The sequence below is a fragment of the Cricetulus griseus genome, chromosome 8, assembly GCF_003668045.3.
Source record: "Cricetulus griseus strain 17A/GY chromosome 8, alternate assembly CriGri-PICRH-1.0, whole genome shotgun sequence".
Lineage (NCBI taxonomy): Eukaryota > Metazoa > Chordata > Mammalia > Rodentia > Cricetidae > Cricetulus > Cricetulus griseus.
In genome coordinates this window covers 77006742-77295099 of record NC_048601.1, presented here as the reverse complement: position 1 = coordinate 77295099, position 288358 = coordinate 77006742, and the positions used below count along the sequence as shown (strand labels likewise).

At 39.1% G+C, this 288358-nt stretch overlaps 3 protein-coding genes and 1 pseudogene across 6 annotated transcripts; 3 read left to right on the top strand and 1 right to left on the bottom strand.

Moving 5' to 3' along the window:
• The first annotated feature begins 3511 nt into the window (after positions 1-3511).
• Ndnf (neuron derived neurotrophic factor) lies at positions 3512-14180 on the top strand. The gene is made up of 3 exons (XM_035448820.1): positions 3512-3699; positions 11156-11280; positions 12790-14180. Exons 1-3 carry the CDS (start codon positions 3512-3514, stop codon positions 14178-14180), a joined length of 1704 nt encoding a protein of 567 aa, XP_035304711.1.
• Positions 14181-99103: 84923 nt separating this feature from the next.
• Prdm5 (PR/SET domain 5) lies at positions 99104-250774 on the top strand. Of its 3 annotated transcripts, XM_027430224.2 has the most exons (17): positions 99111-99235; positions 105110-105232; positions 105667-105803; positions 113265-113348; positions 157063-157185; positions 176346-176523; positions 178178-178352; positions 179730-179851; positions 183269-183348; positions 184718-184802; positions 186336-186493; positions 195659-195752; positions 197440-197600; positions 199747-199840; positions 215040-215125; positions 240391-240495; positions 250238-250774. In XM_027430224.2, exons 4-17 carry the CDS (start codon positions 113301-113303, stop codon positions 250400-250402), a joined length of 1674 nt encoding a protein of 557 aa, XP_027286025.1. In that variant the 5' UTR covers positions 99111-99235; positions 105110-105232; positions 105667-105803; positions 113265-113300; the 3' UTR covers positions 250403-250774. The 3 variants fall into 3 exon arrangements, with proteins under 3 accessions (XP_027286024.1, XP_027286026.1, XP_027286025.1); XM_027430225.2 differs by lacking the exon at positions 105110-105232 and having other exon boundaries at positions 99105-99235; XM_027430223.2 differs by lacking the exons at positions 105110-105232; positions 105667-105803 and having other exon boundaries at positions 99104-99235.
• On the bottom strand, positions 167963-169332 carry LOC118239260 (annotated as a pseudogene).
• A 12762-nt stretch (positions 250775-263536) lies between the features above and the next one.
• On the top strand, positions 263537-264399 carry LOC100757042 (transforming protein RhoA). 2 transcript variants are annotated; one of them, XM_027430243.2, is made up of 2 exons: positions 263537-263692; positions 263945-264399. In XM_027430243.2, the coding sequence occupies exons 1-2, from the start codon at positions 263537-263539 to the stop codon at positions 264116-264118; spliced, it is 330 nt and encodes a 109-aa protein (XP_027286044.1). In that variant the 3' UTR covers positions 264119-264399. The 2 variants fall into 2 exon arrangements, with proteins under 2 accessions (XP_027286044.1, XP_027286043.1); XM_027430242.2 differs by having other exon boundaries at positions 263537-264399.
• Positions 264400-288358: the final 23959 nt, after the last annotated feature.

Here is a 288358-nt window from a genome sequence, read left to right as displayed (position 1 = left end):
TGGGTCAGACAGACTACATTCTTCAGAGGAACAGCCTCAGATATGGTGTCATTTTCTTCAAGTGGTTTCCTGATCCTTAATCCCCAGAAGATGATTAAAAGAGGCAGCTAAGTTTAGGGAATCCTCATCTTTGATAATGTGCAGTGGTTATTCTCACTTTTGTATCCCAAGGTTTTATCCTCCAAGAACTTTCAGTTGATAAAGCATCTCTTATCCAAAAATAAAAACTTGGAAATGCTCCAAAAATATATAAATTTTGAGCCCCAGAATGATTTCACACATAAAAATTACACAAAATGAAATTTACTTAATGTGCAAAATTACTAATTTATCATATAAATGTACCTGCAGGCTATTCCTGACAGTCTTGGTATACTGGTTTTCTCCATCTAGGGCTTTCCTAAATACTCAAGGCATTGGTTGGCCTAGTGGGGTTGAGTCACCAAGTGGAGCTATACAGATGACAGCTTTATGGGCAGACAGGGAGCCTACTGAGGTGTGCTGCCCTGGAGTAGCCAAATTCCCACCATTCTGAAGAGATTTAAACAATTGTCTGGCATTTCCTCTAAGGAGGCAAAGTTTGGGAACAGTACTACTCCAAAAGGCATGACCAAGTATGTTTTATTTGGTTAAAACAGCAAGTCTTCCTAAGCACATTTTATTGCACGGTTAGCAAATACCAAATGCTATCCAGATTTTTCACTTCTTTCACCTCAGGCAGTAATGAGGAAGAGAAAGGGGACAAGGCACCTATTGACCTCAGCCCACCATGTCCCTGTTTGGTAGGATGAAGTTGGATCCTCTAGTTCACTTGTACATGGTCTGAGAAGCTCTCTCTCTCTCTCTCTCTCTCTCTCTCTCTCTCTCTCTCTCTCTCTCTCTCTCTCTCTCTCCCTCTCTCCCTCTCTCTCTCTCTCTCACCAAGCCCTGCCCCCTCAGAGAATCTCCAACAAAGAAAAGGCACCAAAAAGCCCAATTCTGTATTCTTGGTGGCTGTAACAACTCCTTCCCTGAAGTTGCTGGAAGCCCAAGTCCCCCAGCCCCACACCCACCCCACAGAGTTCAGTTTTTGACCATACTTGGGCACAATCCCAGCTTGTGGCAGACATGTCATCACCCCTCATCTATAGGCTATATAAACTCCCTTTCTTAGTTTTGGCATGGGATTTTCTCCTCCCTCAATCTGTGGCACTGGAGAACCCACCCCAGAGTTGTTTTGCTCAAAAAACTCATCCTTTTACTTTTCAATTCAGCTTGACCTGGCTTACTGAATTGGTGGAGAAACCTATTATTGCTACAAGAAAAATTAAATTACAAGTTAACTTGAGTTTTGACTTTGGTTTGCTCAGATAACTTGTAGAGTTCTATCAGGATCTCACATAAGCTTGCACTTAGACATCACTCTCCTTTCTAGTTCTCTTTGACAAGCACCCCATATTATTTGAGAGACTTTCTAATGACACCCAAGGGAGCCTGGTGATTTTCTAAATGCAAGCTGATCCAGATGACGAGTTTAAATCTCACATTTAACAGGCTCCCATCCATCCATTCAGGGGTCATTTAGCCCAAATCCTCCAGAAAACTGAGTTTCAGAATGTTCATTTGAATTGCCTAAAATCATACATCTAGTTAAAAGCAAAAACTAAATGCTTGCTTTCTCAGTTCTCTGTCAAGTTGTCTTTCAATTTCAATGCAACTAAGTAGAGATGGAAGAAGAAAACCCACAGGTTTCTTGAGAGATACTGCAAAGTTTAGGTGCTCCAGCTGATTCTACCTGCAATTGGGTTCCCTCTCTAGCTATGTAACTGAGGTTCCTTTTGTATGATAACAGTACATATTTCATACTATATAATGATTCTGACCAATGTTGTAACCCAATGTAGGCCTAACTTTCATAATGTTTGCTAAATATAGAAAGGTAGTCAGCAAAGGAGGCTTTGCATGCAGTGACTCCGTCTCTGCAGAAAATATTTACAAAGAAAACAAAAAAATAGAAGTTTAAATGAACTTTGAGCACAATGATTGTGAAAAGCTACTCACGTCATCATTAAAAAAGTTTGTTGCTATCAAAAATAATTTAAAAAAATGTGTGTGTGTGTGTGTGTGTGTGTGTGTGTGTGTGTGTGTGTGTGTTTGAGTGAATTCCACATACATATGGGTATTCCAGAAGACAAGAAGAGGCTTTGGCATTGTATTGGTTTCCCTGGAACTGCAGTACAGGCTGTTATCAGTTGCCCTATGTGGGTGCTGGGAACAAAACTTGGCTTCTCTAGAAGAGCAGGAAGCACTATTAACCACTGAACCTTCTCTTTTTTTGATGATACCCTCCAAAAGATGAAATTAAAGGCAAACTATGCTTTAAAGCTGAGACCAATTAGTCAGATTTATAGTAATAGCTTTTTTTAAATGATCCACTTAAATTCACATTATTGCATAAAATTGGTATTTGACTTTCTCACTATGGAAAGAACTTAAGTGTAAAACCATTGTACTTTTCTAATACTTGAAATCCTGGGAAATAATTCCTTACAAAATTTTATAAGAAAAAATAGAACAGTTCTGTCAGAGGAATAAAACCTCACTTAACATGTCAACCTTTGTGCCTATAGAGGCCATCCCACAGAAAACTGAGTCATGAGGAAAACAGTGCAGTTGACAACAGCCATGTATGTGTGAAGTAGAGAAAGAGTCTTTGTTGCTGATAAGGACCCATGATGGAAGTCATGCCACAACATAACTCAGTTGGGAAGATCCTACAAAAAGTTAAATCCAAAGGCTTAAAGGTCTCAGTGACTTGTTCTACAGCTGGGATCTGAGGCCCAGTTTCTCTTATGCAAATTTGTATGCAAATGTGCTTTTGTTAGTGGTAGCAATTAGACATCAATACAATAACTCACTTTATGGCTTTGTGCAAATTGTTTTACAAGTGATGGAATTAATCATTTCAATCTTTTAAAAACCCCTAATTTATGAAACTCTAGTATTATAATATACAAAATTCTGAGTCAACATTTGAGCAAGAATTTTTAAAAAATGTGTAAAATATTTCCTCCTTCCAGTGGGTCTCCATGACTTAGACTGGATGTTCAACCGTGTCAGTGACTCGTAACTTTGCTGCTGAGCAATGATTCTGACCAACCTTGGGTGTACCTTTTGTAAAACTTGAAAGAACTGATGCTTGGTGGTTCCACAAGCTTCCAGACAGGACTTCCTCAATAAGGATAATATTGGCTTCTGTCATAATGAAGTTCTAAATGAATCAAAATTTTTTTCATTTCAAAATATTTCTTAATGTCTGAGATTCTAGTAAATCTATTCTCTATATTATGAAACAGTTTGAAGAAAAAATGAAACACAGGGGAATCGTGTCAAAATTGTATGTGCATATCCAGGACATATGCTGTATCACTGACACTGTCTAAATCAAGAGTGCTGACCCTTCAGGAAGTTTCCTATCTGACCCAGTTTCTGCCTGCAGAACTAATTTAAGCACTTGTCTTTCGTGTTCAGGATGGTGCTGCTCCACTGGTGTCTGCTGTGGCTCCTGTTACCACTCACCTCAAGGACACAAAAGTTGCCCACCCGAGATGAGGAGCTTTTTCAGATGCAGATTCGGGATAAGGCATTTTTCCACGATTCATCTGTGATTCCAGATGGAGCTGAAATGAGCAGTTACCTCTTTAAAGACACACCTAGAAGGTATTGTCCTTGCAGTGCTTGCTGATCAATGTCAACAAAATGGCTCCATAGAAGAAACAAATGGAGCTTTGAAGTCAATCTATGAACAGCATTATGCATGACTACGTATGATATGTAAGATTACACTGAAAGCACTTCAACACATGTGGTTCTTCAAGCATTTCTATTTATGGAATAATAGTACAAAGAGACAGGTTGAAATTCTGAGATAACAAAATAGTGAAAAAACTGACAGTAATCATTTCTTTCACTCCCCTTTAAACTGGGCTTCCATAGTGTTTCCAAATGTGTCTGTCTTTAAAAGTTACACCCATAAATCATAGAAATAATATACTACAACTATTATATTTAAATTTATCAAACTGCCATGCTTTAAATCTTCTGCCAATCTTTGTTAACCTTTTGAATTTTTACAAAAGCAATTTGTCCTTTTAACTTGAGATAAATTGGCTTTCCATGACACAGAATTGTTCCACACCTCTTTCCCACTTGCAAAGACTTAGGGATCTTCATGTCATCTTTTCAGTTTCATGGAGGGATGATGGTACACCAAACCTCTTCTATTTAAAGGCCCCATCATCTCACCCTCTGGTCAGTTGTAATAAGCACAGATGATCAGCTTTTAGAGGTGAAGTGGCCATTGTTACAAGTTACTGAAGTAAAGTAACTTATTTGAAGGAATGGGACAGACCAAGAACTGACTCAAAGTGTAAATAATTATGAACCATTGAGTAGTATTCATGAGACTTCAAACATAAGATGAAAGGCTTAATAGATGGAGGAGCATGCTACCATGGTCCACACAAAGGCTGACAGTAATCATTTATTTGAGAATACAAATCATTGTATTTGAGAATACAAAAAGATACACAAAGCCATGCATGACTTCAGAGGATCCTTAATATTAATTGAATTGTCATTGAGTACAGTTTACGATTTTGTCCTTGAAATATTTGAGTGACTGAGATCAAACCAACATTTTTCTTTAGGTATAACTTCCAATTCCCAAATACACTTGGGTTCTGTTCTCTTTTAGTATTCTTTAAATACAGCTTTCAATTATACAATTATGTGACTTAATCAAATAAATGGCTTGTCCCTTGATTTTCTAAAAATTAAACAAGTTGTAATTCTAAGGGTGGTATTAAAATGACATCTTCCCTTTAAAACATGTTTTTATTACACAATATTACATAACTGTCAGGACATCTTACCTTCCACTTTTCTTTCTTGCATTTACTAATTTCTTATTTTTGTATTTTTTCCAAATCCAAATTTTAAGGCCCTTTGCATTTACAACTGAGTGAAATGATGCTCACACTAGTTAGGTAGAGTTATAGTTCCAATAAAAAAAATGTGATTTTGGAGTTAGGGATAAACAGTATTAAATACACATAGCTATTGTTGATATTCTACCTGTGATAAAATGTTTCATAAGACTTGTCTATAAATTTGCAAGTTCGTGTTTTGTAGTGTGCATCACTCATTCATGCTTCTTCATTCATTTCATCTCCTCCTGCCTCACTTGGCAGCGCATACCTGAACACACAGATCATGCCCTATCTGTTACTCCTTACTGTCCCTCTGTTCTACAAGTGCTCTGCAAACACTTAATAGCAAATGCATGTCATATTGCTCAGTGTGTTCCCATTCTCATTTACCACTAAATTGCAAGTTTTCAGATCAAAGTGTTACCTTCAGTGTCCTGCTGCTGTGCATGCCCAATGGTCACCTTGAGGGATGCAGGCATCCTCCTGTTTGTTCATAGGTGCCCATGGTTTGTCATCAAGTTACTAACACACAGTTGCTTACATAAGAGAATAGACTGTTTTCTGAAAGGGAGAATTGGGAAAAAATCTGCTTGACCACTGTTTTTGGTCATGGTACTGCTATCTTGTGCTGCTCAAGTAAAAATCCTAGAAATAAGCTACAAAATTCCAGGCACTATTTGATGTTGTGTCTCTTTTTCTGATATGATAGGCTCAGCTTAATGTCATCTCTGTCAAAAGATCAAAAAATGAAAACAACAAAAAACAAAATTCTCTTCAGAAAATAGGTAGAATTAAATATCAAATATCCTGATACATGTATGGATATCCATGGTACATCAGACTTTACTCAGTAAACAGTTGAATCATCTAGTTGTCTTTTTAGATGATTGTCTAGTATTATTTGAAGACATTGCATTTGCTTAATACACTCCTCAGTCTGTCTTGTCCACCCCATATCACTTGCCATTTCCAAGTTCATCTCTGAATAGTATAGAGGAAAACTTCTATTATTATTCAGATTCTATGTATTTAAATAGGAACAGATTCTAGATATAATATCCTCAGGCTAGATGAGTTTAGCTCATTGACTTAGTAATTCATTCATCCAGCAAGTGTTTGCTCTATGCAGAAGTTTGTACTAGCATGCTAAGCATAGGGCATACAGTGACATGGAAGATGAGCCCTAAGTTGGCCTGAGGGAAATATGAAATCAAGTAATCACCTGTCCCGCGCGCTCTCTGTATTCCTCGCCAGCAAGAAATACACGCAGGACATTCGGATCCTTCTGCAGACAAGCTTTAATGCATTAGACTGAACAGAGACTGAGCAGAGACTGAGCAGAGACTTAGCAGAGACATTGAACTAAGAAAACCATCCCTATATAAAAGGCTGACCAGCCGCCTGGGACGTATTACCCTATGAATGGCTTTAGCTCCTCAGGCAAGAATGAGCCACGGGATAGGCAGAGATCAAAGGAATGGAGATTACCCAGCGCCTGTGAAGTAATTCACACCTTGGTGTCTTCAGGCAGCATTATAATGCAGGAACCGGCTTCCTACATATCACCCTTTTTTTATTAATTAATGAAAAGGCTTTATATTATTACAAGCAAATAGGTCACCCATATGTTGAGGGATAGAGGCAGGGGTTGACCTTCCCAAAATCAAACATTAAGACTGTGTACGAGAGTCACCATCAGGCTGTCAGTTTGACCCGAAGTACTCCCGACCTGTCCTCTGCCGTTTTTCTGGGAAAGGGGATTCTCAAGGCAGGTAACCCTTATGCAGGTCAACGTACCTCCCAGAGAAGCCTGTATAATAGGCAACTCTGTGCGATGCCTTTGCTCAGCATCCCTCATTGGGGCTGCACAAACCAGACACTCTACCCTGTGCAGTGAGCCTAGGCTCCGGGTGTGCAAGAGCTGTCTGGCCAGCGGCCTATCGCTTAGCCAAAAATATAAGCGCTTGGATGATCTCTTGGTTTGAGCCCTGGAGCTTACATGCCAGTCAAAAGTAACAGCAATCCATAAGCGGCTGTATCGAACAATTACACCCACCCCTTTTCTCACAGGCCAGCCAAAAAACGGCTGTATCGAACAATTATACCCACCCCTTTTCTCACAGACCAGCCAAAAATAACAGCAATCTGTAAACGGCTGCATCGAACAATTACCCCCACCCCTTAAGTAGAGACAATCGCTCCGCCAAGGGCAGGAGTTAATCTGGATAACAATAGCGGCTCTCAACTCCCGGGGGTAGAGGGTGGAGTTCCGACTTTTGGAGGTCTGAAGGGACTCTTCGGGTGAGTCTTTCTGGGATCCACAGGGGATTCTCTTCATCCTGTGAGAAAACACAATATCGCTCCCCTGGATCTTATGAGAATAGGATCCGGGCCTTTCCAAAGATCAGTTAAGATATCTTTCCATTTTACCATTTCCTTTTGGCCTTTTAGTTTTTGAGGTGAGACGCTTGGCCTCGGTATGGCCCCCAGCGTTAATGTAAATGAGGCTTTAAAGCCCCAGGCATTCCAGGCCTTTAAGAAGTGTTGAATAGCAGGCATGGCCTTTTCCCCTATCAAAGACTGGGAAAGCCATCTGTAATTTTCTTTGCTCCTCTGATGGTAAGAAGGAGTCGGTTCCAAATAGTGGGGGTGCTGATGGAAGCACACCCGCTGGCATTTTTGGCCGTGCTGTTTCTTTCTCTAGCTTTGCTTCCTTGTTAGAGTCTAAAATCTCAGAGTCTGAGCTGCTCAGCTCCAAGGCTTCCAGTTTCGTTGTAGGGCAGCTTCTAAATTTACCGGGGTGTGACCGGCCATTCCCCATTCTTTCTCCCTCCTTTTTTGTCTCTCCCTCATCTAGCTGAGCTGTTTCTTTTAAAACTTTATCTCTTGAGCTTTTAGAGTTATCAGAGCTATCAAGATTTAAAGCTTTATACACTCCCTTGTCAGTAGACATTCCAGGAGGTCTTTTTTTCTTATTTGTTGCTGTATACACTCCCATGTCACTAGACATCCCGGGAGGTCCTTTTTTCTTATATTTTATTGTTAGGCGCGCCCCATCTCTCACTACATTCGGTTTCTGATATGTAATTCTGGACTTCTTTAAGATTGCTGTAACAGTGAGAAAAGTCAAAATAGCTCCTAGTAAAAGCATAGAAGCCTCTATATTAACCTCCCACAATAGCAACATTCCCAAGCCAAAGTCCAGAAAAATCATACCTCTCCGAATTTCTCTCATTACATTCGGTTTCTGATATGTAATTTTGGACTTCTTTAAGATTGTTACAACAGTGAGAAAAGTCAAAATAGATTAACCTCCCAAAATAGCAACATTCCCAAGCCAAAGTCCAGAAAAATCATACCTCTCCGAATTTACCACCCTGCAGTTCTGAATCCGCCTCGTTAGAGGGGTCTCTGAGGTGCTGGAGATGTTAAGCTTCCCGGGTTTCGGCACCATATGTCCCGCGCGCTCTCTGTATTCCTCGCCAGCAAGAAATACACGCAGGACATTCGGATCCTTCTGCAGACAAGCTTTAATGCATTAGACTGAACAGAGACTGAGCAGAGACTGAGCAGAGACTTAGCAGAGACATTGAACTAAGAAAACCATCCCTATATAAAAGGCTGACCAGCCGCCTGGGACGTATTACCCTATGAATGGCTTTAGCTCCTCAGGCAAGAATGAGCCACGGGATAGGCAGAGCTCAAAGGAATGGAGATTACCCAGCGCCTGTGAAGTAATTCACACCTTGGTGTCTTCAGGCAGCATTATAATGCAGGAACCGGCTTCCTACAATCACCCAAATACATATAGCCACAAATTGCAGTTAGTGTGAAATATGGGCAGTATAGGCCCTGAAAGACTATATGCAAACCTCTTCTGGAATGAGTGAGGACCAACATTCCTGAAGAAGCAGATTTAAACATGAGTAGGGCAGAGAGGTGGGCTGTCAAAAACACATTTCAAAGACCCAGGAATAGGAAGTGTTTGGGAGACTACATATGTCCAATGTCATTATAGTCAAAAAGCCAAAGAGATAGAGACAAGGAAAGAGCTTGGTGAGGAATCTTGACCATGAGATTGGTTAGTGACTTAACTCAATGCTAAAATATAAGTCTGTGAAGTGGATCAAAGCTGAAAAAGTGTGCATTTTATATAATAAAATGCAAGGCCTGTGCAGGGCCATGACAATGATCCTGTGGCTCCTTCTGAAAGGTCACCTTAGGTTAAACATAAAGGCCTGACAACTGCTGTTGCATGAAGGATGCTTGTGAGTTATGGTACTCAGGAAGTGGTACAGGAGTCCATGAGAAATGATGGGGCTTAAACATAAGAAAGGAACTCGGAAATCCACAATGATATGTTGATTGAGTTTTTCTCTTTGTTTGAGGACAAGAAATCCTACATACTTCGCTGACAACTTGTGGTAAAATCTGGAAAAGGGTTGTTCTCATTCTGGTCGCCCAGTGTTTCACCAGGTTCTAGAAACTTTGAACAGGATGTTGTGTTGCTCCTATTTCAATGGAAAAAAAAGCTTTTGGAAGAAGTAAAATGATTTAGAGGTGGACATCACAGCTGGTTAATTCATTCAACAAATATTTTGAATTATTTCAGTGTCTGAATACATACCAATGAAACAAATGGCTGCCCTCTTGTGGCTGTCAGTCTAGTTGAGGAGGACAGAAAATTTAAACGGAATGAATGAAACATGCAATATGTTAGGTGCCAATAAATACTTTAACAATAAAATGAAAGAGACACTCATTAGCAAGGAATTATTTTGTGTATGGAATCCTAATGGATCCACATTGTTGCTGGAGTAGAGTACTGAAGGAGCAGCTAAGTATTCCCAGACTGCTTTCTAGAGGAGTGCTCTGACTAGAGGAGTGCTCTGTCTAGAGGAGTGCTCTGCTCCAGGGAAGAGCGGACCTGCAGAGGCCATGGGCTGGCATACAGGTACCACAGACTACAGAGCTGGAGTGAAGCAATGACAAAGTAGATTCAGTTGCGGCTGAGCACTAAGGGGCAGGGATATGTGGGATACTGGAAGCTCTGTGGCTCTTACTCTGAACTACAAAATGTTTGCAATGACCAGAAGTTTGGAGTTGTCATCTACTAAAAACAGTTGGATGGGTTGCAGGAATTCAGACTAGGTGTCTCAAGTTTGAAATGCATTGTCCTATTGAAGATGGAAAAAGAGTTCAGGCTGAGGATTTAAACTTGAGATTTGTTAGCACACATGAGGTAAAGCTAGGCATCTAGATGAGGTGATATTGGAGCAAGAACAGTTAGAAAAGGGACATCCATGTCACAGCCCAGGCTCACTAGAGAGATTAGATGCGTGGGAGGTGAGCAGAGTCAGCAGGGTGGGGTACTGTGGTCAGTGTGGCAGTTGTAGTGGGGTGTGTGTGAGAAAATGGTGTGAGAAATATTGTGCTGATACAGCATACAGGAAGTGAAGCCCACTATCTCTTTTGCCATAGAACCAGTGGGCACCGCTGAGGTAGCCAGCACTGACACCAGTTTCTCTCATTTGCAAGGTTACAGCCTTTGAAAGATAATTAAGTGAAAGTGTGAAGGTAATCTGGAGTTAGAATATGCATCATTTTATAGGTTAATGATAATTTTATTTTCATAATTTGTCTCCTGAGGTACCACAAATAAAATTTCTGAGGTAAAAGAACGGAGCAAGATGTCTTGATTTTTTAAAATTCTGTTTTAAAATTATTAATGTACTTAATTCAACAGGATGTTTTAGTAATAAATAAATAATAAACACATACGCTCTGTAATCTTCCCAGAGACCAAGGGTACATTTTAGAACAATGGTTTTGGAAACTGATCTTTTGACACAGTGGGTGACATATCAGAGTGCCATCAAGATAACAAACACTTGCCAAAGCTCAGTGCTACATAACACACAGGGAAGGCTTAGTGGTTTACTTATTTTATGGTGGGAACCCCTACTGATGGAAAAGAGTTCATCTTGAACTCACAACACTTGGTTGAATGTCGTTTTGTTACCTTCCTTGTAATTGTTGGTGTTAACTTTGGTTCCTGGATCTCATTTGGACTTTGAACAATTAGACTTTCAGAGTTTTATGTTTCTCTGAAAAACCACATGGCTTTTCTGGTAAGTCTCGATGGTTGTTACTAGATTCATCCTAGGGTCTGAACTTTCCCCTAGGTACTTCTTCATGGTTGAGGAAGACAACACCCCATTGTCTGTCACGGTGACACCCTGTGATGCCCCTTTGGAGTGGAAGCTTAGTCTCCAGGAGCTGCCTGAGGAGGGGAGTGCAGATGGATCAGGTAAGGGGCAGGATTCACCTAGCCTCAGAGCTGTGAAACACACAGCATTCTGCAAGGAAGTGAAGCAACCCTGTTGCACGAGTGAAGCTGGCATCTGAAATGGAGAAATGGCATGAGATGACTTTGATCTTGGTAAAGTAAAAGATGCAAAAGGGAGTGTGGAGTGGAGTGAGCAGTTTGGGTAGCCTCTGCGTATGCTATCCGCAAGCCTGTCTTCACCTTTGCAGCATCTGAAACCCCAGGTGCCTTGATTGCAGCATCCGATGTTCTGGCTTATTTGTTGTGGGATATAAAGAGCTCCCCAAAGGTGGCTTTGAGTGAGGCTCATGCAAGGTTAAGGATGTCTCCTTACTGGGGACTAAAGGGTGCATGCAAAGCAGTAGAGAGGCATTTAGCAATGTTTAAAGGCAGGAGGTCAAGGAAGTCAGTAGGAGAAAAGGGTTAGTCACCTGAAGAAGATAGAAGGTGGGAAGCAAATAGCTGATGATGGGTGAATAATGGTGGATCCTTCTAAGGGCATCTTAGCTTAAAGATGAAGGCCTGCCAACTGCGCCTATGGGAAGGATGTTTGTGAGTTACGGTACTTGGGCAATCATGGAAGAGCCCATGGGGAAGTAGTAAGATATAGTACAGTATCTCTGACATTAATGGATGAAATAGTTCCGTTCTTCCCACAATTCTGGAATAAGTCAGTCTACACACTTTCAATTTGTGGCAATAAGCTAGAAAACTGCTGTCCATTCTGGTCACCCAGTATTCCACCAGCTTCTAGATATTTTTGCTTATATCTGCATAGTACTGATGTTAATGGTAGCCAAATATTTTTTTGAATGAAAAAAACATCCCTGTAGTTTTAAGCCTTCCTCTGTAGTATTTCTTCGAACCAATGCTGAACACTGATCCTGAAACACCTTTACTGGTGCTTTAACCCCTGTATTTTGATCAGGCCACCCAGCCCCACTAATGGTCATGAAAGGAGAACAATGGCTGACCATTGCTGCAAGCAACATGTTCGTTTTGTCATTTTCATTCACATCAGATCAATAATGTTTAGAAAGTTTAGTTGTTGACCTAACTTTTCCGCTAGCTGAATCCTACCCAGAAGAAATAATTTAAATTAAGAAAGGCCTTGCTCCCATGTGGGTATCACTTACCATAGTAAAAGACTAACCAATAGTATTTATTTATGACATAAGAAAGAACAGGGTTCAAAATCTAGAGGCTTACGTAGATTCATATGTGTATGAGTATATATTTCATTAGGTTATGGAAAGAAATCAGTGAAAGTAACACACAAATGTGTGAGAGAAGAGAGTGTGGCAGTACAGGAGGAAGAACAGACTCTGTTGTAAGAAATTAGTGACCTTCTTGTGTTCCTCTTGCTTCTTTTGGTGTGATTGTCTCTGTTAGGACTGTCATCTCTTTGACATGAAGACCAGATGTTACAAAACATAATCTAAGATTGGCAAGCTACAGTAGCACTGTCTATGCTTCTCCCTTGTTTTTCAGGTGATCCAGAACCACTTGACCAGCAGAAGCAGCAGGTGACAGATGTGAAGGGCACAGAGCTGTTCTCCTACAAGGGCAATGATGTAGAGTATTTTCTGTCTTCAAGTTCCCCATCTGGTTTGTATCAGCTGGAGCTTCTTTCAACAGAGAAAGACACACATTTCAAAGTGTATGCCACCACCACTCCAGAATCTGATCAGCCATACCCCGAATTACCATATGACCCCAGAGTTGATGTGACCTCTCTCGGACGTACCACAGTCACTTTAGTCTGGAAGCCGAGCCCCACAGCCTCTATGTTGAAACAACCCATCGAGTACTGTGTGGTCATCAACAAGGAGCACAATTTCAAAAGCCTTTGTGCAGTGGAAACAAAGATGAGTGCAGATGACACCTTCATGATGGCACCCAAACCTGGCTTGGACTTTAGCCCCTTTGACTTTGCCCATTTTGGATTTCCAATAGACAATTTGGGTAAAGATCGCAGCTTCCTGGCAAAACCTCCCAAAGTGGGGCGCCATGCCTACTGGAGGCCCAAGGTTGACATTCAGAAAATCTGCATAGGAAATAAAAACATTTTCACAGTCTCTGACCTGAAGCCGGACACCCAGTACTATTTTGATGTCTTCATGGTCAATACCAACAGCAACCTGAGCACGGCTTATGTGGGTACTTTTGCCAAGACCAAGGAGGAAGCAAAACAGAAGATAATGGAGCTAAAAGACGGGAGGGTCACAGATGTGTTTGTTAAAAGGAGGGGAACAAAGTTTCTGCGGTTTGCTCCAGTCTCCACCCACCAAAAAGCCAGCTTCTTTATTTACTCTTGTCTGGATGCTGTTCAAGTCCAAGTGAAACGAGACGGGAAGCTGCTTCTGTCACAGAATGTGGAAGGCATTCGGCACTTCCAGCTGAGAGGAAAACCCAAAGCAAAATACCTCATTCGACTGAGAGGCAACAGGAAAGCAACCTCTATGTTGAAAATACTGGCCACCACCAAGCCCAATAAGCAGGCTTTCCCCTCTCTTCCAGAAGACACGAGAATCAAAGCCTTCGATAAGCTACGAACCTGCTCTTCGGTCACAGTGGCTTGGGTAGGCACCCAAGAAAGGAGAAAGTTTTGTATCTACAGAAAAGAAGTGGATGGGAACTACAGCGAAGACCAGAAGAGAAGAGAGCAAAACCGGTGCCTTGGACCAGACACCAGGAAGAAGTCAGAGAAAGTCCTCTGCAAATATTTCCACAGCCCAAACCGGAAAAAAGCAGTGACCACAGAGACGATCAAAGATCTGCAGCCTGGCAAGTCTTACCTGCTGGATGTTTATGTTGTAGGACATGGGGGACACTCTGTGAAGTATCAGAGTAAAGTTGTGAAAACAAGGAAGGTCTGTTAGTTACCTTGAGTGAAGATGTATAGAACTCCAGGAGTGACATGGCATCACTTTGTAAACTGACTACTCTCACGGTGGACTAAAGTTGTGACCTGTGCTTGAAAGAAAAGATACCAACAAGTGTACATTGATGTTTGTATAACATAACCTGGAGACTTGTACTCACACATACCTGTGGTAATTACCATCCATCTGTCTGATGCAGGTTGATGTCAAAGGAAGAGGGTATCTTGATGTATTCCACCCTTGCTTTGAGCATTGCATGAACTGCTTCTAAATTATTTTAGTATCTAAAAATTTAAAACCATGCCATTTGTTGCACACATTCACAAATGCAAATTGATCCTCTCTATAGATGCTAGGGGAAATATACATATATATAAATTATTTTATAAATTCTGTTTTAAATGTTGGTGTTTCTATTATTATAAGCTATTAAATTCTTTCTCTGTTAAAGTATAGATCTAATCTAAGATCACATTGCCCTCTAGGCAGTAATATTGTTGTTGTAAATTCTTATTTGTTCAGTAAAATGTTTAAATGCTATATGTATCTCATGTAAAAAAAGTTGATATACATTATATTCATGTACATAAAATTAAGAATATTAGATTATTACACTGTTCATTTTCCCAGTACTGTGGTGTATTCAGTTTCTTATTTGTTCTTAAAACTGTGCTTTTCTGTAACTTGGCACCAAAACTTACTCTTATTTAGTAGCTAGGAAGGACTATCTATCGATTGCTTCTCTTGACATTTACTGGCATCAAGAGCCAGATATTCAAATCTCGATTTGGGAACCAAGTGGGAGCCAGCCTTTGTGGGATCCGAAGTACCATACTAGACCAGTTTGAGAATTGGACAAGCCAAACACTATCAGCCTGAAGAGCAATCATTTTAAACATTTATTTTAAGTGGCAAGTTTGAGATGTTATAAGTATTTTCCATTTGCTTAAATGTTTGCAAATCTTTTTAGCCACTAGCTGAAGCAACTGGGAACACATTGCTTAGGACTTTGGTCAGTCAGAACACAACCAGTGCTCCTGCTGCAAAACATGGCTGCTGTTAATTTTGGGTTTTCATCTGACTTTAAAGGTAATTTAAGTGTGAGATACAATGTAGCAGCAGATAACATCTGCAGCCTTTAGCAGGAAAGCATGAGGCAGGATTTTTTTTTGGGGGGGGGGTTTCAAGACAGGGCTTCTCTGTGTAGCTTTGGAGCCTATCCTGGCACTGGCTCTGGAGACCAGACTGGCCTAGATCTAACAGAGATCCGCCTGCCTCTGCCTCCCGAGTGCTGGGATTAAAGATGTGTGCCACCAACACCCGGCGCATGAGGCAGTTTTATCCTGTATAGATTTTACTCATAAATCCCAACACTGCATGAGACCACAAGACCAAGATTCAGGAATACCTGTAATTTTTAATCACCTAAAACAATATGACTTTAGAGGAATCTTTTATTGCACACCTGCCCCCATTCCCATTTACAAAGTTGAGATGGTGGTAGATAAGACCTTGCCTTTTGTAAAATTCTGACTCTAAATCCTTAAATTCTACAGGTGACAGGCACAACTGTTACTCTCTCCTGTCCACTGCATGCCAGCACAGCCTTTGCTAGGGAGAGTTCACCGGCAGCAGCATTGCTATGGAGTACAGGAATACTGTGGCAGACACGGGGCTATTACCAGTCCCTATGCACTCTGCTTTCCTGAAGAGTAGTGACAGTTACTACAGACCCTCTAACTTCTCAACAGTAACTTTTCAGTAAAACTGGTTCACCCACATAAGGCAGGGATGACACCTGAGATGATTTTTTTTTTTTTTTGAAAGCTGAAGACTATGTACCCAATGCTCTATTTAGGCAATTGCCATACAAGGAAGACTAACAACACCCAGAGAAAATGTATTCAATTATAAACATGGGACAAACAGCTTCCTAATGTTGCCGAGTGTCTTGTAAGTGGGACTATAGTGTAGTGAACCAGCCTTAATGAAGCTTTGATGGTCTGAGCTCTTGGGTACTGTCTAACACCCATGAGCTAGAAGACAGACAGGCTGGGCTGATCTACCCAAGTTAACCTTTCTATGATGGTGAGTCTTTATGTTCTGGACAAATACAGGAATCTTTTCATGGCCCTAGGAAAATTTGTCTTTTAAACCAAGGAAAATGAAACAGATGTCATGAAACTTCTACTGCTCATAGCAGAGGGGAATCCATGAAAATCATGCTTTGGTACTGACTTGCTAATATCTCAAGAGCATCCAGGCAGGTCAGGGACAAGAAAGAAAGAGCGGTTCACATTAACTACATTAACCTTGCTAATTTGAAGGCAAAACCTAGCCTATGTTACTTTTCAAGTGAACAATAGACACTGAGGGGTAGATGACCACTGCTTTGTGTAGACAGATTTGAAAAGAGAGGGTTTTAAGGTATTTAGCTCATTATCTTTAGTTTTCAGATGCCATGACAGAGAAAGAACAGAATGCATTTAAAACAAGAGAAATAAAAATTGAAAATTTTTGTTCAGGCATAGTGGTATACTCTTTAAATTCCAGCACCCAGGAGACAGAGGGAGGCAGAGTTCTGTGAGTTTGAGATCAGCCTGGTCTATTTAAGGAGATCCAGGCCCACCAAGAGCTACAAGGTGAGCCACTGTCTAGAAAACAAAACGAAATAGAACAAAACAAACAAACAAACAACCCCCACCCCCGCAAAAAACGGTTTTTATAGTTGAAACAGCTTAGTGATTTACTATGTAGACTTCAAAATTCTTTCCAAATACAAATCACCAATGTTTGGTTAAAAAAGAGTCAATTGTGGGTTAGTTTTTAAAGAGTAATATTTTAATACCAAACATGTCTAAGTTTCTTAAAGATATATGATCATTTATAACTGATCACTTCAAAATTGTAAGAAAAAATTTGAAGACAAAGTATTTTTTCTTTTTCTTTTTTCTTCTTGGTTTTTCAAAACAAGTTTTCTCTGTATGGCTCTGGCTGTCCTGGAACTTGTTCTGTAGACCAGTCTGGCTTCAAACTCACAGAGATCCATCTGCTTCTGTCTCCTTAGTTCTAGGATTAAAGGTATGCTATACCACTGTCTGTCTGGAGACAAAGTATTTCTAATGTAGTTTTGTATACACAAAGTTAAGACTGGAAGTTCAGTAGTCTATTTATTAATGGTAAAACCTAGATTTTGAAGTCTAAAATTATTAAGATTCTACAAAACATATAACAGATTCTTTTTGTTAGTTTGTAATCAGAATCTAGATTAATTTGTTTTATGTATATGAGTATTTTACCTGCATGTATATCTGTGTATCAAGTGTGGGCCTAGCACATGTGCAGGCCAGAATTGGGTGTTGGATCTCCTAGAAATGTAGGTAAGGATGGTTGTGAACCACTGTGTGGGTATTAGGAACTGAACCTTGGTCCTCTAGAAGAGCATACTGGGCTCTTAACCACTGAGCCATCTATCAAGCCCCTAGATTAGTTTTTAAACATGCATTCAAAGTTTGGAGCTCAAAAACACATGCACATCCTTAATTTTTGTTGCCCAAAACACATCTGAAGTAACTATTTTCCATGTCTTGAATAGTTAAGTGAAGTGATGAGAGCTCATTTAAAACTAATGAATTTTAGAATTTGGGCAACACTTAATGCTTCTTTCAAATTTTTAAAAATTACTTTATTGTATGTGTATGGGTGTTCTATGTGCATGTGTGTGCCTTGTGTCTGCAGAAGACAGAAGAGGGGATTGAATCCCTGAGAATTGGAGTTACAGGTGGTTGTAAACTGACATGAGGATTTGGGGAATTGAACTTGGGTTCTCTGGAAGAGCAGCAAGGGCTCTTGCCACAGAGCCATCTCACCAACCCCATAACTTAATGTTTCTTAATTACTTTTTGTGGGGTAGGTATATACTCAGTGAAATCACACACACAAATACAGTTTTGCTTCTAATTTCATGATTAGGTGTAGCTTAATCCAGGATTTCTTCCAGTACTTTACTAACTCCTCCCATAGATGCACTAGCACTGCCATCCACCTTACAAATGAGGAAACTGAGGTCTACTCAGGACACCAACCCAGGTTCCTTAATGCCCTTCCAACACATTGCCAACACTTCCACAGAACACCTAGAATGGGCATTCTAATTTACAATGAGGTCTCCCCAGGACTGGAACCCAGGTTCCTTCATTCCCAACGTAATGCTTACTCAGGACTTGGTTTAAAGCCTGACTTCACTTTAGGAAGTGTACAAGTTCATCCAATTTGTTTCTACAGACCAGCTGTCTGTAGAACTGAGACACAAAACAAGCCGGTAGCTGACTTGAACACACTATTCTGGAGCTTCACTCTGGTGGCTTCCTTTTCCACTTTGATAGTGTGTCACAGAGATAAGAGCTACTGGGAACTTATCTTCAGCTTCTCTCCCCAGGACCAAGCCAAGGTGACTGCATGCAGATGTCAGCTGTCACTTATTTGTTGTTTTCCAGGTGGACTGTGAGGCATCAGGTCACATCAACCATTTGTTTTCCCTCAGAGATCTTTGGCAGACATATACACAGTAGTGTGATACCTGGGCCTTTGCTGTTGGTTTGAAAATGGGAAGTACAAGAGGGAGGAGCAGACCAGACAGTAGAATACAGAAAGAAGGGCAGTTTTATCTCATTTCCTACTCTGAGAGGCCCAGGAGATAAAGAGAGTGAAAGTTGTAATACAACCTGGTTTATTAAGATTTTTGCACGCTATATGCAACTCACACTGGAGATTCTGACCCAAATCACCATCGTCTGTTAGAATTGGATCCTACTGACAGACACGTTTCATTTCCTAGGAGTGCCCAAACATGTGTATAGACATGATTGGTTTAATTTCTCTTTACCCCCTTTTTTACAACCTCTGAAAACTATTCTTTGTAAACAAAACTTAGAATGCCATTACAGATGCACCCTATATTTTCTTTTCACAGTTTTATAATATTATTCTCACCTGCAAAAGAGATAGGTTTCTGATGCATCTCATAGGAAAATAATTGGCTCAAGATTGAAGAATTGAGCCTTAGGCATAGTGACACTGCTTTATTGTCTCTATGTAGGTCTCAGTAAAAACAGGAAGGGGCCAGCTTTGGTGGGAGACAGGAACCTGGGTCCTTGTAAAATCCAAGGATGTTAACATTATTCTGTGCTACCATGTTTTCATAGTCAGAGGGATTACAACAAGAGGGAATTACAGATAAGGATTCGACTGGAACATAGCCACTACTCTCTAAGCTGGCCAGAACTTTTGGGAAAGTGGGTGTTTCTGAAACTTGTTAGAAATGTAGTTTTGAGACAGAGCCAGGGGCAGACATATAAGGCAACCTACTAGGAGAAAGCCCACATCAGGTGTGGGCATAGTTTTTGGAGGAGATCAGTGTTGATCAAGGGTGATGGGATGAAGATGATGTGGCCTAGAAAACAAGCCCAAATTGAAAATGAGATGTTGAGTGAGACTTCTGTTTCAGGTTGCCCCTGGCATAAAACTGGGCTATTTAAGCAGCAGTTTCAAATAATAGTCTCAGCCCCCCCCCCCCGTCTTCCCTTTCTCCCTCCCTCCTCCTCCTCTCTTTTTCCCTTCTCCCTTTTTCCCCTCTCTTCCTCTCTTTCTATCCATTTCTCCCTTCTCTTTCATTCTCACAAATATTGCCTAATATTAGTATCCAACCAAGTTAATCACGATTTGGAAAAGAGCAAATATGCGGTTCTTTGTAATTGCTTCTTGATATAATCTCTCCAACTGTGAAAACATGGTAGCACAGGATAATACAAGCAGTTTTTTTTTTTCAGGGTGAATCTTACAAATCCCTGTGGTGTCTATTGTTAATTATTATTCTAGCAGGATTTTGCTTCTGAGAAAAATATCTATACTAAGCAGAACCAAGCACTTAGTACTTGGAGCACAAGGGATTGATTATTTGAGATGTTTTAGAAAATGTGCTCTGAACTGTCAAGGATGACTTAGCACAGCAGTACCTTTACCACATTGGCTGGAGTAGTCACATGGTGCTAGTCTGACATCCCAAGAACCACAGGGTAATCAATGTCTGTTCTAAAGATTCTCTCTACATAGGGCTAGGGAAGTGGCTCAGTAGTTAAGAGTACTGGCTACTCTTCCAGAGGAGCTGAGTTAAATTCCCAGCTCATACTTCACAAGTCACAACCATCTGCAACTCCAGTCCCAGGGGATCCAACAGCCCTTCCTGGCATCTGAAGTCACGCATGTGGTGCACAGTCATTTTGCAGACAAAACATCCATACACTTGAAACAAGCAAATTAATTTCAAAACAGATTCTCTGTGTGTGAAATAACTAGATTTCGACTTAACCATTCAATAGTAACGACAATAGGCACAGATGGCTACAGGGACTCAACACCACTGCTCTGATCTAATGCTTGGTTTCCATATGGCTCAGGAGTGGCTAAACCTTAGAACATTTAATGTTTTGGAGATATAGTAAGAAATTTAGTTGAATGAGACAAACAAGCACACATACATTTGCTTAAATAAAGAAATACTATTCCATCAGGTTTATCATGACAAGTGTTTTATAAGTCATTTCATTTAGCAGCATTAACTATCTCCTTCTTATGAATGAAAAGTTTGTCATTCTGCCTCCCGGATGGTAAGTTACAAGTTGTTGAATTTCTTATCCTCCCATCAACACAAGACTCAATGCTCAGGTAGGGAAAAATGGCAGAAATCTGAAAGCATCGTGCTGAGTCACAGCATGAACCATTCATTTTAGCACAGATTGGAGTGACTACTGGTAGAGTGGTGCTCTAACACAGCTGTGGACTGAGCAGACTTAACTGCTCTCAATATCGGACACTAGCCCATTCACCACTCCCATATGCAGGCATTCCAGCAGGCCCAACTTAAAAGTGGGCAGATGAGTTCTGGAGAGTTTAGTGCCAAAACATACAGAATGTTCCTTTCTGCTGTGGAAATCTTGGACGAGCAAAATTATAGTTCTTAATGTTTCTGAGGAGCTGAAAGTGTTCTTAGACTGCTTATTGTTCTTTATAGAGTTCATTCCTATGTTCAAAATCTTGGTAGCTTACCTATATTAAAGAAAGGAAAATATACCTTTATCCCACTGAGCTTTCTTTTTCTGAAGTTATTTGACTTAATAAGAGAAAAGAGAACAGTAGAAATGAAATTTTGGGTATTCTTTCAAGCTTCAAGAACTTTAACTTCCTTATTTGTAAAGTGAGGATGGTGATGATCATGATGTTTCCTTCTGGGAAAATAGGGAAAACCAAGTCCACATTGAGTGCTAAACATTTGCTCACAGCAACGATCAACTGAAGCCAAGATCGCATTCTTGTTTAACAAATGAAAGAACAAAGATATTATACAACATGCCCCCAAAGCCACAAGGTTAAGACAGGGTAGAACCAGGATATGTGAGATTCTTCTCATTCTAACACAGGCATCTCTCTGCTTACCCATATGTATATGAGCAGTAGTGCTTATTTGTGAGCCAGAATTTTGATAGGATAGGATACCGAGGAGCCAGTTGAAAGAGAGAGGAAGAAATTACCATGCTTGAAGCTTGCCCTGAACATTGGTAGATTACTTGTGAGATGGAAAAGTGTGGACAACTAGAAATGGAAGAGACATCATTGACAAGTTGTTGCTGAGTTTTTCAAATTGTGTAGAATTTTGCCATCTTCTATTGTGTCTTATGCTACCACAATAAAATAAGATGGTATTTGATTCTGTCTGCTATTCTATAGAATTTGCTGTGATTCTTATATATGGTGTGAATGTAATATGCATTAATAAAGGTTTCTTAGTGTTCTTGTCTACCACACACAGCTGCCTGTGTTGCCTTTGTTTTCGTCTTGCCCATATGCATATTGCTGTTCTTTTTTACTGTGTTTTTTTTCCTAGTAACAAATATTTGGAGGGTTTCACTACATAGCTGCCAAGTCTTGAGTTGAGGTCTTTTTCCTGAACTTAAGCCTTGTATCTTTGGGCTCCATGATGGAATTCTGAAGTAGATTCCATTGTTTTCTATATTTTACTGCTAAAGAAATTGAGATCAGAAATGTTGAGTAACTTCTCAACTGTCTGCTTAGTGTAATGGATTCAGCCAGTGTCAAATCCTTTAACTGGTTACAAATCCAACATTTGATGGGCTGGTTCTGGAAGGATCCAACTGCCTTCCATGGGATTCACTAGCCCTAAGTGTGTTGGGCCAATCACTTTTCTACAGCACTTGCTTGGATGACACATCCTGTGCTTTCTGGTGATATTCTCACTTGCTGTATTGCACCTGAGTTCTCATGTAAACTCTTCCATGCCACTTTTAAGGAGCTCGTGCACAGCCATTGCATCTGATACAGGAATGGGAAGGGAGAAGACCAGCCACAGGATTTAGGCAGTGAATTTATGGCTTTTAAGTAACTCGCTGTGGTTTCATGGGTTACTTTTCTGGACAATGATAAAGGGTGGATGACGATTCTGCTGCTTCTCTTTCCCTCCCCAGCTGGAAACCATCTTTAATTGCTGGAATGTGTGTGTGTAGATATGTGCAAACTACATTTCTGCCACTGGTACCACAAAACTTGGTTCTTCACTCTGATACTTTTCCACAAAGACACATATTTTAACAATTTGACTTGAAATCTGTTATTTTTCCCCTCAATTCACATACACAAAAAAACTTTTCAATTCTAGCTTATACAAAATTATGCTAAGTATACAGTTCTTCAGCTGGCTTTTCATTTCTACATATTTTGACACATATTTTATTTCCATTTGGTCACATTTTGGAGGTGGTTCAAGACAGGCTTTCTCTAGTTAGCTTTGAAGCCTGTCCTGGCACTTACTCTGTAGATCAAGCTGGCCTCAAACTCACAGAGATCTGCTTGTCTCAGCCTCCTGAGTGATAGGACTAAAGGTATGTCCTACCACCACCATTTAAACAGCCTGTTTTCTCTGACCACTGTCCTCATGCATGAAAGGTGTGTGTTGTGTGAGCACATACATGGTTGAGGCCTGAATCAGTCACACTTCTAATCAACCTGCCCTATGTTCAGTTTGTCATAAAACCTTCCTGTTCAGAGAACTAAACTACTTCTCAAAACTGCACTTGTTTTCAGTATGTTAGCACCTTGAGGAGGATGCTTCACAGACAACACGATTCTTAAAATCAGACTTCTATGCTCAGAGGTCAATTCTAAGAAGATTACTTGAAAGCCCTGGTTCAGCCATTTTTACTTTAATGTTTACATTGCTTTACTGTCTGGGGTGATCCCTTATCTCTTGTTCATCCTAATCAAGCTGGCATTTGAAATGTAAAGCTGATACTCTTGGCACCCATTTCTCCTGTATGCATGTGACTTCGAAGCTGAATTAAAATCAGGCTTTCCCCTGACTCCTCATTACCATCCACAGAGCCTCTAACTTACCCCCAAGTATACTGCAGTAAGGGCAAAACCAAGCATTTTAGTTTTCCATTTTATTTCATTGTGGTAAAACATTCAACATCCTATCTAGACTCTTAATGACTTTCTATGCAAACAGTGTATAATTGTTAGTATTTGTACGTTTTTTTGCAGCAAATGTCTACAGAACATCTCACAAATACCACCTAATATGTCTAAGACTAAAAATACACATTTCCTAGTGAATTCTCTAGAACCTTTTATACATGAATATACTAAGCATCTAGAAAAATTTTGTATATCACATGAGGTTAGTGACTTTAAAACAATGAAGGCTTTTACAGATACTTGAGCCTTTAGTTGTAGAATGACTTGTCATACAATTAGCTTTAGTTGTCAGTTTGGCCCACGTGAGCCCCTTGTCAGCTGATGGGTACTTAATAGGGAAAATGGGGCATAATCACTACCTTCACTAATAGTAGAGTCAAATGAATAAAAAACTACTCTTTCTGATGATAACCAAGTGGATGCAAATTCCAATAAGGTAATCTGGAACTGGCAATCCATAGGAGAGAATTTTCTCGTGGTGAGGAAACAAAGGGGCACCCAAGTCTTCTGAAGAGGTTCCAATCATTGGTAAAAATTTAAGCTAAAATTAGGAGAGAGCAGAAGTTTTCAGAGCACAGTCTTGTTCTTCATAGGCCCACTATCTCTGAGGCTCTCATACCTTAGCTTCAGGAGACTCTCTCCCTCCTTGGATTCTTTCATCAGACAACACACAGCAACAGTATACCCTGGTCACATGAATAGATATGAGGTACAGAGCAGACACAGCCAAAAGTGTCAAAGGTCAGAACCATGCACTACAGATGTAGTTGTCTTAGTAAGATATAAGAAGGAGCCAGTCTTCTGTGGAATATTTCACAAAGAGAGCCTTCTGGTGAAACCAGTGTCTATCCCGCTAAGTTCTTTACATGTGACATATGCATTTCCCCCAATAAAGCAAAAGCAAACTTAGTACAGGCTTGAAGTCAGATAGCCTGAAGCTCCACAATGAATGCCTCTGCCTACTAGCAATGACAATGTCACCTCAGGTAAATTACTTTATTAAGAAAATCAAGGCTCAGAAAGGTTAAGACAAACTGCATCGCTCACACACCAGAGTTGACATTTGAACTTAAATGGGACTCTAATACCAGGCTCTGTCAGCTTCCCCAACCTCCTTTCTGTGCAGAGCTCCAAAAGACTGAGCTATGTCACTCTAAAATGGGAAATTACCAAAACGGAGTCAAGTAGAAATATAAGGGTAATTAATAGGGAAAAGCCTTACTTACAGAGCCACCTAGCCAGCCCGCTTGGCAAAAGTCTGTACAGCAAACCGAAAAGCAAAATCGAAAGCAAAACCCAGCCACCTGGAAACTCTCACTCTACTTCACCCTGACCACGCCCCCGCAGGCATGGTTAGGCACACCCCTAAGTGGGCAGCTTCCCCTACAATTCCCCCTTTTAGTCTAAAAGAGGATTAAAAGTTAATAGTGTGAAGTATCCAAAATTAACAATCATAAACAATCTGCTTATGTCACATTCTATTTTAACTAAACCCTAAAGTCATTTGAAAGAGGTGTCCAAGCCTGAACACCTCCTTCCAATCCCACCATAAACAATAGGAAGCTATCCCTAACTAGGTATATACACTATCCTAAGTGACAACAATGGGGAAAAGGGGCGTAGCATCCTCCAAGTTACTTCCTGCTGAAATGGGGTGAAGATAATCATGTGGGGTCCTGTAGGAAGAAAATGTTAGTGTAGTGAAAGTTTTGAATGGATTGTATCCAGTCCATGTTAGATGGGATTCACTTGATTGAAGATCTCGCTTGAAATCCTCAACTTGATTGAAGTCAGTATCCGAAGTTTTGGCCGGAGTGTCCGCTGAAATGGAGCAAGTTAGATCCAGTGCAGTCGAGGAGGTGTGGCCCATTTTCTTTCCAGGGTGTACAGGGATTGCTTTCAGGCAGGTCTTCATTGGATATGTGGGACTCAAACATAAACAATTAGCAGAGAAATGTTTGCTTGTGTATGTAAACATGCTTGGGAAGGCAACCATGGGAGCATAACAATTATGAGAGGGTGTACACCTTGAAAGAAAGATCCAAGAAAAGATAAAGACAGTCCCCAAATTCTTCTTTTATTCTCTATTACATCAATTGGCTTCTTGATACAATAAAGAAACTCTAAAGTTTATTTAAATAATGTGCTTGGATTTTAGAGGAGGAAAGCCAAATCCACCTCTAAACCCAGCATTGGTTAAATTGAATAGGGACTAGAAAATAAAGAAAAATAGAGTTCTCTGAGGGACAACTGTAAAGTTTATCATATGGCACATTCCTTTTGTTTGATGGTTATAGCTACCTTTTCTTCTTAAGCATCTACCCATGCAGTGTCCTTTGCCTTCTGGAGATGAGTTTTCCAGTGAAGATAAAAGCAAAACACTTTCCTTTCCTTTGGGAGGTTTCTATTTAGTTTATAAGACATACCTTAGTAGAATACCTGTCATTTGTCCTCGTCCAGAGGTTTTTCCTTTTCAACTCGAATCTTGATCAACTTTGATGGTATCCAAAGTTTTTCTTCTCCTGTGGAAACCAATGCAAAACCCCTACCATAACGTAACACATGTCCTGGTTTCCATATAGAGGTTAGTACATCTTTGAAGTATACTGGCTGATTCAGTTCAGCAGTTTTCTCTGTAGTCCAGTGTCTTTCTGCAGCTGTTTGTTCTTTTTCATTGGCATTAAGAAAGTTTAGTGTTAATAAACCATTATGCAAGCTATGTTTGGGGGTTTAGTCTTCCCAGCCTGTCTATAGAGCATCTCCTTAAGCGTTCTATTAGATCTCTCAATCACTGATTGTCCTGTAGGATTGTGTGGTATACCGGTTCATGCTTTATGTTATAATATTTGAAAAACCATTCCAATTTTGTAGAGACATATACTGGAGCATTGTCAGTTTTTATTTGTGCAGGTATACCCATAACTGCCATCACCTCTAGCAGGTGTGTAATAACAGAATCAGCTTTTTCAGAGTTAAGATCAGTAGACCATTGGAACCCTGAGAATGTGTCTATGGTATGATGCACATATTTCAAATTCCCAAATTCTGCAAAGTGAAAGGCATCCATCTGCCAAACCTCGTTTCTCTGAATGCCCTTAGGATTACAACCTGCTGGCAACGGAGTTTGATTATAAAAAGAACAAGTAGGACAGTTTCTCACTATCTCCTTGGCTTGTTGCCAAGTGTTGGAAAAGTCCTTTTTCAAACCTTTGCTATTTACATGATGTTTCTTATGAAATTCTGAGGTTTCTAGCACACTTCCAATTAATAAATTATCAATCTCATTATTGCCTTGTGCTAGTATGGGATCTGATATGTGTAATGTATCTAAGATTACTTCTGTTTCTGATTGTTTCTTGTAATTGTAAAAACAGAGAAGTTAATTCTGTATTATCAGGAATGAATTCTGCAGTCTCAATGTGTAACACGACTCTCTCTGCATATTGAGAATCAGTAACTATATTAAGAGGTTCTGTAAAATCCATAAGTACCATGAGAATGGCATATAATTCTGCCTTCTATACAGATGTATATGTACTTTGAACTACTTTACTTACCTCACCTGCTTTACAACCTGCCTTACCTGTTTTGTTGGCATCTGTCTGTTTTGTGTAGACAGTAATTACTCCACAAATGGGAGTAATTAATTTTTATTTAATTAAGGATCAGAAGTGTCTATGAACATAGACACACACAGGCCCAGACACACACACACAGAGACACTCATGCACACATACAGAAACACACACAATCACACACACAAACTGTCTCTCTCACACATGCATACCCACACATACCCATGCACATGCTCACAAACATTCTCAAGCACACACACACACACACACACACACACACACACACACACACACACATACACGGGCTCAGATACTACAGAGAAGTTTCCTATCAGCACACTTACCCAAATTAAGGGCCCTGTGTTCTCTCTCATGTGTTGTTGATTGCTTGGAAAGCCAACATTTCCAGTCCATTTACTCCAAATTTATTCCACTCCAAGGTGTTACTTTGCGTGGCCAGCACTCTTGTGTTACCCTTGGCACATCTGTTGAATTCTCTGTAATTAAAAGCTTTCTGGAAAGGCAAAAATCTGGCCTTTACATCATTTTCTCATTAGTTTGATTTTTCATTCCCATTGGTTCACTGTTCAAGCTTGTCACAGCAAAACTTCCATTAGAACCTTTTGGCAGTGTTGTTTTAACAGAGCAAAGGGAATTTGGAAACCCAAACAAATACCTTTTTATCATTTGCCATGGATCAAAGGAAGATGTAATTAGCAACACAGTTTTAACTGCTCTGATATGTGGGCTTTGCATTTAGGAGAACTATTGTTTAAGAAATTCCCATGAATGTTAAACTTTAATGAATAACTTGAATTTAATTACTAGGAATAGATTCTAAGATGCCAGAATCTCAAGAAGGCAGAGGCCTTTGCCGTGTTGATGACTTCCATCAATCAGCTGGAGTGTCAACCTTGACAGTAGTGCTAAAGCTACAACCGAAATAACCATTAAAACCCTGCAATGTCTTTACGTTTAGACCCCAGCCATCTCCTTTCTGGGTCATTTGAGTGCCGCTTAGGTTTCTATGAGCATGACTAGGAAAGACAAATTTGCAAATCCAACAGTTCCTCTTCTCCCAGGCTTGATGGTTGCTAAGCCAGACTTGAGTGAGAAAACTAGCTGCATCCCTCAAATTCTGCTCTGGACTGACCCTTAACAGGAAGGTGTCTAGGGAAGCCTTGTACCAGGCTTCAGCAAATAGCTACATCATAGACACAGGCCATAAATAATCTCAAGGTTGCTAATACCATTGCAGACAGCAGGATCAAAAGAAGACATTCCATTAAAATGAAACCTGATTTCAAATAAAAGACATTCTCATCCTCTAAAGGCGTTCCTTTATGTTGATGTTGCTCCTCAAGCTTCCTCTTGTGTTGGCTTTGCTTAATTATAAACCAGTAAGGATTCTGGGAAACACAAATGTAGCAGGGTCTGAGAAAGTACAAGCATCTTAAAATTGTACAAGTTCAGTGACTTCCCTCGACTACATTGCAAATAATCATGGAGAATGTCATCACTTTGATAAAAGAAAAGAAAGTGTGTGTTAACAAAACTGCTCATGCACCAGGCACCAGCAAATCCTGCTCTTTAACTTGTTATCCAAGCATTACATCTACCACTGAGAATGCCTCTTTGCAACAGAGTGTAAACACCACTCCTTTGGTTCTGCTTAATATAGCTCACACTTCTGTGATTAGTCTCTTTAACACATGCCTGTTCTAGGATGCTAATATAATGCTCCACTATTTCAGTCTTAATGCATTAAAAAATATTCTGTGACCATCCACATTTGTAATACTGATAACACCAGTGCTTTTGAAACTGGCTATAAATCTGTGGTGTTATTAAACAGATGGGCTCAAATGATGAAATGTACAAGATGACTCTTTAATTCAAAAGCAGAATGGAAACAATCTCACGCCTCCACACCTAGTAATTTCTTGAAAGTCATAAAACCATAGATACCACTGAATGTTCAAGACAAGTTCCTCTTCTCCCAAGTATTTGGTCACAGTGATGAAAAATGTAAGAGAATTATATAACACATTAATAGATGAAGAGATCCATCAAGCTCAGATACACCCGCTGATTGCATCTTTGCTCTTTAGCTATAAATCTTCTGGTCAGGCATCATGATACCAATTTAAGCACGAGATAATGACTAGAATCCTGCTGCTTATTTCCATCCACTGGGTAGTGTTTCTCCACCCTCTGCAAGAGCTGCAGGGCCAGAGCTTGGAAAACTCTCAGCTGGTACACTCTATTGTCTCCATATGCTTGTCTCCATCACAGGAAGACTGTGAGCTCTAATGGAGTAATACCCTATTTCCTGTTGAATATTGATTCTTTCAAATATTTCATCTACCCATTGCTAATATTCTAGAACTCTCCTTTCTCTAACTGTTTGAGCTTTGCAAAAAAAAAAAATGCCCTTTAAAACTTCTTCTTTGGACAATTTGGATTTAATATTGTTTGTACCTAAAAGTTAGATAATAGGTTTGCTGACATGGCTTAGTGGTTAAAGTGCTTGCTGTACAAGCTTGAGGACCTGAGTTCGACATTCTGCACTTACATAAGAGCTCAATATGAAAGTGTACACACATACACATGATGCACATACATATAACGCATACACAGAGGGTGGGACACCAAAATATTAGGCAGGCTACATTTATTTCAATCACCAATCTAAATTTGTTATTAGAGTATAATAACAAAATTAAAATGATCCAAATTTATCACTAAATGCTGAAACTGACAAGTAACAAGAGCTAAGTGGTGAACGGCAGACAGCAAGTGTATTTGTTAGCTGGCCCCTACCACGTTAACATTTCTCAATAAAGCATATGTCATGGTCTATACAGAAACTTGCTTGAAAGATGGAAACAAATTAAACTTAAAACCATAACAGTGGAGCTTCATTTAAAGTCTAATGATCCCACATGCCAGCATAATGATCTTACTTGCTGCCACACTGGTCAAGTGGCATCTCCTGAAATGATAATACTCATAGCACTTCAAGAGGAAGAACCCTGGAGAGGTTTTTTAAATATCATTAGTAGCCAAAAATAGGCCTTGATACACAGGGAAAACAAACACAAAAACCAGAAGGAACTGGCCAGGTGACTGGGAGAATAGACCTTAAGTCTGAAGTCCTGAACTCACATAAAAAAAAAAAATAGTAAGGGCAGTGGTGTGTGCCTGTCACACTAGCACTGGGCAGGGTCTGGGGGACCTAAGGAAGCATAGAGACAGATGGGTCCTGGGGCTTGCTGGTCAGTCAGTATAACTGAAACAGTGCTCCAGGTTCAGTGAACTTTGTTTAAAAGGAATGAGGTGGACAGTGATAAATGAAAGACTCCCAGTGTAGCCTTTGTTGTCCATGTTCTCACACACAGGCACACACACATAGAGACACACAGAGACACACAGAGACACACAGACACACACACAGACACACACAGACACAGACACACACAGACACACACAGACACACACAGACACAGACACACAGACACACACACACACACACACACACACACACACACACACACACACACACACACACACATTAAATCCAAACAAACAGAAAACCCATTGGGACAATTGGAAAATACATTGCTTAAAAATAACTGTGGTCTTCATAAAGGGGTACATGGAATACCAACTAATCTGGAAGTTAGCAAAATGCTTCAATGTCTTATCCACAGGCACACTCTTAAGTGGATCATGCTGTTAAAACATCCCTGGCTAAGTATCTTGAAGAATACTGCTAAAGTCATGTCCAGGATACACTTGCCAACAACATAATCCTGGCAAAACTGTAAAGAGGGGAATGGAAACCATCAAATTTCAAAGTCCAACCCTTGTTGCCTTAAAATTGGACAACAAACATATTTTGCCATTGTTAACTCAGGATTAAATAAGACATTTTCTTGCTAAGAAAAAGGGCTCATGTGGTAGTGGAAAATATTTGATTGTTGTTGTCTTGTTTGTTTTGTCCCTCATGTGGGGGAATTGAACATATCCCTCACTGTGACAGGACACAAATTTCACAGGAACTTGTACTAATGAATTTTCAAAGCCCTTTTCAAAGCTTTTACTAACAAAAATGTTATCTGCCATCTTCATGAGAAGTGGAGAAACTCAATGAAACTCTAAGAGTAGTTTGAGGGGGCTTTTCCTGCACTAAGTGGGTTCATGCTTTTAACAACGTAATCATCTGGATTCATCAGCTTCCACCTTATAAACAGTGGGTAACTACGAGTAGTCAGGGATTTCACCTTCAATTCCCCACGGAAGTTGATAGGACCAAGCACTGTTCAAGCACATCCTCAGTCTTCACACATGCAAACATACTCATCATGTCATCCTGCTGTGCAAACACCAAGACTCAGTCCAGAGAACTCAGCTGCTGGAAGAACACTCTTCTCCAGCCTCGACAGACTGCACCAGGTACTGCTGACCTTAACATTATGGCAAGATCTAGCCACTGAGGCTTAGACTATGTTCAACACCATCAGAAGATTCCCAAGACTCTTCCAAAAAGCAGACATTCAAAATAGTTTTGTCAACCACAGATCTTTAATTCCAGCTAATAACAGATTGGATCAAGGATGACACAGTGTGTTTATTTTTCTGGAGTCAGTATTTTCCTGTTTGTCTTTCTTTATTGTTGATTTTACTTGCACTTGTATTCTTAAGGACCCCTATAACTTCCCCCCAATATTCATCAATATCTTTTTATGCATGCTATATTTTTAAAGGTAAATATCCCTTTCTCTACTGCCAAAAGAAAGAAAATCTAACTTAGTGCCCAACCTGATCCCGAGAGTAAGCCTTAAGAGCTATCCAGTTAAAACATTAGAATACATTTCACTCCACTGCCCTCTTCCGGTGCATGAAATTTCCTCTCATAAAAACCATCTTCAGTTTTGGGGGTTTTGCCATAAAACTAACCAATAAGCATGTTGAAATGCATATGGACATGTCAGTGGCTTTGACTTTGAAGTTGTCTTAATCCATTTTATGTTTTATAATAGATTACCACAGAGTGGTTAACTCATAAACATGAGGATTATTTTTGCCTCAAAGCCCTGGAAGTAAAGTGACATCTGGTGTGTAATAAAGGCTTACTTGCTGCATGCTGGCAGAAGCAAGATGGACAAGCCAGAGCTAGCTGGAAGCTGGGCAAACCATGTAGCCTTATTCACAAGGGGGATGTCCTCCTTTACCTTTGAAGCCCCTCTAAATGCTATTACATTAGCAGCCCTTGAAACTGGAGTAGATGTATGTGTTCAAGTCACAGCACGAGTAAAAAACAGACATATGTCTATCTTTACTGGCAACAGAAATCATTCTGTTGATGTTTTTATTTAGGTTCTGTAGAGTGATTTGAAAGAATTATCATGTTATACTGAAGAGAACGACAAGCTAGTGTAGGACACCATTAAAATTTCATTCTGACTATGCTAATTTTCACACTATTAAGATATTAATTCTTATAACGGTGTATGTGTATGTCTGTGTATCGTTGTTTATGTGTACAGGTGCAAATGCATGTGTATGTGTCCTTGGAGTCCCAAAGACAAGCTTGGGTGTCATCTCTCAAGTGCTATCAAGCTTTATTTTTGAGCTGGGGCTTTTCATGAGCCAGAACTCATGGATGAAGCTGTCTGGGTAGAAAGCCCTAAGGTTTGCATGTCTCTGCCTCCCCAGAACTGCGAGTGTGTACAATCACAATCAGCTCTTCTTTTCTTGTTTCCATGGCTTTGGAAAATCAAATTCAAATACTTTATCAACTGCACTATCTCTCCCATCCAAAACATTATTTTTTTCTTGATATTCTGTGAAAGGACTACCTAAAGGACTCTACCTTTCCCTTTTTGGCCTATAGTTATCTTCATGTTATTATTAAAGAACAACTAAAGTCTGCTGTCTAACATTCAAAATAAAAGTTTTCATACTTTGAATATTCTGGCCATATTAGGAAGTATGTTTAGAGAGTAATGTAGTATACTTGTTTGTACTTCTAAAAGACAATCTATTAAATAATATTTACATTTAAGATGCACAATTCACATTAATTTTGTCATATTTTAAAATCATATTTCAGCTGGGCAGTGGTGGCGCACACCTTTAATCCCAGCACTTGGGAGGCAGAGGCCTCCCTGGTCTCCAGAGCCAATTCCAGGACAGCTTCAAAAGCAATACAAAGAAACCCTGTCTTGAAACCCCCACAGAAATAAAATAAAATAAATTATATTTCATTTACTTTGGAAATAGTAGACCCAACAAAGTAAACTGCATGATCACAAATGGAGTGTACCTTAACTTTTAAATAGTATGTTACCAGAATAGTGTTTATGTGACATTTTAACCATGTATGTTCAGTTGTACAATAATTTTATGTTTTGAAAGAGCTGTTTTTTGAAGAAGCCTTAGGGATGACTATCTAAGCATGGTAATTGCTTCCACCAAAATTCAATCTTCAAGTTAATCCCAGATGTTCAAACACTGAAGCAAAAGCACAAGAAACATGAAGATTTAAGTGACTCTGAAAATTTACTAAATCTACAGTAAAGGATTCCAAGGAATAGTAACTGAATGAATACCTGACAGGGATTTTAAAAGATTGGTTATAAGAATGTTCAATGAAACTTTTAAAAGTACAGAAAAAATTATAAAAGAATTCAATGAGCTGAGGGAAATAAGTCAATAAAAAATTTGAATAAATTTGAATTCAATAGAAAGATATAAATGCATTCAAAAATTTAAATGAAAGTTTGGAAACAAAAAGCTGAATATTAGTCAAATGAAAAGCCAGTATTGGATCTGATGACAACTTAAAATTTTCAGTGATTTCAGACAACAACAAAGACAAAGTTAGTGGGTGAAATTAAGATTCCCTAGACTCAGTACAGATTAAGTGAATGTTATTCAGGGAGAAGTTAATTACACAAGAAGCAGATGACCACTGCAAGTTCCCTTTCCAAGGCTGTCCTCTATCACCCGACCAGAAGCAAGAGGGGGACCCTAGTCCTACCCTCCATCTGCCCCTGTAACTACACTCAAACAGGCTTGGTCAGTGCTACAGGTGCAGGCAGGTGGCTATCTCACTACAATTCCACTTGTAGTCTAAAGAAAAAGATTTAGGCTTGATAGGAAACTATATAGAAAGATAGCAAATATCAAGTATGCTCCAGGAGAAGGAAAAGTAAGAATATACACACTTAAGACCTATCGCCAGTGAAGCAACAAAAGCAAATAGTAAGAACTACATAGGTAGTGCAAGGCTAAATGCATAACAGAGATTACAATAGAGTTGTCCTAAACTGGAAAGTCTAAGTCTTGTATCTAATATTTCTATCTAGGAAGAGAGAACAATAATTGTGACAGTATAATCTTCAACCTCCTCAAAGACCTGAGAAATTGGATAACAATACTAGGGTAGGCAGGAAGTGCATGCGAGCAACTTCCAAAAGGTTCAGCAAAGACAGAAACAGCAGGCTACCTGCAGAGTCACTCAAAGTCTCACAGAAGTGTATGTGAAACCAGCTTTGGCTAAGGCCTAGAGTATATGACTGACCAAGACAAAAGCAGGGAGGTAGAAAGAAGTCTGTCTTACCCTGACTTGGCAAGGTTCAGCAGTCTTCTAAGTTTATCTTCTGCAAGTACAGTAGGACAGCATGTCCAAAGTCAGTGGTCCAAGTGAGGCAGTTCTTTGCCTAAGAGGCCATTAGCTGAGGGGAGAATGGACTCCAGAAAGAGTGACATTGGTGCCCAACATATTCTTGGGAATAGCTTGGTGCTGTCAGGAGTATTGTGTCTCATGTCAATGGAGTACTAATATTAAAACATTTAAATACCATATTCTGCAGGTCTATGAAGTGTTTGAATATCAAAAATCTATGTCTGACTAATCTTATAGATAAGAAATATGTGTGGTAATAGTCTGTAATTCTCAGAAACATAGTTGTACAATGGCTGAAGCTTCCCAAAATAATTTAACCAGGACAATGACTGAATATATATATATAATATATATATATATTATATATATATATATAATCTCAATAACAAAGATAGAAGTGAAATGTCTTGACTAGAGTTAGAACTATAGAGTGCAATATGATAAAATATCCTAAGTTGTATCAATACACAAAATGTATGTTCATCAAAATAGTTTTATATGTGTGTGCAAAACATCATAAACAGAAAGAAGACCCTAGTCAATATACAATAATCTAGCAATTTAAGTGATCTATAGCTGAGTTGCTAAAGTTAGTTCATTAGAAAATATGTTAATCTACCTATATCCTATATTAACTATAACATTTCCATCCACACACTTAAACTTATCTAAAAGAGATACCCCAGTCTGAGCATCACCTTCCATACCCAATCCTAAATAACTAAAACCAACCCTATGCAGGTGAATACTATACTATTCCTTAAAGCCAACAATAGGGAAAGGGGGTATTGTTTTCTTAGGATTACTTCCTGCTGAAATGGGACAAAGATAACTCCATGGGATCCTGTAGGAAAAACAATTAGAGCAACAAATGTCTCCAGAGGACCAGCTGTAAAATTGTAGCTAGTCTCTGTGTGGCAAGAGATGCTTGACTGAATCTTGTCTATAGCAAAACAGAGCCACCATAGAGACCCACGAAGCTACTTTAAGACTGGTTTCCTAATTTGCATAAGTGGCTAAAAAATCCTGGGCACAGCCCTTTTAGCAATGTTGTTTATCAGATTAAGACTCATATGGCCAGCATACTATATCCTCTGTCCTGCAGCTGGCAGGTGCCCGAGCCTAAGGTGAGTCTGGGCGCTGCTCTGCCCCCCCCAATCTCCCATCAACCTCTGCTTGCTTCTGCCTGAGCCCACCCTGACAAGAGTGGACCTAGACAGAACAGAAGGCTCAAACTGAGTCTGGATACACCTCACCCCTGTCCACACTCCAGCCTCTGTCCTGCAGCGGGCACCAAAGCCACAGCTGCCACCAGAGGATGAGCCCTCTGGCTGCCACAAGAGAGAGGGAGAGATACCACCTGCACTCACTGGAAGAAGGGATGGGAAGAAGACAGAGTAAGAACACACTCAACAACAGAATCTAGGGACACCAAACCAGCAAGATCTGAAAAGCCCAACACAGAGGATGAAGGAGAGATGGACCTCAAAAATTATCTTAGGAAGATGATAGAGACCTTTAAAGAGGAAACAAGAAAATCCCTTAAAGAAATAGAAGAAAAAACAAGCAAAAAACTACATGAAATGGAGGAAAAGACAAACCCAAAAATTCAAGAAAGAAACAAATCTCTTAAAGAATCTAAAGAAAGCCAAGAAAAAACAACCAAACAAGTGAAGGAAGCACTCTAAACAGTTCAAGGCATGAAAGCTGAAATAGATACAATAAAGAAAACACAGAATGAGGGGATGCTGGAATTAGAAAGGTTGGATAAATGATCCGAAACTAAAGACGTGAGTATAACCAATAGAATTCAAAAGATGGAAGAGAGAATCTCAGTTGTTGAAGACTCGCTAGAGGATATACATTCATCGACCAAAGAAAATCTCAAGTCCAACAAATCCGTAACACAAAATATCCAGGAAATATGGGACACTGTGAAAAGGCAGAACCAAAGAATAATAGGTATAGAAGAAGGTGAAGAAATACAGTTCAAAGGTACAGAAAACATATTCAACAAAATCATAGAAGAAAACTTCCACAACCCACAGAAAGATATGCCTATGAAAGTACAACAAGTTTACAGAACAGCAAGCAGACTGGACCACAAAAAGAAGTCTACTCGCCACATAATAACCAAAACACCAAACCTACAGAATAAAGAGAAAATATTAAGAGCAGCAAAGGAAAAAGCCCAAGTAACATATAAAGGCAGATCTATCAGAATCACACCCGACTTCTCAATGGAAACTTTGAAAGTTCTGGATAGATATCCTACAAACACTAAGGGAGCCAACCCAGACTACTGCACCCAGCAAAACTTTCAATCACTATAGGTGGAGAAAACAAAATATTCCATGACAAAACCAGAATTACATAATACATATCCACAAATTCAGCACTACAGAAAGTTCTGGAGAGAAAAGTGCAACCCAACAAAGTTAAAAATATTCACAAAAATATAGACCATAGATAATCCAATTACCAAACACAAAAAGAAACAGGAGGGCAAAATACACACAACAATAAATGGACATTAATATCCCTCAATGTCAATGGTCTTAACCTGCCCATAGAAAGATACAGGCTGACAGAATCCATCCTTCAGCTGTTTACAAGAAACACACCTCAACTTCAAAGACAGGCGTTACCTCAGAGTAAAGGGTTGGGAAAGATTTTCCAATCAAATGGGCCCAAGAAACAAGCTGGTGTAGCAATCCTAATATCTAACAATTTAGACTTCAAACTAAAATCAATCAAAAGAGATGAAGAAGGGCATTTCATACTCCTCACAGGAAATATCCATCAAGATGAAGTCTCAATCCTGAACATCTATGCCCCAAATACGAAGGCACCCACATTTGTAAAATGAGCATTACTAAATCTAAAACCACACATAAAACCACACACACTTATAGTAGGAGACTACAACACCCCTCTTTCACCATTAGATAGGACAACCAGACAGAAACTTAACAAATAAACAAAGGATCTAACAAAAGTTATGACCCAACTGGGTTTAACAGACATCTATAGAACATTCCATCCGAACACAAAAGAATATAACTTCTTCTCAGCGCTACATGATACCTTGTCTAAAATTGACCACATAGTTGGCAACAAAGCAAACCTCCACAGATACAAAAGAATTGAAATAACCTCCAGTATCTAATCAGATCACCATGCTTTAAAGGTAGAATTCAACAGCAATACAAATTGCAGAAAAACTACAAACTCGTAGAAATTGAATAACACCCAATTGCACCATTCCTGGGTTGAGCAAAAAATTTAAAAAAAAAAGAAATTAAAGACTTCCTAGAATTTAAAGAGAATGTAGACACAACATACCCAAACTTATGGGACACTCTGAAAGAATTGCTAAGAGGAAAATTCATAGCACTAAGTGCCCACATGAAGAAACTGGAGAAAACTCACATTAAAGAATTGACAGAACAACTGAAAGCTTTAGAGCAAAAATGAGCAAATTCACCAAGGAGGAGTAGATGCCAGGAAATAATCAACATGAGGGCTGAAATCAATAAAGTAAAAACTAGGAAAACAGTACAAAAACTCAATGAAACAAAGAGTTGTTTCTTTGAGAAGATCAACGGAATAGACAAAACTCTAGCCAAACTAACCAAAAGGCAGAGAGAGCATGCTAATTGACAAAATCAGAAAAGAAAAGAAAAGAAAAGAAAAGAAAAGAAAAGGAAAAGAAAAGAAAAGAAAAGAAAAGAAAAGAAAAGAAAAGAAAAGAAAAGGGGATATAACAATGGACACTGAGGAAATCCAGAGAATCTTCAGGTCATACTTTGAAAATCTGTACTCCACAAAATTTGAAAATCTAAAGGAAATGGACAGTTTTCTGGATAGCTATAACTTACCAAAATTAAACCAAGAACAGATAAGCAGTTTAAATCGACCCATAACCCCTAATGAAATAGAAGTAGTCATCAAAAGCCTCCCAACCAAAAAAAGCTCAGGGCCAGAAGACTTCACTGCAGAATTCTACCAGAAATTCAAACAAGAGCTAATACTAGTACTCCTCAAATTTTTCCAAACAATAGAAGCAGAAGGGACATTGTCAAACTCTTTAGGAGGCTACAATCACTTTGATAGCCAAACCACACAAAGATACAACTAAAAAAGAGAACTACAGACCAATATCCCACATGAACATCGATGCAAAAATACTCAACAAAAATTGGTGAATCAAATCCAAGAACACATCAGAAAAACCATCCTTTATGATCAAGTAGGTTTCATCACAGGGATGCATGGATGGTTCAATATACGAAAATCCATCAACGAAATCTACCATATAAACAAACTGAAAAAGAAAAACCACATGATCATCTCACTAGATGCTGAAAACGCCTTTGACAAAATCAAACATCCCTTCTTGATAAAGATCTTGGAGAGAACAGGAATAACAGGAACGTATCTAAACATGGTAACAGTAATAGGCATCAAACCAACAGCCAACATCAAACTAAATGGAGAGAAACTCAAAGTGATTCCTCTAAAATCAGGAACAAGACAAAGCTGTCCACTCTCTCCATATCTCTTGAATATTGCACTTGAAGTTCTAGCTAGAGCAATAGGAAAAGAAAAAGATATCAAAAGTATACAAATTGGAAAGGAAGAAGTCAAAGTTTCACTATTTCAGATGATAAGATAGTCTACATAACTGACCCGAAAAACTCTACCAGGGAACTCCTACAGCTAATAACACTTCAGCAAAGTAGCAGGATACAAAATTAACTCAAAAAAATCAGTAGCCCTACTACATACAGATGATAAATCCAATGAGAAAGAAATCAGGGAAACATCACACTTCACAATATCTACAAGCAACATAAAATGTCTTAGGGTAACACTAACCAAAAAAGTGAAAGACCTGTACAGTAGGAACTTTGAGTCTTTAAAGAAAGAAATTAAAGAACATACCAGAAAATGGAAAGATCTCCCATGCTCTTGGATAGGTAGAATCAACATAGTAAAAATGGCAATCTTGCCAAAAGTAATCTACAAATGCAATCCCCATCAAAATCCCAACACACTTCTTCACAGACCTTGAAAGAACAATACTCAAATTTATATGGAAAAACAGAAATCCCAGGATAGCCAGAACAACTCATACAATAAAGGATCTTCTGGAGGCTTCACCATCTCTGACTTCAAACTTTATCATAGAGCCATAGTTCTGAAAACAGCTTGGTATTTGCACAAAAATAGATAGACCAATGGAATCAAATAGAAAACCCTGATATTAAACCACATACCTATGAGCACCTTATTTTTGACAAAGATGCTAAATCTATATAATGGAAGAAAGATAGCATCTTCAACAAATGGTGCTGGCACAACTGGATTTGAACATGCAGAAGATTGCAGATAGATCCATATCTGTCACCATGCACAAAATTTAAGTGCAAATGGATCAAAGATCTCAACATAAATCCAGCCACAATGAATCTTCTAGAAGAGAAAGTGGGAGGTACCTTTGAACGAATTGTCACAGGAGACTACTGCTTGAACATTACACCAGCAGCACAGACATTGAGAACTGCAATTAATAAATGGGACCTCCTAAAACTGAGAAGCTTCTGTAAGGCAAAGGACACAGTCAGTAAGACAAACCGATAGCCCTCAGAATGGGAAAAGATCTCCACCAACACCACATCTGACAGAGGGCTGATTTTCAAAATATATAATAAACTCAAGAAGCTAGGCACCAAAACACCAAACAATAAATTTAAAAAGTGGGGTGCAGAACTAAATAGAGAATTCTCAACAGAGGAATTTGAAATGAATGTAAGACACTTAAGAAAATGCTAAAAATCCTTGTCCATCAGAGAAATGTAACTAAAAACAACTCTGAGATAACACCTGTCAGAATGGCTAAAATAAAAATAAAACCAATAACAATCTATGCTGGAGAGGATGTGAAGAAAAAGGAACACTCCTCCATTGCTGGTAAGAGTGCAAACTGGTAAGACCACTTTGGAAATCAGTATGGCGGTTGCTCAGAAAAATGGGAATCAGTCTACCTCAAGATCCAGCCATTCCTCTCTTGGGCGTATACCCAAATAATGCATGTCCATACAAGTAGGACATATGTTCAACCATGTTCATAGCAGCATTGTTTGTAATAGCCAGAACCTGGAAGCAACTTAGATGCCCTTCAACTGAAGAATGGATAGAGAAAATGTGGTACATTTATACAATGGAGTACTACTCAGCAGAAAAAAAGCAATGGAATCTTGAAATTTGCAGGCAAATGGATGGAACAAGAAGAAACCATCCTGAGTGAGATAACCCAGTCACAAAAAGACAAACATGGCATGTGCTCATTCATATATGAATTTTAGACATAGACCAAAGGATTACTAGCCTACAATCCTCTTCACCAAAGAAACTAGGAAACAAGAAGGACTCTAATGGAAAACTGCATAGACCCCAGGAATATGAAGGGGCATGAACTCCTGAGCTAATTGGAAGCATGAGGGTAGGGGAGAGGGAGCTGCCAGAATGAGAGGAAGAGAAGAAGAGAGGAGAGGAGGAAATGGAGGTGCAGAAATATTGAGTTGGGGGAAAAATAGAGGAGAGCAGGATGAGCAATACCGCATTAGATGGAGCCATTATAGGTCCAAAGAGAGATCTGGCACTAGTAAGGTTTCCAGAGACCTACAAGGATGACACGGACTGACAATCTATGCAATATTGGAGAGGATAACTTAAATGTCCTCCCCTATAATCAGACTGATAACTACCTTTTATGCCATCTTAGAGCCCTCATCCAGTGGCTGAAGGGAGCAGAGGCAGACACCCACAGATATGCACTGAACTGAACTCTGTAACTTATTTGCAGAGAGGGAGGAATGAAGATCAAAGGGGTCGTTATCAGGGGGAGCACATGGGCCCCAGACTGCTGTCTGGGAGGCCAGTACAGGACTGATCCAGACCCCTGAACATGGATGTCAATTAGGAGGCCTCCACGCTCTAGGGTGTCACTGGTAGTGGATTATTATTATTTTTCCCTGGTATAAGAAGGGTTTTGAGAGACCATCCTATGTGAAGGAATGCATTCTCGGCATGGACACATGGGGGAGGGCCTAGGCTCGGCCCAGGATGGTGTGGTGGACTTTGGGGAGCCCCTGTTGACGGCCCTACCCTGCCTGGGGAGTGGAGTGTGGATGGGGTGGGAGGTAGGCCAGGGGTAAGGGGAGAGTTATGGGGGGAGGAGAGGGAGAGGGAGAAGGGATTGACATGTGAAACAAGCTTGTTTCTAAGTTGAACTAATAAAAAAAAATTACACAAAAAAGACTAATGTGGCCAAAAAATGGTAGAGATTTACAATAACAACAGATTTAGACTAAGTAAACCTCTAAAGGGTTTGTAGTGTGATTAAAAATCTATGTAAGGCTTGGAAGAAAATAGAAATAGAACAGCTGGGCAATGTTGGCACATACATTTAATCCCAGCACTCCTGAGGCAGACGCAGGTGGATTTCTATAATTTAAGGTCAGCATGATGTACAGAGTAAATTTCAAGATAGGGAAAAATAAATAGAATAACTCTGTCTCATAAAAGGAAAAAATAATAGTAAAGAAATAGAGTCATAGTAATGAATAAATAATCGACATAAAGATGAAAATACACAGAGTCTGTATACTGTATGTTATTATGTTATCTTCAAAATTTTTAATTGCTGAGAAAGGAACAACTGCTAAAAGACACTTGATTATTAATGCTGCTCAATTAATCCAACTTATATATTTTAAAAATGATTTGACTTCAAAATTTATGTCTAAGGGCAGGTTACTTGGGAAAGGAGTTTCCTCTTTTGTTTGCACAGAAAGTAAAAAGCTGTGGATTCCTTCCAGACTAATATGGTTTGATGAAGCAAGACCTCCTGAAACAGTGGCCCAGCTGATCCAACATCTAAAACAGCTAAGACAATGCAGCCTTGCGGACTACTAAAACAAGGACTTGGCCAGGTTTCTGTGTTTTGTCATGATCCCCATGGTATAAACAGCGCCCCCAACCAGCAGGAAGTAGTTTGGAGAGAATGATGCCCACATTCCCAAATATTGTTTATAAATGTTTCTTTTCATTTAAATGGGGTTGGTTATAAATGGTTAATTATCACAACCAATCTCTTTTTAAAGGTAAAAGGGTGATTATGGTATAGAAATGAATACTTTATTGGAATGGATTTTCATTTATTGATTCAAATTTAAGGTCAATTTTGTGATATGTATATTTCTTCTCTTGTTTAGGTATTGTGTTTGTATAGCTCATTTTAAAATTTAATATAAAACTAAATACAGATTATAGTTAACTATAATAGTCAAAACTTATAGTTAGGTTACTTAGGTTATCTAGATATATATAGATATATTTTAATTGAATAGACATTCTTCAAACTTTTCAAAGGCCTACAAAATATGGCGTTTAAGATGGATTAGGGGTTTTCTTGACAATGAAACAACTGCTCCTGAAAACACCAACTGTGTACATCAAAGAAACTTGTTATGGATTTTGCTTCCAATATGGCAAGACTAGCCATTTGGGGAAGAAACTGCTCTTGTCTGGACTTTCTGACTTTATGCTGTATAAAATGGACATGCAGGACCCACAGGAAAGTGACCCTGAAACAAGATGGACATTGCTTCAGGGTTCTTGCTTCATGGAAGAGTCTGCCAGACATCCTACAGGACACAGAGAAAAGTGACTATCAAACTGACAATACAGGCAGACAGTTTAAAGTTTCCTGCTTTGCTGAGGAGTCTGCCAGACACACTATGGCCTATGGGCTAAAGATGAATCATTACAGAACAACTTCAGGTGACAGACAGGCAGTAAGTTGTCTCTGTCAATTCTAGAGTTTACATATTTATCCTTCTGTGGTCTTTGATGGAGTTGAGATAGATAGTCATGGTTATAGTTTTCCTTAGCTATGATAAAAGATAAGTTACATGTACAATTTTAGACTCACAAAGATAGGATAGATAAAATATTGTCTTTAAATCTTGCTAAATGCTATTGGACTAAATATTGTAATTATAATTCTTGCTTAATAACTGTTATACATTATTTGACTATGTTAAAGTTAAAACCTTTCTTTTTATTTAGACAGAAAAGAGGACATGATGGGGCAAGTCTTCTGTACATGTGTTTCTCTTATTGGCTGATGAATAAAGCACTGTTGGCCAATAGGGAAACAAAATAGGTGAGACTAGGAGACAAGGAGGATTCTAGGAGGTGTAGGCACAGTGAGTCGAGATGTAGGATGCCAGAGGAGTAAGAGGTCCCAGGGACCTTTCTCCGGTAAGATAAGACCATGTGGAAATACATAGATTAGTAGTTATGGGTTAGAAATTAAGTCAGAGGTAGCCAATAAGAAGCCCCAGACACTGGCCAAGATTTTCATAATTAATATAGTGGCTCTTATGTTATTTGGGGGCTCAGAAACAACTGCAGAACCAGGCAGGAATCCTGTAACACAAAGTACTAAGAAAATATTAACAGAATGTATGAAGTTTGTAAAAATATCAAGTATTTCCATTGTGGTCACAGAAAGAGAAGCTAAAGGCATAGAAAATATATTCAAGAAATTCACAGAAAGTATTACCCAAGCTAGAGGAGATGATTGTCATATGCAAAGCATTTAGAACATCAAACATTCAAGACAGAAAAAAAACCCTCCATATGTCATATTGTGTTTTTTTTTAAGGTAGTGTTAAAATTTATGCATCTGTATTGCCTGCCTTTGGAGTTCTGACAGGATGTGTTCTCAGCTGCTGTCACTAAGAGCACCACCTGTGCTCCCCCTTTAAAAGGGTCCTGCCTACCTCCCATCCCTCTCTCTCTTTATCTCTCTCTTTCTTTAACTGTGTATGTCTGTTCCTCTCTATCTCTTTCTCTTTCTTCCTCTCTTTCTTCTCTCCCGCTGCTCCTGTCCCCAGAGGCCAGTCTTCCCCCTCCTCTTGCCTTTCTTTTATGATCCATTTCCCTTAACAATAAAAAACCCTCCACTTGAATCAAGTTTCATATAATGACAAATTCACCAGAAAAAAATAGATTTCTTGATTACTATGTACAGCAAAATTATTCTTCATTATTGGCCTGAGTGTACATGGAGTTTTCCTATCCCAGCAGCCACTTCCAAATTACCATACAAGATTTATATTAATTATAAATATGCTGCCAATAGCTCAGGCTCATTACTAACCAGATCTTACAACTTAGCCATTTCTATTAATCTATGTACTGCCCTGAGTCTCATGGCCTTTACCTCTATCCCATTTTGTATGTCCAACTCATTCTCCATCTGGGTGGCGACTCCTGACTCTCCCCTCCTTCTTCTCATCATTCTCAGCTTGGATTTCCGGCCTAACTTCCTGCCCAGCTACCAGCCTATCAGCTTTTTATTAACCAATGAGAGTAATATATATTCATAGTATAGAAAAAATATCTTCTAATATTTTTTCAGAAATAAAAACTCTTCACAGTAAGTAGAAACTAAAGAAATTCATTCCCACTAAGCAAGCTTGAAGGAACTTAAACATTGAAAGAAAAAGATAAATATACCTGGGGGCTGGAGAAAGAAAAAACTTCATTATAAATGTAAAGAAGCAGTGAGAATTAGGGAAGTGCTAAATATTACAAAACTAACAAAATAAATAGAATTAATAATATCATTCAATGATAACTATAAATGTTAATTTCTTGATAGATTAATATCAAATGATGATATTAAAAGCAATGGAAAAGTCTTTTAATCAAACAAACAAACAAAAAAGATCAGATCCTAAAGAATTCACTGCTGAATTCTACATACCTTTAACAAATAACAAATACCAATATTTCCAAATAATTATGTAAAATGCAAAAGGAAAGAAAGCTACTGTTATAGTCATAGTTAGCTTCAGCTAACATTAAAACATTAATGACACAGTGTGGAGTCTCTGCTAACTGGTTTCCCAGATTGGCCTGTGACCATGTCTGTGAAGGACTGTCTTGTTAGGTGATTTATATGGGAAGGCCCAGCCTACTGCAGGCCACACCATCCCTAGATGGTAGGCCAGGGCTGTATAATAATGCTAGCTGAGTGAAGAAATGAACAAGCCAGTTCATTACTAACTTCACAGTTTCTGCTTCCACCTTTTTGTCTTGAGTCCCTGCCCTGACTTCTCTCAGGAAATGACTGTTACCTAGAGGTATAAAGTAAATTATGCCTCCAACTTTCTTTTGGTCAGAGTGTTCTATCACAGCAACAGAGAGCCAAGTAGGATAGCTACCAAACTCTGTTAAAGTATTACAAACCAGATAAGGGCAAACACCCTTATACAAAGGAAATTTTCTGATTATTTCCATGATGAACATAGACTGAAATTTTCTTAATAAAATACTGTCAAACCAAAGTGTCTTAGTTAGGGTTTCAATTGATGTGAAGAGACAGCATGACCATGGAAACTCATATAAGGGAAAATATTTAATTGGTGTGCCTTACAGTTTCAGAGGTTTAGTCCTTTGCCATCGTGGTGGGACATGGCAGTGGCATACAGGCAGACACTGTGCCAAAGAAGGAGCTGAGTGTTCTACATATTTATCCACTGGCAACAGGAAGTGAACTGTGACACTGGGCATAGTTTGAGCATAAGAGACCTCAAAGCCCACCCCCGTAGTTATCCACTTCCTCAAAAGGCCACACCTACCTCAATGCCTCCTAATAGTGCCACTCCTTTTGTGGTGTCATTTTCTTTGAAACCACCACACAAAGTTAACTATACATATGAAGCTAACTCATAATGACTAAATAGACTTTATCATAGGAATGAAAGGGTGATCCACCATAGGAAAAATAATAAATGTAAGCCATCACATAAATAGACCCGAGGAAGAAAATCACATGAGCACCTCAATAGAAGTAGGAAAGGCCTCTAACAAAGTGTAATAACACTTTATGATAAAGCCCTGAGAATCTGAGAAAAGCAGGAATATATGTCAACAAAAAATTAACCAATACACTATCTTGTCTTTCCTGTCTTAGAACAATGGTTAATCATACACTGGATTGTGTAATAGTTTGTTTTCTACATATTTGCTGCTCCTCAGCTCTTCTTTCTGTCTCTGCCTTGTTCTTATTACATCTTTTATCATGAGTGCCTACTATACACAAGAAAAACTCCAAGCACTTGGGATATCGACCAAAAATAAAACAGATAATATATATTATCTACATTAAAATTGAGATTCCATTTCAATAAAACAACCAGCCCCAAGGGACATTATAGATCATAAGTGTCTCATGAAACCCCACATGTTCAATGCTTACTCCTAGATAATTGTGCTCTTAGAAGATGCCAGGATTTTTTAGAGGTGGGGCTTGGGTAGAAAAAGTAAGTCATCTGGAAATGTGCCCTCAAAAAGACTATTGGGACCTTGGGTTTGAATGAGAATGTCCTCCAAGTGCCTTGGTAGGCTTTGAAGTTTCAGAAAGACTGCCATTCCCAGCCTCTCCCTCACTCCTCCTTGCAGATCATGGTGTAATGTTTCTGCTGTTGCTACCACCATGCCTTTGTTCCTCCATTATGGACTTTAATGAATCCCCTGAAACTGTAAGCCCAAATTAAACATTTCTCTTATGTTTTCCTTGCCCATGGCATCTTATCGCAGCAGTAGACAAATAACTAAGACAGGACCCTAGCCTCTTGCCCTCATTTCCCTTGTTTCTTGGCTACTGTCAAGTGAGCAGTTTTCCTGTACTCCTGCCATAATGAGCAGCTTCATTGCAGACTAAAAACAATCCATCCAAAGGACTACCGGCTAAAACCTATTAAATTGTAAATCAATATAAAATTTTCTTCCTCTAACTGTATTGGTCAGCTATCCTGTCACAGCAATGGGAAGTTAACTAGTGGAGGTTATCTATCCTCCTGGTCAACTAAGCTAATGGCATCATGAAAAGAGGTCATTCAGAGTAGAGAGCAGCTAAAAATTTAATAAAATGGTTGTTTGTCCAAAAAAAAGCATGAATTCAATTTACTATGTAGAATCAATCTCTGTGTCTGATTTGGGTTTCTGAAGATCTCAAGTTCTCTTCGTTAGTTTTCATTTTTCATCCATTCAGAACAGATCTCTGGCTCTCTGCCCTTAACTGAACTAAGGACATTAATTCTAAGCCTTCTTCTTTTGTCTTTATTTCTCTGTAGAAATGAGAAAGAGAAAGCTCACCATCAAATCCCTTCATTTCACATTCTAACCCTGATGGTCCATCACCACAGCTGCTCAGCCTGGCTGAAACATGTCTCCAGTAGGCCTTTCTTCCATGGGATCACAGAGGGTCATTTAAATAATTTTATTTTGTAGGTATATTGCATGTCTTAATCAGTTTCCACTGATAATTTTTTCTCAAGTAGGTCTGGTCACAAACAGTTTGCTAACAACAATTTTGAAAGCAATAACTGCTTCAAAATTATGATACAAGATGATGACAAAATTGGCTTCCAAAGGAAAAAAAATAAACAGACCTAGCCCAGCCATGGCAAAGAGAAACTATTTGAGTTGTTTCAAATCTTAGGAAATTCCAGAGAATGACACTTCAAATCATCACTGCTAAACAAATGGCTGGTTAAACAAATGTCTACTTGCATGGTTACCAGGACAATTCAAGTCAGGAGACTGCAGTGTAACTGTTGACTTTTGAACCACACTCAGAAGTACAGAGAAGGAGGACTGATGAGCAAAGGGGTCCAGACCAGGCTGGTGACACTGCTGCATTTGTAACTGCATCTTCTCAGTAACAAGACAAGTGACTTGACACTGCTCTCCAATGAAGACAAGTCCCAGTGTGATTCAAGTCCTTGCAGCAGAGAGCACTACACAGCATGGAGATCACCTTTGCTCACAGGTATTCTGCCTGTGACAGTCTCCCTTGTATATGACTATTTCTGAAAGCCTGGACCTCAAGTCAGCATCCAAGGCCATTGTGCAAGGCTGTCATGAATATGGGAGGCTCTCCAGATCGAGGTTCAAATGGATACCCACCTGCTGTATCCGTTGCAGAAGATTATTTTCTATAAAAACAAGCATGTAGTGCATGTTTAGAACTCTGCTTTTGATAAGAATATAGGTAACTTAATTCTCAGTTTACTATTTCCTCTAGATAAAACAAAATAGATAGATCCCAGAAACAAATAAATATTCCAACACACTGTGTTTTCTATAAAACTGAAAAAAAGCTGGGACTCCAAAATTTCAGAAGATTAGCACAATAAATTCTGAGCACACAAATGCTATCTTGGAAACTGGTGTGCTGTCTCTTGATAGTAGCCAACAAGAGGCCCCTGGGGTAGGCTTGGAGGCAAATTTCCTTCTGAACCAGATATGACCCAGAGCTGGTTAGTTTTTTCAACATGTCATAGATAGACATATTTGGAAAGAGGGAAATCATGTTGAAAGAAAAGCTTCTGTCACATTGGCCTATGGGAATTACTAGAGGGTATATTCTCCATCAATGATTGATACAGAAAGGCACAGCCCACTACAGGTGGTGTCAGCCTTGGGGAGATAGATCATTCTGAGTTTTATTTAAGAGGCAAGCTGAGAAAATCTTGGGGATGAAGCCAGTGAACAGCGTTCCTTCAGCTTCTGCTTTCAGGTTCCTACCTTGAGTTCCTGCTCTGACTTCCCTTCATGATGGACTATTACACTGTAAGCTGAAACAAACTATTTCCTCCCCAAGTTGCTTTTCGTCAAAGTTTTTTTCACAGCAATAGAAACTCTAACTAATCTTGGAGACCACAGAAATCATTACTGCCTCCCTCACCAAATAAAAAGAAGAAAAAAGAAAAAGAAAGAAATATCTTGTCCTACAAGCATAGTGATTTTCACTGGGGCAATTTTCATTCTCTCAGGATATTTAAGAATGACCAGAAATTTTGGTAGTCTCAACAACAACAAAATCCATGACAAACAAGGCAGCCCAACAAGAGCTGTGTAGCCCCATATGTCCATATTTTGTGTATCCCTTGCCTGGAAAGGTGGGACCCAGAAGTGTTTTAGATTTTCTGCGTGGCTCTAAAGGTGGAAAGGAGAGCACTTGAGCTTGGAGCTCTGGATTGCTGCCAGCCTCCCTTTCCCTCTGCCCAAAACTGCCGCTAACAATGGAGGAAATAGCCCTGAAATGGGACTGGTAATAAGCACAGAGTTTTCCAAAAATACCTCCAAGGAAAATATTAAAAATTCATCACCAATCTTCTCATAGATGATGAAAAAACATTAAAAACATTTCCATGAAGGTTATGAATTTTTAATTCATCTGTCCTATCTCCTGGAAAAGCATTAATCCTTGATGGTTTCTCAGAAAAAAATGCTATCAAGCCTTATGGAAAAAGTGATTTCAGTGTTGTTTTGAATGTTTCAGAACTGAAAAAAAGGTTTTTTTTTTTAAATTATTATTATTATTCTGTTTTTAATAGTTGCCTCTTTAATAGTACAGAACAATGGCTTCACTGTGATTTTTCATAAGTGCAGAAAATGTAGTGTGATTGTGTTCACTGTCCCCTTCCTCTCTCACGTCCCTTTCCCCACCCCCAAACCCCACCCCTCACATACCCTCTCCACCTTCCTCCTTCTTGATAGTCTCCCATCTAGTCTACTTTACTCACCTAGGAAGACGATAGCTAGGCAATAATCGTGGATATGCAGGTGTCTTTATTGTGACTTTGATTCAAATGGCAGATCTGTTTTTAGTTTTATAAGGAATCCTCATGACGATTTCCTCAGCGGTTGAACTACTTACATTGCCACCAAGGTGTACACAGGGTCCTTTTTCTCTGCATCCTTAGTAGCAAGTGTTGCTTCTTGTTTCTCTGCAACCACTCTGACTTGGGAGAAGTGGATCTCAGTGTAGCTGTTTTGTTTCTTTGATCACTTGTTTGCTCTGGCCCTGTGGATCAAATCCAAGACATTGCACGAACCAGGCAAACACAATGACCTTCATCTGCAGTGCTTTGTTTTCTAAGTCAGGAACTTGCTGTGGAGCCCACACTAGCCTTGAACACTCTCTTCCTTTGTCTCCTGGGGATTACAGGCAATGATCCCATGTCTGTAGTCTCAGTAGTTTAGATTTGCATGTCCCTAATGACTAAAGATGCTGAGAGCCTTTTTTCATTTTTGGCGACTCATACTTCTTTAGAAAAGGGTCTGTTTATGGTTCAGATTAGTTGTTCCTTTGTTGTTAACTTTTGAGATATTTATGCAGCCTAGATGTGAATCCCCTGTCAGATAAACAATTGGCAAACACTTCTCTCCCACTCCAAGGTTGCTGTCTCTTCAATCTCTTGTTTCCTTTAATGTACACATTTTTATGTGTTTTAAAGACGTAAGTGTACTAACACTCCCTGAAAACTCACAAAAGTACAGAGAAAGGAAGTTGTATTTTATGCCTACCGCTATCAGTGGGAAAATCCTAACATATTCATTAGCAGTCAGAGTCCAGGGATCCATGAAAAGAATAAAATGCAGTTGGTGCATTATAAGCTACTCCCATCAATACTATAAAGAAGGCTCAACATTGAAACACATTAATAAAATTTATCACATAACTTTTAAGAAATCATTTCTGTATTTAAAACAAAAGTCATTTAATGTTCAGGCTTGAGTTTTGAAAGAGAGCTTTAATAATATAATAATTTTAAATAAAAAGTAGTGGATACTTCCTAAACACTGTTGTGTGTATCATGATAAAGTATATGTGTAGACTAAATACATTTGTTTTTGCTTAATTTAGTAAAAAAGATACTTTGTGACATCAGCACTGCTTTTATACTGATGCTATTAGCCAACACAGTCAAACTAAAGAAACCAATTAGCAACAAAAAATGGAAAGAGGAACTGACCTGTTCCTACTTGTAGATCGTCAGTTATAAGCCGAAAAAGTCCATGCGTTTTCAACTAAAAACTTACCACAAATAATAACACTATTTCATTGGTGTTGGACCATAAAACACAGTATCTCAAAACATGCTAACTTGGCACACAAAATGTTTTAGACTGAGAGATTCTGAGAAATGGTAAGTATAGAAAGAGATGTATGTGCACCTTCTCCAAAGGAATCATAAGAATTGCACAAGAGGAGAGATGGCTCAGTGGTTAAGAATACTTTTGCTTTTGCAGAGGATCTGAGTTTGGTTTCCAACACTTACAAGATGTCTCAGAACCATCTATAACTCAAATTCTAGGGGATCCAACAGTGTCTTCTGACCCCTATTGGCACAGAGCATACATTGTACACAAACATATATGGGGGAAATACTCATATAATATATAAATATGTATGTATGCATATGAGAAACCTTTGATGTCCAACTTCATTTGCAGTTTTAGGAGAGATGGTTTGGAATGCATATGCTGAATATTATTCTTTTCATGGAAGCCTGGATTCTGGCTGCTAAGGAATATTTTAAGAGTTTTCCGTTCATATGAGGCAAATAGAGACTGAAAGAAAATATTTTATGTGAGAGGTACCCTCCTGCATCCCCAAAGTAAAGGAGCACTGAGGGTCTCTGAGGAGCTTTCTAAGTTCCTGTAGCTCTTGTCTCCCCACAAGTTATGAACCCTCATTAACCCCAGTATACAAAACTTACAACCATTTCCTTAGGAAGGGGCTGATGTCACATAAAACTGGATAAACTTATGCTTTTCTTTTGTTAACTTGTTTACAGAAACTTCCAGTTGACCTGCTTAGTGGTAGAAATAACTGGTTTTCTCCTTCTGCATCAGGATGTTAAGACACTATCTCTAAATATATAACTGCTACCTATAGTATCCTCAACAATTTATTAACTAGAAGTGACGTGAGTGAAGAGCTAATATGAACATTTTAGGAGGAAAATTTCAGAAGACTCTTGAAGAAGAACAGACAAATCTTAATAAATAGAAAGGCCATGTTCCTCATAGGAAAAATGATATCTGATATTATTGCATGATAAATTTATAAATGTATGTAATATCAAATAAAATGTACTTAAAATCTTTCAGAGGTATATGCTTATTATCTTGAGGCTTATTCTATTTTAATACTGAGGTTATTACTTAGGAATAAATAAACTAAAAGTGACTAGGAAAATTGACAAAAATGAGTAACCCTATTAGTTATTACAACAAGGTGTAAAGCTTGCCAAGAAGTATAAGTTTCTGGGTTACACCTCCAGGAATAAAGTCAACAATGATAAAACAAAATGCAATGCTTCAATAAATAAAACAGCCTGATACTAAGAAAGAAGTAGGTGGATTGATTACTGAAAAAAAAATCCCAAACCAAAAAAATAGAAATAGACTCAAATGAACACAGGTTGTTAGGATATCAAAGGTAGTATCTTCTATCAAGACAATGATGGTCATGGCATTGACACAGTTGCAGAAAGAAAGTTTGGGTCTCATTCTATGCAATCAATTCTAAATGGATTTTGCATGTAAATATGAAATTTCAGAATTCCCTATATATTTATTGGTGAATTTGCAATCTTACTAAGGTATTGTGTTTACTCAAAATCCAAAATCTATGATATAAAAAGAACACATAAAAATTATAATCAACTTGATTTCAGTTTTAAGAAATGACTTTATTGGGCTTCACTCACAGAGACAGAAAGCATGAAATGCTGTGGTAACTTCCAATTTTTAGTAAAATTCATGAGTTTGATAAAAGAATTGAAGACACTGGGAAATTGCTGTTGGGCTACAAAATGTTCCTACAATAGAAAGCATTTGTCAGACTTTACTAAAATTATGAACTCCTCTGTCATTGAAGTCAGCCATTCTCTCCTATGAAATGCACAATATTGAGTTATCTGAACTCTCAGGCAATGGCACCAATTGTGGAAGTACTCACCATGATTTTTAAAAAGATAAATCCTCCCAGTCCATAATCAGATCACTAATAACTGTGTTCAACCACTGAATGAAACCATGCACAATCTCACCAAGAAGGAAGGATGAGGGAGGAAAGAAAAGAAGACAGATAGGGATGGTGGGGTGGGGAGAAACAAGATGCAGTTCTTTTATTTTTACTGATATAGTAAGATTTCTAAGATACATTGTTAGTGAAAAGGAGAAAGTAGAGGGTTGAGCTCTAAAATGCAACCCTGTATTATCAACACCTAAGAGCATACATGAACAAGAAAGTTCGAGGTACATGTACAAACTAACAAAAACTGATCTCCCAAAGGGAATTACTTGAACTGCAATGTCAGGAGACAGATTTTCAATATATGTTTTTTTTTTTTTCTGTACTAGGAGGAAACCTAGATTTGTGTGCATACCAAATAAGCATTCCATTTGTGAGCTATATTGCAGCCCTACAAACAAATCTAAATCTGTCTAACAGAATTTTGAATGTGAATAACACCAGTTGCTAAAAAATGAATTAAAATGACTAAAGGAGGGACTGGAGAGATGCCTTAACAGCTAAGAATGCTTGCTTCTCTTACTGAGGACTGGCATTCGAGTCCCAGAACCCCTGCTAACAAGCACACAACTGCCTATATTGTAATTTAATAATAAAATAGTAGCTGGAGGGATTGGTCAGTGATTCAGAACACTTGCCTCTCTTCCTGAGAATCAGACGTCAAATTCCAACCAACATGTCAAGTGGCCCACAACCATTTGTGATTCCAGTGCTAGATCTGACACCCCCTTGGGTTGAATGAAAGTTTTCTGGTCTCTCAGGGTCCTGCCTCCCTTGAGAGTCCCAAATAAACACACAGCACTTATATTAATTAATAAACTGTTGGCCGGTGACTAGGGCTCCTTACTGTCTAGCTCTGTCTTAATTATTAACCCTTAACTACTAAATCTATGTATTTCTATGTGGTCTTATCTTACCAGGGAATGCCTGATGCATCTTATCCTCCTGGTCTCACATGGTGTCTATCTGGCAGGCTCCTCCCACCGTCCCTCTGTCTACCTTTCCCATAATTCTCCTGTCTCTCAGTCCTGCCTATATTCCTGCCTCTATTGGTCACAGTGTTTTATTCATCAACCCATCACTCTTCTGTCCTCCAAGGGCATCTGCAAGCATGTATGCATATACATAGGCTCATGGGAATACATGGATTTTTAAAAAATCTTTAAAAATAAATTAATCATTTTAAAAGAATAGCTAAAAATGGAGAAAAGGTTCATTAAGATCATCTACCAAGCATCATCATATTTTCTAAATTAACCCTTTGTCCCAATTTGCAAAAATAGAAAAAAGAGAAAAAGATGGTCATTCTTTATAGATGATAAAACAGGGTTCATATATAGGAGGATCATTAAAATAATGAATAATTATGCAAAAGCTCTAATATTTAATTGCGAGGACTGCCTAGGTGCTGGGTTTTGCTGTATGCTGTGTGCTGTTATAGCTGTAGTGGAGGTGGGGAGATGTTTCAGAATCTCTCTCTCTCTCTCTCTCTCTCTCTCTCACGCACACATATGCACACATACACACACACACACACACACACACACACACACACATTAAATCTCATGTCACACACAGGCAAGAGGTTGGTGGTAGCATTGTGTAGTGAGGAATAAATGGGCAGGCTAAAACACAAACCTGTATAACATCCCAGGACAAATTTGTATTCCTAGTAGATTATAAGTAAAAATAAGTGGATCAGGGTAACATTGAGTTGGGAAATCCATGGGACTGGGAAACTTCACACTATACCTATTTTCCTTTTAAAATATGTATAAGCTAAACTTATTTAAAAGGAATGCTCAATAATACCAACTAAGAAGAAAAGGCAACTACTAAAGGGGTGTCTCAGAGGAGTGGGAGAGATGAGAAAGCTTTGTTATTTGGTGGGGCCTTAAATGTCAATCACAGGGCCATCGGTCCCTATAGCCTTTGTTAAAACCATCTGCTCTGCTCACTTCCTTTCCCCCAGCATAATGCCCTCACCGTTTCTATGGAGGCAAGCCTTCTCTTTTCTAGCAGTATACATGACCCTGGGCTTTTGCCATGATTTATCAAACCTTCAGCTTTGAGCCCTTTGAGATAAATTGTCAACTTCTTGTGGACTACCATAAAAAGAAACTTGACCTTCCAGGGTGCATGGATTGTTACAACTTAAAAAAAAATGGCTAAAGTTTTTGTTCTAGCATTGTCAGAACAGTTTTGTATTCTGCATAAAAGCCAAATCAGCATTCCATTCTTGTGTCTTTCTCCTAAGTGGCTACCATTCTGTTACCAGCATACCCATGTGAAAACCTAGCATTTGCTTTAAATATGAATACAAGAAGTCATCATTTCCAAAGGACCAGATTTGGCCACGAGTGACTGGCATTTAGTCATGGTAGCAGTTTCAACATGACTTCATGTGAAATTAGAACATTTCTGTAAGATGGCGAACTAGATGCTGCCTCTGAGAGATTGGGTCATCATTATCATCATTATCACAAATAGTTTTTATTCCCAAGAGAGAAAGAGCACCAGAAATTCCCAAAGGTAGTAATAGGATATCTGAAAAGTACAGGGGAATTGAAAGGTGATGCAGGGAAAGACCCCACAAACCACAGCTAGAGCATCAGTCACCCCCTAACCTGAAGTGGCTTAGAGAGTGAGATAAACTGCCCAGTCCACAAATTGAAAAACTAAGTGTGTCCAGGAGAAGACTCTAGTATACAAGAAAGAAAATCAGAAAAATCAGGAAAGGCCACACTGGACCTGTGTTCAATCCAGACTCACCAGTACCATCAATCATAGGAAAAACAGCCAAGCAACCCTTCCAGTGCCATGCTTAGAATCGGCAGTCTCAGCTTTTGAAGACACAGAAAGACGTTGTCCCAACATTTCATCTTTTTTTCTTTTGTTCTTGCAGTTTTCCTTTTTGTTGCACTTTTGAAAACATTACAGTGTTTCAGCTTTATTTTTAAATTATGCTTTATTCCTTGTTTCCAGTCATATAATTTTGTTTACATATTATTGCTTATTAGTCAGTCTTCTTTCCTGCTATTTTAAAATAATAATTCAATTTTATCATAATGGAATATTTTGTTTGTTTTTTCCTTAAATACATGCTTTTATTTTCTATTCTTTTTTCATATTTTACAGTTTTGTGATTTGTCATTATTGGGAAATCATTGTTTGCTTTTTCAACCATTCTAATCTTAATCCCCTCTGTTTCTCTATAAAATTCTTTCCTATTCTTTTCCTTTTCATTTATTTATTCTTACTTCCATCCATTTTCTCTTTCTCATCCTACCTCCATTTTTCATTCATTTACTATATTTCTTGTAACTAAATAGTGTATTCTATATTATTTTCCCCATTTTCTGATGTATGGTTACTGGTGATATACTAGTGGGATGTATCAATTCTTAGTGTATTCATATGCATGCAGTTTGATAATGTTGCTGAAATAAATTTCTTTTTTATCACTCAGTAGACTGGGAATGAGCACTCAAGAGCAGACTAATCAATAAGATGATGCTCAACTCCCCCTTTCACCATTTTACAGACAGATACAAAAAGCCCAAAAATATTAAATATTTATTAGCATAAATATACTTAAGGACAGAAACTACCCAATCCTCTTCTCAAATACAGAAAAGGTTTTGAGAAAAATACCTTCATGATAAAGTACTAGAGAGCCTAGGAATACAGAGAACTCGTCTTCACATAATAAAGAAAGCACACCCCAAGCCAGTATCATTCTAAATGAAAAACAAAACAAAGCAAAACAGAAACAACCAATTTCTACTATGGTCAGGAACAAAACAAACATGTCCACTCTCTTCATTTTTGTTCAGCGTAGAGCTTGACGTCTTACATAGAACAATGAGACAATTGAAGGCGATACAGGGAATACAAATAGAAAGGAAGTCAAAATATCCTCATTTGTAGATGATGTGATTCTGTACATAAAAGATCCTAAAGACTGCACCAGAACTGATGAATACATTAAGTAACCTAGCAGCAACACACAAATATTAGTAGCTTTCCAAAACTAAACAACACACATACTGAGAATGAATAAAATCAGGAAACAATTTCATTCACAACAACTTCAAAACAAACAAACAAACACCTTGGAATAAATCTAATCAGGAAAGTAGAAGATTTGCACAGTGAAAAACCAAGACAATCAAAGATCAAATTGAAAACTACATGAGAAGATGGAAAGAATTCCCATGCTCATAGATTAGTAGCATAGTTGTGACAATGTCCATACCACCAAGAAAAAAGCGATATACAGATTCAATGCAATCAGTGCAATTCTTCCCAGAAACTGAAAAAATCAGATATTTCATTTTGAATGTAAAAGAAACCCAAAGCAAACTTGAACAATAAAAGAAATGCTACAAATATCACCATTTCTTCTTTTAAGTTATATTACAGACCTATAGTAATAACAGCATGGGATTGGCACAAGAACACATTGATGAATAGAATAGAACTGAGGACCTATATATAATCCCACATTCCTCTATCTACCCATATCCTGACATAGATGCCAACAATAATACACTTTGAAAAAAAACAGCATCTTCCACAAATGCTGCTGGACAAACTGAATATCAGCAGTATGTAGAAGAATGGAACATAATTCTTACTCTAACCTTGCATAAAAACCAATCTCCAATTGGATCATAGCTCTCAGTATAAGACCTGATACCACGAATATGACAAAGGATAAAATAAGAAATAAGTTGGAACTAATTGGCACAGTAAAGAACTTTCAATGGGAAAAAAACTAAAAATTATTTCTGTAAAATATCAGGAATGAGACAAGGATGTCTACTCTCTCCTCTCTAATTTAGCTAAGAGAGCAGAAAGACATGAAAGGGATACAAATGGGAGAGAAAGATGTTAAAAATAAGCCCCATTTGAAGATTACATGATACTATAATTAAAATACACCAATGACTCCAGAAAACTCTTGGAATTTATAAACACTCATGGCAAGATAATAGGATACATTTTAGCATACAAAAACTAGTAACCTTTCTATGTGCAATGAATTTGCTAAGTGTACTAGTTGATTTTCTGTCAGTTTGGCTGAGGCTAGGACAATTTGGGAAGGAGGAAACTACTGAGAAAATGCCTCCATCATAATGGTCGGTAGGCAAATCTGTGGGGTATTTTCTTAATTAATGACTCATGTGGGAGGGCCCAACCCACAGTGAGTGGTAGACACCTGGTCTGTGTAAAAAGGACTGTATAAAAAGGCAAGCTAAGCAAACCATGAGGGTTAAGCCAGAAAGCAGGGCTTCCTTGTGGCCTCTGCTTGAGTTCCCACCTAGGGCTTTTACCTGATTTCCCTTCCTTCATAATGGACTGTAACTGTAATCCCAGTAAACTCTTTCTTCTCCAAGTTGCTTACTGTTATGGTACTTTTTACATCAATAGAAACCTAGCTAACACACCGGGAAAGAAAACACACATACAAAATTATCCCATTCACAATAGCTTCACACACACACACACACACACACACACACACACACACACACACAAAATAACATAATAAAAATTTCTTAAATTATGTATTTTGGTAACAAGGAAAAGAACATCAACTGAGAAGCTGAGATTAGGCAAAGCGAAACAGGACTCTCCTGGTATCCTGTAACCCTAAAATTGCCTTCCTATATTATGCAGTAATAACTTGTATCTGTGGTTATTATCATAGACTTACAATTTAGGATATATTAAATATATTTATCAAATAGCCTAATTTTGACTATAGGCAAATATAAAATGAACACAAAGTATTTAGCTTATTAGTATGTGAAAAACTGATATTACAATCAGTTCAAACTAATACTTATGAAACATATTGGTTACATCTGTTTATATATGCATCTAGAATCTGTAATTTCAAAAATTAAATATAAAGATAATCACTGGGATATTAAGCTGTTTAATATTTTATAAAGGATGACTGGCTTTGGGGGTTCCTTGTCCTCCAGACAATTTTTTTCAGGGTTTGGTTGTGAAGGGTTCAGAAATAGGAATACTCCAGACAAAATTTATGTGTATCTCTCATACAGAGTCCTACAAGCTATCCTTTGGTACATCATAGTAGGAATGTTTCCCAAATAAGCAACCATTATTCAACTGTTGCACCAATTTGCCAAAGGTCTATGCTGCCTGTTTCAAATTTCATGTAACTCTTCAATTTGCAAAAGTTGGGTTTTCTGGTCTATTCTACTTCAAGTGTTGTATATACAAAAGATGTCATGGGACATTAGAGTATATAAACTGGGACTAGAGATATAGGTGGGGGAAAACATCTGGTGGAAAGTGAGTTAAAAATACAAAGTAGAGGGATGGAGAGATGACACAGTGGTTAAGAGCACTGGGCACTCTGGCTCCTCTTCCAAAGAACCCGGGTTCAATTCCCAGCACCCGCATGGCAGTTCATAACTGTCTGTAACTCCAGGTCCAGGTGATTTGGCATCCTCAAACAGACATATATGCAGTCAAAACACCAATGTACAAAATAACCAACTAAACCAAAAAATAAAATAAATCTTATAAAAAAGATGAAGTAGAATAATAGGATTGGGGTGGGAGTGGATTAAGAGTAAGTTTCCTATTACTGGGATATTCACTTTATTTCTAATTTAGTTCTATGGAGAACCCAGCAGATAAGACCACTCAAATACAGTCTATAGCCAATTGAATATTTTTATTCCAGACAGTTAAGACCATACTCGGGTGCTCAGGACTGAAGTATAGCTCTGAGTATTTAGAGGAAGGGGCTTTAAAGCAAAAACCACATCCTGTATCTCACTTAGCAATTACAGGGGGAAGTTTGTACAAACAACTGCTAAGACAAGCTGTTAGCTGATGTGGGTGGGGGGTGCAGTCTGCACAAGCAGGTACTTTAATAGAAGTCAAGATAAATTAGATGGAATATCTTGACCTCAGCTTCCTGAAAAGAATTGGGTAATTTTCCACAAGATTCCCCATCAAGGAGATGAAATTTTAGTTAAACCTAAAATGGCCTCATCAGGAATACGAGATGCTGGAACCTCTGCACTGTCTTGTCTTGTCACAGAGTCAGCACAGAAGCTCAAATTTGTGATGTGGAGTAGAAAACAAAACTTTTCTTATTTAAGACTAGGAGCAAAATTAATGATGTCCTCCTCTACCAACATGATTCAGACACCTCCTAACTACTTGGCTTACCTCATTGGCAGGATAATAGTTCAAACTTCTCCTACTCTGAACCAAAAAGAAAAAAAGAGCAGACATTTGGGGTTTTGTTGTTGTTTTTGTTGTTGTTGTTGTTTGTTTGTTTGTTGTCTGTTTTGGTTGGTCTGTTTTTGTTGCTTGCTCATTAGTTTGACATTGAGCCTTTTTAATCCAGACCATCTGGAACTCTCTATGTAGCCCAGGCAGGGCCAAGACCTATAGGTATGTACTGCCATTAGTGCCTGGCCATTAACATATGGCCATTAGTGTCCAGCTTGCCATGATCAGGTTTTATTTAAAAGCAATTTTTATTAAAGAATTTCTAGCAGTGATGGCACACACCTTTAAGCCCCACACTAGGGAGGCAGAGGCAGGTGGATCTCTGTGAGTTTGACACCAGCCTGTTCTACAGAACAAGTTCCAGGACATGTTGGAAAGCTACAAAGAAACCCTGTCTCAAAAACCAAAACAACAAAAAAGTCTATTTAAAATATAATTACATCACTCCCTTTTCCCTGTCTTCTCTCCAATGCTTTTCATGTTTTGCCCCTCACTACATCTCAAATATATGGCCTTTTAAGAGCAAAAGTTTTGAAGAGGAAACTTTAGTTCATATTTCAGCATCATTGCTGCACTCTGTAAATTTCTCAACTTCTTTTATCTAACTAGCTCATTTATAATGTATGACTTATTTGATACTTAGAATAAGTAAATGCTTTAATAGTACATAATTATTTTCATTTACACATTTCCTCAAAGCATCTTTGATGGAGCACTGCTGTGCAGCAGTTTCCTCCACAGTTAAAACCTTCCATCTTGGAGGGGAACTTCTTGAGAAGTAGACTATAAAAAGAAAGTAAAACAATAGGATGTTTACAAGGAACAGGATAATCTAGGTTGAGGTATAAACACTTAATCCTGCAGGGAAGCTTCTTAACAGGAAGTAAACAACTCAAAATGGCTTCAGGAAGTCCCTGAAACTGACCAGATTGTTTAGGTATCTCTCTCTCCAAGACTACATAACCAGTAAATCATATTGAGTCACTCTCAGATGAGCAAAGCTCATAAGAAGAAACCACCTGAAGAGCCTGGAAAAGACAAAGACCAGCAGAACTGCCTAGAAGAGCCTCGGGTCAATTAAACCACATGGAAAGGACACTTCCCACATGGAAAGGACAGTCTCTAACTTGTTGAGCTGCCTGAAGTCTGTGTGGTATACTCTTAAGTTCCCAACTTTTGAGAGCTGTCACCCATGCTTAATTACTGCTGATCATGCAACATTCTTTGAGTCATTTGTGCTCCTGTAAGTAACTACTCACCCATATTCCTGTAAGTAACCCAATATAACTCAGTGGCTCTCCAATTTTGACTTTGATGGTATCTGTACTTGTTGTGAGCTCCCTGTCTGAAGTGAGTAGATGTGTGGGGGGTAGTATGTACACCCAGGAAAAGTCTGTCCCACAACAGCCATGCCACTTTCACCTCTTTTGTCAGTGGGAAGGCTTAGGAATCAGGAGTAGGCTTAATGAATGCAATGCCACAATAGATGGAAGCCATGAATGTATTGTCCTGGGAATTTGAAGGGATCAAATCATGAGGATTTAAAATTGAACTGAATTTTAGGTTCTTGAAAGAAATACTTTGAATGCTAGGAGTAAAAAGTCTAAGATGAATGATACTACAATAGACTACAACTGGGTTTTTAATGGGTGTTGCATCTGATTAATGAGATGTATTGTCCCCAAAGGGAATTTAATACAATAGGATGGGGGAATAGCCCTATCAGTCTTCAGTGTTCAGACTTGGGAAACAGAAATGGCATTACTTTCAATACTAGGATTTGTCCATCATTTATCAATAAGTTAATTCAAAAGACTTGATTCTCTGTCTCTCCTTGTTTAAAAAAAGAGACAGGGAACACAGTGTTCCTTAATTCACATGATTCTAGCAAAGAAGCCAAAATGTTCATATGATTTTCTTGGGGGGGGTGAGTATTGGTTGCCTTCCCATGTTAGTATGTTGAATACCTAGTGGTTACACTGAACACAGTGTCTAAAAAATTATAGTTACTCTCTAGCTTTGCATCATCTTTCATTTTTATTGTAAAGTTGGATAACGTGTATTTAGTATGCAGTAAAAGGAATAATCTACATCACATATCAAGTGCTTTGTTCATACTTGTCCTCTCTTTTCTTTTTATCCTCATCTCCCAGATACTCTTACTTCTACTGCCATGTGATGTCATTGCTACCTTTCATGTCATAAGACTTTGTGCATCTATATAAAATATAGAATGGAATAATTGAAAGGTCCAGACATTATGCTGGCCTGCCCCTGTTACCTGGTGGAACATGCAGTACCCTGGTCAGCCCAGGGTTCCATGGGAACTAAATCTGTATGCAGGTGCAGAGGACCCCTTTAAAAGACAGATCTCAGCCTGGCATTGGTGGCACATGCCTTTAATCCCATCACTCAGGAGGCAGAGGCAGGTGGATCTCTGTGTGTTTGAGACCAGCCTGGTCTACAAGAGCTAGTTCCTGGACAGCCTCCAAAGCCACAGAGAAACCCTGTCTCAAAAAAACAAACCAAAACAACAACAACAAAAAGACAGATCTCTGCCCATTTATGCTCTCTCTACACTCTCTACTCCTCTCTATATACTTATCTCTCTACACTCTCTATGCTCTCTACTCTTCTCTGTCTGCTTCTGCTTCTTTCTTCGCTCTCTCTATGGCAACCTGTCATGGCAGTCAGCCATTTACCCTGTTTCTCTTCTCTCTTTGTCTCCCTACTCTGCCAGGCCTATAATGAACTGGTTAACATGCCTAATATGTCTCATCCTTTGTCTCATCTTACATGCCTTCTTTCCCATGGGAAATGCATAAAGGAACCTTTCTGGTTGCAGTCACCAGGTGGGTAAATAGACAAAAAAAGCAGCTTATGGTCACCACCATCTTGGCCATGTGGTCTGACTTGGGGGCTGCCACCTTGGCCATGTGACCTACCTGTAGGCACGCCCACTACAGCGGCCTGTGCCAGCAAACCTGGCTGCCAGATCTTTTTCCTATTTATTTATTTATTTATTTTGTTTGTTTGTTTGTTTGCTATTTCTTCTTTCACTGACTCTGTTGCTCATGGCTTGTTTACAGAACACTGTGTCTTTCCAGGGCCCTCTGTTTAAGTCTACTCTGTCCATTTAAATCTCCTGTCTGTTTGCTACAATGTACAGATCAGAGATTACATTCTGGTTCCCCCTTTTACTCTTATCCATTCCTGCTTGTCTCTGTACATGTAATTTAAATTTAACTTTATACTTATCTAACTCTATATGCAACTTAAACTGTTCTAAGTCTCATATTTCTAAATTGCTATGTATCTTTAAATGACAGTAAACATTTAAGGTCATAAGAGTCAAATTTAACTATATTTAAAATATAAGCTAAGTCTATACAACTTAAATTTAACTCATGTGTCTTTAAATGATGATCAAAATTTGAAATCATAAAGGTCTATTTCAAATTAATAAAATATTTATACCACTCAGTTCATCCTGTAAGCTGTTTACAAAGGTACAGCTTTTTTATTACAAAAAGGGATTTTTCTCTAATTAAAGGCAAATTTTTGACTGCTGAGGTACTAAACAGACAGACAACCCTCAAATGCTCAGAGATCTAGAGAACATAGCATTTAAAATGTTTTGTTAAAAAGCTTTTTATAACAGAGAGACAGGCCAGCTGCTGGCTCCACCCTATTTCCTCCGAGAAGACTGATGGGCACTGAGGAAACTTCATCTCTAGTCAGTGACAATGCTGGCCACTGAGCAACCCAGCCCTTCACTTCAACTGCTGCAAAGTAATCCAGACCATGGACAAGAGGACAGTGGAATCGACTTTCCCTGCATTGCTTGGGCCAACAGTAGGGGGCCTTCCTGTAGTCTGTAATCCACAGGTCACATGCTATTAGCAAGAAGGCAGGTGTCCTGCACCCAGCTAATTGATGGAGGACTTGGGGTTGGCTGTCCATACAGCCTGCTGGCAAGTCTCTGTTATTCTTTAATCATTAATTCAGGTAAAATCTTATCCTTCTCAAGAACTCTGATGCTTTTGACGACTGGTAGTCTTGCCAGGTTAAAGCAAAACAGATTTCAGGAACAGGTATCTTGGGGTTTATCGATGTGAAGACAGAAAAGTATAAGATATATAAAGGTCTGGGAATGTAGTTACAAAGGTCTGAGGATGGAAAGGTCTAACATGGTGGATACATGCAAATTATGAAGGTCTGGGAATGGAAGGTATGAAGATCTGAAAATGAAAGGTCTAAGATGGTAATGTAAGGTGTATGAATTAAAGTTATGAAGGTCTGAGGATAAAAAGACTTAAGTGATGATAAAGTGAGTTGAGACATTAAAAAGAATGAAATATGTTCCTGATTTCTCTATTTCTGATGCTACTGTTCTTAGTAAAGTTCTACAATGCCACTATAGGATCGTAACTATAAGGTCAAGATTATGATGCTTTTCGTTGTCCTAAAAAATATCTGTCAATTTTAAAATGGTAATGCTTTCAGCCAAGTTGCTTCTAACATGAATATGCTGCTAATGTGTCTAATCCTTATGTTTCCACAAACTCTAAGGGCTCTTGTAAGTTCCAGGGAGCTGAATTGGATCCAAACAAACAGGTCAAATTCACTCCAGTTATTCAATCTTTCCCTGGTCCCAGGACTCCCTTCCCTCATGTTGGGACTCCCCAGGAACCCCTCCCTCATCTTACAATCTTCCCCTCAAGTGACAAGACCTAAGAGAAAATTTTTTCTAAACTTAACCTTGTCCTCTGCTCTGCCAACATCTTGCCAGGTCTAAGAGGCGCCAGGGAGTTCCATACAGCCTGGCCTGTGATGAAATAACCAGTTACCCCATGACGTGTCAGCACCCCAAACTTCTCAGGTCCCCCAAAGATGGTCAATGCCCCCCCATGTCAGCAAGAAGCAGTCTTGAGAATTCAATGCCCTTATTCCTTAATCTGCCATGTCCAACACCCCACCTTTTTAAATAATAAGTAAAGGTGGGATTGAAAGGTTCAGGCATTATGCAGGCCTGCCCCTGTTACCTGGTGGAACAGGCAGTACCCTGGTCAGCCCAGGGTTCCATGGGAACTAAGTCTGCCTGCAGGTGCAGAGGACCCCTTTAAAAGACAGATCCCTGCCCATTTACACTTTCTCTACACTCTCTGCTCCTCTCTCTACATTTCGTTCTCTACATTCTGTACACTCTCTGCTCTTCTCTGTCTGCTTCTGCTTCTCTTCTCTCTCTCTCTATGCGACTGGCCATGGTGTTCAGCCGTTTACCCTGTTTCTCTTCTCGCTTAGACTCCCTACTCTGGTTAACATGTCTAATATGTCTCACCCTGGGTCTCATCTTGCACCCCTTCTTAAAAGTTCATGTAATTTGTTTTCTGATTTCTTTTTTTAGTATATTATTTCCAACTGCAGCTATCTTCCTACAAACAAGTTTTTTTTTTTCTTTTTGTCTCACTAAAACACCTTTATGTCTACGTACATTTTCTTTATCAATTTATCTACTGATGGATGCTTAGAATTATTCTATAATTTGGCTATTGTGAATAACATTGCAGTAAAAATAGATGTGTTATAATTCTGTGATATTCTTACAGAGAAATGTTTGGCTTTTATACTTGAGAGCTATAGTTGTATTATATGATTCTGTTTCTAGTCTTCGAAGCACCGCTCTGATTTCCATTGTGATGGATAAAGCTGTTTTCCTAACACATCCCTTTCTCCACATCCTCATCAGAACTTGTTATTTTTTTCTCTTCTATTTTTTATAAATTGATTCTTTTTCCAGCCCATCTTCCTATCTTCCAAGTCCCTCTATATTTTCTTGATGGTAGTCATTCTGACCGGCATGATATATCTGGTTTTTGCCAACTGCATTTCAGCTTTAAAGCATTTTTGTTCTTTTTTATTTATTATATTATTTGGCTTTTTAGAATTTAGCCTTTGACTCATTTATATACTGTAGGTGTTGATCAGATGCATAGCTAGCAAAGATTTCTCTCCTATTCTGTAAGCTGCCTCTCCACCCAACTTTCCCCTTTACATTATAGAAGCCTTCTTAGTGTCATGAAACCCCATTTGTCAACATTTTTTTTATTTTCTTAGCTATCCAATTCTATGTCAGAAAGTTTTTGCCAATGCCTATGACTTGAAGATCCTCCCCCACTCAAGCAATTTACAATTTTTAGTTCTTGAATTAAGAGCTTCAATTGATTTTGAACTGATTTTTCTACAGGGTTAGGGATATGGTTCTAGTTTCTTTCTTTTACATGTTGACATACAGTATCCCCAGTACAATTTACTAAAGACATTTATTTTTCACCCAATATAGATTTTTGCTATCTTTGTCCAAAAGTGGTGATAGAAAGCTTGACTAGCATGGGTTCCTAGGTTCAATTTTGTCATTGCAAAAACTAAAATAAAATCAAACGAAAAATGTGGTTTGAATGAGAAGTGTCCCATAGGCTCATGTAATTGAACACTTTGTCTCCAGTTGGCAGTGTTATTTGGGAAGACTGTGGAACCTTTAGGGGGTACATCCTTGCTGGAGGTAGTGTCGCTGGTACCAAGATTTGAGGTCTCACATCTGGGCCTCACTTTTGGCTCCCTTTCGTCTTGCGTGCAGATGAGATGTGACCTCACTGCTTCCTGTGTGCAGATGAGATGTGCCCACTCTGTTTCCTGAGTCCCAGGCTTGCTTCATATGCCTGCCATGATGGATTGTATCTCCTTTAGAATTATAAACTAAAACAAACCCCCTTTTCCTTTAAATTGCATCTGGCCATGGTATTTTTGTCACAGCAACCAAAAAGAAACTAATATAGCTGTAGTTTTGTAGATTTTACTCCTGAATTTTCTATTCTGTTTTATTGACCTATGTGCCTGTTTTTATATCAATATATTGCTGGTTTTGTTACTTAGTTTTGTAGTGCATTTTGTTATGTAGTATAGTTTTGTCCTTTGTGAGATTGCTTTGGCTATTTGCCATCATTGTGCTTCTGTATGAATTTCATGTTTTTTTCTTTCTCTGTGAATAATATCATTGGAATTTTGATGATGATTTCATTGAACCTTCTAGTCACATTCAGTAATATGGCCATTTAAAATACTGCTAATTCTATCAACCTATGATCATGGGAGGGCGTTCCATCTTGATTTTCTTTCAGTTTCTATGTTTGGTGTTTTAAAGATTTCACTATGGAAGTTTTACATTTTCAGTAGTATTTTATTGTTTTGAAGCTAAGATTGTCTTTCTGTTTCCTTTCTCAGAATATTAATTGTTGATATTTCCACATGCTGGTTTGACATGTTTTTACTATACTGTGTTTATTGGTTTTGCGAGTTTTCTGTTAGAAACTATGAGGTCTCTTACACATTAGAACATACTGTCTGCAAATAGAGATAATTTGATTTCTGCCTTTCTTATGTATATATTCTTTTTATGTCTTTTTCTTATCTTATTGTTTGCTAAGATGTCAAAATATTGGTCAACAGTAGAGAAAGCAGATAATCTTATTTTGTTCCTGATTTAATGGAAATGTTTTGTGTTCTCTCCATTTGGTTCAATGTTTGTCATAAATAGTATTTATTGTGTTGAGGTATGTTTCTTCTCTTCAGAGTTTCTTTAGAGATTTTTATCATTATGGGATGTTGGATTGTGTCAAGATGTGTTAATGATGTACATTACAGGTCTCAGTTTACTAATGTTGAAACATCTTTATATTTCTGTAATATATCCAAATTCAAAATAGCATATTTTAATGAGTTTTAAAGTTTTACCTGCCAATGCTTTTTTGATAATTTTATGTCCATATTCATCGGGGAAATTGACCTATAACTTTTTTGTCATACCTTTACTTTGCATTGGTCCCAGAATAATATTTGCTTTGTAAAGTGAGTTTGTGATATTTGCCCTTTTATTTCTTGTGATAGTTTGAGGAGCCTTGGTTTAGTGTATAAAATGTCTGACAAAGTTAAGTACTGAATCTATCAGTGATTCAGGTTGTCTTTACCTGGAATACTTTCTTATTACTCCAGTCTTTGTACTTGTTATATATCTATTTATTTTTATTTAGCTTTGGTTTAATTTTGGTAGGCCATGTGTATGCAGAAAAGTTATGCATTTATTTTTAGATTTTCAAATTTATTGAAGTGTATGTTTCCAAAATATATCCTAAATTTTTTCTAAATTTCAGGAGAATCTGTTATAGTATCTTTCCTTTCAACTCTAATCATTACATGATTAGAGTTCTCTCTTTGTGTTGCTGGTTTAGCTAAATACTTGTAAGTTTCATTTATCTTTTCAAAGATCAAATCTTTGATCTGTTATTTGTATACATATCATTTATCTTAAGATGTGTTCTTGTCTTTTTTTCTGGCATCATTTCTTGCCATCTTCTAATTTTGGCTTAGTTTGCTCTTCTTTGTTTTTAGGATCCTGAGATGCATCATATTGTTCATTAAACACATTTATAGTTTTTTAGTGTAGACATTTATAGAGATTAATTTTCCTCTTAGAACTGCTTTTATTGTATCCTATTTCTGGTATGTTTTCATGATCATTAAATTTTAGGAACTTTTAAATTTAACTCATTCATCATGGGATAATTGGTTCAGGCTCCATGAGTTGCATATTTCTGTAGGTTATGTTACTATCACTTCTTGTTTCAGTCCCTTGTGATTAGATAGAACACAGACATTATTTCAAATTTCCAAGATGGATTATTTTAGACAAGGTTATGTGGTCTGCTCAGAAGGATGGGGATTCTCAAGTATTGATGTTGAAGGGTCAGTAGATATCTACTAAGTCCATTTGATTTATAATATCAATTAACTGTTATGTTTGTTAATTTTTCTGGTCTGGCTGAACTGTAAATTGTGAGCATGGAGTGTTAAAGTCACCCATGAGCACCGTGGTTGAGGTCAGCCTGTGCCTTTACATTTAGGTGTGTTTATTTTATGAAAGTGCCAATGTACAGCATGTGTACACTGAGTGTTATTTTAACCTCTTAGTGGACTGCTACCTTAGTCATTGTAAAGTGGTATTGCCTATCTCTTCTGACTTTGGTTTGAAGTCTAACTTGTCAGAGCCTATTATGACTACACCTGGTTTTGTTCTGTCCTGCCTTGGAACACCCTTTTTCTGTCACCCAGAGAAACACCCAGGGAGATGTGTTTTTTGGAGGCAACAAATAGAAGGGTATATTTCTTTTTAATCCAATATATTAGTCTGTGTGTTTTGATTTGAGAATTGGGGCATTAGCATTCAGGATTATTGATGAAATGCACATAGTAATTTTGTGTCATTTTTGCAATGTTTGGTACCTTCCAGGTCCTCATTTGCATTGTTACAGTGTAGTATGTTATTTGTTGAGTCCACTGGATATGTTGATCTCTCTTCAAAGTGTAACATTCCTCCAAGTAGCTGCTATATTAACAGATTAGCGGTCATAATTCATGCTTACCAGACAAGATTTTCTTTCTCTTTACTTGCAATGGATCTTTGTTAGTGATGTAGTGACTGGGGCTGGCAGATTGGCTCTTTCAGAGCTTGACTGCATCATTCCATGCCCTCCTAGCTTTTAGAGTTTCTATTGGGACCTCTGCTGTTATTATGATGTATTTACCTTTGTATATGACTTGGCATTTTCTTTTCTGGATTTTTGGATTCCTTATGTTTTGTTCTGTATGTTTAATTTTAATGTAGTGAGATGTGGAGATCTTTTCAGTTCTTAACTATTTGACATCCTAATGCCTCTTGTTACTGGGATATCAGTTTCTTTACATGGATTAGGAAAATGGTCTGATATGCGTTTATTGAATATATACTTTGTGCCCATTGATTGAAATTCTGTTTTCTTGCCCATTATTCATAAGTTGGGTCTTTTAATGTTATACTTTCATATTTTATTTCTAATGTTATCTGAATGTACTAACTTTGTCTTCAAACCCTGATATTCTGTCTTCTACTTAATTCACTCTCTGTCTCATAATTTTGTCAGGACTTCCTTCCTTCCTTCCTTCCTTCCTTTCTTTTTATTTAACTTACAGTTCCTTTTTATATATGTTAAAGCTTGTGTTTTTATGGAATCCTGTGTGTGCAAATGTGTGTGTGTGTGTGTGTGTGTGTGTGTGTGTGTGTGTGTGTGTGCATCTCTATTGTTCCTTGTGCTTTTTCTTCTGCTCCTTTTGTTTTATCCAATACTGATTTGTTTTTCTTTTACTTTAATGTACTATATTGTATTATTATTCCTTAGATGTCTGTTTTCTAATGAGAGATGGGATATAGATCTAAATATAATAGGAGGTGGGGAGAAACTGGGATAAGTAGGAAAAAGGTGAAACTGTAATCAGAATATATTTAATGAAAAAAAATCTATTCTAACAAAAGAAAAGAAAAGAAAGTAGGTTGGTATAAGCCATGGGGAGCATGCCAGTAAGCAAATGCTCTTCCACAGCCTTTGCTTCATTTTCAGATTCCAGGTTCCTGCCTTGTCCTGACTTCTTTGGATGACAGAACAAGTTTAAATAAAACTCCCCAAGTTGCTTTTGGACATGGAGTTTTATCATAGTAATAGGAGACAAACTAAGACAATTGCTGTGTGTATAACTTAAAATTCAGGTGGGTGATATCTCCAGCAGTTCTTTTATTGCTCAAGATTATCTTGACTATCATATGAATGTGAAATTTAAGATATTTTACATTTTTCTGTAAAAACTATGGATTTCTGAATTCAAGGTTATCCCAGTATACACAGCTAGCAGTCTTTTTTGTGGCTTTGGAGGCTGTCCTGGAACTAGCTCTTGTAGACCAGGTTGGTCTCTAACTCACAGACATCCACCTGCCTCTGCCTCCCTAGTGCTGGAATTAAAGGCATGTGCCACCACCACCCAGCTTGCTAGGAATCTTTTTTTAAACTTGACAAAAATCCTAAATATTTATATGTCATACTGGTATGACATCATTGCTAAAAAGTATTTTTAGGAAGTATTAACAACTAATAAGTTAAGTCTACAGAAAGTCTTTATTTATGCATCTGTTTATCCATTTTGGTTCTATATAACAGGGTTTTTCTGTTTACTCAAGGCTGGGCTTGATCTCTGTAGCCTCCTGTCTTATCTTCCTTAATATTACAATTACAGCAATATTCTGGGTTGCCTGATTTGTAGGGTTTTGTGTGTGTGTGTGTGTGTGTGTGTGTGTGTGTGTGTGTGTGTGTGCTAAAATTCTACAATGGTGTCAACAGATTAGATGAAATTCAACAATAGATCAACCATTTAATCAAACTGAACATGAAAATGGCACAAAACATGAGTGATTCACAGCAACCAATATGTAGTGACTTCTTCTGTCTGAGCTGGCATGATAAGAACATACAGTTAAGTATCATCCTCACCCCTCATTGAGGAAATTTCTTTTTGCAGCAAGTGGCAATCATTTCAGAAAACAACCAATCAAAATGCAACTGTGGAACCCAGTCCCAACTTATGACATATACAATTCAAGTCCCAAACCTAAGGCTCAGGGATCATTTTGGAAGGTTGGAGGCAGAAAGAGCCTTTTTCATAGAAAAGATATTTATTGACTCATGGATTACTTACCAAAGTCTGTGTGATTGTTTAACTAAAAGTGTCCAAATTTGGTTCCTGACAGTGACAGTGCTAGAGAAAGGACTGAATTGTTGAGAACTGAGATGATCCAAGACTTTCCCTGAGGCTCTGATGTATGGAGACAGAACATAGTTCCTCTCTAAAACCAGGAATATGCTTGGCCAAGCAGGTGATGGCCTGGGGTTGGAGCTTGTGGGAGCTGCAGCTTCAGATCTTGAAAACCCAACTCTTGCTACCATACCGGGTGGTGGTTATCAGTCCCAAGGCCACTGTGAACTCCATCTGTAATACTCTTGAGATATCTTGTGTTCCCTTTGTACAACATTGGTTTATTAGCTTCCTGATGACTTCATCCCATTGTATGAGAGTTTCTGGTAACTCTGTCCCATTTCTTCCCTGGAAATAGTATGTAAGACGCTGTACTTTTGTTGTTTTGTTTTTTGAGACAGGTTCTCCTCTATGTAACAGCTCTGGCTGTCCTAGAACTCACAGATATCTACCTGCCTCTGCCTCCCGAGTGCTGGGATTACATGCTTGCACTGTCATTCCCTGGTTTTGCTGTACTTAACTTGTGCAAAACCTCCTGAACCCACCTGTTCTATCTTGTTCACCTCTGATCCTATAGACTGCCCTCTCAGAACCCCGAGGCTTTCCATCTCATGACTCTGCCTTTGAAGAACGACCTGCTGGTCCAGATCACTCAATGCCCCATCTCTTGTCTCTGTGAAAAACTGCAGTGACATTTAAATTTTTTATTTTGTGTCATAATTTATACCTCAAAATGAGCATGTCTTTTTTTTCTAGCAGTGTAATTTTTTCTTGTTCTAAATAAAGTCTCAATTTCCTATTTAATTTTTTGTCCCTGACCCACAGGTTACTACCTCACCTATCTAAGCAGTAGACCCCACAGAACCTGAGGCTACTACCGGTGGCTTGTGGAGAAACGCTGGGCCCACATCAAGGGCAACATGTGCTGTGCTTCCTGCTTCCAGAATCTTAACATTAAGTGGAAATCTGCTCTCAGGGTCAGAGGTGTTCAAATCTGAGAATAAAAGCTTCATTTACTAGATTTAAAATGCCTTTCTTCAATGTTCAAAGTCTTCAATTTTTTTCCTAATTCCAAATTCCCTTTTACCCAAACATTTCCTATTGCCACTATTGTCCCCTAGTTGTGTCTTTGATTCTGATACATTTGTAAAACTGGTTTGCAAATCTTTACTCGTGTGTATTCTCAGATTAGTAAAATAAAGCAAATTAAAAGAGCATACCCCTCAACAACATTTTAATAATGATTATCATTTAATGTTCCATGACTCTGGTGTTTCTGCTATTCTTCATGTATTTGTTTATATTTTAAGTATTCATGCTTTTAGAAAAAAACAAAGAAGAAAAACAGAGCAAACTTAAAGACTAGCTAGTTCAGATACATGTTGTAAGTGATTGTTTTTGAAGAGCCTTGAGTAAAATGTATAACATTGCTGTGAGCCATTCTTAAGAACTTGGTCTTCTAATTGCAGACCCTGGCAGGGACCTAATATCCTTGTGATCTCCTTCAAAACTGGCTTTGTCTTATTCACAAGCCTTAAGCTCATCTCTTAGGCTCCTAGCTCCCCATTGTGAAATGTAGATAATAGCCTTTCTTGGAGACACACAATAGCAAAGCAGCTTAGGTTGGTTAAGCATTTTAGTTGAGCCTGGGTCTTACTACTGTTGTAATTTTTTGTATTATTTAAGGCAATAATGAGGATGGTAATTATTTTTCCTCAGTGCCTGCTTACATAGTAACAAAATGAACTTCTTTATAAGGTAGGTAGCTAAGATTTGGAAGGAGACAGAATAGCTTGATGACTGAAAACAAGCATATTTAGTAATAAAAGCCAGGTAGAGGAGCCACATGACCTTTTCTAGGAGTCACGAGCTGTTTCCTTTAGAAATCCCATTTGTTTATTTGTTTGGGGGTTAATTGAGGGCTAGGGAATGTAAAATGACAGAAAATACAATATCGAAGGAAATATTACTCCCATTGAGAGTTGAATGGGAGAAAACACACCAGCAAATTGAGCAATTATTGGAACCAAAGCCTTTCTCACCTGTGGTATTGTCAGCAGCTGAGACACAGAAGGCCCAAGGCAGCCACCAGAATCCCAGGTAAGGCTGGCTCCTCTGCTGTCACAGAAAAGAATTTAGGAAGACGCAGAATGGATCAAATTTGGGGAGCTTACAAAGTATTTAGACAGTCATACAGTAAAGGACAGTGTGCAAGAAGTAGATTCAGGTTGCTTCAGAGTGTGTGTGTGTGTGTGTGTGTGTGTGTGTGAGAGAGAGAGAGAGACAGAGACAGAGACAGAGACAGAGAGAGAGAAGGAGAGAGAGAGAGCGAGCGAGACCCATTATCATAAGAATGTAATTCACAAGACTAAGCAAGCAGAGTTTAAAATATTAGGATAGTTTATAAATTAAATTTAAAAATATTAATGGATCTACTCTTTTAAAGAATTCCCTTTTGTCAATGGAATTAAAAGGTGCATTGTTTAGAATTAGGGAAGAGGGTATAGGATATACGTGGTAAAAATCCAAGGAAACAAGAACTCTGCCCTAGATAAGCACATTTTATGTCTTTGTTTGTTGCTTTTGTTTGTTTTATTTTTGTTTTGGTGGTGGTTGTATTGGAGTTTGTTGTTGTTGTTGTTTCCCTGAGATGTTTTCAGGAAAATACATTATCTCTGTGTAGAATTTTGGCTTTATACACTGTGTTCAAATTTCTGGAATCTCAGTCAGTAATAAGGGCAGTGTCCCAGACTGAAGGTTTCCTTTCCCTACTTTTACCCCCTAGTTTTCTTTCTTTCTAGCCTCAATAGCACATGAACAGGGAAATGGCATTTTGCTAAGCATCTCTCTGCTGACCAAGGAAAACAAATCTTCCTTAAATTCAACATAATTGTGTTTATGTAAGGATAGGGCTTATGATTTCTGAGGTTTCGGGAATAATAGGCTACACTGAAATAATGATTAAAGCCAAACAGTTTTGAAATAACTTCTAGAAGCAACTGTTACAAGCTTTTATTTTTCTAAATCACTTGATTGTAGCAATAAATTACAACAAAAAATGCATTCTTTAAATTATCAAAAGTGTCAGCAAGGAAAATGACATTCTAGAACTGGAGAGTGGAGTGAGTGAACAGGCAACATTTTCCTTAAGGGTAGTAAAGGCTCTCTTAAGTATTGACGAAAGGCCTAGTTAATTGATTAAGAAAATACTTTGTGTCTTGAATTTCTTTTGAGGAACACAAAGTTCAAAATCAGTAGTGAACATGTGTTTTGTGTTGAGTTCATGTCAATGTGATTCGATCCAGGCCTTATATCCCCAACTGTCCTGTTGCTAACAACACCAGACTGGGAAAAAAAGAGGGAGTTAAGGTCTGTGTTTCAAAAGTAGACTGCAGTAAATAGGGCACCAGGAAACCTTGCTTGTACCCTGCAGTGATACCATGTCCATGCCTTAATCTTTATCCCTCTTAATGTCACAAGGGGACTCCTTTTGCACTGAGAAATTATAGTAGAAGTACAGGGCCTGTCAGAAGCAATTTTTCTAAATTAGGTTGTCAACATGCAGACCTTGACCCTGAGATCTAGCCAGAAACTGGCTCAATGGCTTTACATACTCCCTTGCAGGGGTGGAAGGTCTATGCCCTTCATAATGCTATGGGCTGTCTTGCAAAACTTTTGACCCCAATTTTGTTATTTTGAACATTAACTAAAATCTCCCATGAGGAGTTTCTTCCAGTTTTGTGATTTTTGTGACTTCATTTGCTTTGTTGCTTTAATCAACAGTGAGTATAAACATAGCTTGTTTTGATATTTGCTAAGTGGATTTTGGGGCTCTTATATAAGAACCTACGCTTTTCCCAACTCAAGAATTTGTAATTATGTTGTAGAAGAAATGCATGGTAGTCAAGAAAGGTTTCCTCGGGTTTGAAGATATTTGCTCTATTTCTCCCCCACCACCAGCCAAGCCCATGAAGATGTGTGAGTGCTGACACACATGCACCATCCAGTATCAGGTTGCCTTTGGGATCCAAAGATTAAACTTGATGGTCATATTGTGCACCAAGTATGTTTACCCACTGAGCTATCTCACCAGCCCTGTTTTCCCACTTTTCTTACCAATATTACATTAATCACCAAAATAAAATTAAAGTGTAAGTCAGAGGAGTGATAAGTTTCATTCCCATATTTCTTTTTATTCTTGCTACTGGCTTTCTTGTCTATGGCAATTGATCTTTTGGTCAGTTGGTCAGTAAACCAGATGGTACTACACCCTCAGAGATGGACTCCCACACACAGGTATTCCAGGAAACACCTTCATAGACACACTCTAAATGCAGTCCAGCTGACAACCAAAAAAACAAAAACAAAACAAAACAACAAAACAAAAAAACAAAAAAACGGCATGTGAGAGAGGGAGACAGAGAGGTAGGCACAGAGAAAGGTGGGTGGTGCTTGTCTCTTAAAGTGAGAAGTAGTGCATGCACACAGAAACCAAGAAGTCAGGAACCTGAGCAGGCCAGAGTACTGCCAGGTCCCCAAGGGCAAGCCAATTCAGGTTCCTGACTGCAAGCACCAGGTTAGCCATCACAGCAAATTTCTTTGTGATAAGGGCACATCAGATTTTGCTTCTCTTTTATTCTTGGCCTCCTTTGATCTATTGGTCTCTCTCTCTCTCTCTCTCTCTCTCTCTCTCCCTCTCTCTCTCTCTCATATATGCACACACACCATTTCTGGGGCTGTTATTTGATGCCTGGCTTTGTCTTTTGGAGTCCTGTTGATTTGATTGCAACAGTGAGTTCTGTGTTCAGTGAGAGTTCCTGGCTCAATATATAAGGTGGAGAGCAAGCCAGGAAAACACCTTGCATCAACCTCAGATCTCAATACAGGAACACACATGTATATGTACTCTCATATAAGGGAACATATATGAACAGATAGATACTGACACACAGACACATGAAAAAAAATTTTATTGAATTGACCTGTATGTAAAGCTATGGTTCTGAGCTTTGTTACTTTTAGAAAAAATATATATGTGTATGTATGTGTGCATATATATGTGTGTGTATGTGTGTGTGTGTGTGTGTGTGTGTGTAGTGTGTCTTTTGTCAATATTGAGATGGGGTAATTTTGCTGCTATAGCAATTGCTAATATATATATATATATATATATACATAATTTTTTGTAGATAACTAACATTAACATATTTTCAGACATAATTTGTTATGTATTTACATTGTAAAATTATCAAGATTTTATTACATTTAATAATGTATTATCTTCCAATTTAATAGGTTGTTAATATTACAATATCAAATATTAATTTGTAATATGTTTTCTGATTATCTTGTTGAGCTATTGACTAAGTAAAACATTGTCTTTTAAATATCTATATTCACCTTTAAATGACCACTTTATAAACAAATATTTAAAGTGGTTTTATTACAATAAATACCCTATATATCTGTGTTTAGAAATATGTAGGGCTTTCTGTGTGAATTTTACATATAGGAAGTTTACAATTCTAAAGACTCATAAGTATAATGCATACAAAGTGACTGTTGAGTGCTCTTTGTGTTTAACTCCAAATGCTTTGTTTCCAGACTGTAGACACATGAAATAGCCAGTGGCATTCTTGGAACATTTCTGTTCTTTGTGTGTGTACATGTGTGTATGCATGCACACAGATGCAGGTATCAGTAAGTGTATGTGGGCATGCATGTAGAGAACAGAGGTCAACCCTTGGTGTCATTGCTCAGAAGCCATCCCCCTTATTTGGTGGGGGGCTGCAGAGTAAGCCACTGCCTAGCTCGCAAGTCCAATGGTCCTCAACCCTCTGCTTCCCTAGCAGTAGAATGATGAATGTGTACATCATGTACAATTTTAGACAGTGTGCTAGAGACTGAGCTTGGATACCCGTGCTTAGTGTGCAAGTCCTTTGCCAGCTGAACTTCCTCTCCAGTTTCCATTTGTACAGAACCCTTAGGTGAAAATATAGCCATTGGTGTCATCCTGCTATTTGAAACCTTGTCCACATAGATTTACCTTGACAAAGTAAGTATTTTGTTATTGCATATGTGAGATGCATTTATACATCTGAAACTGAGTGTGTTGTGGTCATTAGCATTATATTTGTAATTCATGTGGCTGATACTTTGATTTTAATTAGTGTTGCTGACCACTATACTGCCAACCAAAGATTCTAAGTTTTGTTTCAAATGTAGAAAGAAGCTAAGTTATACAGATGGCTTCTGTGTGGTTCTTATGTGTAATGATGCTAATGGGCTCCCTTATATCTTCCATGTATTTATGTACCTGTTGTATTACATAAACCTTCGAAGATGAAGAGCTTAGAAGCTTTCAGCAAGCTGGTGGGCTCTAAGCCAGAGTTGTCAGTAGTGCTATGCTTCTCTGTGTGTCCACGTGTTCCGACTTGTATCCTGATGTCTCTCTCCATGCAGAGATGCATACCCTAACACTTTCTACTCTAAGTAGTGCTCCTAACAATGTGAAATTATTAGACATTAGTCATTAAGGAATACATGACAGTCTCTTGCTAAAAGATTACACTTCTTCCCTGCTTCTCTTGTTACAAGGCAAGGCAACTCTGGAAGAGAGATTATGGGAGAAAATGTGCTTCAATCATTTCTGCACCTATAAAGGGTACTGGCCATCTTTTCCCATGGGCTTTCTCAACTACCCATGCTGGTGGGAATATGCCCCCTTGCTGTGGACAAACATGTTCCTGCCTGCCTAAGGTCAGACACCTCTTACTTTCTGAGTTCTGTCTCCTTAAACTGCCAAAGAGATCTAACATTACACCTATAAACAAATAAATACATAATTTTCAAATTAGTTTTAAGTATTTGCTCTTATTGCCTATTTTTTCTTTAAAGTTTGTAACGGTTTTCTGTTAACCTGGTGCAGAAATACAATTTCTGAAAAAAGAACCCGAGGAATATTTTTGAGATGTCAGGACATTACCCACAGTGTAAGTAACTTAAAACTCAAGAATGAACTTAAGTTTGTACCCCTTGAGAGCTACTACTTCTAAAACTCTTTGTGGTTTAAAATTGGTCCTAAAGAGTTTCACTTCTAGTAAGGTATTGACATTTACCTTTTCGCTACTTCTCCCCTAGTGTGGGAAAAGACCAGACTAACTGAGACAGGTATCATCCAAGTAACGAGGGACAGAGCACACCAAACAGAGAAGGCCAGCCATCAACGTCTTCAAATAATAATACTCAGACTCAAGGGGAGAAGTTGTAAAAATCGGTATCCAGTCTATCTGGACATGGTAGAATTTGCCTTTAAGGCTGAAGCAGGAGGACCATAAGTTTGAGGCTAGTCTATACTTCATAGCAAGACAAAATGGAGTCCTTGTGCCATCCTTTCTAAAAGTAACTAGAGCCAAGTGTTTATGCAGAAAAGCTTCTTAGAAATGGTTACTTGGTACTAACTAAATGTCTCTGGCAATGGCTCCTACTTGTATTCTTTTTTCAATCCCTGTTGTATTGGTTTCAGACACGGGTATATTTTGATGGGGGGATGTCTTTCTGTATGCTGTGAATATATGCTTTTCTTATTGGTTGATGAACAAAGCTGATTCAGCCAATGAACAAGCAGGATGTAGTGAGACAGGAAGTATGGGGGGGTGGTACCAGACTAGGATAATGCTGGGGAGGGGAATGCAGATAGTGAGTTGCAGGAGAGATGCCATGTAGCTACCAGGAAAGTATGATGCCCAGGCATTCTCTGGTAAGCCAAGACTATGTGGAGATACATAGATTAATAAGAATGGGTTAATAATTAACAGAGAGCTAGCCAATAAGAAGCCTGAGCCATCGGCCAAACAATTTATAATTAATATAATCCTCTGTGTGTTTAGTTAGGACTAAAGGGCTGCAGGACCAGGCAGGACAGAAATTTGGTCTACGATATTTCACCTCAAAATCGAAAAGAACAAACAGACTATGAAAGTGTAATCACCCTGGAAGGAATGAAAATATTCTGGGAGCCACTTGAGTTCTTTCCTTTCGCTATATGCTACTCAAATCATGGTCTCCACTGGTATTTCCTCAGGAATCTCATGATAAGAAACAGAAAGCCTTAAGCTTTTCTGGTTGTCAGCCAGAGTAGGAATTGTTTTATGAAAGATTCCCCACAGTTCTGACAGCTTTTCAGACCACCCTGCATGAGAGAATGAGGCAGAGTCAATTGTGATGGGCCAGGCCACACCTTGATTAGTACTGCCCTTGACCAGTACTGCTTAGTTATATATACCTCTTGCCCTCCATTTAAATCTAAACCTCTAAAGATGGATATGGGGCTCTCTCCAGGAGCACTCTGTTCCTTTTTCCAATGTGGCCACATTAAATAGATATCTACTTGCTGTTTTTCATTTGCCCTTTAGTTAGTCTATAAGGATATGAGTCTGACCCTAGCTTTTTTGGACTCTCAGGTGCAAAAGACTCTGAGTAGCCAAAGCAATCCTGAGCCAAAAGAATAAAGCTGGAGGTATTGAAAGACCCCTGTAGGCTCAGGCCCCCAGGATTGTGCCCCCAGGTCCGAGACGATTCCAATCACCAGACGGAGTTGAAAGCTTGATGCAAACAGCATGAGGCTTTATTGTAGTTGTTTAATAAGCTAAACCCATGTTAGCTCAGGCCTTTCACCCACCCACCATGGCGGATGGCTGGAAAAAGCCCCCGAGAAGCCACAGCATGGAGATCTTATAGGGCAGCATAAGGGGAGTGTCTAGGGGTACACACAGGCTCAGGATTGGTGTGCCTCCAGGCTTGGAGGGCTTGCCCTGTATAGATTGGTCAACTGGTTGTTATGGCCCATAGGCCCTCCCAGGGCTGTTGCTGTGCTCTGCACATCATTGCTGTGCACTTGTCCGTAAAGCATACCTAGAGCAATAGAGCATAGCACTACCAGCTAACTTCTGATTGGTTCCTGGCCACGAGGCAGGCATCTGACCTCTTAGTGACCAAGGCAAGGTCAGGCAAGCACGTGTTAGACTGTTATGACTGCCGAAATGGGCAGGCATCTGATCTCCTAGTGACCAAAGCAAGGTCAGGCAAGCACATGTTAGACTGTCATGGCTGCCAAAACGGCGACTGGTCCCTTCAGTATCAGATCACATCGAGCCATGCTACACATCCATAGCAATGGAAATATGTGTTACCAGTACAAAAAAAAATAATAGAGCTTTCAGCTATAACCCAGACAGATCTTGCCACCTGACTTTTGCCAAAGTTGTCAAAATACACATTAGAGAAAAGATAACCTCTTTAATAAGGAGTGCTGACCAAACTGAATCCATACAAACTACGGGTTCCTGTTTCTTTCTCCTATAAATTCCAAATGGATCAACCATTCAAAAAATATTTTATTTATTCATTCTGTGTGTGTGTGTGTGTGTGTGTGTGTGTGTGTGTGTGTGTGTGTTTGTGTGTGTGAGTGTGGGGCGACATAGAGGCCACAGGACAGTCCACAGGAGTCAGTTTGCTCTACCGTAAGGTTTCTGAGGATTGAATTTAGGTCATCAACTTACTGGTTGGACTTTTATGGACTGAGCCATCTTTCTTGTCCCTGAATTAAATATTATGATATAGGACTTGAAACTCTGAAATTGTTAGAAGAAGTAGAGAAAAAACTTAAAGGTCTAGGCAGAGACATGATCTTTCTGGACAGGTCTCCAGGAACTGAGAAACAAGCCTGACAATGGACAAATGAAACCACATGAAATTAAAAAGCTGGACCAAGTGAACAGACAGATTTCAGAATGGGAGAAAAATCTTTGCTAACTGTATATCTGACAGGATTGATGTACTTTTATAAAGATTTGTTACTGTTTTTAATTGGGCTATATTTACAGGGTGCCTGCTACAGTAACTCTACTCTTTCAAAAGCAGGTTTAAAAGCAATTAACATTTGATTGGACTAAAATTTACATTTAAAACCTTGATTCAGTTTAGTTGGGTTTTATTGTTTTGTTTTGTGGTACTTGGTGGTATCATGAAATGCTGTGAATAACAGAGACTAGCTTTGAACTCCTAATCATCCTGCCTCTCTCCTGAGAATTGGGATTGCAGGTTTATGCCACCACTTTTAGCGTGAATTTAGTAGTCAACCATTACACCCAAATTCTGAGATGGCAGCTTGCCCTATTTGCTTTCTACATGGGTGGGGTATTGACATTATCTTTGGCCATCTGTAAATTGTTAAGAGTCCAGCAGTTGAGCTTTTGCAGAACTGTTGGAGATCGGAGCTTCTTTTTAGCCACTGAACAATACCTCTTTGGCACCATACTCATGTTTCTTACAGGGATAAAGGTCAGAACTGGCACCTTACAGACTCAGACAAAGATTCTGAAAGTAAAAGTCCTGATTTATGACTTTGTGGTCAGGAAAGAGATGCATCAGACACAGAGGGAGCCCTTTCATGGGGAAATAATAGGGGAAGTGAGGCAGGGAGGAGGGGGGGCAGGCCTTGGAGTACTTACACAAATCCTGGAAAATTAGCATATCAGTAAAACAAGTTGGCAAGGAGGAATGCTGGAAGACCTAGACTGAGCTAAGAGCAACTTGCACTGAGTACAGGCATATTGGCCCTAAGAGTGTTTGATTCTCACTGTATCAGTCAGTCTGCTCTGGGCAGGAAAAATCAAGAGCAATCCAAGTGACTCCAGACACTTAAGGGAACTTTTACACTGGCTTGGTGTTTTCTACAGAGATGAAACAAAGAGAGAACAACAACAACAACAAAAAAAAAAACAAGGCTAATGACTATAGGCACAGGCATAAGTGCCGTTGTTGGTAATCACCTTTTAGAAACAATACATTTTGTTAAACAAGTGAGAAGAGGATTCTGAAAGGCAACACTTGCCACAGAAGCCACAGCCTTGGTGAAGCTATCTTCATGACAGTTCTAGAGTAACAGTTCCTTGCCCTTTCCACCAGAAGGAATCATTTTAGATGGGATATCTTACTTTCCTTAGGAAGAACAGGACTTCAGTGTTAAGTTTAAAAATCCAGGATAGTGGAAAGGTTAATGGAAACTCATCACTGGTGATGCAATAAGCCATTCAGTCTGAATTAATAAATCCAGGTTTAATCTGAGCAAAGAATTCTTGGGTAGCCCCACAGGAATGGAAAACCAGGAACCACAAGGTGAATCCAGAGATGGCAGCTTTTAATGCCCTCTAGGAGTTGGGTGGAGCCACCAATGGTGAGCTTTTTAGGGGCTGAGTCTGGACTGAGGTGATTCCAGACGAATGCCAGAATACCTTTTCACCAGAGCTGTAACACTACTTTGGCTCCTGAGTGCCAAAATCCCTGTCCATAAGATCCCAGCCACTGCAATGCTTACAAAAAGTATATTATCTTATTTAAAGGCTAATTATTCTATTTAGCATGGCTTAAGATGGATGCCTTTCTGAGGGACTGGTTGTCTCTTTGGTAGGTGCATGACTTGCCAACTAGATTGCTAGGTCTACTCAAAGATTCCACTCTCTTGACCAGAGGTAAATATTTTCCCCATATTGGGGTAATGGATCTTAGCTGCTCCTCTACTGGCTGCCTTTGAAGAGCGAGGCTGCTTGGTATTTCCCCACTTTGAAAGCCCAAGCAATGGAAGAATCCCATCAAGGCACCGTAGATAACTGCCTGTAAACATGTTGACCCCCCCATACTGTTGCTTTATTCTCTTCCTTAATAACTCAGGATTTATTACCAAGCATGAATCTGATGCAAGACTGCTTAAATGATTCAAAAGTCAGCTATTGTGGGGTTGGAATGATGCAGGTAGGTCCAGATCCGAATTACTATATAGCCCCTTGACAGAAATTTACTGCCTTCTTTTGTGTGTGACCTAACATCAGTGTGACTGTTAGGTAGGCCCTTTGGGCACAGGTTGGCACCAACAAAAAGGCCAAGAATGTGGTTAGACACTACGTGAGGTTTAAGCAGAGATTTTCCCACATTTCTGAATCTCGTCTATATGTGTTTCCACCAAGATGTTTTACAAAAACTTCATTAAACTGTTATTTACCATGCACAAGAACTTACCACAATGCATACAACAAAACCCACCTAAGAGTTTTATTAGGAAAGAGTAGGGAGAGGAGGTGTGTGGGGGACCAAAATCTTTATGCTATGGAATATTTTGAGATACCAACTTTGGTTTCACCAAACATGGAACACTGGAAAGCTCCGGCCCACTATTGTATTGTTACTGCCAGTAAGGCTACTACTGTTTACCATTAGCCTCAGGGTAATATATCTCTTATTTGCATCTGTATGTGCCTAAGCATCTGAATAGGCCCTCACCTGGGCAGAGGAGCTAGAGGCATGTGAATAACTTGTGAGGCAGAAAGTTAGGAAGGAGAAGTGGCGAGCGGCCAGAGCAGCGAGGGAACAAAGAGAGAAATGGTTGCCTCGTGGTATTAGCAGGATGGTTAAGAAACACCAGAAAAGATGGCTAATAAAGAAATGACTCTAGTTCCACAACATGGAACTGAGAGCTGCCTGAAGATGAAAAGATGCCTGTGTTTGGTCGTTGGGTTGCTCAGATCACTGTTGGGTTGCTCAGAGCTTCCAGGTCCACACACCCCCACGCAGGTAGAACCTCAAGGACTAAGGCTGAGACATGCTGGGTCACGACAGAGGTGTGCACAGGGATGCTTGAAAGAAACATGGCAAGAGAGAGGAGTGGGTCAGACGAATGTGCTTTTAAGTCACATGGCACATGTGTATGGGGGCTTATGTAACCACACTTATGAATGGATGCATAGATTATGTGGCCATGCTGGGCATGCCCATAAGGCCCTGGGATGACAGGCATTTTGCCTGAATGTTGATGCCACATGTGCGGACAACCCCAGAAATGCTAACACTTTGGATGACTGGGCATTTTGCCTGGATGTGGTCGTGGGACCCCAGAAATGACAATAGTTACCATGTTGGAGTGTGGAACTTAGGGTAACCTGGGTCTGTAAATATAATATGTGAAATGTTAGTATTACAAATATCAACCAATTATAAATAATATCAGCGGGGAAGAGACAGTTAAATCTGGACCCAAATGTGAGTGACCAGGGCCTGAGAAAACAGCTGGATTGGCCCTTCTCCTGGCCTTGAAGAAGGTTCAGTGTGGGGTATGGTTTCTTCAGCTTTCCTTAGACAGCTAAAAGACTAGCAAATTGCAAATCTACAGCAGTGCCAGTGGACTGACTACAGGTAGGGGTCCAATTCCTCTGCTTCAGAATAGGCTGTCCAGCAAGGCAACTGACTTGCTGAAAATAGTAGAGTCTGGAATTGAAGATTATGCTGCCCTGGGCAAACAAAACGATATTTATTAATGAGTTATGATTCGTGTTACCTGGAAAGACAGAAAATACCTCATTAACTTTGCTTGTCACCTGCCTTTTGGTAAAAGAGATTATAATTCTAATTTTTAAAAAAGTGTTTTAAAAAGGCAGACTTGTATGACCTCTTCCCATAATTCCCCAGGACCTGCAACTAAGTTGCCATCTTTCCTCCATGAACTGAAGACCAGATGCAAAGATTCACAATTTTATTTTTCTCAGGTGCTTCCCTGTCAAGCTGGCATAGATGGTTAGCCTCACAAACTCAAAATGACTAAGTAAGTTTTCTACCCCTCTGAGTCTCCACAGCCTTAACATCATGAAGGCAAGATTGCACATGCCTGCAAACTGTTAAAACACTAATAAAATGTTTTAAAAGAGAAAAATGGTATCTTAACTTCTTTGATGCAAAGATAATTCCTATTTATAAACCTATTAACTGGTTGCAGTGTAATAGTTCCATAAGTCTCCAAAGAGACACTTGTGTTCCTCAAACAATGGACCCCAAGAAATGGGAGTTTTCCCAGGAATCTTTCTTTTTCTTTTCTTTCCTTTTCTTTCTTTCTTTCTTTCTTTCTTTCTTTCTTTATTTCTTTTTTTTGTTTGTTTTTTTGAGACATGCTTTTTCTGTGTAGCTTTGGAGCCTATCCTGGCACTCACTCTGGAGACCAGGCGAACTCACAGAGATCTGCCTGCCTCTGCCTCCCAAGTGCTGGGATTAAAGGTGTGCGCCACCAACGCCTCACCTAGGAGTCTTTTTTCTGGGTTTATCACAGAAGACTCAGTGTGTGTGTGTGTGTGTGTGTGTGTGTGTGTGTGTGTGTGTGTGTTCTCCCCTATGTTTTGCCTCAATTTGGGATTATAATGAAAAGTAAAATTGGTCTGCAAAGTGGTAGGAGAATGCCATTTCTGTTGGGGACAACTCCAGGAGCCCCTGAGGTGGAAGTATCATCAGATCAGGCTGGGAGAGTGTGAGGGCTCTGAAGCATCGCCGCATTCTGTTGTCCTTAGATGCCCGCAGAACCTTATGTCTGTGGTCGCTAAACTGGGAAGACTCGTGGCCATGGTGCTGGTGTCATAACATGGAGCAGGAAGGCTACAAGATGTAGTCCATGGTTTTAGGCTTTGCTTGATGAGGGGCATTGTCCTGATATTGTGCCCAGATGGCCATCACTACTTTCTCTGGAAGGTGGTACTTGCCAGTCGGTGATTCTGATTTGACTGTGGCAGCATCTGGACACCTCTATGATTTGATGCCTGATTTTGGTTCCTCAGGCTTGTTTGAGTGAATCATGTGTGATGACGCACAGTCATGCACAAGAGAGAGCCCTTCCAGCAAAGCCCCCATGTGTTACATTTGTTGGAAAAGTGTCAGTCTGTCCCAGCTTAGCTCAAAAAATAAGTTCCATCATTCTCCACAGGTACACAGGGGTTTAAAAGGAGATGATATAAAGTTATTCTTATAACTAAAGAGATAAATATTTTTAAAAGTTTTATGTTGTACAAGTTTGCTTCAATAGTCGTCTTAGGACATATTTATTAGGAATTCTTGTTATGTTAGCATACAAGTGTTTTTCAGTCTACTGTCCTTCCAAGCATTCCTTTGGTTTTCTTTTGTATGTGTGGGGCTTCCTTTTTAAAATTATTTTGCTTTTGTTGAAAACGGATTTTCCCCTCACATACTATACATCCTGTCTATTGTTTCCCTCCCTCTACTCCTCCCCTTGCCTATGCAAGTCCACCCCACTTCTGTCTCCCATTAAGAAATGAACAGGCTTCTATAGGGTAATAATAAATAAGGTAAAATAAAAACTAACACATCAGAATTGTACAAAATAAACAAACCAAAGGAAAGAGCCAAAGAGAAGGCACAAGAAACAGACCCACTCATTCACACACTCAGGGATTCAATAAAAACACTAAAGTGTAAGTCATAATATATATACAAAGGAACTGTAGGGTAAAAATAAAAGATATATATTATATCTTTTTTAAAATGATATAATTTTTTAATAAAAAGGACGAGTGATTACATGACATTATGAAACAAGGAGCCTCCAAAGATGCCACTGAGTTCATTTTCTGTTGGCCATCTACAGCTGGGCATGCAGCTTACACTTCAGAATAGTTCATTTTCACAGTGATATTCTTTTGGGAAAAACTAAATTTTCATTTGCAAGTGGGTATCAATTGAAGATTTCTTCTGAGTTATGGATGGGGGCATGTGCCCCCTTCTCCTTTCAATTCTTATACTTCAACTGAGGCAGACACATGCAGGCCCTGTAAATGCTGCATCAGTGTCTTTGAGTTCATATGTATTTGATCGTGTTGATTTGGAGGCCTTTTTTGTTGGTAACCTCCATCCTCTCTGGCTCTTATACTCATTCTGTCTTTTCTTCTGCAGGGTTCCCCGAGTCTATGATTGATGGAGACCTCCCATTTAGGGCTGAGTGTTCCATGGTCCCTCACTCTTCTACACTTTGTGCAGCTGTGGGTCTTTGTATTGTTTTAACCTGCTGTAGGAGGAAGCTTCTCTGATGATGGCTGAACAAGGAACTGATCTGCTTCCCTGGCCTGAGTCCCAAGCAATTTTTGTAAACTACCCATATACCAGTTACTATATGATAATGAATGTGAGGCCCTATGTGTGTGATCATAGATGATACCTTAAATTATAGTATGTGAAATTGTCTATTTTTGAGTCAAAGACTAATTGTATTGAAGTTAAACCAATGACACATCTATATAAATAATTCCTGCCCTGCCTGTTCTCTTCCTAATAAAATCAATCAACTTTAAGGTAATATTTTGCAAATATTAATTTATTCTTATACTTTAAGAATATTGCCTTTATTATTGCTATAACTTGAATGTTGTGTTCTGTTGATAAAATTTCATCCCAGGAAGAGATGTAAGCAGGATCTACTGCTCTTAGTGTCCCAATGACAAACCAATGTGTACTTCCACCAAAGTACCCTGGGAACCAATGAGTTTATTGGGCCTCCTTATAGAGCATAGTTGAGGGGCTACCTACAGGAGTGTGGGCGCTTCTCTCCAAATAGGCCATACCTGAAAAGGCTTTACCTAGTAGGGGTGAGGGCTTCCCCACAGCTTCCTAGATGGAGCCCCTGCTTCCCACAGTTGTCCTCACCTATAAGTTCTACTCCTTGTTCTAGGTCATGTGCAATTAAGACATAGTAGCATATACCAGGTGATTGGGAACAGCTGGATACTCAGTTGAGGGTTTCATGACCCCCCATAATCCAAAAGGGGATATAAATAGTCAAGAAGCCCACCCCAGATAGTGCTTTTGCAAGGAGGCTCAGATGAACTCAATATGGTGGTTGTTTTGCTTCAAGGACAGACACAATATACTCCAAATAAGTTAATATATTGAAATATAAACCAAAGTGATAGTACTGGGAGGTAGAGCCTTTCCTTTGAGAGACATTTGAGTCATGTGATCAAAGCCCTTATGGATGAAATTAATACTTTGTAAAGCATGCTTTTTTTCAAGGGACCCAGCTCAGCCTTCTGTGCTTGGGCTAAGACCCTGCAGTGCGTGAATTCAAGTTTCTAGAGAGGAGGTGAGGAGTCAAGGCACTTCAGCAATACTATCCATTCAGTGACCCCTACAGCACACTCAAGGGGAAAGCTAGAACACAGTGTGCCCCTAATGTGCTGTGGGTAACACTGTTAGTGAGGGAGAAAGTAGGGTAAGAATGGACAATTGAAAGCTAAGTCTCCTGACAGAGTATTTCAAGCAAAAATGGTGATGAAATGAACTCTGTGGGGAAAATAAGAATACTGAAACCTGTTGAAATTGTGTCCCCAAAAGTCCAAATTAAAATTTTGACTATTGAATTTGTGAGAAAAAACCCACAGTTGTCTAGGCATCCTACTATTTGCTCTATTTTTTGTTTGAGTGTGTTTTTTGTGTTTTTTTTTTCCGTTTTTTTTTTTTTTTTTTCTTTTTGGAACCAGATTTTATGCTAACATCTAAACACATTCCATAGAATAACACGTTTTTTTTTTTTTTTTTTTTTTTTTTTTTTTTTTTTTTTTTTTTTCTGTTAGGCAATACCTGCAACAGATTCAAGTTTCACTTGATAACTAATTAGTGGGTGAAATAAAGTCTTTATCTTTTACAAAAAGTGATTCTGGTTTGGATGAATATTGAATGAATAGGTAAACCATTCTTTATTAAGGATATTGTTTAAGGGGAACCAAAAGGAGGCCTTCGAGTATAGCTCAGTTAGTAAACTACCTTTGTGCACAAGGCACTGAGTTCAATCTCCCAAACCACAAACAGGTGTGTTGCACACTGGCATACACCTGTATTCCCTGCACTTGAGAGGTAGAAGCAGGAGGGTCAGAAGTCCAAGTCCATCCTCAGCCATATAATATATTTGCAGCCAGATTAGGATATATGAGACACTGAATTAAAAAATATTTATAAAGCTTCATATTTGGTAAAATTGATGATTTCTTTTTAAATTTAATTTTGCTGCAAGTATTTTTAAAGCCCTGACTTTGAAAGACCCATATCCTATATGCAGTCACAAGCATCAGAAATATTTTATAAACCCTGCCACCTGATAATCATTTTAAATTTCATGAGCCACGTTCCCTCCTTAGATCTACACTTTGTAACTGAGACTCAAATAGTGGAATGTGTTGGGTCCTCTGAAGGCAAAATTCGAAATTACATTTGCAAACGTATTTACTTTTTGTGAGGCATGTTTTATTGAAAGCTTGGACATTTAAATTGGTAAGGATTATCTGTAATAAAGTATTTGAAACTGATGCTACTTAGAAATACCAGGAAAAGAAAAAAAATAATGTTTTATTGCAAGTTGCTACTTTTAGATATCAGTTTTCATTTCCCATGAAAAGATATAGAGCTGCAGAATTACCAACTTCCATATTCCCCCACTGAGTGAGCCTTAAAGAGCTCTGTAATTTCATGCATAAAATACTTCTTGCAGCATATGATAACACTGGAGCCCTGGGAGACTGGCAGGAAAGGGAAAGGAGGTAGTCAGAGGAAAGGTGTGTGTGTGTGTGTGTGTGTGTGTGTGTGTGTGTGTACCTTTGAACACAGACTTCCACATTAAATTAGCCAAATGGTTTGCAAGCTCACCTCATATTATCTCATCTCTAACTGTTCCTTTTCTGAAAGTCACTACAGCTACCTTGTGACATTGACTTTAATCCCTTTCCAAGATATTAGTGTAGCAAACATGTGATGGAACTCTGCAGGAGTGACTGATTATTGCACATTTATCTATGCTAGGAACCAGACTGAAGAGAAGGCTTACAAGAAAATGTATTTAGTTCTCTTGGGGATAGTTAACTACTTTGTTTTAGTGTGGAAAGCATTTACATTCATAACTAGCTAAAGAATGCAAGCATCGAGATATTCCAGAGTGTTAAATGGATAAAGCATTAAAACTAACTTCACTAAGACCTGGTATATAGTGAGACAAGCCAGAGCTACATGTAACCCTGTCTCAAAAAAACAAATAAGTCAATAAATAAAGCAGATAGTGAATCTGAGCATGCATTGCTTATGGCTTCTAGTAGTACATGGGTGATAGAAGCTTTCTTGAACAATATTTTGCCTTATGTGCTATACATTTTTTCTCTTAATTGAAAACTGTTAGTAAATATATATTATGTACATGGATGATCAGGGTAGCAAGTATATATACTACAAAAATGCCATTTTGGGGAAAAATATTTAAATCCTGCTGTTTTTGAAATACACAATTCACCATTGCCCACCACAGTGGTCTACTAGTTATCACTGCAACCACAGTTATTTACTCTTCTACACAACACATATCATTTGTCTTATTTAGCAGACTGTTCTTCTTAACTACCCTCTCTTTATAACCGCTTCTGTCATTCTTTGTAACTGTCATGATATATTCTTCTTCCATAGCATAAGAGAAAACAGTGTTTGTCTTTCTATGTCTATGTCATTTCATTCAATGTAATATTCTATATGCTCATCCCTATTGCTGCAAATGGCAGGAGTTTGTGCTTTTATGGCTAAATAGTATTCCACTGTTTAATGCTTCATATATTTTCTGTATCCATCCATCATCGGATTTCTAATTTCATATGTTGGCTATCATCTGGGAGGAGGTTGTTGTGTGTTTTAACAAACTGAGTTCGGTTTCTTTGGGTACACACTGTGGAATTACTAAGTCATAAAGTAATTCTATTTCTTGTAATTTGGAAAAAACAACCTGTTTTCTAGAATGGTTGTACTAATTTGTATCCTAGCCAATAGTATGTACAGATTCCTTTCTTCCTGTCTTTGCCAGCACTAGCCATTTTAAAAAATTATTGCTAATATTACTTTGTGTGTGTGTGTGTGTGTGTGTGTGTGTGTGTGTGTGTGCGTGTGTGTGCGTGTGTGTGCATGTGCATGTGCGTGTGTGTGTGTGTGTGTGTACATGTGCATGTGTGTGTGCATGCAGGTGTGTGTATGCATAAGGATGCATAATATTGCTTATATGTGGAGGTCAGAGAAGACTTTGTGGAGTTAGTCCCCATTCCACTTTCCAGATCATCAGGTTTGTGCTTTGATTCCATGAGCCATCACCAACCCTCTGAGTGTTTTTCTCACTCAGTCTTTGTGTTTAGACTGTGTCTCACTATGTAGCCCAGCTGGCTTTGACCTCCTGAGAACTTTGCCCTGTCTGTCAAATGCTCAGATTAAAGGCATATACCTTGTCATCTGTAAGTTTTTCTGATAATTATCACTATGAATGCAGTGAAGTGAAACCTAATTTGGGTTTTGATGTGTAATTCCAAGTAACTATAAAATTTCCACAGTCCCCTTTGCCTTTGATTTATAATTTCATTCCATGGTAGCTTTTATTCTTAAGGTGTTAGGGACTTGTTTTATGAATGAAAGCATGGTCTGTCTTGAAGAGCATTTCAGTTGAGTTAACAAAAAGGATGTGTATGCTTCAGCACTGGACAGTGTTTTGGATGGGAGTCCCCCAAGGCTGAGAGTCTGACAAGTCAGCTCGGGGTTGCATTGTGTACATAGCCCCTGGGTCCTTCCCTGTCTTCTATTGGTCTTGCTGAGTTAATCACCTCCATACTTACTTGCCATTTCTTCTCAAAATCTCTTCTAGGAATAATAAGTATGGTCTTAGGGAGCTTGATTTCCCTTTTCAGCCCAGCTTTTCTGTCCCTCTTTTTGGGTGTATATGGGTACATAGTTGGCATGTACTTTTGAACTCGTTATTTTTGTCATTACATGTTAGTAATAACCTTGTCTGCATTACAGTTTTTGAGACTATTTTTTTGGAGTGAGTCATCCTGGATACAAGCTTTTCCTGTTCTTCTGTGTTTCTGTTTGTGTGGGGTTGTTTTCTGTCCCTTCACTTTCAGTCAACTTGTCCTTAGTATTTGTCCTTGGGTTTCTATGACTGTGAAGAGACACCTTGACCACAGCAACTATTGTAAAGGAAAATATTTAATTGTGGCCTCTTACAGTTCAGAGGTTTAGTCCATCATCATTGTGGCTGGACATGGTGGTGCAGATAGACATGGTGCAGGAGTTGAAAGTTCTACATCTTGATCTGCAAACAGCAGAAGGAGACTGTGAGTCACATTGTGTGTAGCTTGAGCACATATAAGACTTCAAAGCTTGCCCCTATAGTGACACATTTCCTTCAACAAGGTCACACCTCCTAATACTGCCATTGCCTATGGCCAAGCATCCAAACACATGAGCCTATGGGGGCATAACTATTCAAACCACCACAGTATTAAACTGAATTTCATATAGGTACCATACAGTTGGGTCATGATTACTCTTACTTACTTTTTAGTTTTATCCCTTTGGCCAATCTGTATCTTTAATTTTATTTATATATTTTTATTTTAGAGATAAGATGTTGCTACACATCCCAGGCTGACCTTGAACTCATTGTGAAGACTAGATTATCCTCAAATTTCAGTCTTTTTGTGTCTGCCTTTTAAGAACAGAGATTATAGGCATGTGCCACTAAGCTTAGTAGCCAACCTACACATTTCACTTGAGAACTTAATTCACTTAGCATTTTAGACTATTACTGATGATAGTGGTCTATGCTTGTCATTATATTAATAGTTGTCAAATAACCTTCATTCTTGCTCTTTCATTGTTTGTGTATCACCTGGTATTTTCTGCAGTGATTCTGTTTAATTTTTTTCATTTATGTGTCTGTTTTAGCAGTACATTCCGCATTTTTACAATGGCAACTACCATCCTATCATATCTCGATTTAGCATTCATTTAGACATCCCCTTAATGCTGGTCTGCTGGAAGTGATTTTCTTCGATTTCCTTGCCTAGGAAAAAAGATTTCTCCTTCATGTACAGAGAGGAGCTGTGTTGGGCCAAGATCATTCAACACACTAGATATTTCATTCTTTTCTGGAACAGACAGCATCTTCTAGAAATATACCTGGGTCTACTGATGATTCCCTAGTTGCCTTTCCTGTTGCTGTAATAAGTTGACAGACACAACTTGAGACAAAGGGTTTATTCTGCACACAGATGCAGTATGTAGTTGGTCATGGTGGGGAAGTGAAAGTGACAGGAACTAAAATGTGTCTGGTCTCATTGTGTCCACAATTAGAAACACAGTGAGGAATGCTTGTGGCTCAGTTTTCCTTCTTTCTATGAAGTTCAGGACTCAAGGCCAGGGAGCCTCTTATGATAGGTCTACTGAACATAATCTTCACAGGCATTACCAGAAGTGAAATAATCCCATACAGTTTTGTTTGGAGGCCTAGCACCTATGTGATTCCAGCTCCTGTCAGTTTGAAAACACGAATGACTCCATCTATTATGTGAGTTGATATCTTTTTTGCTTGTTGATTTTAGAATTTTCTCTCTTGATTTTGGAGAGAACCTCTTTGATTTGAATTTAATTAATATTCTGTGAGTGTCATGGATCTGGATACTCATCTCTCTTTCAAGAATTGTGAAGTTTTCTGTTATCATTTCACTAAATGTGTTTTCTGTTTATTCCTTCAGATCTTCTGTGGCATTCTGGTAATGTAAATATTTGGTCACCTAATGATTACCCGCAGATGTCACAGGCTTTTTCTCTCCTCCTCCCCTGGCAAAGACTTCCATCTCTGTTAGATTTCTCATTCTGGCTTTCCAGATTCCATTGTCTCTATTCTCTTGTCACTTGCTGAACTTCCTTAAGATTTATTATTTTGGTTATCATTTCAGGAGGTTTGTAAATTTTCTCTTTGTTTTTTTTGTGATTGGAGAACTAGTGGTTTTCATGACTCCTTGATATTTTATGTTTCTTGTGCACCTGCATTGATATCTGTGCATTTATGATAGCAGTTGTCTCCCCCTTTTTTCCCTACAGAGACTTTTGTTGTGTGTGTTTTGGACTTGTGCTAGTGTGCTGGCTATGTATTTTGGCTATGGGCGTTGTGATTTTTTTGTTTCTTTACTATTTGCTTCAGTTATCTGGGCTGTAGGTATTTGTTACTACAGTTCTGTGGTATGGTTTTCCTGGAGCAAGGTTGCCATCTGATTGGCTGATGGGCTAGCTGTGGGTGCTCCTGCAGGGAGAGTAAGAGGTTATATATACAATTAAAACATATTGCATACATGTATGAACTTATCAAAGAATAAATAAAAATAATTTAAAAAATTATTGCATAAATGAAAAGGTATTTGTGGCTTTTGTGCACAAGTACACTGTATTTGCACCATCCCTTCTCTTCTTCCTCCAACTCTGACCATCCCCTTTTTAATTAATGACCTCTCCTTCTATGTATGTAATTATCCAGTTCAGGTTGACCTAATTGGATGAGTTTAGGATTTCAGTACTGTCCCTGAAAAACAACAGCAAAGAGAACAAAAACAAAAGCTAAAAGTTGTTCTCCCTCCCACAGCAGTATTGATGACCTGTGGTTCTTCATTTAGGGTTGGGTCCTTGTGGTGAGTTGACTAGTATGGTTTTTGTACATCTTGTGCAGGCATCCATGTTGATGAGAGTTCACGGGGACAACATCCTTGTCCAGTCCAGAAGAAACTATGATGGAATAGTTGTTCTGGACTTTAGGATCTTACACTCTATCCACTTCCTTTTCTGCTGTGTTCCCAAAATCTTAGATATAGTAGTTATAAATATCTCATTTGGAGTTTGGCATCTCATGTCACCTTTTCTCTGCATTTAACAGGTTCTGTGTCTCTCTAACAGTCTCCATCTGCTGCAAAAAGAAGCTTCTTTGATAAGATGTGGGAGCTGCACTAACGTAGGGGTATAAGGATGAGTGTTCAACAGACTATAGTTAGAAACAATCTTACTTTAGAAATATAGTAGTAGCAGGCTCTCCTCTAGGACTTATATCTCAGACATGAATTCCCTCCAACTGAGTGGACTTTAGGTTCAATTAGAAAGCTATTGTCTGTTCCTATAACACAATTGCCACTATTGTATAATTGAGGATATATTATTCATCCTGTCAATGCTACAGCTCCTAAGCTTTACAGTGGATAGGACATCTGATACTTTGTCTCATTTGGGCACAAGAATAGCACCTCCCAACACTATGAGAGCTCCCAGGGAGGAGGCTGTTATATCAGTTCCACCTTGATTGCTCCAAACCTGTGACCAAAATGTGTGGTATCTCCAGCAATTGGGTGTTACCTTCATGTTTTGGTAGGTAACCAAGGCCAGTGATATATCCTATATTGTTTTGGATGTCTCTTGAATACCACTGACCAATAACTTGAATGGAAGTATTACCTTCTGTAGCAGTGGGTTTCTTTTAGACAATCCTTGGCATCTTCGATATATGTATTGTCCTGCCATGTGGGGGTAACTGCATTGAAAATATCATCTGTCTGTCTGTCTGCCTGCCTGCCTGTCTATACTTGTGTTTTATGTGCATGTTAAAAGCATAGAATACCAACGTTTACAAACATTATTATCTTAAACTCATCTCTGAGGCTGAGCCAGAAAATATTGATCTTAAGTAGGCAATTTCAGATTGGGGTACACCAAAACATGATTAGAGAGAAATGTGGACTGCACTCTTTATGTAGATAACCTACAACTGGAGGTGGGGAGGTTGTCTAAGCCCATTTCTTCATCTTTTCAAACTACCTTTTGAGGACATATCTATGATTCTTCCATAAGGGTTTCCTGTTTTTGGTTGTTTGACTTGACAGATACTTTTGGTTTGTAAAGAAGTTCAGTAGTGCCAGAAATATTTAGTACTTTGCCTAGCAGAAACCTGGACATAAGTTCTTCAAGGGTGTTTTTGTCCCAGAGAGTTTGTGTACCAGGCCTTCTCTTTTTGGGCCACCAACCAGCTCTCAAATCATGACACAGTATTAAAGAGCAGCATCTGAAGAATAAGGCCTAAGAACTCACAGAAAACACCAAACGAAGGCAGTACTTAGAATATTCTAGAGGCCCTTATGTCCCTCCTTTTGCCTATCAGACCACTGAAACAATGGATCATGTGGACTTTCCTGGGAATCTCAGAAGTGGAGAAGGAAAGGTTGAAGCTTGGGCCACTGGAAGAACTTTCCTCCCAGGAATTGATTTTAAAAAGTTCTGATAACTTTCCAAACTCTCCTGCAGGAAAGACTGGAGCTAAAATGATAACTCTGCAGGTGCAACCACATTTTGACCAGTCTGCTTTTTCACAAATGTTTCTTGCTCCCCTGTTTAAACCTAAATTTCATGCCAAGATCAGGAAGCTGGACCTAGTTCTGTTACCGTTCCTCTGGATAGAATCTTTCATTGTCTCTTTTAGCAGGTGTTCTACTTTGCTTTGGTTTTGATTTGTTGTGATAAAGCATTCCGAACAAAAACAACTTGGGGAGGAAAGGATTTTTTGGCTTCTGTTTCCCATCTTGGTCCATCACTGAAGAAAGCCTGAGCAAGAACTCAAGGCAGGAACCTGGAAGAAGGGACTGAAGCAGAGACCATAACAAAACACTGCTTGCTCCTCATAAGGATAATACCATTCACAGGGGGCTGGGCCCTCTTACACAATCGTTAACCAAGAAAATGTCCCATAGACTTGCTATAGACCAATGGGATGGGACATTTTCTCAATTTAAGTTCCCATTTCTGAGAGGAACTCTCTAGCATGTGTCAAGGTGACAGAAAAACTAATAGGGGTAACTGGTCTACCAGCCTTGTTGAAAGGGGTGCAAGAGCCCAGGCTTTGGCTGGAACAACTGTGGTAACAGGACTTGGTAAGTATATTATTTGGAAGGTATAATACTGGGAAAGTATATTACTTAAACACTTACGTCCAACTTTCAGCTTGAGCTAGGGCATACTATTTGGTGGCTCATCAGTTCAACCCTCGACACAAACACACAACCACTAAGACTCAAAAGGTTTTCCAGACCTTCAGGATTGGTCCCAGCTGTGGTCTGCAGAAGGCTGTTTTGGAGATGCCAAGGCTGAGCCAAGGCCCATTTCGTTCTGCATTTGAGGAGACTCCAGAAACCTCTGCCAAAAGCAGAGATTTTGTGGAGGGCTGGTGTGGCCACAGGCTCATCCTCAGGGAGGGAGGTTCGGGGGTCCGAGGTTTGGGGCTCCCAGACACCACCGCCAACTTTGGGCCAATCAGCGTGGCCCGGTGGCCCGGGCTCCCCCGCCGCTCCGGCCGCGCCTGCCCCAGCCAAGGAGGGGCCGGGCCGCAGGGAGCGGAGCAGGGAGGTGGGGATTCTGGGAGCAGAGCTCATTTCCTCCTCCCGGCCGCCCCTGGCCCGCACCTCGTCTCCACGTGCGGCGCCCGGGGCGCGCGGCCGAGCGGCGGAGGATGCTGGGCATGTACGTACCAGACAGGTTCGCCCTGAAGTCGTCCCGGGTCCAGGACGGGATGGGGCTCTACACGGCCCGCCGCGTGCGCAAGGTGGGTGAGCGGCCCGCGCAGGCCGCGCCACGTCCCAGGGCCTGCGGGGAGTGCGGGCCTGCAGGGAGCGGGCGTCCTGGCTGCCCTCCGCGGCTGTGGCACCAGTGGGCCGCCGTTTCCCGGAGCCTGGCGCCAGGCGGCCTCTGCCATCAGAACAGTCGCTGTAGTCGTAACCCTCACTTCATATGCAGATGGGCCTGGGCAGCCAGGAGTGCAGTGCAGGCCCGGGGGCCTCAGGGAGGAGGTCCTTTAGTACTGCCACCCTGGGGTGATAATCTGAATCTTCGGCCTATTTTCTTTGCTCTTTTGAATTTTATTCTGACGTTGGATCACCTTCTAGAACTACACAGGCATGCGAACAGTGCAAGCACAGGTTGCCCCGTCTGTGTGATGACGCACTACAGATGTTGCCTGTTTTTGGCAGAGATGTAGAAGACAGGATACCAGAGCACTCCACATCTTAGAACATGGTGGCTTGAGCTATGGTGGGTTTTAGCAGATGTGAAATGAACCAGGGGAGGCAGGGTAGAAGCACAGAAGAGTAAGCAGGGCCAAGGTTCACCGAGCAGGGCCCATGCTTGGTACTTTGCCCATATATGTCATTTGACTTTACCAGCTCAATACTCTTTAGAGCCAGCTCTTAGTTCTCATTTAACAGGTAAGCAGCAGAATTCTAAAGTTAAACAGCCTGCCGAACTAATGAGGCTTCAAGCCCATGGTTTCTGAAAGGAAAGCGTATGTTCTTTTAGAACATTCTGTTATGGAACAACATGCTTTAGAACCCCTGCCCATCTTCCCCTCTCTGCTGTTCAGGCTTTGCTTTGTTAGCATATACTTAGAAAAACAGAGGTGCAGAGGATACCTCTGGACACCCCAGTCTCAGCCCCTAATACAAACAACAAAGACTAGTAGACCCACAAGAAGTTTCCGTAACCCAAATGAGGAAAAAAACCAAAAAACAAAAAACAAGGCCCCCCCCACCCCCACATATTAACATTTTATCGGTTTGGCTATTTGGGAGGATGCTCAAATGTAAACAAGCAAAACACAGGAATTAATACTTCATTTAATTTAGCAATGAGTTGGATAGGTGTTGCCAAATGACCACATGTTAAAATCAGCAGTCTTTCAAATCCAAGCACAACCATCATCAAATGACCCCCTTATGCCATTGGCGTTCTAGTTCTGTTTTAGTCTTACAGCCTGAAAAACTCCCAAGTGGACTTTAAATGTTTCTGGTATAACTATAATTAAGAACATTTCGTGCTCACGAAGACACCAGACTTGTTCAGAAGTAAGAGTTATCACATAATCCTTGTTTTGCAGTACTCAGATAGTTTTTAGTAGTTGGGCTGTCCATTTTCTTTTGAGTTTTTCATATGCTGGTGCTGGGAATCCTGCTTGATGTGGGAAGAGGTATCTCGAGTGATAATATTGCAGCATTGGTAGGCGCTCATGTCATACTGCTAATGTAACTTTAATAGAAAACAAAGATTCAAAAAAAGAGTTCCATGGGAGGATGGGAGGGTGAGGGAATGGGAGCGAATGGACATGTAAATATGAGTAATTAAAAATAATAAAAACTTAAAAAAAAAGAAAACAAAGATTCTTCACCCAGATTACATCTAGCATGCCGACCATGGAGAGCACTGCTTACAGTAAGTAATCTAGACTACTATCCACAGAGTTGTTATCACAGGATATTCAATCACAAGGCCATGGATGGCGTCACTGATGGCTTTTCACTGGCTTTTGCTTTTTTCCTTCCATGAATACAGGGGACAAAACTGAATTGTAAGATCAAACCGAACTGTAAGATAAAACTGTATGTTCTTACAAGAACACCTTACCCATTTCACCATGCCTCAATTCTTTTTTTCCAAGTCACCCATGTATGTTTTACCTGACCGTATTTCAAGAGGTCTGAGAGGTAACAGCTGTGATTGGAGCTGTGTTAAAGGACCTCACTTAGAAATGTTCTTGTTCTTCTAAACAGATTTTGGGATTTACCACCTTGGAGTGTGTGATGACAGTTACAGATGCTATATCATATTTTTATAGGAGGTGTGCTTGTATAATACTTCTGTTGTACAAAGTAATTGAAATTCAAGTTATCTGTTGATTTAAAGTTCAGAGACTATAGAGTCCATAACGGGCTTGGGGAATCTTCCGGGAGGTGCCCTATTTGTACATTCCACAGGCTTATTTGGGATTCCCTTTCCAGAGGGACCCCTTACTTCTCTAGACTCACCCCTTTGTGAATCATTTGCATTTCCTTCCTTCAGCTTCATCACATCCTGGTCTCCATGTAGACTTGGATTTCATGTCCACATATTTAATATTTATATATCTATCTGTATATACGTCTATAGCTATATATCACCCTTCCTGCAAATCTGGAAGCTAGAACACTTTTGGCTTTTCATAGGAATGATTATGAATAGCCAGCCTGTACTCTTTCTATTAAAGAAGTATTTCCCTGTAATCATACAATGTTAATTTCACAAGTGCAGACTCATATGCACTCAAACACAAAGACTAGTTTACAAAAATAAGAGAATATGTGCAGTCCTGAACAGTTCTTATTCAGCAGTAGCCTGTAGGTAATTCCTCTATTTTATCTATTTTGGCTTTTGTTATTATAATTATTTTGCCAGTGGGTTTTTTTCTTTTGGCTAGTTCATATTAATTGTGTAAAATAATGGGTTTCATTGTGGTATTTCCCTGCGTGGATGTCATAGACTTTGACCTCCCTCACTCACTTTGCCCTCTCTTGTCCTCCGTCTTCCCGCACTGATGTTTATTTTCCTAAATAAATCCGCCTCTGTTTTGAAGTCTTAGTATTTTTTTTAATTTAGATGTTTTAAATCTAAATTAGTATCGCATAAGAGAAAACATGTGATACTCATCTTTCTGGGCTTGGCTTATTTCATGCAGTATGATGGTCTCCACGTCCATTGATTTGCCTACATATTGCGTAATTTCAGTGTGCGTGGCTGAATGAAACTATGGTGTGTGTATGTGTATAATTAAATAATTAATTATTATGGACATTGTCATCTGCTTATGGGTACCCAGACAGATGCCATAACTTGGCCACTGTGAACAACTCTTTTATGGTGACTGAATATATTTGCTATTGCAGTGTGCCATAAGGTTTATGTCCTATTTCACACATTTTATTCACACTTTTGGCCAAGATCTATACTTGATACTTGGCTAGAATAGAAAAAAAAAAAAAAAGGGATGTTCTGGCTCTTGTGGAACTTGTGTTATCTAGTAGTTAAATTATATGTTGTATTTGAACATGATAAGTAGTATAGACAGAAACAGTAGAAGTAGAGCTGGGTGTGGTTGGCTGGTACATAAGTGAAGGATGTTATAAGTTAGGTAGCCTAGTTAATTTTCCTTAGGGTGAGATTTGAGCAATGTTTTAAAGGATGGTAGGAAACTAGCTAAATATCTTTCCAGGGGAAGAACATTCTTGCCAAGGGAGCAAGCTTGTCAAATCCTGAGACAGGCATGTTTGCTCTGACTATTGCTTTCCAAGGAGACTAGTACAGCATCCTAGGAGTAAACCAGGGGCAAGTTCTAAAATACCTCAAGGATGTAGGACTTAACAAAGGGAGGATACTTGGAGGTGTGCCACGTTTCCTAGAGCATTTCATGCAGCTGAAGACTGGTATTAATTTGAGTGCATTGGACACCTACAGAGGTGGGTCATATGTTGATCAAGGATTACTCTGGCTGTAGCATTGAGCATAATCTGTTATGGAAAAACTGTGTAAGCAGAGACTTACTAGGATTTTCTTTCTGTAATCCATGGGAGGCAGTGAGGTTCATATGAAGTGTCAACTCTGACACGAATGTTTGGAGACAGAGGGGTCAGTGTGTGGTAGAGTGTTAGAGAACAGGACTGATCAAGGCAGTTTCCAAGGGCTTAGGCTGAAATCCTGGAAGGATTGAATTGTTGGTCAATAACTGGCATGGGGAGCTTTCGTGGAGCAAGTTTGAAGAGACTGATGATTGTAGAGCAGAGTATGTTAAACTTCAGGTTTCTTTGTGAGATGTCTCCTAGATCCCTGGGGCTTGCCAGGCATCAAGGTGAAATACTCAGCCTTCCTTCCTCCCACCTTTGTTTTTGTCATACATTTTATTCTATGTGTTGACTTTACAGCTATAAATTTTTCCTTTAGATCACCAGTTAGCTTTTAGAACAATAAAAATAAAAATTTGTGATTGCCCTTTACTGTTTGGGTTTTTCTTTTCTTTTTTTTTTTTGTGATGAAAAATCATTAACAAAAGTGACCTATGGATGGAATTTATTTTGGCCTACAGCTCCAAGGATAAGAGTCCCTAATGGTGGCAGGCAGCCAGAGCAGGACACTTAGAGACACACAGAGAAACGAAAGTAAACTGGAAGTGGAATAAGACTATACAGTCTCAAAGCCTGCCCACAGTGATGTACTTCCTACAGCAAGGCTCCAACTCTTACAGGTTCCACAATCTCCTCAAAAAGTGCCACTAGCTGGAGACCATGTGTTCAAATACCTGAGCCTATAGGTGATATTAATATTGATATTTAATTCAAACTATTACATTACACTCCCTGGCTCTATCGGCTCATGGCCATCTCATGATGGCTCCGATCCCCTCCAGCTCTGCTGTTTGAAACATCTCCTTGAGCTGGTTCCACTCCTGGTGTATAGCTCTTGGTGGATGTCTCATGGCTCTAGCATTTCCAACATCTTGGTCTGTATGGAAACTTAGGGCCTCCTGTCTTCTCAGGACCATCTTGAAGGGACTCTGGTCTTGCCATACATCACTTAGACTCAGCAGCTCTTTGACTGCTGAGAATCCCTGACTCCTCACTCTTGGCACTTTTCCAATCTCCAGAGCCATTCTCCCATGGATAACAATGTCATGTTTGGTAGCCTATTTGGGATGGACATTGACCCTGCCTTATATTTGTAGTAGCTTTTGTGTGTTGTAGCAGTTGCTTTCTGTGAGTAAGCAACCTCTTAGGATTTTCCTTTTTACTAATTAGAGACTCAATTAGATGGGGTCTTGCCCTGAGGCCACCCTTCCCTTTCTTCTAGTACAGAGCAGTCCTCTCGTTAATGGTCCTAATGTCTTTTTAGCAATCACATCCTCTTTTCCAGCCCATGCCTTGGGGGCATCATTAATCTTCCTAGTCTAATTTTTCTTTCTAAACTGTGTTTAGTAGTCTTCTTCCCCACTTACTCTTTTTCATTGTAGACTTGCATAAGCATGAACAGTAATAACCATGCCACTAACTTGTTGTCATACTGTCTTGAAATGCCTTCCACCAAAGAAATTAATCCTTTCAAATTTACCCTGGGCAAGTTGTTAGGGCATATATATTCTTTACTAAAATATCGAGAATGGTGTCCAGTCAGATTGTTAATATTGTGTCTTCTGAAACCACATGGGCCAGGTCAGTACTGTATGCATTACTCTAGTAATGCCATGTTTGGTAGCCTATTTGGGATGGACATCTTCCTCTATTTGTTAGAGGATGATAATCTCTGATTACAGCTTTCAACTGCTATTCCAGTTCTAAATTCCAGAGTCTTTGTCCTAGTTGACTTTAGTTAATGGACTTTTTGCAGTTTTTCTTATCAAACCATGTATGCAATATTCCATTTGAATCTGTATATGAAAATTGCTTTTCTTATGTCTTGAATTGTTTAAATGACTTTCATTAATTTGTATATTTTTACTTTCTCTCTCACACACACACTGAACGGTTTTTTTTTTTTTTAATATTGCTTGATGCTTAGTGTTTCATAGATAACTTTCTAATTTAGCTGGAAATCTTGCCAACTCTTGTGGTTTATCTCTAAATTTCAGAGAGTTTGTTGGAGTGTGCCTAGGTTCTGATGTCATGGAGTGACTCTTACATCACCTAGCAAGAGTAAATGATTGTGATGCCCACCTAGCATGGGAGTGACTCTGATGTCATTTATCATAGGAGTGAGTGCCTCCAAGGTCACCTAATACAAATTGATGCCTCTGATGTCACCTAGCATGTACCTCATATCACCTAGCATGGGGATGACTCTGATGTCATGATACAAGAGTGAGTGCCTCCGAGGTCACCTAGCATGGCAGTGCCTCTGGTGTCACTTGGCATGGGAATGAATAAGACCATTTGATTTATTGCTGCAAATTTATCTTCAGCTTTATTAACCATCTTCCCAATTACTGTCTTTCAACCTATTTTTTTTTAATATCCTCTGAACTATATAGATTGGAGCTGTCCTTGAACTGTTCTCCAGAAATCTCATTCTTACCTCTCTTTGTTTTCCTTTGAGATATGTTTTTAATTTGATTCATGTTTCTTCCTATTTTCAATACATTTTTCTTAAAATATCCATGATTTAATTATTAAAAGTTTTCATTAATAGTGATGGCTGAGTGGATAAAGTGCTAGAAAACTGGAATCCAGATATTCAGGACCAACATAAAGAAGCTGCAGACTTCACGGTTCACCTGTCATCCAGTGTTCGGGAGACTTTGGAATGAGGAACCATGGAGCAAGCAGGTAGCAGGACTAGACAAACTGGCGAGCTCAAGGTTCCCTGAGAGACCTCCACTATATAAAGAGGAAAGCAATTGAGGAAGATGCCTGTTGTCAACCTCTGGGCTACACACACACACACACACACACACACACACACACACACACACACACACACACATATGTGCTCTCACACAGGTACACTCACACACAGGAATGTGCATAATACATGCACCTATACTGCAAATAAATACTCATTCAAGTAAATTTTTATTAAAAAAGTCCTTGGAGTTGCTGTGTTTTGATGTCTCTAAGTTTCATTAGAAAATTTGTGTATTCTCTATTTGTTATAATTAGTGTTCTTGTTTGCTGTTCTAGGATGGGGGCAGGACTTCAGGACTTCATGCATATGAAGTAGGTCCTCTCTTTCTAGCTGAATCTCTAGCCCTTAGTATTTCTGCAACTGAGGAGTCCATCTCCCAGAGGACTTTGTCTCTCTTTTTTAACCTCCTGAGTTGGGTCTAATTTTTTCCCTTTGATCTTACTGTCTCTGGCAGGTAGTCCCTGTTCCTTTAGGCTGTTGTTGTGACAGAGTCAATTCTGCAGATAGCAGTAGGATGTTAAGTCACATCAATCAACTCTCTGGCCTCCACGTACTTTTCTGCACGTCAAGGGCAGATGTCTGGCTTTGAAGTTCTTTTCATAGCTCTCTAGTTTTCAGTGACTTGCCTACTGCTTTCTACTACCTCTCTTCTTTCTTGTTAGCCTCATGCTGGTTCTTTTCGACCTCACTATTACAGTTACTCATAGATGCTAATAGAAGTTGTTTTGCTGAGAAAATCAGGTATGTAAGGAAGTGGAGTGGAAAGAAATTATACTGCTTTCTGTTATATCTCTATATTTATGCCTGTGTTTATGTCTGTCTATGCATCTATCAGTGTATCTGTCTGTGTAAGTATGTAGGTATCTGTTATTTCTTTCTCTGTGTACTTCCAACATTACTTCCTCACAACTCGGTATGGCTTCTTTCAGGTGTATTTTATGTGATACATTTACATTGGAGAGTGAAGGCTTATGGGCACCATTGCATTTCTTCCCCCTGATGCCTGCCATAGCAACTGTGAATGGTAGACATGCCTAGATTCCAGGTGGGAAGAAATAAAAAGTAACAGAGTCATTCGATATACTTTGTAGTTGACTTCAATTCAGTTAAGGACTTCTGAGGTAATCCCACATGATGTCTTCATTTAGGTCATTAGCTCTGTCATCTGGATAAATGTAGTATTTTTACCCAGCTACATTAATATTCATAACAAGGCCAAAGTTGTGATATTAAGGTGAATTGAGATAGGGGAGCAATTAGAGTCTGCCTTAACATTCACAGCAAGGAGAGATTGGGTGATCTTCCCATTGAACTCTTTAGAAACACATTTAATGGACTGGTGAAGGCCTAATTATATTATAAAAGCATATTTGTGCACAGTACTTTAACAGTGAGATACAATCCTGCTCTAAAGGAGACTCTAAAGTCTAAACTCCTGTGAAAAAACTATCATTATTTCACATATGCATGCTTCAACTTCAGTTTTTTTCTGAAGGTATAATTTACATCTTCTCGATATATATGTTTATTTGTGAGCTAAGTAACACACAGTACTTCAAATATTATTTTAATATTTAACAAAACAGTAATTTCTCAATGTCTTTTGACACCAGCCCATATTCCCTTTATTACAGTTGCCCCTAATTTTTTTTTAAATAGCTGCTTATTTGTGAACCATGATCTGATCAGGGACCACATACTCTTACTGGAATTTTTTTAGGATTAAAAGCCTAGGTTCCAGCTACAAAAAGCTGGGCTTGGCCCACCACCCACACTATACCAAATACAGAGGGGTATAGGGTAAAAGCAGAGAGAGAGAGAGAGAGAGAGAGAGAGAGAGAGAGAGAGAGACGATTGACCACATTAGGAAAAGGAATAAATAAGGGGGTATAAATGCCCAAGTCTGTCTCAGGGTGCCGTTATGGGGTCTAGGTTTAAGTTGAGGGTAGGAAGCATGCATAATGGTGCCATTTTGTTGAGGTCAGGTCCCAAGGCTTGTTATTTTCTAGGTCCAATCTATCCTGCAAGGTGGTCCAATAAATTGTTAACCTTGTTTATCTGTTAATCTCAGAGGGTGCAATATCACCCCAGAAACAGGTTTCCTTCTTCTTGGAGTTTAAGGTGAGTTGAGACAAAGCTTAAGGATAGTAACTTCCCTCTCCTTTTTGCCAAAGAAAGTATAAACACAAAGCAAAGACAGAGAAGCTGGACTTTCTTTATGGTTTAATTATCTTGTAAACCCAAGAGTGGAATGGGGCTTTTTAGCAAAAACAACTCAGTGTCTGCTTCAATACTTCGATGGTTAGATGGTTATATCTAACCCCCCACCCCCAGTCTTCTCCTTTTTAAGTAACAATGGCTCTCAGAGGAGATGGGGCCTGTAGTTTGCAGAGTATCCCACATCTGGATTTATCCAGTTGCTTTCCCAAAATTTTATTTAACTAGTTTATCCTTGGTATATCCTTTAACTTGAATATTCGGTAAATAATTTTTTAGCATGAATACACCATGAAGTAACATTATATGATGGCTATTATTGGTTGTCAACAGACTATATCTGAAGTTAGCTAAACCCCAATGGGCTGGTTATACCCATGAGAGATTTTCCTTAATTAATCATTTGAATTGGGAGGATCCATCTTTAATCTGGTTCGCACCTTATGGTGGCAGGCTATATAAAGGACATCCATTAAAGAAGGACATTTTTGCTCTTCATTTGCTTTCTTTCCCTCTCACTTGCAAGTTCATTCCTTTACTGGGATCAGAACCTGCTTCTTTGGGATTCTAGTGTATACTCAAAAACCAACTGAGCATCCAAACCTTGTAGACTGAAAAACTACTGGATTCTTGGACTTCCTTTTGGCAGACAGCTATTGATGCATTAACTGGACCACAGCTTATATGCCATCTATATAATTATATATACAAAATTATATATGTATATATTATTGATAATTATGTACATTATACAAATAAATTATATATTATATGTTATATAATATATAGAAACATATCCCCTTTATATATTATATATTCATATAAATATATATTCAAATAAATCCCCTTTATACACACACACTCACACACAATCACTTCATTCTATCTGTTCTGCTCTTCTGGAGAATGTGGCTAGTTAATGCTAGTTTATTTTATAGCACGTCAAGGGGTATGTGACTGACATATGTGTCTGGGATGATGCTCATTGTTGCTCTGATGATCCTGAGGAGGGCTGTTATTGAAGATGCAGGACAATAGTCTGGATACCTTCCCTTGGCTAATTTTAATAAATTGTTCTCTAATTATGTCTGATTAATTTCTTTTCCATTTTTAAAATCATAGCTTGTGTGTGTTTTATTCATATTTTTGTTCACTTTTGTTTCTAAAATTATTCTAAGTTTGGCTGAAAGAAGCTTTCTCTAGCAGAACTGTAGAGCTGGAGGAATCAGCTCTTCCAAGTCCCTGTTGAAGAGAAAACTGAGGCTCAGCTATTTGAGACACATTGTCTTTGATAATTAACAATAGAGCAAGGCTTAGAATCCACATCTTGTGAGGCTGACAAGTGGTGACCCCTCAATTATAAAGGAGGCAGGAGGAAATCTTGGCTTTCAACCCCTTCCTAATAATGCTGAAAGTCCAAGAATGTGGACCAAGTTTTGCCACTATACATTTTTTGTTTATTAAAAGTCACTAGAGAGATGGATGAGTGGTCCAGGGTACTGGACTGCTCTTGGAGAATATCAGTTTCAGATAGGCCCCAGTACCTACATGGTGGCTCACAGCCATCTAATTCCACGTCTAGGATATCTGACTCTCATGAACCAATCATGCATGTGGTGCTCATATATACTCAGAGACATAATACTATACATTTAAATAAAATTAATCTTTTAAAAAATAAAAGTTGCTGTTTGATCATAAATTGAGGGCTCCATTATGTACTTGATTAGGAACCATTCTTAAAAAAAAAAAAAGCCATTGTAGGCTAAGTATGTGATCAGCCTCAGAGGAGAGAACACATTTTGGAGATGTAGAAGTATGTGATTCCTTTCTCGTTCACTTCATGCTGCATTGAACTTCTCCACCTCATGTACCCTTCAGAAAACCACCCAACTCCAGAAAGGTTTTCCTTTAAAACTAACCATTCCTTTGACCAGGCATGATGGTGCTTGTCTCTTATTTCAGACATGGCTCTCAGGAGGTAGAGAAAGGAGGAATGCCCCAAGTTCATGTCTAGCCTGTTAATACACACTGAGCTACATACAAACCAATAAGACTACATAGTGAGATCAGATCTCAAAAGGAGACAAACCAGTATTTGATGACAGGCAAACAAAAGCTTCATAGGAAATGAGACCAGTGGGAGGGCATTAAGACTGGCAGAGCCATGATAAGGACTTCATAGAGTTCTTAGTGGAAACTCCCCATATAGACACAGAGCCAAAAGGTCTGCAAGGCCCTGCCTTCCTCAAGGCAGACACTCAGTACTCAGGACTGTCCAGTTTAAGAAACTGAGTAAAATAAGGTTAAGACCAATCTGAAAACAGATGTAAAAATAAGGTGATTTTAAAGCAAATTTTAGGATTTGTCATTAGCGGTTAGGATCAACTTCAGGCCACTCTGTCATGTAGTTAACATCAAGTTTTGCAAAAGGTAATGTGAACTTAAGTCCTCAGGAAAGTAAAAGCCAAACCTTTATATGACTCTACAAGACTAAATGATTGATTAGAACTTCCTGAAGGTGGAGAGCTGGAATGTCATAGATCTAGAGACAGATTATCTTGCAGTGTCTTTAGCTCCCTCAACAGCCACACCTTGCCCACCTCCGAATCTGACCTAACATCCCTGTGACTATCAGGTAAAACCTTTTAGGAACATATTCTGCAGATAACTAGCTTCCATTAACCCAGAACACAAATGTCAACAGATAGATCGGAGTCTATAGCAGAGGGTTCCCCACTATGCTGTAACTGGCCCATCTGATGCTCCCACCAATGAATTTGAAGTGTCTTGGCTTCTGCCTTTATTCTGTTCTATAGTAACAAAATCTTCATCAAACTCTTTCCACAGTGGATTGAAATGCTACCTAGGGCAACCTGAGTTTCCTCCTAAGAGCTCTCAGCATATATTCTCACATGTCAATCAAGCAGATCAATTCAGCATAAACTCCCAGTGGCAAAGGTCCCCACACACCAATGAGAATATACTCTCAGTGCCACAGGTCCACACAGGCCAATCAATCAGTTCTGCTCAATTCCATGAATGCACATGTACCAATAAATCAGTTCTTCTCAACATAAACTCCCATGGGCACAGATCCACATGTACCAACCAGAATACACTTTCAGTGCCACAGATCCACACACACTGACTGATCAGTTCCTCTTAGCGCCATGGGTCTGTACAAGCCAATCAATCATTTCTTCTTCTCAGTACAGAAGGAAAGGAACAAAACAATTTGTTGATTTAATTATGTGCAAAGGACTGAAGAAAGGATGACAAACCAAATAGGTACATTGGGATGGTGGAAAAACAGAAATCTCAGGATGAAGCATGCTAAGATTCTGTAGTTTAGATTTCTAATGCAAGCCAAGTGTTCTCATAAAGGCTTGGTCTCCAGTGTTACAGAAAAGAAAATCTTAAGAAAGATGGTACCCAATGAGAGGTCTTTGCATCATTGAGCATGTGTTCTTGAAAACCTCTCCCTTTGGCATTCTAGTCTCATGACCTGCAACATGGTGTGTGGTCATAGCCTCAGAACGAAGCCAACTAACAGTGACTAGTCCGTTAATATTGTTTGTTCAAGTGACCCTTCTCACAAGCACACTAGTGAGTGTATCATGATGATTAGATAAGCAAGTTGTGTTGGCTGTGAGATGACTTATAGACCTGGGGTGTACTATGACTGAAACTCAATTTCAGTCCCTTGCACTGTCTAAAACTGGATTTGGAGGGCCACATGTGTAACCCACCCTAGGAGTTTCAGAGTAAGAGGTTGAGTCTTAGCAGCTCCTCTCCAGCTACATGTGGAGCTAGAGGCCAGCCTGGAGTGCACAGGACCGTAGCTCCAAATACATAGATAAACATGAACAAACAAACGTGGGCTTGGAGACCAGCCTGTGGTACATGAGATCATGACTCAACACACATATACACAGACACACAGACACAAATACACAAACATGAATAAACAGATATGTGGAGTCTGAGGCCAGTTTGGGATACATGAGGCCACATCTTAAAGCAGATGCATACAAATGAACAAATGGAAGTGTCCCTTATAATTATTACATATGGTTTCATAAGTCCGCACACATTTAGAGACCATGCCTCACAACTGATACAGCAAAGTCTACATGGATGGTTAATACACCGTGTAGTGTACACCTCAGAACTGACACAGTTGATACACTCAGAGTCTACATTTCATGCCTCACAGTTGATACACTCAGTCTACACCTCACAGTTGATACACAGAGTCTACACATCACACTTGATACACTCAGAGTCTATACATGTCAGCTGACACAGCAAAGTGTACACCTCACAGTTGATCCACCCAAGGGTCTACACCTTGCAGTTGATAAACAACTCAGAGTCTACTCCTCACACCTCACAGTTGATACAGCCAGAATCTATGCCTAACAGTTGGAAGATCAAGACTTCATGTTTATCCACTTGATATTTTTCTCATGGTTTACAGGACCTTTGCCTGTGCTTCTCACCAGGATACTTGTATGAATTCTGTCCCCTCCACTCCATTTCCAGATACTGATTTTTAACAAAGTGTGGGAGTCAGTATTTGAAACAACTGCCTTGGTAATGCTCATGCAGTGGTTCCAAAGCACACATTTTGAGGTTATATAAAGTATGACCACCAGACTTCTGGAAAGATTGGCAGGCAAATTTCAATGTTATTTATGAACAGTCTTCCTCTGAGAACAGTAAGCATATTTCTTTCTTGTGCAAATTAGGGATGGGTTTATGATTTTTATAGAAACCAGGTGATGTTCTGGCTGGTGGGCTTGTCTCTCAAGTCAGGCAAAATTTGTGCTTTGCATTTTAACCCCCCCTACCAGAGGCTGTGAGGAAGATGGAAGCATAGAGCACAATTTTCAGAGGTTGTCAGAATTTGAAAGTGGAGCAGTTTAACTCTTTTATGTTGGCTTCTGTGTTGTGGGTTGAAACTTTTAGACTAAAACAGATTAAGCTGTATTTAAAAAATATGGAAACATTTTCTATTAATTTCATAGTTTATATTAAATAGTTAATATTTTTTTTAAAAAAATGAAGATGTGGATGAAAAGATTCCAGAAGATAAAACAGCTTATTTTAGTAGCTGATTATTACATTGATGCTTTTTCAACATAATTTTTGCTACACAGGGTGAAAAATTTGGACCTTTTGCTGGAGAGAAGAGAATGCCTGAAGACTTGGATGAAAATATGGACTACCGACTGATGTGGGAGGTAAGGTATAGCTGTTAAATATCAGGAATGTGTTCCCCTTTGTATGATACTAAAGTTAGGACACTGAATCTGTAAGGTATAGCTGTTAAATATCAGGGATGTGTTCCCTTTTTATGATACTACAGTTCGGACACTGGATCAATATTGGTCTCAGTTGAGCTTTAGGTACTGAAATGTCTCAGTTTTTTTAAAGATATAATTTTTAAATTGTTTATGTGTGTACCTGTGAGTGCAGGTGACTGTAGAGTTCAGAAGAGGATTTTAGATCCCATGGAGCTGGAGTTACAGGTGGTTCATAAACAGACTGACCCCTGGCAGAGCAGCATGGGGCCTGCTTAGCTGTGGAGCCATCTTTCCATACCTGGAATGTCTAAATTTTGAAGACCAGCATTAAAAATATTAGACTGCTGCAATAGTTGCTAGACAATTCTTTCAGAACTCTGAAACTGAATTTAGAATTGGTTTTTTTTTTGTAAATAAAATTGTGCTTTGCCTTTAACCTTTATTTCCCTATTGCAGTTCTAATTGTATAGAAGTAACTTTGTATTTCTTGTTCAATCCACACTTCACACTTAAGCTGTATTTTCTTTTAGGACGTACATGTAAGGAACTAGGATGTTGTAAACTGTCTTTACCATGTGAAGTTTCTCTTATGTAGGATTTGCATATGTGAGTGTGTGTCTTATTTATCATGCAGATTTCATCTCCTAGTTTCAATGACATTTTGGCTCTATTGATTAGAAGAAGGGCTTGAGAATCAGAACTAAGGGATCAGGCACTTGGAGACAGTTGAAAGGGGAGTTTGAAGACCTCAGCAGCAGTAATTCTATTAGGTGGGCAAGAGCTGAGGCATGTGCAGATGACTTGAAAGGAAGAGGTTGTAAGTCAGAAAATGTGTTTTTGTTTTGTATTGCTTTGCTTTTGAGATAGGATCTCATGTATCCAAGGCTAGCTTGGAACATATAAAAAGTGATTTATTTCAAGGTTTAAATTATGCAGTTGTGATATCTGAAATGTGTAAGTGTTGTGGTTTGAATGAGAATGACGCTCATTGGGTCAGATGTTTGAATACTTGGTTCTCAGTTGGTGCCACTGTTTGGGTAGGTTTAGGGGTGTGGCCTTCTGGAAGAAGTCTGTCACTTGGGGTGGAATTTGAGGTTTCAAAAGCCATGCACTACTTCCAGTTTACTCTCAGCCTCCTGCTTGCTGTATAAGATGTGAGTTCTCAGTTGTTCCTATTACCATGTCTGCAATCTGCTGCCAAGATTCCCTGCTGTGATGGACTCTTTTCCCTCTAGAACTGTAAGCCCACCCTAAACCCTTCTTTCTGTTAGTGGCCTTGGTCACAGCAATAGAAAAGTAACTAACACAGAAGGTGAGGTCAACAGTTTGTACAATTAGATGAAGGTTAATGCTTTGGTCTTCAGGTTTTCTTATCTTAAAACACTGGGCCAGTGGAGTGAGAGTCCCATATATTGTGGTGGGTAATCTCTTTGACATAAAATGAACTTATTGTGCAGAATATCAAGATTAATGTTTCATTTCTTTGTGTGGTACTGCAGCTTAGCTTCTTGACATATAAATCCATCATAGCATGTTGTCTGCAAGCAAAGAACATGTGTGTGCATTCTCCTATTACTGACACCATTGGAGAGGTATGCAGTAGTATGTAAAAGGATTCCAAGAGGTTTCTTCAGTGTAAGGGTCAGGAGCAGAAACCAGTACCTGCCTACACTATAATCCAAACATGAAAATGTTATTGATACTGTCATAATTTAGCAGACTGTTTTAATTGCTTATTTTTATGAACCTATAATGTTTTTATGGCTTCTACCATGTTTCCACAGGCAGTTCATCTTTTTGCTATGAGATTTTCAGAAATTAAGTGTTATGTGATAAAGGAACCCTACTCTTATCCCTCAAGAAAGCCCCATAAATTCTTATTTAACAAGTTGCTAATGTTTTTGATATTTGTTGTCTGGAAAATTTAGTGGTGAAACCAATGTTTTACACAGCTGAGGCATTGTGCAGCAGATAGTAACTGTAATTTTACTCTGAAAAGAAAATTTTGAGAAAGGAAGTGTGGGGCTGTGTTTCTGCATTATGTGTGGCATTTTGGCAGCAGATCATTGGCTCCTTTGGCTTTTTGATGTCTTTACTCTTTGGTTTCATACACTAGCATCCCCAGTGTTCTTACTCTGCCATTCACAGAACTTGATGTATTTTGATGTTTGGTGTTGTAAGAGTCACGTGGTGGCTGCTGTATCATCTTTATTTTATTTGTCCTTAATGCTTTGAATGTGTTACAGTTTGGAAGGTAGAAAAGGATAAAGTCCTGCCTGCTTCAAATCCCAGGAGATTTGCTATATTTAGTCTTCTCTGAATCCTTTCCCTCCCTTTTTTTCTCACTCCTCTCCCTGTATCGTTATTGGGTTATTTGTTGACAGTTTTACATTGTCTATAATATATTTGGTCACACTTTTCTCCTTCCAACTCCCCTTTCCTTCTCTCTAAGTTCCCATCCAACTTTCTAGACTTTCTGAACTTAACCATGGCTGCTTATGTCAGAATGGTTCTTGGACTTATCCACAGGAGTATGAATAGCTCACCAGTGACCATATCACTGACCAATGACTTCTCTCACTCCTCACCTACTGTTAACTCTCCTAGACAGGGATGGTCCCTTGAGCCCCTCCTCCCTCAGTGACTGGATATTGATGGCTACCTTGTGTAGAGTCCATGTCGGCAACAACAGCTGTTGTGAATTTATGACTACCACAGCCATGCCATACTCTTAAGTCACAGTTTTGTTGCCCACTTCCCATTGACTACATTCTTTCTATCTCTTCTTCTACAATGTTCCTGAAGAACTGATTTGGGTGTCCCAGTAAGGCTGAACATTCTCCAATCATTAGTTTTAGCCCTGTCTTGATCAGTCATAAATATCTGCATTAGCTGTTGTTCCCTGCAATTACAAGCTTCTTCAGTTAAGACTAAGAGTAGTGCTAATGTAGGGCATAAACATAAATATTTAGCAGTATCCTGACAGCATGTCCATTTAGTAAAAAAAAAAAAAAAAAAAAAAAGTAGTAGTTTCCTCTCTAGTGCCTGTGATCCCAAATATGAGGCTTTGGCCAGATCCACAGTACTGGACATGAATTCCTTCCTGTGGAGCAAGCCCCTGATCTAATCAAAAGTCAATTGGTTATGTCCATAACAGTGTATCACTATTACACTAGTAGGTACAGTTTGATAGGAAAGCTGGTGATACAACATGCTATGTCCACAGCTGAGAAACACCATTGCTGATGTTTCTCCTTTAGCTTCCAGCATAGTAACTGCTGGCACTATGAAAGCTCACCAGCAGGGAGGAAGTTCCAGCATGGTTTTATGTTTTGCAACCAAGATGCATGTATCTTCATCAGCCTGCTCTTACTGACCAATTCTGATGGTCAACTGATGGAGGACATGCTTCTGTGTATGTGTTTGTCTTATTGGTTGATAAATACTGTTTGGCCAATGAGGCAGCAAGTTAGGTGGGACTAGAAGTCAAGGACGATTCTGGGAAATGTAGTAGAGATCCAGGCAGGAAGTGACATAGTAGGCATACTCATATATAAGCAAGGACAAGAAGGAAGACGCTCCTTTTTCTCTTCCTCCTGCTCTCTGCTCTGGAGCTGCCATATGATCCCGGCAAGAGAAGACATCAGCATCTTGCCTGATAAGATTAGTCTTTATGGTTGATACTTAAGACTGAGCTAGCAATTATGAAATCCTAGTCAGTTGGCCAAGCAGCATTTGTACCTAATATAAGTCTCTGTGTGTTACTTGGGACCTTAACGTGGCCTGGCAGAAAGCGCCCATGTGGCGGCAGGGCTCGGGTGGTGGCTTTGGAGTAAAGACTTATGGTTACAGTCAACTTAGAAGAATGGTAATAGCCTGTCTTGCTTTGGGGGCACATGGGACTTACTGGCCAATAACTCCTATGACTGTGTCCCACACCTGACACATGACCTCTGAGATTGACATTATGTACTCATGCATGGTGCTCATGATCAAACTACCGTCTTTTCCCTTCCCTTCCCTCCCCTTCCCTTCTCCTTTCCCTTCCATTCTCTTCTCTTCTCCCCTCTGCGTTTTTCCTCTTCCTCATCTGGTATTCATTTTGGATTGCCAGATAGTTTCTGCTTTTCCAGTTGTGCTGTTGGCAGGAGGAATAAATTTTGTCACTGGTAGGTGTTCTGAAGGAATATTAAAAAACAAAACAAGGTAAGAGATAAACAGAAATACAAACAACACATTTTGAACTGTATAGATTCCTCACTCTCCTAGGCCTAGTCTTCTCCGTGATTATGGCGTGTGAGCTGCTTCAGAACCGGAGTTAGACTTGATGGACCCTTCAGGGTTGACAATGTCAGTATTCAGAAGGAGCAGAGAGCAAGGGGAAAGATTAGCCCTCCTATTGGGTCTTTCCTGGAATCCTTGATTATTCTCAAAGAGAAATGGAAGAATACCTTTGCCAATCAGTTCTTGAGACTATGTCTAATATGCCCTATATCTCAGTTATTTACCACCATGCTTCTCCTAGATGGCTAATCCTACTTATGTTGCAGCTATGACATATGAGTCTGGAAATGACACCCTAACAATACAGCATGAGGCACAGTTCTTTCTCAGTGCATATTTTATTGTATGTATAGTGCTGATGATTCTCTGGACAAAGCAGAAGCTCTGTGGGTCATTTTATATCAAAACATTGGAGACATTAGTCATTGTGGCTACTGATACATACCAGCTTCTAGCAGCATGGACAATACACAAAGAGATTTCATGAGCCATGGGGAATGCTGACATTGCTGGGAGCTCTTGTTCCCTCTCAAGATATAACTTGGGATTTAAGATGTCCATTGCTTCTGAGCATTTCATAGAATTTCAGCCTTTTTCCTGTATTGGCCACCAGGATTTGAACTTCTTTCTGTCCTTAGTGCTTCTTGATGGCTTCTGATTTTTACTCTTATTTTAAATAAAGTATATCCCCCAGAAGAATTTTGCATTCCTTTGGTTTTAGGCCAGCTGTGGGACCTGAGGTTGGAGCCAAGGCTTGACCACAGATGTTTCCCTTGAACAGTTTGGTAGTATGTGCCAGGTTGTCTGCATTGTAGCCTTTTCTGCACTTAATTAGGGGTTCCTTTGCCAGGTGGTTTAGAGTTAGAACTGCATTTCCTTTCATTTTATTTTCTTAGACTCATCCTTAAGGCTAAAATACATCCATATGCTATCGACAAAGCTCTTGGTAGTGCTTTGCTTTGAAATCTCCATCATTCATTCCTATGATACTTTTATATAGATAACACTACAGGTCAGCTACCTCTCTCTAGCATATACCTTGACAGTTTGTCTGTTTCACTTGCCTCTTGCCCTTAACCATTATGCAGATGTTCTGAAGCAGGCATTGGAGTATCCACTGTGTGAATCTTTCAAATAGCTCTGATCTGCTGGCTGTGGATTTCCGCTTCCTTTCCCAAAAGACACCTAGCCTTGCCTGCAGGAGTTTCATGTCAAAATGATTGTGTTGAGCCCTTTAAACTTTATATCTTGTTCTAACTTCTCTGGTACCATTCATTCTCAAGTTTTGTATCTGGCTGAGACCACAAAGGTCCCTGTGTGCCTCTTAACTCTCTCTGCCCCACATTTGCCCCTCAGCCTTTGAACAACTTACAGTACAGTTGAGTGTCCACTGGTGATTCCGTATGCACAGAGCAGACGTAACCTTGGTCAGTAACCTTGGGTGGGCCCTTAAGGGAAGGAATATTTTCATTGTGTAGCCAATTAAAAACTCATGTTCAGATTTTCCAAGAATCAAGTAAAACTGGATTCAAGTGAAATACCCACATTCTATGTGTTATTTTATAGGGAAAAAAAACCTCCTTTTACTTAGATTCAGATCCATTTTTTGTTACTGTATCATCATACTTAAAAAAAGTATCAATCCAAGAAACATTAGAAACAAAGCAAACAGACCCTAAACTTTGATTTTTGAGGATAATGAAGGTTCCAGTTGTAAAACAATTTAGATACAAAGTCCTATGAAGCAGTCTGCTTTACCTGTGGGAGACTGAGTAAGCAGAGGTGGAGGACAGAAATCCTGCATCCCTCCAGCAGCCCTACCAATCTAGCCAGGCCTCACATCCATAGACACTAATTACAGAGATGAGTGATGGTGAAAAGCAGAGGAAGAATTTCATCAACATGTTGGGAAGAGAGAATATAAAGGGGTTCCATGAACAAAAGTTCATCTTCCCTTCACTGATATGAACTTCAGATTCACACAGAGGAAGAATAGCAGGAGCAAGAAGCACCCATATTTAAGCAGTCTTGGTCAGGGTGTGGTTTTACCCACCATTGTCTCAGCTGAGGTCCTGCAGGTTATCCAGTAAATTGTTAAACTGTCAATCTTGTCCAAATATTTCAGGTTTAGGTGTTTTATATCTATTGCAGATTTCCTATATCTGTGGCATTGTTTTAGAATAGTGGCACTCATCTAGTGATGTGAGCCCTGTGGTAGTTTCCCTAATAATAACGTTAGTATGGACTGCTTTTGGAACTGCACTCAGCCTCTAGTTAGCACATCTCTTCACAGTGAAGGTGGTCTCTACTTGGTAACTTCTCTCTGTTGTTGGTTCTACTCAATGAACACACAGGAGGCAGATGAAAAGGGGGATGTCTACATTATTAATGAGTAGGTAATAGCTTTTAAGTATGTTGCTCCAGAAAAGTTTACTTAGAGCACGTGACTGAGCCCACAGCTCAGAGTGGGAATGCTATACTCTTTCATACATCTTGATCTTAGAACAACCTGTGGCAAGAATTAAGTCTGCAGAATGGCTTCTAAAGGCATTTCCTAACCATCTTGGAGACTCAGTCCCAGGCTATAACTTGATGGAGGGCTGTAAGAGAAGGAGGGGGAGTTGTTGTTGTGTCCCTTAATGTTCAAGAACTGCACTCAGGTAAAGCCATAGATCCTTGACTATGTCTCAGAAAGAATTTCAAAACAGAGGGAAGCGTCAGAGAGTTTACTTAGGTAAACTAGAGTACATATTTTAGACTGAAGCATGGGCATTCAGACAAAGGACTTTCTTAGATGCCTCCACAGTGGCTGTGTGGCTTTTAAAGTTATGTTCTTCAAAGGATGAGATTTGCAACACGGTTTAAAGATTAATTAAACAAGTTTTAAAATTAAGTTAAAAAAATACAAGTGGGTTTACTTGCCCAGAAGAACAGTGAGGAAGATTGTACTTGTTTTTTTGTTTGTTTGTTTTTTCTTGTTTGTTTGTTTTTTCTTGTTTTTGTTTGTTTTTTCTTTTTTTTTTTTTTTTTTTTTTTTTTTTTTTTTTGAGACAGGGTTTCTCTGTGTAGCTTTGTAGACCGTCCTGCGTCCTGACCTGCAGGACGTCAACCTGGGGCAAGTGAGTCAGGGATAGAGAGTGGGGAAAAGAGATGCAGAAAGAATGAACACAAGACAGGATTCTGATCAAGTGGCAAACTTTACTTTTCTCAGGCGAGCTTATATAGTCAGCAGAGCAGGATATGTGGAGGGGCAGAATGGGTTGTTTGTGCACCAGGTGTTAGTATAGGCAGGATATTAGGAAGCCATAAAGAGGATGTTTGGCAGGGTAAAGAGTTTATGAGTAAGAGGTCCAGGAAGGGGTTGCCTAGGTGACTGAGCCTGTGGGTGGAGGACTGGGTCAAGTTGTTTCTTTTCTTGAGCTGAGGTTCTAAGGAACTGCTATGTAAAGGTTAATATACAACTATCTGGCTGGCCAAGAATGGCCTAGGATGCCTAGAATCTCATGCCCAGCCCTGAGATTTGGCTCCCAACAGTAGACTTGGCTGGCCTCAATCCGCCTGCCTTTTCTTCCTGAGTGCTGGGATTAAAGGCATGCGCCACTACCGCCTGGCTTGGAAGTTCTTTTTTAAATCATTTTTTCATTTGAATTAGAAACAAGATTGTTTTACATGATGATACCAGTTCCCTTCTCCCTCCCATCTTCCCCTAACACCCTCCCCCAACTAAAACCCTACCTATCACATACCTTTTCTTCTATTCTTTCCCTGACTCAACCTTTCTGCTCTAAGAAATGTCTTGTGTATGAAATGGGTTGGTGGTTTTATGAGGTGTTTTCCTTAGCTTTAGGGATGGGAGAGGACGCCAGTGCTGTTGAATGCAAGGCCACCAACATTCTGGCTCTGTGGAGGCTAGCGTACGTAGTTACTTCCTTTCAATGTCTCTGAGATGTGTTTTGGAAGATGAACACTACCCCTTTTTATCAGCTTTGTTAAAATTTTAGACTTGTAGCCCGTCCCATCCTTCCCACATCTCCTCCATTTTTTGTAGAGGGTTGGAGATGTGGTGACAATCAGACTGCAAGGTTGCTTCTGCTAGAGAAGGGAGTCATAAGGAGATTTGAACTAGAGCAGTGCAGTCTAATGCATACCTCAGAAAGTGTCTGCCCCTGAAGTACAGCTGGAGTGAGGTAAGAACAGTGCTCTCCTGAGTGAGGTAAGGGAGAGGCCTCCTGACTCTCGAGGTCTGGTACAGATTTGCTGAGTGCTTAGGATTTGGGCCCCGGTGATGGAATGTTTGAGATGTTATTGGAAGAAACCAACATCTTGAGGACTTAGTGCTTCTTCATTGAAAGAGAAAAATCTCCAGTAACTTTGAGATACTTGTTCTGGGTAGAATGTGATTGTGATCTTTGGTGATGACTGTTAATGACAGGACCTGACTGTTGCAGGAGGCAAGCTTCATGACACGCATGAAGGGTTATTTAGGTCAGGTTAACCCCTGGGCGGCACACCTTTGAGGGGTGATGCTGAGTGGGTTAATAGAGCTGGAAAGATTCATCCTAATGATAAGTGGCACCAACCCATTTCTTGCTTCTTGACAGTGGACACCATGTAACTGTTTGTCTCAGGCTCCTGCTGCTCTGACTTCCCTACTGTGATTTTCTAGAACTTTGAACTGTGAGCTAAAACAAACTCTTCTTCCTGTAAATTGCTCTCAGCAGGTCTCTTGAGACAGCCAGACAGCCAGACAGCCAGTGATGCACTCAACTAGAGAGGACACTTACTTTTTTTTTTTTTTTTTTTTTTTTTTTGAGACAGAGTTTCTCTGTGTAGCTTTGGAGCCTGTCCTGGCACTCGCTCTGGAGACCAGGCTGGCCTTAAATTTATAGGCCTGCCTCTGCCTCCTGAGTGCTGGGATTAAAGGGGTGCGTCACCAATGCCCTGCTTAGAGAGGACACTTAATGGACAGAGATGGGATGATGGGATGGACTCCATTTCCTATCCTGAAGAGACAACTTGTTCTGTTGTCTAAGATGCTTGGTCTTTGCACAGTATGTCTAAAATTTAAATACTCTCATATAAATGTTTATTTCATATTTAATATTCAACAAAGATATTGAAAAATATATAATCTGTGCTTATTATTTTGCATCCTATGAAAATATATGATTCAGCAGTTAAAAAACCAATGTATTGATTACTCCATTGCTTGCTTATGTTGCAGACATCTTTCCTTTTCCATGAAGAGAAGATTTGATTTAAATTCAGTCTGTTAGAAGCTGCCTGGTTGGATATTGAAGCAGACATTTTATTTGTTTGTTTTTTCTTTTTCATTGACCTTGTCTGCTGGTTACATCTGCTCTGCTGTTGGGAACTTGACTCGGTACCAGTTTCCCAATGTGTTTTAGTTTTTGGAAAAAACTGTTTTCAACTGTTTCAAATCTTTTATTTTTTCATTGTTTATAGAAATCCTTTTAGGTGTTTGGAACAAAGAAGGTTCTTTATGAAATGTTTTTCTTTTGCAGATGGTAACATTTTTAGGTTTCAAATGGAACCACTTAATGGAGACATTAGTGGAAAAATACCACCTATGAAGCCTTCAGAATGCTAGAGGTGGTGACACAAATGTTGTAGTGTAGGACATCCCTACTGACACTGGTCCCTCAGCTAGAGAGACAGGCGAGTGAATATTAGTGCCTTCTGGATGTTTTGCATCACCCGAGCCTGTGCTTTGTCTACTCTTCCACATTGACTCTTAAGTCTATTCAACTTCTGGCCATCCAGCTAAACCTCACATAGGATTAGAACAGTATTGAAGGGGCTGAACTGCATGATTAAAAGAAGCAAGTAAACAAACAGTTTCTTTATTTGGGGGAGTACACCTGTGATCATTGTGGTCCAATCCTGACTTAAACACAGCAGGCATTTTATCTGACAAAAGCAGTTGTTGATAATTACAACAACCTTCAACTTGTTAAAGAACAAAGAAGACCATGATGTCAAAGAAAAAACTCAGTTGTTGAGGTCACTGCAGGGATGATTGTCAGTCAATCAGCTCAGGGACAATAGTCAATTTCTACCAATCTCATTTCCCCTTTGGTAGTGGCTTAGCCTCATTACTGGCAGATAGCAAGGAGGATTTTATGTTCATGTCAATATACTACATGATACACTTATCTGAGGAATTTCCTAACATTAAGAGATTATGGTAAAAATTTAGTTAACTCCATAAGAAATCATATTAAGAGATTATGGTAAAAATTTAGTTAACTCCATAAGAAATCATATAGAGAAAACATTTCAGATTAGTAAATAATACTTTCATGGAGAAATGTATGCATTTCTAGGGAAAGGTCCAGAGATTTACAAGGTTGACCCCAACTAACAATATAACCAAGAGTGGAAAGGCTACCTTAAATGCTCTTCTCTGATAATGAGGTTGATGACTACCTTATAAGATATCCTAGAGCCTTCATTCAAGCAGAAGCAGACACCCACAGCTATAAACACTGAGCTGAACTCTGGAATCCAGTTGCAGAGAAGGAGGAGTGATGAGCAAAGGGCTCAAGACCAGGCTGGAGGAAACCCACAGAAACAGCTGACCTGAACAAGGTGTTGCTCATGGACCCCAGATTGATATCTGGGAAACCAGCATAGGACTGTTCTGACCCCCTGAATGAGGAGGTCAGTTTGGAGGTCTGGACAATCTATGGGGCCACTGGTAGTGGATCAGTATTTACCCCTAGTACATAAATGGACTTTGGGAGCCCTCTCCACATAAAGAGATACTCTCTAAGCATAGACACACTGGGGAGGGTCTAGTCCCTGCTCCATATGATGTGATAAACTTTGAAGATCCTCCATGGAAGACCTTCCCCTCCCTGGGGAGCAGAAAGGGGTTGGGACAGAGGGAGAGTGGGTGGCAGGTGAAGAGGGGAGGGAGAGGGAATTGAGATTGACATGTAAAAGAAGCTTGTTTCTAATTTAAATAAATAAAAAGATAGTATGCATTTATGGAAGTAAGCACTTTAGCAGTATACTAAAATTGAGGGGATGGTATCAGCTTTACTATTTAGTGTAGAAGTAACATCAAAAAAAGCTTAATAAAATTAATAGCTATTAGAATTTCTAAATGCTTTTAGACTTTAAGGAAGTGTGGTGTTAGTTATTTGCTTTGTTCTTGTATTAGTTACTTTTCTAGTACTGTGATAAAACACCATGAACAAAGTACTTTGTAGAAGGAAGGGTTCATTTCAGCTTAGCATTCAAGCTCCATTATGCAGGGAAGCATGGCAGTAGGTGGGCATAGTGGCTGGATCAGCAAGCAGACATCTCACAGAAAAGACTTGAAATGGCACTAATCTTTGTACTCTTAAAGCCCTCCCTCAAGCATCCCCAAACAACAGCATCACCTGGGGACAAAGCATTCAAAATGCCTGCCACTATGGTGGATATTTTAAATTACCACATCTCCTTTGCCCCCATTGATCATAGCCACATAATAATTCATAATGCATGTAGTCCAACTTTTCAAGTCCTCGTGGTCTTTCAGTCTTAACATTGTTTAAAATTCCAGAGTCTCTGAAAGCTAAGGCATTCTTTTAAATGTACCTATTGTAAAAGCTATAAGCAAATTACACTCATCCAACATATAATGGAACAGAATATACATTGCCATTTTATAAGGGAGGAATGGGGGGCATAGTGAAGATATACTTGATGAAAATAAGACTGGAACCATGCAAGACAAAATCCAAAGCTTGTAGCATAGTATTTTGTGTCAAAGAGTTTAGATAGTTCTTGCCTTCCAGCTTTGCTGCCTATAATACACTCCTCTCTCTTGAACTGCTTCCACTCCCTGTATTTAAGTCTTCTTGGCATCTCCAGCATCTCAAGGTCTCAAGCACAGCCTAGGCTTCCCTTCCATAGTTTCACACAATGGTTTGTCTCTTAGGCTCCCAGGGCCATGATGGAGGGAATTTCCTGAGGCCTTAGTGGCTCTCTAAGACTGGAGGAATATTTAACAGCCCCTTATCCTCCATGAATCTGAAGGTATCACCATGTGAATTATACTGCCAAGTTTGGCTACCAGCTTGAGATACACTTGGGCCCCCTTTAACCACTTTAGCATCAGGTTTTGATTACAGTTGCCTTCCAGGAGCCTTAGTTTCTCATTCACAAGTTAGAAGCAAGTCTGGGTGGGATCTTGCCTGAGGGCTACTTCCCTTTATTTCAGTATGTATCTGGGCTTTTCTGAAGGTGCTGATCTTAACAATTATGGCCTTAATTGTCAGCCCTGAGAATGTACAAACAAGCAACACTAGATAAACTGAGCAAGTTATATTTAGGAATATGTAAGTATATACATATATTCATGCAATAATAATTAATGAAGAAAGATGCCATGAATTTGAAAGACAGCAAGGAGGAGTCTGGGAAAGTTTGGAGGGAGGAAAGAAGAGAGAAATATTACAATCATACTGTAATTGCAAAAAAGTAGCCTCTCTTTCAGCATAACATTGCCTGTAACATTTAGCTTGTCAGTATTTTTTCTCCATTTTAAATTTTTTGTGCCCTGTTTACTCTTTTCATTGTAGACCTACATAAAATTGATTATTAATAACACACAGGAAAGTTAGTGTTAGGCTGTCTTAAAATCTCCTCCATCAAAGATATTAGTCCAGCACTTTTAAACTTAACATCTGGTAGTTTTTTGGACACAAGCAGAAATGTAAATGGAGGATTCTCATCCTACACTCCAGTTCCCAAATAACCAACCTAAAGCTTAATATTAATTACAATTGTTTGGCCAATGGCTTAGGCATATTACTCACTAGCTCTCACAACTAAATTAACCCAGTTTTACTAATCTGTGTGATGTGGCCCATCATCAGTGTCCTGATATCTTATCCCTTCAGTGACTACACAGTGTCTCTCTGACTCTTCCTTCTTTCTCTCCTTGTCTCTGTTTGGATTTCCCACCTGGCTCTGTTTTGCCTGGCCATTGGCCAAAACAACTTTATGATAGGGGATGTCCTTCTGTATATATGTTTCTCTTGTTGGCTGTTGAATAAGACACTGATTGGCCAGGAGCAGGCAGGAAGTATACTCATTGGACTACCAGACGAGTATTGTGAGGAGAGGACTCAGAGAGAAGTTGCCAGGGAGATGCTGTGTAGCTGCTGAAGGAGTAACAGATGTGGACATTCTCCAGCAACATAAGGCCATGTAGAGCTACAATAGTTATGGGTTAATAACTAAGAGAGAACTAGCCAATAAGATGCCTAAGCCATCCACCAAACAGTTTATAATTAATATAAGTCTCTGTATGTTTATTTGGGGCTGAAGGCTAAGGGTGGTGAGACCAGGCTGGACAGAAACTCTGACTACAACTTTATTTATCAATCAACAAAAGCAACACAGACAGTATACAGAAGGACATCCCACATCATCTTCCCTTTTCTAATTAAAAAGGAAGGTTTTAACTTTAACATAGTAAAATTACAAAACAAAACATTTATCAAGCAAGAATTACCGTTTCAATATTTAGTGTTATTTAATTTCACAAAATTAAAGAAAATACCCTATCATCTATCCTAACTTTGTGAGTCTAAAGTTTTATGTATAATTTATCTTTAATCATATCTAAGGAAAACTATAATTTTAAGTATCTAGTCTCCAACTCGATCAAAGACTGCAGAAGGATATAATATTTCCTAAGTAAACAGAAAGTACATTGTAAGTAACATCCAAAACTCTAGAAATTGCAGAGTTATCTGGCTGCCTGGACAGTTACCCAAAGTTCTTTTGTAACATTGTGGCATCCATTTTCCGCCTATAGGCCTAGAGTGTCTGGCAGATTTTTCAAGAAAGCAGGAAATCTGAAGGACTGTCCCATCTTGTTTTGGCAAGTTTAGCAGTTACTGTTTTGGTGTCCTGCATGTCCATTTTATACAACATATTGTCAAGCAGTCTAGGTGAAAGAAGTTTCTTGCCCAAAGGGCAAGCCTTGCCACATTGAATGCAAACTCCATAAGGAGCTTCTTCAATGCCCATCATTCTCTTAAAGTAATTGATGCTGCCAGGAGAGGTTGTGTCTCACTGTTGATAAATGTCTAAATTATTAAAACATTTTAAATGTCATATTCTGGATGTCTTTGAAGTATTTGGAGATTGCCTATCCATCTGAATATATCTCTGTATATCGAGAAAATCTAACTAACATGTCTCTAAGTTCGACTATTATAATGACTATTAATTTGTGTTTTTTGAACTATACATTTTTAAATGAGCTGCATAAGCATAATACCTTAAGCAAATGTAGAAATATACATATAGTATAACAAAATTGAACTTAAATTTATGTCAATAAATCAAAATCCACAGCAATGTAAAATATCTTGAGATTAAAAATTGTTTTTCAGATTAAAGTAGATTCAATAATCTGCCCCTTTTTATTATCATAACAATCTATCCTTTTCCCTATCATTTCTATGTCATATCTCCTGTTTTTCTTTAGAAAGAGATTGACTATGACTATTAACCATTTATAACCAACCCCCTTTTAAGTGAAAACAAACATTTATAAATGGTTATTTTGGGAATTCTGGCATAGTTTTTTATACTACTTCCAGCTGATTGGGGACACTGGTAATCTTATGGGGATCCTGAGAAAATTTAGAATTATGGTTAAATCTTGACTGTACTAGTCTGTGAGGCTGCATCATCTCAGTTGGTTGTCCTGAAGCTGCTTTGAATGTTGGATCACCTGGGCCATTGCTCTCATCGGAGACTCTTCAGGGGATCTTACTTGATCAAACCATATAAGCCTGGAAGGAATCAACAGCTTTTCATCTTTTGTGGAAACAAAGGCAGAACCTCTTTTCCAAAGCAATATATCTTTAGACCAAAACTTTGAAGTCAAGGTATCTTTAAAATATGTATGTTGGTTTAGCTTAGCAGCCCTCACAATCAAATGTCTCTCTGCTGTTAGCTCATTAACTGTCAAAAAAATTCAAAGAAAACATAATAGTATAATCCAGATTCTCTGTGTGTTTTCCATCTTTACATGGTCCATTATAATTTTCTCTTATTTTTATTTGTCTTTTAAGACCTCAGTTTATGTAAATTATTAATTATTTTTTTAATCTATGACTCTGTCTATCCACATCATAGAAAAACTTCTTTCTTTTTTTTTTTTTTATAAAATATCACAGGAAAGGTCCTAAACCCAGTTGTTAATATTGATCCCATTGCTCCCTTCTGAAAGAAACACTGTGACCTGGGCCTCTATAGTCTATGTTGCTCTCTGCACTATCTTCCAAGATCCTATGAAGATGTCCCATCAATCCCTGCTTACAGTACTCAATCACTTTCCTAATCCAAAGTCCCAAAGCTTTCCATATTCTTCCAAGAAACAGCAGGTTTCTTCTTAGTAGTAATATCTTAGTCCCTGATTTCACCTCTGTATTAGTTCCTTCCTTCCTTCTTTCCCTCCTTCTTTTTTCTCCTTCCTTCTTTCTTTCCTTCCTTCCTTCCTTCCTTCTTTCCTTCCTGTTTTTTTTTTTTAGACAGGGTCTCTCTATGCAGCTCTGACTGACTTGGAACTCACTATGTTGACCAGACTGGCCTCAAGCTCTGCCTAGGTGTTGGGATTAAATGCATGGGCCACTATGCAACACTGCTTTTCTATTGCTGTGGTAAAGTAAAACACGGTGACCAAGGTGCCTTTTCAAAGGAGAGGTTTATTTGGTTTTTGCAACCAAATGAGATACAATATGACAAGACAGGATTCCGTCACCACTATAGCAAAGAAGTTTGGCAGCAAACATGCATAGTAGCAGGACTACCAAGTTGAGATCACACATCTTAAAACCTCTAGTATAAAGGAGAGATAGAGATAGAGATAGAGGTAGAGAGAGAGAGAGAGAGAGAGAGAGAGAGAGAGAGAGAGAGAGAGACCATTACTTTGGTCTGGGTTGAGGAAATGACTATTGTCACAGTATCATAGGAACAGTTGTAGGTGTTAGTGGTCACACCTTGAGACAGTAGCAGAGAATGGGGGAGGCCAGGCTTGCTGCTTTTATAACATTTTTCTTGTAGTAACTCTGGACAGCAAGAGAACTATGAGGAGGTCACATGTAAATTACCTTCTTAAATATATTTATTAAACTATGCTTGTGTGTTTAGAGTTGAGAGGACAACTTGAAGGAGTAGTTTTTCTCTTCCTACTATGCAGTTCCTAAGGATAGAACTCAGATAATTGGGATTGGAGGCAAGGATCTTTTACCCTCTGAGCTATCCTTCTGGGCCCCCTATAGCAAGGCTCCTCTTGGAAATTCTATAGCCTCTTTGACCAGCTCTGATAGGCAGGTATAAGCATTCAAATTATGACCTCTGGAGAACATTTTAGATTCAAACCATAGGACACACCATTCTGAAGGCTCTTCGTAGGCAACATACTAAACACTTGTTTTGAGGTCTTAAAGAGATACTGACGCTGAGGAATCCATTGGTAGGTGGCTACCTTGACTCATGTGATCATTGGCGGCACATAAGCCTGATGAGTTGGCATGTTGTGTGGGAGATGACATTGAGTTCCTTGGTTCAGGGCTTGCCAGGAAGTAGACTAGGTACTGAGCAGGGACTAGTGGCAGGGCTGTGTATACAGAAAGGGTTGGAGGTAGGTAGGATGCCAGAAAGACTCTAGAAATTACATTTTGTGCCTTTTGTAGTTCTTTGTGACCCAACTTCCCAAACTGAAGGGTGTGTTTATGGATTGAATTCATTGTGAAGAGTCCCTAGTACTAGAGACAGGACTGGATTCTGCTCTCTCCTATCCTGCTGTGGGTTGATATATGCTGTTCTTTGCTTACATCTACAAAAACAATTCCAGAGAACTGTCCAAAGGCTTCTGTTTATGATAACCCTTTAAGTATGTCTCATGGCAATCATGACTTTGTACAGCATAGGTAAGTCCTCTGTGAGATCCTGCATGTGTTCATTGAGTTTAGGAGCAAATTTTCTTGCTGGTGCTGAACTGCTCAAGGTTTCCTTCAGGTTCATTGTGGTACCCTTTATCTTAATTCTTTCTCTAAATTTTCATCTGCCTTTTCTGCCTATTTCTTTTCCTCATCTTTCTGAACAAGATTTTGCTCTATCCTGGACTAATACATGTGTAATACAGAGTTATACACATGTGCATACACATGAGTGCATATACTTACACATGCATATACATTAGTGCACACATGCACATACATATACACATGCATACATACATTTATACATACATGCATACATGCACACAACACATGTACACAAGCACATATACACTCACACACATAAACACATACACATACATATGCAAACACTTGTCCACAAGTATATGTACACATGTGTGTACACACAACAAACATACTATACACATGTAAATGTACACATACAGGCACATACACATGTACAGTAGACATGCATATACATGAGTGCACACATGCACACACATATACACATGCATGCATACATTTATACCTACATGTATATATGCACACAACACATGTGTATACATGCACATATACACTCTCATATATAAACACATATACATATGCACATGCAAACACTTGTCCACAAGTATATGTACACATGTGTGTACACACATCAAACATACTATACACATGTAAATGCATACATACAGGCACATACACATGTACAATAGACCCACATACCACACACAGATGTACACACACATGGATACTTGTATATAAACCTACACACAGATACAAAATACAGGAATATACATGTACTACACATGTATACACATGCACACATACACATACTCACACACATACACACATATGCATACATCTATACACAAAAATACACATATACCCTCTCTTTCACTCTCTCTGTCTCTCTCTCTCTCACTCTCTCTCTCTCTCTGTCACACACACACACACACACACACACACACACACACACACACAGACACACATACACTGCCTCAATATGATTTAAAACTTTCATTAATATCCCATTGCATGTAAGTGAGCTGAATTTGGGGCTCCAAGGAAGGAAAAAGCATCCTTGTAAGTTGGAACTTTGGGTAGTAGAAATCAGTAATACTTTTACACATTTAGCAAAACAAGTAATATGCAGGTGATTTTAATTATATTAGTTCATGTTACAAACTTGCTATGAAAACTATAATGCTTTGGTAATAAGAAATTTAGAATTGATTTTATATTTATACATTATTTCTTTGAATTCAATTTTGTTACTACTTTCTTGACATTAGAACCAGTAAATACACTTTACTTGGATAGATGTACTTTTGAAACTAAAACACCTTTTTTTTTTTTTCAAGGTTAAGTCAATTTTTCTAAAATGATCAAGGTTTTTCAATTTATATAAGTATATTAAGGGCCAATTATTTAGTGGTAGTTGATTCAATTATTGGAAAAATGGTAAGTGACTTTTGAACAACTTGTTTTCAAATGTATTTATGTGTTATTTATTTATTTATTTATTTATTTATTTATTTATTTATTTATTCAAGCTCAGCATATCAGGCATGGTAGGCAAGCATTCTACCACTATACTATATTCTTAGTCATGAAATTTTTAATTATGAATTTTGTAAAATCTAAAGTGAGATGCAGTATTTCTTAAATAACTAGTATATTTATTGGTATTAGGTGTATATATAAAATATATGTAAATTTCAAAATCTTGTTATTTCATATCAACTAGATGTTGAAATAATATTACAGACATTTTGGGTAGCATACATATGTAATTAGATTACTTTTGATGGTTTTTGTTTTTCTGAGTTTGGTGTGGATTTATTGAAGTGGCCTGTGTGGCTCACCATTTGCTTCTGTTGGACGGCATGAACAGGGTGTAGAGAACAGCTTGGGCTGTTCCTTTAGAATTGGTTCATGGCAGAGGTGAAGAGAAGTGCAGTTCATTGGTGGTGAAAGTGGACATTAGTTTATTTTGATGTATTTTAACTTTTAAATTGTTATATATTTTAGCACATAATGTTAGCTTTAGGACTGGAGATGTACTTCCCCTGTAGAGTGCCTACTTACCAGGTTTGATTCCCCATACGCATAAAACAGGACATAGTGAGCACAATTGGAATACTGGTCCCAGCACTTGAGAGACAAGACAGAAAGATCAGAAGGTTAAGGTCATCATCCTTAGTTAAGCTGTGAGTTTGAGGCCAACTTTAGCATTTTTTGTGATCCTAGCTTTAAAAAAACAGGAAGAAAAGAAAAGCTTAGTTTGTGTGTTTTAATAGTCAGGTTGCTGTTTAGCACATTTTAGATTTACACAGAAATTGAGCTGTAATTGAGATTCCCATGTTCCTCTTTCCCCTTTCCAATTCTTTTATTATTAACATCTTTTCATTAGTTTTACACTTTTGTTTCAATTGATGAGACAATATGGATCCATTATATTACAGTCTGTGGTTTACTTTAGTTTACTTTGTGCTTTAATTCTTTAAGTTCTGATAAGTGACCGTCATTATAATATTATGTAGACTAGCTTCCCAACTCTGCTAATCTTCTGTGCTTTGTCTGTTACTCCTGCAATGGCCTATTTCGTTTGCTGACCACCCCCAATCTTTTTTTTTTAATCTAGAATACCATTTATTTGGAATCATATAATATATAGCCATTTCAGATGATAAATTTCACTTAAAATCTATACATTTTTCGGGCAGTGGTGGTGCACACCTTTAATCCCAGTACTCCGGAGGCAGAGGAGGCAGATTTCTGTGAGTTGCAGACCAGTCTGGTCTACAAGAGCTAGATCCAGGACAACCTTCAAAGCCACAGAGAAACCCTGTCTCAAAACAGCCCCCCCTAAATCTATATATTTAGACTTCCTGAATTTTGAGGCTTTTAAGCTCATTTAATTTTATTACTGAGTATTAGTTTATTGTATTTCACAGTGTGTGTATTCTCTTATTGAATGTCTTGATTAGATATTATGAACACAGTGGTTATTGACACTTAATGGGCAGGATTCTGCACATGTTCAACCTATTTGAATAATTTTCAGGTAGCATGACCACCTGGTCATGCAGTGAGAGCATGTTCAGTTTTGTTAGAAACTACTGAAATGCCTTGCAGACCCTGTGCCATTTGGTTCCATCCAGCAGTGAATGATCATTTCTGTCACTCCATTTCCTTCTCAGCGTCTGTTGGATGGAAGTATGTCATCTCCCCTTGTTTTAATTTCCAGTCTCTGAATGATGCGTGATGCTGAACATTCTACATATGCTTGCTTGCCATCTGTATGCCATTTTGCTTGTGCTGTCTTCTTGTCACCTCCCATTTAAACTATTGGATTGTTTTCTTCTTTTGAGGTTCAAGTGTTTTCTGTAATTTTTGGATACCAGTAATCATTTTTTACAAATGTGTGGATTGTCTTTTCATTTTCTTTCTAATATTTCTCATGGAATGCTTGCTTTAATTTTAATGAAATCTAAGTTATCAATTTTTTTCTCATGGATCATTGCTTTTGGTTTTGTGTTTTCACAGTCATTATCAAATACAAGGATACTTAGGATTTTTCTCTCTTCATTTCTTGTGTTCAAACATGATGATCAAAAACAATTTGGGAGGAAAGGTTTACTTGACTTACACTTTTACATTTTAGTCCATCACTGAAGGAAGTCAGGACAGGAACTTAAATGGCAGGATCCTGGAGGTAGGAGCTGATGTAGAGACCACGGAGTGATGTTGCTTACTGGCTTGCTTCCCCTGACTTGCTCAGTCTGCTTTCTTGTAGAACCCAGGTCCACCAACCCAGAGGGGACACCACACACAATGGGATGGGTCCTCCCATACCAAATCACTAATTAAGAAAATGCTCTAACAGTCTTGCGTACAGCCTGATCTTATGGAAGCATTTTCTCAGTCAAGGTTCCTTCTTGTCAGATGACTTTAGCTTATGTCAAGTTGATATAAAACTAACTAGAACAGAGTTTTATAATTTAGTTTTTAAAAACTAAGGACATACAAAGTGATTCATATTGTAAAGATAAATTTTGTGAGAGGTACAAGTAATGTTATGTATAGACATGTTTAAAAAATACCAATGTTGAGTTCTTCTAGCTCTAGTCTATAGGGAAGCTGTCCTGTTACCATTGAGTCACTTTAGCTCATTTACCAGTATGCTTACATCATCATCATTTTTTTATTATTATAAAAATTCTCTCAGATTGCTCTTTAATCTAGTTGTTTCAGCAGTTGAGGTTTTCCATTGAGATCTTTGATCCATTTGAAGTTGACTTTGCGATAGATACAGATCTAATTTCATTCTTCTACAGGTGTACATCTTGGTTTCCCAGCATCATTTCTTAGTGATGTTGTCTTTCCTCTACTGAGTGTTTTCAGGATCGTACCAGGTGGTTTTTATTACATTACGACTGGTCTTCTATTCTGTTCTGTTGTTACCCATCTATGGCCTGCTAGTGGTCTTAGGGCCCAGGGAGAACAGAGGTTAGGCTGTTCCACAGCTGTCAGGATGAGCCACAAAAATGCTCCTAAGTTTGCTTCTGGGTCAGCTTGTTTATTGGGGTAACAGGCTTTTTGATACAAAACTTGAAAAAAAAGGAACAAATGAAATACACCTAATTTGCATACATGGGTCAGGTTAAGGGCAGCTATACTTATTGTATCAGCTAAAGAATCCCCTGCTGGGGAAAATGCAGGGGAGGGAGCAGGGACATACCAGCAGGAGAGGTGGTATGTACCATGTTTATCAGCTGACAGGCTGTCAACAAAATAACTTGTGTTGGCACCAGCTTTCTGGAAGGGAGGAAAAGACTTGCTGACTTTTAAAATGGCATGACCTTTTGTTTCTATGAAGTGGATCCAGGTTTCCAACCAGAGTCCAGAACAAACCCAGGCTCCTACAGTAAACCTCAGAGAGTTTTCGGGGTGCTAACAGACTCCACAGATTTGTTTGATTCTGGAATTTCACACTGTTCCATTGATCTACATGTCTATTTAAGCCAATATTATGCTATTTTTATTTCTATAGTTGTGCAATGTAACTTGAAATCTGGTTCAGAACTTTTGTGTCTATTGGGCACTTATTGTGATTTCATATGAGGTTCAGGCCTGATTTTTCTTTTTCTTTCTTTTGTTTTTCCTGAAAAGAATATCATGAGGGTTTTATTTGGGGTTGCATCCAGTCTGTAGATTGCTGTTGGTTATGAGGGTCTTTTAAAAATAATATCTATTCTACTAATTCCTGAACTCAGGAGGATCTGTCTTTCTATCTCCAATGATTTCCTCATTTTTTTTTTCTTTTCAGAGATTTAAATTTTTCATTGTAGAAGATGTTCATCTACTTTGACTACACTTGCTGCTAAGTGATTTTGTTGGTTTGCTTGTTTGTTTTTTAAGGCTACTGTGAATGGGAGTGTTTCTATGATTTCTTTCTCAGCATACTTGTTTTGTTTAGAGAATGGATACCGGTTTTTGTAAATTGATTTTGTAACTTGCCATTTTCGGACAAGTGTTAATCACTTCTAGATGTTTTCTTGTAGAATCCTTGGTATCTCTTATGTATAATATTACATCATCTGCAAATAGATTTTGGCATCTTTTCCTATTTGCAGTCCTTTAATTTCCTTTTCTTCTCTTATTGCATTAGCTAGGCCTTCAAGTATTATTTGAAGAGGAGTGGAGATAGTGGAAGCCCTGTCTCATTCCTGAAGTTAGTGGGATTGCACCAAGCATTTCTCCACTTATGATGCTGGCTGTGGGCCAATCATATGTAGCCTTTACTATGTTGAGTTATGATCCTTCTGGCCATTTTTCTTTTTAGGCCTCTTATTATGAATTCATGTTGGATTTTGTCAAATGCTTTTTTCAGCATCTATTGAGATTATCATATGACTTTTGTTTTTACATCTATTTATATGATTTATTGTAGTTATTGACAAACATATGTTAGTTAAACCTGACTTTATCATGGCAGGTATCTTTCTGGTATATGCCTGTATCCATTTGCAAGTATTTTGTTGAAAATATTTGCATGTATATATGTTAATTAGGGATATTAGTCTAATCTCTTTTTGTGGTTGTTATGTCTTTTGTATGCTTTGTTGTTGGAGGAACACTGGCTTTATAGAAGGAGTTTGTAAATGCTCTACTACTATTTTTTTAATAGTCGCAGAAATATTCCTTGTAGTTCTTACAATGTCTGAGAGAGAATTTTATTGAGTATTCATATAGACCTGGGTTTTGCTCATTTAGTAGACTTCTTATTACCATTTCAATATCCTTATTTTTATGGGTCTTTTAAATTGTTGGTCTCTTCTTGGTTTCATTTTGGTAGCTCAGCTATGTATAGAAATTCATCTCTTTTAGGTTTTCCAGCCTAATGGAGGAAACATTTTTAAAATATTCCCTTCCAATTCTCTGGATTTCTTTAATGTCTGTTGTAAAATTTACTTACTTTTCTCTAATTTTATTAATTTGTGTCTCATTTTCTTTTAGTTAATTAAGCTAAGGGGCTGGAATTGTTTATATTACGTGACTCAAGAGACAATCCATAATATGTAAGGTTGATAAATACCAGCCAAATGCAAGCCAGAGCGTGCCCAGGGCAGCCAAGCAGCGAGGCCAGGGAGAAGGGAAAGGAGAGGGGCTTCCATGTGCTCAATATTCCTTAAGAACCTATCCCGAGTCATTCTGACCTCACCTTGACCTTGCCTTGACAGGCGTGGTCAGGCACACCTGTAGCCAGCCTCTAACAGGCGTGGCTTACTGTCCCCTACAGGTTTATTTTTCAAGGAATGAGGTCTTAGATTCAGTGATCATTTGTATTGTTTTTGTTTTTTGTTTGTTTTTTGTTTTTTTTTTTGGTGTGTGTGTGTGTGTGTGTGTGTGTGTGTGTGTGTGAGAGAGAGAGAGAGAGAGAGAGAGAGAGAGAGAGAGAGAGAGAGAGATTAACTCTGCCCTAGTTTTTATTTTCCCATCTACTAAATTTGGGTTTGGTTTGTTCTTTTTTTTTCCCCAAAATCTTAAGGTACATCCTAAGCTATTTATTTGTGCCTTTTCTAATTTTTTAATGTAGGTACCTAGAGCTATAAATTTCCCTGTTAGTATGGCTTTTAATATGTCTCAGAGGATTTACAAAGTTGTATTTTCACTTTCTTTTATTTCCAGGATCTTTTGTTGTTGTTGTTGTTGTTTTTGTTTTTGTTTTTTCGAGACAGGGTTTCTCTGTGTAGCTTTGGAGCCTATCCTGGCACTTGCTCTGGAGACCAGTCTGGCCTCGAACTCACAGAGATCCACCTGCCTCTGCCTCCCGAGTGCTGGGATTAAAGGCATGTATTTCCAGGATTTAAAACAAACAAACAAACAAACAAACAAAAACTTCCTTATTTAACCCATTCATCATCCAGTAGTGGCCTATGTAATCTTTTTTTTTTTTTTTCTGTCACTTCTTTTAATGGCTTCTCATTGGTTTGGGGATTATAATACAAATTTGTAGAACCATCTGAAAAAAATCATAACCATGGCTGATCCCACCTGCCTCTTTAGCCTAATACTGTGCCATTCTGGCCTTGTGCCCTTTATTCCTTCTACACCAGCCACAATGGCTAGTGTTCAGTCCCTCAAACAGGCCAAGCCATTTACCATTAGGCTTTTTTTTTTCTTTCACAAATTGTTCTCTTCCTAGAATTACTCAGTGTGACCAACTCAGTCTGTTTTCAACCTCAGCTGAAGTTTTTGAAAAAGACTGTCTTAGAGTTCCCAACCTGGGAATATGCCTCTCAGCTGCAGCACCCATTCTCAGCTCACATTCCGTACAACTCATAGCAGCATTATTTGTAATAGCCTATTTAATCTTTGAGTTTATGTAACTATAGATACTTTGGTTCTCGATTGTGAGTTTTATCACATTGTGGTCAGAGAGAATACATGTTTTTGTATTATTTTTAGAATCATTTTGTGTTCCAAAATGTGGGCTATTTTAGACGAACTTCAATGGGCTTCTGAGTAGAATGTGTGTACTTTGTTGTTTGGGTACAATATTCTGTAGCTATTTGATAGGATCTACCTTGTTTTCACATTAAGGAAGGAAAAAAATATACTTCTTCTTGGAGTAGTTTAGACTGAGAATGAGCCCCAATTTGCATCCTCCCCTTTCATCTGTCTGTAGTTTGTAGTCTGTGGCCTGTCTGTTGTGTGTGTCTGGTGTCTGTCTCTCCCTGTGGCCTGTGTGAGGGTTCTGCTCTGCATTTATTGAACAGCACAGAAACCATGGTATGGGAATGGAATGTGAAATACTTTTATTCATTTATTTTTTTAAAGACATCTTTGCCAGAATTTTTACTAGGGAAGAAGTCACTTTCCTGACCCCAACTGATCCAGAATAGCATTGAGAACTGCACACAGCTGTTACCAAACCATAGCCACATGTTGCTTTTTAATATTTATCAAATATTTATTGTTTAAAGCTGCTTTTGGAATATGCCTTGTTGGCTGCTTTCATCAAATGATTACCACAACATGTATGTACACATATTCCTTTTTCTGGTTCAGAGACATGGAAGAGTACATAACATAAGATGTACATTTAGCCTAGGTTGTAAAGGATACTTACTTTGGAAATTGATGGCTTAGCAAGACTTGGGTACATTTTTTCCTAAACGTGGAGTAAACAGATTGAGCACAGTAGGACATCAGATTATGGACATAGTTTGAAATGATCTCAAGGCACATTTTTAACTCATTGCAAAGTGTGGCAAAAGTTCAGTCTCTTCCAAATCAAGAGAGATATTCAGTGTTGTTCAATGAATCAAGCCAACTAGTTCTGATATTTTTCTGTATGTTTATTTATCCAGATGACTTGTCCATAGAAACAGTGATTATTAAAATCAGCCATTAACACTGGAAAAGAGTTAATCTCTGTCTTTATGATGGTATTATGCTTTTCATGAGATTGAGTGCTTCAGAGTTCCATGTATATATGTTTCAGATTGTAATGTCTTCTTGGTTAATTGTTCCCTTGATCAGACTGAAGTATCCTTCTGTTTCTCTTCAGATTCACTTTGGGATGCAGTTTGTTTTTTATCAGGTATTTGGATGCCTGCTTGTTTCCTATTTCCATTTGCTTGGAAACTTTTTCATTACAAAGTGGAACATATCCTTGTAGATGTATCTTATATGGACAAAAAAAAATTGGTTTTCTTAATCTGTTCAGTTAACTTTTGTCCTTTGATGGGAAAAATCAAGGTCATTAATATTTAAAATTATTACTGAAAGGTGTGAATAGATTACTGTTTGTCGTGTGCATCATTTGTGTTTTTTGTGTTCTTAGTTTTATTTTGTATTTCAGTTATTAGAGTGTTGCTTTGTTTCCTTTCTGTAGTCTCTTGACTCTGCTTATGCCTTTCTCTGTAGGATGGATTTGGTGGACATGAGTCTTTTAGCTTTTTTGTATGTGAAAATTTTTCTCTCTCCTTCAATTCTTGCAGGTAGAGTTGCTTTGAAAGGTAGTCTGGTTTGGCATCTGTGGTCTTTTAGAACTTGGAGTGTATTGCTCAAAGTTATTGTGCTTATAAGTTTTTCTTGAGAGGCCATCTCTTATTCTGATGGGCTCTCCTTTATATATGATTTGTGGATTTTCTTTTGCAGCTTCTAGTACCCTTTCTTTGTTCCTTATATTTAGTGTTATAGCTATGGCATTGTATAGGGAGCTTTTTTGCTGGTTCTATTAACAGGATGAATTGTACAGTAACTTAACAATTGCATTTATGAATTTGTTTTTATATAGTGTATCATCATTGCTTATGACTGTCCTGGAATTCTTTCTGTAGAATTATAGAGATGCATCCACTTCTGCTCCTTGAGTACTGGGGTTAAAGGCATGTGCTACTGTGCTTCTTCTAGAAATTTATTTACAGAAAGATTGAAGTTGAATTGTAAAAGTGAACCTGTTATTTATTTGTTTATTTTTCAAATGATGGAAGGAAAATTTTTTGAAATTGGGTGGAAAGTACTAACATCTGGTGTGGATAGGTTTGTCTCAGCAACATAAGTATGAGCTGAGGAACATGCTAAATTTTCTAGGAGTAAATGTTTTGTATATTTGTACATGACAAAAGTGGCCTGGGTGCAGTTTTCTGCATTTGCCTAGTTTTTCTGAGAATAAATGAAATATATCTGTTATAGTGGAGCCAATTGAATTTTAAAAGCAAGCAATATATCAGAGTATAACATTGAAATGTTGGTAGCTTTTTGTGCTTCATAAAGTAGTAGTGTGTTTTACAAAAAGAAAAAGCTTGAATTGAGTTATTTATCTCCTAATATGGCACCTTCTTTTAAGTAGCTGTTCTTTTTATTTTTTCCCATTTTACTAAAAATAGATTCTTTTCTCAAACAATATATCCTGAATACAGTTTCCACACCCTCTACTCTTCCCATTTCCTCCTCACCTTCCTTTCCATCTGGATCCACTTCCTTTCTGTCTCTCATTAAAAAAGAATAGGCTTCAAGAGATAACTACCAAACAGAACAAAATGAACTACAGTAAGATGAACAAAGACCGTAACCTTGAAGCTGGATGAGGTCAACCAGCAGAAGGGGAAGACTAAACCAGGAGAAGCCAGGTGTTCTTACCCAGAACATGAGCCACACGTTGTTCCCCACACAGTATGTATGCCTTGCGCCTTGTTTATGGCTTTTACCGACTCTTTCATAAACTGTATTGCTTTTTCCGTATCACACTTTCTTCTTGCCTGTAGATTAGTTATATCCTCATCATTTCTTTTGAGTTCCAACATTGGCTTAATCTTTTTATTTACCCATTTTGCTCATGCACACTGAGAATTAAGAGCTTTGTTGACTCCTGTTCTAAAGTGGCCTGTTCCTCATGAACCCGTCAGTGTTCTACAGCTGTTTCTTAGGGAGAAGTTAGTTGATGGCTTCCGGGGTGCCCTTGTCATGGTATTTGAAGTGTCCTACCCCCCAATTCACCAACTCTTAACTCAGACCTAGAGGGACCATTGGGCTTTTTTTTTTTTTTTTATCTTCAGCCTCATCTGCAACACAGTGCTACAGGGAAACACCAGTACTCAATTGAAGCTAGATTATGAATCTAAATGAATTACATGGTCTAGGATTTTGCTTCCTAGGTAGGCTGAGTATAGGGCTCTGGCTAGCTAATAAGTAAATGGAAAAAATTGGCCACATGGTGTAGGTTATTACTTTGAGCCAGGTAACCTACTTTGGATATACTAGCCATCAGAGAGGATTTATTTCACTCCTCTCAACATTTCCACAGGAAGAAAACAGTATCCGTCTGTTGCCTAGTAGAGAAAGAAACTTGTTATGATAAATCTTTCCGCCACCTGCTTGAGTTCTGCCTGGCACGTAGATGTCCAACATAATACACAGAGACTTATATTAGGTACAAATGCTGCTTGGCCAATGACTAGGATTTGTTATCTGCTTGCTCAGTCTTAATTATCATAAAGCTATATATTTTATAAGACTTATCAGACGCCTTTCGCTGGTGTCCTCATCCCCGGGATCACATGGAGCCTCCAAGCAGAGAGCAGAAGGAAGAGAGAAGGGGAAAGGAGCTACTTCCTGCTTGTCCTTGCTTAAATATGAATCTCCCTGCTATGTCACTTCCTGCTGGGATCACCACTTCTTTACTGCATTTCCCAGAATCCTCCTTGACTCCTAGTTCCATCTAATTTGCTGCCTTATTGGCCAAACAGTACTTTATTTGACAATCAATAAGATGAACATACACAGAAGTACATTCCCCATCAGAAACTTGTTTCCAGCCCAGAAGAGTGCCCTGCCTCACCAGCCTTACTTAGTCCCTGCACACTTCTGCAAAATGCTTCAGCTGCAGCAGAGTGACTATGGTCTTAGGCCCAGGCTAAAGGCCCAAGTTCTTCGGAGAGACATAAACAATTGCTTGCAAGCACTGGCCTCAGTCTACCTACAGTGTCAGTGTTGGCAAGAGAAAGAATCTCAAACTCTATGGCACCAAGAATGAGCATGCTGCATATACACACATGCAAACCAAACACAAATAAAAGAGGATGGATAATTCCAGTAAACTTTTAGAAGACAAACCCTGCTTTTCTCTCCCTCTTCAACATTTCTAAAAAGGCCCATGAAAATTGAGTACACACTTGGCTGTATCACCTAGATGACTTAGACTGAGGGTTGGAGATGGATAAGTTTTCTCATTCTTTGTTTTGTTTTTGTTTTTGTTTGAGACAGGGTTTCTCTGTACCTTTGAAGCCTATCCTGGAACTAATTAGTTGATTAAGAGACAGGATCTCACAGTGTAGACCTGGATGGCTTGAGAATCACCATGTAGATCAGGTTATCCTGAAATTCAAAGAGAACTGCCTGAATCTGACACCTGAGTGCTTAGATTAAAGGCATGTTCCATAAAACGTAGCCAAAATCTACTGTTGTAATTGTACAGTTTTATTTATTGCCTGTCTTTCTGTCTTTCTGTCTGTCTGTCTGTCTGTCTGTCTATCTATCTATCTATCTATGTATCTATATTATTTCTTTTTGTGGTTCTGAGGATCCAGCCCAGGACCCAATCCCTCAACACTATACATTTCCCATACATTTCATTGTAATTATACTGATATTTACATTGTGAAATACATGTCCTTAACTTGTCATGTTGCAAATCTAGCACTATATACCATTAAATTTCTCCCATATTCCCTGTCCCCATTTTATAGTAACCACCATTCCATTTTCACATTGTTTGACTTTGGGTATCTCAAATAAGTGATATCAGACAGTATCTCTCTCTCTCTCTCTCTCTCTCTCTCTCTCTCTCTCTCTCTCTCGTCTCTCCTGTGTGTGTGTGTGTGTGTGTGTGTGTGTGTGTGTGTGTGTGTGTGTGTGTCTTTAAATAAGCAGCTTATTTCCCTAACTATGGTTTCAGGGTTCAGTGTGTTGTAGTATGTGATGGCATTTCCTTCCTATTGAAAGCTAAATAATATTACATTGTTAATGTGTAGTACATTTTCAGTACTCATTTGTCTACTGGTAGGTATTGGGGTTGCTTCTACTTCTTGGCTATTCTGAACAGCATTATGAATATGTGTCTTTAGATATTCCTCTGAGTGTCTGATTTCAAGTATTTTGGTGTTTATACACATAAAATAGTTATATCTTTGATTTTCGAAATGACCTCTTTATTATTTTCTAACCCAGTAACAAAACTTAAAAGTTCTACTTTCTCTATTTCCTCAATGACATCTCTGTTTTTATTGTTTTTAGTTGTAGCATCTTAACAGATGTTTGGGATGAATAATATCTATATATTTTAAATTTTATTACATTTTAAAAATTGTGTGTATGCATGCATGTGGGGGCAGCACTCATGTGCCACAGTACATGACTGGAGGTCAGAGGACAACTTGTAAGAATAGATTCTTTCTTTCCAGGATGTGAGTCCCAGGAGTTAAATTCAAGTCATCGGCTTGGCAGCAGGTCACAGGCTGGATAGATTATAGGATATTTGCTTACTTGACGAGTTTTTAGTAACTAGCAAAGAGACCAAAGACAAATGCTGAAATCAACATGAGGAAGTTTTAGTTAGGTTGGAGGGTAATTAGATGGTACTGATTGTATGCAAATGACTTCAGGGTGTACTTGATTTATGTGGACATTTTCATTACTGGTATTATTGGGCAGCTAGAACAAAATCCCAGACTATAACAGAAGAAGAATGTCTGTGAATGGTAGAGAACCAGGTTCTAGCATTGTGAATCAGCATCTCCTGTTGGTTGAAGTGTTAGTTATAGACTTAGAAATTGGTGGAGAGCTGGCATTAACAACCCCATAAGCCACATAAGGGGAGGATCTGAAGCTTTTGACCTGTCACTCAGTGAGGACGTTTCAAGAACAGAAGCAACAATAGTTAGAATCATGTTATTCAATATGATGTCATGGGGAACATGCTGCAACTTAGCTGTTAGGGCGACATAAAATAAAACAAAATGCTGTGAGTGGAATGAGAGAAGCATGTTTTTTGATCAATGTAGGGAAAACCTTTTTGGCAGTGAGAAGCATCCCCTATAGAACTTGCCGCTTTGCAGTCTGTGGAGGAAGTGTGTGCACAAAGGTCTGACGCTGTTCGGCTCCAGCCCAAAGGGATGCTCCACTAGCTTGCAGAACCTGGCAAGGCCAACCATGTACAGACAGTTCATCCCCACTGTCCATTCGTACAAGTCTGAGAAAATAGACAAACAATTTCTATACACAAGCAGCCTAGTGCAGTGTAGTAGCTGCCTTTGCCTGTGGAGGGACAACCTGCCCATATGTTAAATGGAATAAATCCCCCCCTTAGGAAGAATCTAGTCTTTGATTCTCCTAATGAAAAGGTGGGTGGTACTCTTTTTCCATATTGCACAAGGGCCATGTGGAAGCCTTGCCCTTCTGTTCTCTTTGTTCCTCAGCACTTCCTGTCCTTCTGTTCTCTTTGTTCCTCAGCACTTCCTGTCCCTTTGTTCCTCATCATTGTTCCTCTGTTCTCTATTATAGCTTGCTGGCATTCCCTGCCCCTGTGTTCTCTATTCTTTGCCTCAGCACTTCTCACCCATGTTTTGATGCTTCTTTTAACCCATCCCACCTATGTGCTGTCAGTTTTGCCTTTATTTGGCCTGTGGCCTTTTCATTGCCTGCTCTTGGCTCACTGCTGGCCACATCACTGGTATTGTTTTCCACATCTGTGGTATCTGCCCCTGCCTTTTCTCAAGAGCTCTGAGTTCTTTCACTGCACTGACTCTATATTGTTGGTATTTGATTTCTTTGTGCAAACAACTGGTATTTATTGAATGAAAGGAATTTATCTATCCTATTGCATATTATAAGTCTTGTAGCTGTGTAGTGATTTGGGGCTTATAGAAGAGCCTACCATATGCATTTTTTTTTTCAGTTAGAGTCCTGGATGTGGTTGGAATGTACACAGGAAATAAAATGAGAGGCAAGTTGCCCTTCCTTCTCACCTTTTCCTGGTTTTCCCCTCTTACTTCTCTATCACCTTTTCCTTCCTCTCCTCACCCCTGCTTCTTACATCTTTTGTCTTCCTTCCATGGTTCTTTTAAACATGTCCTTTCTTTTTCTATTGCCTACACTCACAACCTGACAGGCTGTTACTAGTATCGATCCCCTGTGCTGAGTTGAGTTTTGGTTTCTGCACTTTTCTATGTCTCAGTACTTCTTTTTTTTCTAGTTGTTCTGTACTTGTTCTGTGCTCTTTGTCTAGGCCATTGTTGGTTGGCTAATATTAGGGTAGCATAGATGCTTTTTGGGTTTCTGTTACTCAGGGTTTTTTTTTTAGATTAGAAACAATTTTATATTACCTGTCAATCCCAGTTAACTCTCCCTCCTTTCAGCCCATCCCCTCCAAAGACCTCCTCCATCCCATCCCCTTTCTGCTCCCCAGGGAGGGTGAGGCTTTCCGTGGGCATCATCAAAGTCTGTCAAATCATTTGGGGCAGGGTCTAGACTTTGAGTATATCCCTCTATGGGGAATGGGCTCCCAAAGTCCATTTGTACACTAGGGATGAAGACTGATCCACTACCAGAGGCCCCATGGATTGGCCAGGCCTCCTAATTTACACCCATATTCAGGGGGCATAGTTCTGTCCTATGCTGATTTCACAGCTGTCAGTGTGGGGACCATGAGCTCCCCTTTGTTCAGGTCAGCTGTTTCTGTTGTTTTCCCCAGCCTGGTCTTGACCCCTTTACTTATCACTCCTCCCTTTATGCAACTGGATTCCAGGAGTTCAGCTCAGTGATTAGCTGTGGGTGTCTGCTTCTGCTTCCATCAGCTACTGGATGAAGGGTCTAGAATGGCCTATAAGGAAGTCATGAATCTCATTACAGGGGAAGGGCATTTAAGTAGCTTCTCCACTGTTGCGTAGATTCTTGGTTGGGGTCATCCTTATAGATCTCTGGACATTTCCCTAGTGACAGATTTCTCTTAAACCTGTAATGGCTCCTCTATTAAGGTATCTCTTTTCATGCTCTCTTCCTCTGTTCTTCCCCCAGGACTCAATCTTGCTGCTCCCTCATGTCCTCTACCCCCTCATCTTTCCCCTTCTCTTTCTCCTAACTCCCATTGTCCCTGCCCACCCCCTCAATTTGCTCAGGAAATCTTGTCCCTTTCCCGATTCTCAGGGGGACCATGTATGTCTCTCTTAGGGTCCTTGTTTCCTCGCTTCTCTGGTGGTGTGGATTGTAGGTTGGTAATCCTTTGCTCTATGTCGAATATCCATATATGAGTGAGTTCATACCATATTTGTCTTTTTGGGACTGGGTTACCTCACTCAGGATGGTTTCTTCCTTCTAGTTCCATCCATTTGCCTGAAATTTCATGATTCCATTTTTCTCCCCATCTAGGGGCATCTAGATTGCTTCCAGATTCTGGCTATTACAAATAATGCTGCTATGAACATAGTTGAACAGATGAATGTGCAACCTTTGGGTCTATGCCTAAGAGTAGAATTGCTGGGTCTTGAGGTAGACTGATTCCCATTTTCCTGAGGAACTGCCATACTGATTTCCAAAGTGGCTGTACAAGTTGGCATTCCCACCAGCAATGGAGAAGTGTTCTCCCTTTCTCCACATCCTCTCCAGCATAAACTGTCATTGGTGTTTTGATTTTAGCTATTCTGACCTGTGTAAGATGGTGTGTCAGAGTTGTTTTGATTTGCATTTCCCTGATGGCTAAGGATGTTGAGCACTTTCTTACGTGTCTTTCAGCCACTTTGGTTCTTCTATTGAGAATTCTCTATTTAGTTCTGTACCCCACCTTTTTGTTTGTTTGTTTGTTTTTTGAGACAGGTTTCTCTGTGGCTTTGGAGGCTGTCCTGGAACTAGCTCTTATAGACAAGGCTGGTCTCAACTCACAGAGATACGCCTGCCTCTGCCTCCCGAGTGCTGGGATTAAATGTGTGCACAACCACCGCCCAGCTGTACCCCGATTTTTAATTGGATTATTTGGTGTTTTGGTGACTAGCTTCTTATGTTCTTCATATATTTTGTAAGTCAGCTCTCTGTTGGATGTGGGGTTGGTGAAGATCTTTTCCCATTCTGTGGGGCTGCTGTTTTGTCTTGTTGTTGTTTCCTTTGCCTTACAGAAGCTTCTCAGTTTCAGGAGGTCCCGTATATTAATTGTTGATCTCAGTGTCTGCTACTGGTGTTATGTTCAGGAAGCAGTCTCCTGTGCCAATTTGTCCCAGGTTACCTCCTGCTTTTTCTTCTAAGAGGTTTAGTGTGGCTGGATTTATGTTGAGGTCTTTGATCCATTTGGATTTAAGATTTGTGCATTGCGGTAGATATAGATCTATCTGCAGTCTTCTACATGCCAGCATTCAGTTATGCCAGCACCATTTTTTGAAGAAGCTTTCCTTTTTCCATTGTATAATTTTAGCTTCTTTGTCAAAAATCAGGTGTTTGTAGGCGTGTGGGTTAGTATCCGGATTTTCATTTGGATTCCATTGTTCTACCTGTCCATTAATGTTTTTGGCTCGGTTACTTTGTATTTTTGTGTCCATCAACACCTTTTGCCATTTTCCTGGGTAGTAAAATAAATAAGAATTGTAGATGAGAACTCTCCTTGAGAGCACGGCTAATTTTGTTCATGTGAGTTGTGAGCTTGCTTTCTTTTGACCCACGTAGTTGTAAACTGGAGCTCTGATCTATAAGTTACATTAAAAAGTGGGTCTAGTGCCTCAGTGGTTGAGAATTTTCCACAAAATTAGTAAAATTATTTTCTGCAGCTCTCAAACACTTGCACAGGAATAAACTTTCTGCACACAGTAGAAGCTTGTCAGACAAGGCCTAATGTTTGCTTGAAACTACCTGATAATCTTTGTTTGCTTTGCATATAAAGAAGATTAATGTTCTTAGAGAAGATTAATAAATTTCATTTAATGACTTAGCCTATAATTTCTTCCCTGCATGATAAATTACTCCGCCAAATTACTTTTGTTCTCTGAAGAATTTTTAGAGATGCTTAGGTTATTAATATTTTGATGTATGTATTTGCTGGTTTTTAACTTTTGATTTAATGAGCCATAGTTTTAAAGATATCTTCTATTCTGTCAGACCCTAGAGGTGGATTGAAATTCACATATGTTCTTTTGTCTGCAGTTGGCTAGTCTTGTGTTTTCTTACTCTTAGTTGATTCAAAATTCAGGGAAGGGCTATGGTGACTTGTCTGGATCTCCTGGATTGTCTCTTGTTTGTATGCTAATTTGATTGTTGGCTGTGATCTGAAAAGGAATGTATTCCTAAGTGTAGGAGGGACTGCAGACCTCAGCACTGCATGGTCTGTTTTTATCTATGGTCTCCACACTCAGGCCCAGAGGTGTGGGAGTAAATAGTTCTCATGAAGAAAACCTTGGAAACGGTGGTGCTGATCAGCCTGATAGACACTGCATCCCATGCTGCCTCTGCAAGCTCAGCAGCACGTCATGCATCTCTGTTCTTAGGCAGACTACCATGCTTTTCTTTAACTCCCTGGCATCGTGCTTTCTCTCAGTGCCAGTGCAGAGCACTGGCTGTCACCCTCAGATGTTTATCTATCTTGCTGAAGTCAAAGAACTCTACTGGCTTGCCCAATTGCTTATGTTAGCCACTAGGTCCATAGGCCCTCTTCAGGAATTAATTGAACCTAAAGAATAAATAATATGTAAGCATTGTTACATATGTCCTATATTACCTTTCTAAAAGTCTCTTTAATAATGCCTCTATAAGGAATTCCAGTGTTCTAGAGGGACATCTGCAGTTTATGGAGATGCAAAAACCCAAGTTCTTTAGCTATTCCTGCAGGAAAATCTAGTAGAGTGGCAGTATGTGGATCAGTCAGGAAGGTCCATTAGTGAAAGCAGGGTGTTATCTTTTCTCATGAGAACAGGGTGTGTTTAGTAGCTGTTTTCTCTTTCAGAGAGCATCCTGACAACCCTATCGTGTAGTGAGCATTTGTGGAGGGCAAGGTTGTAAGAACAGCTTAATGGTCAATCCAGTTTTTGTACCTTCATGCACAGGACAACTTTCTCTCCAATAAAGTGAGATATCTCTGGACAAAGAAAGTGTTTTGTCACTTTGCAGTTTTAGGTGACTTATTTTACAGGGTTGATAGTTGCAATATGAAAAGCATTCCCTCCTGGAAAGCCTTAACTTCGAAAGTATAATCTAAGAATCTAAGCTAAAGTTACATCATACTATTTGAGCTTTGAGTTTTCTGACTTCTCTTTATTGTGTTCTGCATCTGTGATTCTTAAGGGTTTATTGTGTGTCAAGGTGACAAAGCTGTAGAAAACATTCTCAGTCAGTAGCGTCTTTACTGTTGAGTTCTCGATGTGACTAGATACAACCATGGAATTATTTAGGCAACATTTCTGTAAGTAGGGAAAACACCAGCCACTCCGGTACTTAGTATTTGGAGATAGCTAGAAAGATGGGAAGTGGAGAATGTGGTTTAATTATTTTCCACATAGGAAGAATTGATTATAATCTAAGAGTTAGCATTAAAACACACAGTGAGTAGCCTGGTCTACTAAGGGAGTTCCAGGAAAGGCTCCAAAGCTACAGAGAAACCCTGTCTCAAAAACAACAAAACCAAAACCAAGAAAAAACCCACAGTGAGTACATAACAATTCTCTCTTCTTTCCTTCTTCCTCCCTTCATTAAAATAATTTCCTAACAGTAAACATACTTATATTGTTCTAAAAAGCAATTACATTATTGTTATATAAGCAGTGATATTTGTAGATTACAAGATGTCATTTAGTACCTCATAAAATGAAAGAAGGGAGATAGTCAGGACCTCAGCCCCACAACTTCAGGGAGCTAAAGGTGGGCCAGTAGTTGGAATAAATGTAGATGTAGAACTGTTCATATCCCCCTAAACACACACACACACACACACACACACACACACACACACACACACACACACACACACACACACACACACACACACAGAGGCTCTGACAGCTTCTGGATAAGCCATTTCAGACTTGTGACCTAATGTCTACCACATGAGCCATATTATTTTATGCTAATGTTTGTGGTAGTATCCTTGCTATATTATCAGTTTAGCAAATAGAAACTTGGTTCCAGGAGTGGGATATTCATTTTCTATTATTGCCTTACAAATTACCATGAATGCAGTAGCTTGAAAAACTACCTTTTTATTATCTTAGGGTTCTGAAGAGGAGAAGCCCATGTGTAACTTTGCTTATAGCTCTCACCACGCCAGGCTAGATCTAGGAATTGGCAGGCCTGAGTTCATTTTTTAAAAAAGATTTATATGTAGGGCTGGAGAAGTGGCTCATTGTTTAAGAGCACTGATTGCTCTTCTAGAGGACCTGGGTTCAATTCCCAGCACCCACATGGCAGCTAATAACTGTTGTGACTTGTAATGTGAATATCTGTGTTTTCAGAAAGTATTAGGTGACCCCTATAAAAGGGTCATTCAACACAGATATTCACATTATGAGTCACAACAGTTATGTAGTAGCAATGAAATAATTTTATGGTTGGGGGTCACCAGAACATGAACAAGTATATTAAAGGGTCGTATCGTTAGGAAAGTTGAGAACCACTGACCTGTACTCTATGGCTGAGTTCCTCACTTCATTGCTGACTACTGGCCATAATCATCTTTCAGTGCTCAGTTCCCTTAGTGACACTTGTCAAGCTGCCTTTGGGACCCTCTGTCTCAGCATTGGAGAAACTCTCTTATGTTGAGTCCTTTTCATGTTACCATCTGACTTCCCCCCTTATGAAGAAGTGAGCATTCTACAGTCAAACAAACAAAAACAAATTCTTATTACTCTGTGTTACTTTTCATAACATAACATGATCTTAGAAGGAATACCTTTTCTACTTAAATTTTAGCTATTCTCAGATGCTGGGACAGTTATACAGGAGTGGGTGCTATAAAACGTTGTTTTTAGAATTTGGTTCACTAGTTGGCAGTGGGTGACATGGTTGTACACGTACTAAGGTAGTATAACAAAGAAAGTGGTTTCATAATTGGATGGGCATGCTTCAAGCCCCCAACTCCAGGAATAGCTTGAAGTTTATTTTGTTGTTGCTTTTATTTTTTTTTCCAAAAAATACTCATTCAGTTTATCCCTCAGTTTCCAGAGAACCTGCCCTTATAGAGCAGTTTTGAGAACTGAAAAGATTATATTTTATAATGTGTTACTACGTGCTTGGCACATAATAAACACTTCATAACTATTAATAGTTATTACTGCTATTTGTTCTTCAAAGCAGAATTTTTTGCTGGCACATTTCAGTTCTCATGTAATGAACTTGACTATTAAATCCAAAGCACATGTTCAGCACACACAACAAATGTTAAAGGCAGAGGAGTTTTCTTCACTGTGGAGTCTGATTCTTGAGCATCTGTCTGTGATGCCTTCTCCTGTTACGGGTAGAGCGCCTGTGCTCTTACATGGCTTGAGCCATGGTGTGTAGGACTGAGTCTGTGTTGGAAATGAAGTGGAGGAAAGGGAGAAAGACCTGAGGTGAGAGGAAAAGTCAGCCTGTGAAGAGCAGAGGGAGGTCAGACAGGGGCACTCTGGCCCTGGAAGTCATGTAGAGGTGAGGGAGGTCAGACAGGGGCATTCTGGCCCTGGAAGTCATGGTAGAGGTGAGGGAGGTCAGACAGGGGCATTCTGGCCCTGGAAATCCCAGTAGATGGTCTTGGTCAAGAAGAGGTGAGAAGACTTCCTAGCAGGACTCCTGGGACCCAAACCTCGTTGTTCTTTACATAGATTCTTTATAGTGATGTCAGAACAATGTATTGCCAGACTGTAGGAGAAAAGGTGAGGTAGAGTCTAGAGAAACACATCGCCCTCTTTCATCCGCCGTCTTTCTGTGAGGATCGCCAGCAGTAAAAATGGAAGCCACACCTCTGCCATGTTTCTGTGTCCAGAGACCAACTGTAGGTTTTACTGGGTGTGCACCTTTGTGGGCGTTTCACAATGTCGTCTCTGCTCTGTGGTTTATGTTTCTCCCTGCTCTGCCACATGATCTGTTTGCACTTTATAGCCATATGTACTAGAGGTTTTTAATACATGCAATTGACATTTATTTCAACTTTATATTGCCCAGAACAATATTTTATGAGCTCAAACAAGGTTCCACAGTTCCTTTATAATACTCAAAATGCTAATTAAGTAAAAGAGCTATGCTCAAAAATTTCTTCTAGAGCTTTTCCTGGCACATTGTAAAGTTACCAATGTTAGGTACAATGAATGCTTAATACTAATAAGGGATACAACTTTTCTAGTATTTGCATAATTATTTGCATAATTATGATTGTTAGATGATATAATAATTATTAATTGGAATATATTTGGTTGGCAGAGATACATGTATATTCTAAGATCATAATGCATTTTACAGAACTGACACAAAGTAAGAATCAGTGTGCCTAGCTCTAACTGCCTCCCTTACACTCCCCCAGTCTAAACGTTGTCCCTGTGCCCACACTGCTACTCGTGGGGTGCTGCCAGTCACTTCCAGCTGGACCTATTTATAAAGGAGGCAATTCAATAAAGTTCATTTAACATGGTGCTGAGCTACAGTGTGAACCCACATCTCCTGTTTCCTGAACTCCTAACTCCTGCACTGACACTGTTTTGGTGTTTATAAGCACCCAAAGAAGAAAAACTCCGGAATCCATTGAAAAACCACCAAGGGAAACAGTGTGCTTAGAAACTGTAATTCATTAGTTTGCTAGTGAATACTGCTGATCTCTGGGTGATTTGCTTAAATTTGGGTTAAATTTGATAACACTGAGATGTCAGATTTTACTTCAGCATCTCTTGCTGTTCAACACCCGTAAAGTGCCTTGACATTTGACTAGTAAAGCTCTGAATGCAGGGCATATGGTTTCCTTCAGTTAGAAAATCGCAGAGAAGTGCTTGCAATTTAAATTAAATGATGATATTTTCTACATAAAGACATGCATGCTGTCAGTCTCAGCGTTCTGAACCACTGTTCTGAAAAGCCTTGTTAAAGTGCATGAGTCTCCCCTGGGAAGTCACACTTTAGTCTCTCATCAAGGATGAGAACTGTGGAACTGACTGTACCAGGGCTGCTAACTTGTACCATTTTGCCACTTCTTGGGGGGGAAATTTGTCAGATTAGCTTTACTTTTGGAGTCTACCTGGTGTACATGTAGGTAATGAGTTAGAAATACTTCTGCATTTGAACTGACTGAAGGACATAATGGTGAATGAATCGTTACAGAGCCTTGGTTTAACAGTAAACACCTGCATATACAAAGGAGGCTTCCTGTGTAGAGCTGACCTGATTTAGCAAGGGAAATAGTGGGCTTTAAGGAAAGGTGATTGACACTAACTGCCTGATTCTTATTTCTCTCCTCACATGCTTTTTACTAACTGAGATGAATTGTTGTGTAACTGAAATAAGCTGGGTTGGAAGATGAAGTGAGCTGTGGCTTTCCTTTGGCTATGCTAGTCTTGGATCTGGAGGAAGATGCATACCTGTGGTAGCAAAAATGCATACATTTTTCCTTTCTCTTGGACATTTGAAAAGCAGCATCAGTATTGAACAGTAGCTGGAAACAGTAGTGTTCCCATCTGGGTACAGTTTTGACTGACTGAGGAGCCAAGCACAGAGAGGTGAAGTAGCCTGATTTTGTTTTCTACTTTTCATAGGGTGTCTTTCTCATTGACTTTAGGGAACTGTTTTGTGTTGTTGGTGTAGGAAAGCTGGATAAATCGACAGATTTTGAACTGAGATGATTTTACTATGAAGGTTGACTTCATTATGGGCCCCGTTTTTTTTAGTAGACTGCCTTAACTGGATGGTAATAAGTTGTTCCACTCTCTTGAAATGTTAAGTAAAAGGAGACTGTCTTTGGGAGACTAATTTTGTGCTTTGGCTGCAAAGCTTGCAATCTTTTGGGTTTAATTTTCTTTGTTAGATGTCAAAAATGTTGAATGTATTACCTCAGGATTTTTTTTATCAAATTACAACAGTTAAATGGAGACTTTAACAGTAACTATCTACCTAGGGTTGTCTTGACTGCCTTGTGCTGAAAGAGCAAGGATGTCTCCTTCAGAGGGTGTGTCAGCAAGTCTACTATGACAAGGGCAGGAAGATGCAGTCTTATGAATAGGTAATGTAATGGCTTTACAGGACTTGCAGACTGCAGGCCAGGGGATGGCTCAGTAAAGTGCCAAGAGGGGACACTTAATAGTCTGAGTGCAGGTAATTGTAATAAGATGTGCATTGGCTATGTTAAAGAACAAAGATAAGTTTTCAAATAGGAAGATTTGGGCAGTTTACAGTAATTTCTCACCATGGTTTTTGTTATGAGAATAGAAATAACAGTGTAAATTGCTTTATTAAAAATAATACATTTCAGAAGAATTTCAGTAAGAAGGTAAGTTGTGTATTTCTCTTAAGATAGAATATTGTATGAGATTAGGTTAGCTGGAAAGTATGTCCACCTGGTAAACCAAAATGAATGCACATGCTAATACTGAGTGTGTTACTTTCTTTTCCTATTGCTGTGATTAAATATCCTAATAAAAGTAATTTAATGAGGGAGGACTTTTGTTTGGCTCACATTTCAGAGTGTAGTTCATCATGGCAGGCAAGCAGTTTCCTGATCACATGGCATCCACAGTCAGGAACAGATCATGATGGATGCATGCTGCGCAGGTCTCTATGTCCACTTCTATTGTCTAGGAACCCATCCCAGGGAATGGTGCCACCCTCAGTAGGTGGGCGTACCACTGAAGTTAATGTAATCAATATAATTTTGATAGGCAGTCTCCCAGGTAATTATAGACGATGCCAAGTTGACAGTTATTACTAATCGTTATCTTGACTGAAAATAATTGGAGCCAAGGGGCCTGAGACAAAACTGAAATAAAAAGAATGAACAGCCCTGCTCCTTAATTGTTCTTATTATAATAAGCCCGAGAAACTTCTGTTAATGTCTGACATCTTTGCATGGATTTCAAATGTCAAGCATATCTGATCACGTGTTATGAAATACGGAGTAATGGATGTATCACCAAGGGGCCCTGACCTAAGTCCCTGACTAGGGTCTCCTTCAAGCTAAGATGATGTCATTGATAAATGTGTTCTTTTACTCATTGATAGGTTATTTGGATTTCAGCATTAGTTATGATTTTAAACATTTGTGTTATGTGGGTTGCATGTCTGGAATGAAAAATCATTCATTCTTTTATATCCTTTGGTGGATTAAAATATTCATTTTGTTTTAGGTGTATGATTGTTTTACTGGCATTATGTCTATGTGTAACTTGTATAAATGCCCAAAGAGGCTAGAAGAGGGTATCACACTCTTTAAGCTGGAGTTAAAGAGGGTTGTTAGCCACCATGTGGGTGCTGAGAATTGGACCTGAATTCTCTGTAGAAGCAACAAGTCTCTGAAATCTCTCCATCTCTCCTCTGCTGGATTTCAGTAAATAACACAAGTGGAGATTGTTGCCTGTATGTTATTAAAGTGGGCCAGAGTAACCAATAATGAAGGTTCATTTCCACAGCTGAAATCCTTTGTGTTGCTTTTGCTTGCTGCTCTCTTTGGAAATCATTCTCTAGCTCCTTCTCCCCTTTATAATGCCTGAGTTCACCCAAGTGTCTTGAATTCAAGAGTGTTCTATGGATTAATTCATTCCTTCCACCTCTGCCCCCTCCCCCTCCTCCCTCCCTCCCTCCCTTCCTCCCTCCCTCCTCCTTCCCTTAATTCTGTTACTTCTTTCTTTATTAAAATATTATGTTTGACCAGCAAGATTTATTTATTTATTTTGCTTATCCCCTGGAAAGGCCCATGTCCCATAAGCTGTCACAAACCCCTAGTTGGATCAGCCAGTTCCCCCTTCTTCAGATAATTCTCTAAGCAGATGGAAAGAGAATTGGAAGAGATAACTCTGACTCCACTCTTCACATTGGAAGGCAGTGCTGCTCTCTTCCATGGAGACACAAGACGGATTGCGTTATGACTATCTCCTGAACAACTGTGATTGTCACGGGTACATTCAAATATACCTGCAAAAAAAGACAGGGAAAACATGATATGTCTCTGAAATTTGAGGACACTTGTGAGTCATGTAGACATCTGCCAAATTAAATAGTAGGCTCTCTTTACATATATGTTTAAGTCATTTGTGCTGTTTAACATTTATTCCATGCTTTTCAATAAAAAGTTGCATACTTCAGAAAAATATGTAATATTCTACTACCCTTGGTAAATTTAATATGAGTAATATGGATTTTTGTTTTGTTTTGTTTTGTTTTAGGTTCGTGGGAGCAAGGGAGAAGTTCTGTATATTTTAGATGCTACCAACCCGAGACACTCCAACTGGCTTCGCTTTGTTCATGAGGCACCATCTCAGGAGCGGAAGAACCTGGCTGCCATTCAAGTGCGTTTTTTGCCTTCATATTCGTATAGTGCACCATAAGAGTAGTGGATTAACTTATAACTCTATTCCGTATCTTCATTTTATGTCCCTGTGATCAGCTTCAAATAACAGTACCTAAGTAATAAAAGCAGAGAAATCATGTAGTCAGCATATGTAGGAAAAGGCAACTGAACTGTCAGCTAAAACCAGATCTCTGGCTTTATGGGAATTCTTGGAGCAATCACTTTCATGATCTGATACTGTGTTTGGTGGAGTTTGCCCTAAATACTTTGATTTTCTTCATTGAAGTTTTTTTTTTTTTTTTCTTTGATAGCAGTTTGGTTTGCTAGTTGCTTTGGTTCACTGTTCTCTGCTGTGGATTATTCTTTGAGAAAGGCCTCATGGAGACAGTTTGTTCTTGTGTGTTCCCCCACAGTCTGACTGGGACTCATGGGGATCATGTGTCTGAGAATTTTTTTTCAGATAAACAGAGCCAGTTCGATACATTTAAGCATCTCTCTATGTAGATCTATTCTAAACATTTGGCTCATGAAATAGTGGATACTGGCAAATCCAAATTCTGCAGAGCTGATGTCTCATTTTGAATCCAAGGACCAAAAACTCCTGTAGAGCCAGGAAGGCTGCTTTGAAAAAGCTGAAGACATGGTGTTTCTCTTATGGTGAACAAGCAGGGGGCCAGCATTGTTTTTTGTTCTGACCTTTAACTGATTGAATGAGCCCACTGATATTGAATGAGTCAACATTCCTTACTCAAGCCCACTGATTGAAATGTTACTCTCATCCAAAACCGTTTTCATAAAAGCACACAGCATAGTTTTAACCAGCTACCAATCACTGCATGCTCAATTAATCTGAGCCATAAAAACAGTTGCCACAAGTAGGACCATGTCTTTCTGAACTCTGTTTCAATGTACAGTAGTATATTGCCACATAAAACATTTGGTTCTTGTGCAGACTATGAGTTGAACTTAGCAATTGCTCCATGGCAATGAAGGCAAAAGGAAAAGAGGCAGGTTTAGAGTGAGCCTGTACCTAAAAGATCAATCAGAAAAGTCAAGAGAATTAGGGGACACTATATGGTGATGCTAAACTACTTCATCCTGTGTAAAGCTACTCGTTCTGACTCTGAACTGCAGAAGTCAAGAAAACATGGCTGACAGAAACAAGAAGGAAAATAACAGGCACAAACTGTCTATACAGATCTAGTTCTTCATCTATATGTGACATTTGCTTATAGAAACTTAAAATGTAGAAACTTATTGACAAGTGTGTTGATTATACTTAATCCACAGCATTAAGTTTAATTTGATGAAAAATATAGTCATCAAGTATTCAATTTCCTATCTTCAGCTAAGCAATTTCTCTTTTATTATAAGGGTTAGGAAAACAATATATTTCCCTATATGGACACATTGATCTAACTCTAATAAAAAAGCTAAGATATAATATAAATGGAATCTTTGATAGGCGAGATTGTTGAGCAGCATTTTGGATTACCCTTGACATAAGGATTCAAACACATTCGAAAGGGATTCATTTTTTCATTCAGGTATAAGTTTCTTTTTCAAGTACATTTATACTTTTTCATGTTCTTCATCAATGTAGTCCCATAGCATTCATACATATGAAGTCAATGGTCATGTTCTGTTTGTTCCTTTTTAAATATTACTGTTGTCACAATTGCTGAAGAAATTTATTTTAAACCATCTATTGCTCCTTACTGTACTTCAGATACACACAGTAAACACACACACACACACACACACACACACACACACACACACACACACACACACACATACACACACACACACACACCCTCTTGGTGTTGGACTATGGGGTTTAACATTTTCCAAAAATCTCTTCACTTGACAACTTTCTTACTATTGGCTGGTATTTCTGAGGCTCAGTAATTTCCCTCATTTGCTCCAACTTTCAAGGTCTTTATTCTGAGCTTTGCACTGGGCCACAGACCCCCTCCACAATTCTTGTTGAAAAATGTCCTATTTGTCTATGTTGTTTTAATCTCCCTTTAGTTAATGGAAATGGTTGTGGTTATGTTGATTTTGATCCTATCTCATGCACATGCTACTCTGCTGTGAATTGTATTTTTGTTTTTTCCACACTGGGGACATTGCACATCTTGTTTTTAGATATCACCTTTTCACCAGGCACAGTTATCATTCTCATTTGGAATACTCAGTGACCACTTTTCCTCCCCTATGTCAATTGTATTCCTTTCATTAAGAGAGAATGGGAGTTGAGGAAAGAAAATGATTGCAGTTGCAGTCCCTCAGGACATTACTGATGACTTAAGAAGGAGATTGAGGTAAGGGCAGGATTAGACTATGACAAGAGCTTCTGTGAAATTTCATTCTTGATTTAATTAGGGTCTAAATCTGTTCAGAGGTCATTGTAAAGATCTTGTTGCAGAAGCAATGACACTAGCTTGGTTTCTTTTAGTGTTGCTCTGTCCTTTCTTAATGGGAATGGATGCACAATTACCTTGCTTTTGTCATGGTATAGAATAGGAACCTTATTAGCTCCCTTGAGGCAACATCTTGAACAGTAGCTGTAGTAACAGATTGCTGAGGCTTCAAAATCACATTTGAGTAAGGGCAATGAGTATAATAGTTGGGTCTCATGACTGAAAACAAAGTCAGCCTTCTAATTGGTTAGGATGCTCTCCTGAGAGTTGCATTCCAGAAACTCTGAGTGGGTAAGACAAGAGCATAATGTTTCCTGCATTATATTATGAATCACTTGCATTCCAAATTGCATCTGAAATTTGGGGTATTCAGGAAATTTTTTATTTGAGCTTTATGCCCTAGGGGTAAAGTAAATGAGAAACATTTGTGGCTATGTGGCATGCTTGGTGGAAAATGTCAATACTTGTTCCAATTTTTTTGGACAAGGGATTAAGAATTTCAGGTCTGTTTTGGCAGATGATTGAAACTCCTTCATGGAGGCTCAATTATATTTGTAGTTTTGCGATTTATTTGATTTTTGAACATTTGCTTTGGAAATGATGATTGAGTATCTGAATTGTTAAAGAAGGATCTAGTGAGCAAACAGTTCTTCCCAGGTGTACCCTTTCAGAATAATCAGTTGAAGTGTGTATTTAGACTTTGGAAACATTTCAAACTAAGATTAGAAAGTTCTAAATATGAAATATATATCTGTAAGTGATGCAGAAGCTCTCTTATACATCTGAATAGTGCTGAGGCTTCTCAGAGTTAATTTTGTGCCACTAAATGAAAACATGTGTATAGTATTTGGTAAAGAATGATTTCGGTGTTTTCTATGCTTATGAAAACTTATTTTTCTTTTTCTTAATAGAATACAACTTAGTTAAAATTACTCAGCTAAACTAGTGAATTATCCTATTTGGAAAAGAAACTGAATTCTTTGGAATGTCCAAGGTAGTATATCTCATGCTCCTCAGTACTCCATTTCCAGACTTGTCTTCCCCAAGGCCATTTGATGTATGCTGTTGTCATGAACAGAAGATTGACTTAGTGTTTTTTCAGATCTTGGCACATGAAGGAAGCCTTTGGGTCCTCATCCATATCATGGGGAAGCCTTATGTAGATGTTCTAAATGATGAAGTGTCAGAACCAGCCATAAAATTCATTATAGATTTATTCTCCTTCTGAGTTCAGTTTAGTGGTCCTGTAGCCACCTGTTCCAGAGTCACACAGATTATCTGTTCTCCCCTTTGAACTTCGTGTAGTTGCCAATTCAGTATCTTAGGTCAGTTTAGGGATGGTTTTGGGTGGCGGAGGGGGGGGTGGGGTGGTCACTGAGATTCAGTATCAGTTTTATTAGTAACTAACAACATTGAAATAGTAGTTAACATTTGCACCTTATACAGATCTGTTACAAAAATCATATTTTTTCCCCTGGGAAAATGTCACTATAAAACAAGATGTTACTAGAATTTGGTGTAAACTTTAACTCAAAGATTGAGAAAGAGAAGTTGGAAAATTTGTTCTTTATACATCATTTATAGACCTTACATTTTTCATCCTCATAGAACAAAAAGGTATTAATAGAAGTTAGTGATGAAGAAAAAGTCCTCGCTCCTACCACCAACACACTCAGAAATAACTTTTTATGCAAAGAGCATTGCCCATCACATCCTTGGTGGCAAATAGAAGAAATTTTGTCCTTGAGCAACTTGAAGCTCTTTTTAAAGCTCTTTTTAAGGAGTGTGTATGGCTAAGACAAATTTTATTCAATAGAAAGAATGTTAAGCACAGTGTTTTATAAGCTCTGCAAATAGCCATTCAAAGTGATGAATAAAATATTTTTGGTGGGGCTCTTTTTTTAGTGGGGGTAAGTTTTGCCAAGAAGAGCTTTAGTAATTTCAGAAATCATAGCAATTATTCACTCTACATCTACCAAGGGCCAGCTCTACTTTCCAGCATCTGCATCCCTCGCAACATGAAAAGCATGCTACTAGTGTTGTGTCACCAATATGTTATGGAAGTCATTTTTTAAGAGTATGAAATTTAACTGTTTTTGAATGCATTGGTTTATACTGCTCATCTGTATGCATGTGTGACTGTGTTAGTTATCTATTTGTAACACACTTGCCCTAAACTTAACTACTTGAGGGTAGAATTCAGAAGCCTCTTAGTTGGAGTTCCAAGACCTGGACTTTGATGAGTTTATAGTTAAGCAGGCAGCCTGAGAAGTCTTAACTGAAGTCATTGAAGACTTGTTTAGAACTGGAGCGTGTGCTCCTAGCCTCCCTCACATGGATGTTAGCAGGATGAACATTTACTTTATGGGATAAGATTAATGGTAAAAGCAACTGCTTGACAAAGAATGAGAAAAAGTATAGAATACAAAAGAGTTGGATAATGCTAAGGAACATGGTTGAAGGGAAAGGGAGGAGGGAGGGGAAACTGTGGCTGGTATGTAAAATAAATGAACAACTTAATAAAAGAACATGCTTGAAGTAATAGAAGAACACGAGATTTCTTGTTTGAAGGGTTTGCTCGAGGCTCTGGGCTCTGCCCCGTGGTGACCAAGCAGGTTACTCATTCAGCCATCTGGTGGTTCCTGTGCACATGCGCTGTGGGGAGTCCTGTCCTGAGAACTGGAGGTACTATAACAATGTCGCTCCTGCGTTCATTGCAGAAAATAAAAAGAATCTTTAAAACTGCACTCCTGTTCTTGTGAATTTGTTGGATTTAAGAATCTTTTGGATTCTTGTGCAGATTAAATCCTTACAATAGCATCTTGAAGAAACTAGAGGCGTGTTAAGATAACAGGTGGTAGGCAGGCAGTGCAAGCTACATTCCCCATGAAATAAACTGGGGTTAGTTGGATGGATAAAAGCTAGCAGAAGAGGTTGGAGATAGCTGAGAATCTCTAGGTGATAGCTGAGTAAAATAGAAACAACACTGGGAAACAACTCAGGGTCCATACTACAGGATTTAGTGGGTTTAGGAGAGGGTGTGTGTAACCATAGCCACGCTTGAGTTACAGCAGCCTCAACAACTTGGCACTGTACTCTGAGCAACAGATATTTGAAGAAAAAGAAAAGAGGGAAGAACTCAGAAGAAAGTTGCTGGGCAATGAAACAGAAGACCAGAAAAACATGGTCTTCTTGTAAGGGCCAGAGGAGGAGAACGTTTGCTGTGGGATAGTGTCTCCTAGTAATATCAGAAGCTTCATCCATAAAAGTCTCACCAGCATGACCCACCAAATGTGAGCTGAATAAGGGTAACAACTAATGTGGGAAATTACCAATACAGAATCAGGTAAAAAATACAAGGGAATTTAATAGGGAAAAGCCTTACAGTGTGACCTAGCCAGCTGGCAGGCACCAGTAAGTACAGCAAGCTGAAGATGAAATAGAAAGCAGGGCGCCCAGTAAGCATCCCTCCTCTCTTCAACTTCCCTATGTCACCCTGACCATGGGCTCGAAGGCGTGGTCAGGCACACCTGTTGCCAGCCCCTAAGCAGGTGTGGCTACAGCATCCCCTACAAACAATGAACTTTCTAAATTAGATAAAGAAAAACCTATGAGGCCTCAGTCCTACCTACACAAAGAACTACAGGAAACTGAGGAAATCTGGGAATGGGAGAGGAGGAATTCCCAAGGGAGGCGCGCACTAGCTGGTTTTCCAGTGCCAAATGATCATCACTGAAAACGTGCATACAAGTAGCATTATAACATTATATAAAGTACTCCAAAAGTACTAAGTATGTCATACATGTATACACTTCATACATATATATGCATACATATATATGTAACTTTGATGAAGTCTACTCTACAACCAGTGCCACCTCGTCAAAGTTGTTTTGAAAGTATAACCTCCAACAGGTAGAATTGTAAATTCCAATACAACCAGCAATAGCAACCTGATCTAACTCAGAGAGCTCTGACACAGATAATAGAGTCGTAAAGGTTTGCTGTGAAGTAATAGGATGGTTAAAAATTTAATAAATGTAATAATGGAATACTTGTATTTGAGAATCAGTGAATATTTCATTAGATACAGCAGGATACTGTTTCTACTACTTTAAGGTTTAAGGGGTGTGGTAGAAATGAAAGAGGGAGTTTACAAATTCTTAGCTGCTACAAAGTGAAATGATAAGAGGCATTTTCTGTGGATGCACTGAAGCTAAAAAGCCCAGTAAGCCCACTTATCAGAAAGGAAATTAAACTAATAGTTACTTGTGTGCTCATGTAAGTGTAAATGTGTCCTGACACTAGAATCCAGGCTCTCCAGTTAAGCTTTCTTGATCCTTGCAACACTCATATTGCATGAACACACACAAAGGAAGAAATGTCTTCATTGTATTTTTCAAAATTGGAGGTATATTTGATGGTGAGTTTCAGATTATTGTTTATGGTAAGAGAGAGTAAGAAGTTGTAAATGAAGAAAATTGAATGAATTTACTAACTGAATCCTAGAATTAGACATATTTCCTGCTTTGTCAGTGGATGATGTTTTTTTTTAGGCAAGTTTCTACTCAAAGAAAACTGCTACTCCAATATATGTGTAGCTTCTCAGAAAGCGATCCAAAGTGAAACAGGATGTCCTGTATTTCATCAGTGAATTACAGTGTTCAAAAGAATCTTTTTGATTTATGTTACCCACTGTTTATTCTGAGGGCTCTGTAGTCTACCGATTCACAAATCAGAGGGACAAGAGTGGTCTTAGAACCCTGATCTTGTCATCTTTATTATCTTTGTCATCAGTTGAAATATGACATGATTTAAAAGGACAGCTTGAGGACAGAGCAGAGGAAAAGAGGCTCCTGTGTAGTTGTGGGTTTGGCTATAGAGGTTTGTGACATCAGGAATCTGCAATCCAGGAGAAGGACATTTGTTGTAAGATTTGAGCATGGACTTCCATTTCACTGGGAGCTTTGTAGTTGATGTTCACAGACAGTGGCTATTTCTATCATTTTCTTGATTTATGCCACAGTACTGTGTACTGTCTTATGTTTAATTTATTGGGCATTTGTCTGACTGACATGCCTACAGTTTCTCTAACTGGCTTGAGATGATCATGTTATTTAACATCCTGGCATGAACAAAGATGATATCAGCAATGTATTCTGGCTTCTTTCCCTGTGGTTGGTTAAGGTCCTTGAGATGGGTCTTTACATAATTTTTACATTCAGAGGCAAGAACAGAAAGGGGGTTGTCAGTTATTCTAGTTCTTCCCCAGCTGGGCTTTGAGAACTTTCCCCAACTCCATTCAATTCCCATTTCATTTTGGAATATGACACAATTTCAAAGATCTTTTTCCTTTATATTTTAAAAATGTATATTATTAAGCACATATTTGTTGACATTGATATATTTGTTCATACTGTGTTTCAGCTCATGAGAAGACTAATACCATGCATATAATGTTGACATAGAATCATCCTTTGAAACACTTTGCTCCTTATTATAGGATAAAAATTATGCTTTTAAAAATTGGTTTAGCTCATCATTAAAACCCATGTGGTAGCCTCATGATAATTATTACTCTCAGAAATTCCATTGGTAAGTGTAACCAAAGCAGACAAGCACAAAGAAGTGATTGTTCATAAATTATGGTACTTCAAATTATCATAAAAACATCACATTTTTGCATCTGTGTATCTCAAGATCAAATACCTCTTTCTACTGTTATTGTTGAACAATATTGGTGAACAAATCTAAAGCTACATTATATGATGTTCACATGGCAGAACAAGTTAGAGCCTTATTGCCACATTAGTCTTCATCCTGTTAGTCTGCCAGTTTCTTTATGTGCAATGACTGCAGGTTACAGAAAGTACATGCTTTACTATATATATACTTTGGCTATTTTTTTTAAATCCCAGAAATAGGAATGTTCTTTACTTAAGCCAAGGAGATATTTTTCATAGCCAATTTCTTTAAATTTAGTGTTGGATTGAAATCTCAGAATGATGGGGCTGGAGTTGTTGCTCATTTGATAAAGTGAGTGCCTGGCACACTCAAGGCCCTGGCTCCCACCCCCAGCACTGTACAAATTTGGTGTAGTGGTATGGACTTAAAATCCTAGGATTTAGGAGATGAAAGGTGGGCCAAAATTCATGGTAGTCCTCAGCAGTATAGCAAATGTGATTGCAGGCTAGACTGCCCATGTGAGATCTTGTCAGGTATGGCAATTCCTAGGTATGTTGGATGAGTTGAATTTAGTAGCTAGGAAACCCCAGTATATAATATTTGAACTTGTTAGATGATGTAATCTCAAAGCCTTTGGATTCTACCAAGTCATAGCATTGTGGTACATACCCCATCACATTGGGTTTAGTGATAAAGATGTCACTAATAATATGAACTAGTTGATGGGAATGTATATGTGATAGACATGGTGCTTTCCATTTTACTTTATCATATGCTTTAATTCTAATACCTTTTCCCAAAGGGTAGTACTACTCAAGCTCAGGTTTACAGGGTGTGGACACCTGGGATAGAACTTTTTGTTGTATGTAGTCTGACATGCAATTTTATTATTTAAGTTCTTCCACTAGAGAGATGTTGTGAGTATATAGACAAGTTTTATGTAGACGACTCGGTGGAATTCTTGTACATTTTAGAGCAGTATTTTAACTATGCTTGAAATGTTTTATTTTCAAGAAGACCCAGGGAACCTGCAAGGCACATGCTATGTCTGGGAGCTACACCATGAGTGCTGTGACACTTATAACTCTACAATACAAAAAATGGCCATTTTTCCATCTGTAAGACTTATAGGAAATGGTAGCTGAGAAGGCTTTTGAGATTGATGGCACCTATTTGGGAGCTTATTGGTTAAGATGACATTACTGTGGAAGAATATAAGTTGTCTGTTTTAATGTTTGAAACTACACTGCAGTTTAAACACAGCTTTAAGAATGCATATCCCTATTTTATGAGTGTTAATAAAGGGGATACAAATAATACTCCTATATCTTGAGCCCATGATGTCACATCATATTACATTACAAACACACTTGCTCTCTTTCTTTGGCTTAGAGAATGGTCCCTTCTGCTTTTTGAAGCCGGATTCTCTGCCTCTGGGTGTAAGTGAAACTTGTTGATGTCCTTGTCTCCTGGCATGTTTGCCTCCCCTTCCTCCTGCTATGTCCACATCTTTACATCCACTGTGCTGTTCTCGCCATGCTCACCTGACCTCTTTCACTTTCTGTAGTCGGTGGTTTTTCCTCAGTGGACCGTGTCAAGACATCACTGGAAGTTTCTCTACCTCCGTTGGCTAAATTCCTCAGTACCCTCCAGTGCCATTACCCATCTCTGTCTTCAGACACTCTGTTCTTAATTACATCACCCACCCTTGCAGCCACTCTTTTCTATCCCATTTTAAAGCTGAGTCACCCACAACTGTTGGCTGAATATTGAATTACTTAGAATTTGTCAAAAATGGAAAATTGAACCACAACCCATTTTTGCAGCTCCCTCTACTTTCCTAAATGACATTATTGATTTTTGTTGTCTTATTAGTTTAAAACAAGGATGCATATTGGTAGAGTGCCTGACTGGGACTAAAGAGTCCCAAGCACAACTGTGTGGTATATAAAATGTCCTCTCTAGGTTCAGAGTCTCAATGCTTGACCCCAGCTGGAGTCAGGTCCTAACTGGGGTCTTGATGGACTCTTGAGTCCATTCCTGCTTCCTGTATTCTCTGTGTCTTATTGCAGAAGCAATGCAAACTGCTGTCTCATTCTCCTGCCACCATTCTCTCCTGCCATGATGGGCTGGCTGTGCCACCTGGAACTAGAAGCCAGCATAGACCCGTTTTTGTTGTTGTTGTTGTGATCAGAAATTTGACCACAGCAGTGAGAAATGTAACTAATTCTGGAAAAAAAAGAGGTGGGAGAAAGGAAAAACAGGTGTTTAGCTAAGTCTACCGATGTGGAATAGTAAATATATTGGGAATGATAATACATAATTTGAGGAATAATCCCTTCTCTGATGGAGTTTCCCACAAGTAAAGGAATCAGATAAATAAATTCAGATACATTCAAAATAGCAACAGAGAGTTGAGCAGCCAATAACCTTCTGACCAGGCCTTTGGCATGGTAATGTAGCTGAAATACTTCTTTCTTGATATGATATGGATTAATATTTGATCACTTGTGCAAAGCTAGCCATATTGTGTAGCTATGCAGTTAACATTTCAAATATGTTCTTTTTTGACAGCTAGTATTGTTCAGATAGTAGTCTCATTACATGTGGCCCAATAACAGTCAAAGAAGAACTCCAATAAAATTAGATGTTAAAGATCAGTCTTCAGACATAATAGCCAATGATGCCATGTTTGCCTGTGATATCTCTCTGATATAAAGCCATATCCATACATCAGTGGCCACCAAACCACTCAGCATAGCTTCCATAACTGTAAGCTGTTTTTGAAGCTACCAATTTTAGCACTTTGAATTATTATTTTTTTTTCATGCTCTGAATAGCTTCTGGGAATTCAGCAGGGGTTTGGGGAACCAGCTCAACCTTGGCGTATTGCCAAAATATGGCCAATTGCAGCTTCAAGTTAGTCACTACTTACTAGCACTGGGGGCCTTCACCGAAAAGTTACAGACGAATTTGGCCACAGTCTCAGGAGGAAGGTGGACTCCTCAAACTGCTGGCTGCATGTCACCCATCGAATATTTCCTTTTAACTTAAAAATAATTATACATTTCTTAATCAAATTTTTGTTTCACACCAAAACCTTTTTCATCCTGAGTATAGTTAGTTTCTCAGATAAGAATTTTCTACTCCATCATAATGTAAAATGGTAACCAGAGAACACATTCTGCCTGAGATGAACATCCAAGTGTCACTTAGCCAGCTCTGAGAACTGCTACAGACACATACATGAGCCATCCTGTGGGGTTAGTTAAAAGAGCTTCAAATACAGAGCTGTGTGTGTAGGGCAATGCTGTCTGCCCTGGTCTGTGTATCTAAAAAATGGCTCCCTGAGCTTCCTATCCCCGCAGCACTATTTTATTCTAAACTTTCTTTGTCTTGGAGAAATTATGTGCAAGAAAAAGATGGCATGTAGTTTTATTTACTCATTTTATTTTCCTCCAAGCAGAGTCATGGTCTTTCTCTTTTGCTTCACAACAATCTCATCTAGTGAGTACTGGAGAAAGATGTCTGTACTTGCTTAGGCTTTGTTCATAGGCTTGATTTTGAAGATTGCTTCTGTTCTAGATAGTATGAACTGTTTCCTGATGGGTGCTTGATCACAGGCCATGATTCTAAAGGACATAGATTTCTTTGTAATTTCCTGAGCTTTTTGTTTTTCTTGGGCCTACTTATTGCAATCTAAATATGAAATTCGTTGTTCTGCCTTTTTCATTACTCTAAACAACTTGTTCTTTTCCTGCCTCACATCACTCCTTGCTTTTTTTTGTTTATTTAATTTTGAGCCTGGGTCTCATCCATAGCCCAGGCTGGCCTCTAACTTAAGGTACTCCTTCTATGCATCAGCTCCCCATACCCGCTGAGTGCTGGGATTAGAGGTGTGCATCATCACAGCTAATTGTTTTGTCCTCATTTTTTTTTTCAGATAAAGTGTTGCTTTTTAGCTGTGGCTATTCTTGAATTCCTGATTTTTTTCTACTTCCCTAGGAGCACTAGGATTACAGTATTACCATCATGTCTAGAAAAGGTTCTAGTAGTTTATAATAATAAAGTCTTAATTATTGTTTGTATGAACATGGCTGCCAGGTTGAACAATTCACCCACATGGTACCCAGGGAAAAGGTTTTTACTGCAGCTGTGTGTATTGCTGGCAGAAAGAACAGTACTGAGGCTGAGTGAGGACTTTTAGAGCTTTCCCTTGGATGTGGCTCATGGTGTCACCACTGGAATCCCACGTGCCAGTGGGTGCCATCTGTTCAGACATGCTTAGAGTGCAGAGTTCAGCGGCATTCGGAGTCATGTGGCAGCTTGATGTAGTGCACCGGTCAGAAGTGAGTAGGTTGAACTGCTTTGTTGACAATAGTTGCATCTCATTTTTAACATGTTTTGTTGTTAGATTAATGTACATACATGTCAATTTTATTGCAGAATTTTTTTCCTGGTGTTTCTCATCTTGTAGAAATGGTGTTTATAGCTTGAGACTTACTCAGGGGTTTAGTAAGGAAGGGTTAGGTGAGATGATAGAAGGTATCAAATTCTTATTGTCTTGGGTTTTTTTTTTGCTTTCATCTTTTGTCTTTTCATGCAAATAACTATTGTGCAGCAGTTCAAATTTTTCCCCACTCTAGTGTAAAGTATTAATATGTAAGCTGCTTTTCTTATGCTTGGATTATGGGCTAGTCATTTCAGCTGGATGGTGTGGAGTTTTCACAATTTGCTGTCTTTTCAATAGAATAATTGTGCCTTTGCCAAGTATATAATCATGGTTTCACTTGTATTATCCACATGTGGACACCAGCCTGCCAACAAGTAAACAAGAACCAGGTTATGTCACAGACAGATGCAGCTGAAGTGCCAAAGCACTTGTGCCCTCCTCTGGAGTTATGTTTATTTGCATACAGTGGGGATTAATATATTCTTGTGAAAGAAGATAGAGTACATTTGCTGTTTGCAAATAGCACATGTGAACCTCCCATGCATGAATTCATGCAATCTATCCCAGTGAGGTCTGGTGCTTGAGTAAGGATAATGAGCTAATTGTCATGGAAGACAGGTTTATAAGTAATGTTGCTGTTGAAAGGAGATGGGGGATTAGAAAGGATGATTCCCTTTAAAAGTTTTATTTATTTATTGTGTATGGGTGCATGTATGCACATACATGCCACATGTATGTTGATACCTGGAGAAGCCAGAAGAGAGTGTTGGATTCCCTGGGGCTACAGTTACAGGCAGTTTTGAGCTGCCTGGGTTGAGTGCTGGCATTTGAATTTGGGCCCTCTGAAAGAACAGCAACTGCTTATTTACCATATTTACAGCCCTGGAAATCAGATTCCTCTCTTAAACTTCTAGGAATAAGTCTGTTCATTAATTGATAGAATCAGAACAAATTCAACAGAAAGGCATTTTGAGTTAATTTGGTCCTAAATATTGCCATAGTATAGTAGCCATTGTGAAAAAGCTCATCAAATGGTGGTTTAAATTAGTCTGTGTAGTTTTGGAGAACTCTCAGTCTTACAGGGTTGTGTATTCTAACTTCTCATTGGAACCCAGTTTAATAGTTTTCTTAATTTATGCCAATCTTTTCTAAGTGGGACAAGGTCTGAGAGACAAAGTTATGTGAGCGCTTTTCATTTTGCTCCATTGACTCAACCTGTGACCAACTCTAGCCTAGCAAAGGAGGAGGGAGATATGTCCCACATGACCATTTCATAGCTGAAATAGATTTCCTGGGTGACAAGAAGGCTTGCCCAAATGAGAGTCCAGGAACAGCCAGGCAAAGGTAGAAAAGCTACGTTTAGACCCTGTTCTTCTCATGCAGCACACCTGAGTGCTTACTATAGAGTACCCTGAGGACAGCCAGGCTAGTCACTGGAAGGTAAACATCTCCTGAACATGAGGTCAAGGTCATGTATTAAAAGGGAAAATGTAAGCCTTGTAGGTATGTCATCGTCTACAAGAGTCCCTTTCCTCTTTGGTTGGAGTTACTAAGTGATTCAGCAGATTTATTAAACAATAGTAATTAGCTTTAAAAATTGATGAATTGACTGATCTTCTTGGGTATATGAGTCAAAGTTCATATGCAAAATTTTATGTGTAGAGAACATGTTGATTCAAAACAACCAAACTGTAGTTGCTTTTTTTTTTTTTTTTTTGTAAAACCCTTATTGAGGACAGCATCTACAGACTTTTCCATAGACTCTGTCACCTTTGACTCATCTTCATCCCTTCCGTGTTCACTTTCCATACATACTCTCTCAGGGTTTATTGAGGATTTGACTGCTTCTCACTGCCTCCACGATTCCAGTCTATAATCCTTTCCAATGGACTCATCAGCAGATTATTGTGTGAGCAATTCTTCAAATAAAGAAAATATAAGTAGACATGATGGCTCTGGCTCTGGGAATCCAGTGAAAGAGAGGGAGGAGGGAATATATGAGCAAGGGAGGTCAAGATCATGATGGAGCCATCTACATAGACAGCTGAATCAAACTTGTGGAAACTCACAAACTCTAGACCTACAACTGTGGGGACTCCAGGGGACTGAACTATGCCCTCCATATGTGGGAGACGGTTGTGAAGCTGGGACTATCAGAGGGGCCTCTGGCGGTAGGACCATGATGCAAACCTTGTACATGAGCTAGCTTGTTGGAGCCCATTCCCTATCGTGGGATGCAATGCTCAGCCTTAATGCATGGAAGATGGGACTTTCCATGCCTCAACCTATCGTGTCAGACTATGTTGTCTCTTCATGGGAGTCCTTACTTGTTAGGAGGAGTGAACTGGTGGGGGGGGTAGGGGATGGGACGAGGTGTGGGAGGAAAATTGTGGTTACAATGAAAAAACAAGCCTTCATTTATACACAAGTATCTTACTATTTTAGGCATTGCCTTAGTTAGGGATAAATAGTGCTGTGGTAAACACCATACCCCCCACAAAAAACACCCCCCAAACAAACAAAAACAAAATAAACAAAAATAAAACAAACAAACAAAACTTGGTGAAGAAAGGATTTGTTTGCTGTGTGCTTCAACATCACTGTTCATCATTGAAGGAAGTTAGGGCAGAAACTCAAAAAGGGCACAAACCTGGAGGCAGGAGCTGATGCAGTGGCCATGGAGGAGTGCTCCTTACTCACTTGTTCCTTGTGACTTGCTCAGCCAATGCTTTCTTAAAGAACCCAAGTATACCTGTCCTGGGGTGGCCCCACCCACAGTGAACTGGGCCCTCCCATATTAACCAATAATTAAGAAAATGTGCTACAGGTTTGCCTGCAGTCTGTTTGTACAGAGGCGTTTTCTCAACTGAGATTCCCACCTCTCAGATAACTATAGCTTGTGCCAAATTGATATAAAATTAGCCAACACAGACATGTTGGTTTTGATATCTGTATCAAATATATGCCTTTATTTCTTTCCTTAGCAATAGAGGTTGATAAATCTTTAAAAACTAGTTGTTAGACATTAAACTTTTTGATTGGTTGGGCATTTAGGGTGTTGCAACATTTTAATTTTATAGATACCTTATAGGAGAAACAATTTGCCAAACATCGGGTGCAAGTAAAATCAGGCAAGATGTGAAGAGACACAAACACAAAACATTCAAAGCTATGAGCAACATGGAAGAGATGAGTAACAGTTAAAAGCTAATTGCTATGTGATGTATCTATTACCTTGTGAAAGCTAATGGTTTGGAAATATTTTGAGGAGAGTATGGTCTTGAAGAACTTTATGAATCTCTGGCCCAATCACCTAAAGCCTGTGTCTTAGCTCTAAGGTTTCGGGCCAAGAAAGTGAATTCCCAATATATAAATAACAGGCAGGATTCTGGCAAGGTCCTGTGACTAAGTCATGAACAGAAATAATGGTTATAATAAAGATAAATAAATAAGTGGGTCAGAATGTCAAATAGGCATACTGATATTGGGGAGTAGATGTTGAGTCTCGGTGCATTAGAGCCATACTCATTTAAAAGATGGATTTTTATTAGTCTGTGTGTGTGTGTGTGTGTGTGTGTGTGTGTGTGTGTGTGTGTGTGTGTGTGTGTGCTTATGTGCGTGCAAGTGTCTGTGGGGCAAAGGTATTGGGTCTTCTAGGTCTGGAGTTGTATGTGGTTGTTAGCTGCAGAGTCACCTCTTTAGCTCCTAGATTTGTGCTCTTTACATCCTACTTACTGCAGGGCAAGAGACGATAAGGTATTGAGTGAACCTGCAGGTTAGGAAAATAGCTCCACAGGGCTCCAGAAGTTAGTCACCTGGAAGGTTCTGACAGAGCTTGGAAAAGGAATAATAATACCACGATGAAAGTTACAGGAATTGTTATGACATTAAAAATTAGTACAGTACAGCTATTAGGATCATTTTGCTCCACCAGTTCAGTTGCTGGTTGGTTGGCATTAGTCTGTGACCTTTGGTCAAGTACCATGCAGTAAGGAACATGTGGTGGAAACAACAGAAGGGACTGGAAGGGTTCAGAGTCTAGGTGGTCCCTTTGAGGCATAGCCCTAGTCAGCTTCCTATGACTAGGCCCATCCTGTAAAGGATCCACCCTCTCTCAGCAGCATCATATGTTAGAGACCAACCCTTCAGTGTGTGAGACATTCAAGATCCCAATAAACATGCATCCTTTAAAGTTGTAGTTTAATATAATGTTATCATGTTTTAAAATTAAAGATCATCTACTGCTTTCCAAACCATCACAAAATGACTAATGTGGCAGAAAGCAGTTTCAATTAATTTTCATGCATGAAGATCAGATAAGCACTAAGATTTATAGTTGTGTCTGAGGCCTCCATTAGGCAAGTCTTCAGGTGCTTAGAGAGACTGGATCTGGCAAGGCCTGGTTCTGATTTAATTTCTTCTACTGACTGTGTCTTTTTCTTTCCTTCTTTGTGTTACATCAAGAGTAGTAGTGTATACAAACTGCTTCAGTTTTCCTAATATACAGAACTATGTTTCTGGAGATGTGACCAAACACAGATTGAATCTTTGTGTTTTCTCTCTCTTCATATTGGTGAATAATGATAATCATTTCTGTTTTTCTCTAGGGAATGGTCTAAATATATGTTTGGCTTTTTAAATTACAAAATATACTTAAAAACAAAATTGGACTTGATGGTCCAGTCTTATAATCTTAGCACGTGGGAACCAGGGCCAGGAGAATTGTATAGTGAGACCTTTTTTATCATCATCATTGTCAACATGACAGGCTATTCATTCACCACCGTGGAAACTCACATACAGGTGTCTATGAGGGTAACTTGGGAAAGATTTAACTGAGTTCCATGGGAAGATGTACCCTGAATGTGGGCAGGCACCATCCTAATAGTCTGAGTCAGACTTGATAAAAAAAAAAAATCAGGAACTGGAGCTGAGCACAGTATTCTATATGTCTGCTTCCTGACTGCAGCTGCAATGTGATCACTGCCTCCTGCTCCCAGAATGATAATTTCCTGGACTATGATGGATTAAATTTCCAAATGATCAGAATAAACCTTTCTTTCCTTAAGTTGCTTTTGTTATGTATTTGTCACAACAACAGGGTGGGGGAATAGGGGAGGTAGTTGGGAAAGCTCAAGCAAAGCCATATGGAGTAGCTCCTTTCTAGTCCAAAAACTAAGTGTATGAACTTTTAATAGTTTCTGGGTTTTCTGCTTGTGTATAGTGCACTTTTGCATCTAAACCAGCAGTTCTTAACCTGTGGGTTATGACCTCTTTGGGGGTCCAACAAGCCTTTCACAGGGGTCCCCTAAGGCAATTGGAAAACACAGATATTTATATTATACTTTATAACAGTAACAGGGTTATACTTATGAAGTAGCAATGAAAATAATTTTATGGTTGGGGGTACCACAATATGAAGAACTTTGTTTCAAGGTCACAACAATAGGAAGGTTGAGAAATACCCCCCCCCCCCCGCGCCCACTTTCTCACTGGGGACTTCAACTTAAGCACATAATATGTTGTCAAGCTAATGAAGGCTTCATTCTGTGCTTTGTGCTTTATTAAATTTTATTCCTTAGTGGAACACATTTTGCTTTGCTCTTTCCTCATTTTGCCCATGAGGAGGTTTCAATAAATTCATTTTTGTGTTTCTTCTGTTTATCTTCACCAGACAGACTAGAGAGGCTTCTCAGCAATGTGAGAAAATCCACTGTGGGTGTTTGCTCCAGGGAGAGCTGGCTTTGCAGCCCCAGGACTGGCTTCCTTTGAGATTAGCCTGAGGCACAGGGAGGCATTTTATACCAATTTTATTCCAAGAGTGAAACTTCTCTGGGAATTCCTTAGGTTCTGCAGTGTTCCTCCTGTGTGTCTGCTTGGCTGCCGTTGGGGTTCCTCCAGAGAAGCTATCGTTTCAGCTGTTACTGATCCCTGCCTGCTAGAATTTCCTTTAAGAAAAGACAAGGTGTGCCGCTGGTGCCTCTGTTCTTTCCTCTTTCACTCATTTCTGTAGGATTAGCAGATTGGAAGTGAGGTGTAAGGGTCACTAGTCGGTACTGTCAATTTCCTGTGTCTAGTTTCTTTGGTATTTCTCCTTCTACTCCTTAAAATTCTTTCTGAAAAGAATTTGTTTATATTCCCTCTATTTTGAATCAGAAGTTGAAATTTTTATCTTCTAATTTTATATGTAATATTAATCAATATCAGTATGAAATCACTAATGCATACTTGTATATTTATAAATACAATCCATATGAAGTCACTCATCTAGTAATTTGTATATAATTGTATTTTGTTTGACAGGTGACTTGAATATTTTTTAATTTACACATCAACTAGAGATAAAGTAATAGTAACTTTTCATGGTCCTCCATTATTTCATTACAGTATTTATTTGTACGTTTGCTTATTTGTGTTTTGAGACAAGGTTTCTTGTAGCCTAAGCTGGCCTTGAACTTACTGTGTATTTGAGCCTAACCCCTGATCATCCTGTTTCCATATCCCAGATGCTGACAGGTGTGCATCATCAATATTCCATACTCAGCTAACATTTTAAAATGAATGGTGACTTAGCATTTTTAAAATGTGTTTCAGGAAGGAGAGAATATTTTCTACTTGGCAGTTGATGATATTGAAACTGATACCGAGCTTCTGATTGGCTACCTGGACAGTGATGTGGAGACAGGGGAGGAGGAGGAGCAACAAGCTCTGACCATGACCAAAGAAGGCAAAGTTGACCACTCTAAGGGACAATCAGCAGCTGCAAGCAAAGGTACTGCATCTTCATTTGGTGATCTGAAGGAAGAGACATTGAAGAGGAAGGTAGTTTGCATTACTTGAATTATACTTGCGTGTTTTATATGGTGTTATTGAAATAGTTTTTGTCAAAACTATGCTCAGTAGCAGGATAAGAATGTTCGGGCTAAGTAACGATTGTCTTGTAGGATGGCCAAGGTAGCAGGGTGGCCAACTCTGGTTTTTGTTGTCACTGTGGTAACACAGAGAAGGACTGTCTACTCCTGCATTGGCTCTGCCAATCATCAGTTTAATACCCTGGGCCCGTGAGGAGATCGCTCAGGCTCCGAGGGATTAATCTCATGTACACCTGAAGAGGCCAGATGTGCAAGGTGGCCCTGCTGTGTCCTGGACAAATGGTCCCCGTGCTCTGTCTTATGAGATCTTCTGGTGGCAGTCTGTTTGTATATCAGTCACCGGAGCAGGCAGGGTGGCTAATTTGTTCTTGTTTGGGGACCAGTAGCTTCAGGTGACCACAGGTGAAACCTGCAGTCCAGGGACAGACGTCTGTTGGTTGTTGACTGCTGTGAAATAGTCAAGTATTGCTGGGCCTTCTGTTTTTCCTGAAGAGAATTCGAGGGAAATGGTAACAGCGCTGTTGTAGCACACTGTGTCTTCATCCACTTGGACTGCAGTGCATTCTTTTCAGCAACCCCAAATGTCTTGTTCAGTGTCTGTAGTGTGGGGCATTCAAGGTGAGGTGAGGCACCAGCACATTTGCTGGCTGACTTCTGCCTTGTTTACAAAAGTGAAAGTTACAAAAAAAAAAAAAAAAAAAAAAAAAAAAAAAAAAAAACAGCAAAAGAGACAAAGATGCCACTCACATGTTTACCAGTGTAGAGTTTGATAGATTGCAGCACCTTAAGTACCTAAATGACTGGGAATTAGCAGTTGGAAAGAGGGCAACATGGGAAGTTGAACATAAGGTGTGGCGTTGCTCTTCACACATACGGCTTTGGCATGCACCAGCTGTGTCTTCAGGGTGCCATTATTATTTCATTTTTTCACATTTAATACATTTTAATTCTCACTTTACTGGATAATCAGTCAAAAATATATAACACTAACGGCACCGTGAAGAACTTGGGTGGAGTTCTTCCTGTCACATGAATGCGGTGCCTTGACCACTATACCAGCCTCAGTCAGCACTGAAGATGACCCATTTTCCAGGAAAAGTTTTGCTTTGTGCTCAGCATTTGTTATCATTTCTGATCTGAAACATTAAATGTAAAAGGGAAACTGGAGATTGAATTTGATTATTTGATTTTTTTGGGGGGGGAGGTGTTTCAAGACAAGGTTTCTCTGTGTAGCTTTGGAGCCTATCCTGGCACTCGCTTTGAAGACCAGGCTGGCCTCGAACTCACAGAGATCCACCTGCCTCTGCCTCCCGAGTGCTGGGATTAAAGGCATTCACCACCGATGCCCGGCTCGAATTTGATTTTATATTGCTTCTGTGATTTTTAAGATAGTTTTCCTGATAACATTTTGTTTTCTGTTCAATGTGGGAAATGCTTACATTTGTTAGAGAAAATAAAGTTTGTAATTCACACAACTACAACTGTAGTTTGAATTTGAAATGAGGGCAAAAGCTAGTTCCTGACTTGTGAATTCCGTGTTGACATGTTGCGCAGGTCGCCTGGGCTGTGAAGAGGACTATGCCTGTCCACAGTGTGAATCGAGCTTTTCCAGTGAGGAGATCCTTAATGAGCACTGTCAGACCTTGCACCAGAAACCCACGGGGGAGAAAGAGTTCACGTGCGAGAGCTGTGGGAAGAAGTTCCCCGTGAGGCAGGCCTTGCAGAGACAGTGCGTATGCAGTGTTTCCGGGTGTTTCAGTTTATGACACTTGGATTGTTCACTTTGCTTGACACGGCTCTGAATATGTGTGTCTCTGTGTGTGAGCACATACGGATGCCTGTGTGGGAAAGTGAGGGAAGCCTACTTTGGCTTGAGTTCATCTTTTCTGAGTGTATTTTACTGAGTTTTGATTACTCTGATCATGAGGTTTACAGGTAAATACCATTTATGCTAGCTCTTCTCTGTTTGATACTCACCATTAAATATTACACTTAATTGTTTCCTATTCTGAAATTTACAAATGCAGTTTAGCCATTACATTGATGTTATTTACTGAGTATCACTTATTTGCTCTCTTACTTGTTTGAAAGACGCTTAAGTGATAAATACTTTAATGTAGGAATAATGAATGGATAGGAAACACTTTGATAGCGACTAGTAAGACTAGTTTGAAGATGAATAGAGCAGGGTGGGACAGGGTATTACATGAATTTACCTTTTACCTTATCTTAAACACTTGTGTTCTCAACATATAAAATTAGCCTCCATTTTAACATCTTGTAAGATCAGAGTTATCAAAAGTGAGAGAATGTACAGAGACTATGAACTTCTCTCCTTAGCAGAATGTCACCTTACAGGAGTAAAACATCTTCCAGGCTTCTTGTTCATTTTTTGATTTTGTTCAATTCTAAAGTATCTGTCTGTCTGTCTGTCTGTCTGTCTGTCTGTCTATCCAGCCATCAGTTATCTGCATATAAATATGGCATTGCTATATATTATATGTATCATGTTTTACTTATGAAATCTGAAAATAACTTTGTTTGCATGTAACAAATCATTAGAAAAGATACCACCTTTAGGATGGATTAAGCATTTAGAGATTTTATTAACTCCTTTTTAAAAAGCCAAGCAATAGTTACAAACTTTGTAATAAGTTAACTGTATAGCCTGTATTATATTCAGCTTTTATATGTATTTTATTGCACCATATTTTATTTTGAGTCACATCTTAGAGCTAAATAAGGTACCACTAAAAATATAGAAGATCAAGGGCAGGGTGTCAGGAGGAGGGTGGGAATATAACTCAGCACTCTGGCCTTCTTCCCTCCCTTCTTAGTGTTCACTGAGCATCCTGGAGGAGTCTCCAGTGTTCAGTGTTCTGTTTGCAATTCCTTCAGGTCAGCACTGTCTAGTTATAAAGTGACTTTTACAAATTTGCAGATCATCTTTGCATACATAATTTCATACTTGGAGTTAGCATTATACTAAGTAAACTGAAGAATTTATGTCCTAGGAGGCATGGGTTATAGAAATCTTCGATGATGTATCAAGTCTGTAGGTATGTCTTCATCATTTCTTTTGCTCCCCTTGTTACTTGTCTTATAGTTTTGAGCAACACCAGAAGGCTGGCCGAGGGGATGCCAGGTTTGTGTGTAAAGTCGACAGCTGTGGGAAGAGGCTGAAAAGCAAGGATGCCCTGAAAAGACACCAGGAAAATGTCCACACTGGTGAGGAGGCATCAGACCGTCCTTTCTAACTGGGCTCCCTCTCCCCAGGGCATGGGATCTCCTTTAATTCTCTTTTGTGAGGAGGGAGCTGGCTTCCATTGTGCTTCCCATCGCTGCTTGTATGTTTTCACTGAACACTGTTTTTGAAGTTGATTTCAGCAGCATTTATTATTTTCCCCATGTCTGTATTAACCATTACTGTAAACTAAGTTCACACTTAGCTGTTTTTGTCACTCAGGTATATTGTTTGACCACTTCACTCTTAGTCTATAGATTTTAATTTTCACACATTGTTGAAATTGATAATTTGTAGGTACTTTGAAATGGTGAAGCAATGTAATATTTCACAGAAACATTCAGTGCCTTTGCTGTTTGTATTTCTTCTAAACTAGAGAAAATTCCTAACTATATTTTGTCATGGAGTTGAAAATATTTGAATTTTCAGCAAACACTTGCTTAACTCCTTGTAATCACTAGCCAAACAGTAAAACAAATATAGCATTTGATTGTCACTTAGGATTTTATCCTTGGTACTTTCTTGTCCATAAGTGAATATAATTTGGTTTGTGATATCTGTTTCACTGTGGGTTTTTTCCCTTCTTTGCTGTCTGTTTGGTAAAGGAGTTCAAGACCCAAGGAAATCATCATGTCATTGTATTCATGTATTAGCTTTTACCCCTCACTTCTGGCAAGTAAGTAGAAATGAACCATGGGATAGGGAGGAAACTCTTTTCTTCTTTAGTCTCACAATTAGGTGAAAAGAGTGACTGATACCCAGCATCAGGACATCTGTTGCCTGAAAGTAATAGACTTTAACAATAAGGTGACAAGAAGTTAGCATGAGTGTGCCCTCCGGCCTCGCTTCATCACTGACTGGGCCTGCTCATTGTAAGCCATGAACAAAGTTCTGATGGCTCAGGTGAAGCTTTGTGAACCAGCCTTCAGGGATGCCAATCATCAAGACTTCTCAGTATTGCTTTGTGGCTTTCTTTTTGAAGCACATATGTCTGGTATATGGAAAATGACTTCCTCCATTGAATTTGAACTATGCTGGTGCTTTTCATGTGATGGCAGAAGCAGGCATAGCTTTTTGGTAGATTTGCCTTCATTTTCCCCCTAATGCTGTTTTGGCTAAGATGCTGTTCTTAATTTTCTCCATCTTTGTCTGCAATGTATTTTAACCAAACTTTTATGTCAGTATAAAGTCAACTTTGCTGAACCAAGTAAAAAGCCAGATGGATGCTACAACTCTGGAAACTTTTCCATCCTCATAACTAGGCATATGGTCTTCCTGCTGTGCTTATAGAGTAATTTTTTAGTCTTTTTGTAATTGTCCTTGGGTTGCTTACTATTGCAGCTTGGGGCATTTGTGGTAATTTTGCAGGAAACAATTTATGCATGAAAATTTTGTCTCATCATCATTATCCTATGTTGCAGGTCATGATAAGATGTGAAAGCTGCTGTATTTTAGCTCAGGTCTCCATGTACACCTCCTATTTGGTTGGGTACATGATTTCATTTTCTCATCTACAGGCTCTCTTCTGCTTCTCTCCTTTTCTCTAAAGTAGTCATGATGGGGAGAGTACTTCCTATTAAAACAAGGAAAGTAACATTCAGGTATGACTGAGGACTCTTGTATAAAAAACAGGGAACTCGAGGAACTAGGAAACCTTGTTACTTCTATACTGACTGATGGTGAAGCATGCCCTTGTTAGGTGATGCACTATAGAAGGTAAAGGAAGAGAGGCTGGATATTTAAAGATGGACCCAATTTCCTTTTTGTAGAAACAATAGCATAGGGTGTGTAGATTTGTAGGTAAGTGTGGTTATATGGCTTCCATGACCATCGCTTGATTCTGTGACTGTCACTGTGATTTGTTATTGTTTGTTTTCCTGGTGCTGATGGTTTAACCCGGGGACACACCACACTCGCTGAACTATAGCATCTTATCCCCATCTCTTGAAAGTTACAAACCATGTATTCCTGAATATAGGAAGCCAAAAGTCTACGGACTCTGGATGCTAACACAAAGGGGTGTTTATGAGAAGCATTTTTTTTCTGTATCCTTATATGTTTCTGTATTTCTTTACGTGGATCCAATATTCCAGCTGAAAGATAAAAAGAGATGTAGGAAGAGAGAGCAGAGAGAGTAGTGAATGGAGATTGGTAGCAAAGCAGAGGCAATAGTTGAGAGTGAAGTGAAATGGAATAGTGGGAGGGGAGATGTCAGCCTCTTCCTCTCTTTTTCATTCCTTTTACCTGCTTAATGGAAAGACCAGGAACCTAGTCTCAAGAAGAGGTAGGCCATGCCAGGAAGGTGGACAATCCCAGACAATGGGAGTTGGAAAGATGGAATGATTTTTTTGTTTTTTTGGTTTTTTGGGGGATCTTTCTGCAATATATGTACAGACTGATGAACAAGTACATGCAGGCTAATGTTCATCTTGCTGTGGGAAAAGTTTGTATTTTGAATCCCTGTTGTCATCATCAAACAAATTTACTTGGCTGTGTAGTCTGTAGAGTGCTTTCAACAAGTTAAATTTACCTGCTATTACCATGAATATCTTGATACCTTGAGAAGCGGGATGAAAACTACTTCTTTTTCTAAATATTTGCTTTCTTTTCATACACATAGTTATACAATATAATCACACAACACAGTGATATTAGTTTTGGTGTCCCAGGTGCATGTCCCTGAGGTTGGAGTGAGAATGGATGCGATTTCTCTAACCTTGTTTGGGTGACATGATGGACCCAGGGACACATTATGTTAAATATTTACTTTGGGAGTTTTTAAATCATTTAAAATTATAACATATCATTTTGAAGTTGTTTGTGTAGTTATGACATTGCATTTTGAGATTATTTTGAGTCTTTTCTTTTGTCACTGTGAAGTTTGAAATATGAAAGGAGCCCCTATAATCACTGTAAAAGAAGACAAATTTTGTCTTGGTTTGATTTTCTAATGGTGTAGATTGCCAGTATATTATTGTGGTTGATTTTACATTATACTATTTATTAATACTTATTTAATAAGGCATAGATGCAAATTCTATAGGAATTTATTACTGAAAATATAGTTTGTGAATAACAATGAAAGGAAATCATTTGATGAAAGGTAAAGAGATAGACAGATCAATTTATGAATTAATATTCACTTTTTCTTTTAAAAGCACATTTGATTTAATTTTCTTCTGACTTTTGTGGAATTTTTTTTCTCTAAAGGCTATTTTAACAGATGGAGACAGTGAAACATTATTTTATATATGTAGAAACTGGTGATCTGGGGACATTCATGTTTGGAAAGAAAGATGACTATAACAGCCTAGAATTCTAAATCATGAGGATGAAATCCTGTAGAGGGGTTACTGGGCCAACCTCAGTTAATCTGTGATAATATTTCATCACTATCTTAGGTGATCCTAAGAAAAAGCTCATATGCTCAGTGTGCAATAGAAGGTGCACTTCATTGTCAAGCCTGCAGGAGCACAGGAAGGTGAGTGAGAGCCTATTATTCATAAGGCCTTCAGTTATGATCTGCCATATGCTCTTGGTTGACAGCTGTGGAGACTAGCAGGGACAGTCTGCTTTGTTGGTCCTTACTTTCTGCCTTGTTTGAGACAGACTGTGGTTCCCTGCTGCATACACCATATTATCTGGCTCCTGAGTTTCTGAGGGACCTCCTTTCTCTGCCTTTTGTAACATCATAGGAACACTGGCATTGCAGACATGCTTTTTTATGTAGGTTCTGGGGACTTGAACTTATAACTTCATGTTTGCAGAGAGTGCTTTACCCACTGAGTCTCTCAAGGTCCTGTAGGTCCCTTTTTTCTCTATTATTAATGCTATGACTTGGGTAATAGAGTCTGAAGCAAAAATATTAATTATGTTGGAGCGTGTATTTCTAAACACCCCTGTTTGAAAGTCTATGATTCATTTCCTGGGTCTATTTAATCTTGGATGATGTTGTTGAAGATATTTTAACAGAGTATTTTAGCAAACTTAGTCATGGAGCCCATTTCTGAATAATTCCTTATTTTCCATGTTTTTTAAATAATAGAGACTTTCTCTATAATAAAATAACTTGGTAGAAAAAGGTATATCTGTTGATAGAATACAGAAGGAACCTGTGTGCCTTCTAATTATGAACGTTTGCATAATTTTAATAAATTGTTAGCCCAAGTAGACTTCACCTTCTCTATTCTAGAGCAGTTACTCAAAGCCCTTCTGTAGACAAGGAATATTTTAATAAGTCCAAAAATGTTAATTATTTTAGTTGGCTAGCTCTAATGTCTAATAGCGTATAGTTGCAGTATTTCCCCTTGACAGTAGATGGTGCTTTATGACAATACTAAATTACAGCATAGTACAGTCTTTTATATCACAGTATACTATCCCGTATTGTAATAAAGTATACTATGATTTTAAAGTGATTTATTTAGAAATTCATCTAGTAAATAATCACCCTGAAAATCGGCATGGAAAAACTGGAAATTTGACAAACAGGTTTTCTTGGGTATAATTAGACAGTACTGCCTATCATTTGTCTGTTAAGTTTTATTAGAAGTTTTGAAGATATACCTGGCCTTAATTAGGGCAGTGTGGGCCCAGCCCTAGTAATTTGTCCACATGTTTTCATTTTTGCATCAGTTCTGTAGAATTCATTAGGTTTTTGTTTGTTTGTTCATTTGTTTTTGTTTTTTGAGACAAGATTTCTCCGTAGCTTTGGAGTCTGTCCTGGTACTTGCTCTGTAGGTGAGGCTGGCCTCAAAATCACAAAGATTCCCCCTGCCTCTGCCTCCCGAGTGCTGGGATTAAAGGTTAATTTTTAATAATTGGTTATCTGTCGATGTAATCTTTTTCAGATTCATGAGATATTTGATTGTCAAGAATGTATGAAAAAGTTTATTTCTGCTAATCAGCTGAAGCGTCACATGATCACTCACTCAGGTGAACTATCTACTTTATTTTCTTAATTTTCTCAAGACAGGGCTTCTCAGTGTAGCTCTGGCTTTCCTGGCATTTGCTCTGTATATCAGGTTGGCTTCAAACCCAGAACTCAAGAGATCTGCTTGCCTCTGCTTCCCAAGTGCTTGTCTGAAAGGCCTGACCACCACCAATGAACTCATTGCAAACACTGAACTTATTGCAAAATAATTACTTCATCATGTTCAAGAAACTGAAAAGGGGCAATCAGAAGATCTGGCTATGAATTCTAGCTTAGTCATATGATTTTCAAGTTCTTAATTGTCTAGTTAGGAAGCAAAGCTTGTTTGGCTGCAGGATATGAAAGGGTTTCAAAAATCACTGTTTAGGTCAGGCGGTGGTGGCGCATGCCTTTATCCCAGCACTCAGGAGGCAGAGGCAGGGGTATCTCTGTGAGTTCGAGACCAGCCTGGTCTACAAGAGCTAGTTCCAGGAAAGCCTCCAAAGCCACAGAGAAACCCAGTCTCGAAAAACCAAAAAAAAAAAAAAAAAAAAAAAAAAAAAAAAAAAAATCACTGTTTAATCTAGGACCTGGACCTTGGTTTCTTTCTTTCTTTCTTTTTTCTTTCTTTCTTTCTTTCTTTTTTTTTTTTTTTTAATCTGTGACATGATATACTGGCACTTATCAAAAGGACTTGGAAGGTTAATTAAGGTCATTTACATAATATACTACTATAGTACCTGGCATTTTGTGGAGATTCAACAATTATTGATTTATGATGTTTCTAGATACTTCTACATTCTAGGCATGATACTCATTAAATAGAGAAATAAATAAATATTTTGAGAAAAAATTCTTAACATGTATGTTCACTTAAACAGTTTTGAGAATTAGATTTTTTTAACCTATGAACACATTAAAATATATTGAAAAGAATTTTGCCTTATGGCATCCTTTTAGAGAATTTAGGAAGGTTATAGTTTGAGGACAATGAAATACATGCTTTAGAACATCCTTGTTGTTTGGAAGAAGAGTAAGTGTTAGTGAGTTAAAGTCAATGATGGAGAACTATTGGCTTTCAGGTGTGCTTTGTGTGATTTGTACGGGATGGTTTGCTTGGTAGTTAGCACTATATACCTAGTGCATGAACATGAATGTTAAAACCTGCGAAATGTGTGGCTTCTTCTGAAGATGGGAAGCTCTGCCACCTAGGGCCTGCCTGGTATTGTGTCATTACTTCTATCCCTGACAGATCTCTCAGCATTTCTGACTTATTTGAAACACACACTTTTATTTTTTCATGTAGAAATAGAATTTGTGCTTTGAACTTAAACTTTTATTTCAAAGGTTTAACTTTCAAAATATGTCTATAGAAGAATAAGCATTTTCATTTATGAATACTCACATTTCTAACATAGATGAACTACATGAAAGACATTTTTTTGTGCGTGTCTGACCATGCCTTAGTTTGTTTATACATAAGAAACAATTGCAAGACACCATGCTTCCCCTTGACCCTTGACCTTCAGGATATTGTCTCCACTCATTTTTCACAGAAAAGCGACCTTATAACTGTGAGATCTGTAACAAATCATTCAAGAGGCTTGATCAAGTGGGTGCCCACAAAGTAATCCACAGTGAAGATAAACCCTATCAATGCAAGCTTTGCGGAAAGGGATTTGCTCACAGAAACGTTTACAAGAACCACAAGAAGGTAAAGACCTTACTAAATTCTGGTATTTACTGATTAGCTGATAGGATTTCAGTTGGTCTCTTAACCAAATTTTGGCATGGTTGGGGCATGCGACATGAAGTGAATGGGATGGTTAGTGGTGGTCCTGCTTCTCCTTTGTCAACACTCACTTAGACCACTGACCTCTTTGGCTTCTCTTGTCTCCATGCTCTGACAATTGTTCTCTGAAGCAAAGCTTCCTTGTGTGACCGAGTCTGTTAAATAACTCTCAGCTGCTAATTAGTTCCAAGGACCCCAATGTTGTAGCAGTTGCTATGTCTATTCTCCCCCGCCTTTTTCTGTGTTTTGATGCTCCGTTCATATCCCCTTTACTCTGGGTTTCTTGTAATGCACTTTTCTGGGTCTGTCTGTATCTCTGAATGTGTTTTAGATTTTGTTGGCTTCCTACATACATCAGTACCTGAGACAATTTACTTATTCAGCAGGAACACTTATTGGGCTTGGTTCAAAGGCTTGTTTCCATGGTTGTCTGGATCTGTTGTTTTTATACTCAAGGTAAAGCAGAGAGAGCATTTATGGTGGGGAGTACACTGAGGAAGAAGATGAAGCTTCTCTCACTGTGGCCCAAAGCTGTGGGGTGATGGTTGGGAGGCTGGGCTCCAGTGCCTACTTACAGGGCATTCTTCCAAGGGATGTGACATCGTCCACTAACATGTACCCTCTAAAGTGTCCACTTCCTTCCAAAAGCACTTTCAGTGAGGTGCCACACCTTCAACATGTGAGTGCTAGAGAGACAGCTAAGTTCCTAACCATACCCATCCCACCCTGCACTTGAGGGCATTGTAGGCTTTGGATGGCTTCTTTGTGCTCTCTCTCTTTCTGGAAGATGCCCACTGCATCCAGGACTTTGTGCTGTCAATGCTAAGCTGACAAACTCCAGGTAGTTTACTTTTTTAAAACATTTTGGCAGTGCATTGATCAGGCCACCTTATCCCAACCAAGAATGACTTTTGTATTCTCCCCTTTTGTAATTTCTTTTTTCTGCATATGACAAAAATGTCTAATTATCCAACAGTCTTTTTCCAATCTTGTAGAAACCAGGTCACAAGTGTTTTCCCTGTCTATTGTTTCATTATGTTTGCAACCATCCACCTTCTCTAGTTTCGTACAGTGCTAAGGATCAAGCTCATGTTTGGCAAGTACTCTACCACTGAGCTATATATACATCCCTCATGCCCATGAGGGACTTTCTTTGGCCTGATAGTTCTCTTTCTTCTTGATCACTTTTATACTCATCTAAATAGGCTTTTGATAACCCTTTCACTACACCTTGTCCTACGAGGTAAACCATCCAAAAGTGTAACTGTTATATAACTCTTCTACTCTACAGTGATGTGACTGTAGAGTAGAAATACTACCCACATTATAATGCACATACATCTTCCACTGTTCAAAGTTCTCTGGGCTATCAACTCAATCTACTTCTCAAGCTTATCTTCAGTGCTTTGCATTAAAATTAAGCACACCTAAAACTACTTGATAGTTGCTATCTCATATTCTTATTAAAAGGCTTTTGTCAGGGCTGCAGCAATGGCGTAGCAGTTAAGAGCACTGGCTGCTTTTCCAGATGGCATGGTTTCAGGTACCAGAACCTACATGGCAATTCAGAAGCATTTATAATTGAAGTTTCAGGGGATTAGTTGCCTTCTGCCGCCCTCCTCAGACACTAGATATACATGGTTCATAGGTATACACACAGGCAAATCACTGATTTACATATAATAATAACACAAAATTCAAAAACTACTTATGTGTGTGTGTGTGTGTGTGTGTGTGTGGTGTGAGTGTTAGGGGGTATATGTATGTGGTATGTAATATGGGGGATATGTATATGTGATGTGTGTGCCTGTATATGTGTATGCATGTGTGCATGTATGGTGTGTGTGTGTGTGTGTGTGTGTGTGTGTGTGTGTGTCTGTGTATGTCTGTGTGTGTCTGTGTGTGTGTATGCATGTGTATGCACATGTATATGAGTGTGACCCATAGTGCATGTGTACAGGTCAGAGGTCTCTCTTTCCACTGCGTGTTCCTGGGTTCCAGTTCAGGTTGTCAGGCTTATGCAGCAAGGGCTTTTCGCTGCTCAGACACCCTGACAGGAGATACTTGCTTTTCTTCTACATGCTCTTTAATGTCTTTGTCTTCAGGTTTTAAACTCTTTCGTTCTGCTCTGGAGTTTTGTTTACATTTCCATGCTTCACGTTTGTTTTAGCTCTTCCTTTAGAGCATGTTATCTTTAATCCTTCCATGTTTATTCTGTACATAATTCGTGTCCACATTCAGAAAATGTGTCTGAACATTCAGTATCATAGAAATTTATGTAAAAACATATGTTATATCAGAATTGCTTGTTTATTGATTTTAGGGGAAACATTTTTCTGTATTTTCAAAGTGAATTATTTTTTATGATATTTAGAAGGTATTGAAGTGACTTCATTATTTATGGTGAGTTTCAAGAAACAGCTATCTCTTGTGAAATCATTAAAAATGATCCTGATTTTAGTGTTTGCCAAGAAGAAAAAGAAATGGTAGATATATCAAAAACTGAGCAGGGCCGATTGGTAGTATTTCAAATTATCTCTGCCTGATTTCTTGCTCTGGACCTTCAATTTAACTCAAGGACTGCATCCAGGGCAGGGTTGTAGTCATTGTTGTTCCTTTGGAATTACATGACTGTAAAAAGTATCTGGCGAGTTTCCTGTTGGGTCCCTGGAACCCTCTTAATCCTTTCTTTGATGAAACTGATCTGCCCACATTTATGAGTTTTTCACAGTTTGGCTTATGTTATATGCCATATGGGAATTTGGCAGAGGATCTTTGCACTATCCCTCATACTTTTCAGCCATAAATCATATGAAAGTAATAATGACGTCTTAGGGAGGACAGAAACCGTGGTGGTTGTGATTTTCCAAAGTGGAAAACATTCTCAATCCTACTGTCCCCAACATATGTGTTCCTGTGTTGTGATCCTACTATGTCTTGGTGTGGTTATGCGAAAATGTCTAAAATATCCAAGAATCTTATGAAAAAACTAAGTCAACCTGTTGTTGCATAATTATTCAGTAATGGGCATGCCAAGATAATCAGAAAAAGAAAATCATTAAGAGTTAGTCTGATCTCCACCATGAAGCATGCCCAAATGTTCTTTTAAGTAAATAAAATATTCCTTTGTTTTTTGGTATGGATTTCATCATAGCCATTTATTTCTCTCATTTTGGATGGATTGTGGTGCTGTGTGGTGGCATTGTTAACAGTTTCATCATCAGTTCTGTAGGTTCAGTCAATATTAGTCTTTTGTTTTTATTTTTATTTTTCATTTCCTCATTCTCCCTACACTCATTTTATCTGCTTCAGATTTGTATTATAAGGTCTGGCTAAAATAAGAATCATCTATCCAGATCCAGTTAGATCTGCGTTATTGGAATTATAATTGGTCAGATATTTCAGAACTGCAGGAGACAAGAACTGTGAATTAATCATCTTTCTCCATTTGTTTCCTGTCAAACTTACTGCAGAGAAAAACTTTAAAGAAAGTGTATGGTGATCCCCTCCTCCTGTAAGATGGATGTCTAAATGGAGCAAGCTGTCTTATTTACTCAAGCTAGCATATCTGCTTGGTGATGGAAGTGAGTCCATGGGAGCTTTTAAAGCCCCAAGGAAGTCTTTGGAAGCTCCTTGGCATCAGATATGTGCCTAGTCACTAAAGTTTGTTTGTGTAAGTTGTAGAAGTATATGTAGGAATCTGGTCACAACATCTGGAAAATTCCATTGGGCTCTTATATTCATGTTTCATTCATTTGTAGTCAAACTCTGAGCAGTGGACACTTTCTTAGCTTTCAGTCCTATTTACAGGGTCATGAATAGGCATTGTAAGGTAGAATTGAAAGCTTAACTTTAAGATTTAATGAAATAAAGACTTGTGCACAAAATGTATTCATTTATCTTACTGTTTATTACATATTTATTTACTTACCTGTGTTGGAGTGTGTATGCCATGTCAGGGGACAGCTTTCTGGGGTTGGTCTTTTCCTTCTACCCTTGGCATCTCCTGCCTTTACCTGCTGAGCCTTCTTCATGGTCCCTAAATGATTTTGCTCTAAGAAGTATGTCTTGGGTCGTGGTCCTACCATTTTAAAGACACTGTTGTTGAAGCGTTGATGTGGTAAATTTTTGTTAGACCTCAAAGAAAAATGTAAGTTTATCTTTAACATCATAAATTCATTTACAAAACCATAACAAAAGGGGTAAATTTAGCACAAGAAAAAATTCTGAAACTGTGTTCAGAAGTTATTAAGGTGGGGACCGAAAGAGAGCCACTCAGTAAATAGCCCCAGCTTCCCTGTCTTGTCTTTTTAGCCTGGTAGCTTTTATTCAGGCCTACTTGGGCTAATCCTGTTCCTTCATCTGTATAAAATGACCTCTTTCATTCCTGGGATGGCAGTGACTGCATTATGATGCTTACATTTATGACTGCCAAGAAGGAAAGGGATTGAAATAATAGTGTCTAGCAAGTGCTGATCATTATCTGGGGCTCCTTTATCCCTGAAAACTCCTGTCCTATTAGCTTTCTTGCTACTCTTCTTAAGTGGGCGAAGACACACAGTGTGCAGCATGCTTTTCAGCTAACCATTTTCAAGATGTAAGCACATTTGACAAAATTTGTACATGTTGGCAATGTACATTATTATCTTTTAATTACGTAAACACTGTGAAATGATTACCAGAGTCAAGTTAGTCAACATGTCTGTCATATGACATCATATACCCATTGTCTGACATGGTTTTCTGTTTCTATTTGATGTAGTAAGAACATGTAACATCTATTCTTGTGATTTTACATATTCTCACTACAGAAACACAGCAAAATATATGTGAGATGATAGTATGCTAAGTAACCACTATATATATGTATGCATGTCATAATGTCATGTTGTGCTACACACAAAGGTAATTTTTATCATAGAAAAGTAAAAGTTAACAATGTATTCTTTTAGCAATTACAAGTATATAGTGCAGTATTACAGTCAGCTTATTATACATTTCCAAAATTTATTCATTGTAACTCGAACTATTTATCTTTTTACCATCATCATCATCCCATTTTCCTTCCCTCTATTACCCTTTCTTCCAGCCACACTCCTGTCAACCATCATTTACTCTCTGCTTTATGAGTTTGACATTTTTTAGAGTCTACACATTTTCTTGCCATGCTTATTTTACTTAACATAATGACCTAATCTTTCTGAACCTTTCCTTACTCTGTTGAATATTTGAATCACAGCACACTTGGGAGTCAGTGAAATCTTTCTATTCTTGGACCTTAGTCGAGAAACTCCTTCATGTCTTTGTTCACTCATGTGATTGAGCATCTGCCTTAACCTTTGCACAACTGCAAGAGAGAAATACTGGAAAAATTAGAAGCACATTATTTCTTTTGTAATCAAATTTAAAACTTTCCTTGCTTCTTTTTCTTTTTTGAGTAGGCATCTCATGAGAATGAAACCTGAGATTGTCTGTGAATGCATGGTGGTCAGTTATAAAGCATGGATTGTATTTACTCTCAGCTCACCCCCCCCAACCAAAGATATCAACAACCACACACACACAAATATTCACCAAAATCCCCTTCTTTCCCCATGTGATATCCTTCCTGATTCTAATCAACAAATTATTATACATAGTTCTTTTTTCTAAAAAAAATTGTTAAGTATTACCATATCAACCACTATATTAGTGTATGTGAAGGCCTGCAACCCTAATAACCCGTAATGATTTGTTGATAGAGTTAAACACAATCTTCACATAAAACCTTTAACATGCTTTTGGTCCCAGTTTGTAAGGAGTTTGAATATAGAAAATCAGAGATAAGAAACTTCAGTGGCATAGCTTGGGTATGCAATGCTCTCATGTAGGAGTTATCTCCACTGTTTGCTCTTTTCTGTGTAGAGTGAGCTACCTGTTATTTTAATGAGCTTAAATGGAATTTGTCACCATAGCTCTAGTTTTAGTATCTTTTTCTGAAGAGGAGGGGGTCTTTTAAAGAAGCCAGTTGTCAATCTGGTTTATATATTTAGCCCACAGTACTTGTAAATATCTAGACAAAGCATACTGGTGTAGCCCAAGGTTTATTATGTAGCTCACTGGGTTAGCATGCCCTTATGAGAGGCTTGAGTCTGTATAGCTGACTTCTTTGCTCTCTTCTTTATTTTTCTACATTCATTCTATATTTAATTAGTTTTAATTTTCTTGTTTTTATTTCTTCTTTGAGAATTTCATATAATGTAGTTTGATCATATTCATCTCCCTTACCCAGATCCTCCAGAATCCTCCTCATTCTTCTGTAACCCACCTTTATGTATGCTTATCTCTCAATCATCCAGTAAATTTATGCTACCACATTTTCTTGGATGTGTGGCCTTCCACTGAAATTCAGTTGACTTACCCAGGGTCACACTTTTTAAAAAAAAGCAGACCATCCCTCTCCCACTAGCTATCAACTGCCAATAACTCCCTAGCTAGGAGTGGGACCTCATGCCCCCCTCCCCTCTCCATGCTGTGATTTGTCTGGCTTGAACGTGTGTATGTCTTGTACAAGCTGCCATAACTGCTGCCAGTTCACATGTGTCCCTGCGCTGCTATATTTGGGAAACAGTTTCCTCATGGTCATCCACTGCCTCTGGCTCTTAGAGTCTTTCCACTGCTTCTGTAGTGGTCCCAGAGCCTTGGGAGGAAAGGGTAGGACCTACATTGAGTTAGTTTCTTGTACAGTATGTGCCCCAAAGGTAAAATATGATCAGCAATAAATACTATTATTATGGGTCAATATTGACTATTGAAAGTCAAAGTTATCCATTTTAGCTCTGAATGGCCTTGATGAAAATTTTATTCTGGCACTGTGAAATTAACATTTGATTTATGTGGCTAGAATTATACAAATTTGGTGTTTTACTGTATATTCCTCCTGAGTAATTTTTGATAATTTTAATGGATGTTATGGATAGCATAACACATTTCTTATGTCTTTTCTACATCTCTAACCAGAATTGGACTTGGTCCATAAAAACTTAAGTATTTAAATGCTAATTCATGCTATTTATTCATGGCAACTTTATCTAGTACATTAGTAGATGTTGATGACATCAGTGCCTTGGCAGTTGGAAAAAGAGTATTATGTAGCTCAAAGATCAATTACTAAATCAGTGAAAATTTTAATGATTAAATATCTTTTAAGAAGCTTAATTTCATCTGATACTTGTAAAACATATCATGAACACAAATTTTCTATCTACAAGTGAACATTGTACATACTCATTTCTTACATGACTCAGGATCTTCCTGTCAAGTGAGCACATGGATTCACTGCTAATGTATATAATTTGTAACATTCCAACCCACATATCATGTTAGGATCTTACAAATTGATATTTAAATTTCTATACCTTGTTCTCCATCATACTTAGAAACCTTTTCCTACTCAATTATTATTTTTAAATTACTAACATTTTCTTCTATGGCATTTAAAGTTTTATTCTTCAATTGAAAAATAGGTGGACTCAGATGTGATGGTGTATATCTGCAGTATTAGCATTTGTGAGGCAAAGCCCTGAGGATTGACAGGAAATCAAGGCCAGCCTGAGCTACATAGCAAGACTATCTCAGAAAGACAATATATGAATAAATAAACGCTAAGTCCATATAGCCTCTCTCCTACTGTAGGAATTGAAGGTCCAACTTTCATTGTATCTGAACCCTTTAGTAACTATTCCAAGCTTCTGTCACCAGTTTAGAATGTCATGTTCACAATGCCATTCGTATTGTGTAATGGAAGAAATGTTCTCCTACTCTTTTTTTTTTTCAATCTAGAATTTCTGTGTCCAAATAACACATGTAGGCATCTTAAGTTCATTCTGACTTTTGATATTTGTTTCCTCTACCCTTTATGTTTTTGACAATGGAAACAGTCATGATAATGCCTATGTGCATTGTTCTCCATGATGCTTTTTGGACTTGAATATTGACATCAAATTGTGAAAGTCTGTGTCAATATGGTGTGAACAAAGTGACTTCCTTCAGTTGTCCTATGATTTTTTGTGCTAATACCACAAAATCTATCAGATTTCTAGCTTATTTTGTTGTAATGAAAGGATATTGTTGGAATTTTTGAGGGTTTTAAAAATGTATTTGTAAGCCTTATTTAATTTTACTATCTGGGGCTGGAGAGATGTCTTAGAAGTTAAAAGCACTTGCTGTTTCTGTAGAGAAGACCTGGGTTCATTTTCAGCACCCACATGGCAATTTATAACCATCTGTAACTCCAGTTCTAAGAGATTTAATGCCCTATGCTTGCTTCTGCAGGCACCGGGTGTACAGGTAGGTGGTGCACATACAGGCTAAACATATATACACATAAAATAAAAGATTAAAATATAAATAAATAAACCTTGTTATCCACACTATAGAATAAGATTTTATTCAGTTTGTGCCAAATTGGTTTAAACTGTTGGATTTCAATGCATGTTTGCTGAGTACCATAGATCTTTATAGCATGCACATCTTTGGCAAGTCTGCACTTATTTTTTTTTATTTTAAAATGGTGACATTAGTACTAATTTAATCAGGAACTTAGCTCTTGGAATTCATTAATTCCTGTACAGTATTTATCATGACATTTGATATAAATCAAGTATTTAATGAATGCTTTTTCAGGTTAACCATATGTGCCCATACTTGTAACTTAGATACAAAGCAGCCCAGTGAGGTTTTAAGGTAAAGGTGGAGACCATGGGTCTGTGAACTGTTCTCTTAACTCTATGGAAAATGAGCAAGCTCCATAGGGTTAACTGTACACTTGACAAACTATACACCATGTTGGTCTACAAAGAAGATTTTACAAAATCTCCATGTGTGTTTAGATTAGCAATTCAAGATAGTAATGACAATTTCCTTTGCTATTTATCAAATGTCTAATGAATTTGAGAGTTTGATAGAACAAGTATTTTCTTCCTGTGAAATATGTGGGTATGCTTTTCCTCCTCCTCCATATCAGGAGTTATGACAAGAAACATGATGCTGTCTGCTTTCTGTAATGAAGAGCTCAGTCTCCTTTTTCAAACTGTCTTCCTTTTGCAGACCCACTCTGAGGAGAGGCCATTTCAATGTGATGAATGTAAAGCCTTGTTCCGTACCCCATTTTCTCTGCAAAGACACCTGTTAATCCACAACAGTAAGTCCCAATCTGGGCAGCTAAGGACAGATAGGGTTAACTCCCACTGTGTTCTTAGACCCTTTCAGAATGTAGACAGCACAGAAATGCACTGTGAATTGTTAGATAATATGTTTAAAGCATAAAGAAGATGGATTGCCATTAACTATTTTATGAGATATTTTATTTTACATCTTCCCTTCCCAGTATTTATACTTTGTACGTAAAAAGATACCCCACACTTAGTACGCTTTGAACATTGTTTTGAAACACAGACTTTTATTCCCTTTTAACTATGATGATTAAGGAAACTTGTCTACCTCTGTAAAAGTGGGAGTTGTGTCACAGGTCAGGGTTTTATTAGCTCACAGGCTTAAAGTCAGAATGGGTCAGAGTACACATCTAATCCAACATCTGTTTAAGGAGAAATTGAGAATACTGAGTCTGCCAGGAGCCCAGTCATTTAAGTAGGGGATCCTAGACACTTCATCCACGTTTCTATAGGCAGACACCTTTCCTACTTTGTGTAAAACGTCTGATTTGTGTACTTATTTTGAGAGGTAAATTTTTTATTATGTTCAATGTAGACACACATCTTTTAAAAATGTTATTTGTGAAGTTCCTACTGCTGCTTCAGTATTAAATTCCAAATACAAGGCATTGTGACAATCAGTTGTACAAAGTGTTAGAAGGAAGTTTCTCTGCTCAAATTAGGGTCTAATATGAAAAATAATAAAGATCTTAGAATTTTGTACATGTTGGTGATGATCATGAGGAAGGAAGCTGCTTCCTGTTGGAAAAGACACCCTGTGTTTCCAGTCCAGGTCAGTCACTATATAGCTAGCTCTGCAGAGTGCTTAGCCTAACTGTACATTTACTCATAAAGAATAACTTCGTCATTAAAGAAAGAAGTTTGTTGCACAGCAGCAGAAATCATTATGTTAGATAGCTTAAGGGATGGATGGATTTTAGAATAGGCACTTAGACAATGAACTCCATTCATCCTATTAAGACATAGCTGAATTTGGCTTGATGCTAAGGCATTTTTATGGGAAAAATCAAATTTTGTTTCACATGGCAGGAATGAATTTGTACCATCAGTAATCAGATACTTTTCATGTCACCCTCTTGGTTCTCAGCAACTTCAGAGGAAGGACTGAAGTGGCTCGTGAGACTGTTCTGTGTGCTCTGTGGCTGAATGGTGATGAGCAACACACGAAGAGGCTTTCTGAAGCTGCACTGTGGTGTCTGGCCAGAAAAGGCAACCTCTAGAATTTAGGGATTAAGTAAGCAATGTAAGGTGCAGATAGCCATCAGTGAAGACCAGTGAGTTAAAACAGCAGGAAAACCAGACTGGCTAAAGCAGAAAGAAAAAGTACTTGGTCTTGTTTCACACAGTGTTAACGGTACAGCTAGTTTCACTTTAAGACATAAAACGTGTTATTACAAACACACATCTTTGCCATAGACTAAAATATCAACCATTTGTCTACTTAATTGGGTTATTACTGCTCTGTTTTCTACACTGAAAATCAAAAAGACATGTCTCTGGCTGGCTTTTAAGTAAGAAGGTTAGGGGATATTCTGACCGAATTAAGACAGAGAGTCTGATAGAAGTAGCACCTCAGAATTGGGAAATTCTGTAATTTTAAGGCAAAGAAATCTGAAATCCTGTGTGTGTGGCTTGACTGTTGACTTGTCTTCTAAGGTGAAAGGACGTTCAAGTGTCATCACTGTGATGCCACATTTAAAAGGAAGGACACGTTAAATGTTCATGTTCAAGTGGTCCATGAAAGACACAAGAAGTACCGATGTGAGCTCTGCAATAAGGCCTTTGTTACACCATCAGTGCTCAGAAGTCATAAGAAAGTAAGTGGGAACTTCATCAAGGCAGAGTGCATTGTAAGGTTAAGGGTTATGGGCATATATATTGACTATCTTGTGACAGTTTTATATCAACTTATGACATGCTCATTGGCAATGACAATTATATGATTATGTTAACTATCCAAGAAATACCTGTTTTCTCTATTTTTCAGAATAGTCATTTTCCCATTAAATGGAACCTCCAAGTTATTTGTATATTTTGTGTAATCTTTAGCCTTACTGACAGGTAGGCTGAGAAAATATTCAGCAAGACTCTCCATTTTTTAACTATGTTCACTTAATACAGAAGGTTTATTCTAAAAATATGAATAGCACCTCAGGTAGATTGTTGTGGTTGTTTGTTAGTTTTGGTTTTTTGAGGCAGGGTTTTTCTGTGTTGCTCTTGGTGTCCTGGAATTCACTATTCAGCCAGACTGGCCTCAGACTCAGAAAGATTCGCCTACCTCTGCCTCCAGAGCGCTGGGATTTAAAGGCATGCAGCACCACCACCTGGATAGGTAGTTTTTATAGAACTAATTCAAGTGTTTGCGGTTTCCTGTTATACAACAGGTGTTTGATAGATACTAATTCAGTTCAGATGAGATAGTTTCTTTTGTGATTTCAAGATTATCTTTTTGTATTATGCTAATTAGATCAATATATCAAGCAACTTGAGTTTACTTTTATACTTCATAAAAATATATAACATTATAATAAATGCATTTTAAATCTCTTTAAAATGACAAGGCTATTTTATGACAAACTCAACTAAATTTCCAAAGTTGGTGGTGCTAGAAAGTGGTAGATAAAACCTGTTCACCTCCATATGGACAGGAAGCAGGAAGGGAGAATATAGGAAGAACCAGGGCAAGATATATTTCTAAGGATGCCCCCGCTAATGACAAACTTCAGCCTGTCCCCACCTCCTCCCTTTCCCCTACTTACTAATAAGGCCATCAGATTTGAATCCATCCCTAGATTTGTTCAGAGGCTTCATGATCTGATGGTCTGCAGAATTGCTTGCCATTTCACATTACCATTGAGGTCTTAATCACTAATCTCTCGATAATTCTTAAAACAACTAACTTGATGGTCATAGTTAGCTATTTGCAGACACTGCCTGTCAGGCTACTGTCAGAAAATATTCTCAAAGCAATATTATAATGACCACTTGGGTAGAGATCTGAAGAAATTGCTTCCTCCTGATCCCAGCAGCTGTCTATAGCCACCAACATTTTTATTGTTCTAAGTTTGAAAAGCCCTAATACTTCACAGATTGCTCCTGACTCCTCATTCACTAAAATGGTAGACTATTTTCTTTTTGTTTGTTGGTAGACAAACTAGTCTTCTGTTGAATACATGAGGCTTTAACATACTCTATCCTTCCTTCTAAAGCAGAGTCAGAAGTTTTGTTTGGTACTTTTCATTTGTTTGTTTATTTATTTGGTAGTGATTGTACCCAGAGTCTCCTGCCTGGTAGGCAAGTATCCTAGCACTGAGTTGTATTCCCAGCCCTAGACACTGGCTTCTTTAAACTGTGATTTACAGGTACTTCTCTTTTTCTAGTATGATTATTTGTGCCTAGATAGTAAGTATGTGGAGACCAGAAATTCTCTTTCCTCTTGACTGCTCAGTTATCACCTGCTGATTTTCTAGGCCAAACTGGATGTGTAATGCTTTCTGTTTTGTGGGAAAATCTGTCTAGACAAGCCTAACATAGGTTATAGATGACTTTCTAGAGATTAACTCTGCCCTTCAGAGTGAAATATGCCCAAAGAATGTGGTAAAAGATTCTAAAGAAATGTTCCTTGGCAACCGTCAAGGGTAACTCTGGCCCGGTTTTGATTATCTGGTTTTGCTCCAAACACTGGTTTTATATAACTTAATCACGTTTAGTTAGACAAGGATTCAATAAAGGCTTAGGCAGTAAACTGCAGAATTATTTTCAAATTAATGCTAATGCATGCTTCTAAGGGATCTTTGAACCCATGGGATTATCCATGATAAATTGTTTAAAGTCGCATTGTGACATTAAATCATTTTAATGAAACATAATCCTGAAAAATACAGATTTACTATCGTCAGAGGTACTTAATCATCTTTACCAAAGTCTTTGTATTTATCATCAACCATTTTTATTCTTGTTTAGACACACACAGGAGAAAAGGAGAAAGTCTGCCCATATTGTGGCCAGAAATTTGCCAGCAGTGGGACCCTGAGAGTTCACATCCGGAGCCACACAGGTATGGAGAGTGACCTGGGGCTGGATAAACTGTGAGTGAGTGTCAGGACAGAGAGCATGCCTGTCCAAGGAGCTCCCAAACCCTGTTAGCCTTCTTCAGAGGACCATCCAAACAGTTTGTCCTGGAGAAGAGTTTCAGTAGTAGAATGTTCCCCAAAATGGAATAAAATACTGGTGTGAACACTTTGGTTGAGCTTTGAGTGTGACATTCAGGGTTCTGTTGGGTAGGGCTGGTGTTAGCAGCCTTACTTTGCACAGCACACAGAAGGGCTCCTCTTCATCCATCCTGTAACTCACACCAACTGGTGCCTTTTGGAGTTTAAAAAGTGCCTGCCATTCTAACTGAATTCTGTAGAGTAGTATTTCATGTGGTATGAGGGGACTGTGATGGGAGCTGATTCTTAAGGGTCCCAGACTCTTTCCTTTTGTTTTGCTTCTGCAATTTCTCCCGAGAAACAGAAGTTGACCACCTATGGTGAATAGCTAAATATTCTTGAAAGGAACTTGACTACAGTTTATCTACTGGGTAGACTAAATGATTTTCCTAGTCTTTCTGCTTCCAAATGATTTTTTACTTGTGTAAATTGTCTTCCAGGTAAGCAGAATGAAATTCATTGAGTTATGTAGCTGAAACTTTTTACTCAATGGCCATAATATATGACTTTTAAAAAAGTATTTCCCACACCCAGGATGGTGACTAGAGTAGAAACATTTTTTTGTGAATGAATAATTATTAGTTTAAGTAGATGAAAGAATTGACACTGTGGCATATATATGAAGGAAGGGACATTTGAGCATAATTTAAAAATTTGTGGACAAAGCTAAATGGCATGTCTTTAACTTGGTACTTTAGAATAGACAGTCACATACTTGTAAATGACACATAATGAGTGACAAGCCAAGTACTGTGTGGGAAGACTGTGGATACCAGGTTCTTTATAGAAGAATGTCTCAGAAGTTATCTAGGGAAATCAAGGCTTTTAGGACAAGGTTCAAGGGTGTCAAAGACATAAAGGTGGCCCAAAGAGAGGGAAGGTAAAGAAAAAGAACAGCCGTTCAGGGAGCAGGCGTCCCAACACACAGTCCCTGCAGCTGCCCTCTGACAGCAAGATATGCTGACTAGGGAACCATTCTCCAGTGGAATAGCATGGGTGGCCTTGGCCATCCTTCCTACTGTGAAACAGGGACCATGTGGAGTTGGGTCTGATAAAGGCAGCAGTGAAATCAGCTCTCTTATCTGTGCCAGTCATTCTTAGTAGACATTACTGTGCCACACTGAGAAAATTATTCCAGTTTACCTGTCTGCATGTATGTATCAGTGTGTTGTTTGTAGATGGAAGAAAAGCAGGCTATTTATAGGGCAAGAGGGTTATTTCTATATGTCAGAGAAGAAGCCTATAGTAAAACAACCTCTGAGACATGGCTGTGTGATTACATCAAGCCAGGTGCCATGTCTTTAAAAGCAAAGACTTTAAGGTGTAGGTTCCAGCACTGAAAAGATAGACCCAATCAACCAGAATGGGAATTTTCCTAATGACTCCATCCTTATGAATTGCTTGTAGGAAGAATGCATAGTAGAGAAGCATACATTGCTCATGCTTCACATTACTCTAGATGTTTTAAGTATTAATCTTTTTGAAATCCAAGAGTTTTATGTGACAAAGATAACAAATATGTCATGTTTGTACTGTTTTCTAGTAATATTTCATATTATGTATATTCTAAAGAGTATTCTAAAATCCTAATCATTTTGCATTAAATGTAACTTAATGTATATCTGACTCTGAGGCATGGTGAGCCCATGTGTATACTTGTGTGTGTGTGTATATATATATATACACACACATGCAGGGGAAGGAAAAGGAGTAGACTCTCTCAGTGTGTGTGTGTGTGTGTGTGTGTGTGTGTGTGTGTGTGTACAAAAAGCTATGTAACTGCTTATTTGTGTGAGTGCTTTCTTATCAGCATATCTTTTTGTTTAAACTTAGACCTGTTTCACAGTCCCATTCTGAACCCTGCTTCATGTCATTGGAATGACAAGTCTGTTCAGTAATAGCCTCCTGCAGAGTAGCTGGAGCAGTGTCGCAGAGCTGAGAATGTCTGACTAGAGGCTGGCGGCTGGGCTTCTTCAGCAATCTTGACATGGGTTTCTCTTCCATGTGTGAATAAACAGGATTTTATTGCCTCCTCGAAAGCTGAGAATCCACTTACCCCTGAGAACAGACACCAGGCCACTGAGTGCTTCAGTGGCTTCAGTGTACTTTGGTTTCAGTGCACACTTTGTGCTCTGACAGAAGAGCAGCAGAGCTCTTACTGTTTGGGATGTTACCAAATTATCTTTTTCTCTGCCTTTATGTTCCTTTGGATTTCATTCATCCCCTCTTAAATGCTGTTTTGCAATTTCTGGTTGTTGCCTAGCATGCCACCAGTAAAGGATCCCGTGTTGTTTATGGAATGGTCAGTGAAGTGTCAACACCTCCCAGTGAGTGGGTGCTTGATTACAGCAGGCAAGACACAGCTCCGTGTGCGCTGTGCCTGGCCGAGCAGGGCACACACTGCTGCTGCAACACCTTCCACTTGATGATTCTCAGGGACCTTTCTATCCACATCTGTTGACCACATTCGCAGTTTAAGCACTGTATCTTACTAGAAAATGTTAAAAAAAAAATGCTTGTTTTGTTGAAAATGACATTGGAAGTTCATTCCAGGTTAATATGCTTCTATAGAAAATAACTGTTATTTCCAACCATAGACCATTAGTGAGAATAAAAACATTGACTTGACTGTCTGAATTTTGAGGAGACAGATTTTCATATCTGTTTCTTCATTCATCCTGTGGTGGGTAGCTGGGGTTGCAGAATGTGCAGCAGTCCTGCAGAGTATGTTAATAGTATGATCAAATAATTTGGGGTATTATTTGCTACTAGACTAAAAATCAAGAAACAAACCTTTAGGTAAGGATTGCTGTCATATGCAACCTAAAATTATTTCAGTGACCCTTTTCTGCTGGGTCACTTTAAAATCTACCTGTTTGTGTTGTATTTGGATTGAACCTTTCACACATGAAGGATTCCGTAACAGGATGCACAGGTCATTGGGGAAACATCCCTCACTGAGTCCTGAAGCTCTCCACATTTGGTAATGCCATTGTCAAGCTCATCAGCCTGTCCATTCAGAGCTCTGCTTGTCTGTTTCACTTCTGGTGTTTTGAAGAGTTCCTGTTACACTGTCATACCTGAGCCCTTTCTTTCTCCAAATGACTCTTCTTAATACCCAGTCTTTGTTGTTTGTTCTTTTGCTTTATATAAGAAGGAGGATATTCCGTTACAAAAGCAGCAGGTCAGCTTTGAGCCTTTGAGACCAGTATCATATGCATTGCAAGAGGTCCCCATCCAGTTCCCATATTGAAAAGATGTTACTTGACAGTTAGGTTTAATAAAATCAGTAATCTTGTATGGGTATTCTCGAGTGGAAACTTCTTTTATTGCTAGTGTATGTGGCTGTGATGACTGTAGTGAGTAGTATGGAGTTTGAGGCCATTGCTCTGACCTATACCACTAAACCTACAGTTTTCCCACCATACTTTGCACCATTCATATACATGTCAACATGGTTAAAAGGAAAATTATTCAATAGCTTTATAAGGGAAGGGTTTTTGACCTTGTGTGGAATGGCTTTAGGTATCCCTGGGAATGCATAGGCTACATTTTGGCATTTTGAGAACTAAAACTCTAGATGGACATCCCAGTTTATGATAAATATCTAAGAATTCTCTCTCCCCATCTCTGTCTCTCTCCCCCCTCTGTCTCTCTGTCTCTGTCTCTGTCTCTCCGTGTGTGTGTGTGTGTGTGTGTGTGTGTGTGTGTGTGTGTGTGTGTGTGTGTGTGTGCAGAAACAAGAAGAGGCCTGCAAATGAGGACCCATCCAACAGGGGCCATCTGTATAACTGAGATCATTTCACTAACCAGGTTGATATGGCCTCCATCCGTTGCTCTACCTTTCTTGGCAATAAGTTCTCCATCTGCTGCTGTCGCTGAAACCTGCTGATGTACCTGATGTTGCCTTTGTTGCAACCAGCCAGTTAATAGGAGCTTTACCAGATCTTACTCCTGCTGTATTTATCTGTTTATTGTTTGGCTACCCATGTTGTGTTTATACAAAAATATTACATCTTTTCCAACTTGGGCATAAGTGTTACTGTATTTCAGAGCCTTACCCTAAAATAGTCCAGCAGGTGGCAAAAGATAGAACATTGCAAAAGGGCTCTCATAGTAATTCTTTACTGATGTTTAAAATTGTATAATAGGGGCTTTTGTCTTCTGAGTTTCTATTTGGATTAAAAACTCTCTAAGCTTTGACAGCTGCCCTACTGAGCAGAAGCAGGCCATAGTGTGTTTTCCACTATGCCATGTCTTCTTCCACTCCACTGTTGGCTTCAGCCTCACTGAGGAGAGAGCTGAATGGAGTCCATTCTGCTCAGCACTTACTAGTTGTATACTTTTGAGTAAGGTAGTTATCCTCTCTAGCCCATGTTTTACCTCAGAGGTTCTTGGTGAAGAATAAATGAAGTCTTGATTATAAGGCACTTGCTGCTGGTTTGCATGAGATAGTTGATATTGTAAGCAAGGGCACAGTGTAGCCACTGAACTGGACTACTATGTGGGCAGGAAGAAAGGGTTATTTGGGGAAATTCAAAACTGCCATGGCTATCCCTCAGGAGACAGAGAAAATAGCAAAAGGAAGTGTGCAAGCCAAAATAGCTTGGGAGCTAGCATGGGGACTTCACATGTGTTACTAGGAAACTAGAATCCCCATTGCTGGAGGTATTTGGTCACAGGGAAGGAAAGGGAAGTAATGGCTCTTCTTGACAGAGAGAAACCTGCTTCACAAGTTTCTGAGGGATGCTTAGTTTAGGTTTTTATTTGTTCGGGAGCCATCTTTCTGTTAACCTAGTCAGAATCCAGCCTTAGCTGAGCCCGGACTGTCACTTATGACATTGTGGCACTGTCATTTTGTGGGCCCACTTTGGATCTGAGAGTTATATCATAAGCAGTATCTTGAAAATTCTGTTGTCATACTAACACCAAAGTTTAGATTCCTTTTCCAAAGTCAAATAACTTTTACTCATTAATATTCAGTGGTAAAGCTTATTGAATGATATTTTGGTTCTATTATTTTATTTAAGTTCTTTGTAAAAATCAGTTTACTGAGAATTTTCAAGTTCATTTATCTTCCAACTTTATCAAAATCAAATTGGGTATATGCTGGAATTTTCTTGAAGCATCTTTGTTGAATGTTAATAAAGAATTCTTTGACATCATATAATGAAAGTTTCTAAGTATTACTTTTAACACATTGCATTTTAAAGAGCTCAATTCCTGATTTAGACTTTTAAATAAATATTAAAGATCAGTTCAAAGAAAAAAATGTAGTTTGAACCCTGAAGTGTGCATACTGATTTTAGTGTGACTTTAAACTGTAGTAACCTTCAAAGTACTCCTAAAACTTAGTTTGTGTAGGAGTCTGTAGGTTCTTGTCCCTTTAAAATCATGTTTGTAATGGAAGGATTTACATACATTTGAGAATTACTCCCTGAAGCTGGGAAAGAAAAAGAAGAGTTTAGAGTAAATGTTTGGCAAACCATTCCCAAACTGACTGATTTGGACTAGTAGTTTGGTGTTTTTTTAAGAATAGATGTAGATGCATGTGGAGGTTATTGTACCATTTAGCATGGTCAGTAAGGGTGATGGTGGTGTGCTTTGGTGTGTATTTCTGCAGGAGCTCAGACTCACTGTAGCGGTGCACTCTTGAGCTTCTTCCTAAGTCATCTTAGCTGTCCACATACTGTCACTGCAGATATAGGTAATGTCTAGGCTACCGATGAGGGTTTGCTGTCAAGTGGGTGCTGGCCTGGGGTGACTGAAGAGGCATACTCAGTGCCTTGCTGTCACTGTTAGTGGAAGGTGAGCATATAAGTGTCTGTCTGCTGGGTCGCCCTGTAATTTATCATCCAGCTTCCTTTGAGGGGACCAGAGAGATGGCACTCTGTGGGTCAGCTGGAATGGTGGAGTACATTCTTCAGTAAGTTGATGGCTTCTCTGGGTTGGTGAAAGCTGAGGCTCATTCAGCAAGGGAATCCACAGACTGTGACATGAATTCCACTAGTTCATAAATTACAAGAGAAATTGTGGGAGTTTCTTTTTTTGTTGTTGTTGTTAAGCTTTAGAGCAGGAGGTTAATTATGTGCCTAGAGTTAAGGTTCTCTGGTAATAGAGGCCCCCAGTGCGCACACTGTTATTTGATAATGGTGATAAATCACTGTCTTTTTTTTTTTTTTTTTGGTTTTGGTTTTTGTTTGTTTGGGGTTTTTTGTTAATACCTGTGATCAGCTTAGCATTAAGGGATTGTTGTATTATAGTCAGATTATACTTGGAGTTCAGCCATTGTTTTCCTTTCTTCCTTAATACTTTTCTAAAGGGATTAATTCATTGTGTTTAAATGTTTGCTAAAACATTATAAACCAGTAGCCATATATACATAATTATAAGTGATATAAGACAACAGTGAACAAATAACAAACACATGGAACTTAAACTCGGCTTTCACATCTTTATATGCATTGCATTAAATGACCTCATCTACTGAAAAGGAATTTATTCAGCTTTGTTATTCTACCTGACTCTTTACTGACTTGGACCTCGTAAGAGGTTGACTTCATTTTGACTTTCATTTATAGTCTTAACTTATATTTCTTTTAAAACTTTTTAAAACTCTGTTTTTGAAGGCTTATTTGTGTGTGTGTGTGTGTGTGTGTGTGTGTGTGTGTGTGTGTGTGTGTGTGTGTGTGTGTGTGTCCATGTGGGCAAATTAGAGACTCAGTTTCGTGGATCATCTGTGATGTCCTACCATTCATGTAAGTTGAATTTTCATCATCTTCCCTCCCTCCATGTTCTTGCTTCATGCTGGGATCCTAAAACTTTCAGTGTCTTAGGCCCACAGTGTTTGATCAACACTGCCACAAAGATTCACCCTTTTGCATCATTAGATAAAATCACCAACAAACCTGCATTTAATTTAAGCTGCAAACATCACTTTTGGTTTGGGTGATAATGACTGTATGACAGTTTCATGTGTGTTGTAAGTGTATATATACATCATCACTGAACTACTTCCCAGTTCTGTCTTTTCATGGGGTATAGTGAAGCTGTAATTCCTTTATTGTCTTCTTTGCAATTCTTATAATTATCTCCCAAGAACAGTTCCCTGTGTTCTTTTTCTGCAGTTCCGGGACTCTGCTTCAAGGTTCAGGGGGTTTTTTATAGCTTATCCAGATTTATAGGAGAAATTAACTCTGAGTTTTTTATTGTTGAACAGTTATATGCTTTTGATTCCTCCTTGCTGGCACTATTTGTAAAATAGTGTGTGTAGGCACCAGAGCTTTAGCTGCTTTATCACTCCACTGCTGCTGTGGTGCTCATGAATGCCATTTTAAAGAAAACTGGTTGAAAATTTTCAAGATAGATGATGACTAGGTGAAAAGATTAAGGATTTGCTACCTGTAGCTGACTTCTAGATACAAAGCAAAACCAGTAACTAGGGACACTGCTGTTCATCGCCTCTCATTGTCACAGGGTGGACATTGGCACCTGCTGTGCATCTCTCTGCTATTGGGAAGCAATCCCTAGGCTTCTGCAGCACTCACATCAAGGCTGCATTAAGACATCTTGCTTCCTTCATACCAGTGGAAGTGAAGAGGCCATTTACATTGATGCCTTGACAGACAGGAGCACTCTGTGTGGAGATAGGTCACAGTTCCTTCCTACCCAATCATGGTTAAACTTAGTCATTAGTTATTTTCCTCCTCCCCCACCTCCTCCTCCTGCTCCTCCTCCCCATCCTCTTTTTGAATTTCTTAACTCATTTTTAAGTTGTTGTTTTGGGAAGTCAGTAGCTCGAAGGTTTTATTTCCCTTCTTTGCTATTAGCTCTTCAGAGTAGAAAGGTAATGAGTACATGCCTCTTTCTTCTTCCTGTTTTCCACTGAATCTCACTTGCTTCATTAACACAAGGTCCCAGCTTCTAGAAGATTCTTTAAAACAAAACCCATCTTTTAAGGAAGAAAATGTAGTGAGTTTTTGTTTTGTTTTGTTTTGTTTTTATTTCTGACCGAGTTCTATCTGGCTCGATTCATGTGGCACAAGTATTTTATTTAAGTAGTGAAGGTCTTATTTGGCTTTAACATTTTATTATTCACTTTAGTACAGTGTCTTTATAACCATCAAGAAGTAAATGTCAGGTCCAGGATTTGGCGGTCTTTACTTCAGATATATTCTCTGACTTTTGGATCCAGTGCCATTCTAGTAGATTTGATTAATGGGGACATTCTAAGATTAACAAGGTGGGGCTCATTGAAGTCAGTGGGGTTTCAAGGCTCTTGCAGCTAAAAAATAAAACCTTTTTAAGAATGAACTCTGGCAGTCTCCACTTGTCAGTGTAACATTTCATCTCTCAGCACAGTTCTTCTAATTTATTAGATGTTTTAAAAATTGATGGGATTGAATGGTAGTGTTGAAAAAGTGATTGGGTAGTGCTTCCAAACTTAGATTTTTTTTTTTTTTGCTTTAACACTCATTAAGAATGATTCAGTGTGCTGTTTTATGACCATTTCCTTAGTCCTCAAAAGTAAAATGATCCTGTACTTTGATACTTGTGGAAGACAAATTTAATATAGCACACCAATTCCAAACTCACCCAGGTGGAGCCATCTCAGCGGTATTTTTACCCTCAAACCTTTTCATTACCTTGAAAAGTTTGCTTTTTCACATAGAAGTATTGCCATCCCCAACAATTATTTCATTTTAAAAATCCAAGTAAAACTGTATGGCTCATAAGTCATTACACATTACTTCATTTAATTCTTCAACCTTATTTAAATTGGATTTCTTGAAAATATATGATTTTGATCTTACAGTTTTAGGTTGGGCTTTCTTTGTGTGCTCACTTTTTATCTTCTTAAATGTTTGTGAGGGTTAGGAAATGGCATCATTTTTATTTTTCTTTTTAGCTATGCTAAGTGAGAAAGAATTTAAAATCATTAAAATGTACTTCTGGTAAGCATCTACACCAGCCTTATCTAACCTGTATATATTATACGTTATGCATTAAGCTTTCCTTTTTATTAAATCACTAGCAAGTACAATAATTATATACTTACAGAAATTGTGGTAAAATATAATAATATAATTTATTGTTATAATCATTGTTTACGTTATATGTGTGGTTAATTATGGTCACCATTACAAAATCTACTCACTTAATGCATGTAGTAGCATGAACAAAATTTTATTCTCAGTCTTCTAATGGAAAGGTTAGATTGACTTCTTGAGTTAAATTCTTGGAACAATTTAAGAATATAAAGATTGAAGTATTTTGAGATTTTTTACTTAACCAATTTTATGTTATTTGAACATAGACCTTTGGAAAAGAGTTATATCAATATGTTGGCTATTAAGCAAGTGACACAGTAAATGGTGGCCATTCAGTGTTTCCTTGCTGGGGGAGCTCCCATCATTAAGATGCATGCTACTTTTCTTCCACAGGATTTTTTATGATCCTATTGCCATATTATTTCATTATTGTTTTGATACTTAGGTGTGACTAAATTCTAAAATCTCTTATTAAGACTGTATTACATAGAACAAGACTACTGGAAAACGTGTATTCTTACTGCTTTTAGTAGTGGGCATTTGTCATAAATATTCATTTATATTGTGTTAGGTTCAAGGTGACTTCATCAGGGTCTGGTAGTATCAGGCCAAGGGGCTTCATTCCACCATATGCCTTTAAAAGTCAATTTCCAAGTTCTTGCACACATATTTATATACTTAGGGGTTAATTTCCTCTCAGTTGTCTTTTCTGTCTTCTATGAACTCAGCTACAAAGCTTGCCAAAATTGACTAGCACAGCATTTGGATTTTTTATATTTTCCCCCAGGCAAGGTGAATTGATATGGATATTACCACATCAGTCTTCAAGTGACCTGGAGAGATCTGTTCATTGGTTTGGCCTACCCCTCTCTCCCATCTTGATTACTTTAGCATAGATCTGCCAGAGCTTCTTATGTGTCATCATTGATCTCAGAAAAGCCACTAAAGCCCTGTGGCTGTCCTGAGGACCCTGTTAATCAACCTCTTAAAAATTTATTATTTTTATTTTAAGTATATGAGCATTCTACCTTCATATATGTATGCACACTGTGTATATTTCTGATGCCCATGGAGGTCAGAAAATGTAGAATCTCCTGGAAATGGGATTAAAGACAACTATAAGTCACCATGTAGGTGCAGAGAGCTGAACCTGGCTCCTCAGCAAGGACAGCAATTACTCTTAATTGCTAAGCTTTCTCTTTAGCCCTCAATCTCTTTAACCCTTCTGTAAACCCAGCCCAATCAGGCCTAGTGAACTGGTTATCAGTCACTACCTCTCATTCTCCTTTACCTCACTATTGCCCCTCCTTCCTCTGTTGTCTTACAGTCCCTGGTATTCATGCAGCCTTCAGCAGGCAATAAACAGTGCTTTTAATTAATGGCTCAAATTTTGATTCCCCTAATATTGCCCCAGGATGCATATGCATCCTTTATTTCAAGGAAGAATAAGTAATTGTGTTACTTAGCGTCTCCATTTCCAGGGCACCCTTGGACTCATCCTATTTATCCCTGTGCCCTATAGCACTACAAACTTGCCTGTATGAGGCTCTTTCATTTCTTGTTTAAGGTATTCCTCAATTCAGGCAGGTAAGTTGTTGAGTATTTCTCAATTATCATAATTTCCTCTCCTGAACCATTTTTAAAGTCTCTCTCTACATTTGAATCATGGATTTCCTATCTTCTCAGTTAATGGGTTATGGATCTTAGGCATGTCTCCCAGTACTTTTACCACCTTCCTTTGCTCCTCACTGTCCAGTTTGAGGATCCAAGAAACGGTATTGAACACATCCCTTACAGTCTGCCAGCTGTATGTAAAGGCCAGTCAACTGTCTTATTCTCCCAGCTTTATACTTTCACTGTTCTCAGAAGCTGATGCATGGGATCTAAATGTCATTTTCTTGTTATAACTCTCCATATACAGGAATCTCTTATTACCCACAGAAAAGGCCACTCCACAGTTACCATAGCCTGTTTAAAATCCTGCCCCAAATGTCCTACTATTGGGAATTGCAATTATCTTTTCTAGTCCATCTGCCATTTGAGGGATGTCATGTGGAAGGTCCCACCTATCAAAAAGGCACAAAAGCCATACCATGTAAAGGAAGAGAGCTGCCCTGCAATTCCCCTGCAAGTGGCTCAGATTCAATTGCATGTCTTAGTGCCCATTTGCTGTAGCCCAGCAGCAAGGTTTGTTTCTTCACCAGTGTAGTAAGCCAGATCAAGTCAAATTGAAAAGGTAAAAGAATGGGTTTATTTGAGCAGAGTAACTCCCAGGTGAGTTCTCCAGCCCCAGAGATAGAGGCCAGAGGAGTCATGCACCCAAACTAAAGCAGGGAGGTTATATAGCCTGTAGGTGAGGAATGATGACATGTCTGCCACAAGCAAGGTTCATGCCCAAGTATGGTCAAAAACTGAACATTTTGGTCTGGGACTTTGGCTGCAGGCACCTTTAGGAAAGGAGCTGCCCAGCTGCCAAGAATGCATTACTGGGATTTTTGGCAACTTTTCTTTGTTGGAGATTCTCTGAGAGGGTAGGGTTTGGAGAGAGAGAGAGTGGGGGGCGGAGGGAGAGGGAGAGGGAGAGGGAGAGGGAGAGGGAGAGGGAGATGAAGCTTCTCAGACCATTCATGAGCTGGAGGTTCCGACTGAACACCCATGACAGGTAATGTGCAACTGCACTATGACAAAGAGGCATACCATCCAATTGCAGATGAGGAAAGGTAGCCATGTCTTAATGGCCCTTTTCGATAGTTCACTGCCATAGGGATCAGTCTTGGTAGCATGTTTCAGTAGCAATTGTATTAATTCTTCTGTAGGGTTGTGAATAAATGTCTCTCTACCCCAAATAGAGCACTGACATCAGCCCAGAGGAACAATTCCACCTAATTGAATGAATGAATGAATGAATGAATGAATGATTAACAAATCTGTTAGTGTATTGGATTTACTTTTAGAAGTATGAGTAGGGGGTTACCTGAGTGATTCAAAGACAACTACATCTAAAACCCCACTGTAGAGCATGGGTCAAAATTCATGAAAGTTACATCCCAAGAGCTCACTGTGTCAGATGCAGACAGTTGGCTGATAGGACAGTTTCTCCCCAGAAATTGTTACTGCTTATGTAACCTTGTGGAGGGGCCTTGAGAGTCATGTAATTCCCAGGGACATCCTGAGCCGTGTAAGGTGTGTTTACTTCCTGAGTCTTATAAGCCTCCCTCCAGGAGAGAATGTTTCAACTCAGGAATATAGGTACACAGTGGCTTGCAAGAAAAACTATTTAAGTATCTGTGTATCATTTAAAAGATTTTATTTTTTTAAATTATGTGTATGAGTGTTTTGCCTTCATGTATGTATATGCATCATGTGTATCCCTGGTAGCCGTTGCATTCATAAATGGAACTCGATACTTTGCAACTGGAATTTCAGATGATTGGGAACTACCATGTGGGTGCTGTGAGTCAAACCCAAATCCTCTACAGGGGTTATAAGTGCTCTTAACCTCTAAGCCATCTGTCCTGCCCTAGACTTTTTGTCTTTATCATTCTTAATCTGTCATCTAGATTTGATTTGCCAATGAATTCAATCATTAATAGTTAAAAAGGAAGCAAACAGCTCAGTATTCCTTAGTATCAGTAAAATAAAATAAATGAAATGAATGTACGTTTAAGAGACTAAATATTAGCTAGGTATGGTAATGCCTATAATCTTAGCACAAGGCAAAGACAGGAGGATTGTCTATGAGTTTGTGGCAAGCATGGTCTATATTGTTAAGTTCCAGGCCCTGTATAGTTATAGAGTGACACTGTCTTAAAAAAAAATTAAAAGCACCAAAAATGTTAAAATTACTTGTAAGATTTTATGATGAAGAGGATGAAGTCATTTGCATTTTTATGCTGCAGGAATATGAAAATTATCATGAGTGTGTGCAGGGTCTTCCAGTCCTTATACTTCTGTAGATGGTTATGTTAAATGCTTAGCAACTCGACAAATGGCAGGTCCTGCTGCACTCCAGGTCCCGCTGCAGATCCTAATACTGCTCTACTTTAGGTCTTCATGTCTAGTCATCCTGAGGGGCATCTCAGGGTACCATTAGGACTGGAGACTGGATCTATGTAGAACTGAGTTAAAACAGTTCTATTTTGAACAGTTCTCAAGTTTTTCCTTTTCAATAAATTTTATTGTGTTTAAGCCATTCATGCTATTATGAGATATATAATAAATAATAATAATTATTAAAATAAATTAAATGAACACAACTATTACTTCACATAGCTACACATACTTTTGTTCGATTTATGGCAAGAGTAAATAACATCTTATTTAGGATTTGCTGTGCAGTACACATGTATGGGGGTTTTGTTATTAGATATGTGAATAAATCTACTCAGTTAATCAGGACGGTGTGTTTGGAGCACATGAAAACAGAAGATGAGATCATAAATTTAGAGGGATACATAGAGAACTTGAGTTGTTTTTTGGTGTACAAATGTTAGACAGATTGGTATATAAAGATTGAGGCTCAGTAGAGATGGGAAGTTAGATAAGCACATGGTTATCATCTTCTTGTTAAAATTAGAAGTTATAATCCTTTATCCTGCAGTGGAAAGCCACATGCCCTAGGGTCATAATTACTACTTCAGGTATACCAGGTGCACTGACTAGTGCCAGAAGTTTATTTCTCTTATAGTAGCTGGTAGATCTGTATAGTTTATTGAAGATACCTGTTCCTGCGTTAGTTGACACTGCTGTTTCTATTTTCATTCCCTTATGGATGTTGGAACAATTTTATGGTGCCATTTGAACTACTGGAATTTAAGTTACAGTTGATCCATGCTTTTTTGACATATCTGACTGCCTGTCACTCTGAGGCTGTAATATAAACAATTACCAAGATTATTCCCCTAAAAATGGGAGAAGCTGGAAAATGTGTCTCTGCTAGGTCTGTCACCCGTGGTAATACCATTGTGGGCAGACCTGGTGTAAGTTAGGTCACTCTTGAATCTCTTCTCAAGAAGCATTGAAGAGGTGGGGGAGATGAGGGGAATGGGGGGGGGTGAAGCAAGTCCTCTTCTGGGAAAATGGTGAGGCTGAACAAAGAGTTCATGGCTGCCCTGATGGGGTAATGGGAATAATTCATGGGATGCTCAGGTTGAATTCAAAAGAGCAGAGGACACTTACCCTGGCCCTGAGGCAAGGAAAGTCAGAAGATTTATACATTCTGAGGACATTTTCTTTTTTACTTCATTTTACTGATCTTGGAATGTAGCAAGTTTCTAGCATCTTGTCATGTTTGTCATGTTTGTCTATTGTTCAATGAAAGAATAAAGAAAACTGGTGATTTGGACCTAACTTATTATTGTAAATAATTATGCTTTGATGAGTAGTCTTGAATTCTTTTTATGTATTAGATTTTGTCACAATAGAAGTTTTGTTCTTTGGAGGGTATATGTGTGGTCTTGCTTGTCTTGAAAAACATCTTTCCCATTTTCTAAATTACAGCCTTCATTAAGAGCTACTTGATTATGTAGAAAAGTGTGGATCTGTTTTGTAGTTTAAATACCAATGATTCTGTTTAACATGCACCAGCTTTATGGGGTTATTCTGAAATGCATAGCTGTGGGCCTTATTTATATATATGGAATCTTTATAAGCAAAGTTATTAAAAAATTGAGTTAAAGACCTCCATACTGAGCATGGTCACGGGACAAACTGGTATAAAATGTTTTTTTATAATATCTTAAAGTTAGTACATTTAATTGGATTCATGTATTAGAAGGTCGTGCAGCAAACCTGTGAGCTACTTGTTTGTTTCTGGGTGTTGGTCAAGTTGGGTTGGAGGGAGCGCCCCATGTGTGCCTCCTGTACTATGATACTTCTGCCTTCCCAGCTGTGCCTGTACCACCTTTGTGCCAGTGAGCCCCTGTGAGGAGCAGTGGCACTGAGGTTGCTCTGTTGCCTTACCTATCTCTGACATGGAGGCTTCCTTTGTTTGTAGGTGAGCGTCCCTATCAATGCCCTTATTGTGAAAAAGGATTCAGTAAAAATGATGGACTGAAGATGCATATTCGTACTCACACCAGGGTAAGATTATATTCTGTCTCATTTCTGTTGGTCATAAAAGCCATACCTTTTTAAAAGGAAGCATATTTAACATTACATGAGAAAATTAAAATGCTACAGCTGAAGTTATGTCAAAGTCTAGGGTAGGCATTTGAAGATAAACTTTTAAAGAAAAATCAATGGAAAACAATACAAATACCCAAAGTGTTCTTACTTTAGACTTTGAATCAATTCACAGGGTATATTAATGATAAATTGCCATGTAAATGTTAATATTTTAATCCTAGAAAATGCAATTTTGTCTTGCAGAATAATCACTTGTAGAGAATATGCTTGATAGTGACAAGTGTGTCAGCATTTGACCACTGGATTGTTGACAAGCAAGTGTATTCAGAGGAAAAACCTTGAAAATAATTTAAATAGTAGGGAGGTTTGCAAAGCATGGAAGTGTAGCTGAATTCATTAGAGGGTGTACCACAAGCAGTGTGCCATTTTCTTTCCAAGCTGTTAGCACATCTCACTGAATTGGTGTTCTCATGTGTATGTCTTTCCCAAATGCAAGCTTCTGTCTCACATGCTTTAAATTGGCAGGTGCCACCTATTTATTGTCCTATGTCCTATGCTAATGGTCCAGCTTAGGCACAAGTACCTCTTATCCTCGTACTCTGGAGGTGATGGCAGGAGAATAAGAACTTCAACGCCATTCTTAGCTCCATTGGGACCTAAAGGCTAGCTTGCACTACAGATCTTGTCCAACAAAGAGAGTGTGAGTGAGTGAGAGAAACACAGAGAGATTAAATAGGTGTTATAATTTATTACAGTATAATTTAAATACATAAGTAAAGAAACTTATTTTTACAATGAGCACTAATAAAGAAGCTCAAGTTCATTTTAAACCAGTTTAAGAAGTTTTTTTAGGACTGGTGAGAAGGCTCAGCAGGTATAGGCACATGGTGAAGACATTGATGACTTGAATTGGATTCCTAGGACTAATGTGTTGAAAAGTGACCATTTGTAATAGCAAAAGGTTAGCAACCATTTTTGAACACTATTGCTCACAGTGTGAATTTTGTGCAGAGAATATTGCTGGATTATTTTGTCAACCTACAAACCTAGACAAATTTGGTAAGAGGGAATTTCAGTTGAGAAATCGCCTACATTAGATTGGCCTGTAGCCATGGAATGTGCGGTGATTTCTTGGTTGCTAATTAATATAGGAGGACTGGTACCACTGTAGACATTGCTACCCGAAGGCAGGTGGACCTGGGCTGTATGAGAAAGGTACTTGAGCAAGCCAGGTGGAGCCACTTCCAGATCTTGTATTCAGTTCTTCCTTCCTGATTCCTGCCTTGAGATCTTGCTCTGGTTTCCCTTTTCCCTGGAAGGCCTGTAAAGTGTAAGATGAAATAAAGCCTTTCCTCCACCCAATCCAACCCCCAAAAATCAAAAATGTGAATTGACTCTGGCAAGCTATTGTCTGGCCTCCTCCACATGTATGTGTGCTGCAGGACTCCTGTGAACACACACACACACACACACACACACACACACACACACACACACACACACACACACACACATTGTTTTATATGTGAGTGGCCATAAAATGAAAAGAATGTGTTTATATTAAAGATGCCAATATCTAGGCAAAAAGCATGCTAATTCTTTGCATTAGAAAATAACAGTGTTGACCACAGTGCATGTTACATTGTTTCACTGATTATTGGACAGACTCATCAGACCATAGAGCAAGCTCTATAAATTGCTGCAGGGGGAACAACAATGAAAACTAAAAAACATATTGTTTTGGTTGATCTAGAGAAAATAATAATTTCCAATTCAGTGAACTTGGTTCTTTACCTTATTACTGAGAATAATACCAGTGGTTAAGTACAAATAAATACAAATTGTACCAACCACTCTAAGTCACACATCTCTGTGATGATTTCAAGCCTTCAGATTTATTAAATTGTAACTACTTTAGGCTTCCTAGAAGCTGAGAGAGCCTTGACCCTTTCTGAAAAAGTGAGAAAGCAAGACACGGACAGGCAGCAGTGTGAGGCTGCTATAGAAGCTTCTCCCTTGCCTGCTGTGTGCCTTTCTGTCTGTCCATCACAGTGACAAAGGACGTAAATAGTGTAAGACATAGTGAGACCTGGTCTCACAGGTTTCAGTCTATGATCAGTTGAATCTGCTGCTTTAAGCTTCAGGCAAAGCAGCAACATCACAGTGGAAGATCATGACAAAACTAAAGGCTGTTCATGTCGTGGCAACCAGAGAGAGGCAGAGGAGCTGGGGATTCATCTGCATAAGTATGCCCTAGGTCACCTACCATGACTTGTTTAACTATGAACTCACCTATCAGTTCTCCGACTAGTGAAGGGAATGCCCATATAACTAGTCACCTATCACAACTGCCACGTGGGAATCATTCTTGTAACACATGAGTGTTTGGAGCTCCTGTCCAAACTCTAACACATACTACATCTCCTCTTGGCTTTATTTGGTTAAATGTTTTCTCACTTTATTGGCTTTGATAAGCACTCCTATGTATTTCCAAACAAAACAAATAATAAAGACTCTAAATTTTAGTCTCACTGTTTTGAAGTTTAAAATAAGCATATAGACAGAATGTACAGTGTTGGCAGACATCACAATGCCAAGAGTTCTCAAATACTAACTGCACCAAAAGTAGGTCCCAGCCACTGACCAGATACACCCAGGAGAGAATCTTAGTAAGCTTTTCCCATCAAATCATGCACGTGCTGTCTCAGACAGCTTTCCTTTTGAAATCCTGTTTCCTAAGCACTGAATAGATACAAATATTCTTTGCACACAAATCCAAGTTTTGTAAAGCATACTAAGATTATCACCAAGTACAGTCACGTCATTGTCAAGAACCAAAAGATATTTTGTAAAGCTCCAGAGAGGCAGTCTTCACAAGCGTATTTCCAGAGAGTGATTAGCACTATGTAGACTCAACTCAAAGAAGATGCTGTTACACTGGTGCCATAGAATGTTTTAGTTGCAATTCTATATATTTATCATTCAGATAGCTCAATTTCCAGGCTCTCAATACCACCATGTTGGTAGCTTTTCACTCCATTACAACAATAGAAACTCTATCTTTTTCATTAAATTCTTGACATGTTATCGTGTATGTGTGTGTGTGGGGGGGGTTATATATTTAAAATATCACTGGTTTCTACCAAGGCATCTAGTCATCAAGACAATGAATTGTGTAGGTGCAGCATCAGTTTTACCATGATGCTGAAGGGGAACTCTGAGTTTGTATCAGATGAACAAAGTGGTTAGGGTATCAGGAATCAATGGTGGATACTGAGAATAGGAAAAGCCAAGAATCTCAGTCCCTGCAGGACTGTGAGTAGCTTTGAGAACAGAAAGGTATCTTTTAAGGATAAGAATCATCTTGGAATCCTTATGAACTTATATGGTAAGTATCAAAAGCTTAAAAGGCAAACAAATGCAGGCTCCTTGAGTGAAATAGGGAAAGTATGGGTTCATTTGTAAAGGAAGCTCTCATAGAGGGAATGGTTGAAAAACATGGAGAATGGGCTAGGCAGACATGACTGCGTGAGCAAAGTGAGAGTTCCCTACAGTTTTGGCTAGAGTGGCCTGTTCACTGTGATCAGAGGCTGAGGACTGAAGTAGTTCGTAGTGCTTATAGTTTCATTTTTAGAGGAGGAATAACATGGCCATGTTTACTCTGGTAAGGTTTACCTATCAGGAAGAACTCATGCTTTGATTTGGACTGAAGATAGCAGCCTGAAGGCCATGAGCTGAGAGAGTGACCTCTACTTGGTGGCTCTGGGATATTTAAAGTAGGGGACAGATGCAGGGGCTGCTTTGAGATAAGCGTCAACATGGTTGTTCATACATTATATGTACATGATGGTGAACAGGGGGAGTAACAAGAGAACCTGAGAGCCTAGAAGAGATGTTTTGAGAGGTTATTGTGTTCTACATAGACACAAGGTAGCTTAGCCAGTAGGTTTAAAGAAAAAGAAAAGAAGAGATTAGATAGGATGCCAGTGAGTTTCACCATTGTATAGATTAAGGAATTCAGACTTCCACTGAGATATGCCTGTTTTTTATATGTAGATAAGATAAAAGATGCAAATTTAATAAATTAAACATACACCTTGATTTTAGAGAAATTTAATTTTTTTAACTTTTAGGCTTCCTTATTTTCAATGCAATAGAGAAAGTAGGATGTTGCTTTTTGCTACTATTTGATACCACATTTTATTTGAATGAGTAAGTATAGTTTCTAGAACCCATATTTTTCATGGAGAATTTTATATTCCTTGCTATTAAAAAATAAATGACTTTACAAACACTGTCGTGTTTTCTCTGACTCGGAATCTGTATGTACATGAAACTGAGCTACGTTGCCCTTATAAAGGGTAAAAACAGAGCATTTCAAAAATAACTTCCTTTTCTAGGACTGACAGCTTCATCCCCCCTCCCCATTTCTCTTTTGTGAAAAGCCTTTCTGATGGTCTTCAGCTCATTTGGCAGATCCCCCATGCACACTTTCTGTGTAACTTGTGTTCCTGAGCTAGTTAGCTCTTTTAAAAATCACAGAAAAGACAATTTCAATTTTTCCAGTGTAGAACAGTTTTTCCATTCCATATGATGTTCCTAAAGGTCAGATTCCAGTCTTGGCATTCTAGATATCCATAGGCTTTGAATGTAACAGGTGAATGTTTAAGCAAAAGGGGGAAATTTGTGACAAATTTCTTGGGTAGCCTTATCACCCCATGGGCGAAGAAGCCAGTTTTTGTCTGGTTCTCATGGAGCCAGCTACTGCACTGTTGTCAGATTGTGGGACATCCATGCCACAGCCACACACACACACACACACACACACACACACACACACAGCCATCTGAGGAAAATGTGAGGAATATCTTGCCTACTTACAGCTTCCTATGATTTCAGCTGCAGCCAGGCAATTGCAACATCAGATTATTTCATTGATATTTCATAATTGTAATTTGGTACTGTTATAATTAATTATAATAATATAAATATTTGATATGCAACCTGAAAGGGCTCACAACCCACAGGTTGAGATGTGCTGCAGTCTAATAGGCTTTTCAGTCCTTTGGGTGTGTGCCAAGAAGTAGTGCAGTTGGATCCTATTATAGATCTAGGGTTAGCTTCTGGGACTGCTCCACGCTGGTGTCTATAAGGACCGTTTCCACTCCTACAGTGGATAAGAGTCCTGATTTGCTGTGCATCCTCTCCATCTTTTTTTCTTTTAAAACCAGTTTTCTTGACTTAGATATTCTGACTGGGAAAAGACATCTCAAAGCATTTTTATTTTGTATTTTCTTAGTTGCTGAGGATGTTGAGCACTTTTAAAGAAATTTCTTAGCTACCTAAATATGTTATTTTATTTTTATGTGTAGGAATGTTTTGTCTGCATGTATGTCTGTATACCACATGTGCCCTTGGAAGCCAGCAGAAGGCCCCTGGAGCTGGAGTTCAGAGAGTTAAGGGACACCATGGGGGTGACAGGAATCAAGCCTAAGTCCTCTGGAAGAGCAGCCAGTGCTCTTAACCACTGAGATGTCTTTCCAGCCCCTTCTTAGCCATTTTATTTGAGAACACTACATTCAAATTTGTGGCCTATTTTTAAATTAGGGCATGATTCTTTGTGATTGTGTGTGTGTGTGTGTGTGTGTGTGTGTGTGTGTGTGTGTGTGTGTGTATGTATTCTTTGTATATTCAGGCTAAAAATCCTCTGTAAGATGTTATAGCTTCCAAAGATTCTCTTCAACTCTGTAGGCTTCCTCATCTTAGGTTATTTCCTTTGCTGTACCGAAGCTTCTTGAGCCTTTTGTGGTCCTTTTTGTTTATGGTTTTCCTTCATCCCTGAGCAAACAGTGTCGTTTGTTTCTTGCATCTGTATCTAGCAGGGAACTGCCTCCATTGCCTACTTACTGTTTTAGAGTTTCAGGCTTCATATTGAAATGCGTAATCCATCTAGAATTGACTTTTGTGCAGGATGACAGATACAGGTCCAATTTCATTCTTCGTCATAATAACATCCAGATTTTCCAACATCAGTTATCAAAGATGCTTTCTTTTTCTCCAGTATTTTTGGCATCTTTATCATTTCAAAAATTTTTAATTGCATACACTCATATTTGGATCTTTATTTTATTCCATTGGTATACATGTGTTGTTGTTTGTGCTAGTACCATGCTGCTTTTTATTACTGTATCTTTGCAATATTTTGAAACCTCTTAAGGTAATTCCTTAAGAATTATTCTTTTTGATCAGGATTGCTTTGATTGTATAGGATCTTTTGTGCTTTTCTATATATTTTACTTTTTCCCCTCCTTTTTTTTGTTTCTGTGAAGAATGTCATGGAAATATTTATTGGAGTTGCATTGAACCTGAAAATTGCTTTTGGTAGCAAATGTCATTTCCACAAAGACTAATTCTACGAATCCATAAGCATAGGACGTCTTTTCATCTTGAGATATGTTCCCCAGTCTCTTGAAATGTCAAATTATTTTATAAAGAGTCATTTTTATTTAATGTGCATGAGTGTTTTGCCTGTGTGTATGTCTGTGCACCACCTTTATCCCTGGTACCAACTGGGTCCAGAAGAGAGCATTAGATCCCTTTTGCCTGGAGTTATGGATGCTTGTGAGACACCACATGAATGCTGGGGCTAGAGCAGCTAGTGCTCTTGAGCCAGCTCTCTAGTGCCAGGTTTAAAGTAGAGATTTTTCACCTCCTCAATTAGGTTTATACCAAGATTTTTAAAGGCAATTTTGAATGGGAGTATTTCCATGATCTCTTTCTCAACATGTTTGTTGGTGGCATGAGATCAAATAGAGAAAGTTAATTTTGTATCTTTCCAATTTGCTGAAATTTTTGATCATTTCTAACAGTTTTCTGTTGGCATTTTGGGGACCTTTTACATAAGACATCTGGCCATTTTACTTCTTATTTGTACCTCTTTAATTACCTTCTCTTGTCTTACTGTTCTTGCTAGTGATTGAAGCACTACATTGAAAAGAAGCAGGGAGAACATTCAGCCTTACCTCATTCCTGTTTTCGTTGGGATTGCTTTGAGTTTTTTCTATTTAGGATAATGTTGGCTATGGGTCTGTCATTTATAACCTTTGTTATATTGAGTTATATTCCCTCCAGTCCAATTCTCTCTAGGGTTTTTATCATGAAAGCATGGTAGATTATGCCAAAGGCCTTTCTGCTTATATTGTGATAAATATGTGATTTTTGTCTATAAGTCCATTTATATTATTTATTACATTTATTGTCTTATATATGTTGAACCATCCTTACTTCTCCAGGGTAAAGGTAGCTTGATAGAATTGTGTACAATTTTACATATACATGTATATTCAAATATTTTTATATGTGCCTATAATCCATTTGCAAGTATATTATTGACAATTTTATGTGTATCTTAATTGAGAATATTGACCTATAATTTTGTTTAGTTACTTGTTATTGTTGTGTTGTTACTAGACTTTGGCATTAGAATAATTTTGGCTTCATAGAAGGACTTTGGTAGTGCTGTTCTGTTTCTTTTTCTTTAAAAACAAATTCTAGAGGCCTCGGTACAGTTCTTCATTGAAGATACATTAGAGTTCTATTATTCCATTTGTGCATAGGCATTTTTTTCTAGTCAGAAGACTTTTTATCATTTTTTTTGGTCTCCTTATTTGTCATGGGTCTGTTGAAGTTAATGTTCTCTTCTTGATTTAACTTCGGTGGTTTCCATGGTCTAGAAATTTGTTCATTTCTTTGAGATATTTCTTTTTTTGTTTTATTTTTATTATTCTTTATTTTTCTATTTAGTTTACATGTGGGCTAAAGTCTCTCCTCCCCACCCTCCCCTTCCAGGCCCTCTCCCCAGTTCCCCCTTCCACCCACCAATCATCTCCTCTTCCATCTCCATCCAGGAAAGGCAGGTCTCCCGTGAGTATCAACAAGCATGTCATGTCAAGTTGCAGTAAGACTAAGCTTATTAAGTGTATTAAGGCTGAGAAGTAGGGTCCCAAAAGCCAGGAAAAGACTTGGAGGCAGCTCCTGTTCCCACTGTTAGGAGTCCCACAAGAGGACCAAGCTACACAGCTGAAATATATATGCAGAGTGCGTAGGTCAGTCCCTTACAGGCTCCCTGATAGATTTTAGAAAGCAGGTTTTTAAACTATTCCTTTATAATGTTTTGAATACACACACACACACACACACACACACACACACACACACACACACACACACACACACACACACACACGTTTTCCCTGTTCTCTGATTCTGCTAAATTGGTTCTCTTTCTTTCATTTGATTAAATGGGTCAAGGCTCTGTCAACCTTATTTATCTTTTCAAAGAATGAGCTCTTAGATTCATTGATTCTTTTTGCATATTTTTTCTATTTCATAATTTCTGACTTTAGTTTTATTATCTCTTACTGCCTACCTGATTTGGGTGTGATTTGTTTTCATCTGTCCAAATTCTTGAGGTGTACCAGTAAGTTACTTATCTTTGCTCTCTTTGATTCTTTTGTTTTGTTTTGTTTGTTTTTCAAGGTAGGGCTTCTCTGTGTAACAGCTCTGGCTTTCCTGGAACTTACTTTGTAGACCAGGATAGCCTTGAACTCATACAGATCTACCTGCCTTTGCCTCCCAAGTGTTGAGATTAAAGGCGTGTGCCACTACTTTCTTAGATTTTTTAAAATGTAGGAACTTAAAACTGTTTTAGTTTGAAGTCTCTGTTGTCAGATACTAGGATAGTGTTGATGGATCCCATGGGCTTGGAATATTGTTTTTCCAAACTTTCACTCAAAAATGTTGCCTTCCTCAATGATAAAATAGGTTTATTATAGGCAACAAAAATATAGATGCCTAAGGCTCCTCAGCTTGCTAATTTTTTTTCTTGTCCTGCTGTGTGGCGTGGGTGAAACTAGGGAATGACTCAGGGAAAAACTACAGTAAACTACCTTTAGAAAGAAGTGAAGCTTTTCCTAGACTCCATGTGGCTTTTCCTCCTTCTCCCAGTGCTTCACAACCAGTGGTAAATACTGATGCCTACAGCCTCAAGACTGCTCACATGCACTGGTACAGTAACACAAAGGTGATAGTCGCTGTTAGCCTCCCCACCCCCACATCTGTCAAATGGCTCCTGGGAACTGTTGCCACAGCTGAAATAAGCACAATGTTTTTACTAAGGAATTGATGGAACTTAGAGTTTGTTATCATTTGAACATAGAAATAAGTCCACAGAATTTCAAGTGAAGGGATTATTTATAGACTAGTTAGTGAAGATGAGTAGCTTTATGATAGGGATAAAATCCATCTTCTGTAAGCTGGAAATACGATGGCTCATGTTTTTTGTTTTTTGTTTTTGTTTTTGTTTTTGTTTTTTTCTGACAGTTTCTATTTAACTTTGCTTAGCAATGATTTCAAATAATTGTTGCCTACAGGGCACTCCTGAATAAAGATACTTCTTTGACTAATGTGTTTCCAATTGAATTTCTTTTAAGATTTGGAAGAATATAGCATGGGTTATATATAGAAGGAAAATTAAGGGGAAATTACAACAGTCAGATCAGGACAGGGATCATGAGGGGAGAACCCAAGGAACAGGAAATGCTGAGAGGAGTCTCCATGCCAGCAACGTAAGAGGAAGGTGCTGGCAAGGAAAGGTCAGAAAAAGCGAAAATGTAATAGAGATAGCTGTATAGATGACAAAAAAAGAACAAAGCAGCTTAGCTTCTTTGGGCTGAAACTCCAAGAGGTTGAGGGACCCAGAAACAATGCTGAACTACAACAAAGGAACAGAGGGCCAGTCACTAGCATCTCTAAGGAAAATCCCATCCCATGCTTTGTTTTACTCCTGGAGTTTTAGAATAGATGTAACCACATTAAAAGTTCTAAGAAGTACAAGATACAATTTATTGTAGTTTGCTTAACATAGCCTTTGTCTGGCGGAGCACAAGAGGGAGAGTGAACATGAACAACAAGCAAGAGAATAAGAGACTGATAGAATGTTACTATGTCACTGGGTCTAGTGTCCATGAAGTGCAATATAAGAAATTCTTTCTCCTAGCTCCCTCTCTCCTCCCCACAGGCTCCCAGTTTGCTCAGGAGATCTTGTCCCTTTCCCCTTATCTGGGGGCCATGTATCTCTCTCTTTAGGTCCTCCTGGTATCCTAGCTTCTTTGGCAGTGTGGATTGTAGGCTGGTAATCCTTTGCTTTATGTCTAAAATCCGTATATGAGGAAGACATGAGGGAGCAGGAAGGTTGAGTCGGGGGAAGAATAGATGAGAGCAAGATAAGAGATATCATAATAGAGGGAGCCATTATAGGTTTAAAGAGAAATCTGGCACTAGGGAAATGTCCAGAGATCTACAAGGATGACACCAACTAACAATCTAAGCAATAGTGGAGAGGCTAACTTAAATGACCTGCCCCTATAATGAGATTGATGACTACCCTATATGCCTTCCTAGAGCCTTCATCCAGCAGCTGATGGAAGTAGAAGCAAACAGCCACAGCTAAACACTGAGCTGAACTCCTAGAATCCAGTTTTGCAAAGAGGGAGTTGTAATGAGCAAAGGGGTCAAGACTAGGCTTGTAAAACCCACAGAAACAGCTGACCTGAACAAGGGGTAGCTCATGGACTCCAGACTGATATCAGGGAAACCTGCATAGGACTTATCCAGACCCCCTGAATGTGGGTGTCAGTGAGGAGGCCTCGGCAATCTATGGGGCCTCTGGTCATATGGGGAGCAAAAAAGAGCATGGGATAGAGGATAGTGGGGGGCAAGGGAGGAGGAGAGGGAGAGGGAACTGGGATAGACATGTAAAACAATCTTGTTTTTAATTTAAATAAAAATAGAAAAAGTGTTCCAAGTATAAAAAATACAATAAAGAGCAATTGTGAACCAAAAAGGAAGGAAAGAAGGAAATTCTTGTCTACCTATGCCAGACATAGCAAGAGTTTTAACAATTGACTTAGATCATGAATCTCAGTTACTAAATCAAACCTAAACAAGCAAAAGCAGTCCCATTAGCTTCTCACTGCCCATGGGTTATAGTTCAGTGGTCATGTATGAGACACCTGGACCTGCCACCATCTTGTTTCTGCACTCCTTCTTTCTGTAGGCACACAGATCCAGCTGGCTATACCCAGTCAGGACTACATTCTTTTCACAAAATTTTCTAGGTCCGTAGCATTACATAAGGATAAAACTAAATTAATATAAGCTGTCTGGGCTCTCATTTCCTTAATTGCTCTTCCCCAGGAGAACTTAGCTCTCCTTAAGGCTCTAAGCGGGCATCACTTTCTGAGCAATTATCTCTCCTGTATCACCGTTATCTTTGATGACCTTACATTGGCCCAGCTGTCTACCTTTATTTTGTTATTTTCCACTTCCTTCTTGCACTTTAGCTTACTCATTCATCCTTCCATACATATGTCACATGCTTTTATACTTTATTCTTACTGGATTTTATTTTCTGTAAAAAGAATACTCTCTAAATAGCTATCAATGTTGAATGGACCAAATTTTAAGTCCTGGTCTCAACTGCTAGGAGTCCAGATATAGATATACCCAGATGAAAGGCAAGAGCCTGGTTTGCTCAGTTGCATAGTTTTATGCTCTACAGAGACAAAGCAGAGTGTTTGGTGGGAATTTAACAGTGTGAAAGACAAAGCATCTAACTTATCCCTAACCAAGCAGGGTTCGGTGAAGAAGTCTGAATTGGTTCAAAAGCCATGACTATGAGCTTTCAAGAGAGGTAGACAGAGGTGGATAGGCCATGCTACAAAATGAATGCTATGATGAGGGATGCTAAGTTGTGTAGTCTGTGCTACAATGAACTTAGAGCTATGTCCAGGGATGTAAGTTGTGTAGGCCATGCTATGTAACTGAGAGCTTTGTGCAGGGATGTTAAGTTGTGTAGGCAGCCAGGTGGTGGTGGCACACAGCTTTAATCCCAGCACTCAGGAGGCAGAGGCAGGCAAAAATCTGTGAGTTCGAGGCCAGCCTGGTCTACAAAGCTATACAGAGAAACGCTCTTTCAAAAAAAACAAAAATAAAATAAAAGTTGCCTAGGCCATGCTACATGAACTGAGAGCTTTGTTCAGGGATGTTAATTTGTGTAGGCAATGCTGTATAACTGAGAGCTATGTGCAGTGACATTAAGTTGTGTTTTGTTTGCTGATGAAGAGCCCAATCTAGGAGAGAGCATGGTGCACCAGAGAAAAGGTACAGCAGAAAGTGTGGGACTAGGCAAATTCTGCATGGTTATAGAAACTTTCTGTACCAAGACAGGAAGGCAAGATTAACTCTAAGTTGACAGAAGATTTTATTGGTTTCCCAGTGAAGGAATGAAGCAATAAGATAAGCAATAAGCCTTAGGATTCCCTTGCTTATTAGAAATAAAAGTCTATGAAACAAAAACAGATGTTCACCCCAAACAACACTCTCTTACTTTAACTGCTTTAAAAAATTTATATTGCATTATTTTTTTTATATTACAAAAGTAGTCTCACAGGTTGAAACTAATAAGATTGTAACTCAGTTTCTAAGGCTGCAGTTATTGCTAGTACTACAAAAACAAAATATAGGGCATATGTTAGTCAATTGTTTTTATTGTGGGACACAATACCTGAGATAAGCATCGGAAAAAGACTTCTCTTGGCTCCTGCAGTCAGAGACCTCAGCATATCGCACTTTGGCCTGTTGCTGTAGGACTGTGGAGAAGCATGGCATCGTGCTGGAGAACATGCCAGGTGGGGAAAGAGAAAGCCTGTGGGATCTGGTGTCTTAACAAAGGGCACCACCCCAGGGATTTGATTTCTTTCCAGTAGGCAGCCATCTCCCAAGGGCACCAGAAGCTAGAAATCCATCCTTCCATTGTCTTTGAGGGAACTGGAAATTCAACCAGGGCACAACATTCCTACTATTTTTAAAAGTTAATGGGGCCTTGATCACACTTAGTTGAATCTGAAGTCACTGGAAGCTCGTAAAACAGCAGCTGGTCCTGTCCCTTCCTTTAGTGCTAGTGATGTGATGTAGCTAGTTCTGTTATGACACTTGCTTTCTGTGAAACTTTACCTGTGACACTTTACCTGTGGGGTGACCGAGTTTGAAATAAACAGACGTCGAATAAAGGTGTAAGTCTGAGAGTATCCAGTTGTTTGATGTTTCAGATCTTACTGCCATTTTTTGAATGTCTCATTTTGAGTTTACCCACATATTATTTTGCATTTGCTTACCTCAGAGTTCAGTGCTACTTTTGAATAAGGAATTTGATTCATAATATGAGGTATTGGATGCACAGAATCAATTTAATAGCTATCACTTAGTATTTATTGTTACTATGACATTTTTGTGCCTTCTGTTTGAAGATTAGAGACTTTATAACTTCATTAATATAGAAAAGATAAAATTTCAAAAACATGTGTCACATGATTATGTAATTTCATGTATAAACAATGCTTTTTATAATGAATGCATAGGCATTAACGATTATGTGCATCAAGAATGCACCCAATAGTACTACCATGTCTGTAGGCTAATCAGGAAATCTTCTCAACAGTCATATGAACCATATGTAATATATGCAATGTTTAGAACAAAAGATTAGTCAGCTAACATGGACTTTTTTTATCTAAAAGGCTGTCAGCTCACTATGAAAAAGTCCGTGTTAGCTGACTAAGGGCTTCGTCTATGAGCAGTCACTGTGTATTGCATCTCTTACTGAACTGACCTCAGTAGGTCACTGTTTCCCTCCAATTACAGAATGCTGGAGCAAAGGTCCCGCTGGTCAGCTCCAGGCCTAGCTGACTGCTCAGTGCACTGCAGGAGCTCACTATGCATTTCCTGAGCAGACCATAATGCATCAGTCTGTGTTTGGGTGTCCCAGATACATTAACTCAGGTGCTGTTTCAGCTCCTGTGCTTCCTACAGGGGGCATTCAGGAGCTCCTGTACCCTGTGTACCATGGTGACATAGAACAACTTCGTGTCCCTGCATGGTCCCTATGTAGTAATTAATCCAGCTGTTTCAAAGATGCCTACTAATTCTTGTGAAGCTGGTATACGAACAAAGAATTTATGCAGAACAGTTTGACAATTTAGCTAAAATAAAACCCATAAATATTTAGCATTTATGCCAATTGCTACCTTCCCACCACCATATTATCTTTAGACTTTAATAACATATTTCAAGATTAAATGGAAGTGTGGTCCATGCTTTCTGAGTTTTCCTTTGTTTTAAGAAAGGCAGTATAGAGATAATTTTAAAAGAAATAGTCATTAGTCTTAGAAAAGTGACACAATTTTCTATACTATTTTCTTTCTAAACATAATTTTACTTGTTTTACACTCTATTCAGAGAGCTCTAATTACTAAAGTATCATAGGAATCTTGAAATAAAGACATCTATTTATACAAACTCCCATTAATAGATTCCAAAAGCAATGATACATTGAAGCTCATATATAATTTTGTTTTTTGTAAAGTCATATAATTACATTTTTAATATCTGTGTGGCTTTTTTCAGTTTGGACTTGGCATATGTTTTTAGTATGCATATGATCACAAATCGACAAAAGCTGGTTAATATAACACATAGATAGCCTTTCTGAGGTCTTTTCTGCCACACACTGGGTGAGAAGACACAGGTATACTATCTCATGTTAAAAGTGAAGGCTGTCAGTTTCAGCGAAGTGTGGAGTTTATCCAGGGTCACCTAGAAGTGATCAGCATCAAGAATGGAACGTAGATGTCTTTGTCTGTGAAGTTAATTTTTATTACATCTGTTTGGTTAACACGGTGCTAAAACTCACTGCTTTCCATTATATATAAACCAGTCTTTTGGAATTAGTGTTTCTCCTCCAGCTCTGTAACAGCAGTATGTCATCGGTCAAGTTGATATCAAGGTTAGAAAGTGTCCCTGTGATGCAGGCTTTGAAAGACCTCTTGGGCTTATTTGTCATGCCTCTTAATGTCAAGATTGTAGAGTTTGGAAATGGCCTGGACTTTATTGTTGACAGTATTCCAATTCGGTGAAGAAATTTGAGACCTTAAGAATTTAGGGCAGTGTTGCTCAGCCTTCCTAATGCTGTGATCCTTTAATACAGTTCCTCATGCTATGGTGACCCCTAAATTCTTTTGTTGCTACTTCCTAACTGTAATTTTGCTACTGTTATGAATCGTAATGTAAATACCTAATATGTAGAACATCTGATATGCAACCCCCAAAGCTGCAATGATCCACACATTGAAAACTGCTGATTTAGCTCATCTATTTGGGCATCAGTTTAAAATATAGGGATGGGTGCCTTCATTTGTTCAACAAAGAAAGCATCACTCTGACTGACCCTAATCATTTTCTATTGGTCCTGAGTGAGGCTAGGACTCTGGCTTGCTATTTCTTTACTTCATGTATAGATCAAATCTGTGTGCTCTGTGCCAGCCATTTCTGTTACCAGGAAAACCACTTCCTGCTGTGGTCCTAGATACAAACATTCCACCACTTCTGCCGAGTTTTTAAGCATGATGCTCAGCTCTGTTCTTAGTAATATGTTGCCTCTTAGAATCATACACTTGAGAATTCCCAGTCAAATCATACTCTGTGGCATGTCACCCTAATGAGAAATAGATGCCATGTATTCATGTGATCTCAGTTCCTCTCTAGCAAACACTCAAGTATTGATATTAAAAGTCTCTTGGAGACATCCAAGGCAAAGCTAGTAGAGCATTAGTTTAGATATTTACTGATAGGCAAATGGATGAGAATTTAACATCACATTCATATCTGTAATCCCAGCACCCAGGATGTTAAGACAGAAAGATTGATGCTTGTTCAAGGCCAGCTTGGGTTACATAGTGATTCCATGTTAGCCTGTCTCAAAAATACATATATACATACATACATACATGTACACACACACACACACACACACACACACAGAGAGAGAGAGAGAGAGAGAGAGAGCATTCACTTAAAGAAACGAATAAGCCTTTTTATACCATGAAGATTAGATATAGTTAAATGTATGTGGAATCAGTAGAGAATGCATGTGTGTGTAATTTAGTTCACATCATTGTATGTTCAAGGTTATAAATGGAGATAATAGGAACCAGAATTGAGGACAGATTTCCAAACACATTTTCATCACCAAATGTTATTTATATTTTAAGGTCATATCAGACAGATACATTATTGGAATTATGAGTTACAGTAACTATGATGGCACTGATTTCTTTTGTCCTCGATGCTCTATTGTAACACAGGAATAGGTTTCTGATTTGAGGTTTGGGGTTCTGGAAACCATAAAGCAGGGGGCAGATGGTGGAAGCACTCTGGAGACTGAAGTCAATCATCCCAGGGTCAGTGCTTTTGCCCAGGGAGAATAGCTAATTATATAAACGATTCATTCAAGGATTAGTTGTCACCAAGACAAAAATCGGCCATGGTCAGATACTCCTCAGTGATTCTTTTCTGCTTTGGCTAAAAAAGACAGACATTTGAGAACCTCCTTAAACACTAGGATTACCTTAAGACTTACTGAGTACTTGACCATACTCACCGCTGATCCTGAACATGGCACAGGTTCCTGACACCCTACATATTAATACACAGCAGGCTGCAGGCTGTAGGCTGCAATAGTGAATCCAAGACCACTCTCCTTGCATTGGAGCTAAAACTTCACTGTTGTTCCACCTTGTATCTGTTTGTATTCACGTACTTATGAGCACACATGTGCATGTGCCCTCACCTCTCTGTGGTGCCCAGTTCCTGGCATTGCTTGCCTTCCATGGATGACTACACTTGGCCCACCCATGACATTGCAAATCCGGTTCAAGTCTTTGCTGCATTGCACCTATTGTCCATATTTGACTCTGTAGAGGCAACAGACTAATGTGTTTAAACTATCACAACCACAGTTATGAAAGGAGAGGGGTCAGTGACCAGAATATGGGGGAAGGGGTGCTGATGGCTTTTCTCAGAGGCTGTATCTCTAAACCACGTGACAAATGCTGAGAGCTAAAGCAACATTTATCTGTGTGTAAAAGACTGGTTCAAATCTGAGATACCATTCCAAGGGATTTTATATGTCTTTTAGCTTACTAAAATAAATGTCTTGACTTATCCAAGTCTTTTACCTAACACATTCTGAAAGAATTCCACAAATTCTAATGACCTGGAGGGTTCATAAAAAGCTCTGTCTGTAAAGGACATTGTTTCAGTCCATCATCATTCCCAATTTAGGGGAATACAGAGGTTGTTTGATCAGTGTCTTGTTATATAATCATGACCATTCTGTTTTGCTGAAAAATAATATAGGACTGTCAGAGTCAAATGCAGGCAGGTTCTGGGCAAAAATGTCTAGTTGGTCTCATTGTAGTTCTTGAAATACATTAATGTGTGTCCTTCATAAGGAGGCAGAGAGAAAACCAAAAGCAGCTTGGAAAAATTCCAGAAGCAAATTTAGGACCTGTTGAGGAATGAAGTACACACCAGCTGGATGAATTTTGTATAATATCCCTAGAAGTGATGAAAAGTTTCCACAAATCCACATTTGTGAAAATACTAAGATCAAATTTGCACACAGAAAGAAATAAAGAGGGTTGGGGAAGGGAGGGAGAGAAGCAAGGGAGGGAGAGAAGGAAAGAAGGGAGGGAGGAAGGGAGGGAGGGAGGGAGGGAGGGAGGGAGGGAGGGAGGGAGGAGAGGAGGGAGGGAGGGGGAGGGAGGAGGGAGGGAGGAGGGAGGGAGGGAGGGAGGGAGGGAGGGTGGTGGTGGGTGAACAAAGTAAAAAGTGAGGTCACTAATTTTCTGAATTTAAATTGTTCTACAGTTGCCCTTAGACTTTAAAAATGTTTATTATACTCAGATGATATTTGAAACCATCCTCACTTATTACAGTAATCTTATGCAGTATTTTTATTTTTGTGATCTTTTTTAAAATCATTTTTAAAGCAGTTTATGACATGGGTCAGTTCAGATCTGGTAAGATCTCTACCAGTTCAGCGCTGGAATCCTCACCTGTGCAAACAGACTGCCTAGGTTTTTTCCAGCATTGTTTGAGATTTGAAAGGATGCACTTCTGCTACTAGCTCCCTGCCATCTGTGCAGAGTGTTGACTCTAGATGTGATTTACACTGATCTGATTTCCTCTGACTTTTGCCCACTGCTTGATGGCTTAGTTTTCCCTGTTGACGTGAATTTGGCTGCCGTGAATACCCCGTTGGTGGTGGATGGATTAGCCACATGTGCAATAGCACCTTTGTGCTGTGTTCTTACTGTTTTCAGAATGGAGTAACCGGAGAAGTGTGGTATTCTTTTAGAATTAGATATGCCCCTTCTAAGGATGAATTTACATAGTTCTTTTCTCCTACAGACCTCTGAATAAGTGGCATGGCTTTATTGATAGGTGAATTGTACTTGCCTGCCACCATCACATATGTCAGACCCATGCTTGTTATTTTTGGAAGCAGGCAAGTTGAATTAATTCAGTTCTCTGGGGACCAGTTGGAAATGACTTAAATGTGATCTTATGGCTGTGATGAATTCTCACTTTCTGTCCTTTGTACACTCATGCAATGCTTATCAAATTCATGTGTGTATTCATTTTTTGTTTGCATTTTGATACACTATCATTTTCTAATGTCTAAGTATTAAGCATAGGGCCTCACAATGATAGACAAGCGTTCCACCAGTGAGTTCTGTCCCTAGCCCCCATATTTTAAATTGTGTTCCCATAAAACCTATCCGTTGATAGGCAGGCAGACATCAACTCCATCTAGTCCACTTGCCTTGAGTTTTTCCCATGATGAATCTGTTGTGCTCTTCTGGAAGGTAAGGACATTTTACATTGGTCTTACCCCATTTCTCACTCAGTATCCTCTGATGTCTTTTGCTTACGAGTCAAAAGAGTGTGAGATCAGTAGAGTGAGTTCATCCCATACTGTAAGGATCCTCAGGGCTGATGAGTGCCTCACCAAGGCCACCAGGTGCCCTCCCCATTCCTCCAATGGCTCCCCCCACCCTCAGCTCTGCCCATGAGAGTCTTAATAGCACAGGCAGCATCTCTTCACACTAGGAACCACAGTCACTTCTCATACTCCCATCTAATGTCAAACCTGCAGCAGCATTGCAAATGCCTCCTGGCCTTTGCTCAGCCATTCTCAAACATGTCTACTCATTAGAATTATCAGGAGTCTTATAAAAATGCCAAAGCCCTGGGCACACAACCCCAGTATGAAATCTCCTCTCTGGGAGTGGACTACATCCTCAGGAGTTTGGAAGCTCTTCTGTTGATTCCAACTTTTAAACAAAAAGTTGGGCTGAGGCTCAACCTGACCAACTGCCTTAGCTGATCTGGAAACCATCTTCATCCTTCAGAGTAGCTAACCAGATAAAAGTGAACATTTGACGGGCAGTGGTGGTACATGCCTTTAATCCCAGCACTCAGGAGGCAGAGGCAGGCAGATCTCTGTGAGTTCAAAGCCAGCCTGATCTACAGTGTGAGTTCCAGGACAGGCTCCAATGCCACAGAGAAACCAGTCTAGAAAAAAACAAAAACAACAAAAAAGGAACAGAAGAAGGGAAAGAGCTTTGTGGACAGCCAGCAGTTGTAGTTCTCGTTTAAACTACTGTTTTTCTTCATCTGTAAAGTGAGGATAACCACAGTAAATTCCCATCATTGCTTAATAATTTAATGGAAAGGGGATTTTTAAGTGTTTACACTATCCCTTTGCCAGCCAATGTGAAGCCGGAAGCCCACAGGGAAAGTGACAGTGCAGTGGGAGAGGAGTCTTAAGAACAGGAGAAGGTAACAGGCCTGGCTGCCACTGCTGCTACTCAGCCTTTTCAGGATGTGCGCGCCTTAGAGGAGCACAGACCACATTGAAGCTTCTTCCTCTGTCCCCATGACTGCAATTCACAGCACCTTGGGAGCTTTTAAAGCTCTGGTGCCTAGCCATGTCCAATTCAGTGAATGGGGCTTTCTGAGCGTGGGCTCCAGACAGCAGCAGTTGTTAACACTCCAAGGCACCTTGAATGATCAGGCATGGTGAAATGCAGTAGTGCACAATCAGGACAAAATGAGGGATGTGTTTGCTCTGCTGCAGGTTGTCCTGCTGCCCCAGTGACTAACTGAAGTCATTCATATAAATCTCCAGCAAAAGCACATTTAGGTAGTTTGCATGGTCCTTTCCTGTTTTATGCCTGATAAGCCACTGTACCCACTTTGTTCATGGAATTGGACTTTCTGAACATGCAGTTATTTTGCAAATGACTGCATGGACCTCAAGAAGGAATTAATCAGAAAGGGACCAGGTGTGGAGACAACACTTTTATATAACAATTAGATTCTATTCACTGTGCTTATTTTTAGTTTCCTATATGGGGATTGTGTAGTTCATTCTCCTGGTTTATAAGAAGTGTGTTTTCCATTAGCTGCAATGCAGAAGCAATTACAGATATGCTGTGTAGAAACATGCTTTAAACATTCTCATAGCTCTCCAAGGCATCCCTGTGAGTTATAATTTTTAGGTGCTTTGTTTACTAGTCCAAGAGTGTATTTTGTCACATGTTGAAAGACCACACTGACTATAAAAAATAAGATGGTGAGTAAAAACTCAGAGAAGCTTTAAACATCTGTGAGAGCTTGCTCGGCAGGACTTCTTGGTAGAGGGAGCCTCAGTACACACTGATTGTGTGCAGCTGGTGGTGTGTGTGCTCCCACAAATGGGCCATTAAGAGGAGCTGTTAGATATATGACCAGCTGTCCTGCAAGCTGTAGATCTGCCCCTTTAGCTGTGTGCAATAGAAATTAGAGGGACTACACTCACAAACCCTCCTCTAAATTGCTGCTCTGATTCTGTGCAAATTTGATGTTTTATGGAACCCAGTAGTAATCTTTTGGCTATACCGTCTGACTAAAGAAACTAGAGTTTGAGTCTGCCACATTGAGGGCACTGGTCAGGGATAACCTGCAGTCAATGTTCAGGATTGCTGCATGTCATGGAGGAGCTATGGTATGAAGTACCATAGAAGACACTCATGCTTCTCTTGTTTCGGATACCCTAGACATCCCCGCAGCAGGAATGCCAGATGGGTCTTGCTATGGTCAAGGCTGGAAAGAGTCAACCTGGTTTCATGTGGTCTATACATGGTAGGCTCCATATTTCAAGGTGGAAATGAAGGCCAGGTTTTTGAAATCAGCTGCCTACCTGGTTGAGATTTCATATCTGACAAGCCTAACACCAGATCATGGAATCAAGTTCCCCTTGATAGAGAAAGACCTTGGATGAATGAAGGTTATAACATTTCAAGTATTAGAATAAGAAAAAAAAAACAGTATTTTCTGAGGACAGCTTATGTTGGAGAAGATGTAGTCAGGGAACACTCATCCACTGCTGGTGAAAGTGCAAACTTTTACTGCCACTTTGGAAATCAGTATGACAGTTTCTCAAAAAATTGGGAATCAATCTACCTCAAGACTCAGCAATACCACACTTTGGCATATACCCAAATGCTCAGTTATACCACAAGGATACTTGCTCAACAATGTTCACAGTAGCATTGTTCATAATAGCTGGAACTTGGAAACAACCTTGATGCCCCTCAACTGAAGAATGGATAATGAAAATGTGGTACATTTACACAATGGATTATTACTCAGCTGTGAAAAAAATGATGTCATGAAACTTGCAGGCAAATGGATAGAACTAGAAAAATCCATCCTGAGTCAGGTAACCCAGATCCAGCAAGACAGACTGCCATGGTATGTACTCCCTTGTAAGTGGATATTAGATGTAAAGCAAGGAATAACCAGACTACAATTCATAGCTACAGAGAAGCTAGGTTACAAGGAGCACCCTAAGAGGGACACATGGATCACCCTGGGAAGGGGAATTAGATGAGGTCTCCTGAGTAAAGTTGGAGTGAGGGCGTGGTAAAGGTGGAGGATGAAAACATGAGGGAACGGGATGGTCTAGGCAGAGAGAGGTGGAGAGGGAGGGCAATGAAAGAAATACCTTGATAGAGAGAGGCAATATGGGTTTAGGGAGAAACCTGGTGCTAGGGAAATTTCCAAGATTCCCCAAGGATGATCCCAGCTAAGACTCCCAGCAATAGTGGAGAAGGTACCCGAACTGGCTTCCCCTGTAATCAAATTGGTGAATATTCCAGCTATCATCATAGATCCTTCATACAGTAATTAATGGAACCAGATGCAGAGATCCATAACCAAGCACCAGGCTGAACTCCAGGAATCCAGTCTAAGAGAGGGAGGAGGGAATATATGAGCAAGGGAGGTCAAGATCATGATGGAACAATCTACAGATACAGATGAACCAAGCTTGTGGAAACTCAGGAACTCTAGACCAACAGCTGTCAAGCCTCTGTGGGACCAAATGAGACCCTCCATATGCAGGAGACAGTTGTGAATGCTGAACTATCTGAGGGGCTCCTGGCAGTAGGACCAGAATCTGTCTCTGGTTCATGAGCTAGCTTGTTGGAGCCCATTCCCTATGGTGGGATACGATGCTCAGCCTTAATACGGGGGTGGGGGGTGGGGTGGGGGGTGGTGGTGGTTGGTCCTGCTCCAACTTAATGTGCCAGACTTTGTTGACTCCCCATGAGATCCCTTATCTTTTGGGAGGAGGTGTGGGAGGGAGAACTGTGTTTGGAATATAAAATTAAATTAAAATCAATTAATTAATTAAAAGCAAAAATCTTTTAACTTTTATATGGAAATGTCAGTCTTACAGAAAGAGTCAGGTAATGAATTCCTCCTCCTGTGTGTCCTTGGCCAAATCAGATAAGTAGTTTTGCCTTATTTAACCTCCAAACCATATGAAAGTTAAGTCTTTGAGTATATTCTTTTTTTGTTTGTTTGTTTTTGTTTGTTTGTGTTTGTTTGTTTGTTTGTTTTTCCCGAGACAGGGTTTCTCTGTGTAGCTTTGGAGCCTATCCTGGCACTCGCTCTGGAGACCAGGCTGGCCTCGAACTCACAGAGATCCACCTGCCTCTGCCAAGTGCTGGGATTAAAGGCGTGTGCCACCAACGCCCGGAGTAGCCTTTGAGTATATTCTAATGTAGGCGTCATTTGCTTTAGATTTGTGACATATGTGGTGTGTGTGTGTGGGGGTGTGTGTGTGTGTGTGTGTGGGTGTGTGTGTGGGTGTGTGTGTATGTGTGGAGAGAAAGAGAGAGAGAAACAGAGAGAGAGAGAGAGAGAGAGAGAGAGAGAGAGAGAGAGAGAGAGAGAGACCAAAACAGACCTTAATAAATTTCTTTCTCAAAGGGAAAGGAGTTTCCCACAGATTTGTTAAAAACATCTATTTGTCCAGAGCCTTCCTTAATGACATTGAGAGCTGTTTGAGCATCTTAAGTTGCTGTTCCTGTGTACAGGACATCAAGGACTCACAACTGGTGTTGTGTTATCTGTAAGCAAGGTGCTATGCACAGAGCTCCATAAAACCACCTTCTAGTGAGCTCTGCCAGATGTTGTTTTATTAGAGTAGACTAATTAGATGGTTGATTAATTCTGCCACCCACAGATTGCAGAGGTTAACTGATAAATAATTGATTGCCTCCCGTTAGCATTGGTTCCCAGGTCACAATGACAAAGGACAGGCTATTTCTCAACTAGACTGGGTAATCATTCAGAAGCAGCATAAATCAAGAACCTAATCATTGTGTCTAGTTAAATCCAGCTAATGGATCAGAATGTGTGATTTATTCTACATATTCCTCCACGAGAACATTAAAACCAATTCTCATTCATACTCTGTAGCACCAGATTATATTCTCATAGTCAAGATCCCTGCATCGGACAACAGAAGTAAAACAGTGACATTGTTATGAGACTAAGGCTGCAAGACAGTATGTCTGTTGTGGTAACAAAGGTCTGTGTTAATCAACTTAAAAGGAGAAAAGGTTAATTTTGGCTCACAGTATTAGAGCTTTTAATCACTTGACCCTGCTGCTTCTGAGCCTGTCACATGGTACACGGCTGCTTTCCTTATGATGTCTAGGAAAAGAAAAGAGAAGAAGAAAGCAGAGTCCTACAATTCATTCAGGGCATTCCCCATTCATCTAATTCCCTTCTACCTGATACCACCGCCTCTAAGTAGTGCCACCAAAGGGGCTAAGTCTTTAACGCATGAGCTCTTATGGAGGACTAACCCAAATCATAGCAAATGGTATCAGAACATGCTTACCTATTCTAGCCACACATGCCTGTAAAATGTTTCATTTGGGCAATGTTCCAGGGACAATGAAGACTTCACAGTTCTGAGGGAAAGGGGTAGGAAAAGGAACACATATCTCCTAGCATTAAACAGTGTTCCCATAGCATCCAGCCTGGGCTCTTGTCTCCCTGTGCTTGGCCAGTGATGGTTGATGTTTTTCAGTGGAGCAGGTTAGGAGTAATGAGTGGGTCTGGGTTCTTTTTCAGAGAGGGAATGCTTGTGTCTCACCGTCCTGAGTTTTCTGGTTGCCTGAGTTTAAGGATTTGTTTCTGCCTGTCACTTAAGAGACTTGCTGGATCAGGAATGCTCCAGCATGCTCTCTCCTGCTGTTCCTGCTCTTCTATAGATTGGAATCCTCTAAAGGGGACCTTTAGGTGCCTGGGAATGGGGGAACTTTCTCCATTTTAAGATGCATACTTAAAAGCCTACAACAGGAAAACAAGAAAAGTCTAACCTAGAAATACTCAGATTTAATAAAAAGAACTCTAGAACTTGGTAAAGTGTTTGGTTATCAAGATTTAAAACATATCAATCAAAGGTGAACTCTATCTTTTTAAATGTACCTTTAGACTTACAGAGAAATGTTGTTTCTGAAATATTCAATCCAGAGATTATAATAATTACATCATTTAGCTGAGGGGGTCTTCAGCTTTCTTAGGTGACAATACCCAAATTTTATGGTGTCTCTAAGCTAAAAGAAATAATTGAAAATTGGATCACAGCACCCAAGGTATGAGTGGAGAACAGACACTGTCCTGTCCTTGTCACTCACTTTCAACTAGGAGGTTACAATGACCCGAGATTTTTGGTGTTTCTTGTGCGGTTTGAAACAGCTCAGCTTTCCCCTGTGAGTTTGCTGCAGCACTTGTGCATCTTGAGGACAACATCTTCCAATTATATTATATATGACACTTGACTTTCCGTGGAGGTTCAGCAACTCGTCACTCACTCACTGACATTCTTGCTGCTCTCTCTTCTTTGCCTGCAGGAGAAGCCATACCAGTGCTCGGAGTGTAGCAAGGCCTTCAGCCAGAAGCGGGGCCTAGATGAGCACAAGAGGACACACACAGGAGAAAAGCCTTTTCAGTGTGATGTGAGTTGGGGGTCTCTCTTTTCTTCCCTGGTATTCTGCAGTCACAGGAGGGCTGCCTGTGCCTGTGCCTGTGCCTGTGTCTGTTTTGAGTGTTTTCTGGTGCCTTATGCTGCTTGTAACTCCAGGTTGCATATTTAGTGCCATCATATTTTATTCATTATGGTTTACTAGCAGTAAAGAAACTGTGATTTTCTTCAGGATATCTTCCAATGTTTGATTCCATGGAACGATGTTCTTCCAGTGTGTAAATTTGGAATAGTTTGAGACAATGTATGTGTCTGCCCAGGTCCCTGACAAGTTAGTGGCAATTGAATCAATAGAGTGAATATGATCAAAATATATTGTATGTGTGCCTGGAGCTCTTTTTAAAAATCAGAATGTATATTTAGCTGCTCATAGATGTTAAATACAAACTGAATGTTTAGAATTTATGTATGAAATCCTATGTATAAATGCTACTTTGGTCATTTTTTCTACTTAGCATATTTGAATTGAACCAAAATAATTTGACATAGCTGTTTATATTATTTTTGAAATGGAAAAGTACTACTGTTCTTAGTAAATTTAATAAGAATATTAAAGGGGGTAATGATTTTTTTCCACCAATGGTTATGTCAGCGGATCAACCCAAGAGTTAGAGAAGGTACCGAGGTGCTTGCTCTTGACATATAAATATATATTAAAAAAGAACATCAGTGGAATTTTGTATAAGAAGAAACATTGAAATTGCAATGTGTTAAATGGCTCAGTACAAAATCACTGTAGATGATGAACTTACTGAAGAGCATCATGCCATTGGCATGTTGCAGCAGGGAAGATATGGTGCAAGCAGTCCCCGTGAAGGAAACTCACAAAATCAAGACCTTTTCCAAGTCCTGTGAAACCTCAGTGGAGGCTCAAGCAGCAATACCTTCATCTCCAACACACTTTAGGAAAACCACCTATAGCAAGAGAAATGCAAATAGAACATGGTTCTGAACTGGAGCTAGCTCAATAATATCAGTTAGTTTATTATTTATAGAGACAGAACCTATTTAAGTGCCTTGATTGTACAGCTACACAAGTTAACTGTTGCAGGCCTGGAAGGATCTCACTGCCATATGGAAACTGCTGCCATCATACTCACCCTACCTCTGACATGTGCTGAATCATTTTGATGAACATATCTCTGGGTAAATTGATCTATGGTGTGACATGTTTGGCTATAATGTACAAATCTGTTCATTTTTCTGTCTACATCTTTCTCATTCACTCCTAAGGGTCAAAACTCTCCAATTAGCACCCACGTTTTTAGTGCTTCCTAAACTTCCCAGATGTGTAGCCTGCTCAGTGGAACAGAAGCTGTCACTGCTCCTAAATCATGTCTTCCTGACCTGATTCTTAACTGCTCCTCTGTCTCCTCCTCTGTCCTGAGCTACAGCATTCCCAGATCCGTTACTTCCTCAAAGTTTCTCTTCCTCATAGCAACTGGAGTCCTTATACTTTCTCATCACTTTAGACGTCCAGTGAGGTTCCCCTGGGCACTTTCTACATGATATTTTGAGATCTTTTTAAAAGTTATAAGATGTATTTACACACTTTGTGTGTCCATATGCATGTGTAGGCACCAGAGTACCACTGTGTGGGTGTAGAAGTCAGAGGGCAACCTGCGGGACTCCATTCTCTCCTTCTACCATGTGGGTCCAGTGCTGGCTAATCTTGTTTGTCGTCTTGATTATGTCTGGAATTAACTAAAATCCAGGCACCTAAGGACCCCTGTGAGGGTGTTTTCTTCCTTAGATATTTTGAGGTGGGAAGACTGAGCCTAAATCAAGGCCACCTTTTCAAGTGACAATGCACATAAAAGGACACGGAAGAAGGAAGATTTGCTTTTGGCCTGCTTGTCCTACTCTTGCTGCAAAGTCCATCTGTCCTCCTGCTGAGGCATTTCTTTTCCTGTACTAGAACCTGCTTCGTGTGGATTCCAATGTAGCCTGAAAACTAGCAGCTCTCTAGGACTTCCTTGGGACTCTAGCACCAAATTGGGATTGCTAAAGTTTGGCCTTTCCATAAGAGACAGACAAAGCGCACACATCACACACACACGCACACGCACACGCACACGCACACGTATATAACATGTATAATATATATATCATATAACATATATGTGTGGGGTGGGGGGTGTTATACATGTGTTCATTCTATCAGTTCTGTTTCTTTAGAAAATCCTACTAATACAGTTCTGGAGGTGAAGTTCAGATTGTAAAGCTTTGCTGCAAGTGCTGCAGAACCAGGAATGACTGTGAAGTGTTTGCTTAACATAAATTAGCCATTTTAAAGTGTGGAGTTTGGTGTCATTTAGTACATTATCCTTATTGTGTAATCTTTTTTTAATCCAGCATCAAGGCATTTTTCTTTACACCAAAATAAAAAAGCCATCACCATTAAGCTATTTCTCACCTCCCCCACACCCCAGCAGTCACTAATCTGATTTATGTTTTTAAAGTTCCCTTTCCTGGATATTTAATATAAATGAATTTATACAATATCTGGCATTTGAGACTGACTTGTGTGTTTAGGGTGGATTCACAGTGAGGTGTGCATCTGCAGGCCATTCCTTTCTGGCTGACAATAGCCTGTTGTGTTTATCTATCAAATGTGCTCAGCCATCTGTCCACTGCCAGTCATTTGGTGTTTCTGCTTTTGCTGTTGTTACTTTGGGCTACAGCAGGCATGAGTGTACATGAATTTGTTTGAGTATCTGTTTTCATTTCTTTGAGGTTGGAATTTCTGGGTCATGTAATAATTCAGTACTTATTCTTTTTATTGAAATGCTTCTTTCTACAGCATATTCTGATCAAGGTTCCCCTCCCTCATCTCCACTCAGACTGTCCCCCGCCTCTCTCTCTCTCTCCCTCTCTCCCTTCCTCCCTCCCTCCTCTTTGTCCTTCCCTCCCTCCCTCTCAAATAAGCCAATAAAAAACAAAAATATAAACCATATACACACAAAAATTCCACAAAATTTGAATCCATAATATACAAGCAAAATATTGTATCATTTCAGCTCTTATATCTAGGTCTTTGATCTGTTTTGAATTGATTTTTTTATGTGACGTCTATTAGATATTGATTCTTTCTCAGCCTTTCACCTTCATGCACAGTGTTAAATGTGAGGTTTTTTGTTTTTTTGCTTTTTAATGATTTTTTGTGACATTTATATCATGTACCCCAATCCCAGACATCTCCCCATCCCACCATATCTACCCTATGTGCTTAAAATTACCCTCCCAAAGAACACAAAACAACAGCAATAACAAAAACATCTGCACTGTGCCACACAGTCTACCTGTTGCCCAAATAGCTTTACCTGCAAATGTTCATTATAATGAGTCATTGGTCTGGTTCAAGGCCTCTGGCTTCTGCTACACTTTCAATACTGTATTCTTACTGGGACTCCTCTCGAATATCCTGTTGTTGCCCTGTATCATGAAGTTACTGCAACTTTGGTTCTGCTGGATTAGGCCCTTCAGATACTTCAGCAATTCATGGGTGGGGTAGATGTTGGAGTGGGCTAACTCAAATTTCTGGCTCTGGGCCTGGGTGGTAGCTGAGTTGGTCAGCCACCCATTCTCCTGCACCCCGCCACCAGATCCAGCTCTCCCTGCTTTACCCAGGTGAGGGGCAGAGCAGCTCTCCTGCTTGTGGCAGCTGGCAAGATGTGGACTGGTTCTCTGGTGCTTTTACCTTTGAGGCAAGCTCTCCCCCACCCCAAGCCACCAGGTCCAGTCTCCAGCACTGCTCCATTGAGAGGGGTAGGGCCAGCATTTGTGCTCTCTGGGCCTGCTCTGCAGCATCTATACTACCAGGGCCATCTCTGCTGTGCTGCCCGGGCAAGGTCTGGGGCCCCCCCTCTGGAATGCTGTAGTCAGCAATGGGTGGGTCCAGCTCACCAGCTCTCATGCCTTTGGGGCAAGCTCTCCCACACTGCCCAGGTGAGGGGCAGGGCCAGCTCTCCCATGCTCATGCCCTTGGGGCTGGCTCACTCACCAGGTGTTGAGCAAGGTTCCCTGGGGTATCTTCTATCCCCCACACCGAGTGGCAGGTATCTTCTACCCTGTTGGCCTTAAATGTGAGTTTTTAACACTCACCTTTGGTTATACTGACAAAGATTTCAAGCAGATGTTTGTTTTCAAACCAACAAACAATCCTGAATTTTATCAAATGCCCTATGTTTGTCTTTTGTTATTATTTTTCTACTAATGTAACATGTTCCCCTATTTGTTTTTCCATTTGAACCACTATTACAATATTGAAATAAACCCTACCTAGCCATGGCTTAAAACATATTTAATGGAGAGTTACATTAAATGTGGTTGTTTCCTGTGTGAATGTAGGGGGTGTGAACTTTTTCATTTAGATTCATTAATGTTAATCTCTACTTTTTTTTCTTTGTAATATCTTCATCTGGGTGTGGTGACAAGGCTATGCTAACTACAGATAATAGGTTTTAAAAGTGCCCCTTTCACTGTATGAAAGAAATATTGCTATAACTGATAAAATTCATCTATGGGGTCCATTAGTCCTAGACTTTATTAATATTTTTATTTGATTGGATGTCTTGAGTTGTTGATGTCAATGTTGAGTTGTTTTCATTTCTTTCTTAAATGCTTTTGGTAATCTGGCAACAGTAAAATAAAATGCACTTACCTACTTGACTGACAGGCCTTTGTCTTCTTCTTTAATCTATGAATAACCCCTTTCTGTCAATACTATTCTGTATGTGTTTCAAGCCTATGACTGTCTTTAGACTCTTATTGTCACTTTCATGTCTCTCTCATACCCATCATCCGATGGAGTAGCAAATCTGTTTTGCTTTTACAGACTCAAACACACCTGCCCAACTAATCTGTTAGTCTTTAGGAATGCAGAAGTAATTTCTTCACTGATCTTTCTCTTTTCATCTTTGTTGCTAACACTCTGCCCAAACTTGCCACACTGAGTAATCTACCCATAAGTTGCATTTGAATATATATATATATATATATATATATATATATATATATATATATATGAATGATAACACTCCATTTAAAAAGAAATTGCCAGGGTCTGTACCTGTGCCTTCCTCCTCAGGAGCTGCACCTAAGCTATTTTCCTCCCAGGTTCTGCAGCTGTGTCCTGCTCCCCAAGTATGCACCTGTGTCCTCCTCCCCAGGGTTTGCACCTGTGTCCTCCTCCCCAAGTCTGCACCTGTGTCCTTCCCAGGGTCTGAACCTGTGTCCTCCTCCCCAGATCTCCACCTGTGTCCTCCTCCCCAGATCTCCACCTGTGTCCTCCTCCCCAGATCTCCACCAGTGCCCTACTCCCCAGATCTCTACCAGTGCCCTACTCCCCAGATCTCCACAAGTGCCCTACTCCCCAGGGTCTGCACCTGTGTCCTCCTCCCCAGATCTCCACCTGTGCCCTACTCCCCACATCTCCACCTGTGCCCTACTCCCTAGATCTGCACCTGTGCCCCTCTCCCCAGGGTCTGCACCTGTGCCCTCCTCCCCAGATCTCCACCTGTGCCCTACTCCCCAGATCTCTACCTGTGCCCTCCTCCCCAGGGTCTGCACCTGTGCCCTCCTCCCCAGGGTCCGCACCTGTGCCCTACTCCCTAGATCTGCACCTGTGCCCCTCTCCCCAGGGTCTACACCTGTGCCCTCCTCCCCAGGGTCTGCACCTGTGACCTCCTCCCCAGGGTCTACACCTGTGCCCTACTCCCTAGATCTGCGCCTGTGCCCTGCTCCCCAGGTTCTGCACCTGTGCCCCCCCCCCCACTGTCTGTGCTTATACCTCTTCACTTGATCTTTCTAATATACTCAACATCTCTCTCACTATGGTCACCAGTGTGCCTTCATAGCTGCAGTTTTCTCTGCTTTAACTCCTTTCTCTTTAGGTATCTTTTTGTTTTGTTCTATTTTCTTGTTTGTTGCTTAGTTGCTTTCTTGTTGTTTTAAAATAAGATTACACTCTGTAACCCGTTTTGTTCCAGTACTGGCAGTGTAGATCAGGCTGGCCTCAAACTTGTAAATACCCTCTTTCCTCTGCCACCAAGTGCTGGGATCTTGTGCTTCATCATGCCTGGGCCTTGGTGTATCTTTATGGCCTGCTCCTCCTATGCTTCCTTTAAGTCCTGTTCAAATTATTTCCTCTTGTATCTCTATTACCTTCCAGCCCTCACTACATAGTCTTCAAGTTCCTTGTATCTACCTAAAGTGATATATATTATAAAGTAATATATATAATATATATACATATATATATTACTTATTTATTGACTAGTTTATTTATTCATTTATTACTAAGGGTGTGCATGTGTGAAGGTTAGAGGAAAACTTGTGGGACTTAGTTCTCTCCTTTACCAAATGGGTCCTGGGGATAGCGACTATCTTTCTGACCCTTACTTAGTTACTTTTTTATGCACCACAGATTCTGTGAAAGTAGGAGTTTTCATTTATTGCTGGTTTCTCTGTGTGTAAGCCTAGAAATAAGCCTCAAACATAGAAAGTATACTGTAGGTATTTTTAAGAATGAATACTTGAATGAACTATTGTCATGGCCTCCCTGACAGTAGTTTTGACCTTCTGGTTGCTGACCGAATGGCATTTGTCTTAGTCTCTGTTAGAATGCTTCAGTGAATTACTACTGGTTCCATGATATATTGTCACTCTCTTTTAGGATTATTCAGGTCTTCAGACTTTATTCCCAACCTTCAACTCAATCCTCTCTTCCAGTCTTCTCTCTAATGACTTGTAAGCCTTCTTCCTTCAAGTGCACAGTGTTCTCACACACTCTGCTCCCCGACTGTCTTCTCTCCTGCCAGTGCTTTCTCCATCCCTGCCATGTGCTTCCATCCACATCCAGGCCGTGTGGCCCCACTTCTTAAAGCTTGCCCCAGTCTCTTCCATACATTGACTGTGCTCACTTCTGTGCCTCTCTTGTCACAGAGCTAATGCCCTGCAAATATTTATTCTCGATTACTGAATACCAGAGAAAGGTAGTGTGTCCTTTGCCATTTTATTATTACAGCAAGTGGTACATGCATTCATTGTGTTACAAGTTTTTTTTTTTTTTTCTGAGTTTCTATACAATTCTCATTCCCTACTCTGAAAGTACTTCCTTTCCAATATCTTGTTTCACTATATTCTAAAACAAAATCAGCTTGGATGCCTCTCTCGGAGTAATAGTGAAAAATAGAGCTTTCCCATTTTGTGAATTTGAATTGGTGCTAAGTCAGGACAGGTTTGGGAAGCCCTGGGGGGAAGGGAAGAAAAGGAAGAACCCCTGCTGTGCAGTTTTAGCTCTCCCTCTCTGGCCTCTCTTGTTTCCAGTGTGACTGACTATAAATGACCTGACATTGGGCTGGGATTAGTCTGAGTATCATCAGACTTAAGCTAGTGATTGCAGGTCCTTTCCACAAGTGTGACATCAGGTGCTCTCCACTGCCTTCTAGAGCTCTGCTCAGGCTCTCGGTGAACAGTCTCTTGGGTTCCCCATCCCTCTCATGTGTGGATGGATCCTCTGGACTTCTGAGTTCTCAGGCATTACCAATAACTTCAGCATCTTGCTAAGCATCCTTTACACTCTCTCCAATTGCCATTGCCATAATTTTCCCATGGAGACTGAGGACATGGACTTGCAGTTAGTATCCTTCCTTTTACAAGCGTGAGCCCAAATATCTGGAACCCTTGTTTATATTTTCTAAGTCACTTTTATTCCTTAAAATGGAATGAACCAGACAAGTAGGAGAAACAACAGTTAGTTCATGTACCTGAAAGTGAATGAGAATTTCCAGATGATACTGGGATTTGCCCTAGGAAAGAGGTCTTGAGTGCAGACTGCCTGACTTCAATTCTAGAAATCACTTTCTGATGCTAGGAAATCTGGCTAGCCTTCACTTTTTATAAGTTCAACTAAAACTCATGGATTAATGACCTGTACCTTTAAGTTCCCTATGATAATAAGGAGATGTATCCAGAAAAATTACAGAAAACAGTCATTAAGATGAGATGAAGGTAAAGTAATGGCTGTTTTGAGAGCATTTAGCAGAGAATCCCACCTAGCAGGCAAGCCCCACCACCACTCTTGAATATCTGTGTCCTTTTTCAAGTCCTCCCTTGTGGTAGTCCCCCCCCCCCAACTTAGTCTCTTCTTTCCGATAAGCTGATGATCCTGTTTACTAAGAAAAACTTAGCCTAACATTTAGTGAATGTCCACAATAACTCCTACTTGCATAAACTTCAGACTGCATTTAATCTTCAGCCATGTCAAGAACTCACCATTATTGTTATTCTACTGACAAGGGAACTGCAGTGAAAAGGAATACTTTCCATGTGAAATTCCATGCTGGCTCCTCACCAAATACTTCAAAAAGGCAAGAGTGGACACAGTTCACAAACACCTTGTCCCTCATCCTGCCAGCTGGAGGCCTAATGGCCCCAGTGAGTAACTCACCTGAAACAGGACTGAGGGTGATAAGCACTACATAAAAAGCTAGATTCTAGCACAAGAAAAAGGCTAAAGAGAGAAGATGGCAAAGTTTGGACAAGGACAGGCTTCCTTGGAAATAAAGTGTGTCTCTGGATTGCTCTTGTACCTGGCACTCCTGATTAAATCAGAATGCATCGCCATCAGTGGCTGCTGTTCCAAGCCACATTCAAGTCTGTTACCTTTCTGTATTTCATGTTGCTGTGACTGTACAACCTCCTTCCTCCATAAAAAAGAGAGCACACAGTTCTCATTTGCTTTAGTCCCCTCATTTAGAATGCCAGTTTTCTTTAGTGTTCCCTTGCTCAGTATTTACTGTGTCTTTCATTTCTACATTATTTCTACATTCTTGAAGTAGATGTTATTTTCATATATATATTTTATTTTATATATATTCATATATATATTCATATATATACATATATACATATATATATACATATGTACGAAAATCTTGAGTAACGTCAAACTTGGAATTTCAGTTGACTGCCATCCATGACTAAAGTTGTTGTGCCTTGCTTACATGTTGCTACTGTGGTACTTTCTGTTACCAGGTTGTTTGATAGGAATGTTAAGCAAGGCTGCCGTGTAGTGGAGTTCATATGAAATAAACTGCTTATGTGCCTTAGTTAAAGAACACACATTCAACAAGAAATCAAGAAACAGAATACTGGGTAATAAATTTGAGTTATAATTCTTACAACATTGTTAACCAGTCACACCGCAAGTGCTTATAGTGCTTAAAGCATTGTTAACCAGTCACACCATAAGTGTCTATAACTCTTTAAAGCCTTGGTAGCCAGTCACATCTCAAGTGGAACTAAATTGAAAACATCACAGTAAAAAATGTCTTGTGTATTTATGCCCTGTGGAGAGATGTCATCCGGGCTGTAAATCACAGCAGCACATAAGGAGTTGTTATGAATTGTAAATACACTCTGTTATGCCATGGAAGGTATGTTCCCTAGGAAGCGATTTCTGTGACATGACCCAGAGCTGAGAGAGGTGAGGATGCTTGGGGGTGGTGCAAGCCATGCAATTAAATGCAAGTGATTCTTGAGAACTGCAATTAACTTCTTTGTCTGGGTATGAAATTCCATTAATTCTGAGAGCTGAGTTTGTCCTTAAGCCCACTAGCACATACTTGTTAGAAGGAATTTTCATAATGTACATTGTGTATATGACAGACTGGTTTGTCATCATAAATATGCAGTGTCTGGTTCTTTTCTAGGTTTGTGACTTGGCTTTTAGCCTGAAGAAAATGCTCATCCGACATAAGATGACTCACAATCCCAACCGCCCGATGGCAGAGTGCCATTTTTGTCATAAGAAGTTTACAAGGAATGACTACCTCAAAGTGCATATGGACAATGTCCATGGTGTAGCGGACAGCTGATGGTAGCTGTCAAGGACCCAACCATCAGTGTCCATGGTGGAGTGGACAGCTGACAGAGGTGTCAAGGACCAAACCATCAATGTCCATGGTGTAGCAGACAGCTGATGGAGGTGTTGAGGAACCAAACCATATGGAAGGGCTTCTAATACGAATCCCAGATTCTTCTCACCTGATCAGCTTAACAGAAATAACCACAGGCAATGCATTGATCTCACAGTACTCATTTGCCTATCTCTGTAATTTATAGATGGACATGCAAACAAAAACCTTACTTTTACCAAAAAGAAATGAAAATGAAAAAATAATACTTTGTAGCTTACAAAATGCTTTAGGATATGTTTGTGTTCTGGCTGATTAAAAACTAAACACAAAGTTATGGCTCTCAACTTCCTTTTATAGGGTGTATTAACATATTCCCCCATTAGGCATTTTTATTGTTACTTATGGTGGGGGAGGGATGCTCACATACAAATACTGGATATTGCAGCTGGTTCTTTCTAATTCAGACAGAAATCAAGACATTCAAGTATTTCTGTGCAGATACCAATAAGACCATGTGTTTCAAAGTCTCAAGCATGAAAGTATTTGATAAACAGACAAGGATTTTAATCCTATTTAATAGCTCCATTTAGCAATTACCTTAAAGTAAAGAGATATTTGAGAAGGAAAGTCTCTATTAACATATTGTTCACTTTAGAGATTCTCAGAACACACTATTTGCATGCATCATTCAGATGGTTATTCATGCTGTGGAAATTCTTAATACGGTTGGCACAAAATAACTGCTATGTCTAATTTCTATGATAATGACCACTCTGAGTTTTACTTTCCATCCTTAGAAATTAGCAGTAATAAACAAACACAGCTAAGAAACAGAAACAGTATCTCTTCCTCAGCATCACATCAGCCCTGGCCTGCACAAATTGTCAGTACAGGTACGACAGTCCTAGAGCCTTGTCTTTCTGACGTGATTCTCAGAACACTTTAGAATGATCCTCAATCATCCCATGTATTAGAAATCTGGAATACAAAAAATATAAGTCTGCTCATTATTATGATTTAAATTCATTTCAGTGAAATGTTTGACAGCCAGATACAAGGAACAAGTAGTGATGACATAATATAGTAATAATTTCAAAATAACTGAGATCCAAAACAGAAATGTAAGAAGACCAGAGCATGGACCAGTGTGATCAGAACCCATTTAGAAGAAAGGTAAATTAATTAAAAAGGAAATCATTTGGTGGTGAGAAGTTAGGGATACTGGTTATCCAAGGGCTTGGGCATCTTAGTTTAAAATCACAAGAAACACAAAGACTCACTATGACATTTAAAGCCCTTGAAGATAACTATGCTTGAAACTTACCTAAAATAACTTGAAGAACCAGAGAGTCTAGATTGGATGTTTCCATCAAATCTCTCCCTCAGAGCTCAGAAAATCATGCAGAAAGTAGGCAAAACAGTTTGTAAGTGTCAGAGAAGGATGAAGGACACAAAGAGAACATGGTCCTCAGAATCAACTAAGCAAGGTGCATTTGAACTTCATATATATATATATGAAGAAAATCTAAATGAAATAACCAAATAATGGGAAAGACAAGAGTTCCAACTGGATATCTCTTGTCACCAAAAGAAGCTTCCAGTACTGGGATTAGGTTACATCTAATTGAGTTTTTGGCCAAAGCGGCTCTATGGGACTCCCCAAACAACCCAGTTTGTTGCCAAAACTATAGGATTCTTTCTACAAACTGACAACAAGGTCTCATTACTGAAGACACTACCTACACAACTCATTGAAGATAGAGTTGTTGAGTCAGTGCCTACAGAGAGCCTTCACTCCTATGTTCCAGGGTCTTTAGTACAAGAACATACTCTCATGCTCTCAAAAGAAACAGAAACATAAAGTTAGCCACAAACCCTCTGTCTACAATGGTGTACTGACTGCAAGATATGCTAGGGTAATGGTAGCACAAAGTTTGTGGAACTAACCAATCAACAACTGATAGGATTTAAGGTCTACTCTATGATATGGAATGAATACCCATCACTTTCTTGGGTAACCAAGAAGCTGAGACTAGATGGCCTAGGGACCTATGTCTCAACCAAATAATACTAGTCTAAAAACTGGGGAGAAAGTGATAAAATGACACCAAATGATATTTTATTATACTCATATATCAGTATCTTGTTCAGCTATCAGCAGAGAAACTTCTTCCTGCAGCAGATGTGAATAAATACAGAGATCCACAGTAAGACATTGCACAGAGAGTGAGAAACCTTAGAAAACAGCCCTAAATGGGATGTCTTCAAATCCCTCTCCTCAGGGTACTCTAAGAAAAAGGAGGGAGAAAAAGTTTAAGAGCCACAGGGATGGAAGAAAATAGGCCTTCAGAAACAACATGATCAAAGCTCATATGAGCTTCAGAGACTGATGCAGCATGCAAGGGTCTGCATGGGTCAGCTCTAGGTTCTTTGCATATATGTTATGGCTTCCTGTTTAGAGGTTTTATGGGATTTCTGAGTGTGCAAGTGAGTGGGTCTCTGATTCTTGTTCTTCTTTCAGGCTCTTTTTGCTTCTGTTGGTGTATCTTGTTCAACTTTGATGCAATAGCCTTCTGTTTTATCTTATAGTTTATTTTTTTAATTAATGAATGAAAACCTAGTTACTATTGTAAAGGTTAACAACTTAACTGTCACTTATACTTTATGGGAGAGGGAAAATCAGTTTTCTCCAATAGAGTGACACTAGGTATAACAACCACCCAAGGCAGACCTCATGTTCAGGAGTAGTTGACCAACATATAATGGACTCCACAGTTGTTTTTTTTTTTTTTGTCTGTTCATTTATTTGGTTAAAGTTTTGTGGGGTTTATTTGGTGGAATTTCTTGGTTTTGTTTTGTTTTTCTTTTCTTCCTTTTTTGGTGTGGTTTTATTTTGTTTTCTTGGTTTGGGGAGTGTTTTTTTGTATGAGGTTTTGTTTGTTGAGAAATAACTTTTTAAAGTTTGGTGGGTAGGGAGGGGTAGATGATCTGGAAAGACTTAGGTGAGGGAACAAATATAATCAAAATATATTTAAAATTTAAAATTTTTTAAATAATAAAAATACTAGCATTGTTTTCATTTGTCCTTTTATTGAAAAGAGATTCTTTTCTCATTGGATACAACCCATTATATTTTCTACTTCATCTTCTCCTGCCAGCTCTTTCCCACCTTCCCTTCCCTCTAGATCCACTCCTTTTCTGTCTCTCTTTAGGAAAGAACTGGTTTCTAAGAGTTAGCAACCAAATATGACAAATTTAAAATATAGTAAGATTAAACAAAAACTTACAATTTTGAGTTGGACAAGGCAACTCAACTAAAAGAAAAGAGTCCCCAGAACAAACACCAGAGTCAGAGACCCACTACTTCACACACTCATGAGTTCCATAAAAATACTAAGCTGAAAACCATAATGTACATACAAAGGACCTGGTGCAGACTGATCTAAGCCCTGTGCTTGCTGTGTCAGTCTCCGTAAGTTCATATGAGCCTTACTTTATTGTGTGGGTAGGGAGGGGTAGAGGACTTGGGTAAGGGGAAGAGCATGATAAAAATATATTTGAATTCAAAAATTGTTTTAAATAATAAAAATATCATTTTTTAAATCAGAAGGAGAACAAACAAATGACTTAATGATTGTGGTGGTTTGAGTAAGAATGGCCCCCATAGGCTCACAGATTTGAATGCTTAGTCACCAGAGAATGGCAGTACAGGAAGTGTGGCATTGTTGGGGGTAAATGTGTGACCATGGGGGAGGAAGTGTGTCACTGAGGTGGGCTTTGAGGATTCTCTCTGTCTTCCTGCTGTTTGCCTATCCAGACATAGCACTCTCAGCTGCCTGCCCAGCACTATGTCTACCTGAGCACCTCCTTGCTTTCTGCCATGATGATAATGGGCTAAACCTCTGAATTGTAAGGCAACCCCAAATAAAGGTTTTCTTTTACAAGAGTTGTCATGATCATGGTATCTCTTCACAGCAATAGAACACTGACTAAGACAATGATAAAACTCAAAAAAAAAATTGGAAAAACAAAGACAAACCAATTACAATTACAAACCCAGATGACAACAGCAAAAAAAATGATCAAATCTTAACAGAAATTAATGAAATAGAAGCAATTAAAACAATGCAAACAATCAAAAGAGCTGGCTATTTGAGAAGATTAAAAAAGATCGACAGATCTTTGAACCAACTAACCAAAAGAAATAAAGACAAGACCCAAATAAACTATGAAACCTTATAATAGACACCAAAGAAACTTCAAATATTCTAAAGGAATATCTCAAAAGCTTGTACTTCATTAAGTTGAAAAGCCTAAAAGAAATGTTTTCCAGCCAAATCACCAAAATTAGACCAAGAAGAAATTAAAAAATCTAAACTGACACACAATAAATAAGGAGATTGAAATGGTAATAAAAATCTCTCCTGCTAAAAAATATCCAGGGTCAGATGGATTTATAGTAGAAGTCTACTAGACTTTCAGTAAACTATTCAAAAGCAGAAATAGAAAGAAAAAAGCCCTCGAAATTTCCTTTTCCCAAAAGCCTCTGTCACTGTAATACCAAAGCCAGGTAAAGACACAACAAAAAAACTACAGGCCAATAGTCCTGATGAACACAGATTCAAAAATGCTCAATAAAACACTAATAAAATACAGTCAGGCTGGGCATTGGTGTGCACGCCTTTATCCCAGCACTCGGGAGGCAGAGGCAGGCGGATCTCTGTGAGTTTGTGGCCAGCCTGGTCTCCAGAGCAAGTGCCAGGATAGCTCCAAAGCTACACAGAGAAACAGAGAAACCCTGTCTCAAAAAACCAAAAAAAAAAAAAAAAAAAAAAAAACCAGTCAGATGTACCTCAAAAAAGTTACCCACCATGATGACCAAGTTGACTATATCCCTGAAATGCTGGGATGGTTCACTATACACAAATCAATCAATGTAATAACACATACAGTTTGACTTAAAGTAAAAAAACAAAAACAAAAAACACTATCTCAATAAATGCAGATAAGAGCCTTTGACAAAATGTGGCACATAGGCACTATGGAATATTTTTCATTTGTACAAAAGAAAAGAAAATTATGAACTTTGAAGGCTAATGGATGAAACAAGGAAATATTATATTGAGTAACCCAGACTCTATAAAACTTAGATGCTTTCTTTTATCTGAGGCTTCTAGCTCCAAATTCTCATATATAAGTATATATTCTGGTCAACTACAGAAACCAGGAAAGCAAAACCAGAGCATTGCTTTCAGAGTGGGGTGTGCAATGGAAAGCGGGGTAACAGGGTACACTGGATCTCAGTGGAAATGGAAAAAACAGGTAAGCTTTAATGGGGAGGGAAATACAGAAAGAAGAAGGAGAGTAAAATAACAGTAAGGATGTCTAAAAAGTGAATGTCACAAGGACTCATTCAATTACCTAGAAAACACTATAGCATACACATGTCTATGTGGAAATGTATGCATATAGTTTAAATGGAATTTTCTAATCTGGACTGCTGCTCCCTCCGAGAGCCAAAGACCAGCTAACAAAAACCCTCTTTCCAGTTGTTGGTTAGGATTGTCCAAAAGACTCCCCAAATATTACAGGCCATCGCTATTGCTCCTTGAGACCCCTCAGACATGGAAAGTAAGTCCTTATTGCCGAAGACATGGTGCACTTCAGAAGCAGGACCCAAAAGCCCCTATCTGGAACTAGCCTGAAAGCTTCCTCCCTAAGGAGTAACTTTCATGGTACCAGAAGGCGCCATGCATGCTTCCAAAGAAAGGAAACAACAGTCTTACCTAGCTATGATGTCTATGAATCACAGTAATGACAAGCATGGAAGAGTACCCATAAAGGTGCAGTAGTGGCACACATACTTGGTGGGAATCAACAGCTCTATAATTGGCTTAAGACCTATTCAACAAGAGGATATTTATGCCTATACTGGAAACCTAGCCAACTATCTAGGGCTAATGAAGTCATGGATCTTGGAAGAGAAACCACAACTGCCACTTTACTAAACCAGCATACTCCCTAAGTATATCCTAAATGTCTATCCTTATACTGAGAGAAAAGTATAGTCCTTTCCCCTCATGAAATAATCTCTTTTCTATATATAGAGATCATTACAGAAAACCACAACCAATCAAAATGCAGAGCTCTGGAGCCCAGTCCCAACAGATACATCTACAAAACAACTCTTTAACCTAAGGCCCAGGGAGTGTTGTGAAAGAGGAGGCAGAAAGATTGTAAGAGCCAGAAGAAGATCAGGGAGTTTACTATGAGATTGTGTCTCCTAGGAATGTCAGAAGCTACACCTATCACCAACATGACTGTCTAAACATGAGTTGAACAAGGACAACAACAAGAAAGCCAAAATGAACATTAATAGTCAGGAGACCTCAACCCTACACAAAGAACTATAGGCAATTATGGAATGATGAGAGCAGGAGAAATAGTCTTCCCTGAGACGATTACACAATTTGATTAATCCAATACTAAATGGTCAGCCCTGAAAACATACATACAAGTAACATTATACAGACTGAGCCTTATATATTTAACCTCTGTGTGTGTGTGTGTGTGTGTGTGTGTGTGTGTGTGTGTGTGTGTGTGTGTAACAAAAATTAATAAAAGAAAGAAGCCATACATGGGGGATTTGCATGGAACAAATGGAAGAAGGGAATACTATAATTATAATCTAAAGATTTAGAAGTAATAAATTTGAAGTAGTTTTAAATTATGTCTAACATGAATAAATGGGTGGCAAGGCACACATGTGGTAGTCAGCCTGGTGGCAAGCATGTTTACCCACTGAGCCAGCTTAGCAGTCTTAATTTGTATCCTTTGTGTCTATGTCACATTGGTAAGAACATGGGAGTGTAAAACTAACATTTAAAATAATATAAGTAATTTATATGTTTATAACAGAGAAGGAATGTGGGACTGCTAACACTCTTGTTGGTTAATGCAATAATTTGTAATAAAAATCACTGTTGCTGTAAAAACCCATTACATCTAGAAAGTTCTAAAACTAACCATTTTCTCTTCAAAGCTGTAGATAATGAAAAGAACTCCAGCTCACAAAAGATAGTTGGATTATTCCATTATGCCACAGGCAGATTTATCCTCTAGAGATACTAACACAAATCTTCCCTCAAATGTAATTTTCTGTATTTTACTTTTATTTGAGCACAATCTTTTTTCTTCGTTATGTGGAAAAGTGATTTTTTTGTTTGTTTGTTTAAATTTCAAGACAGTATTTCCCTGTGTAGTAGTCCTGGCTGTCTTGAAATCCACTCTTTACAACAGGCTGGCCTTGAATTCACAGCTATGCCTGGCTCTGCCTCCCAAGTACTGGGATTAAAGGGGTGCACTACCACCACTTATAGTGAAATGTATTTTTAACAAACAACTACTGTTAAGACTTATTTCCTCTACCTTGTTTGGCAAACTGAGGGTGGGGCTTTCCTACCTTTCAAACTCACATAATCTCATCCGAATATGTTAATGGACTTGTGCTAAGAGTCTGTGCTAAAATAGAAACGTGCTGCTTTATGCATAACATGACATTTGTCATCATTGGGTTTAAATCAGATAAAGGCCTGGCACTGTAGACTTAATACAAGGTAGTCCTCTGTAGAACTTCAGCTAATTCAATGTAACTGCTGATGTTCATTTGAAAGTCAAATAGATTATTTAACCAGTGGTCTAGGAAAACTGTATATTATGCTATCAGAATGCCAGACAATATGGGCCTGCTAGTGCAATAGTGGCATAACTACTATTGGTATAACCAATAACATTCTGATTAAGTTTCCACAGGAGGAAATTCATCTCTGCTACTGTAAATGTAGCAAAAAGCCTGTGCCTCTGGAGATTATAGGTCCCAGTACAGCAGCTACTGCTATTGTGTTGATATATGAACATGATATTTCTCTAATTGCTTTCTAAATATTTATGCTTGAATCCATAGCTTATTGCTGATGTCATCTTTGGTCAGAGAAATTTATTTTTTACTGTGAGTAGTACTTACAGCAGAGACTCAAAATTGGCAAAGGTGCTTAGAATACGGTGAATTCTCAGCACTAATTGATACATCTATATCACCTCCTCTAAGATACAGAGAACATCATGTAAATAGGGGCAGAAATAACAAAATAGCCAGGAAGAAGAAGTGGTACTGGGTCCTTACATGGCTCCAGGGACAAACATGACTTGGGGCAAAGAAAAAAAGAAGTAATAAATACAGATAGATCCATAGAAAAGCTGGGGTTGGGTGGACTTGCCTCTTTGATAACATCCCAGATGCTCAGTGTGTTCATTACATAGTTAAACAGAGAGGCGGGTAACTGCATGCTGCTGAGCAGGAGATGGGGTTATTCCATATAGATAAACAAGAAATAGAGAAATTATCTATATTCCAAATAGACAAAACAGAGTTTATGGTATATACCTGACTGAAGAGACAGGAGTTTAGGTAATCTTACTAGGAGCAATCTCCATAGGGGAACAGACTTCAGGTCATAAACATCCAAGAGAAGAAAGCTGTGGTGGTGGACATTTTCTGTATACACTAATTTCTTTGTGCCTAGCCCAGGAAAGGTTTTTACATTTTCCCATAGTTATGAGGCCTTGCCATGGCCATGTTCATGTCAATAGAACATATTCACTGAGAACACCACTCACTCAGTGCCTCCTATAAAGTGAGGTGTTGTAAACAGTTTCCCTGTGGCCATAGTATGGTTGTTGCTCTCTTGAACTGTGTGCAGCTATGATTAGCTGGCAGGCTAGTTTTGTGTCAACTGACACAAGCTAGAGTTACTCTAGAGGAGGAAATTTAGAAAATGCCTAGAAGGATGGGGCTGTAGGTAAATTTGAAGTATATTTTCTTAATTAATGATTAATTTAAGAGAGGCCAGACTATTTCTAGTGGTGCCACTTCTGAGCTTGTAACCCTGAGTTCTATAAGAAAGCAGGTAGAATAATCCATAATGATCAATCCAGTAAGCAATACTCCTCTGTGGACTCTGCATCAGCTCCTGCCTCCAGGTTCCTGGTCTGACTTCTTGCAGTGATGATCTCTGACATGTAAATGCAAATGAAACAAACCATTTCCTCCCAAAGTTGCTTTAGTAATGATACTTCATCACAGAAATAGAAACCTTAACTCAGACATTAACTAAAGGAGGACTGCGTAGGATTGGATCCATTAACTTTTTATCAGTAGAACAAGGAAGGGGCTCATGAGAATTTTAACTTATCCAAGGATTTACAGTTAATTGTTACCAGGGAAGAGAACTTACCAGACTACACCCATCCCTAAAGATATAGAGAAGAGTTTGCTATTGCTAAATGGAAAGAGACATTTTTCCTTTGGTGGTATAGCTACCCATGATTCTGTAATTCTGTAAGTAACCCCTCACCCACACTTAGGTAAGTAACTAAAATTCAACTAGTTGTTTCACTATCTTAGACTTGTGGGGAATCATTTCTTTGCTTCTGTAGTGGTGCCCCGTCTGGTGTGAGAAGATGTTTGGTTCATATTTCCCCATAAAAAGATCACACAACAAATTAAAGACCAACATATAACTAAACAACAACATGAGAAGAAAACATACATGGAAATATTTGCCACTAGAACTGATAATGATTTCATGTCCTGATATTGATACCAGAAATTCAGGCAACCAAAAGAAAAACAGACAAACAGAACTACATAAAAATACAAATCTACACAGCAAAGGAAACAGAGAAAGGGGATCCTAAATTCTGAATACAGAGTCAACATCATAATGTATATAAAGAGCTCTTACAATTAAATAAGAATAGAAAATATTCCAACTAAAAGTGGGCACATATCTCCAAAGAAGATATCCAAAACCAATAAGCATATGTAAAGATGCTCAGTATTACTAATCATAAGGAAATTCAAATCAATACCACAGTGAGGTATAAAGTCACACCAGTTAGGACTGCCATCATTAAAAAAGAAATAGAAAATAACAGGTGCTGGTGAAGATGTAGAGAAATTGGAATTCTTGTACAGTAGAAAAGGTAATATATCCACCACAGTAGACTCTACAGCTATTCCTAAAACCACGAAAAATAAGACTAGTGCATGATCCCTGATCTCATTTCATGGGTACATAGCTTTCTGATTATATTTTGTAGTGTAAAAAGTACCTGAGTGTGAGTAATTAATAGTGAATGGAAATTTGTTTCTGTGGTTTTGGAGATGTGAGATTCCGAGTTTAACATACTGGCATCTATGAGGACACCACGGTTATGATGGAGTGCAGAAAAGGTGATGAGTTAGAGACAAAATGATCTGTTCCACAACAATCTCACTATTTATTAGGGCCCCTTCTGTAGGCCTGTTTTCAATATTGTCAACTGTTTCAAAGGAAGAACCAGTCAAACAATAATAATTCAAAAGAATTAGAAATGACATCTTCAAGAAATTTCTGCTACCCTTCCAAGACAGCACTATTTCCAATAGGTAGGTGAAGGCAAGGATTTAATGACTTCCCTAGACTCATGATAAATGATAAGTGGGTGTTTATTGGGGAACACCTATACAGAAAAATACAAAGAACTGTGGGAACCTTTCTCTGCCCTTCCTACCAGGTCAGCTGACCCACCAGAAAAACTGCACAAAGGAAATCCACTCCTCAAGCTTCCCTCTTTCTGCTTCCATCTGCCTGAGGCTATGCCCAAGGAGTGTGGCCACCATTACATGTTCGCTGCAAGACAGCTACAGATAGGCAGATACAAATTTAATGTTCGCTGGTGGAGGAATAAAGAAAACATAGTTAATCCTTAACAAGAAGAAAACTGAGTCAGAGGCAAGAGGCAGGAGTGGCAGAGCTGTTATGTTTGTAGAAGCTCAAAGGAAGCTGGGAGCTTAAATAGAAGAACACTGGAGATTTCAAGCCTCAGCTTTTCCCTCTCCCCTGACCAAACAAATGATTAAGAAAGGAGAAGTGTGACCCAGTATAAATCACACTCAGACCCATGGACACAGATCTTCTTGGGTAGAAAGTGTACTCACGCTGAGAGCAAAGCCAGACATCCTTATGCTTGAGTGTGCGCAGCTGACAGACTAGTAAGAAGAGAGGAAAGAGCCCAGCTGGTGTGCTCGGAAAGAGAACAATGGCAGCAGAGAAATCAGGATCACAAGATTGTCTTAATCCCTGCCCCTGCAAGGGCAGACTGCTGGAGTCTCTGTATTCTCTGAAAGGCCTGGAAAGATCTCCCACATCTATTCTTTGTCTTTCCTATAAAGAGACATGCTGATGTCTGCGGCAGTGTAAGACTGGAGTATGACACTTCTCGAATTTCCAGGCCTTATAAACACAAAAACATTGGCAGGTATTCTGCCCAGGCCCAGAGAAGGAAAGGCTCAGTCTGAACATATCTCTCTCTGGTCTGGACTCACTTATTTGGATTTTGGAAAGAAAATGGCTGCACCACCACCACCCAAGTGAACTGAAAACAAATGAACAAGCAAAACCTTAAAAGAAAAGAAAAAAAGAGCACTGCTATCCCATCTTACTATTATTATCATTCCTATTTCTCTGTGTTTGGTTTATTGTGTTCTCCCCATTGTTGTTTCTTACATTTCATCACATGAGCTTTTCCTCTTTTTTTTTTTCTCTCCACCTTCCTATTCCCTTTCTACTTTTTATTATTTAGCTACTGTTAACTTCAGTTTTGGAGAAATAGTTTAGAAGTTACTAGAATGAAGTCAAAACTTATAAGAACTCTTGGGATATGGCAACACAATTCTAGGAGGGAAGTATAGCTAAGTGCTTCCACTAAAATGTCAGAAAAATCTCAAAAAAAACTTAATAGTATTGATCAAGGTTGTGGGAAAATAAGCCAAACCTAAAGTCAAAGAATGGAAAGAAATAGTAAAGACTAAGGCAGAGTTTGATAAAATAGTGGCTAAAAAGCAATATGAAGAATCAATGAACCTAGGAATTGGTTCCTCAAAAAAAAATAAACAAGATCAACAAAAATATTAACAAAATTAGTCAAAAGAGAGAGAAAACAAAATTAATAAAACCTAGAGACAAAAATGGGTATATTACAGTGGATTCCAATTAAATTCAGAGAATCATTGGGGATCATTCAGAAAACTTACGTTTTTTTTGTGGAAAATCAAAAATAAATGGGTTCGTTTCTATGCACAAATAACCTACCAAAATTAAGGTGTGGGCAAGTTAAAAAGCACAAAGAAGAATATGATTGCAACAGTAATGAAGAGCCTTCCAACAAAGAAAAGTTCAGGACTGGAGAGATTCCCTGATGAATTCTTCCAAACCATTAAAAAACTCTGAGCCTCCATGATTGTTTTATGAAACAGAAAGGAAAGGAACACTACTAAACTCAATCTATAAAACCAATAGTGCACTAATACCAAAACCAGGTTAAGGACAAAGAAACCCACCCATCAAGTTCCTTAACCTACATAGATGCAAAAATCCTTAATAAAATGTTTGCAAGTTGAATAAATGGCATACTAGAAAGAATTATCACCAACTGTGAACCAAGTAGGCTTCATTCCAAGGACACAAGGACGGTTCAATGTATGCAAATCTGTAAGTGCGGTGAAGCATTTAAATCTATTTAAGGACAGAAATCATTCAATCATCTCAAAGGAAGACCTTTGGGAAAATTTAACATTTTATGAAGCGACTACCATGAAGAAAGCAGTAACAGCAAGAATATACCTTGAGAATTCCCATCATGTCCCATGTTGGTGTGATGGTGGCTAAAGTAACCTTGCTTTGGGGGCAGCAGATCTCTGGAGCAATCCTGTTGAACTGTGAAAGCGCGAGCGTGTGTGGGGTTGGCAGGCTCGAGCAAAGTTGGAAACTAGTGCGCATGCGTGCCCCCTCCCTCCACCACCGGCCTTCCAACACCTTCTTCAGTTGGTTTTCCCTTGAGTCTGCCACCTCCTGCTGAGCTGCACAGCAGAGGTGGTGACTCTGGACAGGCATCCTCCTCCGCAGTAATCAGTCTGCCTGGGTATAGTCTGCGAGCCTGAGGTCTGAGAAGTCCCAGGTGCTTTACACAGCAGCAGAAACATCCTAAGCAATGGCGACCATCCGAAAGAAACTGGTAATCGTGGGCGATGGAGCTTGTGGAAAGACATGCTTGCTCATCGTCTTCAGCAAGGACCAGTTCCCTGAGGTTTATGTGCCCACAGTGTTTGAGAACTACGTGGCTGATATCGAAGTGGACGGAAGACAGGTAGAATTGGCACTGTGGGACACAGCTGGACAAGAAGATTATGACCGCCTGAGACCACTCTCCTATCCAGACACTGATGTCCTCCTGATGTGTTTCTCCATTGGCAACCCTGATAGCTTTGGGAACATCCCACAGAAATGGACTCCAGAAATCAAGCACTTCTGCCCCAATGTGCCCATCATCCTGGTTGGGAGCAAGAAGGATCTTCGGAATGACTGGTGCACAAGACAAGAATTAGCCAAGAGGAAGCAGGAGCCTGTAAGATTTGAGCAAGGTCGAGATTTGGCTAACATCATTGACGCTTACGGGTATGTGGAATGTTCTGCAAAGACCAAAGATGGAGTGAGGATGGTCTTTGAAATGGCCACAAGGGCTGCTCTGCAAACAAATCGAGGGAAGAGAAAGACTGGGTGCTTCGTCTTGTGAAGCCTAGTGCAAGCACAGCCCTGATGCAGTTAATTTTCAAGTGCTATTTACTAATTTTATTGTGTAGTTTAGCCTTTTTGTTTATTTGTATATCCAAGATTACAAATCAGAAGCCATCTTGCTACCAGTGTTTAGAAGGCAACCATAATTTACTAATGATGTCCAATCTGTCTGACCTGCCAGGATCCTGACTCTAACAGCTCATTCTGCATTCCACCTGAAACAGCAGGCACTAGTTGAAGAATTTGTTATTTCTAGAAAGAGAAACGGTAACTTTGCTATTATACTGTAACTGCTTTCTGACTTGCCCAACCTATCATCTGCCAGCTGCGAAGAATTCTGAGTCACCAATTCAGACTTCATAACACTTTGATTGCCATCTTTATTTTTGTTGAAACTTTGTCTATGCAGCTGTGGTAGAGGTCTATGGTTTCATGTTAGTTAACTTATAGTTACTGTGAAATTAGTGCTACTTAATGCATGTTACCAGGAATAAGATCATCTACCCCAGACTAGATGTAGCATTTGGGGTATAACTGGATTCCTTAATACAGATATTTGTCATTCCCATAGCAAGTGGTTGAAAGAAAGAATTTGGAAATAAAGTCAAATGGAAAATTAATTTTTAAAATTTCCATTTTTCCTTTCTCTGATAAAATATAGCCATATCTCCCTTCTTTGTAGCCCTGCACATCTAATACTCCTTTCCAGAACTGGACTGAGTAAATAGAAATCTGGTTTCACATCTAAGACAATGACATCTTGAAGGAGGCATAGCCATTCTTACCTCATCTGCAGGGTCTGGGTCTAAGTCACAGACCCACCTGTACTTATGGATGGCATGGGGTGCAAAAGTGGTATTTTTTTCCCAAATGACTGGAGTTTTTTTCTGTATGAATTAATTTTTTCAACAAAAAGAATAAATGCAGTTTTCTAAATGTATGTATGTGAGTATGTGTGTATGTGTGTGTGTATGGGAGGCTGTATAGCCAAAATTACACTCAATGCATTCTCAATAAAATAGGGAATGACACAAGGGTGTCCATCTCCTCCATTCTTATTCAGTACAGTGTTTGAAGACTTGGGGCAATGGGCAAAAGAAAAAGGGAAAAAAGAATGCAAATGGGAAAGGAATGAGTCATGTTATCAGTAGTTCAGATGACACAGTCCTATACGGAAGAGATCTCAATGGCTTCACCAGAAAAAAAAAAAAATCTTAGATTTGTTAACACTTTTAGCAAAGTAACAGAACATAGCATCAGCACACAAAGCTCAAGTCAGGGAATGGCTCAGTGGGTCTAAGCTTACTGTAACGATAACTTTTTCCACCAGCCGCCTGAGTTCTACCACACATTAAGGCCCCCAAATAACACACAGAGACTAATATTAGTTACAATGCTGCTGGCCAATGACTAGGATTTCTTATTTGATATCCCTGTCGTAAGTATCAACAATAACCATTAATCTATATATTGTATAAAAACTTATCTAGGACGCCAGTGGCATGGGTCCTCTCTTCTCAGGATCACATGGCGACTCACCTCTTTACTGCATTTCTCAGAATCATCCTCGACTCCTAGCCCCACCTATCTTGCTCCCTGTTGGCCAGCAGTGCTTTATTTATCAACCAATAAGACAAACATATGCACAGAAGGACTTCCCCCATCAACCTACCATGGGGAGGGCTCCTTATGTGTATATGTTTCTCTTATTTGGTTGGTGAATAAAACACTGTTTGGTCAATAACGAGTAGAGGCAGGAAGATGGATGGGATTAGGAGAATTCTGGGAAAGGCAGGCAGAGAGAGAGAGAGGGGGAAACAGACTCCAGGTAGGGACCTGGAGGATAGGATGAAGCAGGCGTTCTCTGGTAAGATAAGGCCATGTAGAAATACACAGATTAGTAGTGATGGGTTAATAGTTAAGACAGAGCTAGCCAATAAGAAGTGTTAGCCACCGATCAACAGTTTAATAATATAGCATCCATGTGTATATTTGGGACAAAAACCTCTAGCAACAATGTAATGGTGTCTTGAGTAAAAAATTGGATATAGAAGTGAGCATGAGAAACTGCTACAGTGCTATGGTGGTATAGGAGGAGGGAAGAAGAGAGTCTGCCAGAAGCTCATGGGCCAGCTATTCTGGCATATGCAGTGCTGCAAAAAACAATGAGAAGCCTTGCATCAATGAGGTACAAGGCAAGAACTAACTCCTCCATCAGATTTGCACCGTGGCACTCAGGCATCCATATTCATACACATACAACCACACACCTTAAAAGTTAATACTGTCTTATATCAATACCTACTTTGCACATAGAAAGAAATCAAGTATAAATCTAATTTACATCAGAATTTAAAAAAAAAAACAAGCAACTTGGAATAAATGTAGTAAAGGAAGTGTTCTAGCTACTTTTACATTACTGTGAAGAGATATCATGACCAAGGCAACTTGTAAAAGAAAGCATTTAAATTGGGGCTTGCTTACAGTTTCAGGGGGTGAGTCATGACTACCATGACAGGAAGTATGAGAGCAGACAGGCATGGTGCTGGAGCAGTAGCTGAGAGCTTATATCTGATCCACAAAAAGGAGGCAGAAAGGGCAAATGAAATTAGGTAAGCTTTTGAAACTTCAAAGCCCACCTCCAGTGACACACCTCCAATAGGGTCACACCTGTGTCAAACAGTTCTACCAATCTGGGAAACAAACATTTAGACACGTGAACCTGTAGGACCCTTCTCATTTAAGCCATCACAGGAAGTAAATGGCCTTTAATGAAAACTTTAAAACATTGAAGAAAGTATTTAAGGAAAATAATAGAAATTGGGAAGCTCACTCCAGTTACAAGCTCACTCCAAGGTTGGCAAAATTGGTATTTTAAATGATTGTACAGCAGAAACAAAGTGTAGATTCCGTCCAATGCTCATCAAAATTCTAATGACATTCTTCAAAAAACAAGAATACACAACCCTAAAAAAATCTGTGTGGAAGCACAAAGGATTCTAAGAAACCAAAGCAGTAGCTATCACAGCAACTTATTTCAAGCTGTGCAACCAAACCATAGTAACAACAAAAAAAGTATGATACTCAAAAAACGGTCATATAAACCAGAGGAGTAGAACAGAGAATCCAGAAATAAACCAAAGTACTTCATCTGATTCCCAAAAAAGTGCACCAAAAGCATATATGGAACAAAGATAGCCTCTTCAACAAATTGTTCTGGAAAAACTGAGAATTCAAGTAACAAAAAACAAAACTAGACCCATAATGTTTTACTGTCTGGGAAAAACAAAACAAACAATTCGAAAGTGAGTCCTGAGTATAAGACCTGAAACTTAGAAACTATTAGAGAAAAAGATACAGAAAGCACTCCAAGATACAGGCATAGATGAGTTTCTAAAAAATATTCCAATAGCACGGTCAATAAAAATTCTAAGAACTGAAAAATGAGAACTCATGGTTGCAAAGCTTTTGCATAACATGGAAAACAATAAGCATAGTGGTGAGACAGCCTACAGAGTAAGAGAAAATCTTCAACTATGGTTTTGAAGGGACTAATATTTATACTTTTCTAGCAAATCAAATAGAACCCTAAAAGAACAAAAATTTCAATTCTCAAATGAGCAAATTGAGCACATGGTTCTAAAAAACACGTACAAGTGACCAATAAATGTTAGAGAAAATGTGTTCCATATCCTTAGCTCTGAGGGAAATGCAAATTAACACTACTTTAAGATTCCATATCACCACAAGAATAGCTATCATCAAGAAAATATAATAAATGCTGGTAAAGATGTGAGAAAAGAAAAACCCTCATACATGCCTGGCAAAAATGGAAATTGCTGCCGCTAGTACAACAATCAATATACATTTTCCTAAAACAAGCACACACACACACACACACACACACACACACACACACACACACACACACACACACACACACACACACACACACACACACACACACACACAACCCTAACAGATACAACTATGATTCAGCTACCAATCCTGGTTAATTATTCAAGTGAATCTCTAAGTCAGCGGCCATTCCTAATCATATACATGAGAACCGGTAGAGCATTTACAATTAATATTAAGCCTCTTTGTGGTTATTTTGGGAGCAGCTGACAGGACAAAAAAACTTCTGCTTACACAGGAGTGAGGAAGTCAAGATACTAAAGAAATACTTGCATGTTCATGTTTATTTATAGAATCCAAGCAAAGGGATCAGGCTACTTTTCCACTAAGATGAATTGATAAAGGAAATGTATAAATACACAATAGAGCTTTATTCAGCTCCAGAGAAGAATAAAATTATGGCGCTTGTATGAAACAGATGTAACTAAATATGTAACGTATGCTTTTGGCTTGGGGATCACCCAACATGGGAAACATCATGAAGTGAGTTATGCAACTGTTCCTGTAGTAAAACAAGACAGAAGACATCTACCCAATGCCCTTATAGGGTTAGCTCAAGACCCTTTTGCAGAGGAGGCTGAAACATACGACTAGGAAAAGGTATGGGCAAAGCGATAACTCCGGTAAGAAAGTTCAGTTTGCAAATGGAACTGAGAAGACGTAATGAAGTCCAGGCTTTCCTTGCCCTTGCCATTTCAGTGCAAACAGCAGATATTATTAGATGAGAGGTGCACAGGAATCCTACCCTGATAAACTTTTTTCTCTGGGAATTTCTTTGTTGTATATCATGGGACCACTACCAACTTTTGAATACCACAAGTATATAAATATATGTTTTTTGTAATTTTTTATTAGTTCAAATTAGGAACAAGCTTGTTTCACATGCCAATCACTTCTCCTTCTCCCTCCCCTCCTCCTAACCCCACTCCCCATCTCCAACCTAACCCCACCCCATCCACCCTCCACTCCCCAGGCAGGGTAGGGCCCTTGAGGGGGGGGGCTCCCCAAAGTCCACCACATCATCCTGGGCTGGGCCTAGGCCCTCCCCCATGTGTCCAGGCTGAGAATGCATCCCTTCATGTGGGATGGGCTCTCAAAGTCCCTTCTTACACCAGGGAAAACTACTAATCCACTACCAGGATCCCCCTAGAGTGCAGAGGTCTCCTAATTGACATTCATGTTCAGGGGTCTGGATCAGTCCTGTGCTGGCCTCCCAGACAGCAGTCTGGGGTCCATGTGCTCCCCCTTGAACAGGCCAGCTGCTTCTGTGGGTTTCACCAGCCTGGTACTGACCCCTTTGATCTTCATTCCTCCCTCTCTACAACTGAGTTCCAGAGTTCAGTTCAGTGTATATATGTGGGTATCTGCATCTGCTTCCATCAGCCACTGGATGAGGGCTCCAGGATGGCATTAAAAAGTAGTCATCAGTCACATTATAGGGGAAGGGCGTTTAGGTTATCCTTTCCACAATTGCCTAGATGGTCAGTTCGTGTCATCCTTGTAGGTCTCTGGAAATCTCCCTAGTGCCAGATCTCTCCTCAGACCTATAATGGCTCCTTCTGATATGGTATCTCTCATCCTGCTCTCCTCTATTCTTCCCCCAACTCAACATTTCTGCACCTCCATTTCCTCCTCTCCTCTCCTCTTCTCCTCCTCTCATTCTGGCAGCTCCCTCTCCCCTGCCCTCATGCTCCCAATTAGCTAAGGAATTCCTGCCCCTTCCTGTTCCTGGGGTCCATGAATTTTTCCCTTAGAGTTCTTCTTGTATCCTAGTTTCTTTGGTGAAGAGGATTGTATAATTATTTAATATGTAAATATAAATAAATATTTAATAAATACAGCAGAACTACAACTTGACCACAGCATAAGATCCCATACATGGAGGCCCAGGGCTCTGGGTACTAGTGCTCAGAATACTCTCATTGCCAGCAATAAACACTGAGATGTGAGTGCAAAACATGACACCTTCATTCTATTATTAAATAAATCACATTTTTTAAAACAAAAAAAGTATTTAGATGGTTTAGAAGGCATTTTCTCTCTGACAATGATAGAGGACAGCTAAGAGCATTAAATGACTAGAGATCTCAGAAAGCCTCCATTGGAGGGCCATTCCCTAGACATAACCCTCTGCACAATGTGACCATTTATTTTGAGAGGGGAAAGGTTACATTGCCCTAAGAGACTTCACATCAAATTCCTGTTTTCCATATGTTGATCTTGCATTTCCATTGTTATTTCTAACATAATTTTCTCAGTAGTCAGGTTTTTTGAAGATAACTGTTATCCTTGCCTCTGGGTTCTGGAGGGTATGGGAGTCAACATCTTCACAGAAATTAGAGACAGCCAAAGTGTTTCCTAAACCTTTGAAGAGGATAAAACTTATAAGTCTCCATTGTGCATATTTGACAATTTGTCTCTTTACCAAAAGAATTCTTTTCATTTGCTAATGTGTCATTTCTACTGCATGTATTGAGTCTCTGTACCCATTGTGAGATGTGATACCCTGGTCTTGACATACACATACAATTTGTTGGTTCACACTGTGAAGAAAATAAATGGGGAACTAAGAATGTGTGACATAGACCATATAGAAATGTGGATTTCTCAAATTAATCATGATATACAAGTGATGAAATGTGGCAATGACTTATTGACCCCCTGAATACAATCTGGAACTTCAGTGCCCTGGGAAATGCTCAGTTTTCCTCCTCAACAACTACTAAGTTTATACATGCTGTGATGCTCCTCAGAGTTTGATAAACTCAGAGTTTCTGGGCAAAGCCTGAATCACAAGGCATCTCAAAAATCATGAATTATCTGGTTTCCTATTGTGCGATAGTGTGTCATCACCCACTGTGTAACAAGTTCATTTTCCAAGTATACAATGAGGGCTAATTCACCTGTGTTCATTTTTCAAATAGATGGCTGCCATAGCTCAGATTTCTAGAAGCTTTATTTGTAAGCTTCATTGTGGCTGCTCTTGGCTACCACTAAGTCTGAGAACTGGGCGAAAGCCTGGAGATTTGAATGGACCACAAGACAGCTGGTTCTTTTCTGAGAGAATGTCTCCCACCTTTATTGCAGAGCAACCTTATATACAAACTTTCAAAAAACCCAGGTGAAGGGTTCACAACAGGATATTGATGCTAGTGGGGTAAGGTTAGGAAAATAGGAGGTACCGGTGGTTATGCTAGAAAACAAGTCTTAGAGACCCCATGGAGGCTGGGTCCCAACATCTCATGTATAAATAAGTAGTCTGATTCAGTAAAATGTAATGATGTATGCATGCCCTTCACTGGTTAAAAGCTGTAGGACATGTTACTTCCATAATTTTAGAGATGGCTTCCATGTGACTGCCTAGTCACTCAAAAGCTGATGCAAATTCTGGCCATTTTAATTCTTGTAAATGATAAGGGCCTGTACGTCACTCAATGTATTTCCATGCCCCACACATGATAAAGCATAGATCTTTTCATAACACAGATGTGTAGAACTAGCACAAATATCAAAGCAAATATTGTCAGGGATATCATGATAGAGGCAGTACAATTCCTGCCAATGTGTTATTCTGCATTTTTCTATATTCATTTTTTATAATTTATTTTTATTTAAATTAGAAACAAGTCTGCTTCACATGTCAATCCCAGCTCCCTCCCCCTCCTAAAATAGATTCATGCATTAAAAATATAAGAAAATCATGGGTTAACAATAAATTAGATGCAAGCGAAAGCAACCAACAAAAAAGATGATAATGCTACCTACTATTTCTATGATTGTTGCTTTATCAGTATAGTCACTAGATAATAATATTGATGAGATAACAACATTGAAAATGTGAAATTATCATGTCTATCTGAATTCACTATATTTTTTACCAAATTAAAACTTGAATACTCAAATTCTTTTCAGATGCATTGTTTTGTATGTCTTACAATATGTACCATATTAATATAGTAGGATATGTGCATATTTTATGAATGAACTGAGGATTAGACATTCAAAAATCTAAGTAGTCAAAAGCACATTCAAACAGACTCTTCCATATTTGCAACAGATTTTTAAATCCAGTCAACTACAAAGAAATTCTGAGCTTCTCAGTATCTGTGGAGTAGAGCTCCAGTATTTTGGGGGGGTATTAGTTTATTTCTAATTTCAGGGATTATGAAATTTTCTCTCTTTCAACTTAGAAACCTATAGCACCAATAGTAAAAGCCCAGAGACAGATATTGGTGTTCAAGCTGAAAGATCAGAGAAACAAAGCAGCCAAGCCCTAAAGATTCCTCACCTCTAGCAATTCTCAGACTGAAGGGTTGATTTTGGCTCTGATTGCATCTCCAGTTTGCACTGCTCTCCACCAAGCCTCAGACTGCAATCCTAGATCTCTGCCTCTTCTCAACGTGGCTGGAGACTAATTGCCGAAGTCTGACTTTGCTTCTTTCCTATATATCTCTCTCTGCCCAGCCATATCACTCCTGTCTTCACTTCCCAAGTACTGGGATTAAAGGCATGTGAACCCAAGTGGTCCTGAGATCACCTTTGTGTGAGCCGTTTCTTTTTTAGATTCGAACAATTTTGTGTAGCTCAGTGTGGCCTTGGCCTAACAGATCTGTCTGCCTCTGTCTTCCCAGTCCTGGGATTAAAGGTGTGTATCACCACTGCCTGGCTCTATGGCTGTGGCTAACTCTGCAGTTTGATCACCAGTGGCTTTATTAGATCACAAACAATATATCACCACAGAAACCAAAGTAGAATCACTTGAGTCATAGTTGTATTTAAGAAAAGATCTTGTCAACCTAATCGCCTTTCTAAGATCAAAGTTCCATTTTAACACAGAAGTGTTATGTTTCTTTCAAAATCAACCCCTCAAATACAACTAAGTATTAAAATCAGTATTATTAATGTGGCTGTGATCAAGTGCAGTTGAGGTATGGAGCAAGGAAGGTTGCAGAGTGGGGCACATTGGAGCCAATCACTGGACTCTCCTCATTACTGGAGGAGTTAGGTTGTATAAATGACATGAACTGAAGATGAGCAAAATCTATAGCTGCTGTCTCCCAGGCACTTTCTATGTGTTAAAACTAGTGTTGTCCTGTGTCAATGAAGACATTGTTGTTAACAGAAGAAACTTGGGTTATGACATAGGACAGATCCACAGGTCACCCTGCTGAGAGCACTGAGATTGAAATCTATATTGGATATGCCCCCATTAGGTGCTGAAGAATTTGCTCTGATAAGTATTTGACTGGGGTATTTCTAGAATATGGCCTGTACACAAGGTGAAGGTGTATTTGTGTCTAGTTTAGACAAAATGTCAGTTGTGTGCATTTCTTTAACTTCCAGGGACTAATTATTGCTGTTGTGATTGGTAATAAGTGTACTTCTAAAGATAAGTAAAATTTTACAGAAACCTAGTGTAGTTCTGAGTTTTGTCTTTGTGACAACTCCTGCAAAATTAAGCCCTTTTTTCAAATCATGATGGTTATCATAGTGTAACAAACTATAAAGGATATTCTGAAAACATGTTTACATATATTATAGGTATATTCTGTATACATAGATAAACACACAGGTGAATGAAAACATATACATAAACATGTGCAAGCACTTTGTAAAACAATAAGCACCAAATGCTTTGTTAAGTACATGGAAGTGTAAAGTTTTGCCCTACTTTCCAGTTAACCTGTCAGATAGAATTCTACTAGAAGACCCAGAATTCATTGGCTAGCCACAAAAGACATTTTGGTACTCATGGCAGCTCCTCCAGTTTTTCACCTACTCCTGAGTATTAGTTCCTATGAGACAATGCTATTATTCCTGCAGATGTATCAGGCTGTCTCCTCAAAGAGGAATGCAGGGATTCAAGTGAAAGACCCCCGAAGAGGCACTTTCGTAGAGGGAGACCCGCACCCAGGAATCAGCGAGGCCACGAACTGGATGCAAAAAACAAGAGGCTTTATTGGAGACGCGGGTACCCGGGGCGACTTAGCTTCTGTGTGGCTAAGCGCGCCGAGCCAAGGGAAAAGGGGTCCTTATATAGGAAAAAGGCGCAAGCTAGGAGCAGGGATTCTATTGGATAATTCTAATGAGGCATTATACAGAGCTATTCCCATTGGTCAATGTATATGAGGCGCTATACAGGGTTATTCAAATAAGGCAAAGTACAGAGTTATTCAAATGAGGTGAAACACAGAGTCTTTCAAATGAGGCGAAATACAGAATCATTTCCATTGGATGGTTCAAATGAGACACAGAGCCATTCCAGATCAGCATATTCTCAAGGTCTGGTGTCTGGTACAGCAGACTCAATTCCCCCCCTTTTCCTGATGGCTGACCTTGGGGGCGGAGACCTTGGGACGGAGTGTTTCTCTTCGGGCGGGGCGGGGGCTCAGGGGCAGAGCTCCAGGCCGGCTCACTCGGTGTTTGTTCTCGTGCTGACCCACCTGGTGCTCGCCCTCGTGCCAGCCCACCCGGTGCTCGTTCTCGGGCTGGCCCACCTGGTGCTTGTTCTCGGGCCGGCCCCACCCGGTGCTTGTTCTCGGGCCGGGCGGGGAAAGGCCACCGGGGGTGGGGATCGGGGAAGCCGCCGACAGGAGGAAGAGGAGACAAACTTGAGAAAGAAAGGGCTAAGGGACGGGGGTCTTTCACAAGAACCCCAGATTTTATAATGAACTACCTTAACACAAAGCTAGACACGTTCTGTCATTGTGGGTAATAGTCAACCTGTCCTGGACGTGTGAAGGAGACTATTACACTGGTCCAAGGCTACTAAACAAACATTCCAAAAGTATTACTCGATCAACAAGTTTCTGTTTCTGTCTCTGTTTCTATTCCTGTGGCATGCAGAAATAGAAGAGACTTGTCTCCCAGAAATGCCAGAAAATGTATTCCCAGCACGTGGACTGAGGAAGGTGCATGGCAGTGCTCCGCAGAATCATCTGGCCTTTAATTCTCCAAAGGCAAAACAAAACACTAAGGCATGTCTAACGTACGGCCATTTCCACATCACCTTTCCTGGAAAGCACATGTTTCCTATTTCGAGGTCACCCTCACACACTCCCTGCTGGAGAGCATCAGAGCTGGGCTGGCTTCCTGGGAACTGTGCTGCCAACTGACTCTGAGCCCTGCAGAAAGCTGAGTAATGGAGCATTAAATGCCAACAATCTGGCTATCACAAGGTCTTAATCTCTTTAAGCCCCACAGGGATCAAGGCAAACATCAAAATAAGCACACCAAATGTGACTTCAGATGATTCTTTAGGCAGAAAAAGCCTAAAACACTGGTGAGAGCATATGAAGCTCAGAAGTATTTGTATTATAAACAGCATATTAAGATAGCGTCCTCTCAGGCAGCAGTGCGGGAGAATCATTGCCAGACTTCCCATCAGGCTGCCATGTACTCAGGGAATGGGCAAACAAGGATGCCAAATGCAAACGGAGTTTACAGAGCACACATGCCATGAGCTTACCCAGGACCTCAGACACAATGATCTACAGCAGAGGAGGATTTAGTTTCATCTACATGGGAGCTTTGCAATTTTTTAAATGGAATTATGCTTCCTCTGTAATAGGATGTGGGTGGGTGCTGTATGACATAATTATTAGTTTTTAATTGTACACCTCTGGATATGGCTGAGAATCTAATGGAGAAAGCATAACTTGTCTACTGTCCAATATTTGAATCTTGATTCTTTGAATCAAGTTATTTCTTGATAATTTTCTAATAATTTCTTGATAATTTTCTATATCCTATGCAATTATGGGGAAATTTGTTAAAGCATATTTAAAACACTTCGGAGTATAGTAGATGGAAGAAACTTAAGATATCTTGTGGAGTGGCTGATACCCACACTCTGCTTTGTGTTTGAGTTTTGGCTGATACATCTGTGCAGCTGTGGACCTTTGTGTCTTGGACTGGCCATGACAAACCAATCCTCGGGTGGCACACTTCAGATTAGCCTCAGGGAGAACAATATCTTCCCAGAGTAGCTTCCTCTCTGAAATGGTAAAGTTATCTTCTAGCTTCATGTTTACATTCTAATCTTCTCTATGTTGAGCTGCACAAAGAAGGAGTCATTTGAGAGGAGCTGCACAAGCCCCCTCCGTAGGAGACACACAAAGAAAGACGTGCTGATGAGCTCAGGGTGAGACATGTACCCCATCAGCCACAAACGTGTGTGTGTGTGTGTGTGTGTGTGTGTGTGTGTGTGTGTGTGTGTATGATTAACAGGGGGACTTTAATGTGGATATAATTACCATATGCCTGTGGAGGCAATAATGTTTCTAAGCTACATTATCTGCCCACATTTACAGTATAAACTAAACATCACTAAGTAATGTGGCTTATTTCATCAGCACAGACCCTTCTTTCCCTTGCCAACACAGCCGGTTCTGGCTCTTTGCTGGGTACACAGAGTTTGTGAACTCTTTTTGTGAGAAAATTGGTTTATATAATTACTGTTTCTTGCATTTGATTTCAAATCTGCATATGGGAAAAACATGTATAGATAAAGTTTACTGGACATGTTTCCTAAAGATGCATTAACAAGACACACATGATGCAAATGTGTCAATGTGGGTTTGTTTGGAACAGGGTTCAGATTTACATTAAACACATGACCTTACATACAGCGTTGTTGGGGGATATTATTTTAAGGTGTGTGACTTTTGTTTGTGTTGTATTTGTTTAACTCTGTGAAGCTGTTAGTATGCCTGTCTAAAACCTGGCATTCCTAATAAAGAGCTGAACAACCAATAGCAAGTCAAGAGCAGATAGGTGGGGCTGACAGTCAGAGAGTATAAATAGAAGGAGAAAAAGGAAATGAAGAATGAGAGAATAAGGAGATGAGAACATCAGGGGCCAGCCACCCAGCAACCTAACCAGCCATGGAAAGTCATGACATTTGATTAACTTTGTGTGCTTACTAATGTAAAATGTTTAAAGAAATAAATGATAAACTCATCTATTTCCCAATGTATTAGTAATTATTTCTGTATCTAATTATCTTACTGTCCAATTTATTAACCCACATTTCACTTGAATTTGTAAAGATATATCTCAATGGGAGAAAATTTCTCTCTTTTTTTGAGACTGAGTTTCACTGTGTTTCCCTGACTGTCCTGGAACTCACTCTGTAAAGCAGGATGGCCTTAAACTCAGTGATCCATCTGTCTCTGCCTCTGTCTCCCAAGTGCATATGAAATGACCTTCTTCATCTCTTTTGATTGATTTTAGTTTGAAGTCTAATTTGTTAGATACTAGGATACCATAGCTTGTTTCTTGGGTCCATTTGATTGGAATATCTTATCCCAACCCTTTACTCTGAGGTAATGTCTGTCTTTGAATCTGAGGTGTGTTTCTTGTATGCAGCAGAAAGATGTATTCTGTCTTCGTATCCACTCTGTTAGTCTGTGTCTTTTTATACTCGATTTAAGACCACTTATATTGAGGGAAATTAAGGACCATTGAGTGCTTATTCTTGTGTGTTTTTGATTTGTTGTTGCTAATGGTATTGTAAATGGATTTACCCTGCTTTTTCTTTTGGGTTTTGGTAAAGTGGGATTATCTATTGCCTATGTTTTTATGAGTGTAGTTTATTTCCTTAAGTTGGAGTTTTCCTTCCAGTACTTTCTGTAGTGCTGGATTAGTGGTTACATATTGTTTAAATCTGTTTTTGTCATGGAATATCTTGTTTTCTCCATTTATAGTGATTGAAAGCTTTGCTGGGCATAGTAGTCTGGACTGGCATCCGTGTTCCTTTAGAGTTGGTAGAATATCTGTCCAGGTACTTCTGGCTTTCACAGTTTCCATGGAGAAGTCTGGTGTAACTATGATAGGTTTGCCTTTATATGTTACTTGGCCTTTTTCCTTTGTTGCTCTTAATATTCTTTATTCTGTATGTTTGGAGTTTTAGTTATTATGTGACTAGGGGGCTTTCTTTTGTGGTACACTATCTATTTGGCTTTCTGTAGCCTTCTTGTACTTTCATTGGCATGTCTTTCTTTAGGTTGGGAAAGTTTTCTTCTATGATTTTGTTGAATATGTTTTCTGCACCTTTGAGTTGCGTTTCTTCACCTTCTTCTATACCTACTATCCTTAGGTTTGATCTTTTCATGGTGTCCCATATTTCCTGGATATTTTGTGTTAATGATTTGTTGGATTTTCTTTGCTTGGTGAATTTATTTCCTATGGTTTATCTTTGGCTTATGATTTTCTGTCTTCCATCTCTTGTATTCTGTTGGTTATGCTTGCATCTGTGGTTCCTGATTGTTTACTCAGCTTTCCGACTTCCAGCATTCCCTCAGTTTGCATTTTCTTTATTGACTCTATTTCAGTTTTCAGGTCTTGAACTGTTTCCTTCAGCTGTTTAATTGTATTTCCTTGGCTTTACTTGATTTCTTGGATCTTTTGGGTTGTCTTTTCTTCCATTTCTCTGAAGAATTTTCTCATTTCCTCTCTTAGGGTCTCTATCATGTGCGAAGTTGTTTTTAAGGTAGCTCTCTTCTGCTTCATCCGTGTTGGGATCTTCAGGTCTTGCTGGTGTAGAGTCCCTAGATTCTAGTGTTGTCATATTGGTTTGTTGGATGTGTTCTTATACTGCCTGCAGACCCCAATATGAGAGGTCCCAGAGTGGGCAGATAGAAGTTGGGGCCTAGACAGGGGCCAAAGCAGCTCACCTCTGCTCTGTGTGGGGGAAGGAGTAGCCCAATGATCTCAACAGATTCAGGGTTACTTGGTCTTCAGGGGCCAAGTCAACCTGCCTGCAGACCCCAAGACAGGAGTTCCCAGAGTCACAAACACTTATAATTTTCAAAGTTTCTTTTTCTTTGCTTCTCAAGCATAAAAATTTGCATACTGTACTGTATTTTAAAATGAAACAATACATTCAAATAGCTATGAACTGGATGGTTTCTTAATGTAGCTATAGTTTTATATTCACTACATGAAACTTGAGATGATTTGGAAAACTAAATTTTTAATATTTTTAGAATTAAGTGAAAACTTAAAGTTAACATGCTTTGATAGATGACATAAAGGTTTGTTAGAAGTGTGTGAGCCTAACATAGAATTATATTATAAAACCTTGTAAGTTCTAAAGTATTTATTATTTAGTTTATACTAAACATACTTTATTACTCTGAGTTTATAACTTCCTTCCTGTTGACTCAAAGATATATTTTTCCAATGGTCTTCCCTTTTAAGCATTCTTTATTTTTTCATATTTTGTTTTGTGAGAATTCCATACAATGTGTTCGGATAATATTAAAATATTCACCCCTCCTAATTGCTTCTAGCTCAATGTCTCGTTTACTGTCCACCAAAATTTGTTTTATTTTATCTGACTAATCAAGTCCAGTTTATGATGACCATATATCCTAGGATGTGTGTCCTTCCACTGGAGCATAGTTGACTTACCCGAGCCCACATTCTTTGAAAAAAAAATAACTCTTTCTTTCCATGCATCAATGACAATAACCATCCTTTTGATATGATACTCCATGCCCTTCTTTGATCTTCATGTTTGGAATTGGTCTGGTTTGAGCTTTGTAAGGACTAATGTATACTGTCATAACTGCTATGAGTTCTGTGTTTAGCTGCCCTGTTGTATCTGGAAGACACTGTTTCCTTATAGACATCCACCACCTCTGACTCTTAAACTTTTTCTGTCCCCTCTTTTACAGTTATCCTTGATCTATGGGAGCAAGGGATGTGATAGAGGTGACCCATTTAAGGCCGAGAATTCTGTGGTCTCTTATTTTGCACCTTGACCAGTTGTAGGTTTCTGTGTTGATCATCATTGTCTTATTTAGAGTTTGTACTATTGTGAAGAGATATCATGACCACATATGCCAATCCTTAAAGGGAAAACACTTAATTGGTGTGCCTTGCATTCCTAGAGGTTCACTCTATTATTATGGTCCAACACAGTAGTGTGCAGGCACACATGGTGATAGAGAAGGAGCTGAGAGTCCAACATCTTGACCCTCAAACATCAGGAAGTGAACTGAGACACTGGGCATGTCTTGAGCATAGGAGACTTCAAAGCCCACCCTGACAGTGACACACTTCCTCCAGCAAGGCCATATCTACTCCAATAAAGCCACACCTCCTAATATTGCCATGCCCCATGACCTTATGGGGCTAATCACATTCAAATGATCATAATCATCTATAGTGAATAAAAGCCTCTCTGATGAGAGTTGAGACATGCATTAATCTTTGGTATGGTAAGATATTAGGAATTGGTATAAATGCTTAAATAGTAGTAAAGAAATAGGAAGGGTTAAATTAGGATTAGGGTTGGGAGGCCAGGGTAAAGGGAAGAATATGGGAAAGGATAATCAACACTAAAGATCTTAAAATGATATGGAAATATAGAGAGAGAGTTAAAATTGAGTTTCCCTATGACTGGTTGATAATGTCCCTACTAAACACCTTAGAATAACAAATACAATCCCAGTGCCAGAAAAAGTTTATCTCTTTTAGTGTTGTTAAACAGTGAGATCCCATAGGACACCCCCCCAAACACTACAGGCTATTGCCAATTCTATTGGCTACACTTCAGTACTTAACTTGGGTCATAAAACATGGAGATAAGAAGCTGGCATTGACGTACAATTTACATTCTTATTGGCTAGCATTTATAGTTCTGGAAGGTGCTATGCTTAATACTGGGGGGGGGGAGGGAGGTAATCATAACTTTATCCAGAATCATAGAGCTACAATAAAGATTGGCCTGCCAATGTTTAACTTCTGTTGCAACAGTGGCACCAACATCATGGTAATAACCACCTGATTTTAAGCTTTATAGGGATTTAAGTCACACTTCACAAGATGAAACTCATATGTTGCTCCATTGTTTGGCCAAGAACTTGTGACTAGACATGCATTGGGCCTTAGGAGGGAGAACCTACTATTATTTATTCTGCTAACTGGATTTAATATTAAAGTGACTCTCTTATTACTTTTATGACCTTCTTAATTCTGACCCTTAGATTACTAGTGAATATATGGATATACATTATATGCATGAATTTCATATTCAAATATAATATAGCTAGTGGTTGTATGTGTCTGTAAGTTTACAATGATGAGTTGTTGAGAGACGTTGTTTTTAATCTGTCAAAATATTTATATTTATTATTTTATTTCTAGTTCCTTACTAAGTGCATAAAACTTCATTTCTTTCTACAGAAATGATTTTCTGCACATTCATTTTAAGTTTTAACACATTGTTTGGTAGAAATTGTAATTCTGAATCTTAATGATGACAGCAGCTTTAAACAACTCAGTTTAGTTGGAGAAGGCTGGAGCATGTTATGTACTGCAGAGTTCACCTTAAAAAGATGACTTTCTCAGCAATAGCTACACTTTACTCTGTTAAATGTTACACTTAGGCTAAGTAATTGGAAGTGAAAAAGACAGGTTCTGGAAAGAATAGACACACATTAAATAGAACGCACTGTTTTCTTATATAGCAGATGGCTCCATGATAGAACTGTTTTTATTTATATAAAATGAAGCCAAAGTACTTCATTTGAAAGAATTACCTTTAAATGGTCTAAGTATTAGATAATAAAGGTTTGTTAATACAAAGCAAATGTTATTCATCATTTGACATATGGCTATTCTAGCTCATTGGGTTATATTTACAATATATATCATTTTATTTTCTGATCAATGAATTCTGGGAGTATAAATCTTGACAAAAAGAGAAGTGGTTGGATCATTGGTATTCTGTAACCTAAAGTCCAAATCAATTAATTAATGACATGTTTTCCCATCTCTTTCACAAACAGAATTATAAAACATCGATTGCTATTATAAGTGATATATCATGTGTCTATGTTTCAATATTTTCATGTTTTACATATATTGTTCTGGTTTACAACATTATTTTCCAATTTCCAGACTTTGTAGCACTTTCTGGGCCAAACAGAGTAAGTCCATGAGCTGTTTGGCAAAGGCTTGAAAGCTATTCAGTTATAACAATTGCCTTAAGCACTTCAAAATACAATGAGCCACTAAGACATAAGTACTCTTGTCACCTACACTCTGATTTAATAGTCAAGAGCTATTTGGCGAATTTTAATATTTAAAACCAGAGACAACTGCCAGGACAGGTTAGAGCTTTGTAATTCAGCCTATATGGTAAGTTCCCCATGTAATATAATCTGGGTTTGTCACCCAGCTGCATGAAATTCAGGAAGCTCACTGAGGAGCATGCCAGTGCCTCACAGATAGAAAATTAAGAATGTATTTGTGAATGTTATTATCAAGGTAGCAGCACATAAGAAATAGCCAATGAGCCTCTTATAGTAAAAGTTGCTAATTTAACATTATAGACATTTATTTGCTTTTAATTAACTGTAAAATCAAGAATATACTGTTTTCTATTCTATTTCTTCTCATTTGTAGGTTGCTTTTGGATGCCTGTAGTGGGGTAGTTTAGAAACTGATACAAACTTTTGGACACACAGCTCCAGTTGACACAACAGTTAAAGTAATGTAAGTTGATGGAGTAGAGTGATTAGTGATGCCTAAATGTAACAAGCTGTGTGTGAGCATGAGGAACAATTTGTCATGACATAGTGGTTGGAGCACAGCTACCTGTATTGTTCAAGAAAAGTAAATCCTTATAACAGTGCTATGAGGCATATTATCTTATTACCTCACATAAATAAAGGAGCTTGGACAATCCGAAAATGTCAAATAGTGAATATAGGATCTGCAGCCAGGCAGTCTGACTCTTAAGCACAATCTCCAACCCCATGCTCTATTCCAATATTCTACTGTAAAAAAGGACTATCCCTGAATGAAGAGGAAAGGAAGATCACAGATACGGGGTGATGGAATATTACCCTGTTTAGGAACTAAGGAAATGAGCTCTAGAGTGTATCTTATAAAAAGTTTACATGAGAAGAAAAGACCTTTCTCCAAAAGAAAGAAAAAGACAGAGACGTATGTGCAAGCAAGCTGTAATTGGGTGAAACATAAATGAAGGTCTTGCTAATTTTATTTTCTCAGGTCATGTTCTGAGATTGGATGTAGGTAAAAAATGAGCAGGCAGTTTTTATGCAAATGAGCAGAGAAGAGACATTATACCCTGTAGGGGAATCCTGTTTAGAGGTAATGCTGACCATGCCCGCTTGTGGCTGGACACAGGTGTCTCTGACCACCACTTGGGCATGGTCAGAATGATGTGGGGAAGGTTTAAGTAGTTAGGGGTGCACACTTGGGCCCCTTCTCTCACTCTCTCCTGCCTGGCAAAGCGGACTTGTGTGAGTACCTCTCTTAAATAAACTACCATTATAAATCCTGCATCTGACTCCACATTTTTTTCAGCAATAATATTCTTGATAACTCTCATCTCTAAAGAGGGGAAGACAAAACAGGCCTACCATTGGTGGCAAAAATAAAATTGAAGTTTGAGACCATGGATTTGGTATAGAATGCATCTGATTCACTGTGGTCTCTCTCAAGCTATGCATCCAATTACTGACAAAGGAGGAGGTGGGTTGGCTATTTTCAGAACCAGAGAATTGGCAAGGCAGTTAGCACTATGGAGTGACAAATGAGGTCAAGTGTTGTGGGTTCTTATACTCAATGGATTGCTTATAGTAGGTAACCATTAATGTACTCTGAACAACAATATAAATGACAACATAAGGCAACCAACACACAGTAGGAAAATGATGGGGCATGTGGCTATAGGACAAGGGGCTAAGCAAATAACCATCGATAAGCTGTGACCAGTTAATGGGAATTTAGAAAGATTTTTTAATGGAAATGATTTAGAGTTGTGATATAGACTAGAGATGAATCTGGCTTAAAATGAAGAGAAGAACAAGGATCTCAGAGTAACCAGATTCTGAAAGGGCACAGTTAATGGGGGAGAGTCATAGAACACACAGTCATTGCATTTCAGTAAGACTCACATTCATGCTTCATGGCAAAGGGGGTGGCCAACCCTCAAAAGCTTCCATACAGCTAACTCCAATAAAATACCCTGTTATTGTAACAGCATGGTATTAATAAACATATGGACACATTTATTTCACACAAAATGTAATAACATCTCTTCCTCTCTTCTGCCCTCATCTCACACAAATCCACTTCAGCCTTTAAAGGAAACACTCCAAGTGGGAAACAAAAATCAGAAGAATGTGGAGGAGTTCTTGTCTGACTGTCTCTTCTGCCCACAGGCCCTAATATTATTCATTGTCTCATCAGGAAGCATCTTATGGATGGAAGCTCCTAAGCATGAAGCATTTCTTCTCTACTCTGGTAGTGTTCTTCTTTCAATTTCATCCATCCTGGTATTACAACTGGCTTATTTGGTTTCTGGTTTCTTCTTTCTGTTATGAAATCCCACCCTGGTTTACTTCTTTATTGATTGTCTATCTACTTTTGAACTTAAAGCAAACCATTTCATGGTTTGAAAGCAAACCATGAAATAGACTTTCATGGTTTAAGGACATGTTTCAAGGACATCAGTTGAAGCCTTCTGCATGTATCCTACTTATTAGAAGTCACCAGCAAAACATATACAACTGAGCCAACAAATTATGAGAGTAGGTTAGGTCCAGCTGGAAATACCTAGTGAGGTCTGATTATTCTGTATCTATGGTACAAAGTGGTTCTTACATCATAATAGAATAGCTGGAATAAAATGCCTCTTGTTGCTCAGAAGCTTCACTACATGCTTGAATGAAGCTATAGGTATATGCTACATCTAGGTTGAAGATCCTAAAATTCAACCCTCCAAATCTTGAACAAGTCTATATATGTATTGTGTGTGTGTGTGTGAGAGAGAGAGAGAGAGAGAGGAGAGAGAGAGAGAGAGAGAGAGAGAGAGAGAGAGAGAGAGAGAGAGAGAGAGAGAGAGATGGGCGGGGGAGAGCCTTAGTACATGTGAGAAAGTCAGAAGTTAACTTCCATCTGGCTGGCAAGCTTCCAGGTGTTTCTCTTAGGGCTACCTCTGCCTTGCCTTTGAGAGTGGTGTGATTACATATGTGTGCTACCACATCCAATTTCTACATGGGTTCTGCAGATTGAACTCAGGCCAAGTGTGTGCAGCCCCTGGATCATCTCCCAGCTCCAGCCCACTCTGTTTAAGAGTCTCATAACTTAATCCTAGAACCAATGACCCATATCATCCTCTGTATTCTCAGTAAAAATAGACTTATGATTGTGTTTATGTTTGGAAAGAAAAATGTAGGGATCTTCCTTCAGTACATCACTGGCAGTGGCACTTATCTTGAGGCAATGCCAGTCTTAACTGGTCAAGTGGCAGCATTGCTCTCCAGGAGGCTGCCTTCTATAGATGCTGCATTTGCAACAGGATAATGTGATTTTGAGCTACTATTTACTATGATTTCTTACACTTAAGAAAACTAAGGTTTAGAGAAAATAAAGGATTTTTTTCAAGAAAGATTATCCAGATTTCCAAATGTGCTGTTTCCAAAAAGCATTTGAGAGCCACCACTCCAGACAGTGTGACTTCTCTAAGCAAAGTGGTACCTGCATTCCTACATGACTGATAAACAGGGGCCATGCTATCTGTCTATCTATCTATCTATCTATCTATCTATCTATCTATCTATCTCTATATAATGCTATATATTAATCATTTTATTTTTAATAGTTCTAATATCACAATTTGATGATAATAAGGTTGATAGTCTAAGGTTTAAATCATATATGGTCAATGTCATTTAAATAAAACAATTAAAAAATACAGTTGCAAATTCTTGGGCATTCCTCACTTCAAGAGGTAGGACCTGTATTATTCTTGAATCTTGACTCATTAATAACCAGTCAAATGCAGCTAGCTTAATATATTATTTCCCCACTATGTCTGGGACAAACCTTCAGAACCTTGGTTTCTTCAAACAACACAAACTCATTAGCTCAAAGGTCAGCCTTTCAGAATTCAATTCAGTTTTCCTGGACCACTCTCTGGAAGATTGAGGGAAGAACCCCAAATCCTTGTGTTTTGTAGAGTCTTCTTTATTCCTTGTCTTGTAGTACCCTTTCACTTCTTTCAAAGTATGTCACTTTGACCTCTGCTTTCATCACATTTTCTTCTACTGTCTTTAACTTCTTGCCTTTCTTACTAGAGCCTTTGTGACTGCACTACTACCCATGTAAATAATCCAAGACAACATTCTCATGCCAAGGGCCTTTTTAACCACATCTGTCAGTTTTTCTTTAAAATATTAGAGAGATATGTTTATAGATACTATGACTTGAGGTTGCCATTAGCCAGCCTAGCTGAGTTGGAAAAAGTTGAAGAGTTTCACAAGCTCTTCTTGATTTTCTCATGTGAGTATGACTATTCAGCTCCAAGAGCCACTTCAGTGTGCTACAGAAAACTGCCCACCTGAGCTCTGAATTGACTGCCAGGAAAATTTACATTTGTGAGGAAGCTGATTCAGATGTCTATCCTGGTTACTTCAATCAGCCCATATCTGAATGCCCCTACAAGTTGTCAGAGGGATTAAATGAAATGGTATAAGTAATGTGCTTTGAACACAGTACAACTTTTCATGATACTTCATAGAAGGAACACAGATTTAGTTGACATCTTTGGACTCTTGATCTTTGAGTTCTAATGCTATACTTTTAAAGAAGCCCATGCCAGCTCACATGAAGAAATCACAACAGGAAGTCATGTGTAAATGTTTTAGCTGACATCCCAGCTGTAATTTCAGTGGACAGTCATCACAAGCCAATCAACAGGGGAGTGAAGGCCCTTCCACGTGATTCTAGCCATCAAGTCACCCTGTAGTCTTCACATCCTCTCAGTGGAGCTCCAGGGTTTGTGGAGCAGAAGCTAGCCAGCCCTCCTAGGTCCTGTCTAAATTACTGTTCACAGAATCCAAGGGCCTAACAATATGGTCATCTTATTACACTAAATTTAGAGGTAATTTTGCACATAGAAATAATTACTAGCAATAGGAAAATCAACCCTAAAAATGAGAGTATAAAAATGATGTTTCTAAGTAGATATTTCCTGTAGGGGATGCTGTTGCCACTCCTGCTTAGGTGTGCCTGACCACGCCTGCGAGGGTGTGATGAGGGTGACATAGGAAAAGTTGAAGAGTCAGGGAAGTTTACGTGTTGGCCCTGCTTTCACTTTCATCTTCAGCTTGATGTACTTCTGCTGCCCTGCTGGCTGGCTAGGTCACTCTACCTGGCTTCGTATTGGTAATTTCCCACATTATCTGGTTGTCAGGAGTAGGATATTGTAAACCTATGGCCTGTTTGGGACAGCCTGTGGGTTCCACCGGGACAGCGGCCTAGGCCAGGATAGTGCTCCCTGTCTCCCAGCTTGTAGTTGACCCGCTGCACCACAAAAGTGTGTCCCCATGCCAGGAGGCCTCCAGCCCTTGAGCTGAGTAGACCTTGGCATTCAGCAGGGCCAACGGTTTCCCCTGGCCATGGCAGCTGTAAAGCTGCACCTCTGCCGCAAGGCCTTACACTCTCTATGCTAAGCGCAGCTGCCTGTGTGACCTCAGCTACACTGCTGCCACCATCTTGCCTGACCAAGTCACTGCCAAATGTAGCAAGGACTAACTGTACACCTGTGCCACATGCTGGTCAAAGATAGTTACTGAATCTGGAGTAGAAATCATCAGGTAAAATCATGATGGAATACTTAACACTTGCTAAAATTGGTAATATTACTGCATATTACATGAATTCAATGTTTGAGGAGGACGTTAATCTGCCAATTACCTGCCTCTATGCAGTAATGGCAGTTAGCTTGCTGGTACAATTAACATCACTAGCCAAGTCCCCAGGAACAGGGACAAAGATAACCTCACCACCATCTTACAGGAAATAACAACTTTGAGGCTTTGGAGAATAGATTAAGTCAGGCCATAATTGTGCAAGAAGTGGAACAGAAAATGGATGATAAGCTTGGCTCTGTGTCCAATACACTAAAGACAGAGCTGTCTGTTACCCAAGATGAGATGCAGTTTATTTATTATAAAATAAACACAGAGAGATCCTCCATGTCTGAGGCATTAGAGGCTAGGCTGTCAGAGGACCATGACGAACTAAAGAATACATGTATCCAGCTAGAAACTCATATAGTCTCTATAACCCAGAAACTAGATGCAAAGGTGCAAAATACCCAGGATAGGGTTGAAGAATTGGACAATGCCATTCAATCAATTATTGAAACATCTAGGGTAGCAGATCACAAATTTGAGTCTAGATTCGAATGTTTGGAAGATAATTTACAGAACAGGGCTGACAGATTAGATAGGTTCATATGGTCAATTGCTGAGGACTCAAAATCAGCAAA

Excerpts from the sequence above, each read along its gene's own strand:
- Ndnf (XM_035448820.1), top strand. The coding sequence starts at position 3,512 with ATGGTGCTGCTCCACTGGTGTCTGCTGTGGCTCCTGTTACCACTCACC. Across the intron at positions 3,700-11,155 it reads TTTAAAGACACACCTAGAAG|GTACTTCTTCATGGTTGAGG; the intron begins GTATTGTCCTTG and ends ACTTTCCCCTAG. Across the intron at positions 11,281-12,789 it reads GGGGAGTGCAGATGGATCAG|GTGATCCAGAACCACTTGAC; the intron begins GTAAGGGGCAGG and ends CTTGTTTTTCAG.
- Prdm5 (XM_027430223.2), top strand. The coding sequence starts at position 99,143 with ATGCTGGGCATGTACGTACCAGACAGGTTCGCCCTGAAGTCGTCCCGG. Across the intron at positions 179,852-183,268 it reads CCAGGAAAATGTCCACACTG|GTGATCCTAAGAAAAAGCTC; the intron begins GTGAGGAGGCAT and ends TCACTATCTTAG. Across the intron at positions 199,841-215,039 it reads TCACATCCGGAGCCACACAG|GTGAGCGTCCCTATCAATGC; the intron begins GTATGGAGAGTG and ends CTTTGTTTGTAG.
- LOC100757042 (XM_027430242.2), top strand. The coding sequence starts at position 263,537 with ATGGCGACCATCCGAAAGAAACTGGTAATCGTGGGCGATGGAGCTTGT.